At 44.0% G+C, this 288,358-nt stretch overlaps 2 protein-coding genes, 2 long non-coding RNA genes and 2 pseudogenes across 8 annotated transcripts; 2 read left to right on the top strand and 4 right to left on the bottom strand.

Annotated features, from left to right (window-relative positions):
* Nucleotides 1–49,477: 49,477 nt before the first annotated feature.
* On the bottom strand, nt 49,478–55,860 carry LOC100059596 (spermatogenesis-associated protein 31D4). The gene is made up of 4 exons (XM_023634908.2): nt 55,554–55,860; nt 54,763–54,808; nt 54,104–54,164; nt 49,478–53,825 (listed from the first exon to the last, which is right to left on the bottom strand). Exons 1-4 carry the CDS (start codon nt 55,749–55,751, stop codon nt 49,619–49,621), a joined length of 4,512 nt encoding a protein of 1,503 aa, XP_023490676.2. The 5' UTR covers nt 55,752–55,860; the 3' UTR covers nt 49,478–49,618.
* Nucleotides 55,861–109,020: 53,160 nt separating this feature from the next.
* On the bottom strand, nt 109,021–112,425 carry LOC138921108 (uncharacterized). Its single transcript, XR_011433391.1, has 2 exons — nt 110,524–112,425; nt 109,021–110,025 (listed from the first exon to the last, which is right to left on the bottom strand). It is a non-coding gene; the product is annotated as an uncharacterized lncRNA (long non-coding RNA).
* Nucleotides 112,426–113,899: 1,474 nt separating this feature from the next.
* LOC138921106 (thyroid receptor-interacting protein 11 pseudogene) lies at nt 113,900–116,975 on the bottom strand (annotated as a pseudogene).
* A 337-nt stretch (nt 116,976–117,312) lies between these two features.
* LOC138921107 (zinc finger protein 892-like) lies at nt 117,313–219,234 on the top strand. Of its 4 annotated transcripts, XM_070253483.1 has the most exons (4): nt 207,640–207,728; nt 208,601–208,668; nt 209,535–209,661; nt 216,475–219,234. In XM_070253483.1, exons 3-4 carry the CDS (start codon nt 209,562–209,564, stop codon nt 217,608–217,610), a joined length of 1,236 nt encoding a protein of 411 aa, XP_070109584.1. In that variant the 5' UTR covers nt 207,640–207,728; nt 208,601–208,668; nt 209,535–209,561; the 3' UTR covers nt 217,611–219,234. The 4 variants fall into 4 exon arrangements, with proteins under 4 accessions (XP_070109585.1, XP_070109584.1, XP_070109583.1 ...); XM_070253484.1 differs by lacking the exons at nt 207,640–207,728; nt 208,601–208,668 and adding an exon at nt 117,313–117,464 and having other exon boundaries at nt 216,475–217,757; XM_070253482.1 differs by lacking the exon at nt 207,640–207,728 and having other exon boundaries at nt 208,543–208,668; nt 216,475–217,757.
* Nucleotides 152,914–158,327, bottom strand: LOC102150574 (uncharacterized). Of its 2 annotated transcripts, none has more exons than XR_011433390.1 (3): nt 158,220–158,327; nt 154,966–155,079; nt 152,914–153,275 (listed from the first exon to the last, which is right to left on the bottom strand). It is a non-coding gene; the product is annotated as an uncharacterized lncRNA (long non-coding RNA). The 2 variants fall into 2 exon arrangements; XR_011433389.1 differs by having other exon boundaries at nt 155,880–158,323.
* OR2AE1FP (olfactory receptor family 2 subfamily AE member 1F, pseudogene) lies at nt 253,576–254,522 on the top strand (annotated as a pseudogene).

Genomic DNA, 288,358 nt, shown 5'->3' with positions numbered 1-288,358 from the left:
TTTTGGGGCGTCCTGCAGACATACATGGGCAGGGGCGGTCGGTGGGAGGCAGTGTGGGGGCTTATTTAGAAGGGGGTGTCTGGGATCCCAGTACTGGTTTCTAACCACCGTTCTGTTGCTTACCAGCTCTGAAACACAGCCAGAGAGGTGCTCCCTAAAATTCTGTTTCCACCAGTAAACTTGGTCAACAGGAGTGCATACCTGTCTCCTGGGCTAGAGTCAGCAAATTCTGAATGGACAGGAGATAGTAAATATTTTTGGCTCTGCAGGACATCTGTTCTCTGTTGCAGCCACCCACCTCTGCCGTTTTGGTTCTAAAGCAGCCACAGACACATAAACGGATGAGCGTGGCTGTGTTCCAACGCACTTTATTCCATGACACTGAAATTCGAATTTCATGTAATTTTCCCATCACAAAATCTCCTTCTTTTGCTTTTAGTTTTTTTTCCAACCACTTAATAATGTAAAAACCATTCTTAGCTCACAGGTGGGGTTCGGCCCATGGACTGCAGTGTGCATCTGACCCCTCATTCAGGGTCTTGGGCCGATTGAATGAGCAGATATTTGCAAGTAACTTGGCCTGTTGCTTGACACAGACTAAGTGCTTAGCATATATCATTATCATTATCATCATCATTATTATTATTATACGAACACGATTTTGTAATGTACTGTCCGAGTTGTCATTTTTTAAATGAGGGCTAATTCTCACCTCACATACTTGCTGGAGCGTGACTAGGATGATCAATCTAATTTGTGTGGACATCCTCAGTACATCATAGGCATTTAATGCGTTTGTTTCTCTTGCCCTGTGTAAATGCGAATAATTTGTCTCCCACCTCATTCGTTGCTGCTCCCTACCTGCATTCTGTGCTCCAATTGACTGAAACTTTTTAGTTCTCTGAACACACCACGCTCTCTTTCACCTTTAAATTCTCATCACATTCTGTATCTTAATTCTTTCAACATGGCCCAACCAGTTTCCTGTCAATACTGAGATGATAAATGATACTAACAGAGCCCCAGGACCTAAAAGGTCTTCACACCCAGTTATTTATCCAACCCACAGTCTCTTTCTTTTTACATAGTTTCCCCCAGAGAATCACATCCAAGTTTTCTGAACCTGCCCTTGAATGATTTTGAGAACCCCATGCCCAAATTGTTAACACTGCAGCCAGTTGCTGGCTTCTTCGGAATTTCAATCCCCAGTCCCATGATACTCAGCCTATAAAGGGAAAGTGGAAGGACATTGTGTATTCTTTAATGAAAGCAGGAGCAGTTACAGCTGTTGACAGTCTGATTCAACTCCTCTGTGGAGAGGAAGTGGAACTCCAAGCTCTTCTAGGCGACACCCTGCTGTGTCCACTGGCGTCAGACACAGAGTGCTGCCCCCCGGCCTTGAGCCCTCTTTCTTGGAGGTCAGCAGAATGGAGTGGGAAAAGCAAGGCTTTTGAAGAGCGTCTGACCCAGGTGTGTAATTGGCCTCATCGCTTATTAGCTGTGTAACCTCGAGCAAGTACCTTCAAAGTTTTGAGCCTCTATTTCTTCATCTGCAAAATGGTGAGGAAAATGTCTACCATGCGAGAAGGTGGGAGGACAGTGAGGCTGCCCTTAATGTGTCTGACGCGCAGTAGGTACTCAAGCCTGGTAACTGCTAACTAGTACTGTGTCAGCCAAAGCTAGCTTTGAATTAAAGATGGGAGAGTGGATTGCCATATAATGTGCAGTAAGCTGGGACAATGACAGTTGGTTTTCCCAGTCTCAGGAGTTCCACTCATTGGAAGAAAGAACAGAGGTATTTTCTAGAGAAAGTGTCAGCAACCTTTTGTATAAAGGGCTCAATAGTAAATATTTTAGGCTTTTCAGGCAATATAGTCTCTGTTCTAACTATTCAACGCTGCCACTGTAGTACAAAAACACACATAGGTAGTACCCTATGCTTGGCTGTGTTACGATAAAACTTTATCACTATATGGCCACTAGATTTGGCCTGGGGCCGTAGTTCCCCTCAGTGATGGTTAAGTTTACATGTCAACTTGACTGGATCATAGGGTGCCCAGATATTTGACTAAACATTATTGTGGGTGTGTCTGTGGGGGAGTTTCAGGATGAGATTAACATATTGATTGGTAGACTCAGGAAAGAAGATTGCCCTCCCTAAATGTGGGTGGGCCTCATCCAGTCCGTTGAAGGCAGGAATAGAACAAAAGGCAGAGGGAGAGAGAATTTTCCCTCTCTGCCTGTCAGTCTTCCAGCTGGGATGCTGGTCCTGTCTTGCCTTCGGACTTGCATTGAACTTACACTATCAGCTCTCCTGGGTCTCAGGTCTTCAGACTGTAGGTCTTAGGGCTTCTCAGCTTCCGTAGTCATGTGAGCCAATTCCTTATAATAAATAAATATATATACAGATGGTCCCCTGACTTACAGTGGTTCAACTTACAATTGATCAACTTTACAATGGTGCAAAAATGACACATATTCAGTTGAAACCATACTTGGAATTTTGAATTTTGATCTTTTCCCAAGCTAGCTCTAGACAGTATGATGCACGTGATCCCGGGGCGAAGACTGAGATACTCACAACAAATTGCACGAGATATTCAAGACTTTATTATAAAATAGGCTTTGTGTTAGATGATTTTGCCCAACCGTAGGCTAATGTAAGTGTTCTGAGCACATTTAAGGCAGGCTAGGCTAAGCTATGGTGTTCGGTAGGTTGGATGTATTAAATGCATTTTCAACTTATGATATTTTCAACTTATGATGGGTTTGTCAAAATGTTAACTCCATTATAAGTCAAAGAAGATCTGTATATTATATACACACACATGTATATAGCTCACATCTCATGTCTTTTCTTGGTCCAGTGGGTGGTTCTGACCTGGCCAAACCTCAGTTTCCTCATCTGAGCATAAAAGTCACTATTCTCTTTATGAATCTTGTGCCAAAATTCAGATCAACACAGGCAAGTCTCAGCATTCTCATTATGTCTTGCATGACTGACTTCCTCAGGATTAGAAACAGAAAATGTAGAAAAAAGGCAGAAAAAAACACAGCAAGGCTCAGGCAAAGCCGGGAAGAAGTTTTGAATGAGATACTTCAGGACCTGGAGACATATGTACCAAATGATAGTGATGGAGAGAGTGTACAACTGTGTCTAAATGAGGTCTCCGACTTGCCATCTTTCTTAAGCTCTGGATCCTGCTTGCAGCTTTCCGTGGGGTATGTCTTTTTGGATGTCCTGTAAGACTCTGAAACTGAACTTGGCACTTCCCCTCTCCTCACCTGCGACTGGCTTCCTCTCTTCTGTGGCTCATTCCTCGGTGGACGGTGGTACCACCTTCCAGAGGTGCAGATCATAACCCCATGTCGTCCTTGACCCTCATCCTCTCTCCAGCCACTCTCTTGAATCTGCTTCCTCCATTCCGTTTCCATTGCTGCCACTTCAGGCCCCATTAACTCTCCCTTGGACCATCCCACCTGCCTCCTTCCTGGTCTTCCTCTCTGCTGTCTTGCCCTCCTCTGATCCGTTCTCCACACAGCAGGTGTTTCTAAAACAAAAATCAGACTTGTTGCTCCTTGCCTAAGACTTCAGTGGCTCTAGGTTGTCTCCAGGATGAAGTCTAAACCACAGGTGTGATGTTCCAGGCCCTGTGTCCTCTCCAGCTTCATCCATGTCACTCCGCCTGTGCACTTTGCCCAGTAATTCCCTAGCACGTCATGCTGTCTGCTCTTGTCCTGGGACTCACCCGTCCTCACCTTTTCCTGCTTCTCCTGGGTAACTTTTCCGTACCTTTTGGAACTCAGTGTGGGTGTCATTTTGTCTGGGAGACTTTCTCTGATACTCTTTTTCTCCTGTGAGGCAGGATCAAGTCCCTCTCTTTTTGCACTATGAACACCGCGTACTTCCTGACTACACCATTTATCACAGTGTATTAAACAGTGGTTCCACGAAGCCAGCCGCTGCTGGATGCTCTTTGTACCCAGCATGGTGACCATCTCCTGTGGATCCTGGCAACAGAAGTTCAGTGGAATGGTCAGAACCAACCACCAAGGTTCAGGCATCCCTGAACCATCTGCCATCCCAGGATAGCTCCCCATTTTTGGGCATACCCACCTGACAGACTCCTGCTGCTTTAAAATGTACCCGGGATTTATTTTAATCAGGTTTGGTAAGACCCACAGACATAGAAATGACTGTCATGAAGGAAGAAGTTTTTATCCTCACAGATCCCTAGAAACAGGAGGCAGGGCACACCGTGGAGGGCCACACAGAGCAACATCAGTGTGGGTCAGGAAGCAGAAGGAGCGAGGGGAAAACGTGGGTGAGAGCCTTTCTTGTGGATTGCACGGGGAGGAAGGAATGAGGCAGGCGGGGTAGGCAAGCTTAGCAAGTTTGGGATTGGCTAGTTTGAATCCTTTCGGCAGGACTGTCCCTGGTTGTCTGGTACCTGGCCTTCGAGTCGTTAGGGCAGAGGGATAGTGGCTGGGCATGTAAGAGGTAGTGGGGGGCTGGGGGGGCCCATGTTGGTTTGCATATGAAAGATGTGCTCCAGGGTGAGTCATTTGCTAACTCTAGGAATTAGCCGACCCCTGGAGGGGCAGTCCCTTCCAGCATCAGCAAGGCCCCAGGATGTCAGAGCAGTAAAATAAAAAAAAAGCACATACTCAATTCACCTCCCCATACTTCACACTTGAGCTTAGATCGCTTCCTCAGGCTAGATTATTAATCATACATAGCACACTATGCATCTTCATCATGCAACTGATGTAATTATGGGATTATTAGGATAAATGTCTGTATCCCACATTGGACTATAAGACAAGTGGACAGAGGCTCAAGGTGTATTTCTCTCCATTGTGTTCCCAGCCTGGCATGTAGGAACCACTCAATAAATACTTGCTAAATGAATATGAGATTAATGGCACTATCATTCTTCTATGAAAAGAAAAGTTTATTGAATTTTGCTTCTATCTTGTTTCTTTCTTCTGCTTTTATTTAGCCTATTTATATCTATATTCATTCACATGGAAAGAGTTCTGTAATATATTGTTCGATGCAAAAAGCAGGTTACAAAAGAGCATGTATAGCATGATCTTATTTATGTAAAATATATACACACACACACATGTAAATCTATACACACATATACATGTGTCTATGTGTGTCTGGAATGGTGTCCAACAAAATGTTAACAATGTTTATCTCCGGATGGTGAAAATTCAGATGATAAGTAATTTCATATAAACGCACACTCATATATATATATATACACAATATCAGTTTTTTTAATTTGAATTTTCAACATGGAATTTTATCAGAATAGGATTGTTACTTTTGCTTTGGGTAAAAGAAATAAAAACTCTCTTAGGAGTTTTTAAAGACATAGCAAAAAGTAGGTACTCAAAAATATTGGTTCCTTCTTCTCTTCAACCAGCCTGAGGACTATCCAGTAGATTACAGATTGGCAAATTTGTCTGTAAAGGGCCAAATAGTAACTATCTTAGGCTTTGCTGGCCATACAGTCTCATAGCAATTACTCAGCTCTGCTATTGTAGCCTGTAAGCAGCCATGGATGATACAGAAATGAATCGGTGTGGCTGTGTTCCAATAAAACTTTATTGACACAGACAGGAAGTGGCTGGATTTGGCCTGTGGACTGTAGTTTGCCAGCCCCTGTAGTGGAGAGTTAAGGGTGGCACTGTGGTGGCGATTGTTCGCAGATGACAGGGCAGAGAAGCTCTGTTCCATGAGCACACCCCAGGCCCACAGAGGTAGCCTGGTAAATGCCAGAGCAGGGGCCCATGCAGCAGAGGGCTTTCACCTGTGGTCTGTCCAGAGTTGCTGTATGGAGGGCACAGAGTCCACAGGCTTCCTCTGCCACCTCATCCTACAGGTGACAGTGGGGCTTTTCATTAAAGACTGAAATGAAGGGGCCAAGCCCCCACGGGGAGGCAGTCTATGCAGGACAGCTCAGCTCCCAGTCTTGGTTCTCCATGTAGTAACTGCCCGGTCTTGGAGCCTCAATCCCTTATTAACAAAATGGGGATAATGATAATGACGCATGTCTCATAAATGAAACGTGCTCAGCCTGGCCGTGGCACACAGTTAGTGCTCAACAAATGACCCTTGGTATCATCACCTCATCAACAGCTGCAGTCATGTTCCCCTGGGAATTTAGAAGAATGTACATGAGTGCACACCAGCATGTGTTTGTATATTTGCACACACACATGCCCACACATGCACGGGGTTTCCATCCGTCTCCCCAGTGGCCCTCGTTTGTGCCTACACACCCCACCTTCTGGAAAGCTTTGCTAGAAGAATGAGGACCATCCTGCTTGGCCCAGGACACAGCTGAGGCTGGAGGAGGATGTTAGGGGAGATGAACTGAGGGTAACCCACTTTCATTGTGTTCTATGCTCTTCACTCACCCAGCTGGGTTCCCGATTTCCTGGTGTACTTTGACAAATAGCCATCCCTCTGCCTTCCAAAACCCCCAGAAAAAAGTCAGACCATGTGTGCTGATAAGGCCTTGATTTGGAGCAACATCTGGCAGCCTGTGTAGGGTCACCTTGACTCTGTTGCCTCAGCCACCGTTCCCTTGTCACAAACAGGTGCCTGGCTTTACTTTCTGGAGCCAAATGCCTCCCCAGCCACAGCTCTCTTAGTAAAATAAAATCGATCATGGCCCTTCTGTTTAAAACTTTCAGTCTCCATTTAGAAACCTGTGTCTACCTGAAAGTCCTAGTTGTTAGTCTGCAACCATCTCTTCTTTATTCCACAAATATTTATTGAGCACCAGCTGGGTAGCAGGCACTGTTCTAGGCACTGAGGATACAAGAGTGAAGGAAACAGGCAAGAACCCTGCCCTCACGGAGCTCCATTCAAGTGGAGGGAGGCCAATGATACCAATAAATGATGAAATATGTACTGCGTTGCGTGATGGTAAGTGCTAGAAGAAAAATGCGCAGAGGAAGGGAGAGGGAAGGACAGGACGATGAGGCTGCTGTTGCAGTCCTTTCACCATCAGCCCAGCTTCCTTCTTTAGGCTCTCTTTCCACCATAGCCCCCTGTGCTCCAGCCTCACCAACCTTTCCACCCTTCCCTAAGCATGTCCAGGTTTCAGAAAGAGGTGGGACTGCTCTCCCTGCTTTACGTGACCGTTGGCTTCATCTCAGCTGTAGAAAGAGGATGATAACAGGACCTCCATCCCCGGATTTTGTGCAAAATGAATGGGACGAAGCATGTCAGACCTGCAGGGCGAGGCTCGACCGGCAGTTTGCATGCAGTGCACGTGTGTTCATAATGCACATCCTGTGCCTTGAATCCTCCTCTCTCCTTTTCTGCCTCCTTCAGCAGCCTTCCTCTGCTCCCTCAGGTAACCACTCCCTTTTATGAGCTCTCTAAACAACCTTTTACTGTTTTTCTGGCCACAGTCACCTGTGTGTGTTATAATTTGTGATGGATGCCACAGTCCCTGGAAAGCAGAGACTCTTGGTCAGCTCTGACTGCCCAGTCCACAGCAGAGTCTGGTATATATGTAGTCAGGGCTCCGGCAAAGCGTGTTGACTGAATGAATGAAAGTGGGACGTACATACTGTGTAACACACAGGATTCACCAGCCTGTGAGTCAGGTTTCTGGAAATCCGGAGGAACAGACTCACACAGATGGTGCTTTCAGGGCTGGAGGTTCATTAAAGGATGACATGGGGGCCTGGGGGTGGCATGGCTTCTGTTATCTTCAGCCTACAGTGACTCAGGATCCTAGTGAGACACACAGCATGTTTCATAGAGAACTGGAACAGCAGTTCAGCTTTGGGCCAAGGTGGCAAGGTGTACCAGGTAAATTCTGCTAACTGAACTCCCAGCCTCATCAATTGAGGGGGAGACTCTTAATCTCGGGGTAGAGGGTCTTAGGGGAGTGTAGGCGTCGTACTGTGGAGGTGGAATGTAGCGGTGAAGAGTGTTGGCTCAAATTAGGCTACTGGGTTTACGTTCCTGGGCCACCAATGACCAGTTCTGCAAAACTGGGCAGTCACTTGAATGTTCTCTGCTTCAGTCTGCTTGTTTACAAAATGAATATCTCGTGCTTACATGGCATGGTAGCTGTGGGAATTCGATGAGATGACTCACGTGAAAATACCTACTTAAGTGCCCGGCACTTAAGAGTCGCTCAGTACAGGTGACCTGAGACAATGTGAAGGAAGAGTCTCAAAGAAGCTAGAGTAGCAGTGGTTGGGGGAGATAGGAAGTTCAAGGAGAATGGGAGATGCACCAGGACTGGAGGTCCAGTGTTGAGATGCATGCTTGTAGTTCTGCAGAGAGTGATTTCAGGGAAATGGCGGAGCGTGAAAAATGTTCCAGAGACACAAAGCTGTTGGCCTGAGATCGCCAAATTGGTCATGGTGGAGGTGGAGCCTGGGGAGGAAGCGGGTCCTCCTACTTCAAGTTCATTTCTCCCGGAGCTTCCATAATAAGACATAACTCTTCTGTTTCTCCTCGTACTCTCTGGCTATTCTTTAGGTGTCCATTTGTTTCTTCCTTTCCTCTTAGAAGCTCCGTTTGCTAAGGCATAGTTCTCCGTTTTCATTCCTTCATGTCGTTTTCATAAATTTTACCCATCATCTTGGTTTTATTCTCTGCTCTGAGAGTGAGCCACAAATCCTAAGCCTAACCCCTCATTTCTTTCTCGAAGCTCCAACTTGACTCACTTTCTGTTGAAAAGCTTTTCTTGGGGAGGCAAAGTGTATAGGGTGAATCACACAGTCTGGCTGTCTGTGAGTGGTTCTCAAACTCCAGCATGCACCAGAATCACCTAGAGAGCTTGTTAAAACACAGATGGCTGGGCCCGTCCTGCTGAGTTTCCGATGCAGTGCATGGAATGGGGCCCAAGGACTTGCATTTCTAACACGTTCCCAGGTAACACAGGTGTTGCTAGTCCAGTACCACATTTTGAGAACCACTGTGCTAGAGTGAGATTGACAGAAAACAGTGAGAGAAGAGAAACCTTTCTCTCCACTGTAGCAGGGGAGAAAGCCTGATTTCACATCACACTAGACTCCTGGCAGTTATCAGAGATGTTATGTGTTCATGAGGAGTGAGGGTGGGAAACAGGGACGGTAGTGCTACTAAGATTAGGTCATTGTTGTCAGTTTCCAGAAAAGATAGTCTAAAGTCTGGAGAAGTTAACCATTCTGAGTTCACAGAAAAGATGACCCAAGGGTAAGTAAGCCCAGGGCAAATAGATACTTACATTCTGCAGTTTGGGACATTTCAAGAAACAGGTGTTTAAGGTGAGTCCAGGAAGACTCCTTTCTGTGGCTTCCAGTTTATCAAGAAAAGGGACATTTTAGGCCTGAGGAATGCAGTGCTTTTATGTGCAAGGGTTACATAAAGATCCTAACTCTTCCACTGCCTGAGTCCAAATCTGGCTTTGCCATTTATCAGCATTGTGATCTGGAGTAAGTTACTTAAGCTCTCTGAGCTTCCTCATTTTTAAAATATGGTTGCCTCATTCATTCAGTACCTATTGAGTGCCTACTTTGTGCAGCCCTATTAAAAGGGCTGGAGAAAAATGGCACACCAACAAGGCATTTGCAGTGTTCAAGGAAGAAGACACCTATAGTTTCCACCCTCATGGGGTTCAGGGTCCAGGGAGGGAGATAGAAATTCATCAAAGAATCAACAAATAAAGAAAATCAGCTCTGGGAAGGATGCTGTAAAGAGATGTATAGGGCTTGTGAGAGTCTGTCACAGGCCTTTTAATCTGGGTGGGCAGGTGTCAGCTGAAGCCACGCAGAGCTGAGAGCTGGAGCAGAGAGCTCAGAGGTGGAATTCATGAGACAGGAGGCACAGGGAGGGAGGGGGCACTGCACACAGGGCAGCAGGTGTAGGGAACCTGAGGCAGGAGGAAGCAAGGGGCTTTGGAGGAACTCAAAGCCAGCGGCCTGACACAGGGAGAGTGGAAGGATGCCTAGAACGAGTCAGGGATTTCGATGTACATCATAAGACAACTGGAAAATCAAAAAGATGTTTTAGCCAACATGGGGGCATCGGAGTCAGGGGTCAGATTTGCATCTTGAAAAGATCAGATGTGAGGTTTAAATATGATAATGTAGGTAAAGGGCTTGTTACCCGTAATACACAGAAGCTTCTTCACAGTAATGATCGTTAAGTAACAACGGTGATGATGATGATGTTGATGATAATGATGGTGTTGATGATAATGATGGTGTTGATGATGGTAGGGCCAAGGTCTGAATGTTTGTGTCTCCTGAAAATTCATATGTTGAAACCATAAGCCCTAAGGTGATGGTATTAAGAGGTGGGGCCTTTGGGATGTGATGAAGTCATGGGGGTGGAGCCCTCATGAATGGGATTAGTGCCCTTAGGAAGAAGCCTGAGAGAACTCCTCACCCCTCTGCCCCGTGAGGACACAACAAGAAGTCTGCAGTCTGGAAGAGGGCCCTCACTCGAGCATGGTGACACCCTGATCCTGGACTTCCAGCCTCCAGGACTGTGTGAAATAAACTTGTGTTGGCTATGAGCCAGCCAGTCTGTGCTATGTTGTTAGAGCAGCCCAAACAGACTAAGACAGGTGGCATCCAGTACTTCTTGAGCACTTCCTTGGCACCAGGCATTGTAGTGTTAATGGAAGTGAAACTGGGAGAAGTAGAACTAGCAACAGCATTAGATGTGGCACTGTTCACCTGGCCATGTCAGGTGGGACGACACTGAAGATTATGAGAAGCATCTATATTAGTTATCTGTTGCTATGTAATAATTATCCTAAAATTTCTTAAAACAGCGTGTATGAATTAGCTCACAGTTTCTCTGGGTCAGAAATCCAGGCACAGCTTACCCGAGTCCTCCATCTCAGAGTCTGCAGGCTGCGTTCGGGGTCCAGCTGGGGCTGTGGTCATCTCAGGCTCGAGATGGGGAGGGGCCACTTTCAAGCTCACTGCCATGGTTGTTGGTGGGATTCCGTTCTACGCAGGCTGTTGGGCCGAGAGCCTCAGTTCTTCACTGGTTGTTGGCTGGAGGGTTGCCCCCAGTTCCTGGCCACAGGGACACCTCCCCAGGGCAGCTCTCAGTGTGGCTTTCCTTAGAGTGAATGAGTGAAAGAGCCACAGTGCCAGCAAGAGGGAAGTGAGAGTTTCACATCCTCATCTCAGAGGTGACATCTCATCACGTCTGCCGTGTTCTGCCAGAAATGAGTCAGAGGGTGGAGTCTACAGCCAAGGCCAGGGGATTCCACGCGGCATGAGGGCATGAGCACCAGGAGGCGTGGATGACTGGGGCTCTTAGAGGCTGCCTGCCATAGCAGCAAGCTAGTTCCAAAGGCTCACTGTGAGTGGAAACGAGGCCGCTCAAGAATGACCCAGAAGTCGGGTGCGGCTGGGACTGCAGAGGAAGGACAAGGCTGGTGATATGCCCTGGGACAGCCTGGGAAGACACTGAAGACACTTGGGAAGACTCTGGCTTTCTGGCTCTCTTTCTTTTTAAACTGTGTTCTTATAACCCCCTTGAGTTGCTTCCTCCGAGCTATGGGATCTGGGGATAATATCCGCCTTCATTTCTGAGGTAATGATACGTGTCATTGTCCTGAGTTAATATTTATTGCACGGCGTGGGTCAGCACTTGGCACTCAATGGACCTCAATACATATTAATAAAGATGAGCCAAGTGTATTATTCACCCCTTGCTGCTACTTGGTTTCATCTGTGGTAGCGACATGGGCAGTGTGCCAACACTGGAGTCGATGGTAGAGAATGCCAGGAAAGATCCTCCCGTCAGAGCTGCCCCCGGGGTTTGCCAAGTGTGCATGAAGCTCCATGTGAACCCCAGCATCCAACTAGAGAGAGTGGGGGAAGCGTGCGTGTGACCTTGAGCCTCAGTTCCCTCATCTATGAAGCAGGCAGGGTGATTCTTACCTCACCGGATGTCTTACTTCGGGTTGTCCCAGTGGCTGACCCTGAGACAAGAACTTAAGTGCAAAGAGTATATTCAGAAAGTGTTTCCAGGAGACAGCGATAGGGGCGCGGCCAGGGAGGGCATCTAATAATGGGTAGGTTGCCACTGTGGGTTCATCATCCCACTGGGAGCTCTGGGAGCCAGTGGAGAACTTGATCTTCAAAGTGATCCCACCCAAGAGGCGAGGGAGCTTGGCTATTTGTATACCACCTCCCTTCAGCCACTGGTATGGCTAGTGTGTCCCGGAGTGTGGACAGGGACTGACGGCGTCTGCTACCTGGGGCGTCACTCAGGACCCCGGACGGCCTCTCTTGGTGCAGTTGTGTACAGCCTCCTCCTCTAGTCTGAGCTTCCTGGGGCCATTTCTTTAGCCTCCTCCCCCCGGTGAGGCGCATCTAGCCAGGACTCAGTGCATGTCTTTTGAATAAATTGTTATGGTTAGAAACATGTATTAAATGTTTAGTGTCGTTTCCAACACTTAGAACGCACCCCATGAACTTTTTGGCATTTTATGGCACTTTATTGGGCCAGTGAAGAAGAGTGTGTACTTGGGTTCCTTTGACCTTTGAGAAGGATCCGTAGCCCCTCGCCGACCTACAGAAAGCTTATCCCCTTTAATTCCCTGATTCTCTGAGGCACATCCATATAGTGATTGGCAGTTTCCAGATGGGTTCCCTAAGCATCATGCCCTTGAACTCTCGCAGGAGCCCTTGTGGGAGGGGGTGATGGTGCTTTTCCTCTTGTGCGACGTGAGCCAGTCCAGCAGGCCTCCACTGTGTTTCCAAGCAGAGCTGACATGTCTGCTGGCAGATTCATTCCCACTCGTTCACTTGCCTGGAACAGTAGGTACATTTGCCTGTGTGGATACAGACAGACTTGGGGACCAAGGAAAAGGGAAGGGAGAGGGAGAAACTGCTTGCCTTTCTCAAGAAATGAGTCTGATCACTTCACTTTTACACCCAAAGTCCTGGACATTATTATTTTCTCCAGTTTATATGAGGACACTGAGACTTAGATGGATGAAAGGACTTTGCCAAGGTCACCCAGTTAGTAAAGTGTAGAATCAGTATTAGAACCTGACTTTATATCCCCATCTCTGTGCATAGTGCCATAGGTGCTAAACAGGTTATTTTAATTAACGTGATCAGGCACAAAGTACCCTGAACTCTCTTATAAGTTCTTGGTCCCTTAGAAAAGGAATCTGCTGCTGTCCTTAAGGAGCCTATAAGATTTCTGGGGTAATAGAATACATTCTTTGTAATAGAAAATTATGAAAGGGTGAGTCTGCAGGGCTAAAATGTTGAAGAATGTGTGTGCATTAAGAGTCTTTTAGTTGCAAGTGGTAGAAACTCAACTCAAAATGGCTTCAGGAGAAAAGAATACATGTATTGGAACACTTAACTGATTCAGATATGGCTGGATCAAGGAGTTCAAATAATGCCATTGGGTATATATCTCCTTTTGTTTTATTCTTGATTCTTAACCAGTCTCTCCTCAGTAAGGGAAAAGATGGGCACAGGCATCTCCAGGGTCTACACCCTACCAGCTTGTCCACCCCAGAATAAAAATTGTGTCTATTTCCCAACATAGGTTTAACAAACATCCTGAGGTACGGTAGTTGGCCCAGGTTGGGTGGTATCTCATTCTTGGAGCCTGGGGTTGGAGTTGAGCTTCAGATAAATCACCTGGACTGATAATTTGGATGTGCTGGCTCCCTCAAAAGAAAATTGGAGGTTATTTCCAGAAGGAGTGATTAATGACATAGGCAGGCAATAAAACAAAAAACATACTTTCACTACAGATAGAATATTTGGAGTTTAAGATTAACCCATTTGTCCCGTTGTGATCCCTGTCGGCTTCCTGGAGGAAGTAGATCTTCCCTCTGGCCTTGATAAACATGGAGGGTATTGTGGTGAGGAGAGAAACAGGAAAGGTATTTCAGGCAGGGAGCCCCTTCTTCGCAAAGACCTAGATGTGGGAAGAGGATCAGTGTGCAGGGGCACCGAGGAGAGGGTTTGCCCTCAGAGAAAGGTTAGGGCTAGTGTCTCTTGATTAGGTCCCTGCTGTGTGCCCACAAGTGATCGAGCTCCTCAAAGGTCTATGGATAGTCGAGAGTCATCGCACAGTCTCTGGAGGCGGATGCTTGAGTTTCATCGTCATTTTCAGGCTGTGTGATATTGGGCAAAATCTTCACGTTCCAGGGCTCAGTCTCCTGTTCTGAAAAATGGGAATAATAGTACCACCTCGCCGTAAGAATTAAAGCCAGTGGGGGCCGGCCCAGTGGCACGGTGGTTAAGTGCGCACCTTCTGCTTCTCGGTGGCCTGGGCTTCACCAGTTCGGATGCCAGGTGTGGACATGGCACAGCTTGGCAAGCCATGCTGTGGTAGGCGTCCCATGTATAAAGTTGAGGAAGCTGGGCAAGGATATTAGCTCAGGGCCAGGCTTCCTCAGCAAAAAAGAGGAGGATTGGAAGCAGTTAGCTCAGGGTTAATCTCCTCAAAAAAAAAAAAAAAAAGAATTAAAGCCAGTGATGCCCAGAGAGTGCTTAGCATTGTGTCTGTCACATTAATATTCGATAAACATATTATTTTTATTTCCCTCAGTGACATGAGGTTAGTTTGACTCCCCCCTTTCAGATGAAGGTAAGTAACACGTGTAATGTGCTCTGAATCCAGAGACATGGCCCTCCTCTTATCAGAAAGCTCTTTGTTGGGGGGAAAGACAATTAGATAGCTAAGGCAGGGCTGAATCGCGTGGAGTCTTACCTCGTCCTGACAGAGCTGTGCTCCCACCATCCCAAATCCATGTCAATGTGGGGTTTTTAGTCAGAAACACTTGCCTTTAGGTCCCACTTCTACCCTGTACTGGTTTTGTGACTCATGAGCTACTCTCACCATGCACATTTTAGGATAAGTGACATCTTTCAATATCACACAGTTAAGAAGATTCAAAGCCCAGATTTGAATGTTGGTCTTCTGATTCCAGACAGGGGAAATCACAATCCAGGATGTTTAACTCTAGGAATCTCTAGAAATTCAAGGGCTAAAATGACACGGTAGCAACCTCCTCCATCCATAAAAGCCCTTAGGAATTCAGGTAGCTCTTGGGGAAACCAAGGCCCCTCATTGTCTCTCCACACCCCTTGGCCTCATTCAGTCTCTGGGCCAACAGCTGAGCGCCCACCACATGTGGACACTGTAGGAGGTAGGAGGCCACCTGTTGTTCAACACATGACCCAGGACCCTCTGGCCTTCCTGGGGTCAAACGCAGCTTTTCCTGCCCACGGCATCCATCTTAGGGTCACTCTTGATTGCAGGATGGGGTGTCAGAAGTCTACTCAGTCATTCACACACATTAACCCACTGATCTGGATTATACAGCTCTGCCATTTTGAAAGCTCTCTCATATATGTATTTTCATACCATTCTCCTGGGAACAGCAATACCTACCATCCATTGGATATTTACTGTGTGAGTCTGGCTCTCTGCTCAAGTCCTGAGGTATGTAGACCCACCAGGTTGTTTAAATGTCACCTTCTCAGTATGACCTTCTTGACCACTCTATTTAAAATTGCCTGCATCCTCCACCGCCCATTAGCATCCCCAGTCTCCTTCTTTCAGTTAATTTTTCTCAGTAACAGTTACCTCTCCCTAACGTGGCATCCAACGTAAGTATTCATTTCCTAGTGTCTGTCTTCTCCCACTGGGATGTAAGTTCCACACAAGCAGTTGTTTCTGTTTTGATTACTTCCGTGTGCCCAGAACCAAGCCTGGAAACTGGCATTATGGATGAATGAATAAATGAGCTTAATAGTCACAATATCTCTGGGAGGTCAGTTGTATTATTACCCCACTTTACAGACGATGAGGCTGAAGGTTAGGGGGAGTGCTTTGTTTTCATTTTCATTTTTAGTTAATTTGCCCCCAATGTCACAAAACAGGAGAGACCAGAAGAGAGACCCACGGCCAGGGTCTCTGGTTCCCAGTCCCCTGCTGTCTGAGCAGCCACGCGGAGGGAAACAAGTCAATTCAGCGGCAGTCCTGTTTCAGTCAGCACTGCTGTTTATGCTTGCAGTGTCCATAAAAATGTTATTTTAGTCCTGACACTGATGCTTATGAATAAAATTTAGTCCTCATTCAAAAGCACATTAGCTGAAGCCCTTTGGCGTCCTGTTACAGCGTTAATTTTTATGGAGAAGAATACACTGGTGAGGAGTACCTCATCCACCTTCAAACAGAAGAAGCGCCTCGAAGGCCAGGCCTGGTGACGCTCCCTCTGATCATAAGGCATTCCGGCATGTTGCTGCCGCTTTACTTATGGGACCCGGGATGTAATTTTCAGATGGTGGTTTGTTTTGCCACCGCGTTACATCTCGGGCTTGGCAATTACATTTCATTAACAGGGAAACATAAGCCATAAATCATTGATCAGAAACAGGTTGTTAATCGGTCTAGTTAAAGCGGCTGCCGGCTGGTAGGGCGCGGACTACAAATTGATGGATGCCTGGGCTCAGAACTTGCCCAGGTAGCCCATTAAAGCAATACTGCTAATAATTTTCACTAATATTTATTGAGCTAGATTCCTATGTGCCTGTAAGTGCTTTATCCTCACAGCAACCCTAAAAGGACTATTCCCATATTACAGATGAGGAAATTGAATTCCAAAATGGTTAAATGATTGGCGGCAGTTCACACACCTTGCACGAGGCAGGGTTTGGACTCTGAAGCTGGTGCTCTTAGTACATTCCTCCTTCCTGAACTTCACCATTGGAGGGGGAAAGGGGACCGCATTTGAGGCCACTGGCCAAATGTCTGACTTGCACACTGCTCCCCGTGGTGGCCCCTTTCTGGGGAACAGACCTAAGGCAACCACGAGGAGGTTTTGGGAGAAACGTAGAATTTGCAAGACTGAATTTTAATCTGTGCCTACAAACAGCTGAAGTTGACCAGCATGGCCAGGCTGCAGGCTAATTCATCTGACTTCGTCTCCACACCTGTCGTCCGCGAGCAGAGTGGTGGCAGCTAGGCCCGTTCACATCCTATCAACCTTGTCTGTTGGAATGACACCTGGCTGTGCTGAAGCCTTGGTTCCTGTCATTAGGAATGTAAACAACTCCAGCTTCCTCCCATCAGCCCTGGCTCTGTGCCTGCCTCCAGGTCTCCCAGCCCCAGGCTGTACCTCCTGAAACAGGTGCCCTCCCCAAGCTGAGGCCCCATGGAACTGTGGGTGCCTTTTATTTTGGGTCTAACAGTGACCTGTTGGTCCCCTTACCCTTTCTGAGTCATGACCTCAGTTAAACTCATAGTGACCTCACCTGGGTTATTTATTCCCATTTTATGGATAAGAACATGACTTTGGGAGAGATTGAATGCATGAGCTAAGGTGACACAGCTACTTTATCTCTGGGACAGGTTTGTTTTTTAATCATCAGAAGTCCAGAGTATACATTAGTGTTCACTCTTGGTGTCGTACATTCTGGGTACAACATAAATTTGTTTGGACACATTTCTAAAGACATATACCCACCATCGTAGTATCATACAGAATAGTTTCACTGCTCTAAAAAATCTCTATACCCTGCTGTTTCTCTCCCGGCCCCCCAACCCTGTGAAACATGCATCTTATTACTGTTTCAGTAGTGTTCCCTTTTCCAGAATATCATATAGTTGGAATTATACAGTATGTAGCCTTTTCAGATTGGCTCCTTTCACTTAGTAATATGCATTTAAGCTTCTTCCATGTATTTTCATGACTTAATAGCTCATTTCTTTTCAGCACAGAATAATATTCCATTGTCTGGATGTCCCACAGCTTATTTATCCATTCACCTGTGGAACGACATCTTGATTGCCTGCAGGTTTCGGCAGTTATGAATAAAGCCTCTGTAAACATCCACGTGCAGGTTTTTGTGTGGACATAAGTTTTCAGCTCCTTTGCGTAAATACCAAGGAGCACAATTGGTGGGTCCTTGGTAAGAGTATGCTTAGTTTTGTGAGCAGCCGCCAAACTGTCTTCCACAGTGGCTGGACCATTTTGCATTCCCACCAGCAATAAACAAGAGTTCCTGCTGCTCCTCATCCTCACTCGCATTTGGTGGTGTCAGTGGTCTGGATTTGGCCAGTCTAAAAAACTTTTGAACCCAGATGTTTTGGCTCTAAATCCAGTGAACCTTCTAGTGGGATAATAATACGTATCTAATAGGACCAGTGTGAAGATGAAATGACATCACACATGTATTAGGAAAAGGAGAATATCTAACCTTTGGCATGTGCCTGGCGCTGTGCTAAGTGACAGGTGGACTTCGTCCTCACAATAACCTCAGGATTCAGGTGCTGTTACTATCTCCATTTTGCAGATAAAGACAGCAGCTCAGCGAGATTAAGTGCTGTGCCCAAGGATGTGTAGGGAGTGGCAGAGCCAGATTGAAACCCAAAGCTGCCTGACTCTGGAGTCAGTGCCTTTAACCACTGGGCTCTGCCTTGCCTCGTATATAAGATAGATGTTCAATAACAGTGTTGTTCTCCCTCAGGCACACAGCAGGATCAGTTTCCATTCATTGCAGCAAAGGATCCACTGTGATGCCAGGGTCTCCATCAGGTGGCCTGTGGTGGTCCTCCTTGTAGCTTTTGTTATAAGACCCTGCGGTCAGCTCGCCAGCACACCCCAGCAGAGCCCCGAGTCCGTGCCTGCGGAGAATACGGAAGCCCAGAGCATCACCCTCCTCACAGCCTCAGCATGCGCTCTGAATCCTCGTATCATCAATAACATTGATACCAACTAATTTAAACCCACTGAACCAGTGAACTTGGGCTGCAGATGTGTTTATGAGCAGGATACTAAGTAGCTATTTTAACTAAGTGGAACATTTCTTGCTTTAATTAATGAAAAGGTAGCAACTCTGAGGAAATATTAGGGGCATTAAGTTTTATATTGGCGCCATTTATTATATATGATTTTTAACACTTTTAATCACTTTATTCCATGTTGACAGCTACTGAGAGAAAAAGAGCTTTCCACGGTGAGTGTGACCCTGGAATTACTGTCAAGCTGAGACAGATGATCATTAAACCCTGAGTTGCCTTGGTCTTTTGAGGAAATAGTGAGGATTTTATTAGTTTTATTAATGGCACTCGGGGAGATCAAGTTATTGATTAGCAAAGAATGAGTCCTTAACACGCACATTTCTTGGAAAGGGTAAACGAAGTAGAAGGGAATTAACATTTATTCAGCACCTACTGTGTGCCAGGTGTGTGCTGGGCTATCTACATACTGAATTAAATCTCCAAGCAGTCCTGTGAGGCTGGCTACAGTGATGTCCATTACACAGAGGAGGAAATGGAAAGACTGAGATACTTGCTCATTCAGTAAAACTTTTGCACCCTGCTAGTTCACGACGGGGCTTAGATCGTGAATACTGTAGTACACTCCCTGCCCTCAGGAAGCTTCTATTCTGGTGGGGGAACTAGATATTTATGATTATTTTTGATGATTATAATAGTGAAACAAGTGCTGGGACAAGGAGAGAATGGAGGTTCTCTGGGAACCTGGAAGAGGCAAACTTCATTTAGACCTTAGGGTGAGAAGTTAAGGAGGGCTTCCTGGAGGAAGTGATGTCTAAGCTGAGATCTGGATGATGACCAGGGCTCAGCCAGGCAAACGGGAGGTGGAAGAGGGGTGGAAGTATGTGCCAGGTAGAGGGAATATTATGTACCAAGGCACAGCAGTAGGGCAGAACCACTAACTTCCCAAGGCTCATGTCTCTAGTATGTGACAAAGCTAATGTCTGAATCCAGGTTTATCTGACGCTTTCTATTGAAACCCAACACAAAAGGGAACCCATGTTCTTCTTAGCCACATAATTAAAATATCTAGTCCTCAAAGGAAGCATCCAAGTAGTCTGAGATATGCCAGCGGCTCCTAGTTCGTGCCTTGGTGGTCTGACAGTGACGTCCGTGGTCCCAGAGAGTCAGCATCTTAGGGCTTTGAAGCTAGGCATGAGAATTGTTCTTGGCTTCCTTCATGGTTTCTCACACAGCGATTTAAGGCTTCAAGGGGATGTCTCTGTAAATGTTAGGTTGTGAGGAAGGAATCCCCGGGCTCGCCAGCTCAAGCGCTTGTAAGGTGCGGGGAGCATTTTGCCTTCGCGTTGGCGTGACTGAGGGTAAAGCAGTGCCAGCAGAACGGTGATTCTTTCTCCACTGCCTGGCTCCGTCTTGCACCCTATGTGGCCCATTCCCAGGCAGGTGCTCCCCCTTGTGGGGTGGATGGCTCTCGCCGTTGTGATTCTTCATATTGTCGGTTGAAGTCCCGACCATATACGCAGGATGGGGTGGGATGTGAGCGACAACCTAAGCTCAGATGGAAGCCCTGCCATCTGAGACCCCTGGCTCTGATTGGCAGGCTTCAGCTGTCTGCTCTCCCTGGAACCCTCGCTGTTGTGAAGGGAATGCGATAAGCTGATTGGCTGAGGCCAGGCTTGGGGGCTCCACGCCAGCTGCACAGAGGCTGCGCGTGTCCAAGACACGGTTCCGGTGGGGGGAAATGGGGCTGTAACTGAAAGGATGGGGGGTGGATCCCTGGCTCTTGCGAGACTACCTCATGCCCTAAGGATATCAGTCCTCTCTTGAAATCCCAGTGACACCCACGACAAACACCAGCCCTGGGGAAACGCTGAGGGGGAGCCTTAGCTGTTTCAGGGGTCGCGTGGAAGGAAGCCAGTCTGCTCTAGAAACCCCAACACCGGCGTTCCCGTGGAAGCTGCACTTCCCCGCGCTGTGACACCTCAGGCACATCTTTTAGTCACTCCAGGCCTCAGCTTCCCTCTTTGTGAAATAGGAATGTTGATCCTGGGTTTGCAGTGCTATTGGTAGGATAGATGGGATACGGGACATAAAACCCCCGGTACCTGTCACACACCGTCCACGTGGTAACCGCCAGCAGATCCAGTGAGCTGCCTGGCTTTGAGTCCTTCTGCTCCTCTTAGTACGTTATTCAACTCCGTTAGCTGTATGATATCTTCCTTTTTCCTATTATTACCTTATCATATTTTTCTTTTTGTTCTATGTAGTCTTGTTTGGTATTTTTAATCTTTTAGGTTTATTTTTTCAATCTTATTATAACTTATTCTCTCTATTTACCCATTTTATCTTATGTTATCTACATAGCTTACCATTTCGTACATATTGTAAAGAGAACATGATATACAGTGTTTATTTTCTAGTCACCATTTTTATCTTTCTAAGACTGCCTTTGAGCGAATTTCTTCTATTAGTAAATGCAATTAAGTTGATCCTACTTATTTATTTTTTAACCAATATTCGTTTCTTTAAATATGCTGTTTGTTTTTAATGCTGGGTCTAAATACTTGGTGATTATCTGTTGTAATAATGGCACTGGAACTCTAAGCTGTACCCAGATACCCCAGCAACATTTAACAATATTACATTAGAGCCCTTTGCAATTAAAAAAATAAATAAAAGTACTTTAATAGCCAAGATCTTATTTTCGTCTCACAAAAGCTCTGCCAGGAGGAAGAGAAAAAATTAAAGTTCAGAAAAGTACACCCTCTTGACGCAAATCGCATAGCTGAATGGTGGAAGCAGAATTCTCTTTCTTTTCTTTTGACTCAGAGCCCATTGTTCTTTCCATGTTAACATGTTCTTTTGCTTCAGGACCATGCACCTGTTGAATAAAGCCAAATCCTTGGGAACTGGACTTCACTGTTTTTTTCAGGACAATTGAAATCTCATTTCCATCAAATTTCCCAGAATGTTCTTCACTAATCAAAGACAGTGTAGAGTTCACAGCAGGCTGAGGACGTGTCAGGTATCACAGCAGATTCTTGAGTGAATTATACTATTTTCCTCCAGCTAAGGGTGTTTTACCAGGAAACAGGGCCTTGTAGAAAGATAATGACCTTTGGAGTCAAGAAGAAAGACGTTTATATCTTGGCTTTATCATTTCTTAGCTCTGTGGTGACTCGGTTAATCAAGACATTTTCCATACCAGGAACAGCAGCCCAATGTAAAGTGATTTAAGTAAATAGAGGAATTTATCAGTCTATGTATATGCAGAGTTCGAAGGTAGCATTTGCTAGGTCTCGTGCCTAACTCTGAACCAATCTCTGTGTCCAGGGAGGGAAACACAGTGATTGGCTCTGCCTCAGCCATGTGTGCATCCCTGGATGCACAAGGACTCAGAATGGGGGTGGATAGTTTCTCAAAGAGAAATTAAGAGTCCTGAAAGGAGAGAACAGTCAGGAAGCTTCATCAAGAAAGTTATCACAATGACCTTGAGCAAATTATTTCACCTTGCTGAGCCTTAGTCTCCTTATTTATGAGACAGGAAGAATGACATACTTACTCTGCTTGTGGTTTGGATGAGATGTCAAAAATATTTTGCATGTAGTAGGTGAACAATAAGTGTGAGTTTTCTTACTCTCTTCTGATGCTTCCACCTCCATTTTTCCCAGACTCTCCCAGGAGTATGTATTGGAACAGCAATGGTGTGTCACCTTAGTAAGAAGCGTAGTTGCTTTAGTTGATTTGTTCTTCCTCCTTTTAAAAAATGGTATATTTGTAGATAAGATGGAGCAGGAGATAATCAGTAAAAATAATGATACAGGAAATTCTTTCCTTGCTGAGAACCAAAAAAGAAATGTGATCTGAGACCAGATAAGATTTGGGATGAAAATGCTTTCTAATTGTTGTTTATAGCAATTCTCTGCAGACATTGGTGGTGGTAACATTCTACCCTGATACCTTCCTAGGTTCTCAGGAGAATCCTTAATTTGTTGTGTGACTGATTGCTTTATACCCGTCCTCTTCTACCAGAGGGCTGGGATAAGACTGAGGACAAGAGAAAGTGCTAGGAGAGAATTTTAGAGCTGTTTTATGTGGTTTAAATATCTAGAGAGATGCATATCATTTAAAATTATAACATAGGATTTAACTATATTATTTTTTCCTTACATTTAGATTTTTAATCTATCTAAAATTTAATATACAGTATAAAGTAATAGATTTCATTTTTTTTCCCAGATAAAAGGCAGTTGTGCCAACACTATTTGTTAAATAAAAGTATGCTTTGGTTACTGGCATTTTTCATTATTTACAATTGTCATCTATAATGCAATTTATCTCAAGGTTCACCCCCCATCTATTTATTTATTTATGTTAATACCACATTGTTTTTATGATAATTTCATTATATGTTGTAATACCTTCAAGGCATGTCATTCCTCACTATTCTTCTTTATTGTATTTTTGGTTATTTGGGGAAATTAATTCTCCAAATGAAAATTACCATCATTTTATAAAATTGACAAAAGTTTGGTATCCAAATTGAAATTGTATTGAATTAATATGATAATTTTCAAATAGTTGATATTTTAATACGTTGTCATGCCATCCATGGACATTTATCTTCCCACTTACTGTATCTACATTCATATTCTTAAATACAATTTTATAGATATCTTCATTTAATTCCCATATCTTTGCGTTTAATGCATTTCTAAATATTTCCTAGCTTTTATCATGTTTATGAATATGTTTTTCCCATTTTTATTTCTGAGTGCTCAATTCAGAAATGTATTGATTTTTGTGTATTTATATTACATCCAGCCACTTTATCAAATTAAAATGTTTTTGGTTTTTTTGAGGCAGATTAGCCCTGAGCTAACTGCTGCTAAAATGGTTTTTGTCTGTAGACTCTTAGACTTTCTATATTTATAATCGTATCAGCAAAGATAAAAAAATTTTCTCTTCTTTTACAATAGTTCAGCAATCATTTATTTTTCTTGTCTTATTGTATTTTATAAAACCTCCCCCAAAATGAAAAATAATGCTCGTGTGCAGAGCATCTTTACCTTGTTCTTGATGTCAATGAAATTGTTTTTGAGAGTTTAAGGAGAGCAGTCATGATGTCCATGTGCCATTTCAATTTCAAAATTAACAGTTCCTTTACTCGTATCTCATAAGACATGTTTTAAGGTTGAATTAGGTAGAAATCTTATGGCGGCAAATGGCAGAAACTGAACTTAAACTAGGTAAAGAACATTTGTAAATTCAAATAACTGAAAAGTTCATGTTGGCTTCAGGAACGAGTGGACCAAGGTTCTCATTAATGACATCAGGAACCTGTCTCTCTCCATCTGTGATTTTTTCTCCACTGGCTTCATGGCCACACTGTCCTCTAGTAACCCCAGACTTACGTCCCCTCAATGCAGCAAGCCAAACAGAAAGTGCACATTTTCCTAATAGTTCCAACTGAAGTCCTGACCTGATTTGGTGATCATGAGCCTCAAAACTAATCAGTCGCTTTTGCCCAGAGGATAAAACTGTGACGGGACATGCCTGGATTATATGCCTATTGCTCTGGCTGATTTTAAGGCCCAGCATGGGCTAAGAATGGGGATGGGAGAGATGATTCCCTAAGGAAAAATGAAGTGTTGTTCCCTAAAGAATGAGAATCGGCAAAACAACACGTTCCACCGAGTGACTCCTCATTATCCTAGTCTTCCTCTGGATATGTTCTCTCTCTTTTTAAGAAATTAATATTCCTTTAAAACTGAGTACTATATTAAAGTGTACTGACCAGAACACTGTGGAGGGAGACTATCATCTTCTTCTTTCTAGACAGTATACTTTTGCAGTATAACCTAAGATTCTTCACGTTTTTGCTAACCACATCATATTTCTGAGTCCTTTTGAGTTAGTGCTGAATAACTGACATCACAGATGTGACTACTTTCCCGGTCTTATCTGCCAAAGTTTAGTACCATATTTGGTATTTTTAGAATCAGCTCCATCACTCCAGATTATTGGACTATTTTCCATTCCTAGTCCTGACATTTAGTCCTTTTTTCATTCTGTTCAGGCTTGTGTCATTTGATGAATATTTATTTCCTCCATGTATTCATCCCTCCGAGCTTTTGCCCTCCAGATTCCCATTGCCTGGGATGAAAGTCCCTCTCCCATCCATTTGATGAATCCATAGTCTAATTTTGAGAACTAGAAAAATGCTCCTGCTGAAGTGCCCTGATAAGTTTTTAATATTTCTCTGTGAGCATTTATCACATTATGCTTTAAAAGCATGTTCTATAACAGATTAAATGACATAAGACTTTTCTATTTCTTGAAGATTTGACAGAATTCACTTCTGAAGCTTTCTAGGCATGTATTTTTTCTTGCAAAGTTGGATTGCCTCTGTGTCTGAGACTCTTTCTCCATTCTTCAATATTGAGAATTTGAATTTTGTTCTTGTCTTTATTAAGTGAACAGATTTTTTTTTTTTCCCAGGAAACCATGTTTGGAGTTGTATTCATCATTTCAACTTTTTTTTTTCTATTTCATAATCTGGTAATTTCTGCTTTGATCTTTGGAAAGTGCTGCCATCTGTTTTCCTTGAGTTAGGTATAATTTATTTTCATTTGTATAATTTAAAATTCATAACATTTAGAACTATGAATTTTCCTCTGAGACCTCCTTTGATACATCCTAGGGGTTCTCAGGAATTCATATTGAACTTTCTGTTTAAAGTATAATTTTAAATAATTATGTACTTACATCTTCTACCTGACTAATCATGAGCAAAGCTGAACAGTGTTTACAGAAATATGTGAACGCAGAATCTAAGAAATGTTGATCTGTTCTGTAGATAAATGTGCACAACGTTGAAGAGTAAGTGTGTGTATTATCATCTGAGTCTGTTACCATGCTTGGACTTCAGCAACACAGGCCAGTATGAAAAAAGAGCATCAAGTCAGATTCTTGCAGTTGACAAGTTAGCTTAATCCACACAGGAATTTACCCACTCATGCAACTGAAAAGTCCTGGCTAATGAAGGATTCAGTCATGATGCAATCAGCTGCTTAAATGATGTCATCACATATCTCGTCCTCTCTTTTTCTCTTTCACACACACTTCAAGTTGTATCTATGTTTTCCCTTATTATCCTCTCTCTCTGTATTGTAATAAGCTGCCCTTCCTCTACAGATCCACACGTGCACTCCTTATAATTCACAAGGCTTGAGGAAAAGAGGTACGTCCTGTGAAGTCCGGAGAAAGCCCAGGACAGCTCAACTTGGGATATGTGGCCATCCTTGCATTTCTGTGGCTAAGGAGAGGAAGGACCTTGATTGGCCATTCCTGGTCCCTGATGATATCTCTAGAACCACAGAAGTGGGATCTACCCCATGGAAAAAATGAAGATTGAGCAGCATTAGTAAGGAATTCAGGGTTGGGGGGCGTTCCCCAAAGGAATGGATGTTGGACAGGCAAACAGATTCCACAATGGCTGATCCCTAGGTGTTCAGTCAGACAGGGTTCATGGGTAATATCAAAAGGAGGAATGTGTGGACTCTAGGAAGAGTCAAAATTTAGAGACCTTGAATGCCACATTGAAAATATCTGGGCTTCCTAGACATGTCACCCTAAGGAGGACAGGGTTTTACTTATGTGGCATCCAGTCGGGGAATGGTTCATTTAAATCTCATCATGAGGAAACATCAGACAAACCCAAATGAGGAAAGTTCCATTTAAAAGAAAAAAATGGACTCTACAAAAAAAATGTCAATGTCATAAAAGATAAAGAAAGGTTGTAGGAATGTTCCAGATTAAAGGAAACCAAAGAGACACAGCAACTAAATGCAATCTGTGATCTACTACGTCCTGTACTAGAAGGAAGAAATCTGCAATAAGGGACTTTATTGGGTCAATTGACGATATTGGAATTCAGACGGTAGATTAGATAAAAGTATTGAATCAGTGTTAAATTTAGTGAAGAGGATAACTGGACAGTGGTGACATAAAAACACCTCTTATTCTCAGAAATACACACTGAACTATTAAAGGTAAAAGGCCGTGATGTATACGACATACTCTAAAGTGGTTCTGGAAAATAATTGTGTGGTGTGTCTGAATATTTACATAGAGCAAATGATAACATAAAATGTTAGCAATAGGTAAATCTGAGTAAAGCGTATACAGGTATTCTTCGTAATATTTTTATTCTTTCAACTTTTCTGTAAGTTTTAAATTATTTCCAAATAGAACATTTAAAAATACATTGGGATTTGTCTTTCTTTAGGCAATAGCAAAGTAATTGAAGTTTTTCAACAAGCTTGTGATATACGATACATTTTTAAATCTATTTCAAAAGACACTGCAATTAAGGTCAACTCAGCCCTGATTCAGAACGCGATTGATTTCATCTTGTTGGCAGAGATATCACACCATGCTCTTACTGGTTGTTTGAGGGCATTTTAAAGGGAATTCAGGAAAGGGCTTCCTCACTGCTTTTATCTGCTGTGCCCTTTTCTCTAAAAATCAAAAACACCTTTTAAAGAGAGATTGTGCTGTTTACGATGGCGAGGGCACATTAGAATGGAGATAACCTGGAGGTGGGAGGGTATTTAGTGGGCTCTTGGCAATAGTTCTGCCGAGAAACAATGAGGGGAAGAGAAGAGAGACCGTCTCTGGGAGATATTTAAGGGAGTGTTGTCAGGACTTAGTAACTAACTGAACATGGAAGCCGGTGCAAGGATGATGAAAAAGCCAAGTCATCTGCTGTCGAATCCTGAGTGAATGATAATGCCGTTAGCGGAACTGAAATAGAGGTAGAGAAGTGGGTGGATGGAGCTTCTGGAGCAACGTGGAAGAGAATGAGGTTGTTTTGGCATTGTTGCCTCTAAGGGATTTCCAGTTGCATGTATTGAGTAGGAGATTGGAATGAGAAGTATGGTGTTGAGAAGAAGAGTCAAGATGCCCTGTGAAGTTTGTGGGTCCTCAGGGCGTAGGTGGTCATAAAGCCTTGGGGACGGCTGGAATTCCTCAGGAAAAGTGGAGGCATGAAAAAGGAGAGGACTCTGGGATCATTGTTTTTTATGGATCACTCCAGAGCTCCTGGGACAATAAAAATTCACCACGCTTGAAATATATCTCATGAAGCCAAGTGCGACAAGTTGGGCAAAGTCCTAGTTTGTTTATTATCGAGGAAATAACTCAGAAATAGTGGAAGAGGTTAAGACTTAAATTCCTTGCTGACCAGAAATCTGAGTAGCTGGCAAATCCAGGCGAATGGTGGAAAGGTGGGCCTAGGTGTTGGGGGCTATCCAGAAATAAGAGCTGTTAAACATATGCCTTTAGAAAGAACACAAGAATTGGATTATTCCGTGTTTCCAGAGAAAGGACCTTAGCTGCCCAAATGCATCGCTAGAGTTCCTTACTTGAAAACGAGTCACAGAAGTGTTTATTAAGGCATTTTACGCAAATAGTCTTTCTCTGCTTGTCAGGTTCCCATCAGTAAAGATTTCCAGGTAGACAAGATAGTTGACTGGTTAAGTCTCTCTCCGACAGAAGGGACAGAAATCCACCTCCAACTGACTTAAACGAGTGTGTTGACTCACGGAACTCACCACCAGGGATTATACAGTATAATATTTAAACTTTTAGGCTCTGGAACCTGACACCCTGAGTTAGAATCTTTGCTCCACTACTTACTTATCCAAACAGTTTTCTCATCAGGAAAACAAAGACAATTATAGTACCTACGTCATAAGGCTGCATGAGGGTTAATTGATTTAATATCAGTAAATCTCTTAGAACAGGGTCTGACAGAGAGTAACTGCTAGTAAGCGTTGGCTAATTTTATCCCGGAGTAACTGGTGTTCCAACAATGCCCTGCATGAATCTGCCTCTGCTAGTTTTTGGACTGGCTCTCCTGTTGACATTGATCTCAGGCAAGCTCTCCCCTGTGCAAAGACCACCACCAGAAGCTGCAGGCTCGATGCTACCGGGTTAGCAATCCCGGCAGAAGGAATGTATCTTTTGCTTAATATTTCCAGCAAAAGTTCTGAGGGGCCGGCTCCGTGGCTGAGTGGTTAAGTTCGCGCGCTCTGCTGCAGCGGCCCAGGGTTCGGATCCTGGGCGCGGACATGGCACCGCTCGTCAGGCTACGTTGAGGCAGCATCCCACATCCCACAACTAGAAGGACCTGCAACTAAGATATACAACTGTGTACAGGGGCGGTTTGGGGAGATAAAGCAGGAAAAAAAATAAGATTGGCATCAGTTGTTAGCCCAGGTGCCAATCCTTAAAAAAAATTAAAAAAAAAAAAAGATTGGCAACAGTTGTTAGCCCAGGTGCCAATCTTTAAAAGAAAAAAAAAGTTCCGAGGGTGACTTTCACTGGAACTAGGTAAAATGGCCGTCTCTGAACTGGTCACTATGGGCAGTGGAATGAACTAGACTAATATTCCCTCTGGAGCCAAACACTGTGTTTGCTTCTCTTTCATATTGAAGGTATTTTCATCGTGACACTTGAGAGGGTAGGTTGGAAGTGGGTGAAGGGATGGCCTGGCAGTGCAGGACGAGAAAAGTAGACTTTTAACCAATCCTGCTGTATTTAGCTTTATGCCATGCACTCACCTCTTGCAAGTGCCTGGTACCCCCAAGTCCCAGGCCTTCCACGTTCCTTTGGAACAAATTTGCTTGCTCCTTTTTCGTGTCTGCCAGTGTGGGTGCTTAGTTCCAGCTTTTTCCATCCTGCCAAGTCAGTTTTGTCACCCACTCTTGTCCCCTCTCAAGTTCAGTTTATCTGTGTATATTTACACTACTTAACGTGTATTTACAGTCATGTTAGTGGACTTTCTGGAGAGAAAGGAGAAGAATGCACGTGTTTATTCCACCTTGTAATCTTGATGCCCTACAGAAAGTTTTCTTAAGGCCGTGATTCCTGCCGTGCTGACAAATACTGTTCTTGAGTTTAACGGTTTCCCTCAAGAAGATGTGTTGGATAAATAGGAGAGACTATGGATTCTGCCTGCTTCCCTGAGCAGTGAGGACGCTTCTTTCTCTACCATTGATAGGAGGCACAGCAGAACTATGCTCTAAGAGCAGCTGGTGAAGAAACTGGTTAGTAAGTACCCTTAAAGATGCTGTGGTAAGGACAGCATTTGGTAGAGAGATGTACAATGGTTAAGATCATGTGTCCAGTCTTGTTAATCATAAATAAAGGTAAAAGAGCCCTTAAATGAGATCTGTGGGGAAACTCAACACAAGAAGCAGATGCTTAACTTCTGTGGGCACTTCTGGAAGCATCCATTTCATGAGACATCTCGTGGCCAATGTCTCTGCGTTACATATGCAACAGTGTTTCTAGGTGCCAACACCTTGGGCCAGCATGTGGGATATGAAGATGAATAAAACAGAGCATCCACTGGGGCGTTGTTTCCCATTAGAAGGAGTAAAATATTTTGGTAAAATGTGATGGCTGCCAAAATAGTAAAATGCCCACTGTGGGATATGACATATAGCATGTTATACAGAATAAATTAAAATACCTAGTCAAAGTGATTTCCTGATTACGTTTTTTCAGACTCTTCAGTCAGTGGTTTCCACCTGAACTGGGAAGATATTTCTGTTTTTTTGTCCATAAGCATCAGCTCAGTGCCTATGGTTAATGTTCAGAGTTAACCCATTTTTATTATAATGCCTGTGGTTTTTGTATTTGTTGCTGTTACTTAATATCCGAGCTCATCTTCCCATTTAATGTCTTTTCTTTCAAGCATAAAATTTCCCCGCCTATGCTGAAATAGCATTTTAAAGAAAAAGGGTTCCCATATGAGTGTGTATTTTTAGGGCTAAAAGCAAAGATCTTGTTAAGGTGAATACAAAAACTCCACTCTCTAAGTTAGCCTTGGGGCTGGTTAAGACCCAGAAGGTGGCCGGTAGAAGGAAGTGCTCAGGCCGGTTTGGGAAATCAATGGGAAAGTGTAAAAGTGGAATTTCTTAATAATACCCTATCCTGAAAACTAAGGTGACTTTGTTTTTACTCAATAATATAATGAGTTTTATTTTGAGTGATGCTGGATTTAATGGCTAAATCAATATGTGTATTTAGCGTTGGGCTTTATTTCCACAGTAAGTGACAGGAGATAAGCAGCCTTAGAGTGTGTTAATTGGTTTGTGTTTAGCATTTAGGCTAATCAGCAGTAGCAGAGGTGCCCCGGGCCACTTCCGGCCTTGTGATGGGCTTTATCTAAACCAGGCTTTGTTTACATTATTGACTGGAGTTGAATTGCTCCTGTTTCTTATACACTTGAACGTTAAGCTGGATTTGCAAGTGTAACTCAAGAATTAGCCCAGGTCTGGAACAAGGCAAACCAAATGAAAAGCAAGTATCATGCCATCCCTGGCCTAGGACAGCTGTGAGGGGTAATAAGAGCTGGAGAAGACACAGCTGGGTGAAGAAAACTTTAAACCAGTCATCAGAGCTCGAGGGACCACATGTGAAACCAGGATTTCTCAAATTCAGCACTATTGCCGCCTGGGGCTGGATAATTCTTTGGTGGGGGTTATCCTGTGCATGGGGGGGGATGTTTAGAAGCATCCCTGGCCTCCTTCCAGCAGAGGAGAGTAGCACTCCTGCCCCAAGTTTTGACAAACAAGTGTCTCCAGACATTGCCGACTATCTCCTGGGAGCCAGCATCACACTGGATTGAGAACCACTGGGTTAAATGAGGCTCAGATATAGCTTTGGTCCCTGCAGAGGTAGGCATGTATGTATGTGTGTATGTATTTCTATTAGATGCTAGAATTTTAATAGTTTGGAGATTTCACGTAATTATCTGCATTTTGGGGTTCTCCTGAAATATGAGGAGATCTTTCCTCAGTGCCACATGGTAATTACCAACAGGAGGTGGTTAGTAACTGTCCCTTTTCAAAAAGACACATGCTGTCCAGGCCCCCCTCTGCTGTGTCTCTCCCAGGCTGCTTCTCTCATTTGCCTGCACTGGCTCCTGGAGGCATTTGCTTTTCTAACTCCTGCTTTAACTTTTGCACTGTCAGAAGCTTATCCCTTCACGCCAGGAGGATTTGGGATCAGATGGAACTGAACTTGGGTCTTGGCTTGACCATTACTGCTTTTGAGACTTCTCTGTGTCTCAGTTTCCTTATCTGTTGTATGGTTTAGCCTCAGGAGCATCTGCAAAATGGGAATGTTAACATATTCAATTTAGAGAAGTTAGAGACTTAAAAGGGACCATATCTGAAAGCCCTAGAACTTAATAAATGTTGCTCCCCTGTCTCATTTTTTCAAATGCCCCTGGGCTTCTGTTCCAAAGGTGCGCAGACTCATAAGATTAGGCCATTTCCTCCCTTTCTCATTTGCATCTTTTCAGGCCGTGGCGACCGGAGCCTCTATCCATCAGCTGACAATGGCCGTCAGGGCCACCACACTTTGTTTTTATGAACTATGAGGGGAAATGGGGGTTTATGAGGCAATATCAAGGGAAGCTGCTTCAACACTACTTTTCTCTCTTTCCCCTCAAGGACAAATGTCTGGGGACCAAGGCAGTTAGATACAGTGCCCCCGTTACACACACACACACACACAAACACAAATCAAGCAGGAAGTCAGGCATTCAGGACATGCAGCACGGATTCGGACTCAGCTGGCGTCTGTGAATTAGCTCCTAGGACCTTGAGGTCCTGAGTAATTTCTCCTGTACTGTCTCACTTGGCAGCTTCCGTCCTGCTGGTGCTCAGAGAAAGTGGGACGTTCTGAGTTAGTTTCGCTGGTGCTTCACTGGCCTTTATGCAGCTCCTTAAACCGTGGGGTCTTGTCCTGGAGTCTTTGCACATGCTGTTCCCTCTGTCTCACGTGTGCCTCTCCTCTCCCCCAAACCCTTTATCTAGTTACTTGTTCCCTTCCTTCAGCTCTCTGCTCAATTGTGAATTCCTCAGGGAAATGTCTTCTGATCACCTGATTCTGTTAGTTTGTTTCATGGCCTCATGCTCCTCCTCTCAAAGCATCTGTCATTGTTACGCTGTAGTCTCTTTAATAAGTATTTGTCTTCCCCAATAGACTTGCACTTCTCTCAGGTCAAAGGCCATATCTGATTTTGCACACTTTTATATCCTTAGCTCCCAGCATAGTGCCTAGAACATATTAGGTGCTCAATAAATATTTGTCAAGTGAATGAGAGAATAGGTTTTCCTGGAGTAGCAATCTCCAGATTCCAGTGGCTTAACACAGCAAAGGGGTCTTTCCCCTTCAGGCATGCTTCTTGTCCACAGCAGTAGGCTCCAGCCTCTGCCACGTGTCATCCTTGTTCAGATCTGTAGGCAGAGGCAGCCTCTGCCATCTGGACTGCTGCATGGTCAGTGTGGCCAAATGTGCACCAGCTCTTAAATAGCCTTCCACCCAGAAGTGACATATTTCACTTCTACTTACATTGTATGGGCTAAAGCAGGTCACATGTTCTTGCCTAACCTCAGTGGGGTGGGAAGTGCAATGCTCCTGTGTAAAAACCAGTTTAACCATCTTGGCTATAAGACCTGTGTGAACTACAGCCACTGACCTTGGGGAATCAACTCTGCCAAGTCAGCCTTTCATTTTAGCTTAATTTATCCTGGCAGCGTGGGCCACATCTCCCTTGTTCTTAGGAAGCCCACATTAGCATCCATTCTTCCATTCCTTCAACTAACATTTTCAGAAACTGCATTCTGGGCCAGGCCCAAGGTGAGCAATGAGGCCAAAGATGAGTAAGGCTTGGTCCCTGCCTTCAAGAGGTCTATAGACTAGTATGGGTGGGAGTTTTTAATGTGTTTATAGTCTAAGTGGCTTTACAGTGTGGAAAGTGTAATTTTTAAATATAGTTTTGTTTGTTAAGGTAAGGCTTTTAAATTGAGGTTCAAGGAAACCTGGCAATCTCTGGATATATTCTTGGATGTCTGTCACTGTCAAGTCTGAGAAGTATTCGTCTAGGGGGATATTTACATGGAATCAAATAAATGCAATAAAGTCTGATGACTTCACAAAGACACATTGTGTATAGTGCTGAGGGAATACTCAAGAGGGAATGACTAATTCTGCCTGTGGGAAGTGAGAGAAGCCTTCACAGAGGAGAGATTGTCTGAACTGGGTATTGAAGAAGAAGGTAGAATGACTAGATAACTTGTTAGAAGAGAGAGTATGTTTTGGAGCTGATAGCTGATTCCTAGTCTGGGATTTGCCATTGATCAGCTACATGATATTAAACAATTCTCTTAATCTCTCTAAACCCGGGTTTCTCTTCTGTAAGAATGGACGTGACAACACTCCCTGTTGTGAGAACGGTTAGCACACATACCACATTCACAGCTATCATTACCAGCTTGAGAAGGAAAAAAGAGTCCAAGTATGGAGGTACGTGTGCAATGGCAGAAAGCTAAGACACAGCTTGGCATGGTTAGGAAAGTGGAAGTAGTTCAATGTGACTAGAGCTATGGATTGCTAACTCAAATTCCTCCAGGGGCCAGGCAGGTAAGATCAACAAGTGAAACCAGAGAATAAAGATGGGTGGAGACTATGGCAAACTAGAGAGCCCACCTATTGCCAGAAAATATTGAAATTTAACTGTTTAAAACACACGAGCAGGTACAATAAATCATGACTTCAGGCTGGGTTTGGCTGGTGGACTGCCAATAACAGCCTGATAACAGGTATGTGTGTGGTCATGAGTGTGTGTGCTTGTGTGCGTGTGCATGCAGAAAACGGGCTTAGAATGGAGACAATGTGAGGGATTATAATAGAAAGGGAGGCAAAATTACAAGGGCTATATGAGGTTGAGATCTGAGTTACAGAAGTGAGGATATGAAATCTATAGATTCCAGGCTTCCCTTCCCATGTGTTATTCAAACCAAAATTAATGAAAGCCAGGCCAGGGTCAAAGAGCCTTTGGACTTTCTGGAAGAGATTGAGAGGGCTGTAAAGTTGGAGAACAGAGTAGATTCTAGACCTGAATAATCAGTTAATGCCTTTTTAATGATTGTGAAGGAGATATGTACAAGTTCCAAGTCAATCTCAAGGATTAATTAACCAAGGCAACAGGGCCTGTGTCTCAGCAGATAAGCCAGCAGAGAGTGGCTTGCAGACAAGCCCATTTTACCGTCAAACAGGAAGACACAGATTCACGTCTTACCTCCTCTCACGTGGCATCTGCGGAAAGGACTCAGCATTTTCCTGTCAAAGTGTATGAGTTTGAGGAGCAGGGAGAGGAGAAATGATATGCAAGAACACTTAAAAGAATGGAAGGTTTGTTCCTCATCCAATGAGCCAAATCTAATAAAGAAAGCTCCAGGGAGAAGAAAATCAAGATTCAGGCAGCTGAGAAAACCTGGTTAGCGGAATCTTTTCTAAGCGCTGTTGAAGATTTCCTGAAATTTGTAATTACACTACCATAGCATTTTGTTTCTCAGAAGCCACTAATATTTTTTCCATTGTTTATGAAAATGTCCAGGTACCCTAGCAATAAATTTTGTACATCACAGCCTCGGCTGACATGTCCCTGTTGGGAAGACAAGCTGAAAAGCATGAGACAGTTAAATGGCATTTCGAGGCTTGAAATAGTACATTATAATTTTGCCCTTGTCTCTACCCCTGCACTCCAGGAGGTATAGAGGCTGGGCCACATTCTTTATATTCCCTGTGCCTGTTCAAGGGCCGGGAACCTGGCAGGTGTTTGATCAATGCTTGTTGAATAAATAAATTTATTAAATAAGAAATTCACAGTAAAAGCCCAAGTGTGTTTGGAGAGGTCGCAACAAAGAGACCAGATCTTAGATTGGAGCTATTGTTAAAACGTGCAGTTCAGCAGAGTGGTCGGGGGCAAGGTCATCGAGAGCCAACTGCCCAGTTCCTAGTCCTAGTTTTACCACTTAAAAGCTGTGTGAATTTGGGCAATTCACTTAAGACACTTGCCTCAGTTTCCTCTTCTATCAAAATGGTGAAGAGAACATTATCTCCCTCAGGAGGTTGTTGTGAGCATCACATACATTAGTTGATATTAAATCTATGGGAAGCACACAATAGAATTCAATCAGTATTATTCCTGGAGTGTTTTCTGGTAACATTCAACACACATTTATGCAGATACCTAAAAGATCCTTGAATTTTCATTTAAGTGCCAGGTACTGAGTTCATTAATTTTGTAGGCTTAATTTTCTTTAATCCTTGATGACTGTGTTTTTCTGTACTTCAAATATGCCAAACTTGTTCCTACCTCAGGACCTTTGCACAAATGCTTCTCCTCAGGTGTTCTTGAAGGGCTCTGTTGAAAAGAACATCCACTCCTACTGTCCCTTTCTCTTCTCTTACCTGCTTCATTTCCTTGGTGGCACTTTTCATCATCTGAAGTTGTTCATTTGTGGTCCATCTCTCCTACTGGAATGTGAACTCCCTGAGGGCAGGGACCTCGTGTTGTTCGCTGCTGTACCCTGGGGGCCAGTTCAGTGCCTGGCACATGGTGGGCACTCCCTGAATACTTAGTGAATGGACGAATGAAAGTTCTGTCATCACCATTTTACACATGAGGACAGCATGTCTCAAAAAGGTGAAGTCACTTGCCCACTATATATAAGCAAAGGGACAGAATTAGGATTTATAGTCATGATTCCGAGGTCCGGGCTATTTCCACCACACCTATGTGACTTAATGTGTTGGAAACTACTCCTGGCTGTTACAGTGAGCTAAAGCTCTTGAACACAGCCCTTCCCCCAAAGGAGCTATGCTGAGCCACCAGAGAAAAGATTTTTAAGACAAAATTAATAAAATTGATGGTTAAAAATAGATGACCCTATTACACCTGTACTTGGAGTTAGCCAAACGGGAGGTTAAGGATATAGTCTTCTAGATGCCCAGTCTGCCCAAGATTTCTGACTCCAGCCACAAGTCCAGGGATCCTCAGGGCCACTCTCACTTCAGACCAGCTGGTTACAAATTTTGGGGTTCCCACAACTACCCTCGGGTGCAATATTTCACTAGAATGACTCAGAGCTCAGGAAAGTGCTATACTTATGATTGTGCTTTATTAAAGCAAAAAGATACACATCAGAACCAGCCAAAGGAAGAGGCGTATAGGGCAGAATCAGGCAGGCAGTTCCAAATGCAGAGCTTCTGTCCTCCTCAGAGATGCCTCATCCTCCGGACATCAAGTGTGGCCTTTCGCATGTGGTATTGCCAAGGCAGGATGTTCCTCCAAGCTTTGTTGTCCAGAGTTTTCATTGAGGCTCCATGACTTCGGCATGACTGATTGAATGATTGCCCATGTGGTTGAGCTCCATCTCCAGCCCTCCTCCCCTTCACCCACGTCAGGCTGCTGCTGCGAAGCTCAAAGCCTCTGAGCACAGGGTTGGTCTTTGTGGTCCGGGCAGGGCCAGCCCCCTCTCAGGCAGTTGGGTAACAGTTTATAAACTATCTCTGGGCCCGCTTTGAGGAACTTCATTAGCATAAACTACTCGGGTGTGGCCCCTCATGAATAACAGAGACATTCCAGTCACTCAGGAAATTCTCCCAAGAGTGAGGACAAAGGTCAGACCTCTCTCTAGAGGCCAAATTCCTTACTCCTCAAGCTGCCTCCAATTTTTTGGATTTAAGTTAAACCAACATTTCTCAGCTAAGAGTTCTTGGAATCCCACCCAGGGACATTGTCAGGTAGGAGAGACATTTTTGGTTGTCACAACTGTGGTGGGAGGTGGTGCGACTGTTACCAAAATATGAACAGACCGATTTTGCCCTCTCACACGCTGTCTTGCTCCTGCAAACACAGCAACTCTGATGAGGCTGTCCTTATAGGTAAGGATATAGGAATCTGCCTACAAATGTGGCGGTCAGACCAGGCCCCAAATATCTGATTCTGTTCACCTAGACATGCTCTAGGTCAGAGTAGCTCACAGGTGTGAGTACGGCTGGTATATACTACATCATTCTAGAAGCTACGTGGACAGGGCGTTAAATAACACCGAGTCACATAATTAGGATAATTAGGACGTTACTCACATTTTACTTCTCTTTCTGTCTGATTTTGCCAAGGAGAGTGTCTGAGTTTGGGGCTAGTGTACCTTTAACACCTCTCTATCATTAGCTTACCTCCTTGTTTTTTATAAAGAAAGAGTGGTTTTCGACTTGGACACTTTATCGACAATATCTACGTAAAATTTTAAAGTGTACTTCGTTTCTGTTTCTGATATATTTGTGCTTACCATCTATTTTTGGCAAATCATACCAGTTATGTTAAGTTTCCTTATACATATAATTTCTCTCAAGAAGTACAAGTTCTAATTTAAATGAGAGCTTTTTATGTAAAAGTCATTCAATTGAAAGACGATATTAAGTAAATGTGGTAGAAACTTGTGGTGCTCACTCATATCTGGTCCTCCCTTTGGGCATCCAAGGGGACTCTGTCCCGTTTTCCTGCAGGTAGACAGGGCCAGGACATTAGTCCTGGCTCAGAGGCAGGCTGAGGCAGGGAGTAGCCCGCGTGATCTCCCCACTGTCACTCAGCCACCATCCACCCAGAAGCCATGTGCTGAGAGGACCGTAAGCACTTTCTGGTGGAGCCTCCCTGAGGTGGGGGCAGAGCACAGCTCCTGCCAGCCAACACTGGGCACGTGGCATGAGCAAGAAGTAGGCATTGTCTGCATTAGACAATTGACACCTGAGGATTCGTTTGTTATTACAACATAGCCTAGCTCTCTTTGCAACACAGAAATTAGTACCAGGAGTGGGGTGATTTTGTAACAACAACTGAAAATATGCAGCATTAGCTTAGCAGTTGGAAGATGAGGCGCCTGGAAACTGCTGTCAGAGGGCACTGGCATGGTTCTCCCTGGTGGGCAGCAACAAACATTTGGTCACACTGTCCCTTGTGATAACTTGGGAGGCAGACCATGCACCTGATTGACTGATGGCTCTAAGAAAGAACTGGAAAATAAGATACTAGGAGTGTGTGTTGGCTGCATGTGGCAATATATTGTGTGAAAGCAATGAGCTAGGAAAAAATTGGTCAGTTTGTAGTCAGAAATAAAAAATAAATGAATAAAGAGATTCCAGCAATTGTTTGCATAATCATAGTCATAGAACAGGAGGTATGTAGTTCTGGCAAAAACGGACACCCTTTATGGCAGCGCTGTCTGGAGCTGACTCTTTCTGTTGAGGAGTTACTGTTTAAATGAAGTCCCCTGTGTCAGGAGGGCACGTCTCCAGGATCAGTCATCAGCAGAATCATGGAGTTCATGTGAAATCAGAACTAGGGTTCTTCAAGTTGGAAAGAGTCTTCAAGGAACTCCCTTGATGAATAAGGCTAAGATATAGGTTTAGGATATTTAATGCTGAAGGGCTGAGGGAGGCAAGAGCCTTGAGAAGAAAACACAATTTGGAAGGAAAGGCAGACTCCATGAATGGTACCCAAGGGAGATTGGGACAGCCAGGATTATGCTGAGAAGGACTGTCAGGAGGGAGCAGAGAGGGACTTCTGACATGAATTTTCAGAAGTCAGGGAGCAGCACCAGGATTCTAGAATGTGTTTTCTAAGGTAGGATTATGGGTGAGTTAGACAGCTCAGTCAAAAAGATACGCCAAAATGGCTCCTTGCACACATCTCCACTAGAGAGTTGATCACATGGCATTCCTCTTCCAGGCTCACTTGTTATTCGACCTCTCTAGTTTGGGTGCTGCTTGAGAGCAGAGCTAAGGTCGTTGTCTCTATGCCCAGTGCCCAGCACGGGACCTAACCTAGGAGAGTGGGACTACGTTAAGATTTCATAGATGAATGACTAAATGAGTGAAAGTGGATAAAGGGAAATATAAATTGAGCAAGCAGCAGAGTTGGGGACCAGGGTTTATGTCTTGGTCAACAGGACGAGGAGTTGCAGAGAGAAGACTGGTCAGAACTGACAGTAAGGAACCAGAAGACTGGATGTTAGGACCCTCACTCATTCTTTCATTTATTCAGTCATTCAACAAACATTTTCTGTGCACTAGCTATGCTCCCGGCATGTTGCTGTTCTCTGGGGGGATCATGGTGAGCAAAAGAGACATAATAATTGCCCTCAAAGTGCTTACAGCCTAAAAGACTCTATTTTACAAATGAGGAAACTGAGTCCTAGAGAGGGAAGGGTAATACAGCCAGCTGTTGACAAGGTCAGGAAAGGACACAATATCCTGACCTCTGCTTTTAAGTATTAGAAACTACACCAAAGACCGCAACTAGTGCCCCAGGAGCCATATCTGGTCCTCAAAAACATTGTATTTGGCTCACATAGTGTTTAGAAAATTGGGAAATTTAGACATACATCAAGTTTTCGACTTTCTCTTGAAAATCAGAAGATCTGGCAACGCTGGGCCCATGCTTCCTGGTGGCAAAAAACTGACAGGAGCTGAATAGCAAGCAGGTGTTTACTTTCAACACAGTCACCCCATCTCCATTCCCTTTGTGGCGCCACCTGTCTCCCGTAGTCATGTGACTTTGCAACCCTTGCTACACACTATCTTTAATTTCCACATCTTGGTGCTAAGGATTCTTCCAGCCGTCTAACAAAGGGTGGCAAACATCACATTCTTATCCTGCAAGTGGAAGCTGCCAGCTACTCAACTTTTCTTTCTCATCTGATCTCCCCTCCATCTTGCCTCTCAAGCCTGACTTCTACTCGAGCATAGGAGCAAAATGGCGGGGTGAGCTGACCTGGGATTCTCTCCCCTCCAAAATATAACAAAAGATTGAAAGAACTGAATTTCAGAGAATAAACATAATGCCAGCTCGTTAGAGACCTACAGTACCAAGAAGGTGGAGATCATAAACCTTGCTTACAGCTTCGGAGGCGGTGGAACGGTAGAGAGAACATCGCTCCCTCCCCTAGAGTCGGCCATCGCTGTGGCGCGGGTCGGGAAGGATTGGGGGAGCGGCCACATGACCGGGGGATCATCCAGGACTCCTGCCGCTGATTCAGTGGAGACCCGCTGACGGGGGGGAAAGCTTCCGTCCGCGGGGACCCCATAAATCAAGGGCCTTGGAAGACCAGAGAACAGAACAGATCTGAACCCAGACCGGCGCGTGTGAGTAACAGCCTCTCCCCTCCGGCAAAGCCAGTGGGCGCAGCCATCTTGCCCCGAAGGTGGAGAGCTAACATGCCGCTCTCGACCCCCATCTAGTGGGGACAGGCTGTAACTGCAACTGAATTCTACCACCATGAGAAAAAACCTCTCCTCTACCATCCAGCAATTTATAAAAGCCCCAGACCAGAAGGAAAACAGTACAAACACGGAATTAAGTCCTGAGGATTTGGAATTAGGTAAACTAAGTGATAGTGAATTCAGGGCAGCTATAATCAAAAAACTCAATGCGGTAGAGAGAAAGGTAGAGAAACAAGCCGAGTTCTGGAGTTACTTCACAAAAGAGATTGAAATCATAAAGAAGAATCAAACAGAATTACTTGAGATGAAAAAGACAATGGACCAGATAAAACAGAATACAGATTCCCTGAATGCCCGTGTAGACAATAGAGGAGAAAATTAGCATAATCGAAGATAGACAGGCTGAATGGTGCCAGACGGAGGAAGAAAGAGAACTAATAATTAAAAAAAAATGAGGAAAATCTCCGAGAGATAATGGATTCAATGAGGAGTAAGAACATAAGGATCATAGGAATTCCTGAGAATATGGAAAAGGAAAATGGAGCAGAAAGTGTGCTTAACGAAATTATTGAAGAGAACTTCCCAAATCTAGGGATCAACAGAGAAATGTGTGTAGAGGAGGGTTTTAGATCTCCTAGATTTGTCAATGTAAAAAGACCCACCGCAAGGCACATAACAGTAAAGTTGGCACATAGGAATGATAAGGAAAGAATACTCAGGGAAGTAAGAAAAAAAAAAGAGAATAACCTATAAAGGAACCCCTATCAGACTGTCAGTGGATTTCTCTACAGAAACCCTACAAGCTAGGAGAGAATGGAGTGACATATTCAAAGCTTTAAAGGATAAAAATCTTCAGCCAAGAATACTCTATCCAGCAAGAATTTCCTTCAGATATGAGGGAGAAATTAAATCTTTTCCAGACAAATAAAAGTTAAGGGAATTTGTAAGTAAAAGCCCTCCATTACAAGAAATCCTCAAGAAGGCTCTCATACCTGAAAAAAGAAAAAAGGGAGAAAGGGGACACAATCCACAGACTAGGGAGACCGATGGATAGAACCAGAACAAGATAGCAAATATTCAATTATAGCATTAGGGTAAAGGTAAGGAAACTACCAAAGCAAGGACGATCTTAGCACTCGAACTACAAATTAGTAAGACGAGTTGGAATAAAAAATGAAAATAATTATTTAGGAGGGGAAGAGCAAAGGGTCTAAATCAGTATTGGTCAAGTAGGTAAGAGACCACCAGAGAATAGACTACATTATACACGAGATTCTAAATACAAACTTCAAGGTAGACACTAAAATAAAGTACAGAACAGAGTGACAAATCATAAATAAGGAAAAATCTAAGAAACCCAGCATAAGAAATTGCAGTATTAAATGGGTAGTCTAAAGCAAACAGGAAAAGAAACACAGGAAAACAAGATAACGAGCGACAGATTACCAGCATTAAGTCCACATGCATCAGTAATCCCTCTCAATGTGAACGGATTGAACTCTCCAATAAAAAGACACAGAGTGGCAAAATGGATTAAAGAACACGATCCAACAATTTGTTGCCTCCAGGAAACACACCTCAGCCCCAAGGACAAACACAGACTCAGGGTGAAGGGGTGGAGGACAATACTTCAAGCAAATAGCAAGGAAAAAAAGGCAGGTGTTGCAATTCTCGTATCAGACCAAGTGGATTTCAAAATAAGACAGGTAAAGAGAGACACAGAGGGACAATATATAATGATCAAAGGGCCACTTCATCAAGAAGAAATAACGCTTATAAATATCTATGCGCCCAACACAGGAGCACCAAGATTCATAAAGCAACTATTAACAGACCTAAAGGAAGATGTTAAAAACAACACAATAATAGTAGGGGACCTCAACACCCCACTCACATCAATGGACAGATCATCCAGACAGAAAATCAACCGGGAAATAGTGGAGCTAAATGAAAAACTAAAACAATTGGACTTAATAGACATATATAGATCACTCCACCCTGAAAGAGCTGAATACACATTCTTCTCAAGTGCACATGGAACATTCTCTAGGATAGACCATATGTTGGGAAACAAGGCAAGCCTCTACAAATTTAAAAAAATTGAAATAATAACAAGCATCTTCTCAGATCATAGTGCTATAAGGCTAGAAATTAATTACAAGAAAAAAGCTGAGAAAGGCACAAAGATGAGGAGACTAAACAACACACTACTGAACAAGCAATGGGTCATTGAAGAAATTAAAGAAGAAATAAAAAAATACCTGGAAACAAATGAAAATGATAGCATGCCATACCAACTCATATGGGATACAGCAAAAGCTGTGTTAAGAGGAAAATTCATCGCAATACAGGCACATCTTAACAAACAAGAAAAATCCCAAATAAGCAACCTTAAAGCACACCTAACTGAACTAGAGAAAAAAGAACAAATGAAGCCCAAAGTCAGCAAAAGGAGAGAAATAATAAAAATCAGAGCAGAAATAAATACTATTGAAACGAAAAAGGCAGTAGAAAGGATCAATGAGATAAAGAGCTGGTATTTTGAGAAGATAAATAGAATTGACAAACCACTAGCCAGACTTACAAAGAAAAAAGGGAGAAAGCTCAAATAAACAAAATCAGAAATGAGCAAGGAGAAATAACAACAGACTCTGCAGAAATACAACAGATTATAAGAGAATACTACAAAAAACTATATGCCAACAGAATGGATAACCTAGAGGAAATGGATAAATTCTTGGACTCCTACAATCTCCCAAAGCTCACTCAAGAAGAGGCAGACAATTTGAACAGACCAATCACAAAGAAAAAGATTGAAACAGTAATCAAAAACATCCCAAAGAATAAAAGCCCAGGACCAGATGGCTTTCCTGGGGAATTCTACCAAACTTTCAGAGAGGATTTAATACCTATCCTTTTCAAGCTATTTCAAAAAATTAGGGAAGATGGAACACTTCCTAACACATTCTATGAGGCCAACATCACACTGATACCAAAACCTGACAAGGACACCATGAAAAAAGAGAACTACAGGCCAAATATCACTGATGAACATAGATGCAAAAATTCTAAACAAAATTTTGGCAACCAGCATTCAGCAATTCATCAAAAGAATCATACGTCATGATCAGGTGGGATTCATACCAGCGACACAGGGATGGTTCAACATCCACAAATCAATCAATGTGATACACCACGTCAACAAACTGAGGAATAAAAACCACATGATCATCTCAATAGATGCAGAGAAGGCATTTGACAAGCTCCAACAGCCATTTATGATAAAAACTCTGAACAAAATGGGCGTAAAAGGAAACTACCTCAACATAATAAAGGCCATATACGACAAACCCATAGCCAACATCATACTCAATGGGCAAAAACTGAACGCCATCCCCCTGAAAACAGGAACGAGACAAGGGTGCCCTCTATCACCACTCTTATTCAATATAATACTGGAGGTCCTGGCCAGAGCAATCAGGCAAGAAAAAGGAATAAAAGGAATCCAAATAAGGAGGGAAGAAGTGAAACTCTCACTATTTGCAGACGACATGATTTTATATGTAGAAAACCCCAAAGAATCCATTGAAAAACTGTTAGAAGTAAACAACAACTACAGCAAATTTGCAGGGTATAAAATCAATTTGCATAAATCAAGCCTGACTTTTAAACAGTGATAGGAATGTCCAGGGGTCCTGTGGTCTTCACACATCCCTCCATCCCCAGATCCCGAGGCATGGTGTTGGTGTGTGAGGAAGGACACCATCATCTGTCCTATCATAGGGCACGATCATTTTTATATCCTAATCCTTCTGGTCTCTAAGTTCATTCATTATGTATGCAAAAATGGTAATATGCTGGTACTTTAATGCTCTTAAGCATAAATATTATTAAAACAAGTGCCGTTTTTTCATCCGTAATTGAATGGTTTACTTTATTATTGCTTTATAATAGTGACTTTCCATTTCCATTTTCTATAGAGTGCCTGATTTTACTAGAAGGGCACCCAGAATCAGGAGGGCTGGCTGTACTAATTGCCTTCATTATAAGAGCAGCTAGCATTCAGGCACCAGAGCGATAATGTTCCTGAGACCAGAGTGAAAACACACAAGGAGGGAGGTGGATCCCTCTGGCTCCTGGGGATCCAGTATGCCATTTCTTATCAAAACAGATCCTGGATCTGGAAAATCTTTTCCTCAGTGGTGACAGTTTGAACATTAACATGGATCGAGGGTTATTTATATCAGTTTGTACATTTAATCAGCTTTATTGAAATATAGTTCACATACTATACAATTTACCCATTTAAAGTGTATAATTCCATGATTTTTAGTATATTCACAGATGGGTAACCATCACCACAGTCAATTTTAAAACATTTTCATGGCTTCAAAAAGAAACTTCATAACCTTTAGCTGTCATGGCCCTGTCTTCTCATCCCCCCAGCCCTAAGCAACCACTAGTCTACTTCCTCTCACTCTAGATTTCCCTGTTCTGGACATTTCATATGAATGGAATCATATGAGGTTATTTGTGACTGGCCTCTTTCACTTCTGCGTAATGTTGTCAGGGTTTGTGCATATTGTAGCATGTATCAGTACTTTTTATTGCCAAAAAATATTACATTGTGTGGATATACCGTAATTTATTTACCCATTCGTCAGTTGATGGACGTTTAGGTTGTTTCCGTCTTTTGACCGTTATGAATAATACTGCTATGGACATTTGTGTACAAGTTTTTGTGTGGACACATGTTTTCATTTCTCTTGAGTGTATAGCTAGAAGTGGAGTTTCTAGGTAATATGGTAATTCTGTGTTTAACTTTTGAGGAACTGCCAGACGGTTTTCCAAAACAGCTGCACCATTTTTCATACCCACCAGCAGCATAGAAGGGCTTCAGTTTCTCGGCCTTCTAACACTTGCTATTATCTAACTTTCTGATTCTAGCCATCCTGTGTGTGAAGTGCTATCTCACAGTGGTTTTGATTTGCATTTCCCTGGTGACTAATGATGTGGAGCATCTTTTCATGTAATATTTTACTCTTCGGGAAGGAGAGGAGATAAAAAAGTGTTTGATCTCCTGTGTTTAACTCATCATACAGTAGCTCGTTTTAAATGTATTACAGGAAAAAAACTTTCTTCTAAATCTTTGAAAACACTTGCATGGTGATGTGAAGTCCTTATCACATGTACAGTTTTCTCCTTCTGTGCTCTCTACGTGCTGCAGTCACTGTGTGACTGAGGGACTGCAACACCGTGCACTGCATTTGCTTAGGAAGATTCCTTTCTGCGTGGGTGGAGGGAGGAGTTAACTCAGTGCCTTCTCAGGCTTGACTACAGGGCTGAGCAGAACTGATGGCCAGAGCATCTAAAGCTCAGTGCGTTTCCTCCCCATGGCTCTATCCATCTGTTTTGGGTCAGTGAGCACCACAGGTAGTAAATGTCAAAGAAACGTGAGAGCTGTGACATGGGCACAAAGCATACACCTGAGAGACGGATGGCAGGATGTTCCCACGGGCTTTTCCCCTTAACCATAGTGTAGGAGACGGGCCGTATCACACGTGCCAGATGATAACTGTGAAAGTGGGGTAAGGGGTACATGGGACGTTCCACTGCTCTTGTGCATGTTTAAACATTTCTGTAATAGAAAGCTTAAAATAATGAAAGAAGCTGGGTGCCTCCTAAAGAGAGGGAGGGGACGAGAGGATACCTGGCAATGGGGCTCAGTCCGTCAAGACGAGGGTTTAGCTCTCTCAATAAGGACATTTCAGGAAGTGTAATCATTGAGGTTAGGAAGGAAACCTCTTTTCATATAACAGGAAAGAAGGAAAGGAGGAACGGGAAAAGGTTTTTGTGAAGCTTTATTGATGGAAAGTTCCTGTCTCATGACTTCTAGTTCCTCTGTGATCAGTGGTCCAGCACATCTACTGAGCAAATGGAGACAGCCTAAATTTGAGGAAAGTGAAGGAGATTTGAAATAAATGTGAGTGTCCCTGGAGAGAGAATGGAGTAAGGAAACAGCGACCTAAGCTCCATTTGTTTTGTTCTCATGTTAGTAAGCATGGGATAATTCTTTTTGGAATGAGTGAGTGATTTCCAGCTAGTGCTGGGGCTGAATTTACTGTGGCATCGGTAGACTCCATTGTGAGATTTAATCCAATAGTGATCAATTAGTTATAGGAAGGCATTTCTGGGAAAGGCAGAGAGATGGGATTTTGCCAGACAGGAAGGATTAAAAGTGATTGGATGGGGCCCATTAGTAGTGGAGCTTTTTAAATGTTGGTTACCTGACAGACCATCAAGTCTACCCCGGAGAGGGAGGAAATGTAAACAAGAGCTTGACGGACAGACAAGGAGTAAGTGGAAAAATGAATGGCCTGGAGTTGAAAAGTTAAGAAGGGGCATATGAATCAGAAGAATGAGAGACGAGGCCAAAGGGTGGAATGTCCGACTGTAATAATCTGGTTGGCTGAAGTGTTCCTGGTGATAAGCTCTGGAGTGTGCAGTAACTACACTGGAATGGAAGGAAAGGACCCTAAGATGAGAGGATGTAGAAACTGAGAGGCTGGTCTTTGGCTGGTCTATCCACATTGATGGTAGAGCCCTCCATGGCCTCCTCACCTCTTCAAGTCTCCTGCCCTGGGCCCCATCCCCCTCCCAGGACCTCCACAGAATCTGCATTCTTTCTTTGACCTCAAGTTTCAGACATTGTGGGGTCAATGGCATAACTCTGGACAAGAAGATACAAGTGTGGAGTGAGAGAGGCTGTAGTGGACACCGGTTTTGTTTTTGGTTTTTGTTTTAACACCTAGCATTCACAAGTCTTTCTGGGAAAACTACCTCCAGTGCCCTCTGGGATACTCACCCCATTTGTGTAGAGTGTGTGTGTGTGTGTGTGTGCGTGTGTGCGTGTTCGGCTTTGTTACAATAGTTACCATTATACTTGTATCTTTTCTAATGTCCTCAAATTCCTTTCCCTTACTTGGAGTCTTATTTCATTTGTCACCTATATCTAGACACCCTCTTATTACTTACAGAACAATCATTTTATTCTATTTTTCCCTTTTTCTCCTCCCTTCCATTTTTAAAATCTTGTTGTTTTTAGAAAACAAAATTGGTATTTTATTTTTCCACCCTTGTAACCATCTTTATTTTACTTAGACATCTACAACTTAATGTATTTAATGCTCACCATCATAATGCTTTTTGAATTTTGCCCCAGTTGACACTCAGCCAATTTTTGAGTCCCAGTCTGTCTAAGTGGAGTTGCCTTTCCTCCAAACCCCTATTGTAAGGGTGGGTATGTGTGCAGTCCATGGTGAGACCCCCATATATCTGTAACCTGGTGCATAGTCTGGGACTCACCTCTGGTTCATGAGCTGCAGGTGTTCTGGGGGAGACCAACCATGGCTCCACCAAGGCCGTGAATATCAGAGGCGGCACTTCCATCCCGATAGGTGAACTGTACACACTAAGGGCAAGATCTTCTATATTCCTATTAAGCATAGATGGAAGGGAGGAAGCAAGATCACCTTCCCCAAAGAGGGGGATGCCATGCCTGATGACCTCCCTGCAGATATTGTTTAGTATTCAAAGAATAGCCCAGTGCGTTTTTGGAATAAGGCATCAGTGTGCTGTGCAGTGCCTGGATCAGATTGAGGAGGGGGCGGGGGGAACAGGACAGGGTCACCATATGGATGATGAGGCATAAAGCTTTGTTCTACCAGCAAGGTCCTTCTTTCCCCTCTTCATTTTTTCTTCCCTCCTCGCTTACTCCAAGTCATCTTTTCCTTACTCTCAGCTTTATTTTATCCTGGGAGGTAGGTGGCTACCTGGTCAACATTGTTACTACTGGCAGCTGAGTGATGCTTTTGCTCTGCAACAAGATATCATTTGGCAGTCTGAAGAAATACCTACAGAGGGGAACCACTTCCCCCAGGTGCCTTTGCAGTAGGGAAACCTCAATGTAAAGTTTAAAGTATTCTTCCCTAACACATTAATATGACTCACATGACAGATTCCTAAGGAGTGTCTGTGCTGTTCCTAGCCCCTCCCCCACCAGCCCAGGATCTACTGCAGCAATACCCTCCCCCACCCGCCAAATCCCATTCAGGGTTCACCCCCGTGGGGTCCTCTGGTCACTGACCTCTAAATCATGATGAAGCCACTGTTTTTTCTTCATTGTTGTTTTATGAATTGCATACCTATTTTTGACCCTCTTCGGATAGAGAACACCTGTCTTCCCTACTCTCTGAAGGATGTAAAACATTCAGTGAGCGGAAGGTGTGGGCTGCTCTACACTTTCGTTAAGGCTAAGCGAAGAGGCAGGAGGCAGAGCCCACCTCCTCAAACTTCATCAGGGAGGAAATGGGCTTTTGGGGGCATGTGATATCTCTTTGTCAACAAGAGCTCCAGAGCACTGGTGACCTTTCAGAAGCCAGAGGAAGCAATCAGTAAGAGCTGAACTCACTCCTCCTTTTCCCTAAGCACAAGCCCTGAGTTACCTGAAACCCATGCCCCCAACACAGGACACAGAAAAGACATCACTATTATTAGAGAATCATTTATTGGGGAGAATTAATCTTCTCCAAAAGAAGGAATTATTTTGCGGTGGGAAATTTTCCACTCTCGAAACGCTGGAAAAGCGTTTTCTGTTGACATAGAGACGGATCCCTAAACATAGTGCCTTTAGCTGTGGTGAGAACAGCTGGAGGCCCCTGGGCTGGCTTGATGCCTGCAGGTGGAGCTTGGATGGGGCACATCCTCCCTGCGGGGCACAGATAAGGGACGCTTCTGATCCAATAGCTGATCCTTAAGCGCCACGACTTTCTGAGGGTGTCTGTTCTGGTCTCTGATCCGTCTAGAACATGTAGGATAATTCTGGCCAGCAAAGACAACTTCTTGGTGGCAGGACTTGGTGTTTGGCACTTTACAGGAGGGAGCCGTGTAGTTGGAAGGATGCCCCTGGATGGGCTCTGCCTGGGCCTGCTCTTCTGCCTTCTGCTCAGTTTTCACAAACTTCCTCAGGGAAGGAAGGGGCTCTTGAGGGCGGGTGACCTCTGTTGCACGCCGCTGCCCCAGTTTCTCCACTGGGAACTTCCCAGGGACCATCCTGGTCTTCTGAGCCGTGGTGGTCCCAGTAACGGCAGCTCTCCCTTTAACCAGGCCTCTGCTCTGTGCAGATGATATGGGGCTGCCCTTTTCCTGGGGATGTTCTTGCTTTTTGCCTTTTGTCCCAGGACAAAGCCATTGAAAAATGTGGTTCATCTTTTTTCTGAACAGACTTTCAGGAGGAGGCTGTGCCTTCTGTGATGAGGTCTGGGAAGACTTGCTCCCAAGCGTCTCCTCTGATGCTGTGATCTGAGTAGGGAAACTCTTTCTTGTAGGTTGGGATGTCCCCAACCCTGCATCCCCTCCACCAAGCTCTTCATTGTTGGGGCCCGGAGGGCTCACTCTCATTGTAGCTGGTGGGAATTTCTTATCGTCGGACCTCTTTAGGTCTTTCTTAGGGACCCAAGGCTCCTGCCGCTGCTGCCTGCTGATCCCACTGTCCTCCAGATGGACATGCAGCACCTGGGAAGCTCCCATGTCCCCACTGGAGACACCGTGGGCATGAGTCGGTGAGGCCTTGTAAGTCAAGCTCTCTGAGGCAGGGGACCTGTCAGTGTGTTGGCCTTGGACCTGGCCCTGATTCCTCTTCTCTAGTTTCGACTTTAATTCCCCAAACAGATGTTCCTTAAGATCCGATGACTTCGGGTCTTGGGGAACTTGTCTTTTTGGTGCAGGGCTTTCAATGGCCCCAGTAATTTCTATTTTACTGTGATTCTCACGTATCATTTGGGAGCTTCCTGGCTTGCTGGTTGTCAACACGTTACCGGTTTTTGACTGCAGAGCGTTGAGCTCCTTGGCCCTGAATATGTCCCTGGCCGTGTTGTGCACGGAAAAGGGTTCCGACTTCATCTTTTTGTCCTGTGGCCCTTCTCTTCTATCACTGGAACTCACTCTCTCATCCTTTGTCTCATGTTTGGCACCAGCTTGCCTTGCAGGCAGCTCTGGGGGGCATCTGTTGCCTAGCTGAGTAAATTTCTGACTCGCTTTGCCTGTGATGCCACATGTGACAGGCAGATGAGTCTGCCTGGCACCCTTACTCCTCTGAACAACCTCTGCAATCTCTTGGTTGATACCAGAGGGTGATTGTCTCGGCACCCCTTGTCCTTCCCTGCCCATAGGTGAAGTAGCAGGGCAAAGACGATCCAGGACCGGGGCTGAATTTGTTGTTTCCGCTTTTTCTTGAAGAACAGATTTAGAGCTTCCTCTATGGGGCTCGAAGCCTTCGGATTTGGAGTCCACTTCCAAAGTTGGGTTATTTGAGGGGTGACGGTAGAAATAGGGCAAGGACTGGGATGCAGCATCTTCCAATTTAAACGCCTGTATGGATTCAAGGACCCTGCAGGGAAGGCCCCACTCCATTGTCATACGAAAGCTTTTAATATGGGTTTCCAGCATCTGTTGTGCACTGGAATCAATGAAGCAAAGCTCCTGGAAGGTATTCAGGGAGGAGTCCCCACCCACTGAAGGTGGCAAACTCCTCTGTGTTATTTGGGTGCGGGATTTGTCAGAAAGCAGCAATGTCTGCTTGCTAGCATGCCATGAACTGCGCACCATCCCAGGGAGCGGAGCCTCACTGATTTCCTCAAACTTCTTGCTCAAATGTGCTTTCAGGACATTTTCAAGTTGTTTCTGATCTAGACTTTCCTCCAAGGCCCTTGAATTTTTCCCTGACAGACTTGCCATGTGACTATTTAGGTCTTTCTCAGAGTCATATGCTGGATCCTTATCTGAAGAGCTCTCTGGGTCACTCAACAGATGAGCTTTTGGGCCGTTCTCTGGGCTGTGCCCCCGATCCTTCCCCATCTCCTTCTCTACCTGAAGCAGTTCTGAACCCCTCTCATGGAAGCTTTTGGATTGGCTCAATCCAACATTTAGATCTCTGTTCACCGAGATCCGTGAGAGTCCATGATTGCTCTCTGACTTAGCTATCTCTGAGAAATCTCTTGGAGGCATCATCAGTGACAGACACTCACAGATCCTGCGGGGCAGGCCCCACCGGTGTTGGATGAGCCTCTTTCGAAGGTGATGTTCCAGTTTCTTCCTCAGCTCATCACTGAGAGGAAACTCTACAGGAAGGATGGAGATGGAGGCATGGGCCTGGGAGGCCTGATGGTAAGGAAAGTTGAGAGCTGAAGAACAAAATTCTTCCTGAGATCTTTGGACTACAGAGGGGGAACCCCACAAACTTTCCTGTTGCTTCTGCAACACTTTCCATTCCAGTTGTTGAATTTCAGATGAGGTGAGAGACTCTGATTCATCCTGGGGTCTATGGTAACACACTTCACAGATCCTTATCTGGGGTAGACCAGATGGTAGGATTGGGAGTGGGGATTTAAGGTGGGCCTGGGACCTGACCTGAGTGAGAGGTAGGGGCTGGGATTGGGGCAGGGTTTGAGGCAAGGGTTGGGGCTGGATCTCAGGCAAGGATGGAGGTGGGCGATGGAGAGGTACTGGGGATTCTTGGCCCATGGAGGCATTTGAGATGGTATTGAAAAGGAAGATTGTGGTGCAGTCACTTGAGTCACGGATAGCAGAGGGCAACGACTCGCTGTGCAGAGATGGGAGACCCCAGAAGAGCTGCATACATTTTTCCTGTAAATGATCCTCCAAGATTTTAGGATATGGGGGCTGCTCATGCATGTGCAGCTCCTTTGGTTTGCCTGCACTGCTCCAAAAAGGAAGGGAGAATGCTGAGTCACACTCATCAGCATTTGACTCTGACATTTTCCCCGAAGGATTTAGTGGGTAGCCTGGCCTAAGTTTTCTTGGAAAAGAACCCTTCTCCTTCTCCTTTTCCTTCCACATCAGGAAATCACTCCTCTTTCGGACTTGTCTCTCCAGGAGTGCCAGGACATGAGGGCTGAGAAATGAGAGGTTACCAGGCTCTATAAGGTTAGCTGTAGGATGTCTCTCCAGAGAGGACTCTGAAGAATGGAGGGCAAGAAATTCTCGATTAAAATCACGTGGTGCCAAGGTGGAAGGTGCTAAGAACAAGTCTTTGGCACAAGCTTGCCACCAGGATAATTCTGAAATTGACAGGCTTGAATGGTCAGTGCCTGTGATTGTTGGGACATAAGTGGACAACCCACCAGGGCTATCTGGAGATGAGTTCTCTGGAACAGACTTCAATAAGATGGAAACCGATTTAGATTGAGTCACAGTTAAAGGGTGGTCTGTCGGTGGTGAGACAGACAGGCTTGGTGGTGCGTGATGACAAGCCAGTGAGTCATTGGGATTCATTATCTGGGACAAATTTGGTAAGGGGTTAATATCTTGGGAAAGGGTGCGGTCAAGAGAGATCGTATTCAGAGACAGAGTGGCCTCTGGTTGGAGAATAGGCCCCGTTGCCTGGGTGTCATGTGGTGGCAGAGGGGGACGGGCAAGGGGTTGGGGTGGGGAATGGTCTGCTGGGAAGTTGGACTCCAAGGGAGGAAAAGGCTCTGGTGGCATAGAGTGACCCGGTGGTGAGGGTGAAAGAAAGTCAGCTAAGGGTGTCGTTGGGTTAGGTGAGAGAACGGAGGGGGGCGGTGGGGAAGGGTCAGGTGGGGGGGATGGTGTTAGGTCTCCTGGAGGGACTTCTGAGAAGGCAGAGGACAGAGTGAATGATGACTCAGTCCCAGAAGCTGTGGAAGCCATAGAGGACACAGAGGCAGTATCATCTTCCAGGTCCTCCAGGAACAGCAGCCGATTGATCTCAGCAGTTGTGCTATTACACACCTCACAGGAGGGGTCTGGGCATAATAGTTGACGAACTCGGGTGGTATCGCGAGGCCGGCCTAGGGGCCTGCAGGAGACAGGAAGTAGAAAACTGTAGCCAGGACCAGAACAAGGAAAGGAGGACCTGCTGGCCTGTCAGGGGAGGGGCCACCTGAAGCCTGCTGCCCCTTCACAATGCCCCACATCTATGACTTCACCATACACTCAGCAGCCCTCACCCCAAGGCCTTCATTCACATACCCGTTCCTATGGCAAACCCCTCCCATGACTACTGCAGGCTGTACTGAATCCCTGGAATTGCAGAGAACATGTTAAAGAGGGATCAGGAAAGAAAAGACTAGTCACCTTTTCAGAATAGAAATTAGCCTCCTTTTCTCCTCTGTTTCCCTCTGGTAATTTCTCCAACCTGGGAAACCAGAAGAGTGAATTACATGTAATAAAGGTAGAAGCATAGGTGTTACACAGGAGTCCCTTTATGGGAGACCCTTGGGATATTAACGGGCTATTAACTCTGAAAGCCCCAAGAATCAGTAGATGTGGTCAAACGGTCAATGATAATATTAATAAGATTCACATGTGTTTGTTGCTTCATTTATAAAGTACTGTCACATACATTATCCCATGGGATGTTCAAAACCACCATGTGAGGAACATAGGTCAATGGTTACCTCAAAGAGGAGTCTGATCATCCAGGAAGTCAACGTAGTTTCACAACGTCAGGAGACAGAAGTTCTGACTCTTGACATCTCCCACAGCCACCCACTGGGCAACACCCATTGTCCAGGTCCATCACTGCTTCATGCCCAGAGCTGGGCAGAGCAGGAATCTGAGAAATGTCTCGGGTTCTGACTACCTTCCCATGAGCCTTTCCTCTGAGGCCTCTATTTTCTGAGAGGGACTTTATCTAGCGACTGACATCCTCAGAGACCATGGACCTGGGACCTCATGGAGAGGACAGGATGGGTCACCCTTGGAGAGCTCAGGTGGGATAGGTGGAACCTTACCACTTGATGTTCCACCTTTTCTTCTCCTCTTGGCTCTGCCCTGATGCTGAGAACAAAATAAAAGAATGAGGCGCGAGGACTTAGTTGGCTTGCTCCTCTCTCTAGGAGACTCAGATATTCATCCAAGATTAATGTCACTCTCTATTTTTATTACTAGCACTTTGTGTTCTTTCCCTTTCTCAATTTCTAAAGGTGATAAGATACTTTCAATTTTTCCTTCTTTGAAAAACTCGAAGGAGGATTTTTGGCTAGAGTCCACACTTGATATTCTCAGTCAGAAGTCCTCTGCTCAAGGAGGGCATAGACTCTGAGGCCCACAGTCACATCTGTGCTTCCTCAGATGGGACCCTGTATCCTGGGACAGAGCTCACACTCCAGTGTCTGCTCAGAGGCTCAGCCCTGCTCTCCTGATCTGCCCAATACAAAGGATGGTTTGGTCGAATGACGCCCGACATGGGAATGTGACTCATGATCCAGTGTTGGGAACAGTGTTCTCCTACACAGATCCCAAACTCTCTAAATAACCTAATGCAGGGCCGTGAAATCAGTGATGGGATTTTATCCAGGAATCCTCCACCACACCCAGATGGTCTGTGAGTTTTAAACGGGAAACAGTCCCAGCTGAACCCCTAGTCCTGCCTGGACTATTCCCCTAGAAGGATGATGTTCTATCCTCTATTCAGACTTGCCATCTTAGGAGTCTCTCTGGACCAACTCATTTAAAAATGTGGGACTAGAAATGGAAACAACAATAAAAAATCCCTGTTGGTGGCTTGCCCAGGGATCCTTACCTTTTGGTAGATTTTGGTTTTCCAGAAGGTTGGTAAAGATGGAATCCCCACCAGGAAGCACAGGAACAGAAGAAGCAACCACAACCCACACACGATGGTGAGGTTGTGGTCACTATCTAAGAATGTTGAGCAGATGCTCAAAAACAACTCAATATGGCTATTCAGAAATGAGAGAACATTCCATTGACTGAACTCCATTTTCTGAATCGCAAGGCTGCCTGAGGCAACTGAGCTCTGAGAGTGTCCGCACTTGCCTATAATCCCAGGCCTGCATCACAGAGCACTGAAGAGTCACAAAGGGTTTCAGAGGGTGGGGGAGGGGACATGAAGAGGGTGTGCCCATGGCCCCTTCCCCCCACCAGCCCACCTGATCTCTCCATCCATCCTGGGCCCTCCAGGTCCCTCTGCCCTACCCTGCCATCCTATTTTCCAACTCTGTCCGTTCATCATATCATACAATTACATTAATGGAATTTTCTGCCTGTTCCACCTGTACTCCAGATATTACCTGGGCCCCCTTTACTGTTTGGAGAGCTTGACTTTGGTTTCACCAATTCCACTGCCTCGAAAGTCTGAAATGCTCCCTGGAATTTTTGCTTGTACCCAGACATTTACACTCAGAATCATATATGTCCTCAAATCCATCTTTCCTTTAGAATGTTTTTGCCTTACATGAACCCTGATATAGAACTTAAAGTTCTTCTTTACTCATTTGGTTTTGTGAATGTTGAATAACAAATTTTAGTTTTTTGCTTCAGTCAGCCTTTATCATCTTCAGCCAGTGGGGCTGACTCAAATAATTGAAATTAATAATTCATTATTCAACATTCACAAGACTAAAATCAGTACAGGCATACCTCACTTAATGAAAGGGACATGTTTTGAGAAATGCATCATTAGGCACTTTCACTGTTGTGTGAACATCACACAGTGTACTTACACAAACCTAAGTGGTAGAGCCTACTACACACCTAGGCTATGTGGTGCTACCCGTATGGGACCACTGTCATATATGTGGTCCATTAGTGACCGAAACATCGTTAATATTGTTACATGGTGCGTGACTGTGGTGGATGACAATGACAAGATGGAGTACCATTTTCAAGGCTTCTAAAATGGAGCTGGGAGGCCATTAAGGAAGTGGGGCTTATGCTTGTACACCACATCCACCACCAGATGTTAACTGAACTTTTGAGCTTTACCTGACAGCAGAGGTCACATCTTGAAGTGTTTCCTCATTCCAAGAAGGGACAGTCTGCCTAGGACCAACTATGTTCTGGCAAGTCAGCTCACCCCATGCCAGAACCAGTCATTAACTGTTCACTGTAGACCTTTGTAAGCCTGTGTCCTTTCCTTTTATCTACCCCTGCCTCCTTTGTCTTCCTAGGAGCACATTTGAGCTTCTACTCGAATCTACATCTCCTGAATTGCAATTCTTGAGACCCCAAATAAACTTTTTGGTTCTTTTGCAGTTTATGCCTTTTATTTGCTGACTTTACATGGTGACAGAAGTGGGATCCCTAGCTACTGACCTTCAATTCTGGTGCCACTTCACAGACACAAGCAAGGTGCCTGCAAAGAATCTTTTGTGCTCTGTCGTCTCCTCCTGGTGGCTCTGGTTCCTGGTGGTAAGTCCTCCTGGGCCTGGACCTCCCATTTTTGGTAGAGGTCCAGACTCTTTATGTAGGCGTCCTTTGATACTGGTTCTGGCCATCCTTCCATTGTCAGCTTTGTTAGAAACTTCTGTTTCTTTCACTCCTTTTTTGGGCCTTTGATCCTTTGGTAAGTTCATACAAATGAGAAATTCATTTTCTAAGAGGACCACCAAAGAACAGCCCCACTCTGGGACTCCTGCTGGTTTTGTCTTTAAAGAATACAGACCTTCTACGTGTAGATTTTTGTCCCACTGGGCTCAGATTACTCAGGGTGATTTAAGGCTTCACTGGCCTAAATGGGGCTCCTTTGAAATTCCTAAATTGGTTTATCTGTGCACTCAATTGGAAAAAGCCTATCAAACCAAACAAATAAAATGGGAAACTTTTTAAAATTGGTACCTTGAGGCCTCTAAATGAAACACTGAAAAGGACACTTCCTTGCAAGCCATAACAATGTCATAACTAAGAATTTCAAATGATTAAATGTAAATGCCATCGATAAAAGAATATTAACTCCTCCTGTATTTGTCAGGGTTCTCTGGAGAACCAAGGAGATTATATATATATATATATAAAATATATATTAATATTGATGTATAATAGAATATATAATCCATTGTATCTATATTTAAATTCATTTATTTAGTTCTATAAATTACATATATACACATAAAATTTATATATAAAAGAAACTTTGGCCTCACCCCTAACTGCCTAAAAGAATTTAAGACAGAAGGCCTGTTCCAGGAAGGAGCTGTCAACGTAGGGAACTCTAGATGTGGTAGAGAAGAAGGTACCTAGCTGGGCCCATTTTACACAAGTTCTCTCTCATTTGTTTAGAGATGGCCCAGCAAACATTTGGTTTTCTGTCTCCTTGTGAATTGGCTTCCTCCTCTTTGAAGTCCCAAACCATGACCCCCAACCCCGCGCCTTTGTAAAATATCTAAACCCTAACCATAGACCTGGCAGACACACTGTAGACTGAGCAGCAGCATGAAGACCAGGGTCAACCTGATGACATTGTGGGTGGGACTACTGGCTGTTTGTCCACATCCTTGTCCTGGGTGCCCAGGAAGGCAGTCACCCAGCAACTTGCAGTGAGATGTGGCGTGTGACTATGTTTCAGCCAATGCAATGGGAGTGGAAGTGGTGTGTGCCATTTCCAGGTTGGAACTTTTGAAAGCAGGTGTGTCTTCTCCGTGTTCCTTCTTTCTCCTTGTGCAGATTGGTTGCAGACAATGATACAGGCGTCAGGAATGGTGGAGCCAAGAGATGGGAATTCATGGGTGACTGACACACCCTGTGGAAGAGAACCACCTGCCCAACGCGAAACCCACCTTGGCCTGTAAGGCAATCACACATAAATTTCTACTCTCTGGTTATTCTTTTTTGGGATCTGCTTGTTATTTTCTTAACTATTATGGAAATATTTCAAATATGCAGAAGAGTACATAGTATGACCTCTATCTCTGGCCCCAATACCCAGAAAGAACAGACGTTAAATTCTGCCCTATTTGCTTCCGATGTTGCATTCATTTGCTGGGGCTGCCATGACAAAATACCACACGTAGGGTGGCTTAAACAATAGAAATTTATTTTCTCACGGTTCTGGAGGCCGAAGTTCAAGATCAAGGCGTTGGCCGGTTTAGTCTCTTCTGAGGCCTCTCTCCCTGGCCGCTTCTCCCTGTGTCTTCACACGGTCTTCCCTCTGTGTGTGTCTGAGTTCTAATCTTCTCTTCTTACGTGATTATCAGTCACATTGGATTGGAGCCTACCCATGTGACCTCACTTTACCTTAATTACCTCTTTAGAGGCCCTCTCTCCAAATACAGCCCTATTATGAGGTCCTGGAGTTAGGACTTCAACATATGAATTTTCAGGGACATGATTCAGCCCACAACGATATCTCTGTTTTTAAGAAGCAAAATGTTGCCGTCACACCTAAAATTCACATTTCCATCCCGTTCTCCTCCCTCCCTCATCATAGGTATCAATATCCTAAAATTAATTACATTCTTTATGATTCCAAGAATATCCATGTGCATGGCTCCATTAACAAAAGATTACATTTTTATGCATAGTCAAGACATACATGTGTATGTCTCCGTTAACAAATTCTTACATTGTTATGCACTTAAAAAATGTACAGGAACAGTATCCACACTGCACATGTCCTTCTTTGATTGGCTTTGGGCTATAAATGGGGAAGGAAAAACAGCAGCTGAGGGTAAGAGAATAAATAAACGGCTTATGCATAAAAACCCAAAAGGACAGATTTCCAAGAGCATCCAGGTTGGTGACCACGTGCAGGTTCTGGGAGAGTGGTTACCTGGAGAGGGCGTGGAAGCTCAGTGCCCTTTCCCCATGTCTTGCCCTGTGCGTCTGTTCCATCGAGGTATTCCCGAGTCATATCCTTTTCTAATAAACAGGTAATCTAGTAAGCAAGAGGTTTCTCTGAGTTCTGTGAGCCCCCTAGCAAATTAGTCGAACCGGAGTAGAGAGTCTTGAGAACCTCTTACTGACAGCCAGTTGCTCAGAAGCATAGGCGACAACCTAGACTTGCTATTGGCACCTGCAGTGGGGGCAGTCTTGTGGGACTGAACCCTTAACCTGTGGGGTGTGATGCTGTCTCTGGGTACATAGTGTCAGAATCGAGTTGAATTGTAGGACACCCAGCTGGTGTCCCAAGAATTGCTTGTTGGTGTGGGGGACTCCCCCGACCCCCAACACCACACACATTGGAATTGGTACCAGAACCTAGGAACAAACTGTGAAAGATAAGCGTCTTAGCTTGGGTTCCCATAACAAAATGCCATAGCGTGGGTGACTTAAACAACAGAAATTTATTTTCTCACCATTCTGGGGGCTGGAAGCCTGAGATCAGGATGCCAGCATGGTCAGGTTCTGGCGAGGGCTCTCTCCTCAGCTTGCATAAGGTCCCCTTCTCACTGACTCCTCAGATGGTGGGGTGTGTGTATGCGTGTGAAGAAACAGAAAGAGAGATCTCTTCCACTTCTGATGAGGCCACAGTCCTATCTGATTTAGGTTCCACCATTATGACTTCATTTTCACCATAATTACTTCCTAAAGACCTTGTGTCTGGACATGGTCACAAGGGGGGTCAGGGTTTCCATATATGAATGGTGGGGAGACAGAATTCAGTCCATAGCAAGAAATAAAGAGCAAATAAATAGAAACAAAGGTTTGGCATTTCTCTTTATCATTTCCTTTCTTCCTCACTTTACTGTCTTGCTCTTTGTCTAGCTTCTTGAACAAGTAGCTTATTGGTTTCTAATTTTTCTTTTTAGATAAGTATATTGAAGATATCTTTCTTCTAAGTATTGTTTAATTCCATCCACCAGATTTTGTCATGTAGTGCTTTCAGCTATAATATTTCCTAAGTTCCATATGAGATCCCTGTCAATGCAAGGTTCTATAAGTTCCCAGCCATTATTATTATTTTCTCATCCGTTGCTCCTTTTACAAGTATGTAATGTTCCTCATTGTCACCATGTTGGTTTTGTCTGGAGCTTTACCTCCAGAATTCTATAGATATACTTTTTTATTGACAGGTAAAGGACAAAATGAGGAAATATCTTTGCTATATATAAAACATGGTATCTGTCTACACTACTGGGACAGTGTAGACTTCTATTCTGTCACTTATCCACCTTTGTGAAAAGGAATTCTAATATTGGCTCACTGAGGTCATTTAGGTCAACAGCAGAGGAAATTGATCATATGTATGTTTTCATCAGTCAGATAGTCCATGTTGTGCTGTATTCACAACAAACTCCCAAGTCTCAGCTAAAAATAACCAAGGTTTATTTCTCGAACATGCTCCATGTCATCGGGCTGGCTCTGTATTATCGTTCCTCAGTCTGGAGGATTGAGTAGATGGCAGCTAAAAGAGGCTCGATCCAACTTCTTGCACAACTGCCAGGCAGGAAAAACACACTCCCACTGTTTGCGAAAGGTTCTGTCTGGAAGAGACAACCTCACTTTTGCTCAAGTTTCATTCGCCAAAGGGTCACAGAGTCAGATCTGACTTTAAGGGGCCAAGAAGATACATCCCTTCTGTGTGCCAGAGAAGAGCCGACAATATCTGGTGAACGGCAGTAATAATAACTATACACTATGCTGTATTGTGACTTCCAAAGCTTATTTTTGCTTTTTGTTTGTTGATTTCTCAAAAATTCCCTTCAGTTATGTGAGTTACCATAAATCCTTCTAGTCAATTTCTTTAATAAGAAAACTGAAGTTAGGCAGAGTTAGCTTCTTTTGCTTATAAGAAAAAAAAACGATCTAAGGCATTAGACTTGGCGTTATAAATGTCACTGAGCGGCTTAGGAAAGTGAACTTCAGTTTACACCTTGGGCTGGTTTTGAAGAAAGGGTACACGCCTATTTTTCAAGGATAAGGTTTTAATAGGAAAAGAAGCAGGGCATGGCATGAGCCAATATTTAGGTCCGAATAATTATTGGTGGCTGCAGCATGTCAGGCAGGGAGCCAGGTGTTTTTGCATATGCTAAGTCAATTTAATTCTTTATAAAAACAATATGAGGTGAGTCTTACTATTCATCACTTACATATGCAGAAACTGAGGGTCAGAGAGGTGAAATGACCTGTCTGAAAGTCACTTAACTAGCAAATGATGGCTTTGTTTCAACTCTATCATCTGATCAGGCAGAGGTGAAAGAGAAGAAGGCAATGTGTGCTTTTGGGTAGTGGGTACTGTTCGGTTTGGCAGGACTGTGGGATACATGAAAGGCGGAGGGGCCCTTGAGTGCTAAGGCAGAGAGTTGGAGTCTATCAGGTAGGCAGTGAGAGGAAGGTTTCCGCATCTGAGAGGGCACTGGTGGAGCCATGCCTCAAAAACATTGATCTGCTATTGTCCTCTACGATGAAGAGAAATGAGGCACGCTGGAGGCCTGGAGACCAGTTGGAGGAGCATTGTAAAAACTCACATAGGCCTGAATGGGCATGGGTGTTGGCAATGGAAAAAGAAAAAAGTATTCTATCCAGTCTCCAGACCCCCAGGGAATTGCTGAACGAAGTCTGAGTTCTCCCTATGTAGATAGCTCCTACTTTTCATTATAGGTTTGTCAAGAACTTGCTCCCAGAAAAAACCTGGATGGAGAACAAAACAGGTAAGTGCCCAAGTGAGAAATCTACAAAGCTCCTCTCCCCCAAAATCACCTCTTCCCCATCAGTTGTGGGGCCTAACATTTCACCAATGGGGTTCCGTTCTTTCAAGAGTCTCTTATTTAAGTAGGACTATCTGTGGACAAGAGGGAGAAGGGACACTGGGAAGTGTCCTCATTAGCAGCATCCAGGCAAGTAACCTAAATGTATGAGGGCACTCTGGGGGGGCACCATGAAGAACAGGGCACATGCTCCATGTCAGGGGGTCTCTCGGTTCTGGCTGAGGGGCCCAAAGTTGCTGGATCCAGTATTTCAGCAGAAAACTCATAGCCAAATTTTTTGGGAAAGTCCTCAATTTTACAACATCACAACCATTTTAAACTTCTTAATATCGCTGCGCTGGCCACATTCAGTTCTTAATTTGTTACCAGTTTGCCACCTCTAGGTTAAATATTAGTACCATTTCATCAAAACCTTTCCAAATTTGAAAGCACATCTTTAGTAAAACTAGCTACAGAGCAGGTTCATTTGGATTGCCGAGAGCGGGCACAGAGAAGTCTGGGAGCCGGGCAGGGACTGTAGGGAGGCCCCTGGACCACGTGCTGGGCATCCTGGCGCCTGAGCTTTGAAAATGGCAGTGACAATATTTGCTGCAACCGGGCCCTCCTGGGCGACCACCCAGAGCTGGGCTTGGAGCCGAAGGAGGGATGGGCAAGCTGTGCTGCTCCCAGCTCCAGTTGGCCCCTTCCCATTAACATTACAGGAGTGCAGTCGCGTGGTGTTTGAAAAAGCATCCCTAGTTCCACGAAATGATTTACAGGACACCAGACTCTGCATTTCAGAGGTCTCCGGTGTACCATAAAAAATATATTCTAAAGGAATAATCTTTATCTGAGCTGAAGCTGCAGTGAAGGAAGCTCACGTCCAGCTGAGAGCAGCCGTGAGCTTCTGTTTACTCAGGGAAAAGTCTGTGTTCACGTTATTGGAGTAACATTTTTTTCTCTCTTTGGCACTAGGTATCTAGTTAATATTTAGACATTATATACATTTTCTTTCAACTGTTGTCCCTGTTATGTGATCAAACAAAACTGGAGATTCCAACCACATCAGCCCTGTAGGCGAAAGGAGACCCTTCAGGCACCCAGCTGTGGCTAGCAGGGTAAACAGGACTCACTGGAGCCAGCCTCTGGGAAAGACTGGCGCCAGGTGCGTGCAGGGCCAGCCCCTGCCCCCAGGAAGCAGAGTTCGCTGGAGTGCCTCAGTTGACCGCTCTGCCTCTTCCTGCCATTCCAGCCTCGCGTTTCCTCCACCTCCCTGAGCAAAGGGAAACAGGAAGCAAAGTCTAGTCTTGAATGTTCCAAAGCCTTATGATGTTTACCATTCCCCCCAGGAGAAGGAGGTGAGGGACGGAAATCTCTCTGCAAAGAAGATACTTTTTTTTTTTAATTCAATGAAGCGATGCACAGACACAGCAACACAGGTTCTCTCTGCTTATAAGGTGTTCAGAGCGATGATAGTCTCAGTCTAATATTTTAGTCCAGGGAAATCTGAACTGCTTTAGCGTCAATGGCCCCCAAGGGGCGCATGTGCATCTGTGGTTCAGGGTGTGAGGAGGAGACAGCCTCTCCTTTTGGAGCAGAAAGCACAGTCAACCGGTGGCGGGACAGAGGCAAAAGCTCTAGGACAAGGAAATTTGGGGGTTTGTGTCGAAGCTCCACCAATCAGGAGCTTCAAGCTAAGATGGGGAGGCTGGAAAGATGGAAGTTGGGATGGGAAACCTGGTACGGACAAGAAATTCCTCCTGGGACAAAGGCAGGAGGATGTCCAGGGAGGGAGAAGGGCGGGTCGCGGATGGACCGAGTTTGCCTGGAGTCCCATGAGAAAAGGGGAAGCGAGAGCTCACCACCTTGTGGCCCCCAGCTTCCTGTTGGGCGGCACTGGCGGCAGGCGTCGGGTTCTAAGTCTCTGAAAGTATCAGGAGAGGGAAGGAGAAACTGGCGTCCAAGGCTCCCAGGGGAGGGGAAGCACGCGGGGTTGGGCGGGGAACCTCTCCAGCATGAATGTGGTGGGGGGGCGGGGGAGGGGGCACGATCTCCTCTTTGCCGGGTGCCCCAGGCGTAGCGCACGCCTCTGTTCCACGTCCCTCTCTGCAGGCGCGCGCGAGGCGCACTCCCCCTTCCCTCGGCGGCGCGGACCGCGCGCCCGGGCCTCTCCGCGCCTCTCTCTCCCCGCAGAAAGTTAGCAGCGGGGAAGGAACTCGGGGCTGCAACAGGGCCCGGCGGCGGCGGCGGCAGAGGCTGAAGCAGGAGCCGCGTCGGAGCCGGGGAAGCGGGGGCGCTGCAGACGGAGCAGGTGCAGCCGGCGGGTCCGCGCGCCCCCCTCGGTCCCCTTGCCGGAGGCTGAGGGGGGGGGTGGTGGGGGGCCACTCGGACTGCGCGGGAAGAGTGGGGAGGGGGATCATGCAGCCGGGCTCTTCCCCGGCGCAGCGAGACAGCGGCCAGGGCCGGGGGTGCAGTGGCGTCGCTTCATGCAGCCTGGGCGGCTGGGCTGGGTGGGGGGACGGGCGGGGTGCTTTCTGAAGCTGCCTAGCTCCACGCCTGGGAATCCCCAGCCCAGGTGCCCGCGGGGTGTTTCCCAACCCAGGCTCTTGTGGGGCTCTGCTCTGCTGCGTTGGGGACGCTAAGGCATGAAGCAGGATAGCTAGATTGACTGAAGGGCTTTGAGTTCTCCTGGAATCTCTCAAAATCGCCCTCAAACGTATTTGCGTGTCTGACATCCGACTTTAGTATTTTCAGGTTAGAACAAAATGAACAGGGAACGGTTAAACAGATGACGCTGGTGAGTTTGGGCTTGCTAGAAAAGACTGAGGATGTTCCCCATCTCCAGGACTTTCTATCCCCCGGTGGCTGCAGGAACCCTGGGTTGATTTTGCATCAGGAGCATCAAGGTCTGCATGGCAGTCAGTGTCCTAAGAGTTTTTACATCCTGCACCCCTGCCCTTTCTAACCGGCGCCTCCTTCGCAACAGATGTTCATCTCCCTTCTCTTCCACAGTCTCCTAGCGGTGAGGGAAAGGAGAGGAGAGTAGAAAGTTAAGTGCAGGTAAAATAAATTAGTGATCCGGCTTTCTTGCTAGCCGTAACATTTAAAAAACACTGGAGCAGATGCCCCAAAGGCAAACATCCTTTGCTCCCCCCACCCCCACCTTTTATCTCTTTCTGGAAAACATCTGGATGGCTGGTCCCATCTCTGTTGCATCTCAGTAATTAATTGGAGTTGTCAGCCAAACACAGGTTTTGTCAGCTAAAGTGATATTATCATCTTCACAAGGCCAATAGGTAAAATAAGGATTTTTTCCTGACAAGGTGCCTTGCTGTTGAAGAGATGTGCTTTCTAAGTTTAAATTACAGCCTGCAAGAGTTTTAGAAATAACCTAACTTCAGAAATATATAGTAAGTGTGTATTATATAATAATATATTACTATATGTGTGTATTATGTAATATATATTATATATGAATATATAATATGTATTGATTGATTTCTTCCACTTTAAAAAATACGCCTTATGCTTTCAAAGCTTGAGAGAAGTACATTTAGGCGTAAACATTCCAGCAGGTTAAATGGAAAGAGTAAATGTGTCTGTCAATATCTTGTCTGTTTCAACAGAGAGAACTAATTGCAACATTTTAGGAGGCCTCAAACAGCCCCTTCCTATCAAAACAGAAACCAGTCAATGCCTACTTGAACTGGAAAATCAGTATTTATAACATTGCAAGTCATGGCTTCCAGTTTGCGATTAGAATTACAAAAGGTGTTGGGATGATTAATGCAACAACAGCAAACCAGAGAAAGGAGGAGATGTTTGGGAAGGTTTCGGTTGTTTAATTGTTGGTTGTAGGAAAGTTCTGATTTCTGCTATGGGGTTGCTTCAGCCCTCTGAGGGTAACTGTGCTCTTTTCCAGCTCTAATTTCAAAGCTGTGTATCTTGTGAGAAGTGTCAGATGCCCTTTGGGGGAGAGGAAGGCCTGAAGATCAGACCTTTCCAACATGTGTTGTATTGCTTTGTGGCAGCTGGAAATAGAGATGGGGTGTTTGATTCAGGTGACTTGAAGTTGATGTAGGGGTGCATGGTGGAATGCATGTCAGGAGGTCCCATCGTAGGGTCTGGAGAATTTTCTGAATGAAAGGATAGAAGATGCCAGATTTTCTCATGTTCTTAAATACTGCTGTTGGGAAAAGAAGGTATGAACCGGCCTCGCTGTCATGACATGGTTACTGAAGATGTCATTCCAGCTTTATGGTTCTCTCAGCCATCACTTGTGATATTTGGGACATGGTGTCAATATTTGGTAGCCGCCGTATAACTGTTACGCTGAAGAGACATGGATAGAGCTATATTCCCTTGATCCTCACTTCAGAGGACCACATGGTATCTCTGTGTCCTCGATCTGCTACTCCAGAAATTCACCCATGCGAGACCCTTATGATGCTCAGTGGTGCTGATTGGAAGTGCTGGAGGAGAATCTCTCCAACATAGAGGGAATCATTAGCCACCCAAACCTGTCTGTTGAGAAGACTCCCAGAAACCCCTTGGACCCACAGTTGCTGAGTGTGCCGGGACTGGCCTTGGATAGCTCTCCAGCCTTACAAGGGACAGCAGTGTTTTGAGGACATTTGTGGGATTTTCATTAGCTCTGTCTCTCCTCTCTTTCTCCCATGTAGGAAGAGGGGATGACAACCTCACTGTTGTAGAAAAGGAAACAGTGGCATTGATTCAAACCAGTAAAAGACACCTCTTGGTTCCCTGGTACAACTCCGTCTTTTAAATGGTGACATCTGTACTTAAATGGTTATACCAGGTATTCTGCCTGAAATCTTACTCTACTGTTTGAGTAGTTAGAGATCCACAGGTTAATTAAAGACTTTAATTTTCCCCCCATTTATTTGTTTTTGTATTTCTTTGTGTTTTTGGTGTGCTTCCCAATAGCCTGCTAATTCTGCAAGTGTTTCTGGTTGCTGTGTTTTCAGCAAGAGGGAGAGCAAGAAGAAATTAGGGCTGCTCCCAGCGCAGCTGGCTTTGGGTTTCCTCATATCCAATTAGGCAGCCCTAGCAGATTGATTTCTGGTGTCACTCCAGTTATGTTTAAATCTAGGTTTTGCTTTCTCTCATGCCATCAATCTAATGTGATTTAAAAACACATCTGAGATGAGACCATGTGCATTTGGTTTTCAGGGCAAGATAGACGGATGGATTAGGATGTGTGTGTTAAAGCTACAGAGAAGCAAGCCTCACTTGGTGGATGGACACAGGCCAATGATTAATAAGTGGGAGTAGGCTGAACCCTCCACTCCTTCCTCCCTCCACCCACCTCCCCCAAGTAAAAGGGTAAAGCCACAACACATCTTTCAGTATGAGCTGATACACAGTGTCTGGGCAGAAAATTAAACTTATCTAAGGGATGAGACCTTGTGGCAGGCCAGCTGGCTGCCACGGCAGAACTCATCAAAGTGACAGAGACGACTCGAGCTGTGGCCTCCCTCGTGGTTGACAGACTGTACAGTAACCACGACCACTTTGCTTTGGAAACCACTCAGCTCCAGGGCAATGGGAAGTCACCCTCCATGGTTTCAAGTTGTCTTCACTGGGCCGCGAAAGAGGAATGTCCGAACTTAACCACTGCGCCACCAGGCCGGCCCCAAATTTATCTTTCTTAACAAAACAAAAATATTTCCATTGTTTATACCTTCTTTACTGAAGCATACACCTGGCTTTTGTTGAATACAAAGATGTTTTCCTTATTAATTTTTAGTAGAATTTTGAACCCTTACAGACCTTAGTGAAAACTAAAAAGTAAGCAATTATGTACTATCTTTTATATTAGCATCCTAAGTGCTTTTTATAATTTCTAAAAACATGTTATTTCATAGTACAATCTTTAAAAGAATACAATATCTAAGCATATTTTAGTTTCTCTGTAATAAGAAGCCAAAAGTAGATAAACTTAGACATGTTTAGTGACAATGTTTCAATAGGTTACTGTATTTGAAAATTACCCAGATATCTAAAGAGTTTTTTATCATTTAATTTCACCTGGCAAAACTTCAAAGTTTCAAGTTAGCAGAAATATTTTGGAAGTGATTTTAAATACACATGCCATAACACATAATTGTTAAAAAGTTCACCCAACACTCTTATCTTTTTCGTGTCTATTTAGTTTACTTGTTCCCAATAATTATTTAGGTTTCCTGCAAAACTTCATGAGACATTAGACAAAATTAGCCATCATTTTAAGTTATTACTTTGCTATCAAATTTGGAACAAAGATAACATGGGCTTATTTGACTAGTAAACCTAGGCTGCCTGTCTGCATCATATCCAATGTTGATAACTTTAAGGACATGCTTATTTTAATCAAACCAACAAACTTAACTAAGCTTCTCTTTACCAAAGAGTATTTCATATCATGTTAACTTGAAGGACATTTGGGTGGTTTCTATTCCATTTAGAAATAATTTATGTAAGTGCTTACTTTAAGCCAACTGCATATAGTTCTTTAGAAATTATACCATCTGGAGATAAAATATTACACATATAGCACACATAGAGACAAAGAAAAACTCCACAGCTATTGTTTTAAAATTACAGCTATGAATCAGGTACAGTAATACAAAGCTCCCTGGCTATGAATCCAAGTTTTGTTTTAGGCCTTTTACTAATGTTTTGTGGAGAAGACACTCAAGATGCTAGATTTTTGGCTAAGCTGCTCTTATGGCCATTTTTCTTTCCTTCCTTTTTTACTTTTTTCCCTCAGTCCTAGGAATTAATGATGGGCTAGATATTCCCTGGAGGGTTGGCAAGCTCTTTGAGGTAACTGAAATGGGTGGAACCTGAACTGTCTCTAGAGCTGCATTCCCAGTCTTGCAAGGATTTTTTTAAGGACAGTTGCTCTTGATTTCTGAGAAATTGGGTTGTACCTCAAATGACATTATAGGTTGATCTACCTGTCCAACTACATCACAAAGGCACAGAGAAACCACTCAAATATTCTCCAAGATGGAGTTTCTGAGGCATAACTCATCCAATTGAAAGTGTTTCGCCTGAGTGGTGAGTCTCCGGGAATGCTTGGGTTGTCCCCCATGATGGTAAAGCCAGTGTCAAACTGACAGTGGGCCTGGAGAAGGGTGCAGAGCCCAACTGCAGGTGTCAGTATACTTATAAGATTTAGTCAAGTCCCATTCAACCTGGGCACTTAGTCCCTGAACCAGCACGAGGCAAGCCAGGGAGGCAAGAGCCAAAAGCTTGGAGAAAGCTGGGAGCTGGGGCTCCCAACGCCCGGGTTGAGAGTTAAGTCCCTGGTAGAAAGTTTTTCAATATTTTGATTTTTCAGAAGTTTCAGGTTCTGCTCAGGTCCAGCTGGAATTTAACCTTGACTTGGTGACAACAGAGGAGGGGATGAATGAGATAGACAACTAAGGGAAAGAGGTGACCAGGCCTCACCCTCATGGCCTCTTCCCAAGGGTTATCAAGATAACATAACATAACAAACATCCCTACAGAAGTAGGGGGCCGGTGTGGAAAGGAAAGGGGCCGGTGGCTGGCTCCCTTGTGCCTCCCTTGTGCACAAACTAATAAACTTTTACTTTTCTACTCCCATTTGTTGTCTCTCTTGATTTCTATCCTGGGGGACAACAAGAACCCAGTGCGCTGGTAACAGCTTCAATAGTCATGCTCATGCCTCCCAGAGGAAAGTGGTCCCCAGCATTATTCACACATGGTATCTGGAAAGAATGAAAGAAGACAGAGGAGAGGCACTGGCATTTCTTGAACCCTTGTGATTGTGGTGGTGGTTGCTTTATAGATGTGTTATCACATCGGGGTGTCATGATGAGGCTGTGAGTTAAACAGCAACATTCCTCGTTTACAGGTGGCTCCTGGAGGGTGAACAACTTGCTCAAGGTTGCTCAGCTGGTCATTGGTTGAGTTGACCACATCTGTCCAATTTCAGAGTGCTGGTTTCTTTCCCTGTACCACGCTGCCACACAGAAAGTACTAGAATGTCTTTTCCTTCTTTCATTCTTCAAACATTCAATAACGTTTACCAGGTGCCCAGTACTGTTTGGATAGGTACTGAGGATAAAGTGGAAAACAAGACAGAGGGAGGACCTGTTCTTGTGGAAATGGCATCTTTGAGTAGGGTGGTAGAGGAGACAGCAAACAAATGAGTCTTTCTTTTAACCGTTTTAATGTGGCTATAGAAAACTTAAAATGACACTTGTGACTCCCATTGCATTTCCATTGGGCAGGGCTCCTGTAGAGCAGTGCTTTTTAAACGTGAAATGCACATGGATCACCTGCGGTGTTGTTAACATGCAGATTCTGATTCAGCAGGACTGGGGAGGGGCCTCAGATTCTGCATTTCTAACTTCCCAGTTGATGCTGATGCTGCTGATCCCTGAACCTCACTTTGAGAAGCAGGAGTCTAGAGAGTAATTGGGGTGTGTGTGTGTGTGTGTGTGTGCGCACAGATATTATTTTAAGTCAAATGGTTAGGGGAAACCTCTCTGTGGAGGTGATGTAAATGAAATGAAAGAGTAAGATCCTGCCATGTGAAGATGTAGGTGGAGAGGTTTCCAATAGAGGGAACAGCAGGTACAAAGGCCCTGAGGTGGAAACAAGCCTCATGGGTTTACAAAAGCACAGTGTTTGGAGCTGGCTAAAACTGGGTTCATAACCTGGTTTTGCAACTTAATAGTTGGATGATCCTGGCTGGATAACCTATTTAAGGTCACTCGGTTTCAGGTTGTTGATCTGGGAGTAATTTCTTACTTGCAGGATTTTTGGAAGGAGTAAATGAAGTAAAAGTGAATGTATTTTCTAAACAAAAAGTGAGTATCCTAGAGCAGAAAACCAAATGGACCCAACTACTGGGTTTTTCCATTTCTCAAATCATTTTGGTCTCATATGCTTTACCTTCTATCACTGCTATCATAATACTGACTGAAGATTCTCTTATTGGGAATATTTTTGGGAAAAGTCTAATAATGATTGGCTTTGCAATCTACATCTTCTTAATGTCTTAAACAAAGGGTCAGCAACTCAGATGCCTTCTGGGCCCACAGCGATTATATAAATGAATGAAATAGACCAGGTGGGGAGAAACTGGGACGCACATGCTCTGTCTAAACCGGCAGCCACTGCTCCGTTCCAGCTACTCTTTTCCACGTGCAAATGTGGCGTCAGGGTTATCAGATCTTCCACTTAGTAAGAGAAACTGCAAAGCCAGGTTTAGACGTGAAATTGTCTGGTTCTTAATGTTGCCAACAGATCGAAATTTCTTCAAAGCGTGGTGTGGGCCAGGACTGCGGACAAACAAAACCCACCTGTGGGCTGGATACAGCCAGCCGGCTACCAGTCTGTGACTCTGGCTTAAACTCATTTCAGAAAGTAATTGGCACACCCGTACCCTTTGTAGTTGTCAGAATTATGGCTTCCATGTGCTATTTTAATTTAGTTTTTTTCCCCTCTTACAGATTTTGCAACAGCGTGGGGGAAATACTCCCAGATATATTGCAACCCCAACAAAAGGAGCCCGATAGAAACAGAAGCATTGAGGCAGAAAAAGACAATTCACAAATAACTATCTCATTTCTTCCCAATGAACATTTTCTTGAAGGCAGGAAAATTCTCAGCTGTTCACTCATGAATCAGGAGTCCCATATTTGATCCATATAAACTACTTATAAAACAGATTCTGGTCAGGTGGACTGAGTATGACATGAGAGTTAGAAAAATTGGGTCTGGTTTTGCTTTGCCAGATAGTTTTATTTGATGCCAGGTTACTTATATTAATCTGTTTCTTTCTTTCGTTTTTTTAATCTGTTTCTTATCTCATGAGGTTACATTGTCTCCATAGGGTCCATGCACCCACTATAATACTATGGTTCTAGAAAAAACTTCTGTTAGACCCTTCAGAGGAAGGAAGAGAGCAGTTAGAGGCAACATTGTTTGGTGCCTGTTTTTGTATCTCTGAGTCAGAATCCACTGCATCCTCTTTGTGTGACCCTGGACAAGTTACTTACTATCACCAAGCCTCAATTTCTTCATCTGCAGAATGGGCTCAATATGACTGATTTGCAAGGGATTATGTGAGGATGAACTGAAATGGCATTTAAAGTGCCCCCACGCAGAGTATGTGACATAAATTTCTTCCTCCTCTTCTCTCCTCTTTGTCTCCTAATTTTCCTTTGCTTTTCTTCTTCATTTTTCTTAGTTCCTTCCTTCTATCCTGCCTATCAGTATGGAAGGCCCAACAGAGAAAGCTGTAATGCATTTTTCATTAGGATATCATCTTTTATTTCAAGATTATGTCTGAATGAGGGATTTCAAGCCCTTAAGCAGCTCTTAAGTAGCTCTCCAGAGAATAATGCAAACCAGATTCCAGAATTTGGTATACTGTAACTTGAGCCAAAGGAGGAGAAGAGTCTGATTTGCTGGGGTACCTGCAGCCAGCCTTCTCCACAAAGGGGACGGGGTATGGAAGGGGGCAGGCTCTGCGGGCTTTCCTGCTGATGTTTTCTTGAGCCCACAGTAGGAATGGAGGCCGCCTGCCCTGGACAGGGACTGAAGCATTTAGAATGCCGAGGGCATGCTTTGCCTTCCATTTTTCTGCAGAGCTGAAGGCATTTGAGAAGGCAGGACTGTTCTAGAAGACCCTGCCAAACTCCCATTTGAGATCAAACTATGTTTGAAATCAAACTATGATGAGATTTGGCCAGTTTCACTGGTGTTCCCCAGACATCATAACATGATTTAATTATTTTTACATTTGTAAGTCATACCAGGCATTTTTCATTTTAAATTGAGTCAGGAGAGGGGCCTTGAGACTTTAGGTGTATGAGAGATTGCTAGGGTTGTACGTTAGAAAGTTTTAAAGGTTTTGGGTTTGCATAATGGATGTTATCTCTGAAACGGATTGAACCACTGCCCTGTTCAAGTCATCTCTTGATTCCATTGGTTTCTGTGGTTTGACAAGCTCCTCTATAACTGCCTTGGGAATTTCAATCTAAAATTATAATTCACTAAATCAGCTTTTCAGCCCATTTGCCATGAATTAAAAGCAGGCGCTTGATTTTTTTTTTCCTTAACACTCACTAGTTAGGGTTGCTGTTGTCCGCAGCCACAAAGGGTGAGGAATGATAGGTACCGCCAAGGCTATTTGGTTGTTTAAGCAATCAGAGTTTATTGATAAAGGGGAAGAGAACAAGGAGCGGGGATAAAGAGGAACAGAAGAAGGAGCGGGGAAGCACACAGCAGATTGGTACTTACAACATCCACACCACAATCAGCCAGGAAGTCCCAATAGTTTGTACGGCGGGCGGATTTGCCTACAAAAGACACACACAGAGTTACAAAATCAATAAAAGATTAACGAAAACATCTGCAATAAAAAGGTTGACAAGGGACCTTCATCAAAGAATATATCTTTATGTCATAAAGGGTTCCTATAAATTGAAAAGAAAAGGAAGCAATGCAACTGGGAAAAAAAGGGCAAAGGAAATAAAAAAGGAAATTTACAAAGTCATCCCAACAGCCATGTAGGGGCACTACCCTGAGTGCCCTTTAAGAGCCATGTGTCATCCTGGGCAGGATGCCAACCATCTGGACAGGACACCCAGCTGCTGAGATTTGTAAGGATCCCAGGCTTGGCCAGCCTGGATCTTACCTTATCTCACTCAAAGACCATCATGTCTTAAAGAAACACAGAGCCCCTCCACATGAACTACTGTTCCTGGGAATGCTGGCTGTAACAGGGACAGCTCCTCTTGGCAAGCATATAGCCTTTGTGCCCCTTCCTATAGAAGCAACCCCCTCCCGACCTGAGGTAGCAGGTACACACTTCCATCTAGCCGGCCACCACTGGACATTCCCTGTTAAGTAACTCCTAATAAACCCCTATGTCTTGTTTGCCATCTCCAGGTCTTTTCTTTGGTCTGTCTGCAGCCTATCCCACACCGCTCACCCAACTGGGCATGCGGCCAGGCAGGCCAATAAAACTAAGGAAAGATACTCCATCCACCTCACTAGCCTTCAAAGTGATAGAAAGCTTTAAAATAATAGGACATCATTTCAGCCTATCAGATTGGTAGAAATTTTAGAAAATAACAATACCCAGTGTAAGTGAGGGTGTAGGGAAAGAGAATCTTGACCCACCTTTGTGAAAGTAGGAATTCATAAAAAGGTCTTGAAGAACAGTTGGGCAGTAGCTAAAATTCATAATGGCCAATTCTTTGAGCAAACAGTTCCTGCAGATATGCACATATACATATGTTTCCTACAATCCTGTTTAATACAAAAACATAAAAAAGACAGCAATCTAAATGACTATCAGTAGGAAAGAGATTAAGTGGAATTTCCACGCAAAGGAGTACTATAAAGCCATTAGAAATAATGAAGTAGATTCCTACAGGCCGACATGAAAAGACAGCCATGATTTACTGGGTATGAAAAAAAGCAAGTTGCAAAACAGTATGTATAAATTATTCACTGTTAATTAAAGTTACATGTAATCTATATTTGTATATAGAAATTTAGAGTCATTCATTCAACAAATACACAGTGAACTACAACATATATTTATTCGATGTGTATATACATTCATTCAAAACAAGAGTACTGAACCTCTTATGTGCCAGGCCCTGGGTTGCATTTAAGTGTGCATCTATTTACCTGTCTCTGGGTATACTGCTCATCTGTAGGAGAACACACTGAATAGTGGTTATCTTCTGGGGGTGGGTGAGATTATGGAGGGTCTTTACTTTCTATTTCATATATTCTACGTTATTTCATCAAAAGGAACTCAAAGTATTAGATCTTTTGTTACAGATAACCATTCTGACACAAATATTAACCAAATATGTAGAAAATGATAGCAAAAGTGTGGAAAAGCAAAGAGGCCAGCAAACGGCAAAGCCTGAATAGGTTCTACTTCCAACTGTATGAGGGAAACCAAGGATGGGGGAGATGTTTTCTGTACAAACTTAATTGTGAATGTGATTAGCAGAAGGAAAGAAGGACTGAAGCACTGTGGCTGTGTGTAAAAGGCAGCTTATCGAGCTGTGATGTTCCTGATGTTATTGTGTTGACCATCCGAGAAGACCATCCTCTCTAAGCATGTTTTCTGACCTGATTTTTTTTTTTGAGGAAGATTAGCCCTGAGCTAACTACTGCCAATGCTCCTCTTTTTGCTGAGGAAGATTGGCCCTGAGCTAACATCCGTGTCCATCTTCCTCTACTTTATACGTGGGACGCCTACCACAGCATGGCTTGCCAAGGGGTGCCATGTCCGCACCCGGGATCGGAACCGGCGAACCCCGGGCTGCCGAGAATATGCGCACTTAACCCCTGCGCCACCGGGCCAGCCCTGATCTGAATTATTAATAACCCCATTGATCTTCTCTCTGTCAGACAAAGACTGAAAATGATGGAAGATTCAACCATAAGTTGAAAGGCTTAGAAATGAGGAAGTGTTGTTGGAAACACTCATAATTAAAACTTGAGGGGAAAAGTTGACTGCAGGGGCTGAGGAGGTAACAGAAGTGAGGGAAGTAGGTAAGGTATAAGACAACGGGGAGGGGTGAGGACAGAAGTGGAGAACGCACGACCCCTCCCAATGAGGCGGCCGCTGCTCAATTATTGCCACGTAGGAGTTCAGGTCTAATGTTGCCAGATGTAACTTTTCCAAGGAAAGCTGGAAATCAAGATTCTCATGAAAAATCTCCTGTTTTTGAAATGTTGGCAGCTAATTTAAATTTTTTTAAAAAGATTTAAGATTGGGGACCTATGGACATTTAAGAAGAGTCATACGAGCAATTGTTCTAAATTCCTCCATGGTAACTGCAATAAAAGTCTAAATGTATCAGCAGAAGCACATGCTGTATGACATCGTGTATGCACACACATGCCCACAGATACAGACCATCTTTAAGAAGGAAAGGGGGGAAAGCCAAAACAGTTACATAGTCCGTACTGTATCACTTAGGTCAAGGATACTTACCCATTTGAAGTGTCTCCTCTGAATGTAAGTCTAAATTGGTTTTTGATAGGAGAGACTTGAATCTATGGGAAGATGGGAGAGAGAAGGCTAAGTCAAGTAGCTCATTTACTCTAAAAATGCAGAGGCCCACTACAGAGATGGGACTTGTATACTGCTACTGTTCAAAGCAAGGGCCACTACAGAAGGCCTTCTGTTTAATTACATTTGACCACGTACAGCAAAAATCCAGCGGATACAGCTCTCGGGTTAGGTCAGCTAAGCATTACACTCAGAATTTGATGTCAAATTGCAAACTGATCATGAAATACTTAGAAATAGCTACAGATAGGCTAGCATGCATTTTCCAAATGTTCCAGCGTTTTTCAGGTCATCCCAAGTTTCTTGCCTCTTCTCAAACAAAATTTTTAAGATAGCTATTGTTTCTCACAGATAACAAAAATTGACTTTCACTCAGACCTAAAGTTCAGTAACATTTATGTGATAACTCCCTCAATGAAGAATATGTAAAAAATCAGAAATCGGAGAGCCAAATTCATTATACCAATAACCATACACAAACACACTGCGTTTTTCACCCCAGGAAACCGTGTCTGGCCTTGATTTAGAGCCTACTTACTCTTACTTCACTCAGAGTTTTAACAAGCTTAGTAGTACTTTGCAGTTCCCAGGGCATCAGAATTGCCATATATTATCCAAAAAGCTTATTTAATGTAAAATACAATTTTATATTTGGAAAGGGTAAAAAACTTATTTTCCTAGGATAAACTAGAAAAGAAAAAACTTGAAAAATATTTCCAGTTTGTGAGGATTAGACATCTCTAAAGGACAGGTAGAAACTTTTGCGTTTATTAAAATGTTTAAATATAAGAATTAGAATTTTATTTAAATAATTTTAAAAGGAGGGAGTACAGGTTAAAACTAAGTCACACACCACATAATGACGTTTCAGTCAACCACAGACCACATACGTGCTAGTGGTCCTTCAATATTAGCACCATACAGCCCAGATGTATAGTAGGCTACACCATCTGGGACTGTGTAAGTGTAATCCACGACGTTCACATGACACTGAAATCACCTAGCAATGCATTTCTCAGAACGCATCCCTGTTACTGTTAGGGGACACACGACTGTACTGAGAAACCTTGACCTTGGGCTTGAAGTCAGGGTTTAAAGCTCAGCTCCACCCCTTCCTAGCCAGGTGACTTTAGGCAAATTAACTTAACTTCTTTGAGCCTCAGTTTCCTCATCTGTAAGAAGGGGCTAATAATAGCACTAATTCATGAGTCTGCTCTGAGGACTGAATGAGACAATCAAAGTGAAGCATTTGACACGCAAAGCTCTCGGCAAAGATGAGCAAACTCATCATCTACAACTTTGCAAACTCCTTGAAGCCTCGACTCAGAATGGCCCCCACATATCTCATATATAATAAATGATTAAGTTCAGTTTCCCATTCATTCATTCATTCAAAAAATATTTACTACATATCTTTTCTGGACCAGGTACCTTTCTGTGCTCTGGGATAAAGAAGTAAACAAAATACACATTATGTGAATTTTAATTCACATTACTAAACTATGATAGGTCATTTTTTAAGTGTTCAGAGACATTACATTAATGGAGAGAAGAGTCACAAGGGAGGGTATTTTTCATTTTGAAGACTGCAAGACACACTGGAATGAGGGTCTCGGGGCAAGAAAGCAAGTGAGGAGAGCAGGGCCCTAAAATGAGGTCTCTGGCACTCAGACCTGCTGTCTACTGAAGGCTGGTTCTGAATTCTACCAGGCTCTCTCTTCTGGCCAAAGCCACACTTACTTGATGCTGTGTAGCTTTCTCGTGACTATCACCGGAAAGTCAACTTCAAAATATTTCCTTGGGAGAAGACCCTCATCCTGAGAAAAAACACAGTTATCTTTATAATTATTTATTCAGTCATATATTCACTGATCATCCTCACAGACCAAGTACCAAGGCCCGAGGAGCAATGGGGTATTTAAGGATTTTAAATCAGGAGATGATATGGTCAGAAATGCATTTTCTAAATTACTTTGGTCTCAGTATGAGGAACAGATGGCACAAAAAATTAGGAGGTTACTGTGGTCACCTAGGCAAGAAGTAATGGGCAGCCAGAACTGGGGAAGCGTCCACTGGGATGGAGTGGGGAGGAGCAGGAGGCACTCTGGATGTAGGATGTAACAGTAAGCAGCTTGAGACCAATTAGAGAGAGTCAGGAAATCAGTGTAGTGGGTATGGACAAGAATCTTTTGGATGAAATGAAATAAAATAGCAAATATCAGAAAGCATCACATGAGGTGAGGGTAAGTACTATTTTGTAATATATTTATTTTTTTCTCTGACAGTGGAGTATACTGGGGTGGTAAAGGACAGGGACTCTGCATCCCGGGTGGACAGGATTCAAATCCCAGCTCCACCACTTGTTCACTCTGAGGCCTTGGGAAAGTCACTAAACTCCCTGAGCCAAGGCTTCCTCATTTGAAAAGTAGAGAAAATGATACCACCTCGTGGGGTTGTGAGGATTAATGAGGAAATACAGGAGTGAGAGAACAGGGCCTGCACCTAGTAAGCACCATGTGTGTGCCCTTATTATTTACAGACATCAGTACATAGATGTGGGTGCTAGATTGGGATATACATTTATTTTTTACTGTGAGCTGCAGTAAAAAAAAAAAAAACTGTGAAAACCTCACACATAGAGACACACACACACGGCCCTGCTTCCCCCTTCTGCTTTCCCTAGCTGGGTGGTACTATCCCCTCCTTCCCACAGTCACTCACTGGTCATCCTAGAATTCTCTCCATCTCCACCCTGTTTGATCAATCACTCAGCCCTGCCTGCTGACTATCCTAGAATGCATCCTCTCCTCTTCAGCTCTATCCCCAACTGCACAGACTCTAACAACATCCCTTTCTGATCTCTTTCAACGACACACTTCCTGTTGCCTGCAGCAGCTCTTCCCACCTCTAAGATTGAGCTAAGATGCTGGGTGCTCCACAACCTGGCCGACCTGCCCACCTTCTGGCCTAGTACTCTTTTAACATCCCTGCTCCCATCTGTGCTTATATTCCAGAAATACAGAACTACTTATTTAAAAAGAAAGTTGCTGATATCCAGAACCTGGTGGTGGTGTCAATAGAGGGTGGGATAAAGAAAAAGGAGGAGTAAGGATGGCACCCTTGTTTCTGCCCTGAGCAACTGGGCAGGAGAGAGAACCATTTATGTAGACAGTAGTAAGAGATGGAGAGCAGTATGGAGGGGCAGCAGACCCCCTGATGGGACAGCATGATGGGAATGGAAATCATGAGCAAGCATTTCCTAGTAGGAAGGTGACCCCTAAGGGCAAGTGTCAGAAATGTGAGATCCAGCTCCCCCACCCTATGCAGACACTAGTCCTCAGTTAAAGTCCTAGGGGATCTGGAGGGGTGGGGGAGGAGGAAGGAAAAGAGGGAGGGAGAGAGGGAAGGATGGGGCAAGAGAAAGAGAGAGAGAAGAGAGGAAGGAAAGGAAGGTACGAGGGAGGCAGTGGCGGGGGGTGGGGGGAGGAATAAACAAGACAGTTTCCTGACATCAGAGGAGCTCCCGCCTATCAGCAGAGTAGGGCTATGTAATCTATTTGAAGATCCGTGGAGGACGTGTTTAGAGCATGTGTGGAAATCGCACCTCCCACCTGGCGTGGTTCCCTGGCTGCACCAGCAGAGGCTTAGCTGCGAGTCAAGGCCTTCTGCTGCCACTGCTACATGAACTTGATCTGTATGATCTCAGGGGCCCAGGACTGGAGCGTTGAAGACTCCCATCTTCGGGCAGTGGGCAAGAATAGGGCACGGGAGAGCCGGTATTGTCACAAACAAAGAATAAGGAGTGAGTGAAAGCCATTAAGGGGTTTCCTGACTTTCTCTAGGAAATTCTACAAGACCTTTCAAGAACTTTTACTCACAGGGTATGGAAAGTTAAAGATAGTCTAAAATTCCAGAAGACAAAGAGAGCAATTAAAAGCAAATGAATGACAGATAGCATAGAGTCCTACAACTCAAATGGGTCTTCTGACTTTGTAAAGAGCTTTCCCTGCAGTAGCTCACTTGATCCTCCCAATGATTCTGAATAAGAGGGCACTGTGGAAGGGAAGCTTCCAAAAGGCACACCTGGAGCTTTTAAGAAACAGACATCCTCTTTCTCGGCTTTCAGAAAAGGGCAAAATGGCTGTGGGAAGTGATACTTCCACTTTTTAGTCTGTGATTCTCTAGGCCCTTCTGACACTCCACTCCCAAGTAGCTCACACGTCTCAAGGAGGCAGGGGAGACACCCAAGACTGAATATAAGTACCAGAGGGCAGCCAGGAGCAGCCAGGAGGAAGGGTACCACTTAGTCTCAAAGCAAATCCAACATGGCTGACCGTTTCACAGGCCAGCAAAACTGACAATCCTTCCCCTATGTACTTGACCTTTCAGTTTGTAGAAACAGAATTCAAGAGACACCAAACAACTGAGGCCCCTTAAGAGTTTCACTCACTCCTTATTCTTTGTTTGTCTTCAACCCTCCAGTCCTGGGCCCCTGAGATCATACAGACCAAACTCATATAGTAGTGACAGCAGAAAGCCTTGACTCACAGCTAAGCCTCTGCTGGGGCAGCCAGGGGACCATCCAAGGTGGGAGGTGCATGAGACAACAAGACCAACAGACAAGATTTTCCTCACTCTTTTATAGGAGCACATATATTTCTAAAACAGGGATTAGCAAACTTTCTGTAAAGAGTCAGAAATAAGTATTTTAGCCTGTGAAGGCCAGACGGGCTGTCATAACTGCTGAACTCCGCGGTCACAGTGCTAAAGCAGCCACAGAGAATATGGAAATAAATGGGAGTGGCTGCATCCCATAAAACTTGATTTCTAAAAATAGGTGGCAGGCTGGATTTGGCCCATGCAACCTCTGCTCCAAAAGAGCAAACATAATAATTGTTTTTCAAAAAAGGAGGAACTTTAGATTTTAAAAAATCCCTTCAGACCAATATGATTATCAAACAAAACAAAAAACTTCCACAGAAGACTTTGAGACCCTGTGCTACTCTCCTTCCTCACTACTGCCAGACAGCCTTTTCCTTGGAAGGAGCACGTAAGCCTCTGTGTACCTTGCTCAGAAATAAAAATCTGAGATTTATTAATTATTAACTCACTTGCAAGATGGGGAAAAAACCAAACCATGTGACCAGTCAAAAAGGTGTCAGGCCCAAAGGAGGGATTTCTCCAGCGGCCCCTGTGAACACTGACACCTCACACTTGCTTACGCTGCATTCTCTTCCAGTTCCTTCTGCTACACCATGGTCCCCGTGTTACACAGGCACAATCAACCTACAGAAAAGAACCCCTGGAACACCCACAGGGCTGTGTGTAGAGGAAAGGGGAAGGAGTCTGGAGTTCGATGAGCTGGGCTCCAATGTTTGTTCCACATTCCAGTGCCACCAGATATCCAATTTGGGGGAAGACACAAGCTCTCGCAGCCCCACTTTCCCCATCTGTGTAAAACTCTCCCCTCTCACAGAGATCTCATGTTAATTCGTGAGGCCATGTATGTAAAAGCACCTCATAAATGTTAGTTATCTTATCCTAAATGAAGAATGCAGAGGCAAACGTTTAATACTAAGACCATGTTGATGCCACCGACTTCTCGCTTGAGTAAGAGAAAGGCTGGGAGCTCTGATGACTAAAGACCATCTTATCAGGTGAGCTGATTAGGGACAAAACAGATATGCAGGTCTGGTTATGCCCACACACTCTAATTTATCTTGGTGTACATCTGGAGAAATCTGGGGAAATGCACATACCCATTACTGCCACATGACTGACCTGATAGAAGACCCTAAAAAAATCTGTACAAACCTACAAAAAAGAAAATACGATCAGTGGAATCTTCGTAGGGCAAAAGGTTTGAAGGCAAAATCCCACCCCAGGAGTCAAAGCCCAGTGCTTTAGTCCTGCTTCTGCCAGTAATGAGACCCAAGTTTCCTGTCCTGTGAATGCAATTAAACCTGCTCTTGAATCCTAACAGAGCAGGTAAGGGATCAAATCACAGATTGGCTACAAAAGGGCTTTGTATCATATTATCATTGCCCAGAGAAATTTTACCTAAACGCTGCTATGCTGACAATAAAATCTTAGTTATTATCAAAATTACAAAGGCATGTGCTGTTTGTCTCAGCAATTCCACTGGCAGAATTTTCTCTCCTGATATATTTCCACACATGCAGGGGGAAATTATATACAAAGATTTTTATTATAACCCTGTTTGTAACAGCAAAAGATGAGAAACAACCCAGATATCCTTCACTAGGGCCCCGGTGAGATAAAGTACGGGGCTGATGGGGGTTGTGGGGGGGTGTGCAAGCAGGTGGGGACAATGTTGGGAGACAGGCTGTCACTGCATCCCTTTTAATATAGTTTTAAAAGTTTTGAATATGGTGAAAATCTTCACAAAATCAAATTTAAACAACTGGGGAAAAAAGAGGGGGGATTTTAACTTACCTTTAATGTCCAGAAGGCGGTATCCATCCCAGCCCCCAGGTTTATAATTTGGCACTGACATTCTGTCTTCTGTAGAAATGCCTTTATAAGCTGCCTGATGCCATGGACACGAGCAAAATATCCTAACAGAGAGAGACAGAAACAAGCTGTCATTCAGCGATGAGAAATAATCCCTGCAAAGCTCTCTGCAGCAGGAGAGCCAAACAGAGCACTTCTGCCCTTCCTCGGGGTCAGCAGATTATCCGTGACTTTATAGGAGAAATAGCAAATTTTAAATTCTCTTCTTTTTTTTTCAGCCGTTTGAACCAAAGTAAGTACAATCTATTTAATGGCAGAATTAACTATCCTAAGAAAAATAAAATGCACTATAATTTTACTTACGAAAGACAAGTATTTTACATCAAAACATCTGATCTAAGTGTTCCTCTAAGAAGTGTGCCTTTTCATAGCTATGGTAAAAGCTACTTAGTTCTGTGGTAAAACTGGAAATTGCAAGATCATATGGAAAATAATATTTTTAGGTCAGGATATTGGATGGATGAGTGTCGAAGCAAAGAAAGCCACACTTCTTATTGTGTTCCTGTCATCTCCACCCTGTATAGGTTAGAGCCTCGGTGTCTGTAACATGGCATCACAGATTGGGGGAGGAATGCTTGTCTAACATTGACTTGTTAAGCTCTGGGGTGGGGAGCTGGGCAAAGGATATAAGAAATAAAGAAGAACAAAGGAAGATAAAGTCTGTCTGTGTTGTAAGGCTGGCTGCTCTAAGTGTGACTATTTTAAGAACAAAATTTGAGAGTGGCATTTAGAAACTTTTATTGTGGGGCTGGCCCTGTGGCTGAGTGGTTAAGTTCGCATGCTCTGCTTTGGCGGCCCAGGGTTTCACTGGTTTGGATCCTGGGTGCGGACGTGGCACCACTCGTCAGGCCATGCTCAGGTGGCATCCCACATAGCACAACCAGAGGCACAACTAGAATATACAACTATGTACCGGGGGGCTTTGGGGAGAAGAAAAAAAAAAAGAAGACTGGCAACACATGTTAGCGCAAGGTGCCAATCTTTAAAAAAAAAAATTTTATTGCAATTTGACACAGGAATCTTATGCCTGTTGAATCTACTAATAAATAATTTGGGCTTGTATTTTGCATGTCTTATTCATTTTATTTTGCTAGTAAATCATTTTTATTGTGTTTTACAGAAATGTCATCCACAATGGATTGGATATTGGGGAAAAGAGATCCTCACCACACACTGTTTGGGAAGCACTCTCCTATTGGGCTGCAGGTCCCCAGTACAGAGGCAAACCCAGGCGGAGGAAGAAGGAAGGAAGGAGGGCTGACATGCTGCCCGAAGCACAGAGTCAGGCACCATGGTGCATCCCTCTGCAGCATTCCAAAGGAAATGTGCCTCAAGAGCACAGGAGGGAGGCTTAAGGCCTCTTTGCCAGGCCTCGCCCAATCTTACGGATGCCTGGATTCACCCTCAGCTCAAAGGAAATACCGTGTCCTTATTCTCAGGAAACTCCACTTCAAAATTTCTTTGTATTTCTGAAAGAACCTACCTCAGGATCCATCCTTAGGGCCAAGATTTCCAGCACACACAGGAATTACCTGGTCAGTTTCTCAGTCTGGCTGAGGCTACGCCACACTCCTGTCTCAAATTCTGTGACTTCTTTGATGGAAATTATTTGCAGAGCCTAATACTGTTACTAACACTTTAATAAGGCAGCAAAATAGACCATTCACAGTAAAAGATATATGAATGGCTTTTAAACATATGAAAATGATCTTCAATCTTACCCGTAAATAGGAGGAATATAAAATAAAATTACTATAGCATTTTTCAAGTATCAGATTAACAGATTAAACAGTTCCATAATACACTGTGTTGGTGAGGATGTTGGGAAATTAGCACTCCGTATACTAGTGGAGAGAGTGCACACCGGAACTCTCTAAGAATGAGTCCCTAAAACCTCAGGCCTCTCTCTCGGCTGATGAGGAGATCCTGGGAGGGGGATGGTCACTTGCCTCTGTTAATCTCAGGGGCCTTCCTCTCTTTAGACAGTCTCACAAAATGCTGGATGTAAGGGTCATGCCAGTAGCCAATGCTTACTGCAAACCTGAAAGGGATGAAAAAGGAGGCAGATGAGCAGAGAACAGGTTCAGGCCAAGTTCCCAGGAGCCAGGTCAAGGATCCAGAGGAAAATTATCTCCCTCAAAAGGCCAATCAATGCACATATAGTGCTCCTCTACAAATTTCAACATACTCATCCATCCATTTTTTATTCATATACATGCCCATCACGTTTCCCATAGTGGTCATTTCTTACCTCTCTCTTTCCTCATGTCGCTAATTCCTTTCTCAGAAGCCTAAACAGCAAATAACCTCACCTCATACTTCACACAGATCACTTACAACTATTTATTTACTTAGCAAACTCCCTGGCCAGATCTAGTCACATAACTCCACTCAACCAAAAGTTCTGGGTCCAGAGAAGGGAGACCCAGAAGTATCTGGCAAACATCATTACTAACTCCCTAAGTACTTCTCCCAACTCTGTGTTAAGTGCCAGTCATTTCACGTCCCTTAAGGAGGTCATGGTGGGGAAACCAGGGGAAAGTAAACAAAACAGCTACAACCTGGAAAATGCTATGGTAGCCTAAACTCTCTCTCTGTACACTACAAGGAATTAAGGTTTTAGTGTTCCAAGCCTAGGAGCTGAAGCCCAGATTACCACTGGAAGTCTTCTGGCAACCATGAGGGGAAGCAGCATCGGGACAACTGAGAAGTCACGGAAGGAACCTGGATCCCTAAGGCAATGCCATGCCACACCCCTGTGGACCTGGAGCCTGTTCTACCTCTCAACGGATAGTTTGTGAGATAATAAACATCTTCACCATTTGAGCCAACTTGAGCCCGGCTTCTGTTACTTGCAGGCTGAAGCATCCTAAGTGATATCCCAAATAATACACTCATCTCCATGTTGCTTGATAAGTAAGCTGAAAATTAAGATATGGGCGCGCGCGCGTGTGTGTGTGTGTCTGTGTGTGTGTGTGTATGGGATCTCACCCAGCTGGATTCTGAGGCCCCAGAAGCAGATACTATATCTTTTCTTTCTATCTACTCACAAGGCTTGCTGCTGCCTTGACTGCAACAGGTGCTGACTTCCCTACAAACATGTCCCCCACAGTCTCTCCATCCATATTTGTACATCCATAGACACTCTTAAGGAAGCAAATGTTCAGCTACTCGATGCAACAACTCAGCACAGAAACACACAAAGACTCACTAAGGGACACAATTTGCTATAAGCCCAGATGTCCAAGGAAAACAGCAGACCCACAAGTTTTACAGAGTAAACCTGCTCAGTTATCTACAATAGTGCTTTTCAAACAGTGAGCTGTTTTAATATGAAATCAGTTTAATACTATGCAAGTCTGCATTTAAAAAAACAAAGTAAAACGGAAAATATAAGCATGCATTACACATAGTAAGGGTTAAGACTGTTTCGTGAAGCTTTTGTTTCAAGCACATGTTGGGGGTCTAAGTGCAGTGAAATGTGTTTTCTCACTGTTGGTGGCCATGTGATGAACACTGATTTCAAAGGAATCCTCTGATGCCATCTGGCGGTAAAAGTCATACCTGCAGTTGAGGCAGGAGTGGCAGAGCAGTGATGAGAACACAAACCAAACAGGTTAAGGGTAGGAAGCGGACTTAGAAATGATCTAGTCAACTCCAATATCCAGCGCAAGAATGCTTTCAACAGTATTAAGCCACTGCTTGACTACTCCCCACAAAGAAGGCACTCACTCCACTGCTAAGCAACTGCTGAAAAGCTGGTCAATTTGCCTCCCTCTAAGCGCTCCTTCCTGGACTTATTATTGCCTCTTGGATAACAAGGAGCAGTTTCTATTCCTCTCAGTTCTGTATTATCAGTCAATTAAATACTATTGATTCAGTCAAGCAACATTTATTGAGTGTCTGCTAAGTGCGAGGCATTGGGGATACAGTGGTGACAAGACAGCGAAGGGACAGAGACAAACATAAATAAGAGATTATAACAAATGAAGGATTCAACAGTATGGAGGATAGAGGGACCTACTTTAGAGAAGGTGAAAGGGAAGGCCTCTCTGAAAAGGGGATGCTGAGTTGAGTCCTAGGGAATTGGACAAAGTCAGCTGTGCAAAAGGCATTCCAGATGGGAGGAACAGCAGATAGAAACGCTGCGGGGTGGGAATGGACTGGGAGCATTCTAGTATCAGAAAGTAGGCATGGGGGCTGGAGAACAGTAGAAAACAGGAGAAACCAGAGAGGACTCTAGAGAGAGAAGCCAGCTGAGGTCACAGAGGGCCTGGCAGGAGCCTGGGACTGATCTCAACAGCACACTGGACGTGGTCAGTGATGCGCAGCACAAAAGGTGGGGAGATGCAACAGGACGTAACGCGAGTACATCTGATCCTAGTTCCCACAATTCCTGCTTCCTGGTGTTTCTAACACGTGTTTCTTTCTGATCTTCAAATCAAGATGACTGACAGTGGTTCCCATGTCTCGAGGAAATAGGACCTCACTGATTTGCCTATGAGATTGGCCAAGATAAAAAGATTTACAACACACTGTGGGAAAGAGTAAGGAAGAGAGTGCTGCTGGGCACTACTCATGGGAGTTCTGAGGTGAATGAGCATGTTTCAGGACTTACAGGCCATCAAGTGGCGATTAGCTGAGCAAATCACAGTGCATCCACACAATGAAATACTAACCAATCTTGAAAACATAAACTAAAAGAACTGGACATGGCAAGATGGTCAAGATACGCTTCTCAGAGAAAAAGGTAAGACCAAAAATACATGTAGCGTATGTGCCACAAATAGGTGTGTTACCATGCCAGGCTCACTTTTGCCTGCCACCTGGAAAGCCAAATACAGAGATGATGAGATTGCAGCAGAGAGAGAGTTTAATCACAAGACAGTCACGTGAGGAAGCGAGAGCATGAGTCTCAAATCCACTTCCCCGAAAATAGGAACTCAAGGATATTTATGGGATAGGGGGGCAAGGTGGTCTGAAATGTGGAGATAAGTGACTGGAGGCGAGGAGAGGTGAAGTAATTGATGATGTGTGCATGCATAGTCAGACTTCATGCCTCTTTAGAGGACGCATGCTCACAAAATGGCAGTGTGAACATGATGTGAGGATGGAGTTTTTAGCCTCCTGACATCAAAAGGTCGCCTATCAGATATCTGCGTGGGTCCAGCTGATGAGTTGGTGGTCTCAACTGGCCTGGAGTGGACAAAGGGGTTCTAATTCCTGAAAAACAGTTTAAACACCCATTACCATGGTGACCCAGGCTCCAGGGAGATGTTATCTATAGGAACCTAGAGGGAGTCAGATAGCATACTGCCTAAACAGCACAGTTAACAATGGGTAGGATAAACTGCTAAAAGCTATAATCAGTAATTGCAAAAAGGAAAAAGAATATTAGTTCCTAGCTACTTAATCATCAATGGCTAACTGGTTGCCAGTTTCATATGTGTATGTCTGTAAATACAGAAGTAGTGGAGGACCAATTGGTATCAAAATGTTAATGATTATCTCTGAGATTTCTGGCCTTTTTTAAACCTATCTATGTTTTTAAAATTTGTACACTAACAACCACATGCCATATCTCATTATATCTAAGACGCAATCAATTGTAAGACTGCTAAAAGAAAGAAAATACACTGCCGATTAGTTTTTCTTATCGCATAGAATTTTAATTTTGTGGCTATTGAAAAAGCTCTTTTAGACTTCTTTAAACAGATTACCATCATCTCTCTCTCTTGTACACACACAAAAAGGAAAAGATGAGGGAAATAAGTTGACTAAGTTTTCACTTTCAGGATCTCTGTGAGTCTCCACACAATATCGACCTTCATACCATCGAGGGTGTTGGTGACGCCGCATTTCTTAAAAGACCATCATCATCTTTCTCTGAGATTTTCTTCCAAGCTGCTGCCCCTCACTCTGTAAGTTTTGATACCTTTTCTTGATCCCACCAGAAGGTATCAATGGATGGTTTTCAAACAGCAATCAGGATCTGTGCTCCTTCTTCAAATGGCCCTTAAATGGTATGGGGACAAAAGCATCCAGGGGCTGTGGTTGCAGAGGTCCAGCCCTGCCACCAGGAATAACAACCATGTCCACTTGCACAGGTAATGACAACTCTAACACAACCTGACAGTGACTGCAGGACACATCAAGAATAAATCACATCTGATTTCAAAAAAGATAAAAGGCAAGAACACATGTGTCACAGAATCAATCAAACACAGCATTACTTCACAAGAAGAAAACAGTAACAAACATAAAAGGCAAATATTAAACTAGGAAAAATATCTGTGACACACCACAAAGTATTAACATCCTTTCAGTATAAAGGACTAATAAATTAGTAAGAAAAAAACCTTAATATACAAGAAGGAAAAAAAGGACAAAAGACAAAAAAAAAAAAAAGAACAATTCACAAAAGAAATCCAACTGATCAATGAACACACATATCAGCTCTATCAATAATTTTTTAAAAAGCACAATGAAAGCAAAAGCAGAGAGCAGTACTTCTCCTATCAAATTGGCAACACAACTATTTTTTAACAGAAGCCGGCGCTGGAGAGGGCTGAGGAGGATGGCACTCAACACCGCCGCCAGAACGATCAACTGGCACAGGCACGTCCAAGGCACCGTGGCAACAGGTACAGAAAGCCAGAAAAGCATGTGTACACAATGACAGAACAATCCCACTTCTGGGATCTTATCCTAAGGAAACAAGAATGGACACAAAGATTTTTGTACAAGAATACTGAACCTGGAATTATCACATCAGGTGAACAAAGCAGAATACAAAATTACATATACAGGATGTTCCCAATTTTGCTAGAATGAACATATACATATACATAAAGACTGTCCAAAGTAGATACCAAAAATCGAATACTACTTATCTCCATACCACGATCCTGTGCATCTTGTTTGCTGTCCATTCCCATTAGTCCTCTGTTCCCAAAACCCAGAGAACATCCCTTCTACTTGTATATCCTAATTTCATGTTTGAAACCCAGATGCAAAGAATCAAATATCTCAGATTTAGACAGACCTCAAAGATTTTCTCAATTTCATTCAATCCACTACTACTCTAAAAATTTTCATGACATTCACATACCACATGTTCAATTTAATATGTCTTGAAATCAACTACCTTTTTTTTAATACTCAGAAGAAGATATCTGGTAGCATATCAGACCTAACGCATTCTGTAATAAATACCTAATTATTTAAATTTAAAATACGAGTCTGTGTACCGCCTAAAACCATCTCACATTCCTCCCGTGGGAAACACTGACCTGGCCCAACCCCTATCTATTCATCCAAGAAAGATTTACTGACTCTGTCCCATCTGCGTGGGTGTCAACTGCCACAATGGGAATTTCATGGCAAAGGTGTGAAAAAGCCTCCCATAGGCATCCCTTCATCAGAGGGTTCAGGGCACGAGAAGGTGCCCTCTCTGCTCGCTGGCTGATGAGGATCAAGGCTGGGTTGGTTCATTTTACTTCTAATCAACACTCACTGAGTGCTCACTAGGCGCCAAGCGTTATTCTAAAGGCTTAACACATAGGAACACATAACCCTCCTAACAAGCCTACAAGGAAGGCACTGCTTTACAGACAGATGTTAAGGTAGTTTCCTCAAGCTGTGCAACCTTGCAGAGAACTTCATTCTGCTGCTTTTCAAACCTACTTACCCACCTGATCTAGACCCCTCTCCCAACACTTCAGTTGTTTATGTCATGTGTATCTGTTTGTGAGTGTGTGTTTGTGTACCTGTTTGTATATACATACACATGTACAATAAAACACATACACATATATACACGTGTGCATGTATACATCATCAAAAATACGCAGTTTTGGAAAGACAGTTCACAAAAGAAGATACAGGAATGGCCAACAAGCACATAGAAAGATGTTTAACATCGTTAGTTGCCAGGGAAATGAAATTTAAAACCATAATGAAATGCTATTTCACACACACTGACAATACCGAATGTTAACAAGGATATGAAGCAAGGGCAGTTTTGATATATTGCTGGTGTAAACTGATAAACCACTTTGGAAATTAGTCTGGCAATTAAAATACATACCCACCTTCTGACTAAGCAATTCCACTCCTAGACATTTATCCAAGAGAAATGAAAGACATATAAAATGTCCATCGCAGGCTATTCACAATGGCCAAAAACTGGATACAACTCATCCATAATCAGGTGAATGGATGAACTAATCAGAGTATATTCACACAACGTAAAAAGGAGCAAACTACTTTACACTGACAAAGGTTCTCTCCCTGACCAAACTCTGGCCAGGCTCCTCTGAGCCCTCTTCTCGACAGGCCTCAAACTTGGTTTATTCTATAAAGACTTGAACAAACACTAAGATAGCTTCTAACAGCTCAAAGCCACACCCCTAGGATGACGCTAGTCCCCCTTGAAGTGCCCGCCTAAGAAAACTCAACGCTGGCAAAAGCATTTACTGTTTGTTCCAACCAACACTTAAAGATAGGGCCCCAGTCTTCCAGTTAGCAAATTCAGATGGTTTCACATGGACCGATCCCTCTTTCTCACTTTGTGTAATTTTTCTCTTCTCTGACTCTACTCATTATTCTCCTTACTCCCTCATTCTCCCTTTAAAATGCCCCCTGTACAAATCAAAGTTGGGTTTAGTTCACACTGGAGTCTTTTCTTTATTGCAGTAGTTATTAGTGATTACAATCTGTCCTTACCACTTTAACTACTATCTGGCTTTGTTGATCTTTGACAGTGCACACAACATGGATGAATCTCAAAGAACACGTTGAGTGAAAGAAGACACAGAAAGAATACATACCATATGATTCCACTGACATGACGTTCAAGAATAGGCGAATCTAATCAATCATGGCCGAAATCAGAAAAGGACTGTTAAGTGGAGGTTGGAAGACTAACCAGAAAGAGATATAGGGGAAATTTCTGGAGTTTCAGAAATATTTTATATCTTGTTTTTGGTGGTGGTAACAGATATATACTGTTGTCAGCACTCATCAAACTGAACACTGACAACTTGAGCTTTTTATTATATAAATTATCTTCTTCTCTCCCCCTCCCTCCCACCTCCCTCTTCTTCCCCGCCCCCCACCTCCCACCCCTCAATTTCTCTTAAGAATACCTGGGGAAATTTGGGGGGGAAAAAGATAAGATGAGAAATGTAATGGACCCTCCAAGTTCCCTTATCAATATCCACTCACCCCTTTCTCCTTACGAAGAGGACCCCAATTTTGTTTGAGGTATCAATCTACCCAAGTAGAAATTCTCACCTCCCCACGCGTTCCTGCAGCCAGGGGTGGGGCCACATGTCCTAGTTCTGGCTAAGGAGAAGTACATAGAAGCCTACAGGGTAGGGTTTCCCGTAAAGCTGTTGCTTTCCTGATGAAAAGGGACAGATTCAGACACATGTCTTTTGTTAGTACCCCTTCCTTTTCTTTCTTCCTGGAGCACAGCTGCTCAAACAGACTAAAAAATTCTGATATTCCCTGGTACAAACCTATTCCTACCCTGTGAAACAAGCTATGGGAGCTCTGAATCAATTCACAGCTAAGTAACTTTGTGAGTCAAAATTTTCAGGCATCAAAATGAAAAAAAAGCAATTTCAACTGAACTCAAGAATGACAAATGTATTGCTGTGTTAAAATATATATAAGAATTTAGTATATAATCCAAGTGATGTTTCAAATCAATGGGAAAATAGAGACCATTCAATAGATGGTGTAGGGACAACTGGCTAATAATTTGAGATAAAATTAAGTTAGACTGCTACTTTATAATATATAAAATAATAAAGATAGATGAATGATCTAAGCATAAAAGTCAAAAACATAAAAGTGCTACAAGAAAATGTTAGAATGATTGAGAATATGGTCTTTCAAAGCATTACCTGAAATCCACAAGCCATAAAGTTAAATTGTCAGATTCTGCACCGTAAAGATTCACAATTTCTGTATTATGAAATGTACGATACAAGCTAAACTGAAAGACAAGCATGAGTTTGAGAGAAAATACTGCAACAAATACAGAGGCAACAGATTACTATCCCTGACATAAAAAGTTCTTACAAATCAATAATAAAAACACAAATAACCAAACAAGTAAAAGACAACAGCCCACTAGGAAAATGATATGGAGAGAGGGCTCACATAGAAAATATCAATCATAGTGAGCAGATTAAAAATTCTGCCTCACTAGTGATTATAGTAATACAAATTAAAAAGAAGTATTATTTTCCAGCTGCCAGTTGATAAACAATTTAAGAAACTAAGAATATTCGGTGATTAGCATCTTATTCACTACAGATGGGAATGAAAACTAACATAACCTCTTTCAAGAACCATTTTACAGAAACTTCTCCCCTGAAATCCATCTCATAGGAAAACTCAAGCCACGTGCAAAAATCCAACAGAAGAGCAGTCAAGTAAATTACAACCACACTGCGAATACTGTGCAGCCATTAAAAAGAATGAAGTGGATCTGTGTGAAACTACATACAATAGGTTCATATTATGCTACTGAGGGGGAAAAAGTATTCACTTTTGTAATTAATTAAAAAAAGTTTTTAAGAGAAAAAAATGATGTGATACTAATATTCTAGATCTAAGATCATTATCTTTCACAGATATTTTCCAAAATTTAATTCCTCTTTTTAAAAAATGGGAAAAAATCCACAATTTATTTGACTTTCTTCATGGGCAACTTTGGCAGCTAATTTACCCTTAATAGAATGTTCTAGTTCTAAAGTGACATATCATCTCCAGGGAGGAAAGCAGCAGCCACTGTCGTCAAAATATTTCTGATGAAAATTTCAGCCCTGCTATCTGGGGCACAGCTGTGAAGATATGATTAGTGTGCTGGAAAGGCCGAGGCCCCCAGGAAAAGGCCGCCTTTCCTGAGAGGTGACACTGTGGCCTGCCTGCATGTCAAGAGGGGCATTTTTCGATTCCATTGAAAAATCAAATTAAACTCTGTAATATTCACAATGGAATTTCAGATTTACAGCCCCTGGACTGGTTTCTAAAACATACAGATAACTGAAAACCAGTAAAACAGAAAACCAGATTTTAAGACCTCATCAGGAAAGGTAATATTGACCATCTGCACTGAGTTCCTCTTCACTTCAGCCATCTGACAAATTATTATGCGTCTACAATGCACACAGCATTAAGGCAGATATGGTCCTTGCTCTGTATCACATTTACTCTAGTCAGAGAGAAAAACATGAAACACTATGTCTGAATTACAACTGGGCTGATGACCACAAAGGCAATGCAGAGAGTGTCATGAGGACATATAACAGGGGCAAGATCTTGACTGCGGGCATCAGAGAGGCCTCCTTGAGGGTTCCTCATCTGAGAGAAACCAAAAACCTTGCAGTCATCATTGACACTTGAGTCTCCCCCGACATCCAGTCTGTGAACACATTCCATCAGCTCAATCTACCTTCAAAGTGGACCCAGAATCTGACCGACTCACAGCACTTGCTCCACTACCATCCTGATCCAAGCCACGAGCATCTCTGACTTGGGATATTCCAGTACCACTAACTCATCTCCCTGTTCTATCCTTGTCCTCTACGGTCTGTTCTCCACAGAGAAGCTGAAGCAATCCTGTGGAAATTCAAGTCACGTCACCTTCTTCAGTTCAAAATCCTCCAGTGGCTCCCATCTCAGAGTACAAGTTAGGGCCTTACAAGAGCCTGCAGCATCTGTCCCCACGGCCTCCCAGATTCCATCTGCTATTCTTCTCCCTCTCACTCACGCTGGCCTGTGGCTCGAGAACAGGGGAGGCCAGCTCCTGCCTCAGGGCCTCTCTGCTCTCTGTTCTGTCTACCTGGACACTGTTTCCCCAGATATCCACAGGGCTCACTCCTCACCCCCCACAAGTCTTTCCCCAGCATTGACCTTGTCAGCGGGGCCTTCCCTGGCCATCCCACCTCCAGTGACAACTCCTTCCAACACTCCCACTGCATCTACCTCCACCTGACATGCCAGGTATTTTGGCTTCCTGTCTGTTTGCCTCCTGGAAAAAAATGCACCATAAGAGCTCCAGTTTTGTTCACTACTGTAACTGCACTAGAACAGTGTCTCCAGAAACTGAGCAGGCACTCAATAAAGAGTGTTGAATGGATGCCTCCATCTGAGAGATGATGCAGAACTACTGAGACAGGAAGGCTGGGAGAAAGCCTTGTGGGCAGAGGGAGCAGCGTGCTGAAAGGCCCCACAGAAGGCAGGAACAGGGCATATCTGAAGAACAAAAGAGACCCCAAAGGGAAGCACGGAGTGATGTGAAGTGAGGCTGGAGAAGTACGACGGAGCAGGCAGGGCTGTGGAGAACACATAGGAATCCTTGGTCTTTTTCCCACAGCCACAAGAAGTCATTAAATGAGGGATTACATATGCCCTTTACAAACCTCTGGCTTCAGTGGGAGATATGGATTTGGGGGAGGGAAGAGTGACTTAGGGTCCTCAGTTAGCAGACTAGTGCCATAGCTCAGACCACAGGTGACCTCAGCTTGCAGTGAGATAGAAGCAGCAGAGGTGGAGAAAAAGAGTTGGTTCCAGAAATGTTCAGCACACATAATCAACAGGTCTGGGGGACTGATCGAATCGGGGTAAGTGAAAGGGCAGTTCCAAGCTGACTCCTACCTTTTGCACTTGGGAACTGAATGAACAGCCCATTCACTGGGTTTGGGGAGGTGACGAGGAGGAGAGCACATGAAGATGATCTTGAAGACAGTTTTGGAAATAATGAGTTTGAGATCATTCTGAGACCTCCAAATGGAGTTTTCCAGTCGGCAGTGGGTATCCAGGGCATGATCATATCATGAAGGGTGTAGTGTCATGCAACATCGTGTAGGTTTTTACCTTCTGGTTGATGGGACATCCAAAGGTTTTAAGTGACAAAGTGATAGGACAAGATTTGTGATTCCCCAAAATCACCCTGGCCACAGCATAAACACTGGGTTGGAGGAGGGGGTTAGACCAAAGCAGGTCCGACAACAAGGACGTGGTGCAATAGACCGGGTGAATGAGCAGACGCGAGCAAGGGCTACGGGAGTGGGGAAGGAAAAGAGCACAGACCTTCTCTTTGTCACCACCCATCTCCTGCACGGCTGCTGGGGATTTTTCTACAACACACACCAGATCATGTCAGTTCTTCCACTTAAAACCCCTCAGGACCTTCTATTCACCTTGGGACTTCGACATTTCATTCTCCGACAACCTCTCTGGAATTCTCTGGCCACCCACACCCCTACTGAAAGTCCACTTCTCCTAATACTCTGCATAATCTGCATATAATCTTCTGCAAATAATCCTCTGCATCAATCTGCATTGCTGTTTAGGTTATGTTGTTTTCCTGCCTGACAAACACCTATTTATCTTTTTAAGACTCACTTCCTCCAATGTGAAAAGAAAAGCAGTGCTGACATCCAGGAGCTAGCCCGGTACCATTGATGAGGATTATTTTAGGCTGGTTACTTTTAAAAACTGCAGATGAGGAGGCTCTGAGGAGTGGAATTTGCTTGCCCTTTGATGAGAGACATTTGTATTTGTGAAGGAAGTCTCCATCTGTGGGGAGTGTCTCCCTCTCTGCACCAGGAGGAAGGGAGATGACCTTATCTCTGGAAACTTTTAATGGGGAGGCAAGGACTTAAGTCTTGTTTATTGCACTTGTCTGGTAACCTCATGGTTACCCACCACCACCAACATCCTCCTTTGTCTTTAGCTGAAGATAATATTTAAGGTGGTGGCTTCTGCCATTTACTTAATCCTGTTTGATTCTTATCTAAAAGTTATAAGACCACCCAATAACCAGACCCCACCAGCACTGATACCATTTTAACAACTTTTTTTTACATATTCTTTCCTTTCTCTTGTAAAGAGATAACTCACATACCTATGCATTAAATTTAGCCCTACTCTCAACCCATGTGTGCAGCAGCAGCAGCAGCTCTGACTGCCCATGGGTCCTGTCCCCATGCAGCAGCTCTTGACTGCCCATGGGTCCTGTCCCCATGTTATTCCACACTATTATCTAAATAAAAGAGCACTACTGCCAGACCTTGAGAGTCCAAGAAATCTTTCTTTCGACTTTTCGGCTTGCTGACCCCGCTTCACCATGAGCCAGGCTTTCCTGTTGTTAGAAGCTGGCCTCGTGCTCACACAAACCATGCTGTTTACCTGTTGGACATAAACTTCTCACAAACACCAGCACAAGGTCACGCTGCAGCAGTGATGATGTGAGACAAAACAAGACCACTTCATCATTTTGCCTAAACAGACAAATAGAAGGCCGTCATGCCATCCAGAAAATACCAAACATCCCTCTCTCCTGGCTGAAGCGAGCAACTGTGGCTTCTTTATGAATTATAGCATTTGTCTCACTCTAGTCACAATTCCTTCTAGAATTGATTGATTGAGCTACACAATCACAGAATCGTCCCTGCCTCCTGTCAGCACCCAGTCCAGAGCAAACCCCTGCTTCCTTGAACCCTCCCCAAACTATCCAACCAAGGCCCAAATCCTGTAAGTTCTTTCTAACGCCCTCATCCTGATAGGCCCCAGAGTTCCCTATGATGTGAGGCCTCCCTCATTACAAAGAGTAATTAAACCCAACTGGTTTACCTACTGATGTGTTTCTGGTGGTCTTTGCTGGAGGACATTGCAACTCTAACAGTAGGATAGGTCGGTTAAGTTTCTTGGAGGAAGTGAATGGAGTTCCAATCTGAAGGCTTCTATTTTCTATGTTAAGCATGCTCAAAACATCACCCATATTATCTTGAGAATGAAGGGTTCGGGGGAGTAAATCCGAAGTTTGTGGAAAACGTCTGAATTATATATTCTGGAGCATGGGAGAGTGACTTGACAAGAGAATCCTACTAGAATGGTCAGGCTCTGTGAGGGCACAGGTGAGGTGGGGTGACATGAATTCGAAATAGTACCCAGCTGCCCTGCTCTGTGAGTCCTATCTCCAGTACTCAAGACAAAAATGGGTAGTTTGGTTTTGGGTTTACTGGGACTGAAGGGCAAGGGAGAGGAGGCACTGCCAAGAGAATTCCGGAACGATACATTATGAACCCCAAGCTCAACTGAGAGGTAAGAGCCTAGAGGAAGCGTCTAAAGGATAGAAAATACCATGGAGGTCCTATGGAAAAAGATGCTGAGGACCTCAGAACAGAAATCCAGGCTATCATGGTGGGAATGGCGACAGGTGGATGAGAAGAGGTCAGCACTGCAGATGAGGCTTTGAAGAAAACGAGTGTCCTGGGTGTACACTGGGTCCTCCACATGCACACTGATGTGAAGTAGGATAATGGCAAGAATTGAGGCAGAGAGGAAGGTTGTGGGCCAGGCACCCAAATCTTCAATGAAATAGGGGAGTAATCAGGCAGAAAAGAGTAATGAGGAGGAAGAGAGGGTGCTCCAGCTGAGGACCATGGAGCTCAAAGAAATGGGGCAGGGGACAAAGAGCAGAGAAGACACAAATCTCCAACCTGCTAATCCTGAGATCTGCAGTGTATGAGAAAACAGAAGCACCACTTGACAGGGCCTCAAGAAAAGGATATTCCTAGGGAAGGGCCAGGGTCAAGGCAAAGAGAGGGAGGGAAGGGCTAAGGAGAGGCTGAGGAAATAGAGGTGGCTGGTGATTATGGAGCGGTAATTTCAGAGGACACTGGGAGGGTTTGGGGGGATCATGGGTAAACAAAAGAGTAGAGAACTGACTAGGGGCACAGCATGACAGGGAAGATAAGGAGAGAGAATGGGGAGTGGGGAGAGTTAGCTATCATGGTAAGTGCTTGACAGATATCTGCTGAAACAAATGGAATTATTAGGTATAAACCTAGTATATCCAATCTGACGAGTCCTAACTATCAGATTGTAGGAGTGATAGCACGAGGCCATCATGACGACAATGATGGTGATGGTCTGATGACGATGGGGGTGGAGGGTTCGTCATGACAATAACTACCAAACTTGAACACCTACTGTGTGCCGAGCACTCCACATTTAATCCTCACAACAACCCATGAGACAGATGACCTCATTAGGATCCCCAGACGGGCTCTGTTCCAAAGGAGGGAGCAAGCAAAAACAGAAGTAACGGAAGTGTAGGAGCCTCGAGAGACTGACAGGCTTTTTTAAAGTTACTTTAGGGATTTTTATGGCTTAACTCACAGCGGCAGACACCAGCCTGACCCACAGCTACAACATCTTCAGTAACTTCAACCAAATAATATTCAGACTGGAGGAAAATCAAAACTAATATAATAATAACTTATGGAAGCCTTGACTTTGTGTCAAATCCTGCGCTACCTGCTTTGCATCGATTATCTCACTTAACCCTCACATCCAAAAGGTAGGTTACCACTATCATCCCCACTTTAAAGGTGAGGAGACTGAGGCAGAAAGTGGGTAATTTGCCCATGATTCACACAAGGAATCCTTATTTAATAACATGACTTTTTCACAAGATTTAAAGTTTTAATACATTACAGTAAAAATGCAGATCACAGTATCACAGAACCTGAAAGACACTGAGTCTTGCAAAAGATCTTAAAACATTATATTATAGATTCTCACAATTTCTTTGCATGTTTTTTCAGATGAGGGAAAACCCCATGCAAAAAACCTTTGATGAAATGCCTCCGGATGACGAACGTGTGTGGTCTTTTCAGTTAGGACCTATCCCAGAAGATTCTGAGTCAGTGGGTCCAGCGCAGGCCCTGAGCATCTGTGCTCTTTTAAAAAGCCCCACAGACAACAGTGATGTGCAGTGTGAGTTGGGAACTACTGCCTTAGATTCCCCGCAGTTCCAAACCCAAACTTCCCTTACATGTTTAGACATCTGCAGACACAGAGGGCATTGGAAACTGAGGCAGAGAAGAGCTGAAATTATAAAAACCATCCAACAGAGAGTCAAGGAAAAACATACTCTAGTTAAACTATTTCTCTGTACATTTCTTTGTGTCTGAACTATTTTATAGCTAGTTTACTTTAAATAAGTTTGCAAAAAATGTTACCAACAGATATTAAATAAACCAATAAAACCAATCAATATCAAATAAGCCTAACCCTAATGTGCTACTGAAAACTATTTTATTTCCCTTTGATAATTCTGACGGCACTTCAGATTTTCTTTGCAAATAGCAGTAGATACGAGAGATATTATTTCCAATTCAACAGTGCTACAGATGTGATCAGTAGCAACTGCAAGCTGGAGAAGAAATAAAGTTGGGTATAATCCATTTAAGTCCACACATTTCACCACTAACAGTCTCCAAGCCTTTAACACCTATGTATGTATTTATCCATTCATTTAATCAACCACTACTAACAACTACTAAATGCCAGACACTGCTCTAAGTACTTTATTGATAACGAAATATCATTCAACCTTTACACTCACCTATGAAGTACCGATTATGATCACCCCATTTTACAGATCAGGGAACCGAGACACAGAATGGTTTAGTAACTCGCCCAAGTTCACACAGCTCCTAAGTGGCAGAGCTAGGGTCTGTCTGACACAGTCTGGCTCCAGAGTCATGTTCTGAAGCACTTTGCTTAGTCTCCAAGAACGTACAAAAAGTGCCAGCCTTTTGTTTTCCCCACCCTATAGTCCCTATGCGGACCCAGCTTCCAGGGCATTCTTTCAGTTCCTCTCCTTCCTTGCTCTCTCTGAATGCTCTCCTGCACTATTTATTTATTTTAGTTCTAAGCTTAAACATCATCGTCTAAAATACGAACTCTAATGGTAAATGCTGTATTTCCCAGCACTCAACACAAAATTGTAATTATCTACTTCATGTACTTATTTGCTCCCTGTCTGTCCTTTCCAACCAGGCTGTGAGGTCCACTACGTCATACACCACGTCAGTCTTGCTCATCATGTGTCCTGATCACTGAATACCCACCAACCAACCAGTAGAAAGGAAGGGCCTTGCACAGAGTGAACTCTCAATAATTTCTGTGGAAGGAAGGAATGGAGGGAGTACCCTTGAGCCGCATGCTTTCTTTTTCATGCTTTCAAGTGCAGGATACATACCTGTGCTCCCAATGCTCCCCACACAGCCCCCTAACAGGTAGGCTCTTGTGCACACACTCAAGGGCTCTGGAAAGCTTTGTGCTCTGCACACAAATATTATGTGGTCTAGACAGGCCACTTTCCCCTGAACTGGCCTGAGCTTCAGGTGCACAATGGGGATGATGACAACCCCAGTGGAATGTATCCTCTAAAAGAGGGAGACCTGCACTCCTCAGAACCCATCGAAACCAACGTTATTAATATCTACTTCACCTCTGTCTTTCCAGCAAGACTTGGTTCCAAGAAGCCAAGACCACGTGTGCCACTTCAGCGCCCGACTCCCGGGCACCGCATCCCAGGCTGGCCCGGTGCCCGGCACACGCCGCACGTTCCATGAACGTGAGCGAAGAGACCCCTCGCTCCGCGCGCCCCACAGCTGTCGCGCGACCTGACGGGCACCTATTGGCGCACAAGCCTGTTCCTCAGATACAGGTCGGCTCGCCTCTCCTCCCACCAGCCCCCAGGCCCCGGCCCCCAGCCCCACGCCCCCAGGCCCCAGCCCCCAGGCACCTCTTGCAAATAGAAGCATCTTCGCAGGTGCTGCGCACGCCCTCGTCGTCTGCGTCGGGCGAGGAGGAAGAGCGGGAGCTGAAGGAGGGCCTCCTCAGGCTAGCGGCCGTGGACGTGGAGGGCCCGGGCTGCTGTGCCCAGCGGGGACACGGAGCGGCGTCGACAGACGCCGGGGGAACGAACGAGTCCGGGAGAAAGCAGGAGTGAGCGGCCGGACTCCACCAGGCTCGGCTAGTCTGGCGCGGCTCAGAGACGCCTCCCACCACGACGGCCCCGCAGCTGTCCCCTCGTCGGCGCTGCCGCCGCCGCCTAGACGTTCACCGGGCCATTTCCCCGCCCCGCTCCGTCCGCAGGCGAGCTCATTGGAGAACTCTTTCGGCCCCGCCCGCATAACCCGGAAGTTCACCCGGAAGGAACGTAAACTTAAATGGACGCAAGGTCACCGCAGTGCTTTCAGGGAATTGTAGTCTTAGGTGCGTAGGCAGGCCGCCGGGTTTCTTGTTGCTGGTACGAAATTTTATAACTGCAGTTAACTCAGGGCGGAAGAGCTGGCAGGATACTCGGGACTAGGGCGAAGGGCAGAGAATCCAGCCTGGGGAAACAAATGTCAGCACTACAGTCAGTCGGGACTCAATCTCATTCAATAATGTAACAAATATTTATTGAGTGCCGAATCTGCGCCAGGTACTGTGCTAAGTGCTTCCCATGCGTAATCGCCTTTTTTGTGAAGGAAGGAATGTGTGGAAAAGTAATACAATGGAAAACTATGTAGCGCCGAAAATAAACCAGAGCTACCAGTTACAAGCATCAATGGCTGAATTTCAGCAACATACTATTCAGTGAAAGAAGGAAATATAACGTTTTTGTAAAGTTGAAACCAAGCAAAACTAATATTGTTTAGAGAAATGCACATATGTGGTAAAATACTATACAGGAAGGTAAAGTAATGAAGGGGAAAACAGGAATCAGGATATTTGTGACCTTTAGTAAGAGAGGATGGTAGGACACTGGAAGACAAAGATGGGAATGGGGAAGGAGTACAGAGACGTCTCTAGTTGGGGTGCGTTCACATGTTTGTTTCATTATTATGCATATTCAAGATGTTCACAACATATATTTTATACTGTGTTTATTATGAAACATTTTATAAGTAAATAAAAAAAGATGTATGCTTGTGTATTTCATTTCATTATCTGTTGGGTACCAGGGAATAGATATACTCAAGCTTTAACAACCTTGGATCACACACACACACACAAGCAAAACACACAAACAATAACAACAAAACCCAATACACATATCTTGGGTCAAGATAAGATATTAAAAGCTATTCAATGGAGAAACAAGAGCTCACTGATACCCAAAGTAGAAATGACAGTGGGGAAGGCAGAGGTTAGGGAGTTTAGCCAGGGGGAGTCGTGATAAGATGAAATACACCACTCTCCTTGACTCATTCTCAGCCTAGAGGGTATCGCAAACCACTGAACAATCACAGTCTTCCAGCTTGACAGTGTACACAGTTCATGGGTATTAGTGGGTAGTAAGTGTCACAACACGTAGTAGAAGGTGTGGATCCCATAGCTCTGGATGGTGAGGCTGAGGGTGACTGGAAGAAAGTGGAGGCAGATGCATTGATATACCTCTATTGATTGATGAGCAAAGAATGCTTGTGTTCTTTGCCAAGACTTTGAGTCAGAAAAACCGGTGATTCAGAGACTTTGGTCAGTTTTTCGCTGAGGGGCCACCCCAAAGCCTTCCTGCAGACAGGGCCAGCTCATTCCATTTAAGCTCCTGATCAAGGGGCTGGAACTTTACAACTTAGCAGAGCCATCTGGAAGTGGCAAGCTTAGCCGTCTCGGGCTGCATGATGTCTGCAAATATGTGACTGCTCTGGGGTAGCCGAGAACAGTGTCCCAGCCTGAGAAAGTTCAGTGCCACCTAATTTGCATCCTCTGACAAAGTCAAAAAAAGAGTGACTGGAGTTTAAAATCCACATGAACATTAATATTTGGAGAAAAAATCTGTGTATTAACCATGGAACTTCTCCCGGAGAGGCTAGAGAGGACATTTGTTGCATTGCCTGTCCAGGATTTCATGCTTCTATTACAATAGCTAGAGTTTATTCTGAAGAACTAAACTCTCCTTTCGGTCTACCTGGATCAGGTGAGGCTCCATGCCTGGCACTGAGGGCAGACCTTACCAAGGCCTGTCAAGCACATACAAAGCACCCCAGATATACTTCCAGGGTATGTATGTGCTTTTGTGTGTGCAGAGCTTCACCAGGTTGGTCCAATCAGAATGAATCCCAGGAATTGAATAAAAGTTACTAAGTCTGGAAGTGCTCTCTTTCCTGCCAGACTTGAACCTGGGAGGAGGTAAATTTGAACCTACTGAGAGCCCTCTTGCCACCTTATATAGCCTGAGAATGATGCTAATGGGAAGGCTAATGGAGTCTGAGGCACTGTATGCATAGCTAGGGGTGACCTGAGTTTAGAGTGTGTTAACTGATGGGAAAATTACCAGAGCCTATGGAGCTGGTCTGTCAGAAACAGGAGAATTCAGAAAGATGAAATAAACTGTCACCTGGCAATTGCAACTTTACTCCTGAGCTGGGCACAGATTATCCCTCCCTTCCCATCATCACATCCTAGCACCTCATTCAAATCATTATCTTCCTTCTTTGTGGTTCCATCTTTGGCCTGATTTCCCCAACAAGCCTTAAACAGCTGTAGTCTGTAGAAAGGCTATCTTTCTTCCATTGAGTTACTATTGCAACTTTGTCAAAAATCAGTTGGGCATATTTGTTGGGACTATTTCTGGGTTCTTTGCTCTGTTTCATTCATCTATGTGTCTATCCCTCTGCAAATACTACACAGTCTTGGTTACTGTAGCTGTATATAAGTTGTGAAACCAGGTAGACTGATGGCTCCCACTTAGTCTTCTTTTGCAAAACTGTTTTAGCTATTTTAGTTCCTTTGTCTTTCCATGTAAATTTTAGAATTATTTTGTCTATAGCTACAAAAAAATCTTACTGGTTTTTTTATTGCGTTAGATCTCTATATCAATGTGGGGAGAATTGACATCTTTACTGTCTTTAGTCTTCCAATCATGAACGTGATCTGTCTCTCCACTGATTTAGATCTTTGATTTCTTTTCCCAGTGTTGTGTAGTTTTCAGCATACAAGTCCTGGACATGTTTTGTTAGGTTTACATCTAAGTATTTTTTTATTAGTGATCCTAAGTGTATTTTTAACTTTGCTGTCTGCATTCATTGCTCGTACACAGAAATACAACTGACTTTTGTGTGTTTATCTCCTTCCTATGACATTGGTGAACTCTATTGTTACTTCTAGGAAGAATTACTTTTTTAGTAACTACTTGTGGTATAAGACATGATATTAAGATGCAATATTATGAACTGTCTTGATATCCGGTAAATCTAGGGGACCTCAAATGGCCTAACTGCAATTCCCCACTCCTCTGCGCCCTCTTCTCCCACACATAAGGTCCCCTGGCCAAACAACCCTTCTCATCACAGGGACCAGACACAGTGCCTGCTTGTTCCCGACCTCAGGCTTCAGTTCCCTATCATGGAATTATTCCAACAAGCCCATCACACCCTCCTGTGGGAACCAGGGCTCACCTCACCCTCTTGTTACCACACAGTCCTGTTACTACCCAAACCTCTGCTTGTTCAGTCAGCCCCCAAGTGCGATCCCCATGTGGCCCTGCATGGTGTGTGTTGTCCTCCTCCCCAGGCTGTGAGTATACATGATAAACTAACAAACTCCTGCTCATCCTGTCTGTTTGTTGCCGAGTGTCCTGTGTTCTGTGTTCAGACATCCCCATGAGGCTTGGATGGGAATCTCTCTCTCACCAATGGAGTAAAGAGGAGGTGACTAAAACAGTTAGCATCACAAACAAGATGACCCAACCTCACCTGAGGACACCCAGACAGCTTTCACTAACTATTCCTCTTCTAACTAACTGGGTCATTGGCAGCAGTTACCATCTCGGGTGTGAGGGCCGATTGCCGGCCAGCTTGAGCTTTAGCTTGTGTTCTGTTCTCTCAAGTGGATACTGCCATCTCTTCCCACCCAAATGTCTCATTCTTGCCCACAAGGCAAGACATATTCTTAATTTACTGTATGCTGGACTGAGGTGCCATCAGGTGTGGCCTGTGTCTGGCAGGCGGTCTCCCAGGCTCGCACCTGAGGCCAGTGGCAACACAACCTCCTAACTGGTGGGTGCTTGAGTTCCACTTCCTGAATGTTGGGCTGGTGCTCCTTGGTCACTGTGTCTAGCCAGATTACCATCAGTGGCTGCTTGGGGCAGTCGCAGAGACACTGTTTGGGAAAGTACACCCCCCGTACAGTCCTGGGGATGACCCCCTCTTTAGCTTGAGAAAAGGAAGGAGGCCACAAGCCCAGGAAGATTTCAGAAGGACTCCTGGTTCCCTCCTGAGTCAGTGCTGTTCAGGCAAAGGCAGTGAGCTCACCCATCTCCTGTGCTGCTGCTCATCTTGCTGCTGTCAGGGGCTCTCCAGACTCATAAGGGTTTCGAGGTGCACATGTATGGCAACTCATGGCCCAGGCACTGATGACAAAAGACAAAAGTGTGTCTAGGGGAGCATTTCATATTCAACTTCTCTCCCAATGCAAAACCCCTAACCAGCACATTTGGGCTTTGCTTAGTGTTGTTCCTGACCAGCATGCCAAAAGACTAATCTTGTCATCAAGAGGCTTGAGGTCCCTACCTTGGCCATAGACAAAATGACCTCCCAGATGTGGACTTCAGTACTGGGGAGATTGACTGGCATTCCCTGGAGGAAAAGGATACTCATCTATGAGGTCCAACACCTGGTTCTCTTTCTCCATAACCACTCAGAAGGTCTGCCCACATGTCATTGGATGGAGAAACACAAACACTGTGACTCTCCAGGCAAAAATGTCCTGAGAGAATATGCACAGAGAGAAGGGGAGGGGGAGGGAATCAGTCCCCAGGGGGGAGAAGGTAGAGCTGCAGCAGAAGATGGCTTCCACCCCTCAACGTCTGGATGGTGGGGGGGCCTGTGCTCCTCCATGCACCCTTCTGCCTAAGCCTGGGTGGCACAAAACCCTGATCCTCAGGGTTATGAGGAAAATAACGCACAGCACCCCTGTGGCACAGTGAAGGTGTTAATTCAAACCTGACTTAAATACAACCATTGCTGTGAGAGTGGCCCTAACCCTGATGCTCCCGACCTGAGCCTCTCTGGAGGGAAAAATGATAAACAAGAGCAGGGCAGAAAGACACTCCCCAGCCTCAAGTGCATCCTGTGACCATCAGACCAATCAAAAGATAAATGAAGGAGAGAAAGCTGGATACGTGCGGAGGAAGCAATCACACAAAAGAACGAATTCCAGAAAGGCTCACAATTTGGCCCAATTAGAAATTGAAAATTTACTAAAATAATTTATATGGTGAAAAGATAAATGGCACTGACTGGCCTTTTGCCTCTACAACACTGGTTCTGAACTAACTTTAACATCTGCTAAAATGCACCAGTTGGCAAACCTTCAAGGCTTTACACCAGGGCTCAAATTACAGTTATACTTAGTGTAGTAACCATGTTTTCCACTTTCTGTACTAAATGCTTTGACATCTGAGGCCTTGGTCACCTTGGAGGGACTGTCTCTGCCAGGGCTAACTAGTTGCTAGAGATAGCAGATGACTCCTCAGTGCGCTCCTTTCATAGGTAATCATCTAGAGTCAACATCCCAACCCCCTCCTCTATGAGGCTCTTCCACTCTGGGCCACTCTTCTGCCCTCATCACCCCAGGGACAGGGACCAGACAACCAGGGACACCACTGAGCCCTGAGCCCACTGAAATGATTCAAACTAGCCAATCTAACACCTGTTTTCGCCTCCTCGCTCCTAGCTTCCTGTGGAATCCACAAGAAAGGCTCTCGCCCACGTTTTCCCCTCACTCCTTCTGCCTCCTGACTGACCCTGGCGCTGCCCTGTGTGGCCTTCCACGGTGTGCCCTGCCTCCTGTTGATCAAGATCTGTGAGGACAGAAAACTTCTTTCTTCATGACAGCTATTTCTATATCTTTGTATTAGACTGTCCCTAGTGGAAACAAATCTTGGGTACCCTTAAAACACCTGGGATCCCACTTCATTTACACAAGGCTGAATATTTTGCTATTTTATATTTGGTTAATACATTCTGTTCAGAGCCTGTTTGAACATCCTCTCAGCCACAGTTTGCCATCACCTCTGAGAGGACATGTTTTTACCTTGTTACCACAAGTACCTAAGCCATTCTGCTCTCACAGGCAGTCTTTGCAGACAGGATCCTCACTGAATCCCCCTTTCCCCAGGAGTACAGATATGATGCAACTTTTATGACCTCCTCCTTCGAGGACATTTGTTTGACACACTTGTAATGGACATACAAGTCCACAATCTTTTAGTAGTTTTTTGGTTCTGGAGGCAACATAACCCTTGTGTGCAAATTTTATTTAAGCCTATTTATGCTGTTACAAATAAATTAGCCCACCTTCAGCGGGGGTCTGCTCCAACAAAAGGCTCTGCAAACTGTCCAAATTAAAATCACCAGGCACTCCTGTCAGAGCCTCAGAGACTCCTTCAGTGAAGAGGCTTCAGCGACCTCCTCTTATGCTTCCTGGAGCCTCTGGACCACCCACGATGTGCATACACTCTCTCTGGGCTTCTGATGCAAGAAACCGCCCTCCTTGGCCCTGCATTATACTATAGTAGAGCAGCAATCACTGGTCATGCACTGGGATCTTCGGGATTCTCCCAGACCTTGAGCCTCCATACCCAGCTGCCCACTATTCCTTGGGTCATGGAAGCAGTACCCCACAAGTTCAGGAGTTAGCAAGGCCTCTTTGCTACAGGATGGAGCCAAACCTGGGCCACATGGCATGTCCTACCTGCTGGCAAGGGTGCTCTCCCCTGTCCCCACTCCATTGCCAGGTGCCATGATGCTGGAGGATGTTACCCCTTCCCCAGGTCGCTTAGTACCTGGGGATTCCCTTAGGATCAACCGAGTGAACGTCAATGAGAGTTTATATACTTGAGTTTGCTGATGACCACTTCTCCTTTCTGGCCAATTGTGCTTCCAGGGAAGCATTTGTCTTCCTCCCTAAAAGTCTCAGTCATCACCAAGGTGTAATTGATGTCAAGGCATCAAAGAATCAATTCTGGTATGAGGCCTGAAACGAAGATTCAGTATTAAGTGTGGCCTTGACTTCCGGTCAAATCAGAGGGCCTCAAATGGCCTACTTGCAAGTTCCCTACCCTCTCTGCTCCCACAGTTAAGGTCCCCTCACCAAAAAGAGCCCTTTATCACAGGGACCAGGCACAGTTGCTCCACAAGTAGTAGGCTCCAGTTTACTATCAGCCTGTGTAATTACTCAAAGAAGGCAATCATACCTTCCTGCAGGAACCAAGGGTCACAACCACCCTCTTGTTACTGAAAAGTGTGCTCCCATAGCCATACATATTTACTCTCTTCCAAAGAGCTCTCCCTGTGTGGCTCTGCATGGAGTGCAGTGTATTACCCTGGGATGGGAGATTACTTAACAAATAAACTGTTGTTGAGCTCATCTGTTAAGCATTCAGACATGCCATGACCTGAGAGGGGGTGAGAGTTGCAGCATCTAAGTGAAGAGAAGGAAAATTAAACACTTCTGGTGTGTAGTTTCTTGAAGCAAGGGCTCTGTTGTGATAAGGCAGATGGTCCTGAAGTCATTTGAGTCAGAACCTGTTCGGGGTTTGCAGAAAATCGCACGTGGCAGGAGGGTGGCCTGTATGTGGGTGAGGAGCAGGGAGGAAAGCTGCAGAGGCGAGGTCTTGGAGATTCAGCTAAAGTTCAGCTTCCAGGAAATGGGTGACCCTGAATTATTTCAAGCAGGGAAGCGATGAAACCAAACACAAACTCAGGTTTGTTTACCCAATTTTGCAGCAAAGCCAATCAGTGAAACGTTAGGATTATAGCAAGGAAAGAGGTTTATGATCAAGAGGCAGCCAGACAAGGAGGTGAGAGTAGCTATGCAAAACTCAAAGGAAAAATACTGGGGTTTTTAGCTGCGGTTTCGGTTTCGGGTAGGGGTGGGGACCAGGAGAGCGCTGCAGGTGAAGCTTGAAGTGTCCTCTGCTCAGGTGTGACTGTCGTTTGTGTTTCTTCGTGGGTCACAAGTGTGAAGTCAGTGGGGTTCGACGTGTTGCATGCCGTGGATCTTTGTCTGTGACGCGGAAAGTTGGCGATCTGTCATTTCAGCTGGTCCAAGTGTCTGCACAATGTCCGCTCAGGGGGGGTGCCGGGGGGCTGCCATCAAGCTGCTCTCTGCTCTGCCATCTTCCTGTTGTTCTGCAAAACATCCTCAGAAACTTTGGTTACGTTCTTTGCCACGTCCACCCCTATGGGGGCCGGGCACAGTGTCAGTAACAGCAGGGTTTTCCTCTTGGGTCACCCTCCCAGCAGTGTGGAGGATGGATCCAAGGGGGGCCAAGAGGGCAGCCAATAAGATCAGTAAGGTAGCCAAGGGTTCTCTGGGAGAAGTGACACCTGCAGCTCCATGCTTTTCGGCAATGGATGGAGGACAGGGGAGGGCACCGAATCTGACATGTAGGACATGCCACAGGGACCATTTTTGGATCCATCCTGTTGCAAGGAGGCCTTGGTAACCTTCCCGCACTTTTTGGGTGCTGCTTCCAGGACTAAAGTGATAATAGGCAGCTGGGAATGGAGGCCTCAGCGTCCAGGAAAGACTCTATTTCCAGAACAGGCCAGTGATTGCTGCTCTAATACTGCCGAATGCAGGACCAATGAGGCGGGCTTCTTGCTCAGGAACCAACAGAAACTTACCCACGTTCTGGGTTTTCCAGGAAGCATGAGAGGAGGTTGCCGAAGCCTCTTCACCAGAGGAGTCTCTGAGGGCTCTAGTGGGATGGCTTGTTGATTTTAATTAGGACAGCTTCTAGAGTCTTTTGCTGGAGGGGGTCCCCGCTGAAGCTGGGCTAATTTGTAGGTCACAGCATAAATGGCCTTAAGTAATATTTGTAGACAAGGACTATATTGCCTCCAGAGGGAAGGGGTAGGATCAGGAGAGCGCTGCAGGTGAAGCTTGAAGAGTCCTCTGCTCAGGTGCAACGGTGGATCCCATTTCTTCACGGGTCACAAGAGCGAACTCAGTAGGGTTCGACGTGGTGCATGCCAAGGATCTCTGCCTGTGACGCAGAAAGTTGGCGATGGGTCATTTCAGCTGGTCCAAGCCTCTGCACGGTGTCCAGTCAGGCGGGGGCCAGGGGGCTGCCATCAAGCTGCTCTCTGCTCTGCCGTCTTCCTGTTGTTCTGCAAAACAACCTCAGAAACTTTGGTTACTTTCTTGCCCACGTCCACCCCTGTGGGGGCCGGGCACCGTGGTGTCAGTAACGGCAGGGTTTTCCTCTTGGGTCACCCTCCCAACAGTGTGGAGGATGGATTCAAGTGGGGAGGGGGGGCAGTGTGCCAGGAGGCCAGCCGGCAAGATCAGTAAGGAGTCTACTGGGCTGGTTGCGTGCAAGAGACAGGAAGGCATGCGGCAGAGCAGCGGGGACGGCAAAGAAGTTAAGGTGCTTGGCTCCCTTTGGGAGTCGGGAGGCTGCGAAGTGGGTGAGACAGAGAGCTCAAGCGTGGCCTTGAGGCCTCTCGCTCCCGGGTGATGAGATGGGCAGAGGTTTTCTGAGGTGATGAAAGGAAGGTAAGAGGAGGGGTAGGGTTTTGTTGGAGGATACCGGGCTCCCCTTTGGACGTGTCAGTTTTGAGAAGCCTTTGGACATCCTGAGAGGTGCGTCCAGCAGACAGTTAGAGAAAGCAGCGTGGAGTCAGGGGCAGGGTGATGTCAGTCGTACGCACTCAGAAGCCCTGGGCATCTGGGGGCGAGTCGAATCGTAGGAGCACATGAGCTTGCTCTGAGACCCGAGGGGTTCCTGTTCCCTGAAGACCCTGCCTTCGAGAACAGAACCCTTTGAGAAGTGGTCGGGAGGAGAAGCTGCAGAGGAAAGTGAGACAGAAGGGTCTGAGGTTAGGAAGGGCACCTGGGGAGGGGGCCATCCCCCAGAGAAAGAGGGTGGAGAGAACTTTCAGAGACTGTAGACGTGGGCAGCATTCCTCAGACACCACAGAGAGTTTAGGAAGGCGAAGGAACCGAAGGGCGTTCCCTGGCCTCCTGCTAGGACGTGACGGCGAGGAGATTTGGGGAGTCTTTCGAGGAGCCGCTGAGAGACGAGGCGATGACTGGATGGCTGACGAGAAGTCGAGGTCTTTTGCCAGCAGCTTAGCCGTGAAAGGTAGAGAGAGAAGGCGGTGGTGGAGGAGCAGAAAGGAGAGGTGTGGATGCTGGGAGAGACTTGGGTGTGCTCAGCGGCTTAAGGAAAGAGACGGGCCGAAGAGAAAGCAGCTGGCAAACTGAGGGAACGAGATCTTTGGGGGAGGCTGAGCAGATGGTTCCCAGGGCACCCCACGTGGAGCCAGGACCCTGGAACTGCCAAGCTGAATCCCTCTTCCTGGAAAACCAAAGGGAAAGGGGAGGGGTGGGTGGAGAGAAGTAGAGGGACGTTCAAACGGGGGTGGGGGGGTGTGGGAAAGGGAGAGTTCTTGACTAGCTGGCTTCTGATCTCTTCGGGTACCGAACGGTATGAGGACGATCCCGCTTGAGGCAGGCGATGGAGATTTGGAGGGGCTGTTGAGGAAACGGGGCGGGGGATGGGGTTGACCATGGCCCTCTGATGGGCTTGGGGGCAGAAGCGGCTTCCATGCCCATCGCGAGGCGCCGGTTCAGTCAGTCGGTGTCCATCCGGACCACAGACCACAGACCCCTGCTTTGGAAAACAACAAGATGCAGTTGGTAAACCCTTGCAAAGATTTCTGACGTCTGGTGACTGGCTTTTCAACCAAAAGCGAGTCAGGGAATAAGATCCTCCAGTGCTTAGGAGTTTTCCTGTCTGTCCCAGAGGCCAGAGAGCACCCGAGGGCGGTTTCCCAGGAAGTGGAAAGAGGAGGAGGACCGAGCCGGGGGAAACCAAGCTTTCCTTGTGAAGTTTGGATGCCCTTTGCACGTTGGTGCCCTTCCCCTTTCTTCCTACTGTCCCGGGAGTGGGCGCCCTCGCGCGCTTTCTGATTCTGCAGCACTAAGGCAAGTTAGGTTCCCGCTCCCTGAGGGAAAGCTCAATAAACGCCCCCCTTCCCCCACCCCCACCCTTCCCACCCCCCCACCCCCCACCCTCCCGCAACCCCCCCACCTCCCAGACCCAACCCCCACCCCCCACCGCATGCCCCCCAGCCATCGGAGACAGTGACAGCGTGACAAACAGAATCGGAAGCGTCCTTGGCCCACAGCCTGCGATCCCACGGGTGCCGCGCCCGCTCTCCAGAGAAGTGACGTCCGCTTTAAGTTGGGTGACTACCTGCAGCGACACCCTTTTGAAAGCGTGAACCATAGCTGTTTCTTTGAAAGCTCCAGTGAAGCCGCAGAGAAACCTGTGACCTTTAGCACAAGGCCACTTTGTGCTAAGGAACCCGCAGCGAGGGACCGGCTTTCCTGAAAGCGCCGTCGTCTCCTCTGCGGCTTGGGGAGCCTCTAGGGCTTGGACAGGCCTTGGAGCAGCCCGGCAGCACTCTTGGCGGGTGGCAGCAGCCAAGGTGTGCCCGTGGGCACGACGTCGGTCACGGCGTCTAAGAGAAGGTGCCCAGACCCTCCGGTTCCAGGGCCGGGTGGGTCGATGAGAGACACGGCTGGGGAGCAGGGATTCCCGTCCGATCTTCTGGGGGTGGCTGCGAGGGCGGTTCTCAGAAGAGCTGGCACGCTCTTAGCCAGTCTCTTCCTGGCGGGTGCTCCGGGACGCTTCCTGGGCTGAGCGGGGAGCTGTCATGGTGGAGAAGCTCCCTGAGACTCAGCTTCTAGAAAGTTCACGAAAAGCTCCGAGAAGGAACTCTTGAGCTCGGATTGCTGGTTGGGTCTCCGAGGAGGAGGCGTGTCGGGGGCACTGCGGGATCCCAGCCGCCCAGTCACCCATCCGGTAAGGCCGCCCTGCTCTTCCTGCAGCAACTGCTCCATGTCCTCCCTTTCCACACCCAGGGTGCTTCCCATCCGTCGGAACGCTTCCCGGCGTTCCTGTCTGGCGCTTTGCAAGGCGTCTGTGAAGAGCTTTCTCAGGAGGGCCTTGTCTGCTTTTCCTTCCAGGGTGCTCACTAAGTCGGTCCACTTCTTTTGGACGTCCTCCAGCACTTCCTGTCGGGCCTCGTCTTGTCGCTGCAGTTCTCCGATCTGCTCCTCCTGTAGGCGCGAGGTGGCTTGCACTCTCTCCAGCCGTCCCTGCAGCGACCTCAGCTTCCCTTCCAGGCCTTCCCTGCAGCGACCTCAGCTTCCCTTCCAGGCCGTCTGCCTTTTGCATCCATTAGGCCAGGACCACCTTCAGGTTGGCCAGGGCTCCGGTGTGCTGCTTCTCTGCTTCCCGGGAGGCGGACAGCTGGAGGGCAGTCTCCTCTTTCTGCTCGGTGATGGCAGTCAGTTGTTCCTGCAGGGACCCGACCCGGGCAGCGGCCCGCTGGCTCGCCTTCTGCATGGCGTGGGAAGATGACAGGAGCCTCTGCTCTAGCGCCGTGACTTTCCTCCTGAGTTGAGCCGCTCTGTCTTCTGCCAGCCGCGCTGCCCGGAGTTGCCAGTCTTCGCATTCTGAAGCCTGCGTCCGAGACCTCCCCAGCTCCTGGCCTAAGCGCGCTTCCTTGTCCCGCAAAAGGTGAACCTCCTCCCGCAGGGCGCAGTTTTCCACTCGTTCCTGTCTCAGCGCCAGCGCCGCCTCATCTCTCTGGTGCTGAAAGAGAATGCTCTTTTCCTGCATGGAGGTCACTGCATTGAGAAGCTGGCTTAATTCCCCAGCCTGGCCCTGTTCTTTTTCTCTCAGGAGGCACTCAAAAGCCAGAGCCTTCTTCTTCACGGAGACGCATTCGAATTCCTTCTCCCTCAGCATCATAGAGAGGCGCATGTTCGTCTCTTGTAAGGCTTGGTTTTCGGTGTCCTTCTCCCTGGACCTTTCCAGCAGCTTTGCATTTTCCTGTTTGACTTGGCACGCATCCACTTCCAGATGGACTATTCTCTCCTTCAGGTTTGTCACCGCCTGCCTCAAAAGTTCGTTTTCGCTTGCTTGGGTTGTGAGGTTTTCCCTCAGAGAGAGGAATTCCTCCCTCTGCGCCTCGATTAAGAGCTCTTTGTCCTCCAGCGTGTTCTGTAAAGCCTCTTGTTTCTCACTGAGCCGCTGAATTTCGGAATCCGTCTGTGCGTGTCGTTCTCTCTCCAGTTCCGAGGTGGCGGCCATCGCCTCGGACAGTCTCTGAGTCTCCTCCTGGAGGCTTCTGATGGCTGTGTCTTTTTCCTCCGTGGCTCTCCTTAAGGCTTCCACCTCTGCTGGCGGCCCTTTCGAAGACTTGCCCAGCGCCTCGGACTTAATTGCCTCCTGAGAGCCGGCTGCCTCGCAAGTCCGCGACGATGCGGCGGGCGGCTGTGGTGACGTGAGGTCGGGTGGACCCAAGAGAATCTCCTTGGCATTGCAGAGCTGCTCTAGGCCGAGCTGCATCTGTGCCAGTCTCTTCCCCAAGAGCCAGAGTTGGGTCGCATCCCCTTGAGGACGGGGGAATGGGGCGGCAGAGTGCATCTGTCGCCGACACCTCTCCTCGCTGTCCACTAAGGCCCGTGCCTCGAGTGGTGGGAGTTCTTTCTGAAGTTGGGATGACTCCCGCTGCAGATTGTGCACCTCGCTCAGCACCAGCCGCTGCCACTCCTCCAGCATGTTGACCCGCTGCTTCAACGTGTCCCGTTCCCGGAGAAGCTCCTCCAACTGATTCGCGTCCACGCCCCGAACCTCATGGCCAGCGTCGGACGTTTGCCAGATGGTCAGTAAAGTCTGACATTTCTGGCTCAAGGCACCGATTTCAATGTCTTTGGCTCGGACGAGGCGTGATAAGTGCCGGATCGCTTCTCGAAATATGTCCTCACCGCCGCTGTCAGATCGAGGGCGCCGTGTCTGATTTTCGCCTCGCAGCTTCCCGAGCTCTGCTTCTTTGGCCACCAGCAGGTCCATCATTGTGTGATACGCCCTTTTCAGGTGGCTGTTTTCCCTCACCTTCTCGTCGAAAACGGCCAACACGCGTTCCCTTTCCAAAGCATAGGCTTGCAGTTGCTGCTGGAGGCTCCCCGCGTCCTGGACGGAGGCAGCCGAAGCTAGGCGAGCGGGAAGGCCCTGGCTCTCCCAGTCTTGCGCCTGGATCATCTGAGTTCGTGGACCGGTCTCATCTTCGTCCGGCTCATCAAGCTGCTCGGTCAGAGGGATCGTCTTTTCGGTCCCAAGTTTCATCTCCACTTCTGCCGCTTCTCTCCCTTTTCCTAAAGGTTCGGTTTCAGCTTTGGCCCCATCATGCTTTTCACTTCCGTTTGGCCGACGAAGACCCGCCGCTCTCGCTCCTTGACAAATCTCAGCAGGTTTTGTCTGCACGGGCTGGGTCTTCTCGGGCGATGGGGTTTGGATGTGTTCTGTGGTGTTCTGCGCGGTCTCGCTTTCCTCCTCCTCGGCTGAAGAGAGCTGAGCGCGTTTTCTAGGCATGGGCTCGGGCGCCTCCTTAAGATCGCCCACTTGCCGTTTCTGCTCTTGGCAAGATGGAAGGCGTTGTGCCTTCCTCTGCTTTTGCTCTTCAGTGGTCCTTGGAGGATGCTGGGTTTCCTCCTCCAGGTGACCTTCGATCCCTTTCAGTTGAGACACCTCAGATTCTAGTTGTGTCACGGCGTCGAGGGTGTTCGGGTCAACCACAGGAGCGGCTCGAGCCCGTTGTCTCCGTGGCTCCAGGTCTTCCCTCAGGTGACTGCCTTCTTCTTGCAGGGAGGCGAGCCCCGTGTCTCCTTCCTCGAGGGTTTCCTGCAGAGTTGCGGTGTCTCTCCGAGCTGGAGTTGACGGTCTCTCCTTCTCGGGTTGTCCGGTCGCCTGAATGGCTTCCGTCTCCTTTCTCCCCGAGTCGGGGAAGTCTGGCAGCTTTTGCGTCCCCTTCCACAGCACACTTCTGGTGAAGTCAGAGAGGTGTGCGGGGAGGGAAGCCACGCTGCCGCCCACTCGCCCCAGGGAATGGCCTAAGCCGGAGCCGAGGCTGAGGCCGCCAAACCAGGAGGCCATGGCTGCGGGTCACAGCACTGACCTGGTGCGCTCCGCGAAGAGCGTCCAGCCCAGTCGGACAGTCCCGCCAAGTGTCAGGGCCCCGGTGGCTGCGCGAGGCTAAGAGTCAAATCACAGCCAGGCGTTGCTAGGCAACGGCGGGCTGGCGGCCTGGGGGCGGGGCCTGGGCGGGGCCGGGGCGGGGCGCGGGCTCCAACCGTCGGGCTCGGGCTCAGGGAGGGGCTGCCCGCAACTGCGAGGCCGGCCGCCTGGCCCTCACCCATGGCGGCCTCCTGGCCCGCGTGCCCCGCTCCTCCCCCCGCACCCCCCACCGCCAGCCCCGTGGGCCTCCGCTCAGCCCCCGGGCTTCCCACCGCGGCGGTGGGCCCCCTTCTCCCTCTGCTTCAGTGCCGCCCCCGGGGGCCAGGCGGCCCTCCTGCCCCCTGGGGCCGCCCGCCAGGACCGCCGCGCTGAAGGCCGCCATCCGCACACCACCGCCACCTGTGCGCGTGGCAGCGCGTGTGGGCAGAAAGGACCCAAGGCTCTGACTGCCGCCAAGCGCCTCCCACGCTCTCTCCTGTCCTGCAGCCGGGGATTTTCCCAGCCGGCTTGGAGAACACTCGGAGGGCCAAGGTACGTGGGGACCCGCCTCCACCTGCAGAGTTCCGACGAGTGTGTTTGGACACACGTCGGCCCCCTGCGCGGAAGCACGACCCTCCTGAGCACCCTGACCATTGCCATCCCCCCCACAGTCGCCGCGGTCCTTGCCCCGCCGCCTCGCCCCCCTCTTCCTGCGGCCCTGCCTGGAGAAGCAGTCCCTCGGAGGAGTCTGGGGGCTCTCGGGCGCCACAGGCGGGGTGTGGCACACCGCGTGCACGCTGTGCGCCCGCTTCTGTCAGCGCGGGGCGGACTCTCATAGGGAAGGGACTCTTCCCCATGCATCGAGCCGGCGGTGGAGCGGGGAAAGGACCCAGAGGTGCTCGTGGAGTGCGCGGCCCCCAGCTCCGCTGAGCCCGGCGGAACGTCGTCCTCGGGGCCCGACTCGAGGCCGGCGGCCGAGGCCCGGCTGCGCCCCGCGCCCTGGGCCTGCCGTGCGCTCCTGCCCTGGCGCGGGACACGGGGGCAGTGCGGCTGGCCCCGCCGGCCTGGGGACCCGCTGCCGCAGCTGCCAGAAAGTCCCGGTCAGCCAGCCCCGAGCTCCGCGGGCCTGGGAGCCGGGCGCCGCCGCCGCCTCCTCGACTTGACCAGGCGGGAGCAGCCGCCAAGCCGGCCCGGTGCGCGCGCCACGAACCCCGCAGGCCAGGGGAGCCGCCGCCGGCGCCGCCGCCGCCGCCAGGTAGTGGCCGTTGCACTGCGGGAGGAAGCGGGCCCACCAGAGCATGGGCAGGTGAGGGCCCGGGTAGGCCGCCTCCCTCCGTGCACCCGTCGGCGTCTCCACCGCCCGGGCCCCGCCCCCGGGAGCAGGGACCTGCGCCTTCTCCTGTCCTGCCGGCGACCCTGGCGCCCATGCTGGCTGCCTGGGGCCACGACTCCCATCCCTGGGGCGCGTGCAGCAGCACCGGCGACGGTGGCGCTGGGGGAGGGGGGAGCGCGGGGCGGGGCGCGGCGGGGTGGCGGGTGCTGGGACCGGATTCTCAGCCTTGGGCTCCAGCGGGGCGGGGGGGGGGCGAGGAAGGAGTGGCGTGGAGTGGTCATGCGGGCAGGGCGCGCCGCGCAGACCCTTGAGGTCCAAGTGCAGACAGAGGAAATCAGTAAAGGGGCTTCCAGCCGGTGGGATCCCCTCGGTGCGTGCGTTTCCCTCGGGCCTTCAGGGAAGCGGGAGGCGATGCTGCCTCCAGCCCAGGGAGAGGAGGAAGTAGCGGTGCCAGTTGTTGACCCCGCGAAATTTGGAATCGGGAGCAGGATGCAGGCTCCGGGCGCCAGTGAAAGGAAAAAGGGTTCTCCCAATCCTCTTCCTCAGTTAAAGGGATTGTCTTTTGAATTTGAAGTTTCATCTCCCATTCTTGCTCTTTTCTTTCTGTTTCTAATCTTTTACTTTCAGCTTTACAGAAACTATGCTTTTCACTTCCACTTGTTATGCAAGACCCTGAACTTTTGTTTTTAAAAAAATCCCGGAATGTTCTGTTTGAATGTGCTGGGGTTTTTCAGGCAATTGTGTTTTGATTTGTTCTGTGGTGTTTTGCAAGCTGTGCATTTCCTCATGTTTGGCTCAATAGACTTGTGTGTGTTTCCTATGCATTTGCTTGTGCTGGTATGTCAGATCATCCTTTTCCTGTTTCTGCTCTAGGAAAGACGGAAGTCGTTGTGTCTTCCTCTGCTTTTGCTCTTCGGTTATCCTTTGACCATGTTTTGTTTGCTCCTCCATATGACCTTTTATCACATTCGACTCAGAGCCCTCAGATGGTAGTGGTGTAACAGCGTCTAGCAGTTTAGGATCAACCACAGGTGAGGCTGGAGCCTGTTCTCTCAGTCGCTCCAGTTCTTCTTTCTGGTGACTGTTTTCTTCTTCCAGGGAGGGAAGCCTTGTGTCTTCTTCCTCTAGGGTTTCCTATAAAGTTTTGGTGTCTCTCAAAGCTGGAGTTTCCAGTCTCTCCTTCTCGGGTGGTACAGTTGCCTGAATGGCTTCCGTCTCCTTTCTCCCCGAGTCAGGGAATTCTTCCACCTTTTGCGTCCCCTTTCTCAGCACATCTTTGGTGAAGTTAGTGATGTGTCTGGTGAGGGAAGCCACACTGCTGCCCACTTGCCCAAGGGGCTGGCTTAAGCTGGAACCGAGGCCACCAAGCCAGAAGGCCATCGCTGTGGTTCACAGCACTGACCTGGTGCACTTCTCAAAGAGTGTCCAGCCCAGTCGGACAGTCCCACCAGGTGTCAGGTCACTCGTGACTGCATGTGGCTACGAATCAAAGCACTATGAGGCATTCTTAGCCAATGCCAGCTTGTGGGAGGGCCCTCCAACAGGGAGGGTGTGGCTGTAAACTCTGAGGCCTTACCTGGGACCTTACTAATGCCTCATCTACAGTCACCCATCCCTCCAGGTGCCTCTGTTCTTCCAGAAGACTTCTTCCAACCACCGTGGTTGGGGCTCTTCTCCCTCTGCTTCAGTGACTTTCCCAGTGCCAGGTGCCACTCCTGCCACTTCACTGTCAGCTGCCATGATAGCTGCTCTAAAGGCTGTCATCTCCAACCTACCTCCACCTGTACATGTGTGAGCAGGTGTGCTAATAGAAAGTACCCATTGCCTCTGAGCTTTTTACTATGTGTTCCATACCATCCACATCGTCCTTCAGCTGCTTATCTTCATGCCACAGTTTTTTTTTCAATTTGCATTAAATTGTACATAGTGATGCACATCCGCCTTAAGATTGCATCTCAGTACGCTTTGACAAATATCTATACCTGCGGATAAGCACAACCCTAGTGAAGACACTGAACATTTCCGGTGTGAAATAGGAAACCAAACAGGTCACTTATGTCTAAGGGCTTTAAAATGGAGCCAGAAACCCATTATGGAAATGGGTCTTATGCACGTCCTCATTGGGCAGAATATGATCTTTTGAACTCAGTCAAGACTCAAATATTCTGAGAATCCTGCAATCAACCTGCAACTTGTCACAGTGACAGACTTTTGCCTCTTTGTAGTCAGCCTTAGCAATTAATTATGTTTAGTCAAAATTAAGTTTCTGTCACCGACTCCAATTAACGTTCTTTGTAATGCAAATCTCCCTCTTTTGCCTTTAAAAGCCCTGGTTTCTTAGTCCCAGTGGGATGCTATTTCCAGTTGCTGCTCAAATCTGTGTACCCCTAATTGTAATTCTTTGAACCCAAAATGAATGCCTTTCTGCCTCTCAGTTTGGCTCTTTGCTTTGATGTTAACATACACGTACCAGGAGTAGGACCTGAAGCAATCTCCCCTTTGTGGACCGGCATCCTCAGGAACCGGATATGGTACCTACATGAGCCCCTTGTGCTGACGGTTTCCAGGGACCTGTGGCTCCTGCAATTGAGAGCCCTCCCACGTTCTGACCTCCTTCCACTTGGTTGAGTTCAGTGTCTTTTTGGGGATGGTTGACTGCCTATGAGACAATTGTCTCAGTGCCAGTGTGGCTTTTTTGGCTCAAGGTCATTGCCCCAGGAAGGACTTCCCTTGCAGAGTTTTCTCCCCTCTGCTTGGTGAGCACTCTGACATAATTGATGGGTTTCCCTATTGTCATTCTTAATGTTTTGTTTGCCCCCTTTTCTTTAACATGGGACTTTTATTTCCTGAAGTTCCTTGAGAAGTTCCTCCCTCATGATCTCCAGCTGGTTTTCTGTTGAAAACATATGGTCCCTTCTCTTGTAAATTTTAATCCCAGTGAACCAAGATTACTAAGGATGATTTGCAATTACAACTGGCAGTAGAAGGAACATCCTGATTTGATACTATCATTTAAAAGTGCATGCAGTTAAAAGCAAGGGCTTCAAAATTCCACAAAAGTTTTATTGAAAGTTTGGTTGTGTAGGGACCTGAAATTGGCCACCCCAAGATATGTCTCTTTGGCATCAGGATTATTTGAAGCTGATTGCTTTTGATAAACTGGGACAGGGAAGAAGGCTCTGAGGAATGGAACTTGCCCTTTGTTAGGACACATTTACATTTGTAAGGTAAATCTCCATCTGTAAAATGTGCCTCCCTCTCTGTACCAGGAAGAAGAAAGGAGATGCCCTTCTCTCTAGAAACTCTTACAATACCAAAGGCAAGGACTTCAATCTGCATTTTATTGTGCTAGTCTGGTAACCTCCTGTAACTGACTTCCCTCCCCCTCCCAATGTTGACATTTCTTTAAGGATTAAGCATCTTACCTTAGGCTAGGAACTGATTGTTGCACTCACCTGTGACCGCCCAGCTCCAGACACTAGACTTGCCTCCAGCTACACCCACCGAGATAGCAGACCCACTGCCTGCTGTGTCCATCAAGTGCCAACAGGGCAATCTTGTGACTATTGTGGGAGGGACATTTCAATCATATGTGAAACACCCTGTTTGGGGGTATATAACCACTATGTGCACCCCACTTCTTCGGTGCCCTTTCTTCCTTCGGGAAGAAATGCCCTGGGCCATGGTTCCTCATAAAGCTTTGTTTAATTTTCTCTTACTTTTCTGTCTCATGTGAATTTAATTCGTTCTCTGGCCAGACGAACCCACATTTGGGAAGAGGAAATGTCTTCCTCCCCTACAGTTTTGGCGTAGTCGGCAGTATAAAATTTCACTTGCTCCTGGACTGCTGTGGCTGAGAGATCCTGGACCCCTGACAAGAGCCGGCAAGAGGTAAGAGTTCTTACCACGTCAGTCTCCCGGATCTCTGCCTTCAGAGTCCAATGGAAGCAAGAGTGGTGAATTTTTTGCTCTTCTAAATTTAGATTAGCAGGAGAAAATGTTGGTGAGGCTAGTGACAAATAAAAATGGCAAGTAATAGGACATATTGGAATATATGAGGAAGCCATTTGGTGTAAACCTAATTCGGCCTGACCTTGTCTTTCCAAAAGGGCCTGGCCTAGGCCGTTGAGCATGCATTGTATATCTGCTTTAGAGATTCCCTATGGCAAAAGCAAAGGCCCTTGAGATAAAGGTGCAACTTCCCTCCCCGTCCCAATGTTGGCGTCTCCTTAAGGATTAAGTATCTTTCCTTAGGCTAGAAACTGATTGCTGTGCTCACCTGTGACTGCCCAGCTTGAGACACTAGACTTGCCTCCTGCTATGCCCACCAAGATAGCAGACCCACTACCTGCTGTGTCCATCAAGTGCTGTGCCGACAGGGCAATCTTGTGACTATTGTGGGAGGGACATTTAATCATATGTGAAACACCCTCTTTGAGGGTATATAACCGCCCTGTGTACCCCCACTTCTTTGGAGTGCTCTCTTCCTTTGTGGAAAGACTCTGCCGGGTTATAATCCTAAGATTTAAGCTCAGAATAAACTCACCCAAATTTTCGTTTATAGATTGGTTATGGATTATTTTCATCAATATGAGTCAGTTATAAGGGTAGGAGACCTGTGATTTATTCTGTGAACTGTCCTGCTGGGGTTGTGTGCCCTGCATAGGAACTGTTGTGTGACTCTTATCTTGATAAGCCTGTGGAAGAGGCCGTGAGGGCGACGTCTGATCTCTTCTTTTCTTTGTCTGTTTTGCTCATCATCTCTTCTGTTGTCACCAAGTCGAGGTTAAGTTCAGGCTGGACCTGACCAGAACCTGGACCTTCTGTAAAATCGAAAACTTGGGTTTCTCTGTGCCTTTGTGATGCAGTTGGACAGGTAGATCAACCTAGAATGTAATTTGAGTTACAACCCAGTTTCTGGGAAATCAAGAGCAACTGTGCTTAGAAAATCCTTGCAAGACTGGAAATACTGCTCTAGAGGCAGTTCAGATTCCACCCAGTTCCTTTATCTCGAAAAGGATTATCATCTCCCCTCTCCAGGAACCACTACCTAGCCAATCATTAATTCCTAAGACTGAAGAAAAAAAAGGGGAGGGGAAGAAAAAACAGCTTCCAAATTCTTTTTGGTAGCAATCTTGAGTTCTGCTAAGTTAAGTGATAAAAATCTGAGTCTCTGGCTAATTTTTGGATTGGATAGAACAAACGTTGCTAAACATCTAAGTTTATCTGCTTTTGGTTTTTATTGCAGAGATGCTAAAAGTCTTTGGGCCTTTTACTGTAAAGTGATGTGTTCCTAGAAATTATGAAGTGTTTAGAATGCTGATATAAAAGACAATTCATAATTGCTTACCTTTTTAGTGTTTACTAGGGTCTGTTAATGGTTAAAAGTTCTAGTTAACATATATAATTAAAGCTATTGGAAATTAATAAGGAAAACAGCTCTGCATTCAAGGAAAGTAAGTTTTCAGTAAAGAAGGTATAAAGAATGGAAATATTTTTGTTAGGTTGGTTAAGAAAGATAAATTTGTCCTAATGTACTAGAAGGGAAGAAAGAAAGCCTGGGACAAATTCTGAAGGCAAAAAGAAAGTTATAGAAGTTTTGTGAAAGAAATTCTGAAAGAGTTTTGTACCTGGTCAAGTTGGTTAAGATTGAAATGAATCTAATTAAGTAAATGGGTTTTAATATGAAAAAAGGTAAACTGGTACAAAAATTAGAATTTGGCTCTCTCTTAAAAGGATAATTTTCTTAAACTCTTAGTCTGCTCTTGATAACGAGATTATAAAAGGTTTTTCCTTCTGAGTAAGTTTACAAAAGATCTATGTTTTGTTGTATCTATGTTTATGTTTCCTAGGTGCAAAAGACAGAGGTCTCTCTATTATGGCTTTTTATTTATTTATTTATTTTTTGCTGTTGATACCTAAGCATTTTTTCACAGTGAGCATTGTTTAAATAAGTGTTTTAAAAACCTTTTGCTATTTTTGACAAGCTTCTCTCTCAAAAAAAAAATTATTCAAGTCCTAAATAAAGGTTTTCCTTTGACCTGAATGAAGGAAGAGAATTTCTCTGAGGATTTTCAGAGGGCCCCTGAGACTTCTCAAAGAAATTTGCTCTCTCTTCCTATAAGGTGGAAAATACTAAACTAATTAGGCTTATTTAGTATGTTAATTTACATTGGAAGCATTATCAGATAAGCGATGATAATCTTTCTTAAGTGGTATTATGTGGGTAAATGCTATTGATATAGATGTCTTAAAATTATATAGCATTCTTGAAATTCTGATCTGTCCTGGTTATCGGTCATAACTCCAGTTATTATCTTGAAGTGTTGCACGTCACAGAAGTAGCCAAGTTTCTTTGTCAGTTGCCCTTTTGAGTCTTTTGTCCACTTACAGATAGTTGCTGTTTTACTCTGATGCTTTTTGCTTTTGCAAATATGTCTTATCTTCAGAGACATTCATGGAAAAGACTCTGACACTTACTCTGGATTACAGTTTTCTGATAAACTTTCAGATTGTAAAACTGAACTGGGTAAGAAATTACAGAAATCTAAAGGAGAAACTGATGACCTGGTAAAACTGCTAATAGAAGATTAAGATCAAGAACAGATTATACAGGACTGAATGAACTGAGGGTGATAATTTTTGTGACTCTTATTTGAAATATTGTTGATTTTTTGATATTTTGCTTTGTTTTCTCAGATTCAAGAAAATCTTTTTCTCTTTTCTCTTATGCTAGCTATGACTTATAGCAATTTAGTGAAATTGAGTGAAGTTATACCTTTGTTAGCAAAACTGAGACATTTATCTTTTTCTCCCTACCTGATCCCTCGAGAGTTTGGAAACTCTTTGTGAGTATGGTTATTTCATGGCAATATAGTTATTTGCATAAGTTCAATAAGAATCTGTTCTCCTTATAACAGGACATTGGTTATCTTGCCAAGCTTTGACTGGAATGTCATATTTGAGAAAAACATACAGACTTGGATATGGCAATACTGCATTTGAGGAATAAGGTTGACTTTCTGGAAATAAAGCCACTTGGAAAAATGGGCCTGGTACCTTGCTTTACAGAGAGATTCCAGCAATCTTACCTGGTAAGTAAGGAAGCTTGCTTATCTGACAGGTGCAAGGAACCTTGGAATATTTTGGGGGACCTCAAGAAGAGAGGAATTCACCCAAATCTAAGGTATTGCAGGCGAGGCCTGATGGCACAAATCCTTGCCTTGGCTTTCCCGGCCTCAGGAGGTCTTTACAGTTCAATCTGAGGTTCCTCGTAAAAATTCCAGCAAAGCAAATTTAAGAGCCTATCTGATCAATTGCTATTCTTGCTGCACTTATGTAAATAATTGGGCCAAGTTTCTTGAAACTAAACTTATATTGCAAACCAATTAGTCTTCATTTGACTATCTTTGGTAAAAATGAGGGTGATTTTAGAGAGAAGAATTATGTTTCAGTGAAAAAACTATAATGCACATTTGTGGATATTAGATCCTAGTTCTGTTAATTGTCTTTGAGGCTTTTTCTACCTGTGAGCTGGACTGGATCCTGAATTCTTCTACTGAAATATCTGGTTCCAAACCTCCAAACTAATGTTTTCAATTTTTCGCTCATTTTCTTCTGGAATCATTGAGAATTGAACATGCTCTTTTTCCTGAAACCTTAAAAACTGAAGCTGAACGACTTGATAGAAACTTAAGAGAGATTCCTGTCTGTTGCTGTGTAAGCTGGAAGCCACTCACAAAGATACCTGAATGCCCAATGACGTCATCAGAGACCTTTCAAGCTACAAAAAGATGCTTTGACTCTGACAGCTAGAAGTCTTCTTGACTGCCTGCCCCCTGGATGCAGGAACTAATTTATAATTTGCTCCAACCATTAACCTTGTTAGCTTGCTTCCAACATCACAAGGGAGAGAAGACCACGACTGCATTCTATTGTTTAATTTGGTTTACAAATGAGTCTTACTTCAATGATAAGTGAGGATGTTACACTGTCTAGCCTCAAGAATGCCTGCTACTTTCTGTTAACTCTGCTAACCCAGTAAAAGATTTCCTTCTACAGGCTCAAGAAATTGCCATGGAACAAGAGAAACAGATATGGCAGTCAAAAGGAATTTTTGACACCCCCTCGCAGATGTGGTTCGGGCCCAATAAGAAACCCATTCGATGGGTCACAAGGCCACTTTCCGCTTCCTAAGAGACCCTTTGAGGTATGGCAATTGGACTTTGTCCAAATGCCACCATCTCAAGGATATAAATACATCTTGGTAATGATTTGCATGTTTTCCCATTGCATTGAGGCCTTTCCCTGCAGAAGAGCAACGGCTTTAACAGCAGGTAAATTACTATTAGAGAGAATAATTCCTGTTTGGGGAATTCCTACTGAGTTACATAGTGACTGGGGAACTCAAATCTGTTCGTAATGTTTGGCCAATTTTGCAGCATCTCCACTGTGCTTACCATCCTCAATCCTCAGGATTGGTAAAAGGAACTAACGGCACAACCAAAACTTAATTGGCAAACTTTCAGAAACATTTACTCTCTCATGGCCAAAAGCTCTTGTGCTAGTGCTCTTTAATCTTAGATCTATACTTTTTGTAAACATCGGCTGTCTCATTTTGAAATAATAATAAAACAGCCTATGCAATTGGATGAAGAAGTATATGAACCAGCTTTGCTTAAGGGATGTATTACATTGTTTTCATGGTCTTATTGTGGTGCTTAAAAGAAATGAAAGATTTGTAGCTGATTCTTTCACAGAGAAGTCCCAGAACTTAAGGATCATGGACTGTAACCGGAAGAATTTATTTATTGAAAGAGACATCAAATAAGACTCTTTGCAGCCCTATTGGAAAGGACCATACGAGGAGGAGAAGAAGACGACATCTGTTGTAGACAGCTGTCCCAAGACTCCGGACCAGGCCTGTATTCCCAACCTTATATCTCCTTATTTAAACATTTGTTGTGCTTAAACTGTATACCTATTTTATAATTTGTTTGGAATGCTATCATACTTAAAGTGATTAATTTGGAACAGACTGATCTTGAAGGCCAGGAATTTATCGAGTGACTCCTAATGGAACTCAGTGGTTATGTGGAACAAATCTTTGGCCTTGGCTACTGCCTGGATGGCTAAGACACTGAACACTGAGCTTCCTTTAAAAGCAGGGAAGGAGTCAGGCTGAGTTAAATCCTGATGTCAATCTCCCTTTCTTAAGGCCAGATGGGCTTGTTCAGTGTTACACTGGTATGGCTATATTTGCAGCTATATTTGCTTCTTCTTTGCAATTAAAATATGTCATTATTACATTTGGAAGCTCTGACTAAATTTACTCAAGAAGCCCTTAATGATAGTCAAGCAGGAATAACCTTATTCAAATACTGAAATGTCTTTAATGAGAAGGGCTGTCCTTCCAAACAGAATGCCTTTAGATATTCTTACTGCATCCTAATGTGGTACATAGACAATCATTCAGACTGAATGCTGTGCTTTTATACGTCATGAATCTTCCAATGTGTCATCTCTGCTAAAGCACATGAAGAAGCAGGTGGATACCTTATGCGATCCTGCACCTAGTTTGATTTGTTTCATTGGCTCCCTTTTCAGTATCAGTTCCCTTTTTCTATCCGGATTGGAATTCCTATTTCTATTATTTATTGGAATCCTTGTACTGGTCATAATATTCAAACGAATTGTTGTTTTCTTTACTCAGTGTTGTAAGAGTAGCATACAAACTCAAGTAATGATTGCTCAACGGCTTGAGATGGTCGATCTGTCTTATAACCCTGGACAAATTTCCTTTTCTGATAGGGACTATGACTAAGAATTCATTTCAGACTAATCCTTTCAAATACGTTGAGTTATTATTGTTACTGTACTTGTTCTATAATCATATACAATGTAAATGTGAACTGTCATAGAAAAGCACGTATACAATGTTTGTGCAACAATCTAAAATTAATTGGAAATTACATGACATGAAATACTTCCTCTGTTAATATATATATAACTCTATGCTTGTCCACTATTTCCCCCCAACGTGGTCGGCTAGGCAAATAAATGAGCTCAAAGCCTAGCACCGAGAGACATGATGGACCCAGGGCAGGCAGCAACCACCCTGGCGCCGAGGAATAATATTTTGATCATAAATGCTTTCTATCGAAAGATTAGAGATGAAAAGGGGGAAATGACAAATAAAAATGGCAAGCAATAAGAAATGGACAAATTCCTAGACTCCTACAGTCTCCCCAAACTGAATCAGGAAGAAATGGAGAATCTGAATAGGCCAATCACAAGTAAGGAAATAGAAACGGTAATCAAAAACCTCCCCAAAAATAAGAGTCCAGGACCAGACGGCTTCTCTGGAGAATTCTACCAAACATTCAAAGAAGACTTAATACCTATTCTCCTCAAACTGTTCCAGAAAATTGAGAAAGATTGAGAACTCCCTAACACATTCTATGAAGCCAACATCACCCTGATCCCCAAACCTGACAAGGACAACACAAAGAAGGAGAACTACAGGCCGATATCACTGATGAACATAGATGCAAAAATCCTCAACAAAATTTTGGCAAACCGATTACAGCAATACATCAAAAAGATTATACACCATGATCAAGTGGGATTTATACCAGGGACACAGGGATGGTTCAACATCCGCAAGTCAATCAACGTGATACACTACATCAACAAAATGAAAAACAAAAACCACATGATCATCTCAATAGAAGCAGAGAAAGCATTCGACAAGATCCAACACCCATTTATGACAAAAACCCTCAGTAAAATGGGTATAGAAGGAAAGTACCTCAACATAATAAAGGCCATATATGATAGACCCACAGCCAACATCATACTCTATGGACAAAAACTGAAAGCCATCCCTCTGAGGACAGGAACAAGACAAGGGTGCCCACTTTCACCACTCCTATTCAACATAGTAGTGGAGGTGCTGGCCAGAGCAATTCGGCAGGAAAAAGAAATAAAAGGAATCCAAATAGGTAACGAAGAAGTAAAACTCTCGTTGTTTGCAGACGACATGACCTTATATATAGAAAACCCCAAAGAATCCACAGAAAAACTATTAGAAATAATCAACAACTACAGCAAAGTAGCAGGGTATAAAATTAACGTGCATAAATCAGTAGCATTTCTATACACTAACAATGAACTAACAGAAAAAGAACTCAAGAACTCAATCCCATTCACAATCACAACGAAAAGAATAAAATACCTTGGGATAAACTTAACCAAGGAAGTGAAGGATCTATACAATGGAAACTACAAGACTTTCTTGAAAGAAATTGACAATGACGTAAAGAGATGGAAAAACATTCCTTGCACATGGATTGGAAGAATAAACATAGTTAAAATGTCCATACTACCTAAAGCAATATACAGATTCAATGCTATCCCAATCAGAATCCCAAGAACATTCTTCACAGATATTGAACAAACAATCCTAAAATTCATATGGGGCAACAAAAGACCGCGAATTGCTAAAGCAATCCTGAGCAAGAAAAACAAAGCCGGCGGAATCACAATCCCTGATTTCAAAACATACTACAAAGCTACAGTGATCAAAACAGCATGGTGCTGGTACAAAAACAGGTCCACAGATCAATGGAACAGAATTGAAAGCCCAGAGATAAAACCACACATCTATGGACAGCTAATCTTCGACAAAGGAGCAGAGGGCCTACAATGGAGAAAAGAAAGTCTCTTCAACAAATGGTGCTGGGAAAACTGGACAGCCACATGCAAAAGATTGAAAATTGACCATTCTTTTTCACCACACAGCAAAATAAACTCAAAATGGATCAAAGACCTAAAGATTAGGCCTGAGACAATAAGTCTTTTGGAAGAGAATATAGGCAGTACAACTCTTTGACATCAGTTTCAAAAGAATCTTTTCGGACACTGTAACTCCTCAGTTGAGGGAAACAATAGAAAGAATAAACAAATGGGACTTCATCAGACTAAAGAGCTTCTTCAAGGCAAGGGAAAACAGGATTGAAACAAAAAAACAGCTCACTAATTGGGAAAAAATATTCACAAGCCACTTATCCAACAAAGGGTTAATCTCCATAATATACAAAGAACTCACACTGCTTAACAACAAAAAAACAAACAACCCGATCAAAAAATGGGCAGAGGACATGAACAGACATTTCTCAAAAGAAGATATGAATATGGCCAATAGACACATGAAAAGATGTTCATCATCGCTAATCATCAGGGAAATGCAAATCAAAACTACACTAAGATATCACCTTACACCCGTTAGATTGGCAAAAACATCCAAAACCAAGAGTGACAAATGTTGGAGAGGTTGTGGAGAAAAAGGAACCCTCATACACTGTTGGTGGGAATGCAAACTGGTACAACCACTATGGAAAACAGTATGGAGATTTCTCAAAAAGTTAAAAATAGAAATACCCTGTGACCCAGCCATCCCATTACTGGGTATCTATCCTAAGAACCTGATATCAGAAATCTCAAGAGTCCGTTGCACCCCTATGTTCATCGCAGCATTATTTACAATAGCCAAGACGTGGAACCAGCCTACATGCCCAGAAACTGATGATTGGATAAAGAAGATGTGGTATATATACACAATGGAATACTACTCAGCCATAAAAAAAGACAAAATTGGCCCATTCACAACAACGTGGGTGGACCTCGAGGGTATTATGTTAAGCGAAATAAGCCAGTCAGACAAAGATGAACTCTATATGACACCACTCATAGGTGGAATTTAGTATATTGATATGGAGATGTGATCGGTGGTTACCAGGGAAAAGGGGGGGGTGGGGGGAGGGCACAGAGGGGGAAGTGGTGTACCCACAACATGACTAACAAAAATGTACAACTGAAATCTCACAAGGTTGTAATCTATCATAACATTAATAAAAAAAAAATGGCAAGCAATAGGGTATATTGGAGTATATGAGGAAGACATTTGGTATAAACCTAATTTGGCCTGACTTTGCTTATTCCAAAAGGGCCTGACTGTGGCTGTTGAGCACGCATTGTATATCTGCTTAGACATTTCCTGTGGCCAGAACAAAGGCCCTTGAGAAAAAGGTGTATCTTCGCCCCCACATTAGCATTTCCTTAGGGATAAGCATTTTTCCTTAGGCTAGGAACTGATTGCTGCACTCACCTTTGACCACCCAGCTCACCTGTGACCACTCAGCTGGAGACAACAGACTGCCACCCTGCTGTGTTCACTGAGACAGAAGACCTACCTGCTGTTTCCATCAATCGCTGTGCCGACAGAGCAGTCTCGCGACTATTGTAAAAGGGACATTTCAATCCTATGTGAAACATCCTCTCTGGGGGTATATAACCAGTCTGTGCACCCCACTTCTTTGGTGCCCTTTCTTCCTTTGGGAAGAAAGGCCCTGGGTTATAATCCTCAGATTTAAGCTCAGAATAAACTCACCCAAATTTTCATTTATAGATTGGTTATGGATTATTTTTCGTCGACAATAGAAACTAATCTAAATGTTTGTCAAGTTAATGTGATATAAAATAATCTTTGGTAAATAAAAGCTTGTCTAAGTTTGTTGGGTTAATTAAAATAGGCATGTCCTGAGAGTTCCCAGCATAAAATAGAAAACTTGTTTTACCTAGCTTTACTAAAAATCAAACAAGTTTACATTATCTCTGCTACAAAATTTGTCAGCAGAAAAGTGATGGCTGCCTTTGTCTAATGTCTCATGACGTTAATTAATTAATAAATATTATTAATATTATTAATAAATAAATAAATAGTTGATTAAAATAGGCATGTCCTGAGAGTTCCCAGCATAAAATAGAAAACTTGTTTTACCTAGCTTTACTAAAAATCAAACAAGTTTACATTATCTCTGCTACAAAATTTGTCAGCAGAAAAGTGACGGCTGCCTTTGTCTAATGTCTCATGACGTTTTTGTAGGTAATGTAAACAAAATTATTAGGAACAAGTAAAGTAAATGATGTAAGTAAGATAAAAGTTTTTAGCTGAACTTTTTAATAATAGTCATGTGTTATGGTATAAGTACTTAAAAATAACTTCAAAACCTCTTGGTAACTTGAAACCTCAGAGTTTTACTAAATTAAGCTAAATGCTAGAAATTTATTGAGTATCTTGACCATTTCCAGACAAGATAAAATAGTAAAACATTAATTACTAAACATAGGTTTATCTACTTTCAGCTTCTGATTAAAACAAAAAACCTAAAAGATGTTTGGGTCTATTAGTAAACATGTCTTGTGCCACACTGAACAATGTATGCTATAAGGAAATGTATGTTTTCAGTAAAAGAAGGTATAAGGAATGGAGATGTTTTAAGAAAGTAAATTGGTCCTAAAGTCAAAGTGGTTATGGGAAAGAGGAAAGAACAAACTCTGAATATGAGTAAGAAAGTCACTGAAGGTTTGTGGAAAAGGAACCCCGAGAAAAGAAGTTTTCCGCCTAGTCAAGCTGGCAAACGTTGAAGGAATTTAATTAAGTCAGCGTTTCTAAGACCAAAAGTAAGCTGGTGCAAAATTAGAAACTTGGCTTTCTCACTGTTATAAGGATGAGGTTTTCTTGGGCTTCTAGTCTGCTCTTGATGAAGAGATTATGAAAGGCTTCTCTTTACATTTGATAGTCTGCCTAAAAGGCAAAAAAGGGATTTTATGTTTTCAAAATCATTTCCCGTGTTGCTTTTATCAGGTCTTTGATTGCGAGAGCTAAGGGTTTTCTTACGGCCATTTAACTTTCTCTATTCGTCTGAAAGTCTTTGTCACATGGTCGAAGGCATAACTGAGTATTAGCTCACAGTGACCTATGATCCTATTTGACCAAGGGTTTTAAAACTGATTTGAGATTTTTTGATGAACTTCTGAAAATCAAATTCTAAATGAAGTCTTTTTCGACCTCTAATTAACTTTGGGATTTTTCAGAGGATCCCTGCAACATCTTAAGGACTCGTTCTCTCTCCTTATAAAAAGAGGGATATGATACTAATTAGGCTTATTCAATAAGTTAAATTACATGGGAGGCATTTTCAAATAAGAAATAACATTTAGACTTCTTTATGTTGTATTTTCATAGGTATATAAATATTCTAGAAATTATGTGAAATTCCTACAAATCTGATATGTCCTGATAGAATGTTATCAGTCATAACTCTATTACCTTAAAATGTTGTATGTCACAGAAATGACCAAATTCCTTTCTCAACTGCTGTATAATGAACCCTTTTTAAGTCCTTTCTCAGTTAGAGTTACTCTGACAATGGTTCATAGAAAGGAAACTCATCAGACTTAACTGGGTCTCTGTCATCAAAATTGAGGCCACCCTGCGAGGACTGAATCTGAGCATCAGGAACATGCCCTAGCTGACTCTCGTGCAAAGGCAGCAACATCAGAATCTGTAGAGACTGGCATGTGTGGATGAAGTCCCCTCTGTCTCTGCAAAGAATAGCCCCTCATTGCCAGACTTTCATTATCCTGACGTGTTCTTGTAACACGGCAACTGTCTGGTCCTGAATCAGAGGAATTAAGGTGTGTAAATAGTGGCTGTACATAAACAAACAGTCAGGGCTATGGGAAACCCCAAACAGCTGCTTGGTTCTGGCTCCCTGGCAAACCCCACTTTTGGGTTTTTGCATTTCTTTCCCCACCATAGTGCATTAAGCAAAACTCTATCCCTAGAGGCCTCACATCTCCTCCCCCTGGACCATTTGAGCACTTGCAGCTGGATTTCATTCAGCTGACGCTTAATATGGGTTAGCAGCGTGTTCTGGAGTGGAAAGAAATCTGGGATCTTTGCAGCTCCTTCTGATCCAATCTTCCCAGGCCTTTTATGTACTTGACATATTGTGAAGTCCTAGAATATCAAACAGGGTATGTATAGGCAAGTGAAAACCCACTTTTACTGAGAAATAAATGAATCCTAAAAGGATGTGGTCATACAGCATCATTCTTATATGTGAAGGCAGCATGTGTCTCTAACCTGGAATTCCCTTTGTGGCTGCCGTTCCCACCGTGGGCATGGCAGACCCTTCAGGGACTGGACGTTTGGGCACAGGGTCCTAGAATCAGTATGTGCACCTCACATTCCTGTCAGACTACAGATGATTTGAATACGTCATTCTATTTATGTTTCTCACATATTGGTAGATGCCACAGTAATTAATCCACTGAAAATTCATTTAAAAATATTATTGCACTTCTGTCTGCCTTGTGTGTTTGTGTGTGTATTTTCTCCAACATAGATATTAAAAGGACAACAGGCCCCCGGTCCCTTATCTAAAGTCGTTGGGGTCAGATGAGTTTCAGAATTCAGAATTTTTCAGATTTTGGAAAAGTAATAATGTGTACATGTCGTTTTTATATAATGTCTCCAGCAGGGTCTGGGGCAGCAGCCCTTAGCCAAACATGTTAGCATTTCTGTAGCAAAATATATGAATGTATCTCACACCGAATGGAATACATAGAGATGATAAATAGCTTCATGTTACTTCAGGTCCAGTTTCGCTGCCTAGTGAGGTATAAAAAGATTTCAAAATGCTGGATAAGGGATATGGACCCGTCTTGCTTTCAGTAATGTTCCAATAGACAGAGCCTGTGAACTTTTTAGACTTTTAGCGCTGTTTCCCATACTCCAGGAAGTTGGAAGCCACAATTACACTCTGTAAGCAGGGGTCACAGACTCCAGTGCCAGGGCAGGTAAAATTAAGAAGCGAAGTGGGCGGTTGGTTAGAAGACAGTAGTGAGTGTGAGGACTGTGATGAGCTAGTGGGTCCGTGTCCATCTGCAGGAGCTGGCTGCTCTCAGCTCTAGCCACTTGTTGCCATGGGGAATGTTCACACAGTGTAGCCACATCTTCCCATGTTCACCGATCCCCCAGAATGCTGATTTCCACGTAAAGTTTCTGGACATTTAAATGTTGTCAACTAAAAAGAAAAATCCCCTGTGGAGGCCAAAGAAAACATATCTGCAAGCTTTCTCTGGCCTTGGGCTGCCTGCTTTGACCTCTGCTCTGGAGACTAATTCTCCCGAGGTGAAAGGCTGGACGGTCGTGTTTACATAATGAGCTGCTTCTTGAGATGGGACGGGACGTGTGTTTTATCGTGATTCATTGTACTTTGCATATAGGTTAGAAGTCTTTGAGTGTAAAAGACGTCACAGTAAAAAGAGAACATGAAAAAGTCAATAGACACTTTGCTTTAGAATTGCCTTATTTTCTAGCCAGCGGGAAGTTTTCTTTTGCACTTGTGAATCTGAAACTTTCAAGTTACTTATCTTGGAAAAGGGAATGAAAGCCTCAAGTTAAAAAGGAGCATCTTTGTACAAAGTTTGAGTTGAGGGAGTTTAGACTATAACGCCCCTGCCTGTCCAGGGCCCTCGTGATGGGAAGTGATATTGCGTATCCACCCTTGTATTGGGACAGGGAAGTGTCCTTGGTCTCCTCTCTTTTCAGACCACACCCCCAGGTGATGTCAGCCCCATAACACCACCTCGTGGCTGATGGCTCCCAGTTTTCTGCCTCCAGTCCTGGCACTTCTTCATCCTTACATTGATCTCTGCCTTGGACGTCTCCCTTAAATGTCCTGCTATCATTGAACTCCTGAACTTCATCCTGAAATGGGCCTCCTTTCCCTGAATTCTCTAGTCTATATGTCGGCCACCTTTGGCCTGTTGCCTGTTCTATGAAAAAGGTTTATTGGTGCCCCGTGCAGCACTAAGCCGCACAATTGAGTAGTTGTCGCGGGGACCGTATGGCCCCCAGAGCCTATGCTATGTACTGTCTGGCCCTTTACAGAAAGAGTTGCCGACACTTGCCCTAGTGCATTGTGTGCCCCAGTGCCCACTAGTGCACTGAATGTCACCACACCTCCTGGGTCACCTGTCAGGCAAATAAATGTTCAGAACTGCACAGAAATTCTTCTAAGCACCTACCGGGTAGCTGTCTACTGTCAGTGTGAACATTTGTAAATCAGCCAGCTTGGATTTCACGTGGTCATTGGATACTCGCAGATGCACGGGCTGGAGTGGCCGCTTGAACCCCTGCCCAGCTGTTCCTTGAGGAAATTCATCAAAGTGTTCTGCTCTGCTAGATCTGGTGAGGGCTAGCATAGAGGGAGCCGGGCACAGGCACGGGGTCTCTGAGATGTGCTTGGGGCTCAGGGAAGGCTTCTCTGACATGTGACACTTGGGCAATCTTGCTAACAGGCAGGTAGAGATGCGGGGCGATAGAGAATTCCAAGAGGGAAGAAAAATTCTTAGGGGAGACCTAACACACTGGCAGCTTTATCCTTTAACTTAACATTTTTTGTCTATGGATTGGAAAAAGACAATATCTGATTCTTAGCAGCAGCAAAACTCTACCCGGCTTTTATTTTTAAGTTAGGTAGTGAATGGCTGTGTATAGATCCACATGTTCTCAAGTCCAGAGTGAGTGTGGTGTTTAACTCAGAAGCCCCTGGATGCATTTCCATCCAACAGAAGGAGTAGGTTTGTTCTTCAAAGCTTTAAAAAACTTTAAAAGCAGCACACTCAACTTGTTTTGCTTAGCGTAAACTCATGGCCATCTTTCCCCAAAATAGACAGTTTTGTTGTAGGACGTTGAAAATCTCTTGAGGCATCATTTCCCACACCGTTACATGTAAGTTCTTTAATTTTCATTATACTTGTTCATCTCCTCTTACAATCTTTTCAAAACTCTGACTGCTTTTGCATTTTTGGACATGCAAGGATTCATAATACTCCCCAAACCACCACAAGATGGCAGGACACAAATATATGACCACCACTGACTGTGAAGACCAACTGTTGGAGACAGGCAGCATTGATTGGCTTTGTTCTCATATGGGCAAGACCATCATTAGAAAGCTTCTGTGCTAGTTTGGGGGGATCACAGCTGGAGGACCACTGCAGTAGAATTTGGGGAGCCCTTCTAGGCAGAAACCTGAGAAAACTGGTGCTTTAGGAAGACAAGTCTGGGGGAAGGTGGAGTGAGGATTGTGGAGGAAGGGAAAGAGGAGAAGGTGAAAGGAGACCAGTGAGGAAGCTAGTGCAACAGGGTAAGAGAGAGGACGACAGCCAGAGCGAAGACAATGGCATTGGAGACTCATTGGAAAAAGTATTTAACACCATACGTAGTGTTGGGGACAAAGAAGAAAGAAAGAGACGAGTCGAGGAGATTCGGGTTATGGTTGGATGTTATTTATTGAAAAGGTAACAGTGGTTCTTCATTCTTTCATTGTTTTAAAATGCTTCTGTTTTTAAACTTATAGTTCCTATATCTACCTTTTTGCTGGCTTCCTCTTCCAATGACATGACATTGTGTGTGTGTGTGTGTGTGTGTGTGTGAGTTTCAAGACCACCCTGTGTGAGTATCTGCGGATCTGTAAAGTGGTTTAAATCTGGGAGAGCTGCTGTCCTTCAGCTTTTCTTTTTCAGTTATTCTTTCCTATTTTCACATCAAAATGAATTTAGGTATCACTTCTTTTCTAGTTCTTAGAAAAATTCATTCATAATTTTGGTTGGTTTGGAGCTCATTCATCCAAATATTTATTGGGTTTGTGCTAGGGACTAGGTCCTGAGGATACAAAAATAACTAAAACTCAGGCATTTATGGTTTAGTAAATCTGTGAACTAAGCCTTGGGGAGAATGGACATCTTTACAACATGACGCATCTCTTTATAGACACAAAGCTTTTATGTGGTTCATAAGTTTTGTTGTTATTGTTGAGAATAGTACCTAATTAGGTTAGCTGGTGAACATGGGTGATATTAACGTTTGTATATATTTATTTACTTTACAACATATTTAACTCATATTGATAATTTTGTTACTTCTTTGAATTTCTATGTATATTATTTGTGCTACGTTTTTATTTCTTCTTTTCCTATTATTTATTTCAGTGCCTTCTTTTTCATTCCTTCTTTAATTGGTTAGACTCCAAACAAATGTGTAGCATATATTTGTTTGTAGCAATATTGTATAAAGGGCATGTGATTGCCCCCCTATTGGGCATTCCAGAAAAGTGATGAGGAATGTGTAAGTCCTGCTGAAATGCAAATGTCTCATCTGAATGGTTCCCTATGCAAATCTACAGGCATTTTTCCTCTCTTTTGGGCCACATCCCTTTTAGTATGTCTGATATTTGAACCTCATCCTGTGTCAGTCATAAGATTGGCAGGTGATCTTAAAGGCAGAATACTGAATTTCTAGTCATCCAACTCTATGGAGAAAATAGTGCAGTGGACTCAGATGAGGAAGGAATTGGAAGAGAAAGTTGAGAAATGGTGAGAGGAGTTTAAATGGTGCATATGTGGCAATACGTTCAGATAACTTCTAAAGAGGTGGTCAGCAGGTCACACGGCAGTGGACTTCTTTGGAGTCTTTGAATCTTAGAGCCATCTTTAGGAATAGAAACCTTGTTTCCCTCTGATTTAGATGGAGCTCTGACAACCCTCTCCCCAGAAACAATCATCTACACTCAGAAATTGGCATATCATTTCATGGACTTCCTAGACATCCTCAAGCCCATGACAAGAACCCCAGGGTCAAAGAAAATCCATTTATGTATTTGGGATCTCAAGAAGCCTACTCGTTATCAGAGATGCTTAGCTACAGTCCCTATGCTGGGAACTGGTCTCTAGAGATATGCTGTTTATGGACGTGTACGTCCCACGTCTCTGTGTGTGTTGTCCTCTAGCCTCCAAAACACACCCTTGAGGTCAATATGAGAGCCTTCCCCCAAAACACAGAAAAGCGATGGACCGCATATACTGCGGTGTTCCCCTAAGATTAGTACCATATAGCCTAGGTGTGTAGTAGGCTAGACCATCTAGGTTTGTGTAAGTGCACTCTATGATGTTCACATAACGACGAAATAACCTAAAGGCACATTTCTCAGAATGTGTGCCTGTCATTAAGCGACGCATGACAGTATATAGTGAGATCGTAGTGAGAAGATGGATCCTATATGACCACTAAAGAGAGCACACTAAGGAGATCCCGGGTCACTTCAACCACTGTAACGTACAAATACAGAGAGCACACCACCGTGCATTTGCTCTGGAGCCTCCGATGCCGTCTGCACACAGTAGCTGACTATGCCGCAGTCAAACCAAGAGCTCAGGTGAGCCCAGCAGTGTCACCTGAGCTGTATCTCTTGGGCAGGAAGATCAGAAGGTACACGGGCCCTACAAACATTTGGGATCATAGCTAAGAAATCTGAATTTAGTTGCCAGCTAGGGCCGCTCCTGGGAAATGACAGCTTCCATCACCTGGACATCTTGAGAACTCCTGATCTGGTGGGAATTAGAGTTCAGGCAAAACTCCATTAATCAGGGGTGACTGGGGCATCATCTCAGACTGACAATCTGAAGAATGTGTCCAGCCTCACTCATCAGGCTGTCCTGATTCCTTAAAGCTTGAAATGACATCTCCTTCCTCTCGGATCAAAGCCGAAGTCCCTTGCATCACACACTAGGCTTGGCAAGAGCTGGTTCCTTCTCCTTGTTCACTAGGTTCCAGCCGTACCAGCCTCCTTTCCATTTCTTGAAAACGTCAGGACCCTTCCTGCCTCCAGGCCTTTGCACACTCTGTGCCCTCTGCCAGGGGCTCAGAACGGCTTTGGCTAACCTAACTCCTCTTCGCCCTTCAGATAGCAACTCAGATGTCACTTGTTCTGGGAAATGTCTCCACACTCCTAAAGGAAAAGTTTTCTTTAAGAAAAGTTTTCTTGTTAGTACCTATCGCTTGTCTCCACAGCAGTGAAGTATCTTTATCGGTGTCGTTCTCTTGCCTGTTTATGATCTGCCTCCACCGCTAGCCTGTAATCTCCAAGAGGGAAGCAGCTGTCCAGGATGCTTCCTCTGCTGTGGTATCCCTAGTGTTACACACAGTACTCGGAATACAAAAGTACTCAACAAATATTTGCAAAATGTCTGAATGAACCTTCAGAACACGCTTGCTCACATTAAAACTAATCATCAATGAAACTGGAGCAGCTCAGTCCAACTCGACCCATTGCTGGCCCATAGCCAGGGCTCAATGAATATTTGTTCACCAACTGGCCAGTGTGGAAGGAAGTAATGGGAGATGTTGTCCAGACAGGCTTATTGCCCTTGGTATCTCCTTTCTAGTCCACCTCCTCAGCCGCAAGCATCCCATAAACATCTGCAACCTATGGTCCTCTGGGATGCTCTCCAAATTCTGCCTCCAGGACACACCAGCTTTGTTCAGCTTTCTCTATGTTGCCGATTATCTACTTTAGTTCCCCTTCCTTCTCCTTGTATGCTTGGTGGACCTGACGATTCTATTGCTGTTCCTTCGCTCTGCACTCTGCCACTGGAAACAAGTCCACCATCCTCTGGGACTCTGATATCAGTTCTTTTCTCTGTGTCCTGAAGCCCTGGACTAGTCCCGTTTTCTTGCTCAACTGGTCTTTAGAGACCACGGTCCAGACCAGAGAGTTCAAACATCACTCACAGGAGGGGAAGTCAGATGGTCATCATCTGCTGTGATTCCTATTGCTATTTTGGACATTTAACTGGTCGTCAATTAACTTATAAAACCAGAAAACAGACTGGCCTGCTTTATAAGTGTGCATCCAGGCAGAGCACTAAAGCCAGGCCTCTTTGCCTGGCCAGATGGGCTTTTTGTGGATGGGTTACCTTGGCCAATGGCCGCTGCAGGCATTGGCCGGTTATCATCCTCCAAGTGGCCAAGTGTGGTGTTGGCTTCATTTCCCGACAGGGACTTGTCTGTGGGAAGAATTGTGAAGTGCCGAGGAAACCAATGGCCGTGGCTTCCTGGGACCCGGGAAAGAGTTAGGGCTCCTGCCCCCATCGCCTCTCGGCACTTCCTCCTGGGCACGTGGGCTGCTGTGTAGGCACGGTGGCTTCAGGCATATGCAACCCCCAACCCCAGGCATTAGCTGCAAGCACCTCTTTGTTTTCAAAAAGCTCATTCCTATTTCTCCAGTTTGGACAAAATACACAGAAGAACCTGATGTGAACTTCTAGGGCAACGGGCTTCAACCTTCACTGCATGTTAGAACCGGCCGAGAAGACTGAAAAATTCCGGAGCTCAGCCCCATTTAGGCCAAAGAAAAGAGACTCCAGGCCTCAGTGTCTGGACGGCTCCTCAAGTGATTCCAGTGCCCACCAAGGTGGAGCCCCGCTCACCCAGGCAGCGCCTCTCCCAGTCGCTTGTGCATAAGAATCCTCCATGGGATGCATTACAACACAGCTTCTGAAGCCCCAGCCCCAGAATGTGGAGTCAGTGTTTCTAGGGCTGGGCCTGAGAGGAGGCATTGTTAACGAGCCCCAGGTGATGCTGCTGCTACTTGTCCACGGACCACACACTGAGCAGCTCTGTTCCAGAGCTTTGCTACTCAGTGGGCAGTCCGTGGATCAGGAGCCCTGGCATCACCCAGGAAATCATTAGAAATTAAAAATCTTGAGCTGTCTCAGACCTGTTACATCAGCATCCGTGTTTTAAAAAGGGCTCTAGGAAATCTAGTTGCACAGCAAGGATCGAAAAGCATTAACACGTAGGGTGCAGACGTGCAGCCCCTGGGCCAAAGTTAGCTGGCAGATGTATACCACCTGGCTTGCACAGTATTTTTTAAAATTTGGAATTAATTTACACTTTAAAATTGGGATTTCTGACTTCTCTTGAAAAACTGGAAGATCTAGCAATACTGGGCATCCGTTCTCACGTGGTGGTTCTGATCTGGATGAAATGGAGATGGAGGTCACGCTTTAAGGTCCATACCTCTGTTTTACACACGAGTTGTTCCTATACCCAGAGTTTCCTCAAGCAAGATCCCTGGAGCAGCAGCACTAACATCAGTGGGGAACTTGTTAGAAATACAAACTTTCAGGCCCCACTCTAGACCCAAACGCTTGATGAATTACCAGGCATTTCAGGAGAGAGTGGAATTCTGCGTGGATTTCACCAGGATCAAAATCCCTTCATGAGCTCCGTAATTATGTGGAGAAAGTTCAACCAAGATCCATGGGTGACTGATGTTTTGCAGGTGAGAGAGACCAAGGGAAAAGGCTTGTGTGTGTGGGATGGAGCCTCCACAGCTTGCTTCCTCCGGCAGCCCGACACCTCCCAGCTGCGGGCTCACCTCTGCGCCCATCCTGAGCCAACGAGCTGGGCTGAGACTTGGTGTCTGGGTAACCCACCCTGAGCCTGGGCGTTCACAGGCTCATAAGACAGACTGCTGCTACTTTCACCACATCAGCCCAATCCACATACAGCGTCTTCTGCCTCAGTTTCCCTAGCAGGCATTTGAGATCTGAATGGACAGATCCACAGCCAATGCCATTGCCATCTGCCTGTGCTGACTTTGGGTACTGCCTGCTGCCTGGGCTCCCCTGATCTCACCCTCTCCATTGGATTGGGCTCCTCAGGTCACGCTATTTCCTCAGCGGAGCCTGAAACTACCACCCCCGTTGAGACACTGTACATTTGGGACTGAGCCAGCTCTAGAGTGAGGTCAGTTTCCTTGACCCCTGCCTCTCTCCCTGTCTACACTGGCTGAATTCCTGGTGTCCCAAGATGCCTATGACCAGAGCCTGCCCAAGTAATAGCAGAGGACTGGGGACATATGGCCTTTGGAGGGGAAACTGTGATGTGACCACACACTATTCTTATGGTAAGAGACGTGGCTGCACAGAAAGTTCACACCAAGATCTTCTTTTTCTTGGTCGGGAGCAGAACATGCATAGAAACAGCAGTGAAAGCGAGGCTGGGAGAGAAAATGTTTTCCTAAAGGTGACGATAGATCCGTGTTGGGCTGAATTGCAGAAGGATTCCTCAGGAACTGTTGCTCTGGCAGTTTTTAAAGAGTGAGTCAGCAAGAATGACTCTGCCTCCTGGGATTCATTAGGTTTAATACTGATGAAAACAGGGTTGGACTATGTAATTTTTCAGAATTACTTCCAAGCAGAGGAGTCAGGCAATAATGATATTAATAATAATAGCAGTATCATCTTTTGAGTGACAGAAACTCTTCTAGGTTGTTTCTATACATTCTCAGGGCTCAGCAAACTTCTGCCATAAAGGGCCAGAGAGTAAATATTTTAGGTTTTGTGGGCTACATGGTCTCAGCTGTAACGACTCAAGTCTGCCCTCGAGACACAAAAGCAGCCACAGATAATAAGTAAACAGATGTACGTGCCTGTGTTCCAATAAAACTTTATTTATAAAAACAGATTTGGCACACGAGCTGTATTTGCTAACTCCTGCATTATCTATTGACCCCATGATACTGTGAAGTAGGTACTTTTACTGTTCCCCGTTTTACAGATAAAGGAACTGAGTCTCAGAGAGATGAGGTAACTCGCATGAGATCCCAGAGCAAAAAGTGGTTTCCAACTCAGTATTCCAACTCAAGATTTCCTACACTATCATGGCTGGGTGAACACTTTCATGCCCAGAGGAGTTTCATCATTCTGGCTCCTCATGTCCCAAGTTCAGTTCTTCAATTATTTCACAATTATCGGGCAGCCTCGACACAACTCTCATGGTCTATCATTTCATTTAACTATCAGGATGGCTGCAGGAGGTAGTTCCTGTTTCCCCATTTTGAGCCTGTGGTCCCCAGAGGATAAGGCAGGATTGTCAAGGTCCACCCTAAGAGAGCCAGCTGAGCTTGGAGTCAGACTCGGGGCTGTCTGAGCCTAAGTTCAGTGATCTTCCCTCCAGACCTGTTGCCTCCAGATTTTTAAAATCTTTCACAGTTTTTGAATTATCAAGTTGTACATGCCTTTTGTACAGGAATTGGAGTGATCATAAAGTTAATGACAAAAAATCACTCATGATCCACCACCCCAAAAATAACCTTTGCTACTAATCTGATGCTTTTTCTCTATCTTGATCCATGCTCATTCTCCCACACAATGACATACTAAATGAAATATTTCATATAATTGTTACTTATCACATAAGATTGGGGGCATTTTCTTATGTTATAAAATTTTAAGAAAATCACCATTTTAATGAGCACATATTTTTTCATCATTGGATATAAGAATTTTTTAACACTTTAGATACTTTCTATTTTTCTTATCATAAATGCTTTGATAACATTCTTGTACATAAGAGTATGAATCTCTGATTATTTCCCCAAGATAAATTCATAAAAGGAAAATTATTGTTTCAAAGCGTACTATATTTTAAAAGTTCTTTATGCATTATTGCAGATTGGGTTTTTTAGAAATTTGTACTCATTTATCATCCCATCAGTAGGTCAGATATACCTAAGCCCAAATCAACAATTTTTTTAAATTAGATAATTTTGTGGGCTAAACTATTACAGTTCTAGTTTGATTTTTATTAAGTAATGAGGCTTTGGGGTTTCTTATTGATTTGTCAGAGTTCTTTATATATTAAGGACTTGTTTTTCTGGCAAATATTACACCCAGGTTTTTATTCGCCTTTAAAATAAAAATAAACTCATCTCTATTAACTTGTCACCTTATTCACTTCAAAGCATACTCAGATCATTAGCATTCAACACATTCAGCAGCAAGAGGAGTAGGAACAACAAAGGGTTTCTTCTGTGAGTAGAATTTGCCAGGTGGCTCGGAATCACAAGCAGAGGCTTAGCCGCAACCCTCATCTCTCTGGTACAGACCGCAGACTTGCCGGGCTGTGCTTCCACACGTGTGATTCCAGGGTAGGAATCGGCCAGGACAGGAGGCAGCTCGGAGACACAGAGAGGACCTTTGAGGCTCATTATAAGCAGTGAGCAAGGAGCTGTCTTTGTTCAAAGAACAGCCGCAAGGCACTGAGCACCTCACCATTCTTTCAAATAAGGACAAGGAGGAGAAGAACAATGTCATGAAAACCTCTTTCAGAAGACTATGAAATTGAAGGCTGGCGAGAACTTCATTTTCATACTCTTGGGTAAAGGTAGAGAGAAAAATGCTTTCAGGCCTGCCGTTTTCTCCCCTCAATCCTCAAGATTATTTTGAGGAAAAATAGTCCTTCATGTCCGGTAAATCCCTTCTTTGGGAACAATAATATTTCACTTTATGTTAGATTGGGCTAAGGTGGCATTTCCAATCTTAGCACTAATGACAATTGGGGCTGGATAATTATTTGTTCCTGGAAATGAAAGAATGAATAAGTGAGTGATCCACTAGTTTGTACTTAAATATTTGAAGAACTGTGATATGAGAATTCACCTTTTGTCCCCCTTGTCGGTGCCTACAGCTGAATTAATTACAGGGAGAAAGATACTGGGATCCGTGTGAGGAGTCTCTGCCATAATGACAACTAGGCAACAACGGAATGGTCTCGCTCCAGGATGAATAAGCTCGTGCTCACTGGAGGCAGTCAAGGAGAGGCTGGATTGTTCTCAGGCAGCATGCTGTGCAAGACACTCACACAAAAGACAGGGAGTTCAAAGTTCAAGGGCATTTTCTATCCCTGAGAATCTATAAATCTGTGTTTCCTGCCATCTTTCTTTTTTAATATTTCATATTCAGGTATTATTTCCCCTACAGGAACTTATTTCTTTTAAAACAGAAGGCAAACTTTTCTAGAGTGCTCAAAAATCGTCACACACACTGCAAAAACTGGCTTTTTGGGAGCTCCACAGAGAAAACATGCTTGAAGAAGTAGAGTGAAGGATTTTCTGCAAAAAGTGACTCTATTTCCACTAGCTGAGGACGGGAAGATTTTCATGGTCCCTCTCGGATACCGTGGGGTTGACAATGGGCAATGGAGCCGGTTCAGTATGGGGAAGGGTGCAGCAAGTGTGTGTTTGGGGATACTGCCCTCCTAGACAGTGTCCATTATCAGTGCCACAATCTTTGTTGATGTTCCAAGCCTACCCCGAACTGAGGTCTTGCTTCCTGGAGCCCTGCATCTTCTGAAGGGCTGGCTCCTTTTCCTCTTCCCTCCAGAAGCCATGGTGACCAGAAGGCATGGCTTAGCAGGAGCTATGTTTCAGCAAAGGACATGTGTCAGCAGAAGATGTAAGTCAGCAGGACCCATGGATGAGCAGGAGCAAAGGTTCAGAAAGAACCCTGGATCTCTAGAAACCATGAGTCAGCACGAGCCATGAGTCAGCAGAGGCCACAGGTCAAAAGGAGACAGGTTTCAGTAGGAGCTTTTCTTCATCAGGAGCCATGGGTCCGTAGGAACTACTGTCAGCTGGAACCATACATCAGCCAGAGAGAGTCAGCAGTTGGTGGTGGGGTAGAGGATAACAGACACACAGGAAGAGGGCAGCACCAGACTTTGAGGTGGCTGATGCCATAAGCAAAAGCTACAGGGTACCAAGAAGCTGAGGAGAGAGCATTTAGTAACAATAGGATCAATAAAATGTAGAGAGTCAGTCAGTCACCGTTATGACGAGGTGGGGAGCAATGTGTTTCAGAGGGGGGCAGCATAGCCTAGTGTCTGTAGGAGCATGGAATCCTGGATGAGCTGATCTTGAACAACATTCTAGTCTCTGTGAGAACTGGCAGCTTGGCAATTGAGGTTCTTGTCTTTCCTAATTTCCCAGGTATTCTTAGCATAAACCCCTATTACTAAGTAGGTCTTTAGGTTGGATGCTAAAAAGGGAAATTCTTGAGACAAAGTATAAAGAGTTATTTTTTTAAGGTTCTTAGTATATATTGCTAAACGACTTTTCAAGGATTTGTATAAATTTGCTCTCTCCCACCTTCTAATTAAAATACTTATAAAAATGTATTCCAAAAGGTATGAAATTTTAAGGCAGGCCGAAAGCTGTTAGTATAGCTATCTATCAGGAGAAATCTCGAGTATAAAAAGTTCAGGTAGATGCTTGATGTAGAGCGAGAGGGCAAAGGAGACTGATATTTGCCATTGTGACTGTGCCTCTCTACCCTGTGAGTCAGAACTCTTTGGAGTTTCAAGGGAAAGAGTCCAATTCAATTAAGATTGGCTTATTTCAATAAAATAATTTCTAATGGCTTGTAGCTTGCACATCTAGACAGTAATGGGGTAGATTTCAGGTGCAGCTGGATCCAGGAGCTTGAAGATGTCAATCACGACAAACACATCAACTCTTTATGATCTGCCCCAGCTCTGATGGTTGAAAGCCCTGATTGGCCAGGTCAGGCCCCTGTCATGTGCCCACTCTTGGAGCCAGATAGATGTTGAGGGAATTCCTGACCCCCCATCCCACTCCAAGCTACATGACTTGGAAGAGATGGTTTTTAAATGGAGATCAAATAGGCGAATCAAAACAGATGACCACAGGCCCGTCTTACGGACATGGGGTCTTCAGGACACCCTTCAACTGGGGAGAAGCTGCATTTGAAAATGTTCAGAATGACTTGAATCTTCCCATCAGTTATTTCCATTTCATGCACCTTCTAGAATCTAGGCTATCATTTTCAATGTTACAATGTTACAGGCTGGGGAAGGAGGGGATGTACTTGCCTGTTACATCCAAGATGTGGAGTCCACAGAGATAACAGCCTGTGCCTGGAACAGCCATAGGAACAGTGCGTGGAAACTTCTTTGAAGCGTCATTGTAAATAACAGCATAATAGTCTGGTACTTTTTAAAGATTTTGTTTTTCCTTTTTTCTCCCCAAAGCCCCCAGGTACACAGTCGTGTATTTTTAGTTGTGGGTCCTTCTAGTTGTGGCATGTGGGATGCCGGCTCAGCATGGCCTGATGAGCGGTGCCATGTCCGCGCCCAGGATTCAAACTGGCGAAACCCTGGGCCACCAAAGCAGAGTGTGCGAACTTAACCTCTCGGCCACGGGGCCGGCCCCATTCCTTTTGTAACTTAATAAGAATGTTTGCCTCCTTTATGTATTCAACTACATAAGTCTAACATTTTTTTACCAAATGATTAAGCAATTATCTGCAAATTATTCTCCCCACAAACGTGAAATGCCACTTTTATCCGATTCTAAACTTCCGTATCATTATCTTTGATCTAATTCTAGACGCTCCAGTCTGTTCCATTGATCTGTGTATTCCTATGTCACCGGTTTGCTGTTGTATAATACATAGCAGTATCTATTCAAAGCTCCTTCCCCCTCATTTTCCCCTCAAAATTCTCCTCTCTGTTTCTGGCATAACATTCGCACAGATGACAATTAGGAACTTGTCATCAGGGTCCAGAAAGTCCTATTGGGATTAAGATTGGAGAGGATGAAGACTTTCCATCCAAGATTTGGATATCTGTTTTTTATTTATTCAAGTTTTTGCACACCTGTCAGGAAAATTTTATAACCTCATCGCATTAAAAAACAAAGAAAAAACTATTCTTCTGAAGTTCAGGTCATTCAACTCTGACCGCCTATTCTTTGCATATCCCTTTCATCGGATGACATTCTAGACTTTGCCTGGTTATTTATTTAATTCTTGGCACACATTTTTCCTCTCCGTCCCAGCCCCGTCGTCATCTGGGCTGGTTTCACTGGCCACGCCATGCATCTCAGGCCTGGGACTCCCTCATCTCCAGTAACCTGACCCTCCACTCCAGCTCAGCCATCCGCTGACCAGAGCAGCCTCCAGCTGGTCATCATGCTCACACTCTTCCACTCTACGTTACTAATTCAAGCACACAAACTTCCCAAGCTTCCAATTCACTGCCTCAAACATTTTTATTACTATGCTCTTTCACTTCTTAGGTACCACCAGTTCAGTGTTTCCTGGAGCCCTCAGGGCCCATTCAAGAGAAAGAAATCACACAACTTATTTGAACAGAAACAATTTAATACTAAAAAGTGTTAACTGGTATTGAGAAAGGAACAGGCAAAATTCTAACCTTAAGGGAGGGAGCAACTGCAGGAAGCAGCTAGTACCACTAGAAAGGGGAAAACAAAGGGAAGAAGTCGGGCGTGTTGAATCATGGAAGCTTGGAGGAGGGCCCGAGGGCCCAAGGGCCCAGGGCCCAGATCTCAGAGGAGGGGCACTGCTGGCTGCTGCGGCTGCCTTGGAGAAGGTGCCATGAAGCTGGTTCTGAGAGGCTGGAAGAGCTGCAAACTGGGCTCAACTGCAGCTTCCGGAAGGAAGCGTCACTGACAACACGGTGAAGCACTGCAAGGGTGATGGTCGCAACAACAACGGGAACACGGGAATGAGCAAGTCCCTTCTCCCACCTTCAGCCTTGCAATCATCCTCTAGTGTTCTCTGTCTCTCTCTCTCCCTCTCTCCCTCTCTCTATTGGGACAGTCTAATAAGAAACTGGCTGGCCATGCAGAAATGTCATTTTCAGATTACCAGTCCCAGCTCCAGGTGAGTTTGAAGCTGGGGCAAGAACGTAATAATGAACCAACTCTGACTTTCTTTCCATCCATCATCCCGGCCTGCCTTCACTTGCTTGTCTGTCCAGCCTGGATTAACCGTCCAGCACTTCAGTTTACTCTCTGGCTGGTATCATAAACTCATTAGCTTCCAGAGAGCAGACTGGTATCACCGATCACCAGCCCAACACTGCCCGACATCTTACCACATTTCTCCAGGCAGCTCGTTTCCCCACACTCTGCAGACTGCTTTAAATCTCTGCTCTTCTCAAACTTCCACCTCCCCTTTTTTCTTTTGCTAGCTTCTGCCTCAAAGATAGAAACTTCTTCTCAACTTTCTGCTAACAAGCCAATAACTGCACCCACCCCCACCCATCCTGTCTCCTCTGTCAGAAAGGTGGTAGTCCTCTGTGTGAGGCCATCACCTGCTCCTCTTTACTGCATCCCATTTGCTTCTTTCTGGGAATTTGAAGATCCACCTTTCCCCACTTGATTCTGTATCTTTGCTCTCTCCCTGTTTACCAGGTCCTTGCCTTTGGAGTTTCATAAATTTTAACTTTAGTCACTAATTTTTGAACAAATTACACTCAGCAAAATGGTAAAGCCACTTTAGAAAATAATTCGGGAGTTATTGTAAAAATAAACATACAATTATCATATAATTCAGCAACCCCACTCCTGGGTCTTTACCCAAGACAAAGAAGAACATGTACACACAAAAATCTGCGTGTGAATGTTGATTGTAGCTCTCTCTTCACAATCGTCAAAAACTGGAAATGATACAAGTGCCCTTTGGTGAATGCATAAAGAAACTGGTACGTCCATACAGGGGGGATACTGCTCAGCAATAAAAAGGAATGAATCGTTGAGACACACAACAATGTGGAGGAATCTGAAATGCATTTTGCCAAGGAAAAGAAGACAGACTCGGAAAGGGATTTACTGTGTGATTCCATTTACATGACATTTTGGAAAAGGTGACATTATAAGGACAGAAAAAAGATCAACAATTGCCATCAGGAATTCTTTTGAAATTAGGTAGATAAGCCTTTTCCACTAAAAAAATGGTCACAAAAGGCTCTTTTGGATCTTACCCTCCCCTGCACGCTACTGCCACTGTGACTCTGACTTTCATAGCAAATTTTATCCAAACAGTTTGTCTACGCCCATCTTTTCCACTCCTCTCTTTCCACTCACTCCTCAAGCAACCTCACTCTTGCTCCAGCATTGTCAAACTCACTGAGCATTTCTCTGTACTCGTCTCTCTCATCCTTGCTCAGCAGCAGCCCCAAACAGTTGACTCTCCCCTCTTCACTCAGTTTAGGGAAGAGTCTTCCTGCCTAGACGGGGCAAAGTCAGACTCTACCCTTGAGTCGGCGTCTGCCACAGTTCATGCCACAGGCTAGGAATGAACCAGTGAACATTTCTGGAAAGGAGCTTTGGGACAAGTAGCTAGAAAAGGTGGCACTATCCCAAGTTTTCAGAAAAATTCTGTTACCTCCACTGCCTTGCACTTTATGTTTCCCTGTAAAGACCTTCCTACCGTGTATCATCAACCGTGGAAGAACAAGACAAAAATGAATTGTAATTGCACAAAAACTCACAAGGGCCTCTTATTTATTTATTTAAATTTTCCCCTCTAAGTACATTTCCCAGAAGGATGGACTTCTTCTATTGAACCTTGAAGGAGACGCCTTTTCGTCCCTGGGACGGGTCAGATTCTGGATTTGTTGCATGTTCTGTGTATCTTCTTTGAAACATTGGTGCTGAACCACCGAGCAGCAACATTACTCATTATCCTCAGGGGGTAAAGCAGTCGAAGAGTCATTAAGGACTCTCCATTTGGAAAGCAGCCACTGCCCAACAAAGGGCCTCTTCTTGCCTCAGCCAGGAGGAGAGGCACAGTCAGGGCCCTGGGGGCCTCTCTGACTCGAACCCGAGCATCACTGATGTCCTGGAGACTCCACTAAAGCAGGCGTACCCCTAATCTCACCCAGTGACAAAGCTGAAGCAGAAGTCTGCTGAAGTGCCAACAGTTTATTTTTATCTTTTCTTTAATAAGAACTTGGTAGGCTTTTCTTTGTTTTAGGGCATGGTGCTACTATAGGGCAAGAAGGTGGAATTGGCTTAATCATGCAGCAGAGCCAATGGGATTTAAGGGACTTAAATATCCCCCCCCATCAGCCTATCTTCCATGCCTAAAATTCCACTGTTGAATATACATTAAATACCTTATGACATTAAGGAGTTGTGACCTAAGAAAAACAATGAGAGGGAGGGAAAATTCATTGAACCTGATATACTAGCTAGACCATACATGCAAAGTGCTCAGTACAGTGTATGAAGGATAAAAAGGACTCATAAATAGTAGCTGTTATTTCTATTACTAATAACTGCTGGACCGTTCACTAAGCCAATGTTTCTTGACCATCTACTTGGTGTTAGGATACCTTGCTAGATGTTGATTAAATTGCCAGAATCTGTCTCAAAAGGCTCCTGTGATCAGGGCAAGAAACCGCTCAGATAAACAATTAGAATTCACCCTCATAAGTGCTCTCTCTAATAGGACACTGAGTACCAGGTGGGAGTGCAGGAGGGAGAAGCCTGCGGTGCTTGTGCAGATGGGACACTGTGCAGGAGGGACGGGTCAGGAGGAACATTTAGGGCGCTGCCAGGTGAGAATGAGGGGAAGGGTGTACTGGGCTAAGACTGCATGCAAAAGGCAAGAATGACATGAAAAAAAAGAAGGCAGGAAAACAGAGGAACAATAATGAGTTCAATGTGTTCAGAGCACAGATTTCATCAAGGGCTAGAGAAGAAAATGGGATTGGAAAAATATCCTAAAGGAGGAAGTGCTATGCCTGGTGAACGGACTTAACCCAATAAGAAACATGGGTCCAAGTGCAGATTTTTAAGCAAGAACACAATAAAATCTACTGTTTGGAAAGACACATTCATTGATATCAAAGGACGGGGGTCAGCAAACTATGGCCTATGCGCCAAGTCCAGTCCTTTGTCGTTTTATTTTCCGGCTCATGAGCTAAGGATGATTTTTGCATTTACGCACGGTTGAAAACCAATCAAAAGAACGTATTATGGCACAGGAAAATTAAATGCAATTTAAATTTCAGTGTCATCCATAACGTTTTAGTGGAAAACGGCCTTGCTCATTTGTTTACACCTTGCCTATGGCCACTTTTGTGCTAAACAGCAGAGATCATTAAAAGTATTTACTATCTACCCTGCACAGAAGATGTCTGCCAACCTCGGGTTAAAGGATATAGCTTAGAGCAGAGAGAGAAGAGAAGGCAGGGAAGCCAGCGTGAAGGGCAGAGGGAGAAGCTTCAGCCATGTTTCTCCAACCTGAGTCATGTACAAATCCCCCTCCGAAACTGCTCCAGGAGCTCTAGTGTCACTTGAATTACTTTTATTCAAACATAAATTAAATATTTACAAACAGACATCCTGGTAAAACTTCCTTATTCTTTTAGCTCTTACACAACTCTAAAACCAAAACAAACTTAAAAATCAAGTACAAACAAAACTACAAGACCAGTCCATTTCACGTTAACGTCCTTAATTTAAGGTGAGGGACGATGTCTTTCGGCTGCAACCAGATGTCTGCGTCGAGGTCCCAGGCCAGCCCCAGATTCATCTGAGTGTGAGTGCAGGTGTCTGCTACCACGTCTGGGTGATGACAATGATCTCACAACCTTCTCTGGGTGCAAGCACTCCAGACACCTTCATTCACGTAGAATGGCGTTGGCAACATTTCTGCAAAGGGTCAGATGATAAACATTTTAGGCTTTGCAGGCCCCTGCTACAACCACTCAATTCCGCCATCCTAGCTCAAAAGCCCTCACAGACAGGCCATAAACGGGTGGACGTGGTTGTGCTCCAGTCAAACTTTACTGACAGAACAAGCAGTGGCCAGAATTAGCTCAGAGGCTCTGGGTCAACCTTTGTTCCAGGGCAAAGTGGAAAACTGGTGGGATTTCTGTTCAGCTGTGGACACACCCTCGACAGGCCAGGAGACCGCTGTGGAAGGAGGAGTCACTGCCACGGCCACCCATTGGATGTATTCACAACGACAGGCTACAGGCTGGACTGGGGCCACAAGCCTGGACAGCAGACAGCGTCACAGCACTATCACCTCTTCACTTCACATCTGTATTCAAACCAGCTCACAGCAAGAATGACTATCTTGCCACTTCCCTTGGCCCAGAATGGGGTTTCCACCCACCGGCCCTCAACCTCAGGAGGCTCAGAGATGCCTGCAGGTCCTCACCACTTGGTTCCTGCTGGGACATCCAGAAGGGCCGGGTAATTATGGACTTTGCACATTAGCCACCAGAGTCCAATGCATACTGACAGAGTCTGAGCGCCATGCCGTTATAGTTCTGAATCTCAAAACGCAGTAAGAAAGGAAACTTGGCAACAGTCTTTTTAATTTGGTACCTTTTTACCCACACTGCGAGGCATTTGGGATCAGAGTGCTGCTTCTCTTTATGAAGCTCTTCTATATACAGAATCACAGCCTACCTTTAACTTGGAGCCTGACACTCGAGACAATTTCATTATTATTATTACGCTTCAATTTTAGACAAAAAACACATTTTGAAAGAAAAAAGTGCCAAGAAATACTATAACTTGGATAAGAAACAGTCTCATTTATTAGAGTCTTTCTTGTAGGGAAGAAAACTTCCCCACACACGTCCCCTCACCTGGCTACTCTTCTCTTCCCAAGACAGTCAATTCAGGGAAAAAAGAGGAATAAAATCTGACTCTGGGGGCCAGCCTAGTGGCGTAGTGGTTAAGTTTGTGCACTCTCCTTCAGCAGCCTGGGGTTCACAGGTTCAGATCCCAGGAGTGGACCTCCACATTGCTCACCAAGCCATACTGTGGCAGTGTCCCACATACAACAAATGGAGGAAGACTGCCACAGATGTTAGCTCAGCGACAGTCTTCCTCAAGCAAAATAGAGGAAGACTGGCAACAGACGTTAGCTCAGAGCTAGTCGTCCTCACAAAAAAAAAAAAGAAAGAAAGAAAAGAAAAGAAAAGAAAAGGAAAAACCTGATTCTGGTGTGTGTGTATAAACTCGTCATCCTGGTGAACGGATGGATGGATGGCTATTTACCAACCAGACGAGGAGGCTGAGTCCTCCAGTGAGGCTTCGGGTGTGTTCTCCTGGGTGTTCCTGGACAAACTGCACTCCATTGCTCACGACCATCCTTACACGGGCCAGGCTCTATGCCAGGCACTGGTCAACTAGAATGGATGACAAGAGGGGCCTTGCCCTCAAGGAGATGGCACTGGAGTGGGCACCACCAGAGTCTTAGTTTTAGTTACGTGCTTACTGTGTGCCAAGCACTATACACACAATTTCTCTGGGAATACTAATGACACCCCCATTGAACAGACATGATCATCTTGTCTTTACAGATAAGGAAACTGAGACTCACAGAGGTTAAATGACCTGATGAAGGACAGACAGCCAGTCAGCGGCAGGAGCAGGTTTCGACCCTGTGTGGCCTAATCTCGGAGCTTCTGTACTTCCTCCTGCAGAAGCTGGACACCTAAGCAGACAATTCCACGACATCCATTATCCTACAGCAGGGAGAGCTGAAGCAGGGGCTCTGGGGGCAGGGGACTTGTGAGGGTGGTGGGCTATTTAGAGTACTCTAGAACAAACTGATTAGGACACATGACTCATGAGTGGGACCTGAGCAAAGCCCAGCTTCTGAACCCAGTGGAGCACTTTGCTAAACATCCCACTTTAGAGCACTTGGGACTGTCTTGGAGGGAAATAAAACCACCAACCAGGCTTTCCTCCCAGAGATCCCCGTGGCTAACTGCCTCACCTCTTTCAAATCTGCTTTCAAACATCATCTTCACAAGAAGCTACTCAACCACCTTATTTAAGCTGCACCTTGCCCCCTCACCATCGCTCTGATTTCTTTCCCTGCCCTCCTATTTCTCTGTTGCACTGTTTTCACCTTCCAACCTATGGTACTATGTAAATTACTTACTCACTACGTTTACTGCTTATTCTTATTGTTTACTACTCAAATCCTTTCTTTAGAACATAACGTCAACGACAGGAGGAACTGGTGTCTGTTTTGTTCACAACCAGATCCCAAGTCCCTAGAAGAGTGCTGTGTATACAGCAGGTGCCAATAATATTTGTTAAATTAATAAACGAGTGAAGGAGTGGTGAAAAACAGACTGCGGATGTAAGACTGGGCTGAATGATTTTGGCAGCCCTTCCCAGCCCTGGCGTTCGGCTCCCACATACAGGAAAAGCATCCTTCCATTTGGGATTCAGGGACACTGGAAGCAAGTTCTCACCCGTCTAGAGACATGATTGAGGTCTCACCTGGATTGTGCTTTCGAATGTGGATGAGACCATCATGTTCAATAAACTCTCATCCTTGGTCTCCCGTGCTTGTCTTCACTCTAGTCTTGTGCTCTCGTGACATGGGCAGTTAAAGAAGAGAATGTAGGGGTTGCCCTGTGGCCGAGTGGTTAAGTTCATGTGCTCTGCTTTGGCAGCCCAGGGCTTCACCGGTTCAGATCCTGGGTGCGAACATAGCCCTGCTCATCAAGCCATGCTGAGGTGGCATCCCACATGCCACAACAAGGACTCACAACTAAAACATACAACTACGTACTGGGGGGCTTTGGGGAGAAGAAGGAAATAAATAAGTAAATAAATAGAAGAAGAAGAGAATTTAGTGCACACAGCAAAATCCCCCACATCTCAATGGCAGGCAGAACAAACTCTGTGATTTGAGTATTTTTGTGAAAATTCATAGGAGTGTCTTTGTGTCTGAATTAATATAATCTTAAAATTTACAAGAATCCAGTTTCCTTTTTATAAGGTTTCTATAACACATGTGTCAAGTGTCTAGCTTTGAAAGGACCTCATAATTATTTCACTTACAACTTCCTCTGGGTTAATTATGGGAGTCTAAGAGTTGGACGAGGGGACAAGAGTAATACAGTTCTTGACATGCCATCTGAATGCAGGCTGAATGCGGTCTGTAACAAAGCCTTCCGGTTTTCCTTTTACTGATGATGTTGTCTTGTCCCCTTATCAGGGTGAGGAACACTCCACTTCTTTACAGGTTCAAACTGAATTCCAAATTCTGTCTGGAGCACATTTGGGTTTCTACCAGGCCCACTTTCTATTTCAATCCGAGGGGTGGGAGAGATGGAGGGTACCAAAATTTATTCCTGTGTGCTCAAATGTGATCAAACCTCGAGCTCTCACTTGACAGTTAATGTCAAAGAACAACTTTAGCGTCGTCTCTTTCGGTATTCATTCCTTTTTAATGCACATCCCTCTGGTTTCCAAAGCCAGAAAAATCTGCGGTTCATTCTAGATTATTCCCCCTGCCGTAACCCCTTCCCTGGCTATCATTTTGTCAAGTTCTGTCAGTTTACATCTAAATATTTCTTGAATTCGTCCATTTCTCTCCATCCTCACTATGGCTGCCTCGATTATGGCTGCCACACTGTTCTGCTGCTAAGGTCCAAAATCTTGAATGAGGCCTGTAAATAGGGTGACCAATTCATCCAGGTTTGCCTGGGACTGTCCCAGTGTTAAATCTGAAAGTCTTACACGCCAGGACCCTCCCCCTAGTCCTGGCCAAACTGACACTGTTGGCACCCTCCCTGTAAGTCTTGGAAACTCTCTGCTTCCTCTGTTCACTGCAGCCCCACTCACCTTCTTCCAGTGACTTGGACTTTCTTACCTCAAGACCTTCACACGGGCTGGTTTTCTCCCTGGATTGCTTCTGCAGTCACTCTTTGTCTGGTTAACTCATCCTCCTCTCCCAGATGCTGGCTCAAACGCCACATCTTCAGATAGCCTTTCACGACCCAGCATCCAGCCCCAAGTTAATTTCTGACCTTGCTCCAGCCTCTCGCTGTATTCTTTACTTTGCCTTCACATCTCTCAATTAGTGGGTTATATTTTGTCTGTGTAGTTACGTGTTTAAAGAAGCACTTTCTTCGTTAAAATTCAGCTCCTCAAAGGCAGACAATGTGTCTGTCTATACAGCTGTTTGTCCCCAACACCTTGCCCAGGACCTGGGAAGCATCGAGCCTTCTATAAATACACTCTCAATACATTTACTTTGTACGTGTTTTCCTTTTCCCCTGATTAAACTTACAAGACCTCTTTCTATCCTCCCTCCATCCCTTCTTGCCTTTCTGGTCTCTTGCTGTCTCTCCTTTCTTGCTCTTTCTTTCTTTTCAAGAAACAACTCTTGGAATTAAGTGTTAATGCTACTGTTTTTATGATTTCTTGAACCAATATTTTCTGCTTTTATCAATATTATTTCCTTCATCTAATTTTCTTAGGTATGTTCTTTATTTTAGTTTTTGAGCTCTCAGGCCCATTTGCCAGCTCTCTCTTCCTCCCACCTGCTTTAGCTAGACTGAGCCTACACTTTTCCTCAATAGACAGAGCTGTGTCACTTCGTCACTCTTTTGGCACCCTTTGTTTTCTCTGTGGGATATGCCCTTCGTTTACTAATCTAACAAATATTTAATGGCTACCTCCCCACCTTGTGTACTGAACTAATAATTCTTTAAGATCCAGCTCAGCTGTTCCTTGACTGTAACGCTTTCCTGCCTCCACCCCCACTGAGTTCATCCGCCGCTCTGTGCCACACCCCTACCTGGAGTGGACATCCGTTATAGTACTTACGTTGCGTTGTAACACTTTATTCATACTCCATCTTCCCCACTGACCTCTGAGCTCCATGATGACAGTGTCTGACCTCTGTGTCTACTTTGAAGGAGGCTGAGATTCTGGAGGAAAGGGACACACATAATTAGCATGGCTCTCTCTACAGCTTCATCCTCCTAAGAACTAAACAGACCTTCTAAAAAAAATACATAGAATAAGTCAACAGGAAAATGAGCAAGGAGATGAAGAGACAGAAAAAAATACTGTGTCAGGGAGCATGTACATTTTCAACTTGATTAGATAATACCAAGAGAAATTTCTTTATTGGAGGAAAGAAGAAAAACAAGAGAGGGGCAAATACAAAAATGAATTTGATGTAGATGAGAGAGATTTTGAGAAAACTCACACTGATGGACTTGGTCCCCACAAAACATGATTTTGCCGAGTTTGGCAGTGGGGATGGAATACGGACCTTGATCAGAGTGGAACAGGTTTGGAGTACTTTAAGAATATGTTGTGGTCAACCAGTGAAGGATTGAGGACGTTAGAACCATCAAAGGGCCAACTAGATAAAGAGCAAATAACTCTTGTGATTTTATTCGGTGCGGCCTGACATTCTAGATATTGAAGGGGGTAATGAGTGGCACGGCTGAGGATGGGAAGGCAGGGGTCATGGAAGTTCACAGAGGCAAGGGCATCAGGGATGCTCACGAGAACCAGCAAAGTGGCTAACCTTGGGCTGAAACAAGCAAGGCCAGAGAGGTGTGAGCACGGAGATCCTGAGCTAGACAGACAACAGGTTCCAGGGGAAAACAGAGCTGAAGAGGTGGAAGAAGTCACTGTGATCAGTCGTGAAGATTTCAGAATTCACACTAGGTTTAGGGTAGGTCCACATCAGGGTTTCATCATCTCGCTGGCCAATAACATGCTTTCATGCCATTTGATGGAAATGAAATACAAACTATGAGATAGTAAAAGAAGAAAACTGGCTAAAGAGTTTTTCAGTCCCTGCAGTGTCTATCAAATCCAATGCCAAGTACTATTCAGGTCTTATCACCTCCCTTGTTCCTGTGTTCTGGCTCCAGTCAGGACACCCCTGGGCCCAGAGCTCCTGAGGTTCATCTGGTGATGGGGCAGGTGTCAGAGTGACTGTCCTAGCTTTCACGGGAGCCTTTGTTAAGGGGCAGCAGGGAGAGAGGGGCCCCTCCTCTTTAATGGTGGTATCAGAACATAGGCTTCTTTGATCTTGTCTGGAATACTGATGGATAAAACTCTCTATGCATTTTATAGGAATATAAAAGACACACAAGAATGATTTTTAAACACACGAAGCTTTAAGCTACAGATCTGCAGACACATTTTCCCCTTCCTTATTGCCTATCTCTAGCCTTTCTGGGAGGAAACACACATCTTGGTGTTGCTTTCTTTAAAACAAGAGAAAGCAGTCAAAACAGTTAATCTCACACACTTCCTGTGATAGGGAAAAGGCAGCACACGCTGCTGTAGGAGGAGACCTTGGGAGCAGAGCCAAAGTAGAGGATTTTCCCAATGGGTCCCCATAATGATGCTCTTGGAGGAGGAGAGACTCAGAGTCACCCAAAGGTCCAAGGCGAGGCCAGGCCCATGAAGGACTCAAGTGGATGGAAGTGATGGTCACATTCCGTGAAGAGCCCAAGGAATCATAGCCAGAAGATAAGGGGTGGAGGTGGCCCTGAGGTTAATGACAGGAGAAGACATAAGAAGGACAAACATACAGGGGCCTATGGTCAAGGTTGGAAACTTCAGCAACTAAGATGGTGGTGTCATAAACAGAAAAGAAAGATGCAGAGAGAAAAGCAAACCTGCACTGGAAATAAGGAATCGGCGGAACTAGTCTGCCTGAGACTATCAGGACACGGTTTCTTCAACTGCGGGTGCGAGAAGCTGGGAAAATCAGAGAGGGGATCACAACCCTGATCACCTTCAAATTCCAATTTAACAGACACCCAAGCTCCATCTTCTTCCTAAGACAGCACATCAGTGCCTCTGTATCCTTAATTGTGCATCTGGAAAATCACATTCTAAAGCAGCCATTGTGGTGGCTGACATGGAGGGCCTATAGTAATCACGTGACAGCTGTGAGAGCTTTGGTCTTGCAGACCCTCAAACACCTGCCATTTCTTTCCCCCACCTCTCCCCTTCTGTTAGCAACATTCACAGTTGGAAAGATTTAAATCCCTTCATGTGAGTTACTGCACACATGCCAAGTAGATGCTCAGTGGTCACCTCGTTCACTCACCATCTGCCAACTTTGCAGGATGTGTGAGTTGAGTTCATGCCTCAAGAAAATGTCACAATTGTTAAATCTCAAGAGTCACCTCCAGATAATCTAAATTTTAAGTACTGAATGTGTAAGTGACACAGGACTGGTGTTTAAAAACATTTGCATAGGAACTCAATTCGAAACCATCCTGTGGGGCTCAGGCCATTGAGTCAATGTCTCCAGAGGCTCTGGCTCTTCAAACATGAATTCCTCCTGTTTCATTAGTTTGTGCTATTGCTGTGGCTCCCAAGGCGTTACCTTTGGGCCAAGAGACTTAACCATGGCATTGAGCTTTCAACTGTGTAGGAAATAAACTCAGAAACACCCATCCTTAACCAAATTTGTTTCACTTCAGGGAAAGAACAGATACGGGGTTCTTAAAAATTAACGAGTGGCATTTATATTGAATTTTAGATTCAATGATTTTACTAAAGCCTCTAAAAAATACCCCTTTTTAGCAGGTCAAAGAGCTCTGCTTCAGAAATGACAGCACAGCCTCCCGGTGAACTGCTTGTGTGCAGTGTCTCTTTTTCTTCTTCCCCTTCCACCTCCTAGAGAAGCTCTTCAGGAGTCTCAGACGGGGGGCTGCTGTGTGGCCAGTTCCAGGGGGACTATTCACATCCGAGTCCATTCACGTGACTCTCCATCACTGTTAGTGGCGCAGGGGTCAGAGAAAAAACTTGTCCTCGCTGTGTAAATACACAGACAAACCTCTTAAAGAAAGCTTTCTCAGTACCTTAGGTCAGGCTTCCCAGAAGCAGGGCCTGAGACAGTGATTCTGGTGAAAAGGATTTATTGGAGGAGGGCTCTCTGGAGGGGGTGCAGTGTGAGGGAAGCAGCAGACAGGAGAAGAACATTAAGCAAAGGGGCTGTCTCAGCTGGAGACTAACATCCCTCGTATCCCAGAAGGCTCTGGTCCACCTTGAGGCCAGGCTTCCGGCTTTTTGTGCCCCAGTCAATCATTGGCCACTGACTGTCCCCTGCCGCCAGGAGTAACCTCCCAGGCAAGGCAGCTCCATTTGAGCAATGAATACTCACAGCAACTGAGGAAAGAGTGTGCTACCAGTGAAGGGGACCCGGGCAGGGCACCAGCAGCATCCACTACACTTGGGGAAGGAAGGGAAGATCAGAAAAGCAGAGAGGGCCTCTCCGAGCAAGTGGCATATAAGCTGAGTCCAGAAGGATAAGTAAGAGCCAGGGTAAGTAAGAGACTTGGAGGAAAAGCACGGAGAATGGTGAAGGGAACAGCACTCGCAATGGCCCTGGGGTAGAAAAGAGAATATGGACCTCCTTTCCTCTTCATTCAAGGTGTTCTGGCCTCTGATTCTGGGTTGGAGGGAAGTGTGTAGTGGTATTCCTGTAAGGCAAATGCAGGGCAGGCAAAGAGTTTTGTACTTTGGGCTTCTGCAAAGGACCCAACAGATTTGTGGAAGAAAACATTATGAGTAAGCACTGGGCCCTGAAGATTGCTGGTCTCACCTTTCACGTGCTCTCATCTCTGTACAAAAGTATATTTATCTGTTTTAGGGAGATAAGTGAAGATTCCTTGCCTGGAAACTTTACAAACGTCCAGGAAGGCCAAGCTCTTGGTCTGCAAGGGTGTAGCGTCTCCTGTTCTCAAAAGGGTAACATGGACCATCCCTCCCAGGTATGACATCCTATGTGCCACCTAATGATTTGTGGCACCCAAAACTCAATGAAGATAGAACATAGACAGACAGATAGATGGAAGACCAGGGTGTTCAAATACAGTTTTCTGGCATATGAATTCTGAGACATCAAAACCTCCCTAGGAAGTGAAACACCTGAAGTGTCTAATGAAGTGGAAGGCACTGGGAAGAACTGACCCTGTGTCCCCTCAGTGTCCCAGCAGGGGCTGTTTGCATGAGCGTATTCAACTCAGCAGGAACCGAGCAAGGCAAGTGGCTGCAAAGGGGCAACTGGTAGGTGAGAAGGGCCTCCATTTTGTTTGCAGATAAAAGCTTCTCAGGACATATTTCTTGGATAGTGAATAAAGAGCCCATTGAGGGCTGGACTCTCACCAGCCACTGTAAAGACAAGCTGAGAAGAGAAGAAACAGAGAAAAAGATAGGATAACAAAGGGGGATAGGAGATTTATGGGCTTAGAGCTCCAAATTTAAACATGAGATATGAGAATATCAACTAAAGATGGTGATTTGGGGACTAATATATACGAAGGTCCTTAAAAATGCCCCCCAAAACCATCTTGTATTTTAAAAAGAATGAATCCGTCGTAATGCTAGTAAACTGGAATGGCAGTCAGCTGGAGGACATCTTGAAGAAATCCGAGAAGACAGAAAGCAGATAGATCTGACTGATGAAAACAGATCACAGAAAGATGTAGACCAAAATGCTGGAGAAAAGAGGGACCCTTCCCACAGGGGTCCTTTGAGAGCTCCAAGCTCCTAGTCCACAAACATCAAGGACAGAGATGAGACAGGGCACAAGCATGAAGGTAACTGAAATTAATCACAGGCCAAGTCCTCCCCCAAGGTCTGTTTCCTGACTTTACATCTTTCTCCTCTCTCTCTCCTTTGCTCACCAACTCCAGCTTCATTGACCTTCTTTATGTCCTTTTAACACGTGAAGTATCTCCCCAGCTCACTGCCTGTGCACTTGCTGTTTCCTGTCTGGAACAGTCTACCTCCAGACTTTCACATGGTTGGCTTTTCCCTGTCATTCAGGTCTTGGCTCAAACTTTAGCTGCTCAAAGCATTCTTCTCTGATCACAGTATCTAAATGAGATCCCAACCCCAGCCAGTCACATCACCCTGCTTGCTTTCCTTCAGAGCATGTGTGAATCTCTGAAGTTGTCTGACTCCTTTATTTCTTTGTTTCTCATCACCTGAGGACAGAGGCCTTATCTACTTTGTTTATCAGAGTAGCTACAGTAGCTGGAACATCAATACAATGCGGTGTTTGCATCAGTGAGCTCTTGCTGGGTGATAAACTACCCCAAAACTCAGGGGTCTCAAACAACAACTGCTTATTTAGTTCATGATTTGGATCAGTTAGGCAGTTCTTATCTGCGTGAACTCAGCACATCTCTCCCAGGCTCTGTATCCCAGGCATCCATGGTCAGCTGTAGATTGGCTGCTGGTTGGATAATCTAGGGAAGTCTTTGTCACATGCTATGTGTCTGGCAGGAAGTTGGTCAGAGCAACAGAAGCAAATGGGCCACATGTCTCTTGTCATCCTCTTGGGCTTCTTCACAGGAGTGTTACTTTTTTTTTTTTGAGGAAGATTAGCCCTAACTGCTGCCAATCCTCCTCTTTTTGCTGAGGAAGACTGGCCCTGAGCTAACATCCGTGCCCAGCTTCCTCTACTTTATAGGTGGGACGACTACCACAGCATGGCTTGCCAAGCAGTGCCATGTCCCCACCTGGGATCCGAATCGGTGAACCCTGGGCCACCAAAGCAGAACATACACACTTAACTGCTGAGCCACCAGGCTGGCCCCCAGGAGTGTTACTTCTGATAGCTCAGAATTCATATGGAAAAAAATGTATTTTTAACTTTCCTGTCTTTTACTTATTTTGGGTTTATTTTGAGCAAGATTAGTCCTATGCTAACATCAGCCACCAATCCTCCTTTTCTTGCTGAGGAAGACTGGCCCTGAGCTAACATACATGCCCATCTTCCTCCACTTTATATGTGGGATGCCTGCCATAGCATGGCTTGATAAGCAGTGCGTAGGTCCACCCCCAGGATCCAAACTGGCAAACCCAGGCCACTGATGTGGAGTGCACGAACTTAACAGCTATGCCGCCAAGCTGGCCCCTTACCTATCTTCTTTATAAGGGCAGCAAGAGACAGCAAGTCCAGTGTGCAAGCGGTTTTCAAGTCTCTCCTTCATGTCACTGTTCTAGAATCCCAATGAACAAACTAAGCCACAGGGCCAAGCCAGATTCAAGGAGATGGAGAAACAAATGCCACCTCTTGCTAGGAGGGGCTCCAAAGTCACATTGCAGAGGGGCATGGACACAGGATAGACAGAATTTTCAGCCATTTTGGCACTGTTATCATACTGCTCAATATATGTGTGTGTATATATATATATGTGTGTGTGTGTGTGTGTGTGTATATATATATATATATGATGCATACTTTTGATTTAAAAGAATGCATCTGGGAAGGCTGGGCTAGTTGGACCACATCTCTCTTCCCTGCCCTCCTCCCAAATATATACAGCAGACAGCAGAGGCTTTTGGCCCCCACATAAAAATCCAAGCTGTGGACGCTAAAGAAAGTGACCTGCTTACATGCAGATGCCTCCTCATTTGAGTGTAGGACCATGAATGGGAAGCAAAGCAGAGTTTGAGGAAACTCTGGAACATCCAGCAGGCACCTTAATGAAAAAGGAGAGGCAACACAGCTTTTCTCAAGAAGGAACACATCAAGATAATTCACTGCTCAAGTCAAGTCCTCCCTTTTTTGACTTGCTCTCCACAGCCGGCTGACCCCCACAACTCTGAACTGTCATTTTACAGTTATGGCACCAGACCCACCAGTACAGTTTCATCCAGGGAGCAGTTTCTTGGCAGAGAGATCTACACAAATCCAAATGGAACTCCCACCGCTTAACAGCCTAGATCTTTATTCACAAACAAGAACTAACAGCCAAGGGTCAACAAATGTGAAGAAAAATATCACATACGTGACTCACATTAAGATTAACAAGTAAAATAATTGTGTTTTTAGGAAATAAAGATCATTCAGGAAACAAAACAATGTTAAAAGAGTAAGAAATGACTCTAATGAGATAGGAAAGATGGCACATGCAAAAGTAAGAACAGACTGCTGCTGCAAAAAAGGAGTAATCAGAGGACGAAAACGAGTGTCTGGGAATTAAAAATATGTTTGACACTAAAACAATTCAGTGGACAGACTGACTAAGAGAATGGGGATGGTTAACAACATGTCAGTGATCTGGTGATAAAGTCAGTGGAATCTTGCAGACCAGAGCCAAAGGCAGAATGATGGCACGTAGGAGAGAAATGTGAAGCAGCATACATGTCTGCCCTTTCTTTTATTAGGGTTCTGGAGGCAGAGAACAGAGGTAATAAAAGGGAGGAAAAATTCAGTAGAAGATAATTTCCATGAGACAAAGGCTACAGGGGTTTCTGAAGGCCCCCTCATTTTTTTTAAGGAAGAGTAGCCCTGAGATAACATCTGCTGCCAATCCTCCTCTTTTTGCTGAGGAAGGCTGGCCTTCAGCTAACATCCATGCCCATCTTCCTCTACTTTATATGTGTGACGCATACCACAGCATGGCTTGCCATTTGTGCCATGTCCGCACGTGGGATCCAAACGGGTGCACCCCAGGCCCCCGAAGTGGAACATGTGCCCTTAACCACTGTGCCACCAGGTCGGCCCAGAAGCCCCTTTTATATGGGCACTAATCCCATTCCTCAGGGCTCTGCCCTCATGACCTAATCACCTCCCAAAGGCCCCACTTCCTAATACCATCCCATTGGGCCTTAGGATTTAACAAAGGAATTTTGGGGAGACACAACATTTAGGCCACAGTAACGGGGCCAAAGAAAATGGTGTCATGAACTTTGCTTTGGGCATCGGAAATACTAGAAAAAGGAGGTGCTATTTCTGTTCCACTGTGAAGGACAAATATCAATTCCCATTGAAAGGCAAGGCATTACAGGCAGAAGGAAGAGTATATGAGCAGAAGTAGAAAGGTCTGAAATTTCCTGACAGGTTTGGAGAAAGAGATCAATAGTTTAGTGTGGTGAGAGTCTGAGATCTATGGCAGGAAGTGAATACACATGAATCTGAAATGATAGGATTGTGCCAGATTGTAAAGAGCTCACATGCTATTCTGAGAGGCTTTTTTACCTGACACTATACATAGTTGGGAACCCTTGGAGAATTTTATGCAGCAGAGCGACATATTCACAATCTACTTAGCTCAGAATCATGAATAGCAAGTGGGTACTTTCTGACTAGCCATTCCCCAGACTCACCTAGATGTAAAAACTCAAGAGTAGACAGAGAATTTTAATAGCACTAGGAACCAAAAATATTTCACCATTAGCTGCTAGAAAACCAGAAGAACTTCCATGAGTTAAACCTTTAAAGCTTACAGGTAGACTGGTGGAACCATTCATGGTAAAATATTTCAAGAAATGTCACAAGCATAGACTTTCTTTCATCAGAGCGAAGGAATTCAAATCTCCCTCAGTATGGAAACTATTTAGTGGAGGATTCAGAGTCTTTAACACCCTCATCCAGCATCAGTCGTGAGCTGAAACGTGCACGTGGAAGGAAAGGAGCTGTGGGGCGGCCATGGTGAAGTTGTAGCTTTTAGCCACGAATGCAGAAACAGCCCATCCAGGAATGAGTTTTAAATACTGTACAAAGACAATAAGGTAGTGGTATCTCAATATCTCTTCTTAGACATCAGGTGATTATTTTAAAGAATGAGTGACTTTTTAAACTAGAAAGTTTCATGACACTTGGCTATTTTAAACTAGATATCTGGCGGCCAGCCCCAGTGGCCTAGCGCTTAAAGTTTGGCACACTTTGCTTCAGTGGCCCAGGTTCGGTTCCCAGGTACTGACCTACACCACCCATCTGCCATGCTAATGGCAGCTCACATACACTCCCACAAAAAACCAGTGACATCCGCCATCATGGTGGAGTGAGCTCTTCCCTTAGATTCTCTCCCCAAGACACAATGCAAAGGACATTCATAAACCAACAGAGAACATTCACACAACACAACAGACGTCTGAGAGATCCAGGCAGCCATACATTTGAAGGTGGAGATGCTGTACCCCCAGGAGAAAGTGGAAGGAGGTAAGGGGATCTCATCATCCTCCTTGACGGTGATCTAGGGCACAGGACTGCATGTGGCTCTGTGAGGAGAGCGGGGAGGGGAAGCTCTCCACAGGAATGCCTTTACTCTTGGAGCTCCCCACAGCTGTGGGAAAGCCCCACACAGAGGAGGCCAAGGAATTGCAGGGGCATCTTTATCAAGCAAGCACCCCAGGGAGAGACAGCAAGCGCAGAGCAGAATGCCCCCAGGATTCTGCATGCAAAACAAAGCACCTCTCCCTCCACCTGACACACCAGCTCAGCCAGAGGAAGGGACTCCTACCAGAGTGCATGCACATACATTTCTAAAGCAGCAGCAGTGAGCGGGCAATGGCAGACATGCCCAGTCAGCATACATTCCAAAGGACAGGCACAGATGCCAGGGATCGCAGTGGGCTCAGAATACACAGCTCTTGCCCCTCCCACTGGTAGCAGGTAGAATCTGTGATCAGACACTTCTACTAAGGGGAAGCACTAATCCACCCCCTGAAATAGTACAAAAAGACACTTTAATACTCCAGACCAGAAGGAAAATGACAAGCACCCAGAAATCAATCTTGTCCTGAAGGCACAAAAATTTACAATCTAAATGAAAGACAATTCAAAATAGCTATCATTATAAAACTCAATGAGTTACAAGAAAACTTGGGAAAGCAGTTCAATGAAATCAGGAACAAAATTTAATGAACAGACAGAATTCTTCACAAAAGAGACTGAAACTATAAATAAAAACCCATCAGAAATGTTGGAGATGAAAGACACAATGAATGAGATAAAGAAAAATCTGGAGTCCTTGAATAACAGGGCTGATTTATAGAACACAGAAGCAGCAGCTTGGAGGACAGAAATACAGAAATGCTTCAGAAGAAGGAGGCGGAACTATGATAAAAAAGAAATGAAAAAATTCTCCCAGAATTATCTGACTCAATTAGGAAATGCAACAGAAGGATTATAGGTATGCCAGAGGAAGAAGGGAGGGAGAAAGGAACAGAAAGCTTGTTCAAAGAAATAATAGCTGAGAACTTCTCAAACCTGGGGAAGAAACTGGATTTACAAGTAAAAGAAGCTAACCGAGGGGCTGGCCCCATGGCCGAGTGGTTAAGTTCGCGTGCTCTGCTGCAGGCGGCCCAGTGTTTCTTGGTTCGAATCCTGGGCGCGGACATGGCACGGCTCATCAAAACCACGATGAGGCGGCATCCCACATGCCACAACTAGAAGGACCGACAACTAAGAATATACAACTATGTACCAGGGGGCTTTGGGGAGAAAAAGGAAAAAAATAAAATCTTTAAAAAAAAAAAGCAGCGAACCGAACTCCTAATTGTATCAATGTAAAAACACCTTCTCCAAGGCATATGTTAGTGAAACTGGCAAAAGTAAATGACAAAGAAAAAATATTAAGGGTAGCAAGGCAGGAGAAAATAACCTACAAAGGAACGCCTAGCAGGCTTTCACCGAATTTCCCATCAGAAACCTTACAGGCTACGAGAGAACAGAACAATATCCTCAAAATTCTGAAAAACAGAAACTTTCAGCCAAGAAGACTCTAGCCATTGAAATTATCCTTCAGATATGATGGAGAAATAAAAACTTTCCCAGATAAACAAAAGCAGAGGGAGTTCATTGCCACAAGACTCCCTCATACAAGAAATGATCAAGAAGGCCCTCATATTAGAAAGAAAAAGAAAGGGTTTAAAAAGCCTTGAGCAAAGAGATAAATAGGCAGACAAAATCAGAAAATTGCAGTTCTCTCTCAGGACAGGATAGCAACCAATTATAATATTGAAGATAAAGGGAAGGAACACATCAAAAATAACCGTAATCTCATCATTTTAACCACAAACTCACATCAGAAAACGGAAGTTATGACAAAAGTAACTTAGAAGGGGATGAAGAAAGGAATGGAACCTGCTTTAGACTAAGGAAAGAAGAGGCCATCAGGAAATGGACTATCTCATCTATGAGATTTTTTAGATAAACCTCATGGCAACCACTAAACAAACAATCAGAACAGAGACACAAAGGATACATACGGAGAAAATCATTCTAGAGAACTACCAAACTAAACTGGCAGTCCGAAATACAAAGGACAAGAAACAAGGGAAATACAGAACGACCAGAAAACAAGTGATAAAATGGCAGCAGTAAGCCCTCATAGATCAATCATCACTCTAAATGTAAATGGATTGAATTCTCCAATCAAAAGAGAGACAGTGTAGGCCCGGGCCAGTGGCTCAGCAGTTAAGTGCACATGTTCTGCTTTGGCGGTCTGGGGTTCGTCAGTTAGGATCCCAGGTGTGGACATGGCACAGCTTGGCAAGCCATGCTGTGGTAGGTGTCCCACATATAAAGCAGAGGAAGATGGGCACGGATGTTAGCTCAGGGCCAGTCTTCCTCAGCAAAAAGAGGAGGATTGGCAGCAGATGTTAGCTCAGGGCTAATCGTCCTCAAAAAAAAAAAAAAAAAACAGAGAGAGAGAGAGTGGTGGGACGGATTAAAAAATAAGACCCAACGTTATGCTGCCTCCAGGAAACAGATCTCAGCTCTAAAGACAAACAAAGGCTCAGAGTGAACTGACGGAAGATGAGACTCCAAGCTAATGGCAAACAAAAGAAGCAGGTGCTGCCGTCCTTAGACAAAACCGACTTCAAGATTAAACAAGCAATGGAGTGACATCAGCATCATGGTGGAGTGAGCTTGCCCGGGACTCTGTCCCCTCCAAGATACAACAAAAAGGAGCAACCCTATTCCAAAAGAAAATACCCTAAAAGCACAAAAATCCTCGGAGAGTCATGGCAGCCACACGGCAGAGGGTGGAGAGGCTGGAGCCCTGCCTCAGAGGAGCTGGCACAGGGTGAAAGAGAACTCTGCTCCCTCCCCTAAAGACTGTGGTCACTGCCAGGGAGGCTCCGTGACAGAAGGAGTGGGGGAGGGGTTGCGCGTCTGTGGAATCACCCAGGACTCCCTAGGGCCCTTGCAGCCTAAAGGGAAGCCCTTCAACAGGGCAAAAGCTTTCACTCAGGGGTGACCTCATCAAGCCAAGACCACAGGAGACCAGATAGCGAGAGCTGATCGGGAAACCCTGGACTGCATGCAGGAAAATGTGCCGTGCCCCTGACCCGCACTGCGCGGGGCCATCTCCGCTGAAGGTGGAGGGCTCAGAATACACGGCTCTCGACCCCCATCCATTGGTAACATGCTGTAACTGCAACAATACTATCACAATGGGAAAAAGACTCATCCTTCCATCATCAGGCAATTCATCAAATCTCCAGACCAGAGAGAAAATAAGCACCCAGAATTCAGTCCTGAGGATGCAGAAATAAGTAAACTAAGCAACAATGAATTCAAAAGAGCTATTGTCAAAAAACTCAATGAGGTAAAAGAGAATATAGAGAAACAATTCAACGAGTTCAGGAGCTAGTCCACAAAACAGATTGAAACTATAAAGAAGAATCAATCAGAAATATTAGAGATGAAAGACACAATGGAAGCTATAAAACAAAATACAGATTCCCTGAATGCTCGTGTGGACACCACAGAGGAGCGACATGTTGAAATGCTCCAGACAGAGGAGGAGAGAGAACGGAGACTAAAAAGAAATGAAGAAAGCCTCCGAGAAATATCCAACTCAATGAGAAAATACAAGATAAGAATTATAGGTATTGAAGAAGGTGAAGATAAGGAGAGTAGAGGAGAAAGCGTGCTCACAGAAATAACAGCAGACAACTTCCCAAATCTAGACAATGAGAGGGAAACCTGTCTGGAGGAAGCCTTCAGATCTCCTAGATGTGTCCAAGTAAAAAGACCTACTGCAAGGCATATAGTAGTAAAAGTGGCAAAAATGAATGACAAAGAAAGAATACTCAGGGCAGCAAGGCAGAAGAAAATACCCTACAAAGGAACCCCTATCAGATAAGCAGACTTCTCTGCAGAAACCTTACAAGCTAGAAGAGAATGGAATGACATATCCAAAATTTTAAAAGATAAAAATCTTCAGCCAAGTATACTCTAGCCAGCAAAAACATCCTTCAGATATGAGGGAGAAATTAAAACTTTCCCAGACAAACAATGCTAAGGTACTTTGTAGCCATGAGACCCATCCTCCCACACCAAGAAATCTTCAAGAAGGCCCTCACACCTGAAAAAAATGACAAAGGGGAGAGGGGGGTCACAAAACACAGAGTAAGGAAACCAACAGATAGACAGGATCAGAACAGGATAGCAAATATTCAACTACAGCATTAGGCTAAAGGGAAGGAATACACCAAAAACAAAGACAATCTTGTCACTTGAACCACAAACTCATGACACAAGTTGGAATAAGATATGAGAATAATAACTTAGGAGGCAAGGTGGAAAGGGACTGAATCAGTTTAGACCAAGGAAATAAGAGGTCATCAGAAAAGGGACTATGTTATGCACAAGATTCTGAATACAAACTTCAGGGCAGCCACTAAACTAAAAAGGAGAACAGAGACACAAAAAAGAAATAAGGAAAAAACAAAGACACACAGCATAAAAAACGGCATAATTCAATGGGTAGACCAAAACACACAGGATGAGAAACAAAGGAAATGCAGGAAAACTGGAAAATGAGTGATATAATGACAGCATTAAGCCGTCATACATCAATAATCACCTTCAATGTAAATGGACTGAACTCTCCAATAAAAAGACGCAGAGTGGCAAGATGGATTAAAGAACAAGATCCAATAATTTGTCGCCTCCACAAAACTCATCTCAGCTCCAATGACAAGTACAGGCTCAGAGCGAAGAGGTGGAAGACGAGACTCCAAGCTAACAGCAAACAAAAGAAAGCAGATGTCGCAATACTTACATCAGACAAAGTAGACTTCAAGACAAGGTAGGTAAAGAGATACAAAGAGGGGCAGTATACAATGATCAAAGGGACACTCCATCAAGAAGAATAACACTTATAAATATCTATGCACCCAACACAGGAGCAGCAAAGTTCGTAAAGCAACTGTTAACAAACCTAAAAGAAGATATTAAAAATAACACAAGGGAGGATGGAACACTTCCTAACACATTCTACGAGGCCAGCATCACTCTGATACCAAAGCCTGAGAGGGACAGCACAAAAAAGGAGAACTACAGGCTAATATCGCTGATGAACATAGGTGCAAAAATTCTCAACAAAATTTTGGCAACCTGAATTCAGCAATACGTGAAAAGGATCATACATCATGATCAAGTGGGATTCATACCAGGGACACAGGGATGGTTCAACATCTGCAAAGCAATCAATGTGATACACCACATCAACAAATTGAAGAATAAAAACCACATGATCATCTCAATAGATGCAGAGAAAGCACTTGACAAGATCCAATAGCCATTTATGATAAAAACTATGAAAAAAAATAGGGATACAAGGAAATTACCTCAACATAATAAAGGCCATATATGACAAATCCACAGCCAATATCATACTCAATGGGCAAAAGCTGAGCACCATCCCCCTGAGAACAGGAACGAGACAAGGATGCCCACTATCATCACTCTTATTCAACATAGTACTGGAGGTTTTGGCCAGAGCAATTAGGCAAGAGAAAAGAATAAATGGAATCCCAATAGGGAGTGAAGAAGTGAAACTCTCACTGTTTGCACATGACATGAGCTTGTATATAGAAAACCCCCCAAAATCCACTGGAAAACTAATACAAATAATTAACAACTACAGTAAATTTGCAGGGTACAGAGTCAACTTACAAAATTCAGTTGCTTTTCTATACTCCAACAACAAACTTACAGAAAGGGAACTCAAAGTATAATTCCATTTGCCAGCGTACCTAAAAAAATTAAGTACCTAGGAATAAATTTAACCAAGGAAGTGCAGGACTTATACAAAGAAAACTATAAGACATGAGTGAGAGAAATTGATAGTGACTTAAAGAGATGTTAAGAGACTCCTTGCTCATGGATTGGAAGAATAAGCATAGGTAAAACCTCCATACTACACAAAGCAATCTACAGATTCAATGCAATCCCTATCAGCATCCCACTGACATTCTTGACGGAAACAGAGCAAGGGATACTAAAATTCATACGGGGCAAAGATCTCGAATTGCTAAGGCAATCCTAAGAAAAAAGAACAAAGCTGGAGGTATCACAATCCCTGACTTCAAAATGTACTACAAAGCCATAGTGACCAAAATGGCATGGTACTGGTACAAAAACTGGCACACAGATCAGTGGAACAGAACTGAAAGCCCAGAAATAAAACCACACATCTATGGTCAGCTAATCTTTGACAAAGGTGCCAAGAACATACATGGAGAAAAGACAGTCTCTTCACTACTATCTCATGACTAGGTACTTAAGCAAAGAACTGGAAATCAATGATTCAGAGAGACTTATGTACCCCTATGTTCCTTGCAGCATTATTCACAACAGCCAAGACACGGAAGCAAACCAAGTGCCCATCAACTGACAACTGGATAAAGATGTCATATACGTACACACACACACACACACACACACACATATATATTTATACACACACACAATGCAATACTACTCAGCCATAAAAAAAGACAAACTTGTCCCATTCACAACAACGTGGCTGGAACTTGAGGGTGTTATGTTACGTGAAATAAGCCAGACAGAGAAAGGCAAACACCATGTGATTTCACTCATACGTGGAAGGTAAACACACGAACAAAGAGAACAGTTTACTGGTTACCAGAGGGGAAGAGGGGAGGGAGCTGGGCACAGGGGTAAAGGGGCACACTGATATGGTGACGAACAAATTATAACGGACCACTGACATTTCACAATGTTATAAACTCTTTTGACCTCAATTAGAAAAAAAGAGGAAGATTGGCGTCGGATGTTAGCTCTTCATCAGCAGAAAGAAATAAAAATAAAAAAAATAAACTAGAAATGTGGCTCAAGGCTGTGCACATCACCGAGTTCTCCAACTTCAGAGCAGGAACAAGGAAAAGATCACATAGCAACCTGATAGGAACTAAGTAGAAATTACCTCTAACTAATAGGAAAAGGCTGTCCATTTCTCGCTCCTTCATGAATACGCCGACGTGGAAATCAGAACATATATCTCAGCCATATGTCTTTGTCTTATTTTTCTTCAAGACTGTACAGCATGAACATAGAAATGTTCAGCTGAAAAGTCAGGAGAAGAGTCCTTGAAAGACTTCTATTTGAGGAAACAGAACTGTATTTTAGAAAGCTTCTGCTGTGTTTGTGTTCTCAGGAAAATTCAGGAAACTGCTCTAGGAAGCAAGAAATGAAAACTTGTATAAGTTGAGGGACTGAGATGTAAAGGGACAGGGTGGCAAGGGAGAAATAGACAAAAAGATAAAGAGAAAGTATTTGGGAAAGAATAAAATTTCCCTTAAGATTACATGCAGGTTAGAAACAATGAAGATCACTGGGAATTGAATCAATGATGTTGAAGCCATTCTTGATAAACTCTCCCAGAAAGAAGGAGATAAAGGAAAAGACAGAAAATAAGAAGAAGATTCCAGAGATGGAAAAAGATTTTCAATAGAAGAATGATTGGCATGTCTGAGGGAGCGAGCAGAGCAGATGACAAAAATAATCTTTAGACACATCTCAGAAAAAACTTTCTGCAACTCAAGGAGGGCCCCGATCATCAAAAGGAACACATCAGATATGAGGCCAAAATGATGAGAAAAAAATATGACCATAACACATATTGAAAGTTTTGGAACTTCAAGAATAAATAAAATTCTCTAGGGATTTAGGAAGAAAGAGAAAAAAAGGTCACATTGGAATTAGACTGCTCATCTGCAATTCTAGGATACAATGGAGCACTGTGTGTGGACAGAGACGAGGGACAAAACTGTGTGACATAAGCATTCGATACCCAATCTCTCACCCATGAGCAAAGACAAAAACAAAAAGATTTCCACTAATGTGCAAAGACTCCCAAGATACACTATTCCATCTAGCAACAATACTAGAAACACAGTTAAAAGATGAGTCAGACTCAGAAAAAATATGAGCAACACGTAAAATAGACAAATGGTTAATATCCACACTGAAGAAGGAGCTCCCAAACCCAACTAAGAAATTGCTAAGGGGTAGCAATAAATAATTTACTGAGAAATAAATACAGATGACCAATAGGCAGCAAGGACACAATCCATCACTTAAAAGTGAAACTGGCATCGAAATACCATCGGATCAAGAAAACAACAGGAAGAACATCACGTGTGGGAAAGGCCTGGGAAAATCGATACCGGGAAGAACTCTGGGAGAGCCTTCAGGGTCTGGAAGATCAAGACAGCTCCCTGAATCCAAAACTCTCCACAGTCATACAATCGACCTCCTCCAAATCATACAGTCAACAAGGAGAACCAACGAAGCCACATAGAAGCAAGCCTGTAGCGTCACAAGATGACCAAGACGACCACAACCTTCAAATGACCTGCAAGTTCAGAAAGAAATGCCAACTTCCAGCCCACCTCCGACCACGACTGAAAGCCTTTGGCAGAGTGGAGGATTGCAAGGTTTAAGACTCCATGGAAAGGACAAGGTCATGGAGGAATCAGATAAAACACATCAAACCACCCTCAAAAGAGGAAGTCCAACACTACCTGCTGAAATACGCAACACAGGCGAAGGACTCGGTAGTCCTGGGCACTGGCCACGAGCACGCGGCTGCAAGGGGAAAGGCTCTGGAGGTGTCAGCCTTGGAGAAGCACTGCTTCCAAGGGAGAACCAGAAATTGGCAAAAGAGGCGGTGCTCCTCCGAGACGGGGCCATAAGGAAAGAGGATGGAAGGAAAGAAAAAAGGAATAGGAAGGATTTTGCATAAAGGAAAGAGAAACAAAATATACCCCTTAATTCCCAATTGCGTTATGTTTAAAGAAACTGTGCTTCACCATCCTGACAGAAGTGGGCTCTCTCACACTAGGAACCCTGTCCATACAACATCCAGGAACAGGAAAAAAAAATTCCATACAAAGTTACTGTAAGAAGAAAACAAACTGAATCATAACATTTCAGTCGTTCAAAATTTCTCCTCTGCTCCTCCAAAAACATGAAGGAGAAAAAATACAGCACAACACTCCACATTTAATTATTTCAAACACGCATTGGAAGATGTTAAAAAAGGAAAACAAACATCTAGAATTAGAAAGCCACATATTAAGGCAGAAACGGACACAGCACAGAAATACCGTGAGATCCGATCAATTTCTTTTGAAAGACAACAACAAATAAACTAAAACTAGAAGGTGCCTTAACAATCCCTTACAAGAGGGAGAGCTGCACTCCTCAGAACCCATCGAGACCAACGTTACTCTCTTCTTCACGTCTGTCCTTCCAGTAAGACTTTGTTCCAAGGAGCCAAGACCACGTGTGCCGCTTCAGTGCCCGACTCCCGGGCACCGCATCCCCGGGCTGGCCCCGTGCCCGGCACACACCGCACGTTCGATGAACGTGAGCACACAAAGAGACCCCTCGCTCCGCGCGCCCCACAGCTGTCGCGCGACATGACGGGCACCTCTTGGCGCACAAGCCTATTCCTCAGATACAGGCTCGGCTCACCTCGCCTCCCACTAGCCCCCAGGCCCACGCCCCACGCCCCCAGGCACCTCTCCCAGATGGAATCATCTTCGCAGGCGCCCTGGTCGTCTGTGTCGGGTGAGGAGGAAGACCCCGAGCTCAAGGAGGGCCTCATCAGGCTAGCGGCCATGGCTGTGGAGGGCCCGGGCTGCTGTGCCCACCGGGGACACGGAGCGGCGTCCAGGGACGCCGGGGGAACGGACGAGCCCGGCCCGGGAGAGAGCAGCAGAGCGCGGCCGGACTCCGCCGGGCTCAGCTCTGGGCAGGCAGGCGCGGCTCACGGACGCCTCCCAAGACCGCGGCCCAGCAGAGGTGTGCTCCTTGGCGCCGCGGCCCAGATGCTCCCAGGCCGTTGCCCCGCCCCCTCTGGCGGTGGACTGTGGACAGGGACAACCTCCTGGCAGAACTCCTGGGGCACCGTCCACAACTTTCTGACCTTCGCGGAGTGGGAATGTGCGCTGACAGGCACGCAGGGTCCCCGCTACTCTTGCTCTCAGGGAACTGCAGCCTCGGGTTCCTCCAGAGGCCGCGGAGATTCTTACAGCTGACCAAGAACTTTTAGACAGAAAAGCATGAAACAGTATGTCTGAATTACAACTGAGCTGATGACCACCAAGGCAATGCAGAGAGTGTCATGAGGACATATAACAGGGGCAAGATCTTGACTGCAGGTGTCAGAAAGACCTCCTTGAGGGATCCATATCTGAGAGAAACCAAAAAACCCTGGAGTCATCTTTGACTCCTCAGTCTCCCCGACATCTAGTCTGTCAGCACATAATATCAGCTCATTTGCTCTTCAAAATGGACCCAGAATCTGACGGACTCTCAGAACTTGCTCTGCTACCATCCTGATCCAAGCCACAGCATCTCTGACTTGGAATATTCCAGTACCACTCACTCATCTCCCTTTTCTAGCCTTGTCTCCTACAGTCTATTCTCCACAGAGAAGCTGACGTGATCCTGTGAAAACTCAAGTCACGTCACCTCCTTCTCCAGTTCAAAATCCTCCAATGATGCCTACCTCAGAGGAAAAGTTAGGGCCTTACAAGAGCCTGCAGCACCACGGCCCACGGCCACCCAGATTCCATCTGCTACTCTTCTCCATCTCACTCAGGCTGGCCTTGTGGCTCCTGGAACAGGGGAGGCCAGCTCCTGCCTCAGGGCCTTTCTGCTCTCTGTTCTCTCTGCCTGGACACCGTTACCCCATATATCCACAGGACTCACTCCCTCACCCTCCACAAGTCTTTCCCCAGCTTTAACTTCATTGGGGCCTTCCCTGGCCATCCCATCTCAAGTCACAACTCCTTCCAACACTCCTACTGCATCTATCACCACCTGACATGCCAAATATTTTCCTTATTGTCTTTCTGGCTGTCTCCCTCCTGGAATAAATGCTGCCTAAGAGCTCCAGTTTTGTCTGTTTTGTTCACTTCTGTATCCATGCTAGAACACTGTCTCCAGAAACTGAGTAGGCACTCAATAAAGAGTGTTGAGTGGCTGCCTCCATCTGAGAGATGACGTGGAACCACTGCGGCAGGGAGGGTGGGAGAAAGCATTGCTGGCAGAGGGAACAGTGTGCTGACAGGCGCCAAGGGAGGCAGGAACAGGGCACATTTGAAGAACAGAAAGGATCCCTTAGGGAAGGGGGAGTGGTGTGAAGGGAGGCTGGAGAAGTAGGACAGAGCAGGCAGGGCTGTGGAGACCACATAAGGAACTTTGGTCTTTTTACAACAGCCACAGAAGCTAGTAAACTAGGGAGTGACAGGATAAAATATGCCCTTTACAAACCTCTGGATTCACTATGAGACATGGGTTTGGAGGAGGGAACAGTGACTGGGGTCCTCAGTCACCAGACTAGTGCCATAGCTCAGCCCACAGGTGACCTTACCTAGGACTGAGATGGCGGAAGCACAGGTGGAGAAAAGGAGGTAGATTTCAGAAATATCGAACAAATAAAATCAACAGGTCTGGGTGACTGATCACATAAGGTGCTACACCAAAGGGCAGTTCCAAGCTGACTCCTACATTTGGTACTTGGGAACTGAATGAACAACGGCCCCATTCACTGGGTTTTGGGGTGGGGTAACAAGGAGGAGAACACGCGAAGATGATGCGAGAGCACAGTTTTGGAAATCATGAATTTGAGATCATTCTGAGACATCCTAACGGATCTTCCCAACTGGCAGTGGGTATCCAGGTGGCATGATCAGATGATGAAAGGTGTGGTGTGTCATGCAATGTCCTGTAGGTTTTTACCTCATGGCTGATGGGGCATCAAAGGTTGTAACTGACAAAGTGATAGGATAAGATTTGTGATTCTGCTAAATCACCCTGGCCACAACATGATCACTGGGGTGGGGGAGGGGGTTAGACCAGAAGCAGGTCCAACACCAAGGACGTGGTGCAATAGACCAGGTGAGAGAACAGACCTGAGCAAGGGCTGCAGCAGTGGGCAAGGGAAAGAGCACAGACCTCCCTTTGTCACCACCCATCTCCCCCACAGCTGCTGGGATTTTTCTACAACACACCCCAGATCATGTCAGTTCTTCCACTTAAAACCCCTCACGACCTTCCATTAGCCTTGACACCTTCTACATCTCATTCTCCCACAACCTCAATGGAATTCTCTCTTGCCACCCATTCCCCCACCCGATGTCAACGTCTCCTAACACACTATTCTGCATCAATCTGCATCCTGTTTAGCTCATGCTGTTTTCTCCTGCCTGGCAAACACCTATTTACCTTTTTAAAACTCACTTCCTCCTCTGTGAAAAGAAGAAAAGCAGTGCTGACATCCAGGAGCTGGTCCGGTACCATGAGCCAGGTTTTCCTGTTGTTAGAAGCTGGCCTCGTGCTCACACAAGCCATGCTGTTCACCTGTTGGACATAAACTTCTCACAGACACCAGCACAAGGTCACACTGCGACAGGGATGACGTGAGACAAAACAAGACCACTTCATCATTTTGCCTAAACAGACAAACACAAGGCCGTCGTGCCATCCACAAAATACCAAACATCCCTCTCTCCTGCCTGAAGTGAGCAACTGTGGCTTCTTTATGAATTACGGCATTTGTCTCACTCTAGTCACAACTCCTCCTAGAAAGGATTGATTGAGCTATACGATCACAGAAGTGTCCCTGCCTCTTCTCAGCACCCAGTCCAGAGCAAATCCCTGCTTCCTTGAACCCTCCCCAAACTATCCAACCAAAGCCCAAATCCTGTAAGTTATTTCTAACGCCCTCATCCTGATAGGCTCCAGAGTTCCCTATGATGTGAGGCCTCCCTCATTACAAAGAGTAATTAAACACAACTGGTTTACCTACTGATGTGTTTCTGGTGGTCTTTGCTGGAGGACATTGCAAATCTAACAGTAGGATAGGTTGGTTAAGTTTCTTGGAGGAAGTGAATGGAGTTCCAATCTGAAGGCTTCTATTTTCTATGTGAAGCATACTCAAAACATCACTCATATTATCTTGAGAATGAAGGGTTCAGGGGAGTAAATCAGAAGTTTGTGGAAAACGTCTGAACTATATATTCTGAAGCATGGGAGAGTGACTTGACAAGAGAATCCTACTAGAATGGTCAGGCTCTGTGAGGGTACAGGGGAGGTGGGGTGACATGAACTCAAAGTAGTACCCAGCTGTCCCGCTCTGAGTTTGGTTTTGGGTTTACTGGGCCTGAAGGGCAAGGGAGAGGAAGGCATTGCCAAGAGAATTAATCATGGATGGACTATGAAGTCCAAGCTCAACTGAGAGGTAACAGCATAGAGGAAGCATCTAAAGGATAGAGTATACCATGGAAGGCCTGAGGAAAAATATGCTGAGGGCCTAGCTGAATTAAGTGACCAAGCAAGCTGGAAAGAAGAGATCAGGGCTGGAGGGTGCTGCACTGCTCATTTGTGAGGTGGTGCAGCATCAGGATGCAAATCCAGGGTATTATGGTGGGAATGGGGACAGCTGGATGAGAAGAGGTCAGCAGTACAGATGAGGTATTGAAGAAAATGAGTACCCCATGTGCAGGCTCAGTCCTCCGCATGCACACTAAAGTCAACTAGGATGACAGCAAGAATTGAGGCAGAGAGGAAAGCTGTGGGCCAGGCGATCAATTCTTCAATGAAATAGGGGACTAATTAGGCAGAAAAGAGTAATGAGGAGGAGAGGGTGCTCCAGCTGGGGACTATGGATATCAAAGAAATGGTGTGGGAGGACAAAGAGCAGAGAGGACATAAATCTCGTACCCTAATCCTGAGATCTGCAGACACCACTTGACGGGGCTTCAAGAAAAGGATATTCCGAAGGCAGGGCCTGGGCCAAGGCAAAGAGAGGGAGGGAAGGGCTAAGAAGAGGCTGAGGAAATAGAGGAGGCTGGCGATTATGGACTGGTAATTTCAAGGAAACTGTGAGGCTTTGGGGGGTCATTGTTAAAAATAATTAAGAGTGGAGAGCTGACTTAGGGTCGCAGCATGATGGGAAGATAAGGAGACGAGAGAATGGGGAGTGAGGAGAATTTAGCTATCATGGTAAGCACTCAACAGATATCTGCTGAAACAAGTGGAATTATTAGGCATAAATCTAGTGTATCCAATCTGAAGAGTCCTAACTATCAGACTGTAGGAGTGACAGCACGAGGTCCTGATGATGATGATGGTGATGGCGATGGTGATGGTTTGAGGATGATGGGGGTGGTGGTCATGACAATAACTACCAAACTTGAACACCTACTGTGTGCCAAGTACTGTTGGAAGCACTCCAAATTTAATCCTCTCAACAACCAAAAAAATGAACAAGCCAATTGAAAAGACAGGCCACAGATCTGAGCAGTGATTTCTCCAAAGAAGGTATACGGATGGCCAAGAGGCCTATGGAAAGGGACTCAACATAATTACTGATCAGAGAAATGAAAATCAAAACTACAAGGAGATGTCACCTTCCTCTGGTCAGAATAGCTCTAATTAACAAGGCAAGAGACAAGTGTTGGAGAGGATGTGGAGAGAAGGGAACTCTCCTGCACTGCTGGTGGGAGCGCAGACACTATGGAAAGCAGTGTGGAATATCCTCAGAAAACTAAGAACACATCTACCATATATATGATCCAGCTAGCCCACTGCTGGCTATTCATCCAAAGAACTTGAAAACACCAATGCAGAAAGACACATGCACCCCTAGGTTCACTGCAGCATTATTCGCAACAGCCAAAACTTGGAAGTCCATCAAGGGAAGAATGGCTAAAGAAGATGTGGTATGTATACACAATGGAATACTACTCAGCCCTAAGAAATGATGAGATCCGGCCATGTGTGACAACGTGTATGGACCTTGAGGGTATTATGTGAAGTGAAATAAATCAGAGGGAGAAAGTCAAACACCGTGCGATCTCACTCCTAAGTAGAAGATAAAAACAATGACAAACACACACAGAGCAATGGAGATTGGATTGGTGGTTACCAGAGGGGAAGGGGGAGGGGAGATAGCAAAAGGGGCGATGAGGCTCACATGTGAGGTGACGGACTATAATTCGTTTTCGGGTGGTGAACACGATGTAATCTACACAGAATTCGAAAGATATTACAACGGACATCTGAAAGCTATATGATGTTAGAATCCACTGTTACTGCAATAAAATAAAATAAAATAAAATAAAATAAAATAAAATAAAGTATAGGAGCCTCAAGAGGCTAACAGGCTTTTGAAAAGTTATTCTAGGGATTTTTATGGCTTAACTCAGGGCGGCAGACACCAGACTGAGACACAGCTGTGACATAGCCACTAATTTCAACTAAATTATACTCCAACTGGAGGGAAATCAAAACTACTGTAATCATAATATATTGAAGGCTTCACTTTGTTCCAGATTCTGTGCTAACCGCTTTGCAACAACTGTCTCATTTAATCCACACACCCGAAAGGTAGGTTACCGTCATTCTCCCCATTTTAAAGGTGAGGAGGTGGAAGCAGAAAGATGGCAATCTGCCTGCCATTCACAGAAGGATTCTCTAGGTAATGACATGACTTTTGGACAAGATTTAAAGGTTTAACACATTACAGTGAAGAAGCAGATCCCACTATCACAGAACGTGAAAAACACTGAGTCCTGCAAATGTATGAAAACACTAACTATGGATCCTCACAATGTCTTGGCCTGTTTTTTCCGATGAGGGAAAACCCAGTGTGAAAAACCGTTGATGAGATGTCTGCAGAGGAGGACTATGTCTGGTCTTTAAAGCCAGGAACCATCCCAGTAGATTCTGAGTCAGTGGGTCCAGAGTAGGCCTTGAGCGTCTCTGTTCTTTTCAAAAGCCCCGCAGGCTACACTCCCGTGCCCTTGGAGTTGGGAAGTACAGTCATGCCCTACATCAGGATGTTTCAGTCAACAACGGGGGTCCCATCAGATTAGTCCCATATGGCCTAGGTGTGTAGGAGGCTCTGCCATCTAGGTTTAGGAACTCCATGGTGTTTGCACAGTCTTGAGATTGCCTGACCATGACACACTCCTCAGAACTTAGCCTCACTGTTAAGCAAAGCATGACTTTACTGCCTTAGATTCTCCACGGTTCCAGACCCTGCACTGTTTACATGACTGCATACGCAGAGGGCACCGTGTCTGAGGCATAGAGCAGCTGGAATCACAAAGCCTCTCGACAGAGAGTCAAGGAAAGGCGTGCTCTGCTTACATGACTCTCTACTTTTCTCTGTGTCTGAACCATTTCATAGCTAATCTGCTTTTCTTAACCGAGCAGCTTTGCAAAACAAAAACAAAAACAAAAACGTTACCAACAAATACTGAACAAACCAATATAAATGATACATATGAAATGAGCCTAACCCTACTATGCTACTGAAAAGGCTTTTATTTCCCTGGGATAATTTGGACAGCATTAGATTGTTTTACCAAGAGCAGCCAAGTTGAGGGAGATTTTTTCTAATTCCACAGTCCTGCAGATGCGGTCAGTAGCAACTGCAAGCTGGAAAGGAAACAAAGATGGCTGTAATCCATTCCAGTTCACACGTTTCACCAGGGACAGCCTCCAAGCCTTTAATGCTTACGTATGCATTTATCCATTTCTTTAATCAACCACTACTAACGCCTACTAAAGGCCAGACGCTGCTCTAAGTACTTTACGGATATGAAATATCCTCTCACCTTTACACTCACCTATGGAGTGTGTATTATAATCATCACCGTTTTACAGATCAGGAAACTGACACACAGAATGGTCCAGTAACTTGCCCAAGTTCACACAGCCCGTTGGTGGCAGAGCTAGGACCCACTTGACAGAGTCTCGCTCCAGAGTCCACGTTCCGAATCACCACACTTGGTCTCCAAACCTATAGAAAGCACCAGCCTTAATAGAATGTTCTGTTTTGCTCAGCCTACGGCCCCAACGCGGCCCCAGTCTCCAGGGCATTCTTTCAGCTCCTCTGACAGGCCATACTCCTCCCTTGCCCTGTCCCAAAACTCTCCCGCACAAGTCCTCCTTTTCTTTTAGGCATCTGCTCTCAGCTTCAACATCACTGCCTAAGTCACAAAGTCTAACAGCAAATGCTGAATTTCTCAACACTCAACACAAAATTGCTTTCACGTATCTCCTAGGTAAATTAGTTGCTGCCTATCTGTCCTTTCCAACTAGGCTGTGAGGTCCAGTACGTTAAGCACCCTGTCAGTCTTGCTCCTCAAGTGTCCAGACGACTGAACACGCACCGACCAGAGGAAAGGAAGGACTTTTCCCAAAGTCAACTCTCCACACTTTCTGTGGAAGGAGGGAACGAACGGAGCACCCTCGAGCCTCACGCTTTCTTTGCCATACGTTCAAGTGTGGGACACATACCTGTGCTCACAACGCTCCCCGGACAGCCCCCACTGCACCCCTAACAGGTAGACTTCTGCTCAGTCAAGGGCTTTGCCAAGCACTGGCTCTGCACACAAATATTATGTGGCCCTCGACAGGCCACTTCCCCTGAACCGGCCTGAGCTTCAGGGGCACAACAGGCTTCAGGAAAACCCCAACGGAACGTAGCCTCTAAAAGAGAGAGACTTGCACGCCTCAGAACGCATCGAGACCAGTGTAGTTCTCGACTTCGCGTCTGGCCTTCCAAGAAGCCAAGACTACGAGGGCCACTTCAGCGCCCGACTCCTGGGCACCACATCACCAGGCTGGCCCCTGGGCAGGGGCCCGGCACACACCTTCCGTTCCACGAACGCGTGAAGCGCACGAAGAGACCCCCTCGCTCCCCGCGCCGCACAGCTGTCCCGCCACCTGACGGGCACCTCTCCGCGCACAAGCCTTTCCTCAGGGACACGCTCGCCTCCCACCAGCCCCCAGGCCCACGCCCCCAGGTACCTCTCCCAGATGGAATCATCTTCGCGGGCGCCCTGGTCGTCCGTGTCCGGCGAGCAGGAAGAGCGGGAGCTGAAGGAGGGCCTCCTCAGGCTAGCGGCCGTGGCTGTGGACGGCCCGGGCTGCTGTGCCCACCGGGGACACGGAGCGGCGTCCACGGACGCCGGGGGAACGGACGAGCCCGGCCCGGGAGAGAGCAGCACCACGCGGCCGGACTCCGCCAGGCTGGGCTCTGGGCAGGCAGGCGCGGCTCGCCAAGGCCTCCCTGGACGGCGGCACAGCAGCCAGGCGCTCCCAGTGCGCGCCGCCGCCCCCAGGCTACCCGGCCGCTGCCCCGCCCCGCCCCCCTAGGGCGGTGGACTGCGGACAGGGACAGGGACAGGGACACCCTCCTGGGAGAACTCCTGGGGCCCCGCCCACACGCTCGCTCTCGGGGAACTGCAGCCTCCTTGGGTCTGACTTGAACGTCACACCCGAAACCATGCAACGTCTAGAAGAAAACATAGGCAGTATGCCCTTTGACATCAGTCTTAGCAGCCTATTTTCAAGTACCATGTCTGACTGGGCAATGGAAACAAAATACAAAATGAACAAACGGGACTACATCAAAGTAAAAAAAAATCTTCTGCACGGCAAAGGAAACCATCCACCAAACCAAAACACAACCTAACAACTGGGAGAAGATACTTGCAAACCATGTATCGGATAAGGGGTTTATATCCAAAACACAGAAAGAACTCATACAGCTCAACAACAACAAAAAATCAACAACCCAATTAAAAAGACGGGCAAAAGAACTGAGCAGTGACTTCTCCAAAGAAGGTATCCGGATAGCCAACAGGCATATGGAAAGGTGTTCAACATCATTAGCGATCAGAGGAAGGCAAATTAAAACTACAAGGAGAGGTCACCTTCCTCTGGTCAGAATGGCTCTAATTAACAAGACAAGAGACAAGTGTTGGAGAGGATGTGGAGAGAAGGGAACTCTCCTACACTGCTGGTGGGAGGGCAGACTGGTGCAGCCACTATGGAAAGCAGTATGGAGTATTCTCAGAAAACTAAGAATACATCTACCATATAGATGATCCAGCTAGCCCACTGCTGGGTATTTATCCAAAGAACTTGAAAACACCAATGCAGAAAGACACATGCACCCCTAGGTTCACTGCAGCATTATTCACAACAGCCAAAACTTGGAAGCAACCTAGGTGCCCATCAAGGGAAGAACGGATAAAGAAGATGTGGTATGTATACACAATGGAATGCTACTCAGCCCTAAGAAACGATGAGATCCGGCCATTTGTGACAACGTGTATGGACCTTGAGGGTATTATGTGAAGTGAAATAAATCAGAGGCAGAAAGTCAAACACCGTGTGATCTCACTCATAAGTACATGATAAAAACAATGACGAACACGCACAGAGCAACGGAGACTGGATTGGTGGTTACCATAGGAGGAGCGGGGATGGGAGATAGCAAAAGGGGCGATGAGGCTCACATGTGAGGTGACGGACTATAATTAGTTTTTGGGTGGTGAACACGACGTAATGTACACAGAATTCGAAATGTATTACAACGTACATCTGAAAGCTACGTGATGCTAGAATCCACTGTTACTGCAATAAAGTGAAATAAAATAATATAAAATAAAATAAAACAAAATAAAATAAAGAAGTGTAGGAGCCTCAAGAGGCTAACAGGCTTTTGAAAAGTTATTCTAGGGATTTGTATGGCTTAGCTCAGGGCGGCAGACACCAGCCTGAGACGCAGCTGTGACACAGCCACCAACTTCAACTAAACTCTATTCCGCCTGGAGGGAAATCAAAACTACTGTAATCATAATTTATTGAAGGCTTCACTTTGTGCCAGATCCTGTGCCGACTGCTTTGCACCAACTGTCTCATTTAATCCTCACATCCGAAAGGCAGGTTACCGTTATTCTCCCCATTTTCAAGGTGAGGAGGTGGAAGCAGAAAGATGGCAATCTGCCTGCCATTCACAGAAGGATTCTCTAGGTAATGACATGACTTTTGGACAAGATTTAAAGGTTTAACACATTACAGTGAAGAAGCAGATCCCAGTATCACAGAACGTGAAAAACACTGAGTCCTGCCAAATGTATGAAAACACTAACTATGGATCCTCACAATCTCTTGGCCTGTTTTTTCTGATGAGGGAAAACCCAGTGTGAAAAACCGTTGATGAGATGTCTGCAGAGGAGGACTATGTCTGGTCTTTAAAGCCGGGAACTATCCCAGTAGATTCTGAGTCAGTGGGTCCAGAGTAGGCCTTGAGGGTCTCTGTTCTTTTCAAAAGCCCCACAGGCTACGCTTCCGTGCCCTTGGAGTTGGGAAGTACAGTCATGCCCTACATCGGGACGTTTCAGTCAACAACGGGGGTCCCATAAGATTAGTCCCATAGAGCCTAGGTGTGTAGGAGGCTCTGCCGTCTAGGTTTATGAACTCCGTGGTGCTTGCACGATCACGCGATTGCCTGTCCATGACGCACTCATCACAACTTAGCCCCACTGTTAAGCAAAGCATGACTGCACTGCCTTAGATTCTACACGGTTCCAGACCCTGCACTGTTTAGATGACCGCACATGCAGAGGGCACCGTGTCTGAGGCAGAGAGTGGCTGGAATCACAAAAGCTCTCGACGGAGAGTCAAGGAAAGGCGTGCTCTGCTTACACGACTCTCTACTTTTCTCTGTGTCTGAACTATTTTACAGCTAATCTACTTTGTTTAACCAAGCAGCTTTGCCAAGAGGATGTTACCAACAACTACTAAACAAACCAATGTCAACCATACACATTAAATAAGCCTAACCCTACTAGCCTACTGAAAAGGCTTTTATTTCCCTGGGATAATTTTGACAGCATTGGATTCTTTTACCAAGAGCGGCCAAGTCGAGGGAGATTATTTCTAAAACCACAGTGCTACAGATGACGTCAGTAGCAACTGCAAGCTGGAAAGGAAACAAAGTTGGGTGTGATCCATTCCAGTTCACACGTTTCACCAGGGCCAGCCTCCAAGCCTTGAAGACTTATGTATGCATTTATCCATTTATTTAATCAACCACTACTAACGCCTACCAAAGGCCAGACACTGCTCGAAGTACTTTACGGATATGAAATATCCTCGAACCTTTACACTCACCTACGGAGTGTGTATTATAATCATCCCCGTTTTACAGATCAGGAAACTGACACACAGAATGGTCCAGTAACTTGCCCAAGTTCACACAGCCCGTGGGTGGCAGAGCTAGGACCCACTTGACAGAGTCTGGCTCCAGAGTCCACGTTCTGAATCACCACGCTTAGTCTCCACAAACCTCTAGAAAGCGCCAGGCTTAATGGAAAAGTTCTGTTTTCCCCACCCTACGCTCCCTACGCGACCCCAGTCTCCAGGGCATTCTTTCAGCTCCTCTGACAGGCCATACGCCTCCCTTGCCCTGTCCCAAAACTCTCCCGCACAAGTCCTCCTTTTCTTTTAGGCATCTGCTCTCAGCTTCAACATCACCGCCTAAGTCACAAAGTCTAACAGGAAATGCTGCATTTCTCAGCACTCAACACAAAATTGCTTTTACGTATCTCCTAGGTAATTAGTTGCTGCCTATCTGTCCTTTCCACTAGGCTGTGAGGTCCGGTACGTCCAACACCCTGTCAATCTTGCTCACCAAGTGTCCAGACCACTGAACACGCACCGACCAGAGGAAAGGAAGGACTTGTCCCAAAGTCAACTCTCCAGACTTTCTGTGGAAGGAGGGAACGAACGGAGCACCCTCGAGCCTCACGCTTTCTTTGCCAGACTTTCAAGTGTGGGACACATACCTGTGCTCACAATGCTGCCCGGACAGCCCCCACTGCACCCCTAACAGGTAGAGTTCTGCACAGTCAAGGCCTTTGGAAAGCACTGGCTCTGCACACAAATATGATGTGGCCCTCGACAGGCCACTTCCCCTGAACCGGCCTGAGCTTCAGGGGCACAACAGGCTTCAGGAAAACCCCAACGGAACGTAGCCTCGAAAAGAGGGAGACCTGCACTCCTCAGAACGCATCGAGACCAGTGTCGTTACCGACGTCGCGTCTGTCCTTCCAAGAAGCCAAGACCACGGGTGCCGCTTCAGCGCCCGACTCCCGGGCACCGCATGCCCAGGCTGGCCCCTGGGCAGGGGCACGGCACACACCGCCTCTTCCACGTACGCGTGAAGCGCACGAAGAGACCCCCTCGCTCCCCGCGCCGCACAGCTGTCCCGCCACCTGACGGGCACCTCTCGGCGCACAAGCCTATTCCTCAGGGACACGCTCGCCTCCCACCAGCCCCCAGGCCCACGCCCCCAGGTACCTCTCCCAGATGGAATCATCTTCGCAGGCGCCCTGGTCATCCGTGTCCGGCGAGCAGGAAGAGCGGGAGCTGAAGGAGGGCCTCCTCAGGCTAGCGGCCGTGGCTGTGGAGGGCCCGGGCTGCTGTGCCCGCGGGGACACGGCGCTGCGTCCTCGGACACCGGGGGAACGGACGAGCCTGGCCCGGCAGAGAGCAGCAGAGCGCGGCTGGCCAACGCCTCCCAGGCCTCGCAGGACGGCGGCCCAGCAGCGGCGCGCTCCCCGCGCGCGCCGCCGCCCCCATGCTCCCAGGCCGCTGCCCCGCCCCCCTCCGGCGGTGGACTGTGGACAGCGACAGGGACACCCTCCTGGGAGAACACCTGTGGCCCCGCCCACACCCTGCTTTGGACCTTCGCGGGGCTGCAAGGTGCACTGACAGGGACGCAGGGTCCCTACTATGCTCGCTCTCGAGGAACTGCAGCCTCCTCCCTCGGGTTTTGCTTGAATGTTAGATCCGAAACCATGCAACGCCTACAAGAAAACATAGGTAGTATGCTCTTTGACATCTGTCTTCGCAGCCTATTTTCAAGTACCACGTCTGACTGGGCAATGGAAACAAAATACAAAATGAACAAATGGGACTACATCAAAGTCAAAAACATCTTCTGCACGGCAAAGGAAACCATCCACAAGACCAAAACACAACCTAACAACCGGGAGAAGATACTTGCAAACCATATATCGGATAAGGGGTTAATATCCAAAATACAGAAAGAACTCAGACATCTCAACAACAACAAAAATCAACAACCCAATTAAAAAGACGGGCAAATGATCTGAGCAGTGATTTCTCCACAGAAGAGACAGGGATGGCCAAGAGGCATATGGAAAGGGGCTCAACATCATTAGCGATCAGAGGAATGCAAACCACTACTACAAGGAGATGTCACCTTCCTCTGGTCAGAATGGCTCTAATTAACGAGACAAGAGACAAGTGTCGGAGAGAGGATGTGGAGAGAAGGGAACTCTCCCGTACTGCTGGTGCGACGGCAGACTGGTGCAGCCACTATGGAAAGCAGTATGGGGTATCCTCAGAAAACGAGGAACACATCTACCATATAGATGATCCAGCCAGCCCACTGCTGGCTATTCATCCAAAGAACTTGAAAACACCAATGCAGAAAGACACATGCACCCCTAGTTTCACTGCAGCATTATTCACAACAGCCAAAACTTGGAAGCAACCTAGGTGCCCATCAAGGGAAGAATGGATAAAGAAGATGTGGTATGTATACACAATGGAATACTACTCAGCCCTAAGAAATGATGAGATCCGGCCATTTGTGACAACGTGGATGGACCTTGAGGGTATTACGTGAAGTGAAATAAACCAGAGGGAGAAAGTCAAACACCGTGTGATCTGTCATAAGTAGAAGTGAAAAACAATGACAAACACACACAGAGCAATGGAGATTGGATTGGTGGTTACCTGAGGGGAAGTGGGGAGGGGAGAGAGCAAAAGGGGCGATGAGGCTCACATGTGAGGTGACGGACTATAATTAGGTTGCGGGTAGTCAGAAGGTTGCGTGTTCAAATCACGTCGGGGTCAAGGTTGTGACTTCTCTTTAGCAAGCGATGTAAATTTTGTCTGCCACCTCCCAACGTCGGACTCTCTCTCACCTTTTCTTTACTCCCAAGGGAGTTCTGGTGAACAACTCAGCGATGGACAGGCACCTAAGCTCGACGGTAAGGATGACCTAGAAGGGAAGAAAAACCCACACGAGCTGAAATTTACGTTGTTATGTTCATTTCCTTATCTGGGCTGTGCTTCAGAATTGACATTAAAACAGGGCATGAGGAGACTTTGTTAATGAATTTACCCTGGCGTGAAAGTGGTTTTATTGGGTCCCCAAATGGATATGGCATGGTGTCCCTGGGTGGATATTTGTGTCACCTTGATGAAGAAGTTAGTTTCCCAATTCTCTTCTCCTCCTCCCACCCCTCACACACACACAATTACACACACACACATTTTTCATGCTTTGAGTTTCCTTTGTCAAAAGCCCCTGAACACTGTGGTTAAAGGGAAAATACCGTGAAGCTGATGAACAATTTATGTTGAGGGTGTGGTCCTTGAACTCTCTGAGAGTGGAAAATTATCCTGACGTTTACCTCCTTTTTCTTAGGATTCATCTAATTGCGTCTCTCCAATAGGACTATGAAACAATCAAGTTCCACATACAAACCAGTTGTCGTAACCTGAGAACGAGGAAAAACCCAAGTTTGCAGAAATGGAGATCTTTGTGGCTTTGTCAGAATTAAGCTTTCACTGCGTCAGCCTCACTCCCCATTCAGTTTAAAACCTGTCCTTTGCTGAGCTTAAAGAAATAATATAAAGGCTCTTCTAGGTACGGTTTTTAAAAGGCACAATTGATGAAATCTTCAAATCGACAGCATAGCACTTGCTTTGAGGTCCAAGTGACTTGAACACCCAACCTTCGGGTCCAAAGTCAGATGTGCTATCACCGTGCCAGGAAGTCACAGACACCAACCCTTTTCATATATTTAACGTATGCTAATTTCTCAGTTGCCAAGTTCGGTATTTACTATCTATGTGTCCAGACAGTTTGGGATTCCTTCTAGGCTCCTTGTCCTTTCATCAGGAGGATGTACAAAAGCAAGATGAAAAGGTGGGAAAAGTAGAGAAAAACTTAGAGCAGACTTGTGGATGGGGGCTCAGGGAATACTTGCCTTTAGCAACCGCAAACAACCAGCTCTCCCTGGGGCTTTTGAGGCTCTGGCTACGCTCTGAGCTGGTCCCGCCCTTTTTCCAGGACTTCTGGTTCCAGCTGCCATTGAGCTTTACTCAGAAGGAATGTGAGGTGGGACTGGGATGGGGAGAGTTCCCTTTGGCAAGGGAGCGTCCTAAGGACCAGCAGGCGCCTGGGGGAATTTCTACCCACGGGGGAAATGGGAGAGGAGCCAATGGAAGCAAACGCTTGGAGTCGTTTGTCTTCCCGGGAGTGGGTGTTTGGGAGCAGCCTGGGTTCTTAGCTGGAGCCCTGTCCTATTTGGGGGACACAAAGTGGCCTGGGGACCCAACCTGTCCACTCCCTCCCTTCCTACCTTCACGTTCCTGAGAATGGCCTGCAGGACTGACTCCCCATGTCATCTGCTCAGGGACGGTCATGCTTGACCCTCCCTCCCTCTCATCCCTACGTTCAGATGCCTGGAATTTAGCTGGAGCTCTGAGAGTCCGGGTCTTCTGTAAAGAGAAACGTGGGCGCTGCTGTGGGAATGGGCTCTCTGTGTGGTGGCTTCGCTTCTGAAGGTTTTCTTCTCTTTAGAGTGACCCTAAGAGCAGTTTTCCTAATTTGTTTCCCAAAAATTTCCATAATCTTAATAAGTCTTACATACACATACACAGACACACACACACACACACACACCATGTTCTAGGATGTCCAAGCACTGTTTTAGTTGCTGGCGACAGGTCAGAGAACAAACGAGACCCAGCTTTCAGGGAGGCATCAGTCTCAGAATGTACCTGAAGATATTTGACACCTGACAGGCACAACACATAGGGAAGCCTGAGGAGACGATGATGTCTGGATAGGGCTTCTCTTCCTTCTAGCCCTTCATACAAGAGTGTACTAGAGTCGCACCTATGAAGATGACTTTGGTTTTTCTCTGTTTTATTTTATTTTAGCGTGTGTGTGAGTGAGGAAGATTGGCCCTGAGCTAAGATCTGTTGCCAATCTTCCTCTTTTTTTTTTTCTCCCCAAAGCCCCAGTACATAGTTGTATATCCTACTTGTAAGTTAGTCTATTTTTTTCTACGTAGGACGCTGCCACAGCATGGCTTGACAGGTGGTAGGCAGGTCCACGCCCAGGATCTGAACAGGCGAAGCCCAGGCCACCGAAGCAGAGTGCTCGAACTTAACCACTATGTCACTGGCCGGCCCCGCTCTCTATTTTAAAAAGAGGATGATTGCTACTTTCTTTTCCTCTTAAAGAGTAAAATATGATTTTTTTAAATACAGGAAATTTGGAGGAGAAAAGTTAAAATTACCCATAATCAAACATCTCAGAGAAATCAAGGCTGTTGTGGTGATGTACAGCTTCCCTCGTATTTTTCTATATCTGTATATCCTGAAACATTGCTTTCTTATAAAAAATTTTTTTGTACAACAATTTCCCCAGTAGTACTATACTGACAGGTATTACCTATACATTTAATGTGTATTTTCAAAACAGCTTTATGAAAGGAAGGAGGGAGGGAGGCAAGGAGGGAGGAAAGAAACTCAAGAGAGAAAGAAAAAGGTTGCCAACTGGCTACCCCAGTGGAGAGCCCAGTACACTTCCCATCGCAAAATCCTGTACAGCCGGATAGCCAGGAACCGCAACCAGTGTTGCCTTCCCAGGGTTCTTGGCTTACACTGAATATGGTCCATTCATTCCACATTTCTGGGTGCGGGACATTGAATTGGTTTCTTTTCCAGAAAATCTGAAAGATTCCTCATTAGTCACTCGGGTATTAGATCATATGAAAAATGGAAATTTCCAAAACAATTAAGTCACACAACTTTTTTTTTTTTTACCCCCAAGAAAAGAGATTTCTGGTGTGAAGCATGTAGAAGCTTCTCTCATTAAAACCCCTGGAAAGAGGCGGCTGGGCCTTATCGGGGAGTCCATAAGCTGTGCTGGTTGTGGCTCCTCCCCCTAGTGAAATCCAGTTCTTCTTCCTCTTCTGCTTCGAGCCAAAAGCCTTGCACATTGTAGGGACTGAGAAGACATTGAAGCTACTTAGAGAGGAAGGAAAGCAACTCAAGTCTAGCCAAGAAGAATGTCAAATTGCCCATGGTTGCGAGGGCTTCTAGGAGCAACCAACTGGTTTCCTGGGCCCTTGGTTACCCACTAGCCTCGGAATCGTCAGGCTGAGAGCAGGTTCCAAGGTGTCCTTTAGGCTCTGCTAGTTTCAGCTCTGCACAGGTGGAGCATCTGCAGCATTTTCTCCAACCCAGTGGGGCACAATTTGGGACACACTGCTGCTTCCTACATCAGGGCCACGGGCCACCTGACCCTCAGTTCTTGCCTCTGCAGAACCGAGATGCAGAAATCTTTGGTTTCTGGGACTGAGACACGGGTCCTTGATCCTCTTTAGCTACGTAAGGGGCTTCTGGGTCCTCTGGAACTGTCCAGCAACTGACGGACAAGAAATGAAACTAGGGGTGGGATTCAGGGTTCTGGCCCAGAGTCTCCTGTTCTTCCAGTTGAGATGGGACTGAGTGAGGATGCCAACCCACTAGGATGAGCCTTGGGAGCAAAATGTAAGGGGGTGTCTAAAACCTCAGTAATCAACATCAATAATATTTTAGTTGTGATGAAATACACGCAACATAAAATTTTCCACTGGGACCATTTTTAGGTGTACGGTTCAGTGGCATTAAGTACATTCATACTGTCATGCAACCACCACTACCATCCATCCACACAACTCTTGGCATTTTGCAAAACTGAAACAAACTCCCCATTCCCCTCTGCCCTAGCCCCTGGCAACCATGCTTCTACTTTCTGTCTCTGTTTGGCTGCTCTAGGTGCTCTAGGCTGCTTTAGATTCATGCTCACAAAAGTCCTGAGAAGGCCCTAGAATTTCGTCTTTGGCTGATCTCCAGGCTCAGTGCAAGTGAAGCGAAGTGAAGGAAGTGGAGGCAGAATTGTAGATGAACGGAGTATTGAATGAAGACCCAGGCATAGAGCTAACCTGCAAAGAATGAGAGTTTCTCTCTCTCTCTTTTTGCCTCCTGACGTTCAAGAAATCTCTGTCAAAACACTAGCTGAATGCAAGCGAAAGGAACAGAGACTTCAGAGACCACCCAGGACAAAGAATACAGACTTTACAAAAATAGTTTAGAAAAGACACTAAACAATCAGCTGCAGCCTACAGCAAGCAACAGAAAAACCCTGAACGGGGGATGAACCAGATTTTCAGGGTTACCACATTCTACTATTAAAAAAATTCATTTTCAGCAAAATGTTGTGAAGCATGCAAAGAAATAAGAAAGATGATCCATTCATATAAATCAACAGAAATTCTTGATGAGCCTGAGTGTATAATCTTTATTTTACTCTATAATTATAGGGATATACTGGAGCCAGAATTTCTAACTTTTTAATTTTTAAAATTGTAATTCAGGGGCTGGCCTGGTGGCTTAGCGATTAAGTTCACATTGCTTTGCTTCAGCGGCCTGGGGTTTGCTGGTTCGGATTCTGGGCGCAGACATTGGCATTGCCCATCAGGTCATACTGTGGCAATGTCCCATATACAAAATAGAGGAAGATTGGCACAGACGTTAGCTCAGGAACACTCTTCCTCAAGCAAAAAAAGGAAGATCGGCAACAGATGTTAGCTCTGGGCCAATCTTCCTCACCAAAAAAATAAATAAATAAAATAAAGCTGTAATTCAAGCCTAGAGAAAAATTGTAATAGTAAATGAATTCCCATATTCTCCCCATCTAGACTTACTAGTTTTTAACATTTTGTTGTATTTGCTTTGTAGGTATATAAATTCATACACATATACACACATATACATATATTTATATGCAAACATATATACATATTATTTGTATTATTGTCATTGTTGTGAATCATTTGAGAGGAAGTTGCAGACCTCATGACACTTAAGCCCTAGACGTTTTAGCATGTATCATGATAAATTTTAGCATGTATTATGCTAAAGAACGAGGCATTCTCTTATATAATCACAGCACAATGGTCAAATCTTGGAAATGTAACATTAATACAACAATATCTAATATATACAACATACTTAGATTTTAAAAATTGGCCGAATAATGTCTTATACAGATTTTTTCCCTAATTCAGCATCCAATCCAAGATTATGCATTGCATTTAGTTTTCATGTCTCTTTAGTTTCCTTTAACCTGGTATATTTTCAGCCTGCCCTTGTTTTATACTACATTGATGTTTTTGAAGAATATAGGCTCACCGTTTTTTAGAATGATCCTCAATTGGGGTTTATCTGATTGTTTCTTCACGATAAGATTTAGGTTATACAGGATTTTTTTTTTGCTAGCGAAAATGCACAGGATAATGTATCCTTCTCAGGAGGAAATTCTAAAGCAGTGGCTGACATTCCCCAATATGCTGAAAAAGACGTTAAGGGGTTTGTACACCCTGAGGAAAAAAGGGAAGCACTTACTCCCTCAAGATAGTAACAAGTACTAATAGCCAATATTTATTGAGTTCTTCTTCTCTCATTTAGTCTTCACAATAACCCATGAGGTAGGTACAATTATTATGCCTATTTTGCACATAACAAAACTGTAACTCAGGTTAAATCACTCTTTCAATGGCACATGCCAGTGGGCTTTGGAATTGGGATTTGAATCCTGGAAACTGGCTTAGCAACAAAGCACTTAACCATTATCTCTGAAAGATTACTAGCACTTCACTAAGAAGGCAGAAGAGGTGTGGTAAATAATGTCACAGAAATCATTGCCTTGGTTGGGACCCAGCTGGAGGAAAGAAACAATCAACTGGAAGAAAGTTTGAACACACTAAACAAAAAGAGTGAATGGGGGAACTGCTGACAAAAATCACCTCACCGAGGGGAAGCAGCACAGGCTCAAACTCAGCCTTCAGAGCACAGTATATGTCCTTCACTCAGCGAAGCTGATGCATGGGTTTGGAGCTTCAACAAAATTAGAGGTTGACAGGCAGGGGAGAAAGAATCCTTCACCTACAACTACTCAAAGCCACGCATCATTCCCAACCTGCTCGGGAAGCTAAAAGACTCTACAGTGAATGCAAACAAATACCATGACCTCCACTCACTTTAAGAGAAGAATTCCCTCACTATATAAATAGTGCTCAGATAAACAAGATGAGTCAAAGAGAACGCACCAAAGCAAGCATTTTATATAAAGAGTGGACCCTGAAAGATCTGTTTATCTTCAAAGATGATTAAATTGAGTTCTATTTATGGTTGACCAGAGGTTTGGACCAACCCTCCCATGGAGTACAAGCTAAATAAAATAAAACAGATGGTTGAAGCCATCAGAGAGCTACCCAGGCAATGAAAATATGCAGAGACAAGATCTAGAGGAGCCAAAGGAGGTTGAGCTCAACATTTGGGGCCACATTTCTCTTTAAGAGGATTGCTAATTACAAAACCTAAAGTGGTAGCTAAGAGGCTGAGACACTGAAAAGAGCTTTCAGCAACTTCTCAGGGCTGGAGGGACAAAAATCAGAGTCCAGGGCTCACCGTGGAGGATGAGACCTGGTGAACAGTGCAGGCTTTTCACTCGGACCACTGAGGGGCTGGAGCGTAAACAGGGTGAACGAGACATAGACCAGACCTCTCCAGGACGGAAGTCCAGCTCAAACCTTGATTGTCTATTTCTCATTACGTCATTTTTACCATTTCATTTTTAACTTCTAATTTATTGATTATCACTGAATTTGGTGTTGTCAGTGATATTTTAATTTTTCCACATATTTCATGATTTCTCATATATACTTTCACTTGCTATTTGCTTTTTAAAAGTTTCCAAAATTTATCTAATTTATTTTGAATATTTTTATTTGCTCTTAAGTTTACTTTTGAATTGATTATATTTGCATTGTTTTCTTTCTCCTATATTCTTTAACATTTTTCTTTTGTTTTCCTGAAATCTGAAATATTCAAACAGTTTATCTTTTCACTTTCTTTTCTAATAATGAAAATATTTAAATGATATTATTTTTCCCCTGAATATTTGTTTGGCTTTCTTTCATGAATCTCGACATGGTAGACTCGTATTTTAAAATGATTCAATAGAAATATAATAAGATTTTCTTCATTTTTATGAGCAAAATGACCAAAAATAAGTATGAATCTAGAATATGTGAACACTAAAACTTATTTTAAAAGCATAAGTGATGCTACACCTTAAATATTAACAGTCAAGTTTACCTTGAAAACTTATTTTAAAATTATAATTTACTTGGCCTGATAAAAATGCAAATAAATGGAAAGAAGGAAAATTTATAGGTCAATTTTGTGATTACAAGGCAATAAAATTTATAATTAATACTGAGTCAACTTATATACACAAAAAATAAAACCCCAAATACTGAGAAATTTAAAATTAACTTTTTAATAGTAATTGAGAAAATATGAATAAAAAAGACTCAGGAGTCTGTTTTGTCATGAAAGAAAGACTCATAGCAGCAATAGTGTAGCAGAACAAACTGTTCCCTAATAAAGGATATGCGGAAAAGTTAAGGATAATGATGATAAATGTAAATAATAGACGTGATTTATTGAGTGACTCTCAGAGGTCAGGATACTTTTTTATTTATTAACTAAAACATATATACAAACACTCCCCTCTGGATATAAATGCACTTTTTAACGTATGCAGTTACTCATTCTGGAGTTTGAAACAAGTTGAACAGTGGAATTTGTTAGGAAAGAAGAATTTCTGTGCTGGATGTGAAGACGCTCCCATTGATCAGCTCACCTGCCCTTTCCGACTTTGGACCTTCCATCTTTGAGTTTGTGCTTCCTTGCTTTGGTTTAATAGATGCAAAACATTCAGGGAGAGGAAATAAAAGAGCACAGAGTCACTTTTCCATTTGGAGAGAAGCTGATGCAGAGAATCAGATAGGGCAGAACTGCTAATGATTTTTACAGAACCTCTTTGTGGAGATGAGGGGGAGGTTATCATTGAAGTGTCCTCTGCCCCTTACATCCTTACATAGCGTGTATCCTCCTGGATGAGCTCCTTGCAGAATAGGGGAACACATCTGAAGGCATCGCTTTTACATTGATGGATCCTCTGCAGCTCATAGTGTAACCAAACTCACTGGGTTCGCCTCTTGGCGAGTGTGGAGCTAAAAACACTACCAAGGATGAAGTGGGTAGAGAAAAAGGTTTATTGCTTGCTCAAGCAATGGAGAACACTGGGGATAGCTCCCCAAACAGTGTCTCTCCAAGCTTAGTGCTGGTGGAGACTTTGTACATCAGAGTGCACAGGATATGTTACAACTGTGTAACAACTGGGCTCAATCAGGGCACAAGTACAGATCATTACATAATGAGTTCAAGGCACCATTTACATAACAAAGTCAGGGTACCATGACATAGCAAGTTCAATGGAACATGCCATTACATACTGAATTCAAGGAACATGTCATTACATAATGGGTCCATGGTAAATTTTGGTCACTTAGAGCTGGAGTAATTTATAGGAGTCTTGCAGCAATTGTGTAAGTTTCATTGTAGGATGGCAATGTCTGCAAAAAGGGGGACATCAACCTCTGAAAAACTGCTCATTTATTTTTCTCCTTGTCTGGAAAACATTTGACAGACCATGTTAATTACGGATCAGATTCTCAGTAACCCTTTTCTTGCCTGGTTTATGGTCACAATAGGAGGCATAGAAAGGTCTTGGGAGTCCAGACAGTGCGACTGAATTGGAAATGGTTTGGGGCTAGAAGTCATAGGGCCCATCTGTTCCTGAAACATTAAAAGATCCAATTCACCTGGTCTTGCCCTAAGATACCTACTTTATGCTTTCTGATTATCTACATAAATAGCTTTGAAAATAGTCCTGCTTACTTGCTGGTTCCTCCGGAAATCTTAAAGGAGCTCTATACCTGGAGCAATCTGAGCTCAGGAGAGTTCCCACTCACACTCCTGTAATTTCATCAGGTTCCCTGGCTTAGGACTTCAGGATCCCTTAAGACCCCTCACTGGGTTAATTGGAACGAATTCTGGACATTTCAAGGATTGAGGCAAACAAACTCCTTCCCAGAGCAGCATGGTGTTTGCCCTATGAATGAAACTCCTGGGGAAAGAGAGAAAAACGTAGTCCCATAACCCTAGCTGGAGAGGAATGAGAGAATCACTAAGATGCTCCAGAACATTCTTTCCTGTGCTCTAGGCTCTTGTTGCCTCTAAGTCTGTTTTTCAGGTACTCACCTTATTTATTCTGTATGCATAGTATGGTCTTAGTTTAGTCAGCTTGGATCTGAAGGTTCAAAATTATTTCCTTACCTTGGGCAGCAAAGTGGAATCATGGCTCTTAAAAAGTGGACCTGAGTCCCTGGACACTGTCCTTCATCAGCTCTGAGATCCAGGCTTCAACACAGAAAAGCACAGAACTACAGAACAAGAAGAGGTATTAGAGAGAATTTATTTTAGAATTTTTCATTTTACAGTTCCCCAAATAAGTATAAACAACATGAAGCATTCTGTAGATTCTAAGGCACTGTGGAGTGACAAGATGCACCATTGTTTTCTGTGTCACCAATAAAGAAAAAACACTGCCAACTGAATTATGACATAATACTTTCTTATTGTTTTGACCTTTTATTTCACATTATTAATAGATCCCTTTTAGACTTATTTAGACCTACTTTTAATCATACATTTTAAAATGAGATATGACTCTCGTACTCATGTAAAAAGAAAATAAAATGGTTAAGGCATTGCTAAACTTTTCGTGTTCAGAATCCTATTCTTTTTGTGGTGAGGAAGATTGACCCTGAGCTAACATCTGCTGTCAATCTTCCTCCTTTTGCTTGAGGAAGATTGCCCCTGAGCTGATATCTGTGCCAATCTTCTTCCATTTTGTGTATGGGATGCTGCCACAGCATGGCTTGATGAGTGGTGTGTAGGTCTACGCCCAGGATCTGAACCCGTGAACCCTGGGCAGCTGAAGAAGAGTGTGTGAACTTAACCACCAGGCCAGCCCCCAGAATCCTATTCTTCTGAATCATTTTTCTATTCAGTATTGTCTGTGCCTATGTTTTTCCACCCAGTATTGTTTTCCTTGCCGCCAAGAGTATTAGTACCACAGCAATTCTTAAGTATGCTCCACTATTGTGTCTGAGATTGTTACTGAGCAAGAGCTTGTTGCCTGATGTGCATAGAAGCCAATACAATGGCACTGGCTTTGAGAGAAGAAAGAGCTTTATTGCAACGTCAACCAGCAAGGAGATAGGAGGCAAGGCTCAAATCTGTCTCCCTGAGCTGAAGCTGGGACAGACTTTTAAGGAGTTGGGAATAGGAGTAATTATGCATAACACTAGCTTGTTGGAATCTGATTGGAGAGTGGGAGTGTAACACTCTTATAAGTCCAGTGTGCTACAAATCAAGGGACCCTTCGCTTCTTATTAGGTTCCCCTCACCACTTTCTTCTCACACTGAGTTCCATAGTCAGGGAACTTTTGGTTCCCTGTGGCTTGAGGTCATCTGAGGGCAAGGTTTCCATCTTCTGAGCACATTCCAGCTGCATGTTTTGCAGTTCTTGGTCATTGCCCCTGCAAGATGACCTTGACATGTCGCTATTGATACAATAGGGCCAGTACAAATTGGTTTACGATGGTTCCAGGATTTTCTTCCAAGCTGTTGAAACCTATCCTATGTGCCTGTGTATTGGCACGAGCATGACTACTCACCACTAGCACCTGTTCAACAACAATTATAAGGTACTTTTGGATTTCAGATACGAAAATATAAAAATATTGCACCTATTAAAATCAGTGAAAACAGAAGGATTTACAGTATAGTCTTCTTTTCACGATAATACAATCACTCCTGAATCATTTCTGAGTAGCTGGTAAATTGTGTGTTCCTTGCCTGTGGTGTTTAGATTCAAGCTGAGAAGTGCCATAATCATAGTCTCTTGACTAGCTTTGTGAGTCTTGTATGGACAGTAGTAGTATTGTGGGTATCTGCACAGCACACAACAGAAAGATGTCTTGTTAACTTAATCATACTGGTTAGAATTTTGCACTTCAGCAGGTATTTATATTTTACAGTTTTAACTTTAACTTATAGGACCTAAAGTTGGCTGCTGTGTTTTTGTTGGGGAAGATGTTGATACTGTTGTTGGGAAAAATGAATTATTTAAAACAAAACAAAATAAAATAAACATACATGCATTTGAAAAGTATTACCCTCTTCGGTGGCCCAGGGTTCGCCAGTTTGGGTCCCGGGTGCGGACATGGCACTGCTTGGCAAGCCATGCTGTGGTGGGTGTACCACATATAAAGTAGAGGAAGATGGGCACGGATGTTAACTCAGGGCCAGTCTTCCTTAGCAAAAAAGAGGAGGATTAGTGGCAGATGTTAGCTTGGGGCTAATCTTCCTCAAAAATAAATAAATAAATAAAATTAAATTTAAAAAAAAGAAAAAGAAAAATATTACCCTATAAGTGCTTCGAAAGCATCTTGATGCTGACTCCATCAGGATGGGCTAAGTTATGCTATAGAATTGAACAACCTGAAAAATCTCAGAGATAACAACCAAGGTGTCTTTCTCGCTCATTCTACATATCCATATCTTCACTCCAGAATGCAGGCTGATGGAATAGTCTTATATGAGATATTCTAAGTCTCACTGCAGAGGGAAAGGAAATGGTAGATGAGAAGCTGACTCTTAAACAGGACAAAAATGCACATCTTTCTCAAAGAGGAGATTAATGCAAGTCACAGGTCCAAGCCTGAGTTCTACTGGGCAGGCAAGTATGATCCTCCTGCAAGTAGGGGCAGCAAAGATTTTGAACAATAATGTAACTACCATGGGTGCATAGTTAACATATACCTATGGAGGGACAACCTTGAAGTAATCTGTGCTTCCTTCCATACTATGCCTTCAGAATTGAGTACAGGGAAGTTGTATTAGTCAGGATTCTCCAGAGAAATAGAACCAATAGGATATTCATAGATAGATAAAAACAGATTTACTATGAGGGATTGGCTCATGCAATTGTGGAGCTGAGAAGTCCCATGACCTGCCACCTCCAAGCTGGAGGCCCAGGGAAGCCAGTGGCATAGTTCTAGTCCAAGCCTGAAGGCATGAGAACAAGGGGAGTCAATGGTGTGAGTCCTGGTCCAAGTCAGACGCCCCGAGATAAGAGTGCCAATGTCCATGGGCAGAAGACAGATGTCTTAGCTCAATCAGAAAGAGTAAATATACCCTTCCTCCACCCTTTTAGTCTACTCAGGCCCTCAATGGATTGGATGATGCCCACCAGCATTGGTGAGGGCAATCTTTACCACTCTACCGATTCAAATGCTAATGTCTTCCAGAAACACTGTCACGGACACACCCAGAAATGTTTTACCAACTATCTGGACATCCCTTAGCCCAGTCAAGTAAACACATAAAATTAACCTTCACAGAAGTTGGATATATTCCCATCTGAAAAGCTCTCATTTTTCTGTGAAATAGATGGTGGTGAATTCATTGACTAAGAAAGAGGGGTTTGGTGATGAGGTAGAGAGCTGAGGAGAGCAGTATCTGGAAAGGCTCTGAGTCAGAAAAAAGGACAACCACAGAGAAAATGAGATAACCATGGACAAGTAAAGGACTGCTAAATGATGCTAGGACCTAGCTGAGGTTGAGAATAGTAAGTGTGGAATGGCAGCTTCCCGACACTCAACTTTGTCGGGCTCTTTGCTTAGCACTTGGCACAGTGCTGCACAAAACATGCATGGTCTTTGATCTCATGGAACTTATAGTCAAGTGGGGAAGATGTCCATTAAATAGCAGCACAAATTAATGTATAGTTACAAATTGTGTCAAGTCTATGTGATGCCAGCCCTGATATCAGTTCCCCTACATTAAACCCAGCATGCATGGGGTTAAAACCAAATCACTCTTTCCCTGCTTACTCCCTGGCTCCCAGAATTCCCTATCCGCTGTGAAGACAAACAGCCAAGGTCGCCCACCTGGGTTCCTTATCATCTCCTCCTTCTTCCTGCAAGCAGCATCCCAAGGTGGAACAGAGGCAGGTGGGAAAGCTCCGACCAGCCAGGCCACTGACTCCCCCCACTCTCTACAAGCAGCCACATTCCTCACAAACCTTTAAAACCCCTCACCTCCCCTCTTTTGGGGAGGAGAGAGGAAACGAGACAAATATGAGGGCTCACTCTTGTCTCCTGGCTGATGTCATCTGAAATAAAAACCCTCTCCTTGCCATAAGCCTGGAGTTCCAGTTTGTATTTGGCCCCTCTTGTGTGGCAGGTAAAGAACCTACGTTTGTAGGTGCTAACATACAGAAATAAAAGGGTTCTGTGAGAGAATTAATTTGAATTAAGTGGAAGGAGGTCAGGGAAGGCTTCACTGAAGAAGAGACATTTGAATTGAAATCTGAAGGATGACTAGAGGGAGATGTTCTAAACAGAGGAAATGTGTAGATTAAGGGACAGCAAAGAATTTGGGATGTGGGAGATACTAAAAAACCCACGTGGCCCGAGGACACAGAACAACAGGAAGATAGCAGCAGGTAATTCAGGACTGGCAGAGCCAGATTGCAGGGTTTTATAAACTGTGTTAAGGGGTTTACGCCTTACTCCAGGGCAGAGGGCAGCCACTGAAGGGTTCTGAGAAGAGTGACATAAACAGATGAATCTTTAAATGTCCATCCTGGCTGCCTTGAACAGCAAGGCTCGAGGAAAGGCAAGATTAGATGTCGAGACACGATACAGGCGACTATGGTAATTTGGACTAGAATGACACTTGTGATACAATTGGTCTTTCCCCGATTTCCATGAAGAACTGGAGCTACAGCCCAGAGTCTCTGACACTGAGCAAAAAAGCCTCTTTTGTCTTGGTTTATGTTTGGCTCAGGGCGAGGTGCCCTTCCTGGACCTAAACTCCAGGTCCGCACAATTCTCCACTTCAGAGCCAACCTTCCTACTTCTTTTTCACATCTTACTCTTCCTCGTGAACTCATTCTTAATCATGTTTCTTCTTCTACGTCTCTTCAATCAGCCCTGCCCGTGCTCTTTATTTATCAGCCAGAATGCTTTCAACAAAATCAGCAGTAGCAACTCAGTTTACAGATTTGGGGCTTTATTCTAAGAAAGAATGAGAGATACCAGGGAAAAGACTTTGTGTATCAGGTCCTTATCCCCCCACCCCCAAATAATCATCAGACACTAAAATCATTTGGAGCGTTTGGAGCCCTATCAATCAGGTGGGGAATTATCTCCATTTTAAGGCTGACAGGAGAGACCCGCCGTTCTGCCCCCGAGGACAGGCACCGAGTCCCCGAGCCCTCTGGGAAGTGCAGTCCTTCGAGCGGGACCCCCGACCGGGCGCGGTCGCCTCCAAGTGCGCAGATGCGACTCCAGACGGAGCCTGAGCCTTCTGTCTCCCCGCGGCTCCGTGGGTCCGCGAGGTGGCTCTGTCCCTCCCGCCCGTCCCAGAGCGCAGCCCGGCGGGATCCAGCCCTGTGGCCGGAGCCAGGTCTGCAGCGCGTCGCGGGTAAGAGAAAGCGGGCCTGAGCGCGGGTCTCCGCGACCCGCCCGTCCCTGCACGGCTCTAACGCCTCCCGCCGCAGCCTGGGCCGGGCCCTCAGCTTCCGGCCTCGGCGGAGGACGGGCTGGGCCCTGCCTGAGCCCCGGCCCCACCCCTGGGCTCTGCGCGCGCTACCCCGGCGGGGTCTCCAGCCAGCTTTGAGGCTTTCTGAGCGGACGGCGTCCCGGAAGTGGGGTTGCCGCTAAGCCCTCTGGGAAGTGGAGTCCGGCAGCGTGAAGGGGGCGTGGCGCAGCGGGGGATTCTGGGAGTGGGAGTCCGGGGGCTGAGGGCTCACGGTCCCACGTGCGGAGAGCTTGGGCCCCTCCCCCTGGTTTTGGCCATACGTCTTGTCACTCCACCGAGAACGTTAAGGTGTTGAAATTTTGGGGTAGAAGGGAAAAAACGGAGTCCGTGTCTTACTCATTCCCCTTCTGTGCTTTGCCTTAACAGAGTTTTTAGCCTGCCTGTGCTTGGGGGCCAGTTCAAGGGGTTCGACTTCGAACGTGCAAGGGAATCCTGGCCTGTATATTCTCAGTCTTAAAGAGCGAGTGAGGAATCGGCTGTCTGAGAGCCCCGTCTATCAACTGCCTTGTGTTTATGAACAGCAGGGATGAACCAAGTGAGGGACCCCCGCTTCTAGTTACTGCCACCATGATCACAGGCCGCCTATGGCCGCTTGTGTGTTTAGGGTGTTTCTCATGGGAGTTTCTGCACTGTCTGGAACTGGGTGTGTGCCTGAGGCTCATACTTCACTGCCCTGATTCTTTCCTCCTTTTGCCCTGGTGTGGCATGTAGTGACTGATCTTGGTGATCCAGAGGATGGTCTTCCAGCTGTGGAGATTAATTTAGCCTAAATAATAAAGATTCCAAGTAAATTAGGATTACTTCTGAGGCCCTAGCACTTAAATGCATAGGAATAAGCCTCCTAGGAATAGAGAGAGAGGATGATGCCTCAAGGAGCAGGAATCAGTTCCAGAGGAGGGGAAGCCTAACCTCAAAATCTCTTCCCAGAGCTTCAGAGTAGAGTTGAATGATTTACACTAAGAAGCAGATTATGTATTGCTGAAAAGTCCGTGTTTCTCTCATTTGAAACAGTGAATAAGGAGGGAGTCATAGCAATAACAGGACAAAGAAGAGAAGCTGATCATGGATTATCTGATCATTGAAGTTGAGGAAGAAGGTAGGAATTACAGAAATACGCATGGAGTTGAAAGTGGAGGAAATACCCTTGATGGGAATGAACAGGGAACAGACACATGTCAGGAGAAAGCCCTGAAGTAGAGAAGTTCTCACTTCAAAACTTCAAAAGTTCAAAACTACCGTGTTTGAAAATCACCAAGTGGTCTCCTTGTGGCACATTCTCCGGCCCCATCTTCCTCTTTCAGCACTTCTGTGCTCATCCACATTCCCTCTGAAGCTGTGGAAGGGAGAATGTTCCATAGTGCTTGCTTTTGTGATAAAGGGCAGGCCACACTCTTCCACCCCCATTGGACTGTTCCAAAAGGTTGATGTATTTGTGGCTCTGTGGGTTTAACTTTTTGGTGAAAGCACTTTCACTTAATTGTCTTACCCTAGCTTCATCTGAGCTTTTTGAGTTAAGTAGAGTAGGCCTTATATATATAATTCAGCTGGCTTGCGATAACTTTCATCCTAGTGAATGTGGGAGTGAGAAGATAGAGTTTACCTCCTTCATGGCTTTTTTCCTGCTCCTTCCAGCCATGACTCCTGCTGATGCTTCTCTGCCCCAAAAGCAGAGCACAGAAGAAATGGAATCTACTGTTGAGCTCCTTCCTGTGGAGTTCCAGGCGAGTTTGGGTTTAATTTCCCTCCTCTGAAATCTTAGCTTGTTGTTCACAGTGTGTCCTCATTTCTTTCTTCATCTTGCTTCTGAGGTCCATGGAAATCCCCTCTAGAGAACTGAGCCAAAGTAATTTTTCCTTGAAGACTTGAAGCTCTGGGAACAGCTCAGGCCAGAGCTTTAAATTTGGGAATAATCTGTGTGGATGGTATTTTAAACCATGAAACTGTGATCAGTAAGGGAATAAGTGTAGCTAGAAAAGAGATGAGATCTTATTACTGAGTCCTATAGCTCTCCAACACTTAGAGTTCAGGGAGATGAAGAGAAACCAGCAAAGGAGACTGAGATGAAGTGGCCAGTGAGGTAGGAGGAAGCCAAAAGTGTGGCATCCTGGTAACCAATTGAAGAAAGTGTTTCAAGGAGAGGGGAGTGATCGCCTGGGTTAAATACTCCTGCTAAGTCAAGTAAGATGGGGCCTGAGAATTGGCCATTGGATTTTAAAATAGGAAGATCATTGGTGACCGCCAAGGGCCATTCCATGGAGCGGTAGGAGTGAAGCCTTGTTGGAATGGGTTCAGAAAAAAGTAAGAGGAGAGAAATTGGAGCCAGGGACTGCAGATAACTAGTTTGGAGAGTTTTATTCTCCAGGAAAGGAGAGAAGTAGGGTGATAGCTGGAAGGAGTAGTAAGACCAAAGAGATTTTTCCCCCCTCTAAAGACAGGAGAAATAAGAGATTGTTCATAGGTGTGTAAGATGGATGGAGACAAGAAGATGTCTAAGGACTGAACTCTGGAGAACTCCAGCGTTTAGAGCCACTTTTCAAACATTGCTTTATTTTAAATTAAATAATCCTGTGATTATTTATAACCTGTTTCACAGATGAAGAAACTGAGGCTCACAGTAACATGCTCAGAATCATAAATGGTTGAGCCCTGATCAGAACCCAGGTATGTCTGATGCTAAATCCTATGCCTCTAACGACTCTATTCTTTTACGTACATCCTTTCCCACAAAGTATTCTCCAATTAATTATGGTCAACAAAGGATGCTCATGTGACTGTCAATATAACATAAAGTATGAATCTTATCTTAGAACATTTGATCCATTTCAATGTAAAATCAGTAGATTCACTCATTCAGAACAACTTTAATTGCTAAAGGATAGCTAAATAAATGTAAAAGTCATGGCCCTAAGTACAGAGAAAGAAGGCGCCTCTATTAGAAGAGCATGAGAACAGCGTGAATGTCTACAAACGTTCAGGATATCAAGCTGAATTTCTGTAAAATCTTGGAATAGCCCAGGAATCAGTATAAATTACTTATCTGAGCCTTATCCCATCTACAATATAAGCAGTAATTAATGTTTGGTTATCATTCAGTGGTTATATTACATTTATTGAACAAAATATGTAAGAGGCAGAAGAATATAGTTATATAATATAAAAGAATATATATATATATCTTCTATATAATATAGAAGAATATAGTTAAAAGTATAGCTTTCGAGTGAGACTGCCTGGGTCCAAATCTCAGATCTGATCCTTATGGCTGTAAATAATGTTAATAATAGTACTTACCTCATATAGTTATTATTACAAGAGATAGTTCATTCAAAGGTCTTAGCACATAGAAAATAAATTATAAATGTTAGCTATTATTATTATTTTCCCTAACACAGATTAATACTTGGAAATTTTAGAATATTCCATTAAAATGGTTAAAATAAAGATTTAACCTTCAGATTAAAAGACACTTCCTCTTCTAGATTGTTCTCTTCCCCCAAGGATTACGAAGAATGTGCTTGTACTTCCAGGAACTGGTGACAGTGAAGGATGAGGAAATGGATTTTGCCCATGTGGAGGTGGACCAGCTGAATTCTGCCCAGAGGAACATGGGCCTGGATCTGAAGGTGGAGAATTGTGGAAGCATGGTATTTTGGGGTAAGGAAGTCATTTTGTAATGCAGAGTGCTTACTGAGACGTCAGCTTCCTTAACAACTAATGGCATCTAAAATGCCATAGTTTTGCTTAGGATCTGGAGAGCCCCTGATAACTTGGAGCTCAGAATTGGGCTTCTTTTCTCTTTTGGCAAGCAAAAGTTCACCATATGTGGAACTGAAAAAGGACAGCTTCGTTATATTGCTTTGAAGATTTAGAAGCTACAGTAATTCAAACAGTGTGGTATGGGTGAAAAGATAGGTGTAAACCAATGGAACAGATCAGATAGTCCAGAAGTAGACCCACACTTATATGGTCAATTAATTTCTGACAAAGGTGCAAAAGCAATTCACTGTTAAAAAGAGAATATTTTCAACAAATGGTGCTGGAACAGGTGGACACCTGTATTAAAAAAAAAAAGAATCTCAATCTATACCTCCCACTGTATATAGTAAGTAACTCAAAGTGGGTCACAGACCTAAGTATAAAATCTAAAACTATACAACTTCTAGAAGATAACATTATGGACAGTCTTTGTAACCTTTTGTAAGGCAAAATTTTATTATATATGACACCAAAAGCTCGATCCAGTAAAGCCATCTGGATCTCAAGTTTGCTTTCTTGGAAGGTTTTTAACCTTGAATCTAAGTCCTTTGCTAGATACAGGACTGTTCAGATTATCTATTTCTTTTTGAGTGAGCTCTGGGAATGGTTTCTCATCTTTCATTCCTGATATTGGTAATTTGTATCTTCTCTCTTTTTTTTCCTTTGTTGGTCTTCCTAGAGGTTTAACAATATTATTGATCTTTTCAGAGAACCAGCTTTTGGTTTCATCGATTTTCTCTATTGTCTGTTTTCAATTTTATTCATTGCTACTCTTATCTATTATTTTCTCCCCTTTGCTAATTTTGTGTTTAACTTGCTCTCTTTTATTAGTTTTTTTAAGGTGGAAGCTTGATCATTGTATAAGATCTTAATATAATGTAATACAGTCACACGCTGCGTAATGACGTTTCGGTCAATGACAGACCACAAACATGATGGTGGTCCCATAAGATTAGTACCATATAACCTGGGTGTGTAGTAGTCTATACCATCTAGGTTTGTGTAAGTATACTCTGTGATGTTTGAACAATGACGAGATTGCCTAACGATGCATTTCTCAGAATGATCCATCATTAAGTGACACATGACTGTCTAATGTAGTATGTTTCTTATTCTATCTTGATCATTAATATAAGATCTTCATATAACATCTTTATTCTCTTCTAATAGGAACATTTAATGCTATAAATTTCCTTCTAACTGCTTTAGCTATGTTCCACAATGTTTTTTTTATTTTTTAATTTTTTTGTGAGGAAGATTGGCCCTGAGCTAGCATCTGTTGCCAATCTTCCTCTTTTGCTGAGGAAGACTGGCTCTGAGCTAACATATGTGCCCATCTTCCTCTATTTTGTATGTGGGATGCTGTCACAGCGTGGCTTGATAAGTGGTGCCTTGGTCCACACCTGGGATTCGAACCTGTAAACCCTGGGCCACTAAAGTGGAGCTCACGAACTTAGCCACCACACCACCAGGCTGGCCCCATGTTCCACAATTTTGATTTGTGGTATTTTCATTTCCATTCAGTTCAAAATAATTTCTGTTTTCACTTGTGATTTCCTCTTTGACCCATGGGTTATTTACAAGTCTCCAAATTTTAGGTGATTTTCAATAAATTTCTAGTTTTGATTTTATAGTTTGATTCTGCTGTGGTCAGAGATACTTTGTATGATTTCAGTTCTTAAAAGTTTTTGAAGTTTGTTGTATTATCTATAATCTAATCTTGATAATTGTTCCACGTGCACTTGAAAATCAATGTCAATTATTGTCAGGTTGATTGACAGTGTTGTTCAGGTCTTCTCTGTCCTTACTGATTTCCCATTGGCTTCTATTGATTACTGACAGAGGAGTGTTGAATTCTCCAATTATAATTGTGGATTTGTCTATTTCTCCTTTTAGTTCTGTTAGTTTTTGCTTATTGTATACCGAAACACTTTTGTTAGGTGCATACACATTAAGAATTGTTATGTCTTCTTGGTGAATTGACCTCTTTTTCATATAATGTCCTTCTGTAACCTTGGTACTATTCCTTGTTTGGAAGTTAATTTTGTCTGATATTAATATAGCCACTCTAGCCTCCTTCTCATTAGTGTTTGCATAGTATATTTTCCCATTCTTTTTGCTTAACTTAAGTGAGTTTCTTGTGGACAGCATGTAATTGGGTCTGGTTGTTAAATCCATTCTGACAATCTGTGATTTTCAGTTGGTGTGTTTAGACCATTTACATTTAAAGTAATTATTGGTATGGTTGGATTTAAGTCTTTCATACACGTAATTGTTTTCTTTTTTCTTTTTTTTTTTTTAAAGATTGGCACCTGGGCTAACAACTGTTGCCAATCTTCTGTTTTTTTTTCCCCTGCTTTATCTTCCCAAACCCCCCTGGTACATAGTTGTATATCTTGGTTGCAGGTCCTTCTAGTTGTGGGATGTGGGACGCCGCCTCAACGTGGCCTGATGAGCAGTGCCATGTCCGCACCCAGAATCCAAACCCTGGGCTGCCGCAGCGGAGCGCGCAAACTTAACCACTCGGCCACGGAGCCAGCCCTGTAGTTGTTTTCTATTTGTTCTTTTCAGTGTTCATTTTTTTCTTTTTCTGCCTTTTTTTTGGATTATTTCTTATTATTGCGTTTTATCTGCACTATTAGCTTATCATTAAAACTTTTTTATTTTATTGATGTCATAATAGTTTATAAGATTGTGAGATTTCAGTGGTACGTTACTATTTGTCAGTCACCATATATATGTGCCCCTTCACCCCTTATGCCCACCCCCTTCCCCTCTGGTAACCACTAATCTGTTCTCTTTATCCACGTGATTAAACCTTATTTTTAAAGATTTTCTTTAATGGTCGTCCTAGATTTCCCAATATGCTTCTTTCATTAATCATAGTATCCCTTTACAGAATGTTATAACACTTTGTATATAGTATAGGAACCTTACATCTATAAGCTTCTAGTTCTTCCGTCCCATCTTTTGTATGATTGTTGTCATGCATTTTGCCTTTATATATGCTATAAATCTACAATATATGCTACTCTTCTTGATTAACACAATTATCTCTTGGAGCATTTTAAAATAAGAAAAAATGAATTTTATATTCCATTTCTAGCACTCTTCATTTTTTTATATAGAGCAGGCGCCGGCAAACTTTCTCTATAAAGGACCAGATAGTGAATATTTTCTGTTTTGTGGGCCATACACTCTCTGTTGCAACTGCTTAACTCTGCCATTGTGGCATGAAGGCAGCCGTAAACAGTAGTAAACAAAGGGAGTGGGCAGATTTGGCCTGTGGGCCGTAATTTGCTGAACCCTGATGTAGATCTAAGTTTCTCACTAGTATCAGGTACTTCTGCCTGAAGAACTTTCTTTAACATTTCTTATAGTTCAGGTCTACTGGTATTGAATTCTCTCAGCTTTTATTTGTCTGAAAAAGTCTGTATTTCACCTTCATTTTTGAAAGATGTTTTCACTGAATGTGGAATATGGTGACAGTTTTTTTTTCTTTCAGCACCTTAAATGTGTCACTTTATTGTCTTCACGTTTATAATAGTTTGTGACCAAAAGTTTCTGTAATTTTTATCTTTGTTTTCTGTATGTAATGTGTCTTTTTTCTATGGCTGCCTTTAAGATTTTCCCTTTATCTTTGTTTTTTAATAGTTTGAATATGATTTATCTAGGGATGTGTGTGTCTGTGTATTTCATCCTACTTGGGGTTATCTGAGCTTCCTTGGGTCTTTAGTTTAATGTCTTTCATTAGTTTTGGAAAATTATCAGCTATTAACTCATCAAATATTGTCTCTTTCCATTCTCTTTGTCTTTTCTCCTTCCAGGATTCCAATTACATGTATGTTCAAGCATTTTAAATTGTCCCACAGCTCTTAGATGCTCTCTTCTGGCTTGTTGGTTTATTTTTCGCTCTTTTTTCCTCATTGTGTTTTAGTTTGGGTAATTTCTGTTGACTTATTTGTGAGTTTACTCATTCTTTTCTTAGCTATGTTGACTCTCCTGACGCACCCACTGAAGACACTCTTCTTCTCTCTGATCATATTTTCTCATTTCTAGCATTTCCATTTGACTTCCTCTTATAGTTTCCATCTATCTGCTGAAATTCCCCAACTGTTAATGCACATTGTCCACCATTTCCATTGGAGCCTTTTACATATTACTCATAGTTATTTTCAATTCCCTTATAGTTTTAATTTATGGGTAATCATTGAATCTGGTTCTGTTACTCTATGGTTTTATACAATCGAATTTGGATGGGGCTGGGAAGGGGTGCATGGAGAGAGGATGCAAGCAGACCCATTGTGAGGCTGCTGCATTAGTTTAGATGAGAGATGATGGTGGCTGAACCGGGCTGGTAATAGTGGGGAGGGAAAGTACAGAATGGATTTGAGAGAGATTTGGGAGGTATAATCCATAGATCTTGGTTTATTTGCTGTGATTGGTAAGGTAGAATTCAATGTGATTCTCAAGTTTCTGACTTTCAGCTGGAAAACGTGTTTAGGCTTTTGTGAGGATTAGATATGTACATGTATTTAACCTTTCAGAATAGTAGCTTACACATAATAAACACTCTATAAGTGTTTGTCTAATATTATAGTTCACAGCATAGATTAAATTTTATGTACAATGATATTCTCAACTTCTGAAAATCATGACAACATTAAAAATATGTTTTACTCGGGGCTGGCCCCGTGGCCGAGTGGTTAAGTTTGCGCGCTCTGCTGCAGGTGGCCCAGTGTTTCGTCAGTTCGAATCCTGGGCACAGACATGGCACTGCTCATCAAACCACGCACTGAGGCGGCGTCCCACATGCCACAACTAGGACCCACAACTAAGAATATACAACTATGTACTTGGGGGGCTTTGGGGAGAAAAAGGAAAAAAATAAAATCTTTAAAAAAAATATGTTTTACTCAAACATGGGTTATGTTTCTATAATGGGATGAAAGGATCTTAAGAAAGGTTTATCATCATCCAAGGTTGCCTCACTGATTGTATTATTTGTGTTCAACTCAGTTCATACAATATAGATTTAACATGTGCTTGCTCTTCACCAGCGCTATGATGGGCCCTGAGAAATATCAGTGAACAAAAGAGGTGTGATTCCTACCCTCAGAAAACTTACCTTTTGATGGTAGAGTTTATATTCTTATGTTAATGTCTTTTTATTAACATGAATGATAATGGCGATATTTTCTTAGGTGGCAAAACCTGGGGAATGTACAGCTTGAGGAAGAAGATGAGTTTGGTATGGATATAACGAATTCGAGATTTCCAAGTGAATACGTGAAGTAGATAGTTGAATATATGGGTCTGGGGGAGAGAGAACTAAGCTGGAGATATTGATTTAAGGTCATTGATATACAGAAAGCAGTTGTAACTAGTAGACAAATAAGTCCTGGAGATCTAATGCACAGTGTAGTGAATATAGACAAGAATAGTCTATCATAATCATCAAACTTGCTAAGAGACTGGGTCTTAGTTATTGCATCATAAAAAAGTGATAATTATGTGACATGATAGAGGTGCCAACTATTGCTACAATGGCAATCATATTATAATATATAAATGTATCAAATCAACGTGTTGCAGACCCTAAATTTACACAGTGTCATATGTCAAATATGTTTCAATAAAAAAGGCACTTAAGGCCATGGACTGGATGTCTTTCAAGGAGATAATGTGGGTAGGGTAGAGTGGGGGCAAAAGAGAGGAGCCTAAGACTGAACACTGAGAACCATCAACATTTAAGAAGAAGAAACAGAAAAAGTTCCAAAGAGATAGAGATCAGGAGAAAAACATGGAGAGCTTAGAATCGCAGAGTTGAGGGGGAGAATATATGTCAAATATATCTGAATAAAGTTGGGGAACAAAAGGGAGAATGTTGTTAGGAGGAAGGCATGGTCGAGACTGTCAAGTGCTGTTGAGGGGCCAAGCTAAGCAAGAAATGAAAAAGATCTGCTGGATTTAGGTGACATACAGATGGCTAGTGATGTCAGTGAGAGCAGTTTCAGTCAAGTGGTGGGGAGAGAAGCCAGGCTGCAGTGGCTTCAGGAGCAAGTAGGTGATGAGCAGATATACAAAACCTGTTTGAGAAATTTTGCTATAACAAAAAAGGAAGGAAGAAAGGAAGGAGAGAGAAGGAGGGCAAGGAGAGAGGGAGGAAGGAAAGAAGGAAGAAAGGAGGCCGTGGTTAGTGGATACACAAAATCATATTTAAAGCATATGCTAAACATATTTTAAAAATCTGTGCCTTTAAAAAAGGGTTAAGGGGAATGATTTAAAAAGTCAAAACTAGTTGTCTCCAGCTGGTATTATTATAAGTGATTTTTTTCTAATACTTTTTCAAAACTGCCCAATCTCAACCTATGTTTTCATCTTTCCCCTCCTTCCTCATTTTATGTTAACATTTATTCTCCTCCCTTCTGCTCATCCTCATCCCTGGTTAGTCTGTTCAGTTTTCCATTCTCTTAGGTAGAGCATCTTCATTGTCTGACCTTTTGTTGTGCCTTATCTTAGTGATTCTCCCATCTCTGTTATTCCCTGAGACTTATTCATCTGCCATTGCCACAAGGCTCTTTCTGAAAACGTTCAAATAAGCATTTTTAATAGACATCACTTTTATTTTCAGTATTCTCTTGCCACCTCAGCAGTTTTCCTTCTCTCGGCACAGAGAGCACAAACATTTGTCCTTTTTATTTATTTCAGATTCTGAATCTATACCTGAAACTAAAGTGTCCCTTTCAAAGCAGGAAGTTTATGAAGTATCATCTGAAAGGGAGCTGGTAATAGAAAGACTTAAAAAGGATGATTCCTGGGATCCCAGATTGATAGAAGCCTGGGAATGTGAAGGCACATTGGAAAGGCAGAAAAGAAATCAGAAGAAAGAGTTAAGAATTAAACACAAGAAAACCCCTATGGAAGATTGTAGTGATATGGGGGAAAAGTCAAGCCCAATTAAACATCAGAAGGTTTACTCGGTAAAAAAGCCTTGGAAGTGCAATGAGTGTGGGAAGTCCTTTGGTTACTACTCAGCCTTTATCCTACATCAGAGAATTCACACTGGAGAGAAACCTTATGGGTGTAACAAATGTGGGAAAGCTTTCAGTCATCGCTCAGCCCTTATTCAGCATCATATTATTCATACTGGAGAAAAACCCTATGAATGCAATGAATGTGGGAAGGCCTTCAACCAAAGCACTTACCTTATTCAACACCACAGAATACACACTGGAGAGAAACCCTATAAATGCAAAGAATGTGGGAAAGCTTTCAATGACACCTCATCCCTTATTAAACATCAAAGGGTTCATACTGGAGAGAAACCCTATGGATGTAAAGAGTGTGGGAGAACCTTTAGTGACAGGTCACGGCTTGCTCAACATCAGAGAACTCATACAGGGGAAAAGCCATATGAATGTAGTGAATGTGGGAAAGCTTTCAGTTACTGTTCAGCCCTTATTCAACATCAAGGCACCCATACTGGGGAGAAACCTTACAAATGTAACGAATGTGGGAAAGCCTTCAGTGACTGCTCAGCTCTTGTAAGACATCAGAGAATTCATACTGGAGAGAAACCTTACAAATGTAAAGAATGTGAGAAGGCCTTCAGTCAGAGCTCATCCCTTACAAAGCATCTGAGAACTCATACTGGAGAGAAACCGTATAAATGCAATGATTGTGACAAAGCCTTCAGCCAGAGTTCATCTCTTATTCAACATCAGAAAACTCATATAGGAGAAAAACCCTACAAATGTAAGAAAATTGAGAAAACCTTCAGTGTGCATTCAGCCTTTCATCAACATAAAGAAATTCATGATGAACTGAATGCAGTAGATTCATGAAATAATTATGTATTTTCTCCTGATTGGATAGACCTGTTCTAACTATGACAGGGTATATTGCAAAAACTTGTGATGCTGTGTCACACAGAAAATAGCCCTCTTTCTTGAAATGCTATTAGGTATGGAAGAGGACGAGAGGTACATGTGGGTGTCTCGGTTACGAAACCAGAATACCTGAAGCAGTGGAGAAGAGAATTTCCAGGGAAGCACAGAAGGAGAAAGTCTAGTCAGAGAACAGAGTAAAGAGCTAGGCATCTGTATCAGTAGAAAACCAATCAGGGGAGCAGACTGAATGTTACTTGAGGCTGGTGACTCTCTAGATAGTAGTTTCAACCTGAAACCAAAGTGGGGAGGATCAGGACCCCAAAGAGGAAAATTACCAGGAAGTTTCACTGGGAATTAAAAAGAGAAAAAAGTCTGAGTCCAGAAGAGCCTCCTTTCTCTGTCCCTGCCCTCCAATTGTTCACTCACACATTTGCAAACATTTAAACCGGTGGTTATCGACCCTGGATGCACATTGAAATCATCTGAGAAGCTTTAAAAAAATACCCGGGTCCCAGCCCCAGCGATTCTGATTAAATTGGATTGGGGTGTAGCCTGGGCATCAGGAATTTTTAGAACTTCTCAGGTAATTCCAACATGCAGCCCAGATTAAGAACCATTGATTCAGATTCTGCACAAGGATCAACTCAATACGATAAGAGGATTACAGGCAACCAAAAGGATAAGAGCTCCTTGTGTCCTTGCTGCTGCTTTTCCTTTCTCTTTCTAATTGTATAACATCATCTTTTTGACCTGATTTTGGATCCCTTTCCTTGGGCCTTTTTTGTTTTCTCTGACTTTGTGTGAACCAACCTGCCTGACACTAACTTCTGCTTTGACCGTGAATCTTGCTAAATGTGCTCCTTGAAGCCTGGTTATTGCTTTCTCAACCACTTCTACCTACTAGAGTCATAAATTGTGCCTGCTACCCATGGCTCAGTCATAGCAAAAATTAACTGTAAGAAACAAGCTTAGAGGAGGGCCTGAAGATCAGAAATCAGGATTGAAGACAGAGTGATGGGAAGGGACTTTCGAAGAGTTAAAATTTTGACTCCAACTGGATAGTATGTATCTTAGAATTTCCAGAAATTATAGTAAAATTTAGTTGTGTGCATGAATTAATACTCAACTTTAAGGGGTATAGGTGAGAGGGAGGGTAAATCGAGAATGTTCCTATATCTAACATGAAGCCCAGTAATAACTCTAAGGAGATTATTACAGATGATGTCATCTCTATAGAACATCCATTAAAAGATACAGCAAGTAGAGGAATTTACATATTAAAAAAATCTTTAACCCAAAAGAAGTCAGAAAAGGAGGAAGAGAGAAACAAGCAGCTGAGACAAATAGCAGAGAGAAAATGGTAGACCTAAATTTAACCCTGTCAGTAATTACATTAAATGAAAAAGAAACACCCCAGATAAAATTCAAAGATTGTCAGACTGAATAAAGAAGCTTAACTCAACTGTATCTGAAAGAGGCACACTTTAAATACAGAAGGGCTTACAGGTTGAAAGTTCAAAAGATGAACATGGATGTTGGCTGTGGGTTTGTAATAAATGGCCTTTATCATGTTGAGATACTTTCCTTCTGTACCCGTTTTGTTGAGAGTTTTTATCATAAAGGTATGTTGGATCTTGTCAAATGCTTTCTCCATGTCTATTGGGATGATCCTGTGATTTTTATTCTTGATTTTCTTTTTTTTCCTAAAGCTTGGCACCTGAGCTAACAACTGTTGCCAATCTTCTTTTTTTTTTCCTCCTTTTTTTCTCCCCAAATCCCCCCAGCACATAGTTGTGTATTTTGGTTGTGGGTCCTCCTAGTTGTGGCATGTGGGATGCCACCTCAACATGGCCTGATGAGCAGTGCCGTGTCTGCGCCCAGGATTCGAACTAGCGAAACCCTGGGCCACTGAAGTGGAGTGCGTGAACTTGACCATTTGTGTTCCCGAGACCAGCTAGGCAGCCAGCTGAAGGGGTGGATGGAAGTAATAGACAGAACACAGTCTATCTAATAGACACAACACACTCTACATTTTTTAACAGGACAGGGGACCAACCATCAGTCTCTAGGACCAAGGTGACATCCCTCTGATCGCCACGTATTTATTTGTAGGCCAAGAAGTACAAGCATAGCAGGAACTCTTGCCAGCAGGCATATGCAAGTCAAAGCTCAGCAGTTCTAATCTCCCCCCCTTCAAGGTACCCCGGTGCTACGCAAGGCCATTCTCTGAGGGAGTATCCTGGGAACAAACAATCTGGCAAGTTATGCAGATGGTGTTCCATTCCTGCAAGGGCCCAGCATCCTTAAGCCCCTTGCCTTCATGTTTGTTAAGATACTACCTTCTGGCCTTTGATTCCAAAGCACAAACAATCTAACACAGTAATTTATGAGAATCAGCAGATTGCATATTTCTCAGTCACACATTTTGTAATTTGTTCTTGCTAAGCTTAAAGCCTTGCAATAATGTAGCTCTGCTCTCCTGCAATGTATGTTCAATGTTGATTTGGGCTTTGCTCCTTCAGTTCTTCTTCACCATTATAATTTCCCTCTTCTCTCTTTGTGTCTAGCCTTACAGACTTCCATGATTTTTAGCTCACTGATAGATTTTTAAAATATTTTATCTACTATTTTATGTGCTTGAGGCTGAAAGGGGAATTGTGTTTGTTATCTGCCATCTCACCTGGAAGGCCAAGTCTCACTTTTATATCTCCACTCTAAGAATACACAGTAAATAAGACACCTCATTGCCCTCCAGATTAAGTAAGAACATTTCATGAATGATTGTGGCCTTTCTGTAGTCCCACTTTCTTCTCCAGTCTCATCTGTGTCTACCATCCCTGCTTCCACATTGTGCACCAGCATTTATGATCATTCAGTTCCTCAAGCATCACCCCCTCTCTTGATTGGGGGCCTTTGCATATACAGTAGCTTCTGCCTGGAACATTCTTGTGACCTCCCTTCATCTGGTTTACTCCTCTTCATCCTTCCAGTATTAATTCAAGTTATCCCTGACTTACCTCTAATATCATGTTCTTCCAACCACCTTTAGTTCTCCTGACATCATCACATTTTCTTATCATTTCTTGTTCAATGTCTTTCCCATGATATGATAAGCAGATACTTTACTATAATTACTTGTTGAGCATCATTCCAATGATATTATTAGTTCTGTAAGGGCAAAGAAATAGTCTCTCTTGTTTACTGCTTTATTTTCATTGCATGCCATGTATTATATATTTAATAAATCATGGTGAAATGATAGAGTGGATGAACCATGCCTAACTTGACAGCTACTCAGAATGGTATATTTGCTTTGGAATTAGAATCAACATGAAAAGAACCTTGGATTTGGACCAAGGAGTAGTCCTTAATTTGCCACTAACTCACTCCATGATTGGGGGCAAGTCTCTTAAATTAGGAAGGCATGGTATCCTATTTTGGATGGTGAAAATTATGAGTTAGATAATTAAATGTCTTCTAAATCTCCAGTGCTCGGTGTTCTCTGTGTCTGGAGTCACTAGGATCCCATAACTTGCTCACTTGGTCCCCAAAGAGCAAAATTCGTTCCCTTTCAAAGAGGGGAAGGATAGATTATTGTTTTAAACACAACTTCTCTACTTTTCCACCCCAGTTCTTAGCCCTCTAGATGATATTCTGTGAGACATCAACCAATTCAGTGAGTTACTGAAGAGTTCCTGGGAGCCTCCATGGGCCTCCATCTGTTACTATAACCCTGATGTTGCTGTGAGACATTTCTCACTTTATTTCCAAGCACTTTCATCCAGCTGCTCCTCATGGTCTAAAACCAAGGGGGAGTAAGTACAGAAGCCTGAAATTACCAGAATTAGCTGAATTGATTCCAATTAGAACACTAGCAGCTCTGAAGCAAAACCTTTGTCCCCATGGCCTTGAGGTCAAGACCAATTGCAGTGGGGTCTGAGTCCTTTCCTAGGCCTGGAAAGGCTCTTGAGAAGTGAGTCCTTCTGAGGTTCCTTGAGGAGTTGCATCAGAGTTGGGAGGGAATGTTTGGGGAATGGGGGAAGCATTTCTAAGTCCACTTACGTGGACTCACTTATATGAACTCGCTTATATGGACTCATTTAATGAGTGAGGATAAATGATACCCTAGAGAGAAAGCCAAGAGCAAAACAAATTTCATGTTACTGAGTCTCAGGGCTCTAAACACTGCAGTCTTGAGTTGTTTTCAAACAGGTCTCATTTCCTTTCCCAAGACCCAGCGAGATTTCTTTTAAGTCTGAGGAACCAGAGAGTGTGAAATTTTAATTTCTCTTCTCAGACAAATACTATTTGATCCCGAAAGATCCTGAGAGAGATCAATAGGATAGGAGGGTCCTGAATATGTAGATTAATGGTCAGCAGGTGCCCAACAGCCTCCTACAGGGTCATTACCACAGGCTCCATCAGAGGCACCACTGACTCTTCTTTCTTGATCCTCTGCACCTCTCACCCCTCAATGTGAAGGTGACCTGCATCCCAGAATGTTTCCCTGCTCTCTGCTTGCCTTATTCCTGAGTGCCCTGCCCATCACCAACACCACAGAGTTAGAGAATCCAAACAAAAAGATGGGAACCCCAAGGTTGGAGCAACCAGGGGACGTGATCATTGGAGGCATCTTTCCCATTTACATGACAGAGCCTTCATCACCATTGAATTTCACCTCTGGACCCATTAAAGTGAGTAACTTAGTTGGTTATGACCACTGGTCTAGCACTTGGACAGAGAAGGTGAGGTGCATTTTCTAACGATATCCTCAAATATCCTGGCGCATAGGGGGCACTCAGTAACTTGTAACTACTTTTATTTTAGATACTATCAATGTTAACAACATCTTGGCCTGTCTTTGAGTGAAGGCCAGCTTGTTCTGCTCTATTGTGTTCAATGTCACTCTTTTTTTAAAATGTCGTTAAAATGCTGTCCAGTATATTCTTGATTATGTTTTTAACAAAACTTTTATATGCGTGATTTTTTATATAGGTGGATTTTTAGCAATGATTTTTATTGAGTTTTCTTCAAAAATTACAACAGAAATACATGTTTACCACAACCTGTGAAAAAATATAGAAATATATATTAAAAAGCCGTAGTGTTTAGCTCCTACTTTCCATTTCCTGATTCACATCCTTGAGAGCACAGTATATATCATTCTATACATTTCTTCAATTATCTTCTATTCAAATATGTATAAATGAATAGGTTTTTAAAAAATTCACTTTACTGTTTATTGTCTATAAAAAGTGAAATTGTGCTATATGAATTACAATGTAACTTGCTTTTCACTTTTTTTTTTAAAGATTGGCACCTGGGCTAACAACTGTTGCCAATCTTCCTTTTTTTTTTCTGCTTTATCTCCCCAAAGCCCCCGTGTACACAGTTGTATATCTTAGTTGCAAGTCCTTCTAGTTGTGGGATGTGGGACGCTGCCTCAACGTGGCCTGACGAGCGGTGCCATGTCCGCGCCCAGGATCCGAACCCCGGGCCGCAGCAGTGGAGCATGCGAACTTAACCACTCGGCCACGGAGCCGGCCCCGCTTTTCTCTTTTAACATTAGCTTTTCATTTTACAGAAAAGATTTGGAAAGTGGGATTGATGGGCCAACATGAACATGTATTTTTTTAACATGAATTTTTTGTGTTAATAAAAATTGCAGATTACTTTCCACAAATCTACAAAGTAATGGTTCTCCGTGTAGTGTATGAGACAGTCAGTGACCATCAGTCCATGCATGCCCACAAATGCTGCTCTCAAATAATTTCCTCAGCTGGCCTCTGGACTGCAACAGATGGTTGCAGGTCAAACTCTATTCTAGTGGTTCTTGAATTTTGTTGTGTATATAAAAATCAACTGAAATGCTTGTTAAAATTTTAGATCCCTTAGGCTCACCCCTGGAGGCTTTCTCTCGGTAGATATGAAGAAGAATACAGGAAATAGCCCTTTTATACTGCATGTGCCACTTGAGGTGGTTGTTTCAAGAGCCATGCTTTGAGGAACACTCTTCAACCCATGGCACCATGAGTTGAGAATTTTTGGTGGTCTGGTTCAGTTCAAAGGTGATTTAATGTAAGATTTGGTGGATACAGAACCTTCATGTTTCCGTCCTCTCATTCCAAGCTTGCATATCCCACACGATATACAAAACAATAATAAAAAGCCTAGTTTTCTAAGGATGTGTGTTTTGTTAGCTCTCAGCACGGGAACCATTCTCAAGTTGTTCACTTTCCAGGAATTACTTGTTGAGAATGGAAGACTAACTCCAACTAAAATTACCAGGGAAATTCCCAAAAGGAGTGTGTGTGATATCGGAGTTTATCTGAGTTGCCGAATAGAAGAAGCTGATTAAAAGGTTCCTAGAGGGGCCGGCTCCGTGGCCGAGTGGTTAAGTTCGCACGCTCTGCCGCGGTGGCCCAGGGTTCGGATCCTGGGTGCGGACGTGGCACCGCTCGTCAGGCCACATTGAGGCGGCATCCCACGTCCCACAACTAGAAGGACCTGCAACTAAGATGTACAGCTATGTACAGGGGGACTTTGGGGAGATAAAAGCAGGAAAAAAAAAAAGATTGGCAACAGTTGTTAGCCCAGGTGCCAATCTTTAAATAAATAAATTAAAAGTTCCTAGAAAAATGTATAAAAGTTCTGACTGTGGCATCCAATAAAATGCTCAGTTGTCACCAATATATATTTTTCGTATGTTTTCACAGATATGATCTTGTATCTCATTCATAAGTATGTAATGCCTAGAACGTGACTCCTCAAAGGAAACCCTCTAAAGCAAGTGGGTGCCTATAATAGAAAGCACTGAATGAAATTGAGGGTTTTTCCAAGAATGCAGGAATTGATGTAATACAATTATTATTACTATTTTATTATTTTATTTATTACAAAGCTTATGTGGCATTACATATATTAACTCATTTAATCCTCATAACTCTATGATCATTATCTTCGTTTTACATGGGACAAACGAATGCAAAAATAAATGAAATAATTTACCAAAAGTCAAAATAAATAAAATAATTTACCAAAAATCACATAGCTAGTAAGTGATAGAGCTAGGATTAAAACCCAGGCGGTCTTTGTGGTTTATAGTCAAAACCACTTATCATAAACTGCTTCTGAAATACGTAGACAATAGATAATTGGGATTTGACTAGATGAAGAATAACAAATGAGGGTTGTCAGCCAAGTTCAATCATATTTTATTATAGGAGAATTCTGAGGAAAGGCTTCCGTCACTGCACCTGGAAAGGAGCAAGGAGCTACCTAGTCCAGCAGGGCAGAAGATGAGAGCGTTGGCAGGGAGTCTGCTCTACACAGAAACAGAATTTCAGAATGAGGAAGAAAGGGGCCGTGATTTGGATTCTTAGTGAACAGCTTTGGACATTACTAAGCCGTTCCACCCCACCCACTCCCTATGTCCACATGCTACCCAGACTGCCCACCGTCATGAACAGAGAAATACTAACATCTTAGAGGGAGGTAGACCCACATTAGAAAGGTATCAGAGAAAAGAGGGAGCCAGTGATGTTGATATTGGAGGATACCAGGGGAGAAAGAAGAATCAGAGAAATATTTACCATTCTTCCCCTTGCCTCCAATGAGACCTCTCTTTAAGCCCCCGACAAATCATAGTGTCTCTTTTCACGCATAGTGTCTGTAACACAGAATTTTTGAGATGCAAAGATCCAAGGAGATTATCAAGTCAAAGCATTTTAAAAGTTGTAGAAGGAACTAGAATAGTCTGGGAAAAACATCCCTTCATGCTACTAAGTCAGATTCCCTTTCTATATCTCCCATAGCATACTCTGATCTACCCCTTTTCAAATATCGCTGTGTTTATTGTGTTGGATGTGGTTTTTCTCTAAATACTCCCATTTCAGTGTTATATTATGATCTTTATCTCCTTTTATACTATATTTATTGATTTTAAGAGCCTTACTTTTTCAAATTTTAACACAGCTGAAAATAAGACGTATCTTAGAATCAAAACATTTTATAATTATAATTGGCAGTGCTTTTTCCTTCCTATTGGTACATAAAATAATGTTGCATCTTACAATCAATGGCATCATAGATTCAAAATATTTGGGAGTTATGCCTTGTCTTCTGGAGTTTCCTGAATTGTAACTCCTTTAAGGAGTTTCCTCCCTGAGGATAGTTTAGGTTTTGTTGCAAGTATTTTAGTTACTTATGTTTCCCTTCCCTTTCTCAAACACATCTAAAAATGTCCACCTTCATAGACTCATTCTTTGGATCCTGCACTGTTTTAATGTCTTATATATCTAATATATCATAAAAATGTAAACAGTAAGAAGAAAATAATATCATCTAATTTGGAATCTTCTGGTTCTGAGTAGAATAGTGTTTTTGAGAAGATCGATGTTACCTCGAAAGCTACATGAAATGCAAAATAGTCTCTCTTAAATGTATGCGAGAGCTGCTGAAGCAATGAGGACTAAAGGGACTAAGATTCAAGAAAAGAGAGAACTGCGGAGAAGTGAGCTGAAAATCTGCTCTACTTTTCTCTGGGGTCAGTTGCTGACTCTAGGCATGGGCAAGAGGCAAAATCCAGGCTTTGACTAGTCGGAGGGATACTTCTGGGGAGCATAAAAACTAGCAGGGCTTTAGGAAGTCTAATAGAAATGGAGTGACAGAGGAGGAGACATTTTAGGAGCCTCAAAGAGAAGACCTGTTCTCCTCTTAAGACAAGTCTGTGACTTCTGCCTGCTGCCCTCTCTCGTGTGTTCATTCTCTCTCCATCTCTCTCTCTCTGTCTCTCTCTGCATCTCTCTGGGCCTCTGTCTCTCTCTGTGGGGCTGTGTCATTTTCTGTCTCTCTTAGTCTCTCCCGGTCTCTGTTTCTCTGTCTCTTTCTCTCTCCATTTCCATCTCTTCTTGTTTGTCTCTCTGTCTCTCCTCTCTGGCTTTATGTCTGTGTCTCTCTCAGTCTTTCTCTCTGTCTCTCTGATCCGTTGTTCAGGAGAAGCAAGACGAGATATTCTGAGCTGCGCTTGGTGGCCTGCGTGCAAAGAGCTAGTAGAGGGTCCCGGCTCCCAGACAGAAAAGACTCCCAAATCCATCCAAATGGCGTCCTGCCAATAGTCGGACGGTGGTGTCCGAGACAGCCCCCGCCCCTCTAGCCTCCGTTGAGCCTGCAGCCTCAGCCTCCCGGGAGACCTGGAGGCAGAGGTTCCTAGCTGAGCTGAGCCTGGATCCTGGGAGAGAAACCTGTTTGTTCTTCTGAGTGCTAAGTTAGGGTCATGCTCACACCCAGCATAGAGAGCTGGGAGCTCCTTCCAGGCCTGAGTCTGGCCCTGCCCTCCTCTCCTCCAGCCTCCTCTCCTCCCCAGCTCTCTCCAGCCACTCTAGCTCCTTTCTCACCTCCTCTCGGCCAGATTCCCTTGCGCCTCCGAGTGTCTGGCCCTCGGAGCTTCCCTTGGCACACTGCTCCCAGATGTGTGCAGGGCTGGCTCCTCTTGTCCTTCTGCTCATGGCACAAATGTCCACTCAGAGGCCTTTAGACCCACCTCAGGTGCTGGAGTCCAGCTCCAGCTGAGTCCAGGTTCCTGAGGGAGGAACCACGTTGGCAAAGGGAGGGGAAGGGAATGAGACTGCACACCAAGTTGGTGAAAGCACGTCTGAAGTCTTTATTGTCAAGCGTGCGTTTATATACATTTTAAGGATTACATAAGCATCTGGGGTACATCTATTTTCTGCCCTGAAATAGCTGGGTTTTTCCCCATGATATCATTTTACTTCCTTAATCTATTTGAGTCACGAGCAATTTCTAAAGGTTACTTCCCTTATTCAGTTTGGGTAAAGAGTTGTTCTTCTCATTTTCTGGGTAAGTGCAGTTAATATTTATAGATCTCTACAGTATTCTTTGCAGGGGACGAGACTCAGGTTATGCTGGACAGAACAAGCCTTGGGGCAAAGGTGAGCCAAGGTACGTCTAGAACAGGCACATACAGGTCCCCACATCCTCTTCTATAACTCCCACACTGAGACATCTGACCTTTTCATCCTCTTTTTTTGGCAGGGCCCTGGGGATATTGAAGGAGTGTTAGTCAGAAGAGGGTCTTTCTTGTCTATTACAGTGAGATTCACCTTTCCTGGCAGATTGCCCTGGGTAAGCACAAGCGTCATGAAGAGAGCCAATACAGCAACTAGTAACATCAGATTGAGCAAGGAGGGCCCTTGGCCATTCCTGCCGGGGTTGCTTTGCAAACTCTCCATGGTTCATGTGACCCGACATTGTCACTGGGCTACAGCAGTTTGCAGGACTGCATCTGGCACTCAGGGCTGCAGGCCCTCCCTCCAGCACCCTGCTTCATTGCCCTCTAGCACCTGCGTGTCTTTTCCACATGGATTTGCTTTCCTCACTTGGTCCCTTCCCCTTGCAGGCGGTGAGCTCCTGGAGGACACGGGCTGCGTGAGGGCTTTCAGAACCGCCCCCAGGCTCACAGCGCGCCTTCACAGAGTGCAGGGCCCACAGCAGCTGAAAGAAGGGGATGATCTCAGAGGGCCTTCCACCTCTGAGCAGCTCCCATCGTGGCCATGAATGCCAATCATGAAAGGTACCTGTTGCTTTGGCTGGAGGAATGCCCAGAATGACCGCTGAGTGTGCCTTCCCTCTTTCAGTTACTCCTCTGAGCAGGAGTGGCCACCAAGCCCCTGGTGGTCAGGCCCAGCATTGCAGCAACAAGCAGGACAGTGGGAGAGAAAAGACTCACCTTTGTTTGGGGCCTGGAGGCAGCGGTTCCACCAGGGCCCATGGCGCAAATGAGAAGGCCGTGCAGGCTCCGGGGGTGATGTGAGGGACCTGCAAAGCCTCTCTTGCTCCCTCTCTCCCTGCACTGGCCGCGGCATGTGCACTTTCCCCACGAGGCCTCCTCACCGCAGCCAGGGCACTGACTCCACTCCACGTCCAAATGAGGACCCCGAGGCTCCAACAAGGATGGCCTCGGTCCTGCTCTCCAGAGGAGGGGTCCCGTGCTTTGCCACGTTCTGCAGTAGCCAGGTGCCCAGCCCACCTACAGCTCAGGCTGCCCTCTGCCCAGAAAGGCCTCGAGGGACTAGAAGGCCCTGTCCAAGGCCTCAGAGCACAGTGGGTCATGGATGGACAACTGAGATCGATAGACTCTTCTACAAGCTTGTGGGGTCCTTGGAGTCACTCCTCTAGGCTCCTCAATTGATGGAGGAGTAACCTCAGGCCTTCTATCCACTAGCCCCTTCCACACTGGGGGCGGGGACGGGGGGGTGTCACATCCTCCATCCAGGTGCCCAGAGTGGTGGACACAGGACCCCAGACATTGTCAAGCATCTCTCCTCCTCATGCTGCAGACCTGGGCATGTTCCTAGGGGACTGGAAACCCCTGGGCCGAGGCAGAGCCACCTCCAACCTCTTTCTTCTTTGCGGCTGTCACCTCCCCAGTGTGCACTCCCCTCCTGACCCCCACCCTGGGCAGGCAGAGTGTGTGTGAGTGTGAGAGTGAGTGTGCGCCCAGGTGCGGATGCCCAAAGGAAAGGGCCCCCAATGGGAGGGCGTGGACAGAGGTCCCCCAGGATCTTAAGGGCTCTCCTTCCCAAGGCCAATCTCCTGGGATGCTAGAGCTGGGCCAGGGGCCTGGAAGCCTCGCTTCTCCTCTGGACTCTGCCCACCTCGTGGGCCCAGGGCCAGTCCCTGTTTCCCCTGGCCTCAGCTTCCCAACTGTCCCGTGAGGGTTGCGCAGGAACAGCATCAGCCCTGCTCAGCACGAACACAGCCCTGGGCTCCTGCCCACCAGGGTGTGATGGGGCCGCCCTCAGGGGCTCCCTGGCCTCTCTCCCTCGGGGCAGCCGGGCCTCCTGTACCCAGCCAGGCATACAGAGCAGCCCTGCTGGCAGCATACGTGGGGGTCCCCACCCCCAGCATGCATGTGGGCCACAAGAGGCTCCTCACACGGCTGCTTTCGATCAGTGCTTCTGAAAATATAGAAGCAGACTAGGATGGCCACCTATTGCATGACACCGCTTATCGCATACATCCAGAAAAGATTGACCACAATCTGCCAGAACACACATTATGGGTTGTCAGGCAGTGAGGGAGGAACGGGGGATGAGCACTTTGGGAACAGGCTTCCCTTGTGGTGAAGGGAATGTTCAGCAAGTGGACAGTGGTGATGGAGGCCCAGCGTTGGGACTGTACTTAACGCTCAGGAATTGTACAATTGAAAAGGAGAAAATGCAGAGTTCTTAAAATATAAATAAATTTATTTTACAATTTACATAAACACCAAAAAATGACAAGAAAACGAGAAACATAAACGGCTACACAGACATACAGGTTAAGGGGCGAGAGGAAGGGAGGTTGTGGTGAGGGAGAAGGTGGAAGGGATGGGTCAGGAGCTGGGGATGACGGGGGTTGGAGAGTGAGCTCTCCCGGGGACAATGCTGGGGCCTGAGCGGGCTCCAGGGCTCCAGGAGGATCTGGAGCAGGGGATGGCTCTCCCTGCTCCCTGGCGACAGCTTCAGCCTGCCCCAGGGCACTGGCAGGAGCCGGAGCAGGGGATGGCCCTCTCTGCTCAGCTGGTTCCATGAGAGCCGGCTGCATGGCTCCTGCCCGAGCCTGAGGAGGGGCTGGCTCTCCCTGCTCCCGTCCTGGGGTGCCGCTTGTCTCCTGCCCTTGTGCAGGAGCTGCTGGATGTGATTGTGCTCCCCGCACACGGGCTGGGTCCTGTGCTGGCTCTGATCCTTGTCCAACAGTCCCTGAGGATGCCAGCCTTTTCCCCACGCCTGCCGCTACGCTGTTCCTGCCCAGCTTCTCCTCCCTCGGGGAGCTGGACTCCGTGTCCCGAGTGGACCTCTGCAAAGACAGTGACCAACAGTCAGCCCAGAAGCATCAGAGCCCTGCTCAGCTGCCCCTGCTCTTTCTTCTGCCCTCTGCGCCTAATGCTCCCAGATCAGGCACCACCCTGTGTCTGCGCAGAATTCTCCCCAGGATGAAACAGATAGACCTCAGGGGCTCGGGAGAAACCTCGGGCAGACAGTGCTGCCAGGCACTCCACGTCCCACCCGATCAGCCATGAGCCAGGGTGGGAATGGGACCCGCCCACCAGGCTTCTAACCCCTCATCAGCCTGCTCCTCCTCGCGGTGGTCCACTCACACACACCACCCTTCCACATACACACACACACACGCACGCACACACACACTAACACACCCCCAGGGAGGGGACGTAGGGCTGTCCAAGTGGGACCACAGTGATGGCCTGGCCTGGATTGGCCCACCCTGCCCGTCCCCGTGTTACCTTTGTGTCCCTCCGCACAAACGTCCTGAGATGTCTCGAGCGGGACAGGAGCCCGCATCTGCATCCTGGGCGCTCCTTGCGGGCTCTGCTGAGGCTGCGGCCCCGGCACATGGGAAGACAACAGGAAATCATGGTGCTCCTTCTAGACAACTGCTAGATGAGTGAGCTGTTGGGGGCTGTCTCTAGGAGCTGGGAACTTAATGCTCAGGAATTGTACAATTTAAAAGGAGAAAACACAGATTTCTTAAAATATAAATCCATAAATCTATTTCAAGGTGACACAAACACCACATCAAGACAAGAAAACGAAAATTATAAACGGCTACACAGATATATAGGTTAAGGTGGGAGATGAAGGGAGGTTGTGGTGAGGAAGAAGGTGGAAGGGATGGGTCAGGAGCTGGGGATGATGGGTGTTGGAGAGTGAGCTCTCCCGAGGACGGGGCTGGGGCCTGAGCAGGCTCCAGGATTCCAGGAGGATGTGGAGCAGGGGATGGCTGTCCATGGTCTCCAGCTGTGGCTTCAGCTGGTTCGCCAGCCCCAGCAGGAGGCAGATCAGTGGATGGCTCTTTCTGGACCGTGGCTGGGGCTTCAGCAGTCTCCCAGGGAGAATCTGGAGCAGGGGATGGCTCTCCCTCTTCCCTGGCTGCGACTTCAGCTTGCTCCTGGGCCCTGGCAGGAGCTGGAGCAGGGCATGGCTCTCCCTGTTCCATGGCTGCGTCTTCAGCCAGGCCAGAGTCCCAGCAGGAGCCGGAGCAGGGGATGGCTCTCCCAGCTCCTGGGCCCTGTCTTCAGCTGGCTCCACAGCCCTAGCAGGAGCTGAAAAGTCAAAGCCCGTGTCTTTCCAGTGCTGGCAGTCCCCATCTCCCTCCCCCAAGCTCCGCTCACAAAGCCAACCTGTGGCTGAGACAGCAGTGCCCGGCTCCCCCCTGCCCTGGATTACAATGGGCACAGATATATTGGGGGGGTTTCCTGCCAACCTCTGCCCAGTGTCCACTCACAGAGTGGCATCAATACTTCCTCAGTCCCAGGACTGGCGTGCTCTGCTCTCATCTGAGAGCTCCCCAAGTCCCCTCTCTTAGCTGGGGCTGGGAAGGACCCTACATGTCCTCACATCCAGACCCAGTGGCTCAGAAAGGTGGCCCAAGATGGCCATGGGGTCCTAAAGGTCAGCCTGGGAGATGCTGCCAGGAGGGTCCTGTGGTAGGTGGGCAAGTTTCTCTTGGTGCCATCAGCTTGGGGTGGGGGCCACGACTTTCCTGTCTCTCCAGAGCCTTCTCTGCTGACCTCCATGGCTTCCTCTGTCACCTCACAGGGGATGAGCCCCCCCAGACCCTGCATTTCCTTGTGGACACCACACTGGTCACCGAGGCCATGCTGCCCGGTGGGGAGGCCACAGTTGGCATCTCTGAGTTCCCTGGCTCCCTCTCTTCCACCAGAGGCCTGTGGCCTGAAGAGGGTGGGAGGGGAGCCTGCTGGTGCTTGGGGGGCTCTGGAACCCCTGAATCTTGAGAGTTGAGGTGTGCACACCTCTCCAGCTTGGATGAGTGCCTGGGCGGAGGGCAGTGGCATGGGCAGCACCTCTTGGGGGACTTGGGAGCCCCCCGTGGAGGATGGAGATGCAGAGCCAGTCCCGCCTAACTCTCTGTGGGTGAGGACTGGGGCTGAGGGAGAAGGAGGTTTGTAGTGAACCAGGGGAGCCCATGCCGAGGGTGGAGCCAGAGCAGACATTTCTAATTGGAGTGAGGGAAGCGGTGCCCAGGGCTCCCCCTGTCCCTGCCTCTCCCCTCCTTGGCTTTCACCACTCTGGACTGTACAGGGATGGGGTGGGCGAGGGGTGAGGGGTGGGGGTAGTGTAGACGGTTTGAGCTTTTCTCACCAGGGAGAGGCACAGAGGCAAAGACACAAGCTCAGAGCCAAGGTGGCGGCTCCCGGCGCCCACTCACCCCGCCTCTCGGCAGCCTGGCCCAGGAACCCTGTTTCCCTCCCTGTGCCGCCTGCCTCCCCACCCTGAGCCCAGAGACCCTCAGCCCCCATGGGGCATCTTCCTCAGGCCTCCCTGAGCCACGGCTGCCCTCAGGGTCCGCCTTTGCCTGCAGCCTGGAGGAAACGTGGTAATGGGCTCTTGGGCCTGAACATGGGATCAAGGGTCACCCAAGATGGCAGCGCCCAGCATGGGATTTCTCTGACGTTTTCTTCATGTCACACAAGGGACCTGAGCTCCACGTGGGCAGGAAACATATTGGGTTTTGCTCCCTGGTGAAGTTACAGCGCTGGGCACACAAGCAGGGAATAGAGGCCACTGGCTGAATGATTAAAATAATGAATTCCTACCTGAACGAATGAACGGATGAGGAACAAGTGAAGGCCTGAATGAATGAATGACTGGATGAATGAGTGAGTGAGTGAGGCCATGAGTGAATGAGTGGATGAATAAGCCAGTGAACGGAAACACAGACGCTGCGATGAAAACGGGAGGAGGCTCTATTTCTTGTCCTGGGGCCTCTGCCCAGCTCAAGGGCCCAGCCGGTCCCTGCCGCTCCTGGCCTCCGTTTCCCCACTGTCCCCTGAGGGGCGGGTGGTGGGGCTGCAGCAGCCCAGCTTGGCCTGGCCATGGCCGGGCTCTCCCCGCGGGCTGTGGCGGGGACGCGCTCAGAGCCGCACGGCCTCCCTCCAGCGGCGGACATGGGCGGACCCCAAGGTCGGCCGGGCTCGCTTCCTGGCCCTGTGCACACGGCCAGAGAAAGCGCGTGCCCGTGCCTGACCGCCACGCGCATGTGAACCGCCAATGGCGCCCAAGGGCCGCTCCCAAGGGTCTTGTCCCGCCTTCTGCTCCATGGCCAGGTTGGGTGGGGCGTGCGGAGAGGTCCCGGGTCCCAGGGGACAGGCTGTGGGCGCGGCGAGGGGAGCAGAGAGAGGTGGCCCGTTCCCCCAGAAGCCTCGGCCCCTCGTCCCGGGCCAGCCGGCGCCCAGAAGAGGCTCCAGGGCTGGAGAGAAGGCCTCTGAGCCCGGAGACCCGCCTGTGGCTCGCCCTGTGGGCCGGACGCAGGGGACAGGGGCCCTGTGCTCCGTGTCCCGGTCCTTTATCACCGAGGGCTGTTCGTCGGCGTCTGCAGGGACAGCAGGAGACCTCCGTCACCTCGGTGAAGGACACGGCCCTGGCCTGGTGAGCCCACAGGTGAGAGAGCTGCTGCCCGCCACCAAAGGCGGCACCATGCTGCCACCCCTGTGTCCGGCCCTGTCTGGACCCCTGAGGGAGGGACAGGGACCTGGTGGCAGGAGCACACCTGTCGCGAATGTGGATGCTACCTGGCCGAGGAGACCAATGTGTCTCTGCTCATTTGTGATGAGTTGATGCGTTTACTGTGGGGGACTATAGGGACGAAGGGGTCAGGACTCAAGTCGTTTGGTTCAAATGTCCGTGGGGATAAACTGAAAATGGCAACTCGCCCTAGAGTTTTCTCCTGTCCAGTAGACTGTTTCCTTTCTGCGTTGGGGAAAGAACAAAAATGATGGTATATTTTACCCTTTGCAAAAATAAAGCACCAACCTTTGTTTCTTTAAAATGATGTGAAAAGTTACTGATATCCTTCAAGTTTTGTTTGGGGGTCACTTGATGGTAAACAGGCAGCTTTCTTCGAAAATGTGTTGTTCTAATGATCAGGCCACTCCTGGCACAGGGAGCAGAGATTTTCATGTCTCGCCAGGTTGAAAGGCCCTGGGCTAGCTGTCAGAGACACTACCTTGGAGCCTCCCTGTGTCTCAGTTTCCTCATCTGTGACATCGGGCTTGGCTGGAGGGCCTAAGTGGTTTCCAGAAGTTCCTGCAGCTCTGACAGCTGATGCCTTAAGTTACCAAATGTTCCTGAAGACATGAAACAGGAGACAAAAATAGTTTTTTCCCCTTGAGGGTCTAAACTGGTAAACAGACAGACGAGAGAGGCCGAGCTCTCAGATGAGTGGTTCCAGTGAAACTCGCTCACAGCCTGTGTGTCATGGAAAGTTCCCATTTCCATGCTCACTGCACAGGTCCTGCTCATTCTGTCTCACCAGAGTTCATCGATGCCCTTGGGCACTTTCATTCATCTTTCAGCAGGATCTGTGTTCACCCTCGTGGGTCCCTGACTATCACACCAATGAGTCAATAATGTTCACTTGTTCCAAGTCCTGTTGTTTAAAATCCCATCTCCAGCTCTGTTCTGGGCAAGTTTCTAAGGAAACCTCTGTGTCTTGGAGTGATTGAATTAGAGAGAATGTTACAGCATATGCACTCTCGTTTTCTCCCTTTCGGTGTGTTTCCCACATGGAATAGCTGCTTTGAAAATCAAAAGATAAAATTTCCACTCTGTCCTCTGCCAGCTACCCTCTTGCCTAGAGAGACACCATAAGCTGCACATGCTTTCCCTTGGGAAGATTGAGGCATAAATTCAAGGCAAAATTTCTTTAGTGTGAAGGCTAGGGTTAGGGCTGCTCCCACCCATGCTGCTGGCTGGAGCAAGTCTGAACCCCATTCCTGACACCAGCATCCCCCATCCTTTCCTTCTGAGGATGTCTTTGCCCATTTCCCTGGGGGTGGGCTTTGTGGGGCTGTGACCCACATCCTTTGGATTGGTTGGTACTCAGCTGTAGCCAGTGCCTCGTGCTACTTATCGTGGGACAAAGACACATCGCAAAGTTAAAAGAAAATTGCTCTTCTTTTTCTTTTTTGAAACAGCTTTGTTGACATATAACTGCCATGCCGTGTAATCCAACCATTTTCAGTGTACGATTCAGTGGTTTGTGGGATATTCACAGAGCTGTGCAACCATCCCCACAATAGTAGAACATGTTCATCCCCTCGAAATGAGACCCTGTACCCGTGAGCAGTCACTCTCCATTCCCCCATCCCCATGGCCCTAGGCAACCCCTCAACTACTCTTGTCTCTCTCTGTCTATTTTGGACATTTCATATACACGGAATAATACAATACAGGTCCTTTGATGGCTCCTTTAATGTAGGATGTTTCAAAGTTCATCCGCATTTATAACCCATGTCAGTAATTGATTCTCTTTTATGCCAAATAATATTCTGTTGTCTGGATATACCATGTTTTGTTTATCCACTAACCAGTGGAGGGGTATTTGGGTTGTTTCCAACTTTTGGCTCTTGTGAATCCTGACGCTATGAACATTCGTGTTCAAACTTTTCATATGTTTCCATTTCTCTTGGGTACATACCTGGGAGTGGAATTGTGGCGTCATATGGAAACTGCGCCTAGATTTTGAAGAGCTGCTGGGCTGTTTTCCAAAGGGCTGCACCATGTTTTATTTCAAGCCAGCAATGTATGAGGATTCGAATTTCTGCCCATCCTTGTCGACACTTCTTACTATCTACCTTTTAAATTACCACCATCCTAGTGGATGGGCAGTGATATCTTGATTGTGGCTTTGATTTGCTTTTCCCTTCTGAATAAGGATCTTGAGCATTTTGCCTGTGCTTTTCGGCCTCTTGTGTATCTTTGGAGAAATGTCTGTTTAGCTCCTTTCCCCATTTTTAAGTTGAGTTATTAGTTTCTTTATTATTTATTATTTATTTATTTATTTTTAATTCTTTATTTTTTTATTTATATTTATTGAGTTAATGATAGGTTACAATCTTGTGAAATTTCAGTTGTACATTATTGTTTATCATTCGTGTTGTAGGTGCACCATTTCACCCTTTGTGCCCACCCCCCACCCCACCTTTCCCCTGGTAGCCACTAATCTGTTCTCTTTGTCCATCTTTTTAAATTCCTCATATGAGTGGAGTCATACAGAGATTATCCTCCTCTAACTGGCTTATTTCACTTAACATAATTCCCTCAAGGTCCATCCATGTTATTGCAAATGGAATGATTTTGTTCTGCTTTGCAGCTGAGTAGTATTCCATTGTATATATATATATACCACATCTTCTTTATCCAATCATCTGTTGATGGGCACTTAGGTTGCTTCCATGTCTTGGCTATTGTAAATAATGCTGCAATGAACATTGGGGTGCATAGGACTTTGGAATTGCTGACTTCAAGCTCTTTGCATAGATACCCAGTAGTGGGATGGCTGGATCGTATGGTAGTTCTATTTTTAATTTTTTGAGGAATCTCCATACTGTTTTCCATAGTGGCTGCACCAGTTTGCATTCCCACCAGCAGTGGATGAGGGTTCCTTTTTCTCCAAAACCTCTCCAACATTTGTTACTATTAGATTTAGATATTTTTGTCATTCTAATGGGTGTAAGGTGATATCTTAGTGTAGTTTTGATTTGTAATTCCCTGATGATCAGCGATGATGAACCTCTTTTCATGTGCCTGTTGGCCATCCGTATATCTTCTTTGGAGAAATGTCTGTTCATGTCTCCAGCCCATTTTTGGATCGGGTTGTTTGATTTTTTGTTGTTGAGTTGTGAGTGTTCTTTATATTATGGATATTAAGCCTTTGTCAGATATATGACTGTAAATACTTTTTCCCAGTTGGTTGGTTGTTTTTCTGATTCAATCCTGTTTTCATTTGCCTTGAAGAAGCTCTTTAGTCTGATGAAGTCCCACTTCTTTATTTTTTCTGTTGTTTCCCTTCTCTGAGAAGACATGGTGTCCGAAAAGATCCTTTTACTACTGATGTCAAAGAGTGTACTGCCTACGTTTTCTTCTAGAAGCCTTATGGTTTCAGGTCTCACCTTTAGGTCTTTGATCCATTTTGAGTTTATTTTGGTGAATGGTGAAAAAGAATGGTCAATTTTCATTCTTTTACATATGGCTTTCCAGTTTTCCCAGCGCCATTTATTGAAAAGACTTTCTTTTCTCCATTGTATGCTCTCAGCTCCTTTGTCAAAGATAAGCTGTCCATAGATGTGTGGTTTTATTTCTGGGCATTCAATTCTGTTCCATTGATCTGTGCACCTGTTTTTGTAGCAGTACCATGCTGTTTTGATTACTGTAGCTTTGTAGTATGTTTTGAAGTCAGGGATTGTGATGCCTCCTGTTTTGTTCTTTTTTCTCAGGATTGCTTTAGCAATTCGGGGTCTTTTCTTGCCCCATATAAATTTTAGGATTCTTTGTTCTAATTCTGTAAAGAATGTCCTTGGGATTCTGATTGGGATAGCATTGAATCTGTAGATTGCTTTAGATAGAACGGACATTTTAACTATGTTTATTCTTCCAATCCATGTACATTGAATGTAGTTCCATCTCCTTATGTCATCATTCAATTCTCTCAGAAAGGCCTTGTAATTTTCATTATATAGGTCCTTCACTTCTTTAAATTTACCCTGAGGTATTTTATTCTTTTTCTTGCAATTGTGAATGGTAATGTGTTCTTGAGTTCTATTTCTGTTAGTTTGTTATTAGAATATAGAAATGCTACTGATTTATGCAAATTGATTTTACACCCTGCAACTTTGCTGTAGTTGTTGATTACTTCTAAGAGTTTTCCAATGGATTCTTTGGGGTTTTCTATATATAAGATCATGTCGTCTGCAAACAGCGAGAGTTTCACTTCTTCCCTGCCTATTTGGATTCCTTTTATTCCTTTTTCTTGCCTGATTGCTCTGACCAGGACCTCCAGTACTATGTTAAATAAGAGTGGTGACAGAGGGTATCCTTGTCTCTTTCCTGTTTTTGGGGGCATGGCGTTCAGTTTTTGCTCATTGAGTATGATGTTGGCTGTGGGTTTGTCATATATGGCCTTTATTATGTTGAGGTAGTTCCCTTCTATGCCCAGTTTGTTCAGAGTTTTTATCATAAATGGCTGTTGGATCTTGTCAAATGCTTTCTCTGCATCTATTGAGATGATCATGTGGTTTTTATTCCTCAGTTTGTTGATGTGGCATATCACGTTGATTGATTTGCAGATGTTGAACCATCCCTGTGTCCCTGGTATGAATCCCACCTGATCATGATGTATGATCCTTTTGATGAATTGTTGAATTCTGGTTGCCAAAATTTTGTTTAGAATTTTTGCATCTATGTTCATCAGTGATATTGGCCTGTAGTTCTCTTTTGTCGTGCTGTCCTTGTCAGGCTTTGGTATCAGTGTGATTTTGGCCTCATAGAATGTGTTAGGAAGTGTTCCATCCTCCCTAATTTTTTGGAATAGCTTGAAAAGGATAGGTATTAAATCTTCTCTGAACGTTTGGTAGAATTCCCCAGGAAAGCCATCTGGTCCTGGGGTTTTATTCTTTGGGATGTTTTTGATTGCTGTTTCAATCTCTTTCCTTGTGATTGGTCTGTTCAAATTGTCTGCTTCTTCTTGAGTGAGCTTTGGGAGATTGCAGGAGTCCAAGAATTTATCCATTTCCTCTAGGTTATCCATTCTGTTAGCATAGAGTTTTTTGTAGTATTCTCTTATAATCCATTGTATTTCTGCAGAGTCTGTTGTTATTTCTCCTCTTTCATTTCTGATTTTGTTTATTTGAGCTTTCTCCCTTTTTTTCTTTGTAAGTCTGGCTAGGGGTTTGTCAATTTTATTTATCTTCTCAAAGAACCAGCTCTTTGTTTCATTGATCCTTTCTACTGCCTTTTTCGTTTCACTAGTATTTATTTCTGCTCTGATTTTTATTATTTCTCTCCTTCTGTTGACTTTGGGCTTTATTTGTTCTTCTTTCTCTAGTTCAGTTAGGTGTAGTTTAAGATGGCTTATTTGGGATTTTTCTTGTTTGTTAAGATGTGCCTGTATTGTGATGAATTTTCCTCTTAATACAGCTTTTGCTGTATCCCATATGAGCTGATATGGCATGTTATCATTTTCATTTCTTTCCAGGTATTTTTTGATTTCTTCTTTAATTTCTTCAATGATCCATTGCTTGTTCAGTAGTGTATTGTTTAGTCTCCACATCTTTGTGCCTTTCACAACTTTTTTCTTGTAATTAATTTCTAGCCTTATAACATTATGATCGGAGAAGATGCTTGTTATTATTTCAATTTTTTTAAATTTGTAGAGGCTTGCCTTGTTTCCCAACATATGGTCTATCCTTGAGAATGTTCCATGTGCACTTGAGAAGAATGTGTATTCTGCTGTTTTAGGATGAAGTGATCTATATCTGTCTACTAAGTCCCATTGTTTTAGTTTTTCGTTTAGCTCCACTATTTCTTTATTGGTTTTCTGTCTGGATTATCTGTCCATTGATGTGAGTGGGGTGTTGAGGTCCCCTACCATTATTGTGTTGTTTTTAACATCTTCCTTTAGGTCTGTTAATAGTTGCTTTATGAACCTTAGTGCTCCTATGTTGGGTGCATGGATATTTATAAGTGTTATTTCTCCTTGATGAAGTGTCCTTTTGATCATTATATATTGTCCCACTTTGTCTCTCTTTACCTGTCTTATTTTGAAACCTGCTTCGTCTGATATAATAATTGCAACACCTGCTTTTTTTTTGCTTGCTATTAGCTTGAAGTATTATCCTCCACCCCTTGACTCTGAGCCTGTGTTTGTCCTTGGGGCTGAGGTGTGTTTCCTGGAGGCAACAAATTGTTGGATCTTTTTCTTTAATCCATTTTGCCATTCTGTGTCTTTTTATTGGAGAGTTCAATCTGTTTACATTGAGAGTGATTATTGATGCATGTGGATTTAAAGCTGTCAATCTGTTGCTCATTATCTGGCTTTCCTGCTTTTCTCTTCCTGTGTGCTTTATCCTACCCATTTGATACGGCAATTTCTTACGCTGGGTTTCATAGATTTTTCCTTATTTATGATTTGTGTCTCTGTCCTGTTTTTTAGTTTAGTGTCTACCCTGAAGTTTGTATTTAGAATCTCGTGTATAATATAGTCTATTCTCTGGTGGTCTTAGTTACTTGGCCTAGACTGATTTAGTCCCTTTGCTCTTCCCCTCCTAAATTATTATCTTCGTTTCTTATTCCAACTCGTGTTACGAGTTTGTAGTTAGAGTGATAAGATCCTCTTTGCTTTGGTAGTTTCCTTACCTTTATCCTAATGCTTTAGTTGAATATTTGCTATCCTATTCTCGTTCTATTTATCTATCTCAATACTCTGTGGTTTGTGACCCCTTTCTCCGTTTTTTCTTTTTTCAAGTATGAGAGCCTTCTTGAGGATTTCTTGTAGTGGAGGAGTTTTGATTACAAATTCCCTTAACTTTTGTTTGTCTGGAAAAGATTTAATTTCCTCCTCATATCTGAGGAATATTCTTGCTGGATAGAGTATTCTTGGCTGAAGATTTTTATCTTTTAAAGTTTTGAATATGTCACTCCATTCTCTCCTAGACTGTAAGGTTTCTGTAGAGAAACCCACTGAAAGTCTGATAGGAGTTCCTTAGTAGGTTATTTTCTTCTGTCTTGCTGCCCTGAGTATTCTTTCTTTGTCTTTCATTTTTGCCATTTGTACTACTATATGCCTTGCAGTAGGTCTGTTTACATTGACAAATCTAAGAGATCTGAAAGCTTCCTTTACACACATTTCTCCCTCAATCCCTAGATTTGTGAAGTTCTCTTCTATAATTTCATTAAGCACACTTTCTGCTACATTTTCCTTTTCCATGTTCTCGGGAATTCCTCTGATCCTTAAATTCTTTCTCCTCATTGAATCCACTATCTCTTGGAGATTTTCCTCATTTTTTTAAATTCTTAGTTCTCTTTCTTCCTCTGTCTGGAGCCATTCAGCCTGTCTATATTCAATTATGCTAATTTGCTCTTATATGGTGTCTACCCAGGCATTCTGGGAATCCGTATTCCATTTTATCTGGTCCATTGTGTTTTTCATCTCTAATAATTCTGTTTGATTCTTCTTTATAATTTCAATCTCTTTTGTGAAGCAACTCCAGAACTCGTTGGCTTGTTTCTCTTTCTCTCTACCTCATTGAGTTTTTTGATTATAGCTGCTCTGAACTCATTTTCACTTAAGTTACCTGTTTCCAAGTCCTCAGGACTTAATTCTGTGTTTTTATTGTTTTCCTTCTGGTCTAGAGCTTTTATAAGTTGCTGGATGGTAGAGGAGCAGTTTTTTCCCATGGTGGTAGAATTCGGTTGCAGTTACAGCCTGTCGCCACGAGATGGGGGTCGAGAGCTGCATGTTCTGAGCTCTCCGCCTTCGGGCAAGATGGCGGCGCCCAGCTCAGTTCGCCTGGGAGAGGGGCAGTTTTTCTCTCAGGCCGATCTGGATTCAGATCAGTTCTGTTCTCTGGTCTCCCGGGGCCCTAGGTATGTGGGGTCCCCACACACGGAAGATTTCCCCCATCAGCAGGTTTCCACTGTACCACCAGCGGGAGTCCTGGATGACACCCCGGTTGTGCGGCCCCTCCCCCGCTCCTTCCCTCACTCGCGGCAGCAATCCCCGACTCTAGGGGAGGGAGCGAAGTTCTCTCCTACTGCGTTCCAGCTCCTCTGAGGCCAGCAGCAGGGTCTCTGTCCTCCATATTTTTGATACTATAGGTCTCCAACGCCCTGGCATTAGGTTTATTTGCTGAAATTGAGTTTTTTTTCCAGTCCTTTGTTGCAGTTTGGAGGGGAGACAGTCCCAGGTCAGCTCACCCCGCCATCTTGCTCAGTCCACACCTGTAGTTTCTTTAGTATTGACTTTTAAGTGTTCAGTATGTTTTCTATACGCAGGTCTCTTATTAAACTTGTGATTCGCTTGAGTATTGTCCCATTCAGCAGGTTGTCTTCTCACCTTCTTGATACTCTCGTTTGAGACACACGTGTTTTTAATTTTGTTGAGGTCCAATTTATTTCTTTTCTATTTTATACTAGTGCTTTCGGTGTCATCCCTGGGAAACGATTGCCTGACTCCAGGTCAGAAGTTGTGATCCCATGTGTTTTCCTGTAGGAGTTGTGTAGTTCTGCCTCCTATGTGGTGTTGGATCTCTGTGAGGTCATTTCTGGAAGTGCTGTGAGGAAGGAGTCTGACTTCCTCCTGTGCATGTGAATATCCAGTTGTCTCGATCCCATTTGTTGAAAAATTATTCTTTTCCCTTTGAACTGTCTCATCTCTCATCAAAATCCAACTGACTGTAAACATGATCATTTATTTCTGGTCTTTCAGTTCTGTTCCATTATCTGTGTGTTTATTTTTCTGTCGGTACCACACTGTTTTCATTATTGCAGCTTCACAATGAGTTTTAAAGCAGGAAGCGTGAGCTCTCCATCCTGTTCTTCTTCTTTGAGGTTGCTTTGGCTCCTCTGGCTCCCTTGCATTTCTCTATGAATTTCGGGATTGGCTGGTCAGTTACTGCAAAAGAGGCTGCTGAGATTTTGCTCGAGGTTGCATTGACTCTGCAGTTCTCTCCATGCAGTATTGCCATCTTCATAGTATAAAGTCTTCTGATCCATGAATATGGGCAGTCTTTTCATGTATTTTGGCCCTCTTTAATTGCTTTCAATAATGTTTTGGAGCATTTGTTGTACAAGTCTTGTACTTCTTCAGTTAGATTTATTACTAAGGATTTTATTGGTTTGGATGCTATTGTAAATTAACCTATTTTCTTACTTTCATTGTCAGTTTTTCATTGCTAGCATGGAGAAATAAAATTGACTTTTTAATTGAAATATTATATTAGTTTCAGGTGTAAAATATAATGATTCCATATATGCGTATATTCCCAAATCCTACCGCCGTGAGTCAAGTTTGAATCCATCGCCTTGTTACTGAGCAAGGGCTTGCTGCCTGATGCGCATAAAAGCCAGGACTATGGCCTTGGCTTTGGAGAAAAGAAGAGCTTCATTGCAAGGTCGTCTCACAAGGTAACAGGGGGCAAATCTCTCCAATCTGTCTTCCCAATGCAGGTTTGGGGTCACATTTCAGCACTGGTGGACTAGTAAGCTGCTGCTGGGACCACGTGGGCTGCCGGGCTGGCCTTGACTCGGTAATCAAGCTACTTGGGCTGCTGGAAGCCAGATTGTCCTTATTGAAGGGCTGCTTGCTTCCGGTGTCAGTGTTTCTGAGGATTCTTGTCTCTGGGGACCTCCTGGGGCCATGGGTTCCTGCCTGGCATGTGCACAGTGCTGTCTGTGCAATTGAGCACCAGGACTGATTAATCAACAACCTGTTTTAATGGAGAAAAACTAGTTTAAGATGGTCAGTGTTTTCTGTGCTGTTGCAACCTCATATAGTTACAAAATTTTTCTTCTTGTCTTGAGAATTTTTAACATTGACTCTCTTAGCAACTTTCCAGTAGACAATATAGTACTGCTAACTCTAGTCACCACGATGCACGTTAAGTCCTCAGGACTTCTTCATTTTAGAACAGGGAATTTGTACCTTTTGACCCCCTTGCTCCCTTTGCCCACCCACTACCCCTTCCCCCTGGCAGCTGACAACCTGTTCTCTGCATCTATAGCTCAGACACGTGGGTTGCTTCTGTGTCTGGGCTCCTGTGAATCATGCTGCAGTGAACATGGGGGGCAGATGTCTGTCTGCAGGAATGTTTCTGTTTCCATTGTGTAAATACCCAGAAGTGGAATTACTGGATCATATGGTGGTTCTGTTTTTAATCTTTGGAGGAACTTCCATACTGTTTTCCATGGTGGCTGCACCAACTTGTAGTTCCATAGATTGGTGGTGGTTTTGGGTTTTTTTACTGATCTCGTATCCTGCCCTCTTGCAGAAGTCGTTTATTCGTTCCAATACTTTTTCTGTGTTTTCTCTGATTTCCTATATACATGGTCATGTCATTTGCAAATAGAGAGAGTTTTACTTCACTCCGTCCAATCTGGATGCCTTTTATTTCATTTTCTTGCCTATCCGACATGGCTAAAACCTCGTGTAAATGTAAAATAGAATTGATGGGAGTGGCCCTTGCTCACCTTGTCCTGACGTCAGGGACGAGGCTTCCAGTCTCTCCCGTGAAGTATGATGCATGTGAGCTATGTCTTGTTCACAGATGCCCTTTCCCAGGCTCAGGGAGCTGCCTTGTGTTTCTAGTGTCCTGAGTGTTTTGATCACAAAGGGCGTTGGATTTTGTCCAATGGCTTTTCTGCATTTAGTGGGAATCAGCTTTCCCAGCAGCTTTCAAACCATGAAATCATCTTCCCTTCCCTCTCCCTCCATCTCTCTCCCTCACACAAACACACAGACCTCTCTGGAAGCAAATCAGAATCCACCCAGCAAATCCTTGCTAAAAGTTGTCGAAGGAGTCATCTAGACCTCTTGCTCCCGGTTATCCTTGCCTGGCTGCTGCGTAGCTAGGGGCGGCCCCCACTCCACACAAGTGACGGCAGAAATTCACATGCTCCTGATGATTTGCGAGGGTGCTGACTCCCTCTGGCATGCACACGCCATCATTTTTCTTCTCTTGACTGACTGGAGAGTGGAAGCATTTAGCATGAAAGGAGAGGACCGTGCAGGAAGGAGCATGTATCAAGTGCGAGTGCTAAAGGGTCACAATAGACAGGTAACATGTTGACTTCCCCAAGAAGTGTGTTAAAGGAAATGTGACATATTCTCGACAGCCCTTTCTGGCATGGAAGTCCACATTCTGCAAATACTGCTTTGGGTTTATTTCCTGACACCTCATATATTGCTTTTGTCTTGCAGGAGTTTGGTTGCTGACCATGTTGTCGAACGGCCCTCAGGAGGGTGAGCTTTCTGTTCCTCAGTTTGGCCTGTTGCAGGTAAGGGGCTTTGGGGTCCTTTGTGTGTCTTCAGCTAGGAAAGGGTCACCTGGGCTTTCCCCAGAATTCCCTGGCGGTGCTGGGAGCACACGACATGCAGTGCAAGGTCTGGATTGGACAAACGCTTCATCTGCAAACTTCCTATGGCGCTGGGTTTCTAAAGCCCTCGAATGACATGGATTCTGAAATGGAAAAGTGAAGGACAAAGGGACTTCAGCAATGTGGTTGCCAGGCTTCTCCCGAAAACAAGCAACTGGATACACACACACGTGCATGTGTGCACATACACAGATGTGTGTATACGTATGTGGAGAGAGAGACTGACTTTAATATACTGTCCTGTGTAAGCATGTGGGCTGGCGAGTCCACAGTCTGCAGGCCAGGCTTACAGACTAGAAGCTGTGGCAAGTTAGGTCTTGCTGAAGGTGCATATGAAGGTGAGGCTGACCCCCTGACCAGGTGATTGTAAGGCTCAGCTGTGTGCTGCTGCTACGGTCACTTTACTCACTTTATTGGGTGAAGTGAGCCCCAACACAGCTGGCTGAAAGGTCTAATAGCACATACCTGATGTTGTTTTGCTATAAAGTGAGTCAGGCCCCAGTGTGGCTGGTTGCTAGTGTCACGGCCTCACATTTTCTTTGGGCCTTTGGTCTGCGGGGCTGTTGTTAGCTCTCTCAGGAGCTCAACCTTGTGACGCCAGACTCGGGGATGGGAGCACACAATCATTTCAGGTGTTGGAAGGTGGGCAGATTCCCTATTTGTTGTATAAGAAGGCCAACAGCACAAGCCTGCTGCACCTGAGAAGTCTCACCACCCCACTGTGGGACCATAAACCCCATCAACACAGGCCCACCCTGTGTACATGCCCTGCTCTGCTGAAGCAGACCTGCTTGTCTTGCTGTGGAGGTCCAGAACACACCACCTACACAGCCCCACAAGTTCCCTGTTGGCTGGCTAGTGGGTGGGGTGAGTCCCTAGGGCAGGGCGCCTTCCCTGGATGAGCTGGATTAAATCACTGCTCTAGTGGGTAGGCTAAACCCCTCAGCTAACAGGCCATGGGAAGAAATATGATTGCATCTGCCACTGTCTGTCTCAGAGGCCTGTATTATGTCACAATAATGGCTCCGACCAGTGTTCACTCCCTGGGGTGGTGATCCCAATCACCTTCTGCCTCTCTGAGATGTGCTCAGAGCTTATCCAGTGAGTCTTTTTTTTAACCAAAGGACTATGCACCTTTCTTTCTGGTGATTTTGTTTGGTTTTTAGAATGGGTGAATTTCTGCATGGGCCCCTTGAAAGCAGGCTTTTCTTTCTCTTCTCTTCAATAGGTTTTCTGGGGGATATTCTCCTTTGGGTTTAATAACCAGCAAAGCCAGGTACTTGTCTCTGGTTGTGCTGAATTTGAAGGCTGCTTATTATGACATCATTCTCCCCCTCAGATCCCCTGCTCCTCCAGGAAAAGCTTCATACCTTAAAATGTCTCTGGCTTGAAGCACCATGGCAAGAATGTGACTCTTTCCTCAGCAGGAAGGTATCTCTGCCTCTTACAACTCAGTCAGTGTTGTTCTTTGTTGTTGGGGTTCGTTTTATACAGTCTCCAGTTCTCACTCAGAGGTAATCATTCCACAGGGGTAAATTGGTTGTGTCCATCAGAGAAGGTCAGTTCAGAGTCCTATGTTACCACCTTCCCAGCAATCCTCTTGTCATTGATTTTTGACTGTTTTGTTATCACGTGTCTTGGAGAGGGTCCTTTTGTGTTGAGATAATTGAGTGTTCTACTTGCACAATGGATTTGTATATTCAGTTCCTTCCCCAGGTTTGGGAAGTTCTCAGCTACCATTTCTTTAAATAAGCTCTCTACTCCCTTCTCTCTCTCTCCTCCTTTTGTGATATCCATTACCCTTATGTTGTCATTTCTAAATGAGTCAGATAGTTCTTGTAGAATTTCTACATTTTAAAAAGTGTTAGCTGTCTCTCCTCTTCTACCTGCCCCATTTATAGCTATCTTCAAGCTCACTAATTCTCTCTTCCACATGACATGCTCTTTTTACAGTGTTTTCCAATGCATTCCTCATCTCATTCATCGAGTTCTTCACCTCCAGAATTTTTGCCTAGTTCTTCTTGAAAGTTTCGATCTCTTTGGAGATTGAAGTATTCCTTCTGTTTATTGATTTCATTCCTGAGGTCATGAAACCATCTTTCTGAGTTTTCTTGAAGTTCACTGAGTTTCTTCATGATAGCTATTTTGAATTTTTTGTCCATTAGATCAGAATCTCCCATGACTTTATGTTTGGTTTTTGGAGGATTGTTTTCTGTAGCAAATACGTTTTTTATTTAGGTACAGTTTTGTTTTGATTCAAACTTTTCAATTGCTTAGAGATTAGAAGCCTTTTTTTGTTTTCAGTAGGTGTCATTATAGTAATTGTTTTTGATTTCTCTTACCTGAGCTGTGTCTGGCTATATTTGTGGATCTGCAAGTTCTATCCTCCAGCTCCTCTATTTTGTGTCACATGGATACTCTCTTTGTTGCTGCCTGCCCTTCTGGGGCCCACTGATGGCTTTTTATTGCTTGCATTTCTGTGGTTGCTGGCTTTGCTCTCGGGACAGGGAAATGGTCAATGTAAAGCCACATCTGAGATCTACTGAGTGGGAAGCTCCAGCACAGCTGTGGGGATTGGGGTTGGGGAGGTGGTGAGGGAGACTGGTACAAGCAGCACCGTCTCAGCTGTTGCCTGTTACCCTTTGGTCCCAGGAAACACTGCTGTTGGGAAGTGGGAGTGCTGTGCACACCTGGTGCCACCAGGCTCTGAGCTGAGGACAGGGGTTTGGGATCATGGGACTCCACCTTTGTAGCTCCTCTGCTTCCTGTAGCCACAGGTGTCACTGCACCTGCCTGGCTGCAGTCACACGTACACCTCTGCTGCAGACAGCTGTGTCCTCTGGGATCAGGGGCGGCTGGCTCATCTGCCATGGCTGGGGATCCTGGATCCTGGGTGCTGCCTCCACTGCTCCCTCATTTAGGCTTTTCTATGTGCTGCAATTCACTTTCTTTGCATGTACTGATGTGTAGATCTTTCCATCACCCTGGTGTTTGGTGCAATTTAGCTTTTGTTGAGTTTTGAATGTTTTAATCATTGTAGATTGAAGAGCAGAGACTCAAGGATCCTCTCACACCACCATGATGATGATGTCTTCTAATTACTACAAATTCTTAACCCCATATGGTATACAATGTTTATTTATTAGTTTTACCAGTAAGTTCCATGGGGGGAGAGACCATGGTTGCTTGTTAATCACCATATACCATGCTACCCAATACGACACTGGGGACATAGCAGAAGCTCATCAAATATTTGTCAAATAAATTACTGAATTACATAAATGCCACCATTGTCTTAACCACAGAGATATTATATTCTGGTGAGAAGAAGAGCACCAGGTAAAAGCATTAGAGAGCAGGTTTTGAAGAGAGTGATGATACATTGAACCTACACCAAGAATAAACAAGATAAGATCAGTGAAACAAGACATTTTAGCAACTGAGTTGAGTTAGAGAAACAAGGAATAGCTCAACATATAATGGAGAGAAAGAACAGTGTATGACAATGAGATGGGAGTAAATATGAAGGAGATGTAGGGACATGCCATTTTCTCCTTTGATATCTGTATCTGAAGTCTTTTGACATGTTACATTAATGTTGAATATGAAATTGGAGTATGACCAAGAGCTAGAGTGGGAAACACTACTGGCAATTGCCTGTCTCTATTCCTTGACTTCTGTTCTATGAGATTGCACGTGGCAGAACCCCCAAAAGTGTCCTATGAGCAAAGGAGACTAGATTTTTTGCAGTCTGTCTTCTCAAAAGGGTTGGATAGAAAGGAGCTAGAAAGATCTGTGTTTCAAGATGAAAAACAAGCCAGAGACTCTAGGAATTGTTTCTCTCCATGCTTAATTGGCCCTTGGAGAAGTCATTCCCATGTTACCATCAGAGTGATGCTCCTTGAAATATCTCATGCCCTGACACCTCCCAACGAACTCCAAGAAAGCCCTTTGGGAATGCTTATCTCAATGCACACAGGGAGTGTAATTGGCATCTTGAAGTAATGCTCTCCAGAAGAGACTCAGGATGTGTCCTCTGGGTTGAATCCCTGATACCATACATTGAGTGCCCTTGATTTGCCTCAGCTGACATAATAGGGCCTCTATGTTAGAAGGCTGTTTTATTTCTCACAGATGTTTGCTTCTTTTCCCTCATGTTTAGCTCATTCTGGCCAAGTCTCTTCTCATTTTTACCGCTATGATTCCTGCTGAGGAAAGATTCATGCAGTCAAGAAGGGGATTCTACTAAAAAATACCAGTGCTAGAGGCAAATTCTTGTTTTATTTGGTAGGAAAGGAGGTGTAAAGCTAAGAAGAGAGTGCCTTGAGTGATCCAAAATAGCAGAAACTCCAAAACAGATTTTCTTTTGGCTCTGGACCTATTGATGATTAAGCTGGTATTAAATGAACCTTCTTAATCTGGTAACATTAATGGAAATTCTTTTTGCCCAAGCTTTTGTTGTCCTTTTGGATGGAGAGGTACCTGAAATATATATTTAGAGGCAGATGAAGGATATTCATTATTCAAAGGCCCACCTATTACAAGTTCAATAGGTTCAGTTACTTAATCTGTCCTGATGTGTGCTGATGGAGTTCAAAATCTGAGCCCAGATTGCAAGAGCATTACTACGGATGCTGTTGTTCCTGATGATACTCTGTCGCTAGGATAATTAGTGTAGACAACGATGACTGTGTAGGACATGGTGTTCTATGCCATTCCACCAGTAAATGCAGATTACCAGGGTTAGAGAAGGAATTCTGATGAGCACCTCAGAAAAGACTTGTTTGGATGATCAGTAGCCAATGTTTGAGTTAGTGTGGATCTATGCTGCCTTCGCCATTTCACTTCTATACTTGTTCTCTTCACAATTCTCTGCAGCAGAAATTCCAGGTAAGATAATTTTGGGGCTCGAGGTGTTCAGGAAACCTTCACTATAAACTAGGGCAACCTCTGAGATTGTTAGCTTATTCCCTCATCCCTAAAGTCAGAGGGTGATATTGGTCAGTCTGTGAGGAAAGCTGGCTGAGAAAGCAGAGAAAAAAGTCAACTGAGGGTCACAAATCAGAATGGGAAATTATTAGGAAAGTTGTCTAAGGGAGGCAGAGAGACAGGACTCAGATGACGAGAAAAACAATGCTATGGATATTTAAAAGGTGGAAATTAATGAGGAAAGAGATAGAGACGTAGATGAATACTTTAATACAAGGGAAATATAAGGATGGCTTGATAGGGTTGGAGTGACCAGGGGGAACATGGGATAATGGGCCCTTCATTCACAAGAAGCTGAGTTTGAAATAACAGTACGAGGAGACAGCCAAAAAGATGACCCTAGGCTGCATTAATTGGAGTGAGATAATATATGTGACCTCTTTCTTACTGGTCAATTTATCCTTTGGAGAAAACATTCAGTTCTGACTTCTTTGCACTAAATGGTAAGCAGATAATGTGGAAAGCAAGAAGATCTAGGAGATGTTTAGGAAAAAATACAAAGAGGTATTGGGTGGATATTTTGGAGATTAATTTAGATTATCAATTTTTCAAGTTGGGCTTCACCATGGAGATGAAGTGCTCATTCTGATCAGCATTCCTGTGAGAATGAGATAAAGGGCCAAGAGGGAATGTGATTGACTAAATGTTATAGAATTTGGTTGATTAAATGTTATAATCTTAATTTGATCAGCCTGATCCATAATTTAAAGAGACTCAGGTCTACTGAGGACATATCTCTTGTTTGTTTTCAGGTATATAACAATGGTGGTTTTGTTATTTGTCAACATGGCACCCGTATATATCTCATAAACCATACTTAATCTCCAAATAAAGACCATACCAAGTTCTCCTTCCATATAACATAGTGCGACTACCCCACATACAATCAAAAACTTGTTAACCTTTTCCCAAGAAAAGGATATAAATCACACCAACCCTTTCCACTTAAGAAGATACCAAATCACTTCCTTGTCTTGGTTGAAATTCATTCTACTTCTATCTGGTTCCTACTCCCCTTTTTATGTCTTATGACCGATATACTTAGATATGAACCTAACTACATTAATATACCATACGTTAGAAAGGGGATATCTGAGGGGGAAAACTCAAACAATTCAGTTAATTATATTTAGAAAATATTCATAAAAAAGAAAGAAGAAATACCTGTTACTACTACAGTTTTTGTTTCTGCAGCTGCTCACATAGTCATGTCTGGTGTATATAACAGTCTTCTTTCACACCATTCCATATTTCCTTTGTCTGCATTTCATCATGTTTCCTTTTCTGGTGGGATGACCCAAACTTTCATTCCTGAAGGATCTGGGTCATTACCAGTCCTGTGTGAATTGGGTTTGCATAGTTTTCCACTGACTTTCATCACAGGGCATTTGAGTACAGAGGTGCCCCCTAGAAAATCTCCTGCCTTCCAGACATGCTTCTCCTCATCCCCATGGTGTAGTAGAAACTCAGTAACCCCTTGCTAGTCAGGATCAGCCATGCAAGGCAGTGTATAGTAACTTCCTTTGCTTGTTGATTCAGTGATAGGAGGAGTCCATGTTGCTGAGCCCATGTGTAGCCTTCATCCTGGTTTCTGTGGCTACTCTGTGAGGCCATTATCATGAACGAGAGTGACTGAGCAAGAGTGTAACTGACTTCCACAGAATGGGTTAGCACTTGGATAGGATGTCTCATTCTGTGGACAGCAGGAATGGATATTTCTTCCCTGTTTTTATATGACTATTTCACATGTTTTTGGTTCTATGTGGGATAGTGATATCATATTAGGTAAAAGGATGACTGTTGTGTTTATTTTGGGATGAAGTGTGGCTTAAGGAGATGTGCATCTGTGCCAGATTGACAGGAGATGGACTCTGGTGGTTTCGTAATGTGTCAACTTGGCTAGGATGGACTACATTTCCCAGAATTCCCATTTTTTGTGTTTCTGGTTAAGGTGGGTCACAGGAGACACTGTCCCAGAGCTTTAGAGGCAGAAGAGAAGCAGCCATTTTGTAGTGTACAGAGATGGCATCTGATCTGCTGATTCCCCTCATCCGTGCGAAGCAGCAGGTGGGCCTGCAGTTGTTCTGCCTTCCCCTGGATCCTCCTTTAGCTCCTCTGACTTCCAGGCCAGGTGTGTGTGTTTAGGCTCCTGAATATGGGCCTCAGCTTCTGTAAGACAATCACACCGCCAATTCCAGTGGCAACAAGAACAGACATGGCTTTCAGTCTGCCCTGTTGGGGTTATATCTCATTCTTGTGGGTTCCAGCAGGCCCTTGATCTACCACACTTTATATCCACTTTATAGCTTCCTGACTGCTTGTGCCATGGACTTGAAGTTCCAGCATCAGACACAAGGGTGACAGCCTTATATAGACCGCTTAAGCAGCTTTCACTATTGCATAATGCAAAATTTCTGTACAATCCCATTAAATACATACATATGTATATATGTATATAGACATATGTATGTATAAAACTCTCAGTGGTTCAGCTTCTCTGGATAAACTCTGACATAATAACTAAGAAAGCATATATGTGTACTTTATATATATATATACATATATAATATATATTATACTAAATATAATTTAGTTTAGTAAACATTTAGTCTCTCTCTATAAAGCATATATATATATATACTTATAAAAAGTATATATGTGTGTGTGTGTATTTCTTTCTTAATGAGGAGAGGCTCTTGTTTGATCTTTGGCACTTAGAGGTTAGAAATTCCGGAATTTCTAAGTGTCATGTTTGTGAAGAAAGATTTGACATTCTCATTTTAAAGGGCTATTTCAAGAATTTGGGCTATTGAATAACTAGAAATAGAAAAAAATGTCTTCAAAAATTGTGTGGTAAATCAAAAGGTCTTATTGTAATGTATGCTGAACTCCACTATTTCTGATATCAAAATTCTTCTCCACATCTTGTTTCCCCAGGGACAGAGAAAGGGGAGATACGGCAGAGGAATCAGACCTCTCCAGTAGACTTCATCCTTGAAGGGCTCTTTGATGACTCCCTCACTCACCTCTTTCTTTTCATCTTGACCATGGTGGTCTTCCTGATTGCGGCGAGTGACAACATCCTCACCATTCTCATATTTGCAGATTCCCAGCTTCATACACCCATGTACTTCCTGCTCAGCCAGCTCTCCCTCATGGATCGGATGCATGTCTCCACAACCATCCCCAAGATGGCTACCAACTACCTATCTGGCAAGAAGTCCATCTCCTTTGTGGGCTGTGCCACCCAGCACTTCCTCTATTTGTGGGTGGTGCTGAGTGTCTTCTCCTAGCTCTGATGTCCTATGACCGCTATGTTGCCATTTGTCATCCACTGCATTACACTGTTCTCATGAACAGAAAGGTGGGACTTATGATGGCTCTTTGGTCATGGTTGGGAGCATCCATAAATTCCCTAATTCACACGGTGATCTTGACGCAGTTCCCTTTCTGTGGGCCTCGAAAAATCCACCACTTCTACTGTGAGTTTCCAGCTGTTGTGAAGTTGGTACGTGGAGACATCACTGTCTATGAGACCACAGTGCACATCAGCAGCATCATCCTTCTCCTCCTCCCCATCTTTCTGGTTTCTACATCCTATGCCTACACCCTCCACAGTGTCATTCAGATTCATTCAGCTGGGAGTAAGAAAAATGCCTTTGCCACTTGTAGCTCTCACCTCACTGTGGTTTCCCTCTGGTTTGATGCCTGCATGTTCTCATATATGAGGCCCAGGTCCCAGCGTACCCCATTGCAAGACAAAGTTGGTTCTGTGTTCTATAGCATCATTACTCCCACACTGAATCCTTTGATTTATACTCTCTGGAACAAGGATGTAGCTAAAGCTCTGAGGAGAGTGCTGGGGAGAGATGTTATCACTCAAAGACAACAATTACAGTTGTCCTGAGTATAAGAGTAGAATGGCATAAGCTCCTCAAAATGATTGGGTAAACCCTTAAGAGTTTTCAAGGGTCCAGGTCTCTGATCACTACTGCAAAAGTGATGTGGTCAACATGCAATTCCAGTATTCTGACTTGGTCTCAGCCGTCTAGGCATCTTAGAGTACTATCTTAGTCCATTTGGGGCACAATAACAAAAATACCACAGAGTAGCTGGCTTAGACAACAACCATTCATTTCTCACATTTCTGGAGACCGAGAAGTCTGTGATCAAGCTTTGAAAGTGCTACACCCTCTTTCATTTCCTTTTGATCTCTTTATATGTAACCCTGCCAAACCATGCTTCCCTGAATTCCCTATCCAAAGCAGCACTCTCCAATCTCTGTCCCCTGCTTCCACTTTGTTACACTACTTTCATGATGTTCCACAATATTGTTGTATTTTATTTATTGTCTGTTTTATTAGAATGTAAGCTCCCTGAAGGGATGGACTTTACTTTGTGTACTATTGTCTCACCAGAGCCAAGATAAGAGCCTGACACGAAATAAATGCTCAAAAATGATTTGTTGCTTGGATTAATAAATGAAAGGGACCTAGATCATTTTACTATCCCATGTGACATTCATGACATTTAATTCAGATAGGGGAGGGGACTATGAAAGTGAATAATACAGTGGACGGCTTCATAAGACTCATTTGTCTCAGATAGCTGGATATTAATTCCACGTTAGTGCAGAGGGCTGATATCTAAGTGAACTTTCCTGGAGCCTCGTGGTCTGAGGGATGCCAAAATGAGGGACAAAATTCTATATCTTTCTTCCCTCACTAGTTAAAAATGTCATGAATCCCTGGGACCCTCCTCAGAAGAATAACACTTAAAGTTTGCGAGATTAGTTATCTTCTCTTTCATGAGTAAGTATTTTCCCTTTGAGAAAGAGCTTTTTGGCATTCTGAGATATGGTGAGCCACCCATCAGGAGTTGGGTGTCCTCTTACCCACCTAGCCCTAAGGTTGGATGTACCCTGTAACACTCCAATATCAAATAGAATGAAGTTTTACAGAAACTGTGCCTGTGCTGTTTCTGAAGGCACAAGGGTGTTGCATAAACAGCCAGCTCACAATCCAAGTTATACACAGGTGGTTGTTCCTCTGCTACCTCTCTCTACACGTGCAACCATGGCCTTGTAAGGACTCCTATAAGATTATCTGAGAATTAAATAATCTAAGCCAAGTTTATGGATCATTATTCAAGTAATGCTAGCATCTGTCAAATGCAAATAATACAGTGTTACATGGGCTCCCCTTGAAAAAGAGATGTAACAATGTATTATTGTAACCATCCTTTATATATTCCAGATGGTATCTCCTTATCAGATAGATGGTTTACAAATACTTTATCTCAGTCCATGCATTACCTTTTCACTCTTTGATTGTGTCCTTTGAGGAGCACAGCTTTTAAAATCTTGACGTAGTCCATCCAATTTATCTATTTTTAGTTTCGTTGTCTGTACATTTTGTGTCCTTCCAAGAAGTCATTGGTAAATCCAATGTCATGAAGCTTCTCCTCTACGTTTTCTTCTAAGAGTTTTATAGTTTTAGCTCTTATATTAGATTTTGATACATTTTCAGTTAACTTTTATATCCATATTGTGTAAGATAACAGCCCAACATCATTCCATTTACAGTAGCAATTCGAAGGAATAAAATACTTAGGAATTAACTTAACCAAGGACTGATAGAGTTGTACACTGAAAAATATAAAACTCTGCTGCAAAAAATTAAAGAGGCATAAATAGATGAAAAGTTATCCTGGGTTCATGGATTGCAATTCTTACTATTGTTAAGATGTCCATATGACCCAAAGTGACCTACAGATTTAATGCAATGTCTATCAAAATCCCAATGGCATTTTATTCAGAAATAGAAAAACCTATCCTGAAATTCATGTGGAAACAAGAAACCTCAAATAGCCAAAATAATCCTGAAAAAAATAAAACTGGAGGACTTATACTTCCTGATTTCAAAACTTAATATAGAGCTACAGTAATCAAAATAGTGTGGCCCTGATATAAAGACAGGCATATGACCACTATAATTGAATAGAGAGCCCTGAAATAAAGTTTCATATGTATGGTCAAATCATTTTCCCCAAGGATGCCAAGATCATTGAATAGGGATATGACAGTGTTTTCAATAAATGGGCTGGGAAAACTGGATATGCAAAAGAATGAAGTTAGGCCTTTACCTTATATCACAAACAAACATTAATTGAAAATGTATCAAAAACTTAAATGTAAGTCCTAAATGTATAAAGCTCTTAGTATAAACCATATGGGAATAGGTTTAGGACATTGTATTCGCCCAGTGATTTCTTGGATATGATAGAAGAACACAGGGAACAAAAGTATAAATGGATAAATCGGACTACATCAAAATTTAAAAGTTCTGTTCAGGACACCGTAAAATAAGCAGAGTGAAAAGGCAACATATGGAATGAGATAAAATATTTGTAAACCATCTATCTGATAAGGGTTGATATCCAGAATACATAAAGAATGGCTACAACTCAACAGCAACAATAAAAGAACTCCATTAAAATATGAACAAGGAATGTAAATAGACATTTCTCCAAACAAGGTGTGCAAATGGCCAAGAATCACATGAAAAGATGCTCAACATCACTAATCATTAGGGATATGGTTAGGAAAAATAGACTCAAATTGGATTAAAGACTTGAAAGTAAGATCTGAAACCATAAAGCATTTAGAAGAAAACATAGAGGGTAAGCTCCTGGACATTGGTCTTGGCAATGAATTTTTGGATTTGACAACAAACACACAAGCAAAAACAAAAGCAAAAATAAACAAGTGGGACTTCATCAAACTAAACTGCTTCTGCACAGCATAAAGAACCATCCACAAGATGAGAAGGCCACTTACAAAATGGGAGAAAATATTCGTAAATCATATATCTGATAAGTAGTTAATATCAAAGATATATAAAGAACTCATACAACTCAGTGGCAAAAACCCCCAAACTATCAGATTAAAAAATGGGCAGAGGATCTGAGTAGACGTTTTTCCAAAGAAGGCACACAGATGTCAACAGGCAAGTGAAAAGATGCTCATCACCAGTAATCACCAGGGAAATGCAAAGCAAAACCACGATGAGACACCACCTCATGCCTGTCAAGAATGGTTGTTATTATAACGACAAGAAATAACAAGTTTTGGAGAAGATTTGGAGAAAGGGAACCCTTGTGCACTGTTGGTGGGGATGTAAATTGGTAAAGCCACTATTGAAAACAGAATGGAGATTCCTCAAAAAATTAAAAATAGAAATATCATATGATCCAGCAATTCCACTGCTGGGTATATATCCAAAAGAAGTGAAATCACTATCTAGAAGATATCTGCACTCCCACGTTCATTGCAGCATTATTCACAACAGCCAAGACATGGAAACAACTTAAGTGTGTATATATGAATGGATAGATAGAGAAAATTTGGTGTATACATATACAACAGACTATTAGCCAGCCATAAAAAGGAAAGAAATCGTGACATTTTTGACACCATGGATGGACCTTAAGGGCATTATGTTAAGTGAAATAATAAGAGAAAGAAAGACAAATACTGTATGATTTCACTTATATGTGGAATCTAAAGAAACTGAACTCAAAGATACAGAGAACAGAATGGTGGTTGCCAGAGGTTGGGGGTGGGGTTGGGGAATTGGGTGAAGGTGGTCAAAAGGTAAAAACTTCCAGTTGTAGAATGAATAAGTTCTGGGGATGTGTGTACAGCATGGTGACAGTAGTTACAAATACCATATTTGTATATTTGAAAGTTGCTAAGAGAATAGATCCTGAAAGTTCTTATAATAAGAAAAAAATGTGTAACTTTGTGAGGTGATGAATGCTAACTAAAATTATTGTGGTAATCTTTTCACAAGATATGCATATATCAAATCATTTTGTTGTACACCCTCAATTAACAGAATGTCATGCGGCAATTTTATTTCGATAATACGGGAAAAAAAATCTCACCCTTTCCTAAAAACATAAGCAAACACCACAATGAGACACCACTTCACACCAATTAGGGTGGCTATTATTAAACAAACAGAATAGAAGTGTTGGTGAGGATGTTAAGAAATTGGGACTCTTATGTGCTCTTGGTGGGAATGTAAAATGGCACAGCCATTGTAGTAAAGAATTTGGCAGTTCCTTGAAAAATTAAAAGTAGAATTACCATATGATCCAGCAATTCTATTTCTGGGTGTATACCCAAAAGAATCCAAAGAAGGATCTCAAAGTGTTTTTGTACACTCCTGTTCATAGCAGCATTATTCACAACAGCCAAAAGTAGAAGCAACCCAAGTATCCACTGATGATGAATGGATAAACAAAATGTGGCATATACATACAATGCAGTGTGATTCAGCCTTAAAAAGGAAGGAAATTCTTACACATGCTGCAACATGAGTGAACTTTGAGGGCACTATGCTAAATGAAACAAGCCACTCATGAAACGACACGTACTGTATGATTCTAATTATGTGAGATACCTAGAGTGGTCAAATTCATAGAAAGAGAAAGAAGAATGGTGGTTGCCAGGGGCTGGGGAAGGAGGGGTTGTGGAGTTGTTTCATGGGTACGGAGTTTCAGTTTGGGAAGATGAAAAGAGGTCTGGAGATTGGTTGCACACAATGTGAAGGTGCTTAACAATGCTGAACTGTACACTTAAAAATGGTCAACATTGCCAATTTTAGGTTATGCGTATTTTATCACATTTTTAAAATTTATGTAAAAACGTAGCTTGGTTTTAATACAGGGCACTCTCATCATTAATGAGATATTCATTAAATGGCAACTAGAGTTTTGGTGGTGAACATGAGGGAGTCTATACAGGAGTTGAAATACAATGATGTATACCCGAAATTCATGAAATGTTACAAATTGTTACCCCAATAAAAGAATAAACAAAATTCATATAGAAGTTTAAGAAGTTGTATGATGAAAAACTTACTACAAACAAGTTTTAATGGAAAAAACCCACCAGGAACACTTTCACTAAAACCAAGGACAGTAAAAACTCACAATAATACTACGTTTAAAAGAAACAGTCCATTTGATCACTGGGCTGGTTGCTCTTAACTGCTGTATGATGTTAACTATAACAAGTTTGAGAAGTATACACCTGATTGGATGTATTATTTTCACACGTGTTTGCTCTTAGGAAAGAAAAGTTACTCCAGTTGAAGGAAGTTTAGATAGTTACTCAAGTTGGAAGGACACTGTGCTTCTCCTACTGAGCTGAAAGAGGTCCTGAAAGTCCCCACGGCCGGGCTCTGTCCTCAATAGACGTGGGTCATAAATATCCAGCAGTGAAACTGTGTCCAACCAGCCTCTTTAAACCCAGTGGCCCAGTCTATCAATTCTTCATATATGAAAAATCTTGACCATGTGGAGCCTGTGGGACAAATTATTCTATTTTCACCTGAAGCCCAAGCGCCCCAGGAAAGTTCCAAAAGTTCTATCTTACTCTTTCACAGAGATTCTTTGCTGATCCAAATATACCAGGTCCGCAGCACTGTTGTCAAACTCGACCCTCTTCAGAAAGGAGTGGAGCTGGAAAAGTTGTAGTTGGGTTGTAGAAAAATCCTAGATTTGGATACGAGAGATCTGTTAGCTGTGTGACTTTGGAAAAGTTCCTTATCTTTTTTAAACTTTAAATTTAAAAGTACTCATTTGTATTATAAGAATCGAATGAGGTAATGCATACGAATGTAACTTGATAAACTAAAACTTAAATGTAAAATACTTAAATATCATATAATATTTATGTGATTTACGCATGTGATATACATACAGATATATATACACACGGAATTGTTATGAGATAAATTTTGTAAATTAGCCACTAATTCCAGACCCAACATAGGCACTTTCTTGTCAGTCACTTACTTGAATGGATGCTTGAGAACATGAGAACAAAAAACATCTATGCTTGAAATTCAGAAAATATTCGCCAGAGAATCAAATTCAGATTCACTCATTTGTCAATAGTAGTCTCTCAAAACTTCTCTTTACTCTTCTGCTAACTGGGGATAAAAATATTGCCTAAATAAATTATTATATAATATTAACCATACACACATACAAATATATGTCATATATCAAACATCCCTCCCTCTCTATAAATATGCATAAGATAAAACATTTAAGCTAGCTACTATAGTGCCAGACCTGACATAGGCACTTTGAGAACTAGTGTTCTTTCTACTCACATTTATGGCCATCACGGAAGATCTGCAGACCTATGATGAAAAACAAAAACCCCACAAGATTGGCAATACTCTGAGGCTCTTTGTGACTCAGAGAGTTCCCTTTGGCCCATAAATTTCAGAATTTCATCCCTGCTGTGGGCATCTATTGCTCTATGATTTTTTCTACATGAACAAATTGAATTTGAAAGCATATAAGACTAGATCTCCATCTTAGGCAGTGAAACTAGTAAAGAAGCTACTGTAACTCTGAAGAAAGAATCCAAAACGCTGATTTCCTATAGAAGTTCTGAAAAAGTGACATTTAACTATGTGCTTGGACTGGATCTAAAATTTCTAGATCATCAGATGAGGAGCAGCTCGATTTGCAACATTACCTGCAAAGGGTTAAAAACCAGCCTCTCTCTGTTCCTTATCTTTTTTTTTTTTGAGGAAGATTAGCCCTGAGCTGACTGCTGCCAATCCTCCTCTTTTTGCTGAGGAAGACTGGCCCTGAGCTAACATCCGTGCCCATCTTCCTCTACTTTATATGTGGGACGTCTACCACAGTTTGGCGTGCCAAGCGGTGCCATGTCTGCACCCGGAATCCGAACTGGCGAGCCCCCGGCCACCGAAGTGGAACGTGTGCACTTAACCACTGAGGCAATGGCCGGCCCCTCTCTGTTTCATATTGGTTGCATGCTTGACTGCTGAAGAAGAAACATATGAAGAGTTTGGCCCACAGCATACACAGCATTGTATACACAGTAACTCCTGCCAGCCATGGTCACATCAAACTTGTGCAAAGGGAGAGACTCCAAAGAGTCATTAGGTGAACAGTCGTCTGATTTTTCACTGTCAGTTTCAGAAACTGAGCAATTGAAATACAAGTTCTATCATTTAGTGAGGTGCAAGTCTTCTGGGTACTTAGAAGGGTATCTATCTAGAGAAACTGTGTGAAACCAGAGATCTCACTATCCAGTTGTGAAAAGGTGAGAGTCCCATAGAATGTGCCAAGCAGGGGATAACGTTCACTAAAGATAAAATCCCGTTGCAAAATAGTGATCCAGTCATTCCCTGTCACCAAAAGGTTCCACTCTGAAAAGCTCAGTCCTAGGAATATGTCAGAGTCACCATAGATGCCAAACACGTTTGCTGATGAATCTCTTCCCTGAAGTGAAATGGCCAGGCCAATGAGAAATACATCCCCTTGGCGACAGGAAACTTTTCCAGAAAGGCCATACAGATGCCATTCTTATCAAACTCTCCTCTCAAGCCCCAGAGAAAGTGAACCCCCTTCTTGTCTTCTGAAACAACCAGCACAACCCAGATCCAATCAAAATGCAGCAGCAACAAGACCGTGCCAAGGGCCAGTGCTGTGTTTCTGGGGGCCCTCTGATAGAGAGATGGAAACTGGCCTTTGCCACTCAGGATGGGATCAAAGAAGCCATAGGAGAGCTCAGTGGGAAAAGAAAAGCATGATCCCATGTGAGATCAGAGGAAGCAACATGAGGACGGAATGAAGCACAACTATCAGCCCATCTAACTTCAATTAACTGTTAATGGGCATCAGGCCAAGCTGCCTGGTTGCTGTTCAGCTCAAGAGTTCCCTGCTGAAAGGAATCACAGAGAAGCTTTGCTCATTCCACTTTTATGCCTCACTCTCCCTCTGAAAGTTCTCTGCAAAACAATTGCCAGAGCTCAGAAATCCCCAAAACTTTAGCCACTTAGGGCGTGCCCATTTTCTCCTTCTCTCTCACTCTCTGCAAGAGATTGAATTATTGACCCAAATCCTTCACCCCTCACTGTACTATTGGCCTTTGTTTTATAACTTTGCAGTTACTCTTGCTAGACGTGGAACGTACTTCCCTATCCTTTGACCTTGTTTATACTCAGCGTGTGACTTGATTACACCAATGGTATGTTAGTGGACACGACATAAGCAAAGTCTTGAAATGTGCTTACTCAATGGGGATTGACTTTCTGCACTTTTCCCATTATCATGAAAAAATTTTTTTCCTAGGACTTTACTGCCCCTTCAGCCTGGGCTTCAAAAGGTGAACACGTACAGCAGATGTGAGAGCAACCAACAGCAAGGAACAAAACCTGCACTCAGCAGAACCCAGCCTAGATCCGCTGACCAGCCAACCAACATAGAGATACATTCATGAGAATAAATAATTTCTGTAAGTTACAGAGTTCTATATAAGTTTTTGGATGTAGTATTATGATGCTAATAACTAATGGATATAGAAATTGGTAAGTAGAAGCAGGTTTCTGCTTAACAAAAGGATAGCATATGCTAGTAGTTTGGGAACACTGTTATGGGTGGTGAGAGAGCTGTTAGAGGGGGTTGGAAAATGGCCATAAAGCTATTATAGGGGACAGAAAATGGTGTCCCATGTTATGTAGACAGAAAAAGGTGATGAGACTGTCATCGGTGATAATTAAGAAGATAGGAAATATACCTAATAAACTCGTAGACTTGAGCAAAATAGTTTTCCAGGCAGAATTTGAGCTCAGATACATATAAGAAAGAGATGAGCTCAGAAAAGAACTGCCTCATTTGCAAAAGTAGAATTTACTGCAAATAAACGGAGTCTAGAAATTGTACTGTTGGAAAATCAAACCACTTCTCATAGAATCGATAGATGTAGCTTTTATTATATAGCCTCATAAAGAAGACCAAATTCAGGTCACTGCCAGTAAAACACAGCCTCAGAGTAAAGAACAAATGGTTTTATTGATATTACATTCCTTTAAGACCTCTGAAGAAATAAAGTGGCTAGCAGCTTCTAGTAAGTTTCAGGGTATGATCCCACAACAATCTGGGGTATCTCAAGTACCATTGATTAAGTGTAGAAAGCGTGGTGTGTCTTAAAAAGAACTCTGAGCATGGCTTTTGACACATGGAGTTGACTAGAACCAAATATACAGAACACTCACAGTTTCTGAGAGTTTGGATTGGCAAAAGCACTGGCAGCCTGTAATAAAAGACACTTAGACTCTTTGGGATGTGAAATATTTGGGATGACCTCTAGAGCACCAATTTTCTATAAGTAAGAAACAACTCAGAGCTGGCCCAGTGGTGTAGTGGTTAGGTTAGTGCCGTCCACTTCCACGGCCCAGGGTTTACCAGTTTGAATGCTGGTCATGGACCTACACATGACTCATCAAGCCGTGTTGTGGTGGCATCCCAAATAGAAGACCTAGAAGGACTTATGACTAAGATATACAACTCTGTACTGGGGCTTTGGGAAGAAAAAAAAATAAAAGCGGAAGATTGGCAACAGATGTTAGATCAGGGCCAAACTTCCCCCCTGCCAATAAGAAACAACTGAAAAATCTGAGGGCATACTTTGGAACACCCTCCTTACAAGTGGCAGGGAAATGAATTGTGTGCTATAGAGGAAAAAAATATAAGGATACACTTCTAGGAATTTAAACTGTGGCCTAATCCAGAAGCTCTCTCTATTCCTAAGACCTGGCAACACGGACACAGATTTCATAATTGCATGAATCAGGGACTGCCCTGTGCTTCCCAGTCTTCCTTTTATGAATGGAAGTGTTTACTGCAGATCTTGTTGCTTTTCCAGCTTTGTATGCTGGCTGGGTGGGATGCAGTGAAGTTGTTTTGTTAATTCATAGGTCTTATATCAGGAGAAAGTGCATCCAGAACTGACGTGAATGCCGAGATCTTGGTCTTTGAGCCTGATGCTGTGATTCCATGAGACTTCTGCGGCTCTTTGGGGTGGAGTAAGCATAGTTTTCATGTAGAGGATCATGAAGAATTGTGGTCCAAAAGCACAGACTGTGGTAGATTGAATTACCAGTCTCAATTATTATCTCCTTCTATACATGCCCTTTGCCGTGTGACTTTTAGCTCCTCCTATTATAGGTGGAAAGTATTGCCTTATGCTTTGACCTTAGGTCTGGTCCTATAACCAGCTTTTGCCAATAGGATATTAGTAAAAATGAGTGAGCAAGGGTTTGAGACATGCTTGTCCAATTGTGCTTGCCCTGTTAAGCTTCCACCGTTGAGATGAAAAGAGTTTCTGCTGGGTAGCTGCTTCTGTTCTAGTCTGGGCCTCAGAATCGACAGAGGTGGAGAAAACTTGAGCTCAAGACATAGCATGGAGCTAAGCTCAGTCAAATCCACATCTTGAAGCAGAGCAAGCAAGCTGACCCATGGCTCACACGTGCACGAATGAGAACGATTAATTGTTTTAAGTCATTCATCTTTAGGAAGTTTTGTCCCACAGCATTAATATTGTTGTGACAATAGGTAGCCAAGACACCCACCCCTACTCAAATTAAGGATGGACACACACACACACACACACACACACACTCCCTCTCACACAAACTCTGTGTTATATTTGTGTCTCTGTGAAATGAACTCTCTTGTTTCTTCTTACTTTTCTTAGGCACCTAGGAGCAGCACCCAAGGAGGAAAGATTCCATTCCTCCCCACGCCATCACACCTTACCTGTGGGTAATTGTAGCGTTCCAGCAGTGTCCCCATCTGAGCTGAAATGGCCCATGTGGTTCCTGCAATAACCGCTACAGAACTGCTCTCTCTCACACAGGTGTAGTTAGGTATCACATTGCCTAGTCCAGGCAACCACATGAGGGAACTCTCCAAAGTCCTTTGCTCACTGTGCAATGCATTGTAGAGATCCCATCCTAGGGATACGTTGGGTAAAGATAGGGGTTCTCTTTATTGTCTCAGTGGCAAAATCAAAGGCAAGAACATACTGGTAGTGTGATGAAAAAGCCCTGTATGGAGGGCATAAAGATCCTTAGGAAAGGCTCAAACCATGTGATTTAGGATTATTTCATAATTGAAGAGAAAGGACACAATATTGAAAGCAAAAGCCCAGTAAACTCATTCAATGAGAAGAAATAGCTGTCTTTACTTAGACATTAGAATTTGGACTTAATCACTTATTTAACTGGAGGCCTTGAAGACTGTCACTTAATGCCAAGTTTTCTGAGAGGGGATGTCCATATGAAAAGAACAAAGGGAGTAAGGAAGATTCAGATCATGTCCAGGGTGGACTAATAGGTTTTCTTAATGTTGGACTCTAAGTGTATGACGTTCTAATTAATGATAATTAAATACTGCACTTTGGTGATGCATTAACATGAATTTGGAGGTGGACATGGGAAGGAGAGTATTTTTCAAGCTGCTGCATGTGGAGAGCCATCAATTCAGTGCCAATAACCCAGGTAGACATAGAAAGTTAATGAAATAGGCAGATCGAGAAAGAGGGCTCAGCAGAATAATCGTGCTGCCTAAGTTGGTGCCTCACTCAGAGACACATAGATCTGCCATGTCCAAAAGTGAGGAAACGAAGGGCAGCATTTCAGAGTCCTCAGGAAAGGAGTCAGGAGAGGCACTGACTTTGGAGGAAGCATAAAGCGGCACTGACAGATTATGACTTTTGCCAAATCTAAAAGAACTAGGAACATTTAGGTGTTTAAGAGGCAACACATTGCAATCTTTTGGTGTCCATTTATGAATTTCATACATGATAATTTTAATACATTACATTTTTATATAAGATTATAATTAAAACTGTATCATCTGCAGTACCTTCTTTTTGTCTGTTTTCTACAAGTTATAGCCATTTTATTATTTCTCCTTCCAGCAGACTTAAGGGCAATCTAATAGTATCTCCAAAAGAATCATGCTGACTACAGAAAATTCCCTGCTTTCCTCTTACCTGGTACAGGCAATTAGAACAGTTGTTCAACAGAAGGGCTTCTTTGGGTTACTTTAAATTCTCCCATCTGCACTGGTCTTTATCACACCAATAGTTTGCAATCAGTTGAAGGTTCTTTGTTGTAGAATACATGCTAAATTTTCATGACTGTGTTTGGTATGTTTTTAAAAACAATGTATTTTTTCTCGTTGAGAGCAAGGTGTCTACATATGTGCAGTAAAGAAAACATTTTATTCTTAAAATATTCTATATTTTTACTATATTTGTTGGTTTGATCTACTGACAATTGAGAGAAGTAAGTTGAAATCTCCTACTGTGATGATAGAATTTCTTTTCTACTTTTCCATATTTATCAATTTTTACTTTCTGTGTTTTGGGGTTATATTGTTGTCACACAACATTAGAATTGTTATATATTCCTGGCAAATTTGACCTTTTATCATTATGTAGTGACCCTTTCAACCTCAATGAATGCTTTCTGTCAAAGTCTCTTTTGTCTGATGTTAACATAACTAATTTAGCTTTCTGCTGAGTGGGATTTGCCTAGTATATCTCATTCCATCACTTTACTTTCAAGTTTTCTGCATATTTATGTTTTACATGTGTATCTTGTAAACACTATGTGCTATTTTTTCTTTACCCTTAGAATTTGTTACAGAACAGTCCCCAAGATTGCTCACATTCTTTGCCTTAAAATAGACCTCAAGAAATTAAAAAACATATATAAATATTTAAATTTGAAAGAATATATAGTCAAATATTAAATATATATATGTTTGAATTTTAAAGACTATATATATTCCATGATCAAAATGGAATTAAACTAGAAACCACAAAGATACTGGAAAATCCCCAAATATTTGGAAAAGAAACAACACTCTTCTAAATAACGCACTGGTCACAGAAGAGATCACAAGAAAAATTAGAAAATATTTAGATTTGAATAAGTGAACATACAACACACAAAAACGTATCAGACAATTCAAAGTGAGTGCAATTTTCAGCGTTAAGTGCTTATATTTATAAGGAAGAAAGGTTTTTGTAGTGGGCAAAATAACTGTCCCTAAGGATGTCTACAGCCTAATCCCCAAACCTGCAAATATGTTACCTTACATGGCAGATGGAATTAAGGTTGCTGATCAGCTGACTTTATAATGGGAAAATTATATTGGACTAACCAGGTGAACCCAATCTAATGATACAAGTTCTTATAAAAAATGTAGAGAAAAGCAGAAGAATGGATTAGAGAGAGACAAATGGGACAGAAGGTGGAATAGGAGACGAGTTGGAGAAGGAAGAGAAGGGGGAGGCAAGGGTGAGATCCAAAGTGTGAGAGGGACTTGAACTTTCATTATGGGCAAGATAGAGAAAAGCCACCATGGGCCAAGGAATGCAGTGACCTCTAGAAGCTGGGCATGGCCCTTAGCTGACAGCAAGCAAGGAAACTGAGACCTCGGTTGAATAGCTACATAAAAGTGAATTCCAACATGAATCCAAATGAGCAAGGAAATGGATCATTTCCTAGGCCATCAGAAAGGAGCACAGTCCTGCTGAGATGCTGATGTTAATCCAGTGATACCTGAGTTGGAACTTTCATCTACAGAACTATAAGATAATATATTTGTGCTGTTTTAGCTGCTAAATTTGTGGTAATTTGTCAGGCAGTAATAGAAATCTAACACAGTGTCTGATCAATTATTTATGTTTCTACCCTCAAAAACTAGAAAAGAAAGAGCAGTTTCAACCTAAAGCAAGAAACAAGAAGAAAGTAAATAAGAAAAAGCAGAAATTGATTAAGTAGAAAACAGAAAAACAGTAGGAAAAAAGAAAAGAAAGGAAGTGGTTTTGTGCAAAAGTTAATAAATTCTCAAACTTTTATTTAGCCTGATTGAGAAAATAAATTAAACCAAAATTTCCAATAACAAGAATGAAAGAGGGAACATCACTAAAGATCCTACAGTCATTAAAATGATGATAAGAGAATATTATGGATACTTTTTGGCAATGTATTGATAGCATAGATAGAATAGACAAATTCCTTGAAGTTCCAGTCTACCAAATTCACTCAAGAAGAAATTAGCAACGTGAGTAGCCCTATATCTATTAAGGAATTTGAATTCATAGTTAAAAACATTCCTACAAATCAAGACCCAGGTTCAGATGGATTTCTTGGTGAATTCGACTAAACATTCATGGAATAAATATTGTTAATTTGCTCACACTTTTCCAGAAAATCAAGAACAGCTTCCCAACTCATTTTGTGAGGCCATCATGTCTAATCCTAAAATCAAGAAAGGCATACAAGAAAAGAAAACCACAGACTAAGGTTCTTCCTGAACATGGATGCACAAAGCATTGACAAAATATGAGCAAACTGCATCCAGCAAGGTTGATTCAATATTAGAAAATTAGTCAGTGTAATTCATATGATAAAATAAAGGAGAAAAATCATAAATTATTTCAACTGTTGTAGAAAAATGAAGTCCCTAATTGGAAGCAAATTAGAATTCTAAGAATATGTACCTGCCAGTTCAGTAACATTCCTTGATAAGGAAAATCCTAAATCATCTGAGATTAGACATAACTTGGCTAACATAGTATTAGGTAAGACAGTACAGCGAGTGGTGGATACTGCATGTGCTGCCCAGGTCCCCCTTCAGTGAAGGATTTGTTGTCCCAGCTGCTAGGGGTGCTGTCAGTCCCTTTAGGGATTGCTCAGCTGCAGAAAGCCTCCTTATCCAAGGTTTCGCCCCTTCCTGGGGTGACCCCCATCCAATGAGAGATTGAAGTAAGACTACAAAGGCCTGACCATATTGGGCAAACTCGGAACAACTCTTAAGGGCCATTCTAGCTCCAGAACCCCCTGTGGTGTTGGTCCAAATTGTCCTTAGTCCTGCATCACAGCTCAACCTATTCCTCTGTGCACTCTTGCTTTTTCTTCAATCCTTCCATATGCGCTGATCGCAAGGGTACTCCTTAATAAATATCCTGCATAATAAACTCTGTCTTTGCATTTGCTTCCCATGAAACCCAATGTGTAATGGTTGGTATAGGAGATGAAGAACAATGACAACAAAAACAACCATTAAAATTGGGTTTTGGCACCTGATCATTCTCTCCTCTCTGGTCAGGTGGCAAAGAAGGCCCCACCATTACTGGTGTAGGAAGCAAAGATAATCTCTGGGGAAGATGAAGATCCAATTATTAATTGGATGAGTTATGATGATGAATTGTGGATGATGAAATAATGAAACGTGATGTATTTGCTTGTGTGATATACTAGGCATTTGAGAAAAATATGGGAAATACTAACTATAGTGGCAATGGAATTGAGTGACTATTGATAGACTAGATGGATAATATGGAAAAAGATAATGAAAAGGTGAGAGCAATTAATTGCCAATTGTAAGCTAAGTGTCAAAGTCAAAAAGCTTACTAGATAGCATGCAATGATACTCTAATTTCCTTCAGTGGAAAGGCAGAGAAAGCAGACAACCAGAAGATTGCAAGAGCTTAGCCAGGAGCATGCTTTTGATATGCAAACTAATCAATTCAGATTCATTCTTCTCTTTGGTCCATAAACACCAGAAGGCAAAATTCCTCTGCTTTAATCATCCCATGGCCAGGTCCAGAAAGCTAGGGACCATCCCTATAGCTGAGAGCGCACTAAAATTGTTCAAACTAGCCAATCCTAAAGTGTTTACTCTGATCTTCCTTTGGAAACTCCAGTAACGGCTGTGGCCTAATCTCTCACCTTGGTCTTGACCCTTTTGCCTCCTGACCATCACTGGTGCTTTTCCATGTGGCTCTGCATGGCATGCTGTCCAACCTCTTTCTATGAACTGTGAGTATAATAAACTTTGATTTCCCAAGGATCTCCTGTGTCTCCACCTGTGGCTGCATCTGACTGACTATAACATACAAGAACACAAAATAAATAGCACAATTAGGCTTGGTAAAACATACGCACCCCAGAGGATGGTAGATAAACCCTTCTAAATTTCAGGGGCCTGCCTGATTTTCAGTAAAGTTTTTTTGTGTCCACTGATTAGGAGCATGTTGGCACATCACACACAAAAGAAAAGACAAATTATTGCATCTTATATCTCCCATAATAAATAAGAAAGTATATGCCAGGTAAGGCTTTTCAGTTTTTATCAGCAGCATATTCCACACCTGAGATTCTGCTTCAACCCATATATACCAGGTGACACGAATGCCTGCTAGTTTTGAGGGAGGCCCAGAGTAGGAAGTTGGTCTGTAGCCACCATGCTGAATATCACACCCTTTCCCAGGGTAGCCCAAAGCAATGACTGATTGATGAAGGAATACAAAGGTCTAGACACTTTGGCCTAACTTGATATGACCTGAAGGGTATTCTGTTATTAATTAATTAATTGCAGTGACATTGGATTATAACATTATATAGCTTTCGGATGTACGTTGTAATGTATTTCAAATTCTGTGTCGATTACATCATGTTCACCACTCAAAAACTAATTACAGTCCATCCCCTCACATGTGAGCCTAATCAACCCTTTTGCCCTCCCACCACCCATAGTAACCACCAATCCATTCTCGGTTGCTATGTGTTTGATTGTCGTTGTTTTTATCTTCTACTTATGAGTGAGATCATATGGTATTTGACTTTCTCCCTCTGACTTATTTCACTCAGCATAATACCCTCATGGTCCATCCATGTTGTCATAAATCGCCGGATTTCATCATTTATTATGCCTGAGTAGTATTCTATCGTGTATAAATACCACATCTTCTTTATCCATTCGTCCCTTGATGGGCACATAAGTTGCTTCCAAGTCTTGGCTATTGTGTATAATGCTGCAGTGAACATAGAGGTGCAGGTATCTTTATGCCTTTGCATTTTCAAGTTCCTTGGATAAATACCCAGCAGTGGAATAGCTGGGTCATATGGTAGATCTATTCTTAATTTTCTGTGGAAACTCCATACTGCTTTCCATAGTGGCTGCACCAGTTTGCACTCCCACCAGCAGTGTACAAGAGTTCCCATCCTTCCACATCCTCTCCAACATTTGTTGTTTCTTGTCTTGTTAATTATAGCCATTCTGACCAGAGTGAGGTGATGCCTCATTGTAGTTTTGATTTGCATTTCCCTGATAGCTAATGATGTTGAGCATCTTTTCATGTGCCTGTTGGCAATCGTATATCTTTGGAGAAATCGCTGTTCAGATCTTTTGCTCATTTTTTAATTGGGTTGTTAGTTTTTTTTGTTGTTGTTGAGCTGTATGAGTTCTTTGTATATTTTGGATATAACCCCTTTTCTGATATATGGTTTGCAAATATCTTCTCCAAATTGTTAGGTTGTCTTTTTATCTTGTTGATGGTTTCCTTTGCTGTGCAGAAGCTTTTTAGTTTGATGTAGTCCCATTTGTTCATTGTTTCTTTTGTTTCCCTTGCCCAGTCAGACACGGTACCTGAAAATATGCTGCTAAGACCAATGTCAAAGAGCGTACTGCCTATGTTTCCTTCTAAAAGTTTCATGGTTCTGGGTCTTACATCCAAGTCTTTAATACATTTCGAGTTGATTTTTGTGCATGGTGTAAGGGAATGGTCTGCTTTCGTTCTTTTGCATGTGGCTGTCCAGTTTTCCCAACACCATTTATTGAAGAGACTCTCCTTTCTCCATCGTATGCTCTTGGCTCCCTTGTCGAATATTAGCTGTCCATAAATGCATGGGTTTATTTCTGGGCTCTCGATTCTGTTCCATTGATCTGTGTGTCTGTTTTTTGCCAGTACCATGCTGTTTTGGTTACTATGGCTTTGTAGTGTATTTTGAAATCAGGGAATGTGTTATCTCCAGCTTTGTTCTTTTTTTCTCAAGAATCCTTTGGCTATTCGCGGTCTTTTGTTGTTCCATATCAATTTTAGGATTCTCTGTTCTATTTCTGTGAAAAATGTTGTTGGAACTTTGATAGAGATGACATTGAATCTGTAGATTGCTGTAGGAAGTATGGACATTTTAACGATGTCAATTCTTCCAATCCAAGAGCACAGAATATCTTTCCATTTCTTTGTGTCTTTAATTTCTTTTAACAATGTTTTATAGTTTTCAGTGTACCGATCTTTCACCTCGTTGGTTACGTTTATTCCTAGGTATTTTCTTCTTTATGTTGAAATTGTAAATGGGATTGTATTCTTAATTTGTCTTTCTGCTACTTCGTTGTTAGGGTATAGAAATGCAACTGATTTTTGCGTGTTGGTTTTGTATCCTGCAAGATGACTGTATTCATTTACTATTTCCAGAAGTTTTTTAGTGGATTCTTTAGAGTTTCCTATATATAAAAATATGTTGTCTACAAATAGTGGCAGTTTTGATTCTTCTTTTCCAATTTGAATCCCTTTTATTTCTTTTCCTTGCATGATTGCTCTGGCTAGGACCTCCAATACTATGTTAAATAAGAGTAGTGATAGTGGGCATCCTTGTCTGGTTCATGTTCTTAGAGGGATAGCTTTCAGTTTTTCTCCATTGAGAATAATATTAGCTGTGGGTTTGTCATATATGGCGTTTATTATGTTGAGGTATTTTCTTCCTATGCCCATTTAACTTATTTAGACTTTTTATCATAAGAGGATGTTGGATCTTGTCAAATGCTTTCTCAGCATCTATTGAGATGATAATTTGAATTTTATTCTTCATTTTGTTAATGCGGTGTATCACGTTGATTGATTTGAGGATGTTGAACCATCCCTGCAATCCTGGAATGAAACCAACTTGATCATGATGTATGATCTTTTTAATGTATTGATGTATTTGATTTGCTAGTATTTTGTTGAGGATTTTTGCATCGATGTTCATCAGTGGTACTGGCCTGTGATTTTCTCTTTTTGGATTGTCCTTATCTGAGTTTGGCATCAAGATAATGTTGGCTTTGGAGAATGATTTAGGAAGCCTCCCCTTCTCTTCCATGTTTTGGGAACAGTTTGAGAAGGATAGGTATTAAGTCTTCTTTGAACGTCTGGTATAGTTCACTAGGGAAGCCGTCTGCTCCTCAACTTTTATTTTTGGGGAGGTTTTTGATTACTGTTTCGATCTCCTTACTTGTGATTGGTCTATTCAAATTCTCTACTTCTTCTTGATTCAGTTTGGGAAGGTTGTATGATTCTAGGAATTTATCCGTTTCTTCTGGATTATCCAATTTGTTGGTGAATAGATTTTCATAGTATTCTTTTATAATCTTTCGTGTTTCTGAGGTGTCTGTTGTAATTTCTTCTCTTTCATTTCTGATTTTCTTATTTGAGCCTTCTCTCTTTTTTTCTTGGTGAGTCTACCTAAAGGTTTGTCAATTTTGTTTATATTTTCAAAGAAGCAGCTCTTGGTTTTGTTAATTTTTTCCATTAGTTTTAGTCTATTTTATTTATTTCTGCCCTGATTTTTATTATTTCCTTCCTTCTGCTGATTTGGGCCTTTGTTTATTTCTCTTTTTCCAATTCCTTTAGGTGTACTGCTGGATTGTTCATTTGGAATTTTTCTTGCTTGTTGAGGTACCACAATCCAGAATTGCTATGAACTTTCCTCTTAGAACCACTTTTGCTGTATCTCATAGATTTTGGAATGCCATATTTTCATTTTCATTTGTGTTCAGGTATTTTTTGATTTCTCCTTTTATTTCTTCATTGACCCAGTTGTTGTTCAGTAGACATTCTGTTTCTTGATCTGTGTCCTGGTTACCTGATGGGTTTACTTTGTGAAAATTCATCATGCTGTGCTCTTATGATTTGTTCACTTCTCCTAAGGTATGTTATGCTTAATAGAAGGTTTTTAAAACACATATTGTTTCTACAATTATTAGAATTCAGCAGGGGGTTCAGAGGAAATAATTAAAAATATAACAGTTTCTCTATCTTTGACAAAATTAATGGTCAAATAGATCACACTTTCTAACCTTGAGAACCTCATTCAGCAGCTCACCAAGGAATCAGTATGATTTGGGATCTACTTGATGAGGCCACAAAGAATTCATTCATCAAAAGGTTTCATTTAATACCACAATGTAGGGAACAAATTAAATCAGTGTAATGTAATGATCAGTTTCACAAAGAAATCTTCAGTCAGGGAGGAAACAAAAGTAGGGATCAGAAAATAGTAGCAAAGAAGTGAGGAGAAGTGTGGAGAGAGAGAGGGAGAGGACAGGTTGGTAAGTGAGGTGATGGAGCGAGGCTGAAATTTCCCTACCCTTCACTCACCCTGAAAGAATGTCAGCAGTCAGCAGCTCCAGCCACACCTAGGAAATGGAATATATGTAAATGAAATAAAATGATAAAAATGTTTCTGAACCACATTTTCAAAACGTTTTTTTCTGGAGAGAAAAGCAGGAAGCCCAAGAGAGGGTCAAAGAATGAGAGAGATTTTAGACAAATACCTAGAAAAGAATACAAGGCAGGTGCAGAAGATATCTAAAAGAAAAAAGAGTGGCTGGCCCCTTTGGCTGAGTGGTTACGTTCATGCGCTCGGCTTCGGTGGCCTAGGATTTCACCAGTTCGAATCCTGGGTGTGAACATGGCACTGCTCATCAGGCCATGCTGAGGAAGCATCCTGCATAGCACAACCAGAGGCACTCACAATTGAATATACAGCTATGTAGTGGGGGGCTTTGGGGAGAAGAAGAAGAAGAAGGAAAAAAAGATTGGAAACAGATGTTAGCTCAGCTGCCAATCTTTAAAAAAAAAAAGAAGGGGGTCAAACTTCCTACGTAAAAGGACCTCATCTGCATCATCCCTCCCCAGATGCAATGCTTCCTGTGAAATTTGTGACTTTAACTCATATGGCAACTGATACAGGTGTTAATGTGAAGAGGTCGTGTCATTCTGAAATGTATTCCCATCTTTCTCATGGGGAAAACAAAATGTTACACCATCATATTAACAGTCCATCAGACATAGGACTGGTGCAATTTGATTAAATATAGGAAAAAAAATGAAAGCTTGTCTTTATTATCCTGAAACGACTAGTAAAACAGAATGCAATGGAGAGAAAAGACCTCATAGGCTATTCATTCCCTTCTCCTTTCCTGGCATGTAGACATAGGAAGCTTGGGCCATTCCTAGTAAAATACAGAGAAAGTCTAGGTATTTCACAAATCAAAATGATATTTACATAAAATTCTGTTTCTGCAGGTAGGACACAAAAATTTTATTTATTTATTTATTTTGGTCATAATACCTTATAACATAGCGAGATTGCAGTTGTACATTATTGTTTGTCACACACCATATAAGTATGTACCTTTACCCCTTGTGCCCACCCTCCACCCCCTTCTCCCAGTAACCACTAATTTATTCTCTTTGTCCATAAGTTTGTTTATATTCCACATTGAGTGAAATCATATGGTGTTTGTCTTTCTCTGTCTGGCTTATTTTGTTTACCATGATGCCCTCAAAGTTCAACCATGTGGTTGTGAATGGGACGATTTCATCTTTTTTATGGCTGAGTAGCATTCCGTTGCATATATATACCACATCTTCTTTATCCAATCATCTGTTGATGGGCACTTGGATTGCTTCTATCCCTTGGCTATTGTGAATAATGCTGCAATGAACATAGGGGTGCACAAGTCTCTATGAATTGTTGATTTCAAGTTATTTTGGTAAGTACCCAGTAGTGAGATAGCTGGGCCATGTGGTATTTCTGTTTTTACTTTTTTGGGAAATCTCCACACGGTTTTCCACAGTGGCTGCACTAGTTTGCATTCCCACCAGCAGTGGATGACGGTTTTCTTTTCTCCACAAGCTCTCCAACATTTGTTGTTTTTCGTCTTGGTGGTTATAGCCATTCTAACGTGTGTAAGATGGTACTTAAGTGTAGTTTTGATTTGCATTTCCTGATGATTAGTGATGTTGAGCATTTTTTCATGTGCCCATTGGCCATCTGTATATCTTCTTTGGAAAAATGTCTGTTCGTATCTTCTGCCCACTTTTTAATTGAGTTGTTTTTTGTAGTTCATTTGTGTGAGCTCTTTATATATTATGGAGATTAACCCCTTATCAGACATAAGATTTGCAAATATTTTCTCCCACTTGGTGGGTTGTTTTTTCATTTTGATCTTGGTTTCCTTTGCATACCAGAAGCACCTTAGTCTGATGAAGTCCCACTTGTTCATTTTTTCTTGTGTTTCCCTTGTCTGAGTAGACATGGTATTTGAAAAGATCCTTTTAAGTCTAATGTCAAAAAGTATACTGCCTATATTCTCTCCCAGAGGTTTTATGGTTTCAGGTCTTACCTTCACGTCTTTGGTCCATTTTGAGTCTATTTTTGTGCATGGGGAAAGATAATGGTCTACTTTCATTCTTTTGCATGTGGCTGTCCAGTTTTCTCAGCATCACTTATTGAAGAGACTTTCCTTTCTCAGGTGTATGTTCTTGGCTCCTTTGTTGAAGATTAGCTGTCCATAGATGTGTGGTTTTATTTCTGGGCTTTCAATTCTGTTCCATTGATCTATGTGTCTATTCTTGTACCAGTATCATGCAGTTTTTATACTACTCTTTGTAATGTATTTTGAAGTCAGGAATTGCCATGCCAACAGCTTTGTTCTTCTTTTCCAGTATCGCTTTGGCTATTCGGGGTCTTTTCTTGCCCATGTGAATTTTAAGATTCTTTGTTCTATTTCTGTGAAGAATGTCATTGGGATTCTGATTGGGATTGCATTGAATATGTAGATTGCTTTATGTAGTATGGGCAATTTAACTATGTTTATTCTTCCAATCCATGTGCATGGAATATCTTTCTATTTCTTTATGTCATTATCAATTTCTTTCAGTAATGTCGTATAGTTTTTTTGTATAGGTCTTTCACTTCATTGCTTAAATTTATTCCTTGATATTTTATTCTTATCGGTGCGATTGTAAGTGGAATTGTATTCTTGAGTTCTTGTTCTGTTAGTTCGTTATTTGAATATAGAAATGCTACTGATTTCTGTAAGTTGACTTTGTACTCTGCAACTTTGCTGTAGTTCTTGATTATTTCTAAAAGTTTTCTGATGGATTCTCCAGGGTTTTCTCTATATAAAACCATGTCATCTGCAAACAGTGAGAGTTTCACTTATTCATCGTCTATTTGGATTCCTTTTATTTCTTTTGCTTGCCTAACTGCTCTGGCCAAAACCTCTAGTACAATGTTGAACAAGAGAGCTGAGAGTGGGCACCCTTGTCTTGTTCCTGTTCTCAGAGGGCTGGCTTTCATTTTGTCCCCATTGAGTATGCTTTTGGCTGTGAGTTTGCCATATCTGGCCTTTATCATGTTGAGGTACTTTCTTTCTATACCCATTTTATTGAGAGCTTTTATCATAAATGGATGTTGGATCTTGTCAAATGCTTTCTCTGAATCTATTGAAATTATCATGTATTTTTTGTTTCTCATTTTGTTAATGTGGTGTATCACGTTGATTGCTTTCTAGATGTTGAACCATCCTTGTGCCCCTGGTATGAATCCCGCTTGATCACGGTGCATGATCTTTTTAATGTATTTCTGTATTCAGTTCTGCCAATATTTTGTTCAAGATTTTTGCATTTATGTTCATCAGCTATATGGGCCTGTAATTTTCCTTCTTTGTGTTGTCCTAATCTGGCTTTGTTATCATGGTGATCTTGGCCTCATAGATTGTGTTAGGAATATTTCCGTATTGCTCAATTTTTTCAAATAGTTTGGGAAGAATGGGTAATATATCTTCTTTGAATATTTGGTAGGATTCTGCTGAGATGCTATCTGGTCCTGGACTTTTATTTTGGGGGAGGATTTTGATAACTGTTTTAATCTTTTTACTTGTGATTGGTCTATTCAGATTCTCTATTCCTTCTTGATTCAGTCTGGGGAGGTTGTAAGATTCCAAGAACTTATCCATTTCTCCTAGATTGTCCAGTTTGTTGGCATATAGTTTTTCATAACATTCTCTTATAATCTTTTCTATTTCATTGATGCCCATTGTAATTTCTGCCCTTTCATTTCAACTTTTATTTATTTGAGCCTTCTCGTTCTTTTTCTTAGTGAGTCTGGCTAAGGGTTTGTCAATTTTTTTTTTATCTTCTCAAAGAACCAGTTCCTTGTTTCATTGATCCTTTGTACAGTCAGTTTTTGTTTCAATTTCATTTATTTCTGCTCTAATTTTTATTATTTCCATCCTTATGCTGACTTTGCCCTTTGTTTGTTCTTTTTCTAATTCTGTTAGGTGCAGTTTAAGATTGTTTATTTGAGCTTTTTATTATTTGTTAACATGGGCCTGTATTGGTAAAAATTTCCCTCTTAGGACTACTTTTGCTGTGTTCCATATGAGTTGGTATGGTGTATTTTCATTCTCATTTGTCTCCAAATGTTTTTTGATTTCTCCTTTCATTTCTTTGATAACCCATTTCTTATTCTGTAACATGTTGTTTAGTCTCCACATTTTTGTCCCTTTTTCTGCTTTTTTCTTGTGGCTGATTTCTAGTTTCATAGCATTATGGTTGGAGAAGATAGTATACATGGTTTCAATCTTCTTAAATTTATTGAGGTTCACCTTGTTTCCCAATATTTGGTCTATCCTTGAGAATGTTCCATGTGCACTTGAAGAAATTATACTCTGCTGTTTTTGGATGGAGTACTCTCAATACATATCTATTAATTTCCTCTGGTATAGTCTTTTGTTTAATTCCACTATCTCCTTGTTGACTTTTTGTCTGGATGATCTACATTGATATAAGTGGGGTGTTGAGGTCCCCTACTGTTATTGTGTTGTTGGTAATATCTCCTTTTAGGTTTGCTAACAGTTGCCTGAAGTACTTTGGTGCTCCTGTGTTGGGTGCATATATGTTTATAAGTGTTATGTCCTCTTGCTGGAGAGTCCTTTTTATCATTAAATATTGCCCCTCTATGTCTCTCTTTACCTGTTTTATCTTGAAGTATACTTTGTCTGATATAAGTATGGCAACACCTGCTTTCTTTTGTTTGCCCTTAGCTTGGAGTATCATCTTCCATCCTTTCACTCTGAGCCTATGTTTTTGTGTAGAGATGAGATGTGTTTCCTGGAGGCAGTATATTGTTGGGTCTTGTTCTTTAATCCATCCTGCCACTCTGTGTCTTTTGATTGGAGAATTCAGTCCATTTAACTTACATTTAGAGTGATTATTGATATATGAGTGCTTAATCCTGCCATCTTATTGCAGGTTTTCCTGTTTTTCTGCATATCCTTTATTTATTGTCCCATGTATATCAGGTTACTGATTGGATTAGGTAGTTTTCTATGTTGGTTTTCTTCATTGTCTCCTGTTTATCATAGAAGGACACAGAAATTTAGAGCTTCTCTATAGGGATATTATCAATGATCATCCTAAGCTTGGACACACTAGCAGATGTATGACTTTGTAGGAAAAAAATTTGCATAGTCTCTTAGATCTGCCCTCCTGACAAAGGACTGCATCTCTGAGGAACACCACTTTTCCTACAACACTAGTAACAGCCAAGGCAGGAAGGGGTGGATCCAGGAGATCAGACATTGATTGAGATCCCTCTGTCTTACTTATGCCCTAGTAATGCAGGAAGATAAGAGGTGGGGAGAGTCCTAATATGAGGTCCTGATGGGAGGTGTGTGTGAAAGGAGAGTGGAAGTAGGAATGAATGAAGAAAACTTGATTTCTCTCTCCAACTTTAAAGGGGAATAGGCCAATGGAAAGAGAAAGAGTAAGTTAGAGGGGATGAGGGAATGGTGGACACAGACAGAATAGGAGAGAATTAATTCAGAGTGCATTGGCTGAACCACCTGAAGCTTAAATAGATATCTTCCACCTAAGCTCTGAAGGTAAAAATAAACAGGCTTAAGAGGAAAAAGAAGAAAAGAAAAGGTACTTACTACAAAAATTGCATATCTTAGGTAGGATGGTATTGAAACACTTTCCGTAAAAATTCTGGATCTAGTTGAAATGAATAAAGTGAGAGAAAGCCACCAATAATCATATCCCAATCCCAGTGTAGACTAGGCTTTACTTTTGAAAAGCAGCTGGGGTTATCTAAACTGCACCCTGAGATTGGAAAGTGGATGAACAGAGAGAGAAAAATCAGACAGATCATCACAGAAACATCTCCACAAATTACAGCCCAAACCCTAATTCTGTGGTGAGGGAACAGGCAGATCTGGGAGGAAGTTAGCAGCTGGGCCTCTGCCAAGAAATAAAAGTCAATGCCTCACTTCTCCTCCTCTGAGGAAGCATCATGGAATGGGTGTTTGGGCCAATATCAAAGGCCAGGTCAAACACGAGTGCACAAAGTAAATATGGACATTTCCAGGTCTTAGGGGACACCTTCAATGTCCTTGTTGTAAATTAGGGAGGCGTCATCCCTCCCCTCAGCCAGTTGGGACTTGGGGACCATCTTTAACCTGAGGCTGTACATGTGGGTCTCTGTGCTCAAGTGAAAAAAAACAGAAAAAAAGTTTGTATGTCACCCACTGTAGCCCAAGGCCACATGATTTCATCAGAGCCCCTGGAGAGCACCCCAAAGACCTTCCTCTTCTGAAGCAAAGGATAATTTCAACTGTGTAAGTATGCCAAATTGACACCATCATCAATAGACCCCTCATTTCAGTGTTGGGCATCATGTAAGATAGTTCCAACATCATGCTTCTCGAAAGCCAAGGTAGAAGGATCCTTCTGGGTCTGTGCCTCCTTCACATATCCAAGGCCCACAGCAGTCATGATTGTGCCCTATAAGGCCTCCCAAGGGCCTCTAAACTTCCCTGTGCTTTAGATTCATGGGCAGGTCCAAGGAATCCTTCCTGAGGAAATGGCAGTCAGCTGAATGTTACTCAGCCTTACAGAGGAAGCAAATTATGACACATACTACAACATGGATAAACCTTGAGGACATTATCCTAAGAGAAATGGGCCAGTGACAAAAGGATAAATGCTGTAGGACCCCACTTATATGAGGTACCTATTATAGTCAAATTCATAGAGACAGAAAGTAGCAGGGTGGTGGCTAGAGGATAGAGTGAGGGAGGGTGGGTGTGAGTTAGTGTTTAATGGGTCCAGAGTTTCAGTTGGGTGATTCTGAAGTTCTGAAGGTGGAAGGTTGTGATGGTCTCACGACGATGGGAATGTAGTTAGTCCCTCAGAACTGCACACTTAAAAATGGTTAAGATAGTAAAATTTATGTTATGATTTTATCACAATTTAAAAATAATTAATTTCAGAAAGAGCTTATGTTTAAACACTGGACTGAACTGGAGAGCCACTTTCTTATCTCACGTTATGGAGTGAACTGTGTCCACCTCAAATTCTGTGTTTAAGTCCTAACTCCCAACGTGACCGTATTTGGAGATAGGCCTTTAAGGCAGTCATTAAGGTTAAATGAGGTCATAACGCAGGGTCATAATCTCATAGGATTGGTGTCCTTATAAGAAGAGGAAGAGACACCAGAGCTCTCTCTCTCCCTGCAGGTGCACAGAGGAAAGGCCATATGAGCACACAGAGGGAAGGTGGCCATCCACAAGCCAAGAGAAGAGGGCTCAAAATGAAACCAATCCACCTGGAGCCTGGATCTGGGGCTTTTAGCGTATATAACTCTGAGAAAATAAACTTGTGTTGGTTAGACCGCCTAGTGTTTCATATTTTGTTACAGCATCCTGAGCTGACTAATTCATCTCATATGGGCACATTCCTTGTTAGGATTCTCTTACAGAGAATATCTTTCCAAGATGAAATTAAAGGGAAGTGAATTCTCTCTTCATTTCTTAAAAATCACAATGTGTATCTGGGGAATAAGAAATTGTGGAAAAACAAGGTGAAATCCCCCAGGGGAATGAGTTCCAGCAATTCTCATGACACACAGTGTGGCCTAACTCCCTAGCTTGTTGTTTTATGTGCCCGGAGAATCTGAAGAACAAGGCCATCTGGATCTCTAGACTTGAGTGCTGCTTTCCTGGAATCCCCCCTTGGAGCCCAGCCATGTTGCAGGCTGACCCCAACCACCTGGAGGAGCCACCTGGGAGCACTGTGGTCCATAGCCCCAACTGAGCTCCAGCCAGGTGAATGTGCCTTCTTGGATGTTCAGTCCAGTTGAGACTTGTGGTGGCACATCCTGCACACCATCTGATGGCAACTCTGTGAAAGGCTCCTAGCAAGACCTGCCCAACCAAACCCTTCCTAAGCTCCTGACCCACAAAACAATTACCCAAATAAAATGGTTGTTGTAAGTTGCCAAGTTTTGAGTTAATTTGTCAGGTAGCAAAAGATAACAGGAACAACCACCCAAAACAGATGTGCATTTGCCAGGGCCAAGGGAACTTACAGGGAACCACACGTGATATTGGAGGAAGCAAAAAACCTTTAAGTTACAGTGAATCACTGGAAGCAGCAGTGGGGTTGTGGGTCAGCTCAGAGGAAGGAGTGTTGAGGTCTAAGCAGGAGTGTCCTTTGGAGTCACATGGTTCAGGGCAAAAGGGAATGACAGCATACTGAGATTATTAAGCACTATTATGTGTTGGGTCAGCTTGATGCTAAGCCTTTGTGTTCCCATCATATGCCTTTCAGTAGGGCACATTTTGGCTGCAGGCTGTGGTAGACAGCTTTCAAAAACACCCCCAATGATTTTCTGCTCCTGGCATTCACACTACTTTGTAGTCTCCTCCCAAATAAGTCAAGTTGACCTGTGAAGCCACTAGGACATTGTGGGCATGATGGTGTGTGATTTCTGCTTCCTCCTATTTGTCTCAGTTCTAATTATCTTCTGCATCCTATACATATTACTCTACGTGAAGTGAGTGAGAGATGTTTCAATTATCTATTGTGGCATAATAGACCACTCCAAAACAGTGAGTAATATTGATCGTTTATGCTGTTCATGGATCTGGGGTTGACTAGGCTCAGCTGGGCAGCTCTCTGTTTTTTAATTTATTTTACTGCAGTAAAATTGGATTATAATATTACATAACTTTCAGATGTACATCGTAATATATTTCGAATTCTGTGTAGATTACATCATGTTCACCACCCAAAAACTAATTATAGTCCATCACCTCACGTGTGAGCCTAATCACCCCTTTTGCCCCCCACCCTTTCCCTTTGGTAACCACCAATCCAATCTCTGTTGCTATGTGTTTGTCATTTTTATCTTCTACTTATGAATGAGATCATATGGTATTTGACTTTCTCCCTCTAAGCTATTTCACTAAGCATAATACCCTCATGGGCAGCTGTTTCTTGAAGTCTGTCATGTGGTTGCAGACAGGCTGGACCAGAGGTCATCGCAAAATTTCTCTCCATATGTCTGGGTTGGAAAGAGTCAAGCAACTGGGGGCTGGAATGCCTGCCTCTCCTCAGATATTTCTTATCTTTTTATATAGATACACAGATGATGAGAGAGAGAGAGATGATAGATGTAGATAGGTGATAGATAAATAGGTAGAGGTAGACAGCTTATTGAGAGATATAGACAGATATATAGATAGATGATCGATAGAATGACCGATACATACCTGCAGACTTACTTACACTGTTAAACTTTCCAGGAGTTATTGCATCTTCCAACAGGATTCCATGGAGAGAACAATTCCTGGCCAAAAGAAGTGAATATGGAAGTTTGGACACCAAACTGAGGGTCTTCCACCCCATGATAATTACCTACTCTGCAGAAGGTCTCAGCCAGTGTGTCACAGGAGAAGAGAATCTCTGAATTGACCAAGTTTGATTTGATATTTCCCTTGTCCAGCCTGTGTATCTTTGAGTGTTGTAGGGATAAACCTGTCTCATTCTGGCTTGTTATCTATTTTGGAGATGGCACGGCCTGAATATCACCAGAGGGACTTGTCAGAATTCTGGGACCAGAAAAGCAATGCTATGGGAGGGCAGGTGAGGGCCCACATGAAGACAGTGGGAGCATTTCTCTAGAGTCACTGCAGTGCATGCCCCCAAGTTTGGTCAGGCTTAGTTGTGATGACAAAGTCACTGCTAGAATGGGGATGTTTATATTGTTCTTAGGGAAATTATTCAACAGCATCAGCTGTGACACCAATGATTTCATACGTAGAACTCTGTGAAGGATGTATACAATTTTATTTCCTAAAATGGAAGATGAAGCTGGAGTTGGTCATGCTGTAGGCCAAACTTCAAAACCAATATTGGCTCCTGAGGACTGAGGATAATATGTCTTTGAAAATAACAGCTGACATTTATTAAGCTGTCACTGCATGCTTCGTGGTCTGTGCCCTAAACATGTTGCACACAACATCTGATTTCCTCATCACTTGAGACAGGTGCTATGTTATCCCCCTATTTTGCAGATGGGGACTCTGAGGCGCTAAGTACAAAGGTGCTAAGGTATTAGGTAACTTGTTTATGTTTGCACTGATAGGAAAGGTAGCAGATCCCTTTCTCTGGGTTGTGCATCCATTGTCTAGTTGCTGGGAGTTTTGGCTATTACTACCTCACAGTTGCCCCTTTCTCAGGAGAACCATCCATGACCAAACTAAAGCCCTTTCACCTGGCAGTTGTGCCTCCTGGAGGGTGGGAGACCAGTCTATGACTGACTGATGGGGTACAAATGATGGCCCCTGCCAAAAAGTGAGATCTGCTCTGTAATGCAATTCTGGCTCCAGAGCTCCCCATGGGATCAGGTTCCACTGAGACCACACCTTCACTCAGCCTTTCCTCCTGTCCTGCTCAGCTCCCTTCACTCCCTTCTCCTGAAAACACACTCTCTCAGTAAACCATTTGCACCATAATCCTCATCTTAGGCTCTGCATTTAGAAAACCTGAACTGAGACAGTGGCTAAACCCGAGGTAATTTGTGCACAATCACACTAATCTGAGGGGTATTCAGGGGCTGAAATTCAGTGCAAACCCTGTTGGGCAAGCTATGCAATGAGGGCGACTTGTCCTCATTGTCCCGAAGCCACTGATTGGTCTAGACTCAGTTCTGGATTGAACTAGGATTCAAAACCCAGGAAGTCCAGCTTCAGAGCCCCCATCTCTCAATCACTGTGTGGTGCTGCCTCCTCCTATTAAAATAACACAAGTACGACTAAGGTGAGAGAAGAGGAGAGCTTTGTAAGCGAAAAGGTGTCTTTGTGAATCCCCCACCCCCTAAATGATCGCGTCTTACAGAACAGTCAGTTCAAAGAACTATTTTCCTGAACCATCGCAGAGTAAGTTGCTCACCTGACACTTCATAGTGCGCTGTATTTCCTACAAGCAAGGATATTCTCCTACATTGCCTCAAAACTGACATTCAAAGTCAGAAAGTTAATGCTGCCACATTATTGCCATCTAACCCTCAGACACCATTGAATCCTCCCACTAGTCCCAATAATGTCCTTTATAGCAGGAGAACCAAGCCCACATGTTGTGTTTAAGTGTTACCTCTCTTGATGTTCCTTCGGTCTGGAACACTTGCTCAGTCTTTGGATTTCATGACCTCGGCTCTTTTGAAGATTACACACAATCAGACAGGAGGAGTAGAATATTCCTCAGTTTGTTTTCGTCTGACCATTTCAGGATTTCTTTCAGGTCTGCCTCCTTGGCAGGACTGTCACAGAGGTGACGCTGAGTTCTTCTCACTGCATCCCATCAGGCGATGCTAAGTCAATTCACCCCATTCTTGGTGATGCTCTCTCTGATCACTTGACTAAGGGGCTGTCTGCCAGGTCTCTCCACTGTGAGACTACCATTTCTCTTATGTAGTTAATGGGAATTTTAAGCAGTAGCACTTTGAAACTGTGAAAATATCATCAAATTGCAATTTATCAATTTTTATATCTATCTGTATGTACTCATGTTTCCTAGTTAACGCAATGTGTCATAACCTCTTACCATCATTCTTTATTATGATAAAATTGTTCATGCTTGGTCAGTCAAATCTCATCAGGCTGGTTTCTGCAACCTGTTGACATGTCTCCATCTCTGTTTAGCATTCTCCTGCTTTCTAGCACAAGATCTTCCGGGCTTGTCTTGTACTTTCCCTGTCCTAGCCTTAGAATCAGCCATTTCTCCAAGAAGTCCTGGTTCCTTTTAGTGGAAAATGACATATATAAGTCAAGATCCTGGCAGGAGGTGTGATTATTGCTATTAGGGTCTCACTGTTTCTAAGCCCCATTGGCAGACAGAAGTAAGAAATGTGTTTTTATAACTACACACACACACACACACACACACGTTATCTGTCTATCTATCAATCTGTCTATCTAACCTATCTCTCTCTCTCTGTATCTATCTAATCTATCAATATAGAAAAGTAGGAATTTACACCAATACATTTAATTCCAATCTGACTCCACAGGGTTCATTGGACTCCTCCCTTTCAGAATCAGTGACTCCTTTCTCAAACAGTGAGAAAGGTGGCTTCTGTCATCCTCAATATATTTACTTAGTTGATCAATCCCCTTTTATGTGGCCAATCCTCACTCCATCCCTTTCCTCTCAGGGATGCCCTGCTCATCCTATGTGGGCTCTCCACACCGTATTTAGGCTCTGGCTGCTCTCGCCAGGCAACCCCTCTGTATGGATCCCCTTCTTACCTTGATTGCTCTCCCATGCCCATGCCAGGATGCTCCTGCAGGTGCAGATCCTATGCATCATACCTTGTCTCTGATTTGGAGCAACTGTGACTCCCTTCTCTGACCTTGCAACCCAATATGTGGCTGCCACCTGATTGTGTCCCACATACTGGCTTTAGGACTGAATTATCTAGGAAGGGAAAAGCAGGCATGGGAAGAGGAGGAGAGAGAAGGGGAAGGAAGAGGCAGAAAAAGAAAAGGAAGAACGAGGGCAACTTCTGATACCAGCAGAAAGTGACAAATGCTTTTAGCCTTTCTGCCTAGTCAACTGACCTATCAACCATTTTTCTAAATTATTTTATTGAGGTTATATTGCTTTACAACATTGTGTAAATTTCAGGTGTATATTATTCTATTTCAGCTTCTGTATAGACTACATTGTGTTTACCACCAATAGTCTAGTTTTTATCTGTCACCATACATATATGTCCGTTTACCCCTTCTGCTCTCCCTCCATGCCCTTCCCCTCTGGTAACCACCAATCTGTTGTCCTTATCCATGTGCTTGTTTGTTTGTTTATCTTCTACATATGAGTGAAATCATACAGTATTTGTCCCTCTCTGTCTGCCTTACTTCCCTTCACATGATGCCTTCAAAGCCCATCCAAGTTGTCGCAAATGGCATGATTTTGTCTTTTTTAATGCCTGAGTAGTATCCCACTGTGTGTGTGTCTATAAACCACATTTTTTATTATTAAATTATTTTATTGAGGCTGTATTGTTTTTCACTGAGAATAAACAAGATAAGCTGAGTGAAGTAAGATATTTTAGCATCTCGAGTGAGATAGAGTAACAAAGAATAGTTCAATACATCCTTATAATGGAGAGAAAGAGCAGGGTATGAGAATGAGATGAGAGTAAATAAGAAGGAGACGTATGGATATGCCGTTTTCTTCTTTTACTGCTATACCTGAAATCTTTTCACATGTTATATAAATGCAGTCTATAAAATTGGAGTATGACTAACAGCTAGGTTGAGAAATGCTAGTGGTAATTTCCTATCTCCATTATTTGACTTCTCTTCTGTGATATGGTAAATGAGGAAACCCTCAGAAGGATCCTGTGGGTAATAGAGACTAGATATTTCTCAGACTGACCTCTCAAAAGGGTTGGATGGAAAGGGGCTAGAGAGAACTTGATTCTGCAATAAAAAACAGGCCAGAGACTCTAGGAAATTTTTCTCTCCACTGTTAATTGACCATTAGAGAAGATACTCCCATGTTGTCTTCAGAGACTTGCTCATCGAAATAACTCTTTCTTCTGACCCCTACAAACTAACTCCAAGGAAGCCCTTTGGGAA

Source organism: Equus caballus, chromosome 27 (genome assembly GCF_041296265.1).
Source record: "Equus caballus isolate H_3958 breed thoroughbred chromosome 27, TB-T2T, whole genome shotgun sequence".
NCBI lineage: Eukaryota > Metazoa > Chordata > Mammalia > Perissodactyla > Equidae > Equus > Equus caballus.
This window is presented reverse-complemented; position numbering and strand designations above follow the sequence as displayed.

Excerpts from the sequence above, each read along its gene's own strand:
- LOC100059596 (XM_023634908.2), bottom strand. The coding sequence starts at position 55,751 with ATGGAGTTCAGTCAATGGAATGTTCTCTCATTTCTGAATAGCCATATT. Across the intron at positions 54,809-55,553 it reads AAACCAAAATCTACCAAAAG|CATCAGGGCAGAGCCAAGAG; the intron begins GTAAGGATCCCT and ends TTTTGTTCTCAG. Across the intron at positions 53,826-54,103 it reads CTAATTTCTATTCTGAAAAG|GCCCCTAGGCCGGCCTCGCG; the intron begins GTGACTAGTCTT and ends TGTCTCCTGCAG.
- LOC138921107 (XM_070253481.1), top strand. The coding sequence starts at position 209,517 with ATGTGCTTGTACTTCCAGGAACTGGTGACAGTGAAGGATGAGGAAATG. Across the intron at positions 209,662-216,474 it reads TGGAAGCATGGTATTTTGGG|ATTCTGAATCTATACCTGAA; the intron begins GTAAGGAAGTCA and ends TATTTATTTCAG.